The sequence below is a fragment of the Calonectris borealis genome, chromosome 2 (genome assembly GCF_964195595.1).
Source record: "Calonectris borealis chromosome 2, bCalBor7.hap1.2, whole genome shotgun sequence".
Classification (NCBI taxonomy): domain Eukaryota; kingdom Metazoa; phylum Chordata; class Aves; order Procellariiformes; family Procellariidae; genus Calonectris; species Calonectris borealis.
The window spans coordinates 73,146,230-73,434,587 of record NC_134313.1 but is presented as its reverse complement, the minus strand read 5'-3'; the positions used below and the strand labels follow the sequence as shown (position 1 = coordinate 73,434,587).

The 288,358-nt window shown below is 40.2% G+C and overlaps 1 protein-coding gene across 1 annotated transcript; it reads right to left on the bottom strand.

Annotated features, from left to right (window-relative positions):
• Nucleotides 1–50,763: 50,763 nt before the first annotated feature.
• Nucleotides 50,764–278,806, bottom strand: MOCOS (molybdenum cofactor sulfurase). Its single transcript, XM_075142346.1, has 15 exons — nucleotides 278,541–278,806; nucleotides 252,814–252,903; nucleotides 250,080–250,146; nucleotides 189,930–190,571; nucleotides 150,552–150,628; nucleotides 101,467–101,666; nucleotides 86,855–86,971; nucleotides 83,470–83,916; nucleotides 76,081–76,243; nucleotides 69,829–69,910; nucleotides 65,581–65,705; nucleotides 64,871–64,976; nucleotides 60,744–60,870; nucleotides 58,309–58,413; nucleotides 50,764–50,971 (listed from the first exon to the last, which is right to left on the bottom strand). The coding sequence occupies exons 1-15, from the start codon at nucleotides 278,668–278,670 to the stop codon at nucleotides 50,825–50,827; spliced, it is 2,625 nt and encodes an 874-aa protein (XP_074998447.1). The 5' UTR covers nucleotides 278,671–278,806; the 3' UTR covers nucleotides 50,764–50,824.
• Nucleotides 278,807–288,358: the final 9,552 nt, after the last annotated feature.

The window sequence follows — 288,358 nt, the reverse complement described above, 5'->3', positions numbered from 1 at the left end:
CGTATGCTGCAAGTCAGCATTAATAATAGTTCACAAAAATGTGGCTAAACCTGTATAATACACAAGATGTAGTCATAGCAACCTGTAGGACAGCATCCATTATAGTGCAACCTCCAGATGTCTAAGTAATAAACCCTCTACCTCCTCCAAGTCCACCACATTTACACCCTATTTGTTCCTAAAAATCCTCTGTCTCAACCTTGAAAGAATGAACATGTCCGAGAAAGGCAGCAAAAGTCAGAGTGACTGGGCATTTTCCAACAAAATGTTTCTACTGGAAAATTCCATTTCTAAGAACTAAAATGTTTCTCCAAAGTGTAACTGCTAAAAAAAATAAATCACTCAAAGCTGCCAACGAAACAAGATATCCTGAGAAGACACCTGATGGGCTATGGTGCTCCCACAGCTTGTAGCGCTTGTAAAATACTTGCGGGTTTTTCAGTTGGATTCCTGCGTGGCCTTGCCACATGGAATAAAAATTCCTCAGGTTCCTGCCACAGAAGCAAGGGTCTGGTAACCCTGGGGTTTTAGCTTTACAGAAACTTAGCTGTAGACTGTGCAATACGGAGCCTGAAAGCCTCAAATCCCAGTTGACTCAACCAGCGGTTTCCAGACTTTTATCTCACAACTGGTCCCTCCTCTCGCTGGGTCTTAAAAGCCACATGGAAGCAGTGGAAAGTGGACTTTCAAGCTCAATTTCATTCATAAACAAAATATTTTGATTGTTTCCAAAATATTTTTTTTCTGCCACTGTGAAACATTTTGAAACTTTTTTTTCCTCTAGAGTGAAATATTTGTCCTTTTTGAGAATCTTCGGATTCCCAATAAACATGGAAATTCTCATTTTAATCAGCTTCAACTGAAGTCCAAAAGTGGAAAGAAAGAAGACAAAAAACTTCAAACCCCCGTAGCATCCCCTACTTGGGAAAGCTGTGGAGCTTTCCCTTCCTAACAGCAGAACTGCATTGTCGCTTAGAAAGAGCAACACCCAGAAGAGTTTTGCATTGGAAACATGGATGAACAGGAACGGCTTCGGTCTTTGTCATTATAATCAGAAAAAAAAGACGTGATCCCTTTATTTACATGAGCTAAATATTCTGTATTTCCCTGCTTTTCATCTAAGTGCTGTCTTTGAATCTTGGCCAGTGGATAAGAAGTTAGTCAAGAGGTTTGAGATGATGTGAAAAGAAAAAAACATCTGCTAGACCTGCCTTTGTTCAGATGTTTGGAACTTGTAGGAGGAACTAGTGCTTTGTTACAACAATTGAAAATGCTTATCTTCTGAGCTGACAAACTTGATGCATGAATCCGATTCCTTTATGTACTTAGAAGGGATTAGAAGAAGAACAAAGAAAAAAGTAGTAAGGTTTTTTTTTTTCCCATACAGGGCTGCAGGGTTTTGGACAGGTTTATTTTTTAATTTTTATTTTACTTAAGAACAGAAGGCTGCGATGTTCTCAAGTTCTCCAAAAGTCAGTTCTAAATCACTTTTGTTTTGGATTCATTGAAATGTTTCCTTTCAACAAACTCAAATTTTGACATTTTATTCAGATTCACTAAAATGTTATTTTGGAATATTGTGGAGGAGGAGAAAGTTATCTCTGATACACTTTGGTCTGGTGTCCTAAGGAAATAAGGATTACATTACCATGCTCTCAGTGTGCTTCTCTGCTTGCCTGTCCTCCTCCTCTCTTCCCACACCCCCAAAAGGTTTTGAATCAATTTTGATCAAAGCTGTCAGAAAGTTCTCCAATTCTTACAATCTCAGGAAAGCAGGCTGGTGAGTAAAGTTGGAAAAGTAACTATTAATACACCAGTAAGGGTAGAAAAACAAATACACATCTTATTAAATGTGGGAGAATCTGCACCAGAGTTTCTCATTACATTCCCACCACTTACAGAACAGCTTGTTACCAATGTTGGGGAGTTCAGGCCACCTGCGTGATGGTCTCCCGGGTGAATGCATAGGGTTAAACCAAAAGTTTTGAAGAAACAACAAGAAACAGCAAAATGGAGACAAGGATAAGGCTCTGAAGAAACAATAGGGAAGCCAAATATTGAGAAATTGCCTTCAGCTGGGAATGGTCTAAAAGGATGTTGTCTTCCCACAATTCACCACAGTGAAAAAAAAAAAAAAGAAGAAAAAGAAAAAAGGACGATCCCAAACTGTTGCTACATCTTGGATCTAGAAATCTAGGAGACTGAATGATGTGTGAGTATTAGGGAGAAGTTTCAAATAGAGAAAGGCAGGCCCTGGAAGAGAAGAAAAAGGCTCCCCATCACACAGCAGGTTGCTGCCAGCCAGCGATGGAGATCTAGGTCGAAAGGAACATATGTGTATTTTCAAGGAAATATTTGGAGATAGGGAAGTGGACCTGTTTCATCCTTTGCTATAACATATTGGGAATGTGAGTAGAAGAATCAGTAACATTTTGAAAAAACGGTTCACAGGTTATTAGTAAATCACTAATACTGTCGTCCACAGAAGTGGCCTTAAACCTCCAAATGCAGCTGGGCTTTTCTGTGAACTGGATAGAGAGGGTATGGCAATACCGGGATCCCGCTAGGAGTGGTTGCACGAAGGGGTCATACAGCCCAAGGCGGGGGAAGGGTAAAGATCACACTTGAGAAGGGTCGAAAGGAGGGATTAAAAAAAAAGCACAGGTTGCACTGCAAGTCTGAGGGAAACACGGTGTTAAGCCAAAATCCATTTTAGAAGAAAAGAACATTGAAAAACCAGTTCTTAAAATCATTGATAGAGGAAACAAGTTTTTTTGGAGCAGCCTTTTGTCCCACCTCACCATTCTCTCTTCAAAACAAAACTCTCCACCGTAAATGGTTCTTATGCAGGTTTGCTGCCTGGGTTTACTAACCAGTGTGATACATTTCAGGGGCAATAAAGAGCCAGGTGACGGTGTGATTGCCTGTGCAAGGCAACATAAACAACCAGGGTGTACCGAGTGCTCTGTAGCAACTGCCCCGTGACACTATTCCCCCATAGTAAGCCAAAGCAGGATAAACTAGTCTGCAATTACCAAGTGGGTTAATTCACTCCTTTAAACGTAAACATAGATCTAAAATGAGATTATATTACATCAGAAACAAGGCAAAGTTTGAAGATATTTGTTCAAATTTGGCTTAATGACTCTTTTGTCATTGTAATTCACACCTTTCACCTTGCTAATATCTAGCAATTGCAAATTGGCACCCTACCAGAAAATGAAAGTAGTATCTTTCACCTGTCCTTTCTGTTTGCTTTGTCTGTTCTTTCCTATTTCATTCTATGTATTTTGCAGACACAGTGGATTTTCTTTTAAAAGCTGCTAATCCATTTCCAGTTTGTAACCACAAGTTTGTACAGCCAGCTCCCTGTCATTTGTTTTTAAAAATGAGCTTTTTTTTGCTAAGCTTATAACTTTAAAAAACCTATGCAGATCGGTGCATTTTACACGCACTGACTGACAGTGGATTACAACAAAAGACTCGTGATTCCTTATTATGTCATATATCCACCCATGACATATGGCCTACAAGTGTTTTGTTGAAGGTGGCAAAGAAATTCACGGGGACTGTTTCCGGAGGTACCAGACGTTATCAGAGCTTTTCTAAAGCCAGCACGGGGTCAGCACCCCGACCCTGTCTTTGCAGAGACTCAGAAGGGAAGCCCAAGCTGCGAGCTGGTCAGCCTGTGCATGGAGAGCTACGCGAGGGGTCTCCAGCCGTGAGCTCCTCCACGGCGGGATGGGTAGAGCTCCCGGCTGGCAGCAGGTCTGCAGTGGCGTGGGCGTGAAACCCTGGAGATGGGAGGAGGGAAGCCAGCACAGGCTGTTTTGAAGGTGGTGTTGCTGAGCTGGGCTGGGACCCAGCTGCCCGCCTAGCCTGGTCCCCTCCCACGGCGGAGAGCCCACAGCCCTGGAGAAGCTGTTATGATCCGTCACCACCAGTTACTCGCAGAAATTCTCCTCCCTTTGGTTCTCCAGCAGATGTCTTGTGGCTCAGACTCAGGAAAATCACTACACCCCTCTTGGACACGGTAGACATCTTCCAGTGGCACAAAAAGCAAGGAAGGAATTTGCCATGTCCTTATAAAGTCAGATTTTCCATGTACGCACAGTCACGTGTACTGCCGGGCTAGGAATTGCCCTGTTTCACTTAACATGTGCAGGCTGTGCTGCCACTGTGCCCCAGGGGCCATGGTAACATCCACTACACCTATATATCTCTAGAGCCCACAGTATGTTATTTATTAAGTATTCCTTCCCAGCAGAATCGTCAGTGCTAATCAGACCAGAGAAGAGAGGAGTCCCTTTTGCCAGGAAGCTTATCCTCTCAAGATTCCAGTTTCATGAATCAGATTTCTGTTTAACTCATTTTATCTGACACAAAACATAGCAGATACGTTCCGTGCAAAGAAGTAACAGTGGGAAACAATGCAAGCATCTTTCTGGAGGGAAGAAGCTAGTATCCAATTTGATAGCCGTCTTTCCTTCGAGGTCATAGAACTTGCCAAGTAGATGCACTCTGCTGTCAGTTTTTAGCTTTATTTCTCTTCCTTATCACTCTGGTAGGAATCAACACACATGTTTTGTAAACACCTGCACCCCAGTTTAGAAAAGGACTATGGCCTCTGGGGGCAGCGGGAAGAATTTGCAAGAGTTTTGTTACGGTGCTGGCATGTTCTCAGCGGATATAGGGGCATACTTGATTCAAACAGTGCCTTGCAGATCCGTTTTCCTCCCTTGGTTAGCAAGATTTAATCTAGTAAAATGCATGGTGGCCACCTTTAAAAAATATATGGTATGAAAATACCAAATTGTGTATCTGAGATTAAAATACAGCCTGGCCTTTTCACTGACAGCGTGTGGTGCATGCTATTTGCTTACTCGTCACAGGAGCTAGTCTGGTGCATCTTTCCAGGTTTTCAATATTAGATTATCTGAGTTTATAAAATCAAGCTGATGGAATGAGTCACCTGATAGATTATTGCCTAGTGAAAAAAAGCACAGGCTTGTCATTATATTTGCCTACAAAGCACCACGCACTCCTATGGGGCTGTAAAGATAATAAGCATGAACTTGATTACTGCTAATATGCTCTACTTCAAGTCTCAGATACACAGTGTATTTCTTTGATATAATAAGTTTTGTTCATTTCCTAGAATTGACAAAATACTTCAGAGAAATTAATCTGATGAATACAGTTTCATTGGCCTCATTAAAAATTCAAGCAATAATACCAGAATAACAATAAAAGTTATTCTTCAAAAAACCACTGCAGACCTAGGGCATTAAATGTGTCATTGGTTCCAGCTTCATGGAATCAAATACACTTAAGAAAATGGCATGCTCCAGTGTTGATAAGAGTACACTTCAGATTGCTAAAATGCTTTTTTATTTTGGATACTACATCTATTTCTTGCTTTTTGTAGAGCTGAAAAATAAGATTTCACTTTACATGTGTATATTATATATTCCCAACAAGAGCTGGGAGAGAGGATTGCTGTCTGGTAGTTGCTACTGCTGCTAAGCCTCTATACAGCAGAGAAAACCAAACGGCAGCAAATCAAACAGTGACATTCAATTAATAGTCCATCTGGAACCTGGAAACAGTTGTCCACTCTGCCACCAGGAGCCTGCGCTTTCTCCCACTCTTTCTCCTGACATGCCTATGGCATAGCAACTTGACAGCTCTCCACAAGTTTTCACTCAGGTCAGGTCTGGCCAAGGGAACAGTGAGTGGCCTCACTTTGCTCCCAAGGAACGCTTTTCTGTGGGCTGAGCTGTGGGACAGGCAAGCTGAAGCTGCAAAAGGTCGTTCGAGAAGATGCTTAGGGAGAAACCTGCTCACCTTTCTTCTTGCGTTGGCCAGGGCACTTTAGCTACAAATGCCAAAAGCTGACTGAGAAATACCAGCGGGGTTTCTAGCGGAGAATCAGAGCAAATCACACCAACAAGGTGGTCCGAGTAAAGCTGTGAGACTCCAGCCTGTCCCTTTTCCTTCCAAAATGATGTTACCTGAGGTTCAACAGGTAACAAAGACCGTGTTTCCATACAGCTTTGGACCGAGTGCTCGCAGCAGGGCCGGGTGCCTCCAGCTGAGCCTGCAGGCAGCGGGAAGGCCAGGCACACTTCCCCACCGGGACGCCTTTGGAGGCGAAAGGCATCTGTGGTGGGTTGACCCTGGCTGGACTCCAGGTGCCCACCAAAGCCGCTCTATCACTCCCCTCCTCAGCTGGACAGAGGAGAGAAAATGTATCGAAAGGCTCGTGGGTCGAGACAAGGGCAGGGACATCAGTCACCAATCACGGTCATGGGCAAAACAGACTTGACTTGGGGAAATCAGTTTAATTTATTACCAATCAAATCAGAGTAGGGTAATGAGAAATAAAAACTAAATCTTAAAACACCTTCCCCCCACCCCTCCCTTCTTCCCAGGCTCAACTTCACTCCTGAATTCTCTACCTCCTCCCCCGCAGCGGCGCGGGGGGACGGGAATGGGGGCTGCGGTCAGTTCATCACTGCCGTTCCTTCCTCCTCACTCTCTTCCCCCGCTCCAGCGTGGGGTGCCTCCCACGGGAGACAGTCCTCCATGAACTTCAACATGGGTCCTTCCCACGGGCTGCAGCTCTTCATGAACTGCTCCAGCGTGGGTCCCTTCCACGGGGTGCAGTCCTTCAGGCACAGACTGCTCCAGCGTGGGTCCCCCACGGGGTCACAAGTCCTGCCAGCAAGCCTGCTCCAGCGTGGGCTCCTCTCTCCATGGGGTCACAGCTCCTGCCAGGAGCCTGCTCCAGCGCGGGCTCTCCATGGGGTGTCACAGGCTCCTTCGGGCACATCCACCTGCTCCAGCGTGGGGTCCTCCATGGGCTGCAGGTGGATATCTGCTCCACCGTTAACCTCCATGGGCTGCAGGTGGATATCTGCTCCACCGTTAACCTCCATGGGCTGCAGGGGGACAGCCTGCCTCACCATGGTCTTCACCACGGGCTGCAGGGGAATCTCTGCTCTGGTGCCTGAAGCACCCACCTCCTCCCCCTCCTTCTTCACTGCCCTTGGTGTCTGCAGAGTTGTTTCTCTCACGTATTCTCACTCCTCTCTTTGGCTGCTGTTGCGCAGGTTTTTTTCCCCTTCTTAAATATGTTATCCCAGAGGCTGATGGGCTCAGCCTTGGCCAGCAGCGGGTGCATCTTGGAGCTCGCTGGCATTGGCTCTATCAGACATAGGGGAAGCTTCTAGCAGCTTCTCATTGAAGCCACCCCTGTAGCCCCCCTATTGCCAAAACCTTGCCACCAAACCCCGTACAGCATCCCACCCTTCTGGCCTCCCTGGGGGAAGGGGAGATGTCTAGACAGTTGGCCACCAGCCCTCATCCCTCCCATGGCCAAGAGTGGGGCCGTTTCTGATTGACAGTGAGGGGAAGCTGGTATTGCAAAGGAAGAAAAAGCTAACAAGAAAGCGGGGGAAAAAACAGCAAACAAACTATGATACTGAGGTGCGGAAGGAAGGAAGACAACTTGCCTGAGCCCTCCCACAACATATAAACAAATGCCACAGGCAAAATCCGAAATAGCAGAGCAGAACCACAGTTTCCATAAGCTTTTCAGTCATAGAAGCCGTGACTACTAGCTATTAAAACAGGCTTAATGGCCCATAGCTTCCTGTCATCTCAGGTGCTTACAAAACAACAGGGACGCAGGCACTGCCAGCCCGTCCTGTGTCATGACCGTGGCAGATGTCACCCTGCACGCCTGGAGAATGCCGCAGCTCCAGAGCAGTGATGGTCCCTCGTTGCTCCTGAGGGTGATCCCCATGGATAGCATAGCACCTCCTACAGAGACATGCTTTTTTTTTTCCCTGGGTAATTTCTCTTTAATGAAGCATAACAAAATTGCACAGTATTGCTTTCTCTGAGCATGAACTACTGCTTGTAGGAAGGTTGGGTAGCTCCTTGCTGCAGGACTATGACGGGAGGAAAGGACCTGCTCTCATTTATTTAATAAATAAAATCAAGTTGAATGAAAATGAAAAATATTCTTAATGAAAGGTGTTGTTTTTTTTTTTTTAATAACAAAGCAAAATCCAAATAGGAATAGTCTCCCAAATAATTCTAATAAACTTCAAAAGTTCCACTCAATGTTGAAGGAGAAGAGCTAATGGAAAACATTTCTGAAGCCAGAGAGAATTCTGTATTTATTAACAGGAAAAGTCCAAAAGATTAATCACACAGATTCTTTGACATTTCATCTTGCAAAAGCTTAATCCTGATAAGAAAAATGTTTTGGCAAGAGCAACCTCACTGTTGAATACGTGATGGTTACTTCTGAAGAGGGAACAAGAGCTAGCTTGTTGCAATGGCACTGCAAATGCAGAAGAAAAGCAGGTTTTACCGAGCACTGATTCTAGACTCTTCTGTAGATGTTTTTCTTACAGACGTGAATGAAGTGGGAGCTGCAGTCCAAGTTCTTGGACTACCTCTGACACAGCACCAGCAGGAGGAATGAAGGTAGAAAACCCATCTCGTCCTTGCCATTTATTTTTTCTTTCTCTCGTTCCTGCTGGTTTTAATATTGGCAGAGGATTCTCTAGGGGGATTGTAAGGCCATTTGTCTTTGAACCACAGAGATCAACGGGCAGCTCAGCGAAAAGCCATGCTGGGAGAAGAGAAATCCAAACCGCAAGCCAGCAAGGTGAGTTAGTATTTCCACCCATGGTTTTGCAACGGATTAGCTATTAATAAAGATTTAACTAAGCTCTGCTTTGCCTGTACAGCTGCAATATTAATAATAGCCACACATCTTGTAGAGCTGTTGTATTTCCTCCATGACAGGTCTGCAGCAGTGCATATAGCTCTGGGCTGTTTCTATATTACTGAAATTCATTGTGATTTTCTGACCCTTTTCCTCCATTATCATTAAAAAGAAAGACGAAAAAGTGTTTCTTCTAGTCAGACTCTGCTGTCACTCTCCGTGCCCACTGTATATTATCTGCCTCCTCATTATCTGGACCACGACAGTAAAAGCACTGAATGAAGCGCAGACAAAAACCCTGGAGCTAACTTAGAATACTTCATGTCGCATGTTGTCTAACTTCCTTTTGCAGCCAGCTTCCTTTTGCAATCAGATTTTGATTTGATACCATGGCTGGAAATCTTGAAATTGTTTTTGATTCTGACCTTTCTTCTGCCTCTCTCTTGTTTACCTACTTTTGTCACCTCTAGAAGCTTTGAGCTTTATTCCCTTTGTTTTGATTCCACAAACATTCTTATTCATGTTTAAGGTTGCATGAATGTCTGAGGTTTCTAGAAAAGACTAAACCTAGGGTTTCAGGACACCCCATAAACTTTCAGTGCTATATTAAACCCTTTTTAGTAACAACCCATAAAACATGCATCAGTATGGAAATTTTTGGTTGATAACTTTTTTTTTTCCCCTGGATAGGAGGTACCTCAAACTTCAGGACACCTTAATTTCTGGCCTAATAAAGGCTCCTAGTGCTATTAGCTCTACTCCAAACTCCATCCCTGTGTCTTCTCAGCGTGGGAAGGAGGGCAGAGGATATGGGCATCCATTACCTTCCTGGCAACACCAGAAGAGCTGCAGGGACTTTATTCACAGGTGGCTTGGAAACAGGCCAGCTACAGTATGTGGAAGCCAAGCGAAATGCATATGGCAGTCTTGGTCTTTTGAGCTGTTGTGTTCTGATAATATGACACCAAATAAAAAAAAAAAACCGACATCAGATTTGACCTTCTCCGGTTCTGGACAAAACAAGCATATTATCAAGGCATCTCTCTTCCATCTAATATATGCCTCCCTAGTAAACGTTTTACAGATCCCAGTGGTTTCTGTGGAGCAGAAACAAATGTTACAACAAACAAATCCAAAGGAAAAGGTTTGGGTTTTGGTGTGTTGGGTTTTTTCTTTTCTGTGGGTTTTTTTTTAATCCCCTCTTTATTCTTTTGTCCAGAAATGACAAAATCGCTTCCCAACTTGGAACACAATTGTTTATGGCAATAAATCAGTTGACTTCACTGCTGCTGTGCCATCCAAAATGACTTTGTAATCTGGAAAAAAATAATTGTGCTGAGGAGAAAGGGAGCAATAGCCATTTCCCAGGCTTTTTTGACCTTCTGAGCAAGAATTGGAACTTGCCTAGTGGTTTAGATGCTAATCTGTCTACCCAGTGTGTGGGTGTGCTCTGAGTCACAGCCAACGTGCACTCACTTCTAAAACAGGGCTTCCTAAATATTTTTGTAAGGGTAACTTTTGTTTAACTTTTATTTGGCAGAGTCCCACGTAGGGAATGGTCAAAAGCTCAGGAAGGACCATATGTTGTGTATGGAGCTGCTAAGAACAACTTTGAAAGTTTTCAGACCTTTTTCTCTCAAACTGAAGAAGAAAAGCCTCACCCCTCCTCCCAACATGAATTAAGATATTGCTTTTTTCTCACCCACTTGCCAGCAAACCACATCTGTCAGGCTTCAAGTGTGCAACAACTGCCTGTCCACAGTGAAGATAAATGTCTAATTTTTTTTTTGGCGTTTGCTGTATTTATTTTTTTGATCCATGCCTAGTTACTAAAACTCAAGGGGCATTCTGCTGAGGACGTTCCAGGCAACTGGAACTGTGCAAGTACTGAGCAAACAGGATACAGTGGCCATATACAGGCAGCAGGCACCGTAGAGATTTCTGCAGAGAGAAGTCTTTTTTTTTTATTGTTCTGCTTATTACATAACTGGGAACATGGATAATGAACATGTTTCAGTCAAAGCATCACAGGTGTTACAAATTGCTTTCTCTCTCGGAGGCCCTGTTATTAACCCAGTTACTGCTGGTAATAATACCTGCTGCTCTGCAAATAAGCCTGAAAAATGCACTGGGGCCAGATTCAATAAAGGGTTTAGGTGACTCAGCGTAAGTTGGTGTAATACCCGTATTTAAGATCTCAGGCCTTTGAGCAGAGTCTGAATCCTGAGCAATAGATCTATAAAGTGCACAAAGAGTGTTAGGTGTCTGCAATAACAACCCCAAGCAGCTTAGCATACACCTGCATAGACCTAGCCAATAAAACTGGCTGGGTGGGGAGAGGAACCTTAAAACCCACCTGGCAAGGAGATACTTGCATTCGGTCAGGATCTGCAAACCAGATTCCAAAATATAGCTTTGTGGTCTTTTTTTTTTTCTCCTTTTCTTTAATTTATTTTTCTTTTTTTTTCTTCCCTTCAGAGAACTGAGCAGGCCTTACGCTTTTTAATGTTCTGCCTTTGCCACGGCTGCCACGCATTCATATAACACCCTGCTGCTAAAGCTGTAACCTGGGAAATGGATGTCCTAAGTTTGGTTCCCTGCTTTGGCTGCACAGCGTGCGTGGGAGGGGGGCTTTGCCCCCTCCCCCCCCCCTCTCCCCAGAGATTATGCAATTAGCAGCTCTAAAGTAGGTCAGTGTGAGTGGGCTGGAGGGATACGCTCCTCATCCTCCAGCTGCAACTGTGCAGAAAACAATTCAAGATTCATTATACCTAAAGAGAAAGAGCATGTTAAGCAACCGAGTCATGTTCCCTCATGCTCAGGACACTCACCTGGCATGAGGGCAACCGGGTTTCTGGCCCTTGTCTACGCTTGATTTTCTGTGTTTTAACCAGTGGCGGTTGTATGTGAACGACAAGAAAAAGAGGTCCCAGCAGGGGAACTGAAGCTCGGGCCTGTCCAGCTCTGCCTGGAGTGAGGGCTGTAACCACCACCAGCCTGCGACACGGCTGGAGCGGGGCTGCCCGTTACCAGGGGAGCCTCTCTCCTGCTGGCCAGGCTTTCTCTCAAGAGACCGAATAGATTTGAACCCAAATATATTTGGGTCCAAATATATTTGAATATTCCCTATTCAAATAGGGAATGAAAATTTCCAGGTCCTCTAGGCAAATAATCAGGCTACTATGTAGTGCTCGGGCAGAGGAGAGGAATTTTGCATTTCAGCAGCAAACAGCAGCAACCACTGCATGTGATGAGGTGAGAAGTAGGTCCCTGCAAGCAAGCTGAGCATGCTCTGAGGACACTTGTCAGACCGACTGTCTCTACAGTAGGCTTAGTTAGGGATATGTACAAAGCCAGCCTTCAATTGCTCACTCAACTCCACCAAGATTGGGACAACTCAGGACATGCACAGAAGTACAGCTCCAAGCTCCTGGTAAACTTAAGACCAAATAAGTCCTTGAACTTAATCACCACCAGCTTTGTTGGGAATTTAGTCTTAAATGTCTCAGTTGGGTCAAGTCCCAGGTCAGAAAATCTTGTATGGATTTGATACCTAGCTCCTTTTTATATGAGCGGCCAAGGGATAGACCCCCCTGCAGACTGCAGTGCTCCAAGCTAGACCACCCCTCTGAAAGGAAACACCGTGCCAAGTTTTGCTCTCAGTTACCCCATTACAACTTTGACCCGGTGGTGATGCAATTGACAGCATAACTGGGCCAAAAATATGATAGCAGAATTGTTTTTTTTTTTTTTTTTTTTTAGAGCCAAGGCCATGCTATAGGATGATGAGGATAAATGCAAGTAAGCAGACCCCTCGCTACCAACAGCTCCATGTGGCCAGTGCAGTAGAGCCTCTACCCCTTGGAAATCCAGCGCAGCAGAAACCTCACAGATGTGATGAAGAAAAACTCTCCAGAGAGTCAGAAACCCTTCCCAGGGTTTCCCAGGACCCCAATGGACCATAGATGTGTGTGCCTTTGAGATGCAAAGCGTGTGCTGAGCGGTACGGCAAACATATTCCAAGTCCATTTTCAACTTCTTTCTGCTGTTTTCTTCCTCAGCGTCGTTTCCCTTCCTTGCCAAGCTGGCCTAGGCCAGCTGCTGACTGTCCCTCAGAGCCCATCTTCCTGCACGGGGAGCTGAACGCCTCCAGCTGCTGGTAGCATTCCCACCCACGTTACCACAGCAGCAGAAACAGCAAAACATTAAACATGAAGACGCCGTGTGGGCAAAGTCCCTGCGTCCTCCGGGTTTGTGAGCAGCCTTTATGCGGCTGCCAGGCCCCCGGAGGACCCTGCGGAGCTCGGGTGTTCGCTCTGGCTCCTTTTCCAGCTGAGCCTGGCACATTTCTGGGACAGCTACGATCATCTCTGTGCAAAATGAGTAGCCAGCACTGGTTATACCCATTTTATGTGTTTTTCAGAGAAGGATTTTAGTGGCCCATTTATTCAGAGTGAACATAACTTAAACAGTTTCCCCAAATATACTTGTCGGTAACCTTTGACTGGTACAATTGTCCTTCTTATATTTCTACCTGGGCTCCACCCTTGCATTGCACAAGCCCGTCTTCCAGAGATAAGTCAACAGAGAGGAATTCACATGGAAATATCTTCCGATGTGGCATTGAGATGAGGAGCATATGAAGAGCAAGTGTATTACTTTTGGCTTGTTTTCAGTTTATTTGTTCTTCCTTTGGACCTATCTGATCTTCAGAAAATAAGGAGTGATACAGACTCCATTTCCTATTAGCTGACTACAGCTATAGATTGGATTGACATACAATGATGTGTTAATTTGGCAAGTTATCAAAAAACCAGAGCCAAAAAAGCTGACAGTCAGGCAGCACAGTTCCCTGGAAAACAGATTTCCTTAAATAAATCTTTTGTTTTGACAATATGACAGCTCTGTTCAAGAACAGTAACTGTATTGGGACAGTATATTTTGATTTCTCCAAGACACTCAGTTTAACACTGCATGACATTTTGATTTAAAATGTGCATTAACTGGAACTTACAGGGTGTGCTTTAGGTGGATTAAAAATTGATTCCCTTTAAAAGGTAGCTGTCCATGAGGAGATAACTGAGGCTGTTTTTCTTGTGGTCTACCTGGGACCAGTTCTTAGTCTGACATGATTTTAATATGTCAACCCACAATCCAAACAAAATAAAAAATTCTGAAGTCTTTACTGGCAAATTTGGTAGGTGATTCAAAAAAATCAGTGAGGTCATTAATAGGGAATCACTCCTGCTTTGAGGGTGATCATTCCTTTAAATGGTCAAAGTCTAAAAACATGCATTCTGATCAAACAAAAGATTTTAGATTTGAAAATAGAGAAATGAGGCTGAGGATGAGCAAATGTATAGAAAAATTGTTCCAGAGAAGGACTTTTTAAAGACTCCTCCTAGACAATCACCACATATTTGTCACCTCAAGACATAAATAGAGACCTCCCACATTTTCCCATCAGCACACACATAATACCACAGTGCAGTTCTTAAGGAGCAAGAATGAAATACGTTAATTTTAGAATGCTTTTTCAGATCTGAAATCTAAGTAAGCCATCCTGACATTTCATGACTGGGAAAACATATTCATCAAAAACAAGCAACAAACTAACAAACAAAACCCCTTCACCCCAAACACAAATCCTTTTGGGTTGAAATTTCCTTGCTTGGTTTCAACTTAAAGGTGATTGGCTTTTGGAAAGATAGAAAAAAATAATTTCAGTAGTTGTTAATTGTGGGACAGGTAATTAAAGTACAAACACAAAAGTGCTTTGTATTTTTAAAAAAAAGTTGTTCAGACTAATTTTGTTCTGTCCAGTTACTTTCTTTCCCCTCCTTTTTTTTGTAAAGGCTTAAACTAGCATGCTTTTGTCATATGCTTTTCTAGAGTTATGGAAAAAAAAAATGGGCTCTGGGAATATACAAATATTACCAAAAGGAGCAGACTAACAGAAGATATTCAAAATACATGAAATATTATGAAACCATTATTAAAATAAAGAGTAACACATAAGGAGAAGCGCAAAAATATAGCTTCTAGTATTTTCCTTTGAAATTTACATTTGCAAGCAGCTATTTAGGAATATCTAGGACTATGTCACATAGCTGAGAAGTCTGTTTACCACTATTCCAGAAGAAACTGCATTTATTACATACATTTTTTTTCTAAGAGGAGTAAAATCCATTGTAATGGCTAATTTAGTATATTTGCCTTTGAAAACCATCTCTGCCAAGAGGGGCTTTTCGAATGGCTTCAAAAAGGTTGATGAGGAAGGTGGTGAGCATAGCTAGGTAGCTGTGCCTATATGTGATAGGTACACCTCCCACACCATTTTTTTGACAATTAACAGTTTTTGAGACAGGAAAAAAACCCACAACAGTAGCAAGAGATGGTGGGATCTTAACCTCTGTGCTGCTGTTTTGGGACATTTTATCTTCCTGGTCTTGTCATATCTGTCATGAGACAAGCCTCCTGGAGAGCTACCTGACACCAGACATTACTAATCAGTAGTCTGCCCCAACTGCCTGGTGAAACAGAGTGACAGGCCACAGAAAACCCCAGCTGATATTCACAAGGAAAGAGCAGTATTCACCTGTGGAGTGAATACCCTGGCACTACAGCACTGGACCTTCATGGACCTATGAAAAACATGTCCCATGACTAACTATGGGCTAATTTTTCAATGTTATAACAATCCTGGTGTGTCTCCGAGGCCAAAAAAAAACCCATAAATGTCTTTGTTTTTCCCTGAAAGACAGTTAGGGAGACAAATGACATAAAGCAGAAGACACATGGAAATGCGTTGTCATGTACAGCTAGACCATAGGTTCAGGTATGAAGTTTCGAGTTTCTTGTTGACTTCACATAGCAACAGATACAAAGTCAACGGCTCCCAACAAGTAGCTGCAGACTCCCAAAGATGTACCATGCCTGTTTTGCTTAGCAGAAAGGATTTCTTAAAAGACTTTTAGTTTTTTATTTATAAGCTAAAATCTTCAGCAGGTTGAACTTTTGGACCACTCCAAGAAAGCACTTAGTTTTGAGCTGAAATGCATTACCTGCTGAGGCACAATTTGACCCTTTACAGCTAGAATGGGCCCATTCAGTGCTCAATTTGTCTTTTTAACGTCAGATACATGCACTACGTGTTCCTGGCAAGTGCTTGAATGCAATGAGCCTGGTCCTCCACATAGTCCTTTCTTCAGCCCATGGGGTAACTCCATTGGCTTCGGAGGGGTCACTGCTGCTTCATGCCACCAGAAGGTGTAATTAGAGGACCCAGCTTGTCCATCCTGAGGTATTACATGGCTTCCTTCCTCCTATGGATTTATTTCCTTTGAGTTTGATTTCATTTTTCCGTGCAAATTTTTCAGCCTCTACAGTGCAGCATGGCACACTTCTGCAAAATTGAGGGCCAAACTGAGATTGAGAAATCTCCTTTTCTCTCTTACACACATGCAAAAACAATGACATGCAGTATAAAGTTACATTTCATATATAAAACTGAGCAATTTGAGAGCTCCAGTTACCTTTTATGTCTTCCATAAAAGGCAATTGGATGATTTTAACCCAGTATGACTCTTGTTCTTTTTAACATTAAAGTGAACAACAGAAAAGAAAAAAAAAAAAGAAATCAGTCCATGAAGGAGAAAAACGCTCACTTATCTTCCTTAGGTTACAGCAAAGCTAAAAATAAATTATTGTCATCCTGCTTTCTAAAAATCTTTAATAGGACACTAGGCAGCAGAAAGGAAAGCATCACTGTTTTTTTTATAGCACAGATATTATAACTCCAGGTTTCATTTAAACTCTGTTACAGTCAGTTGGTTACGAGCGGGCTGGCTCCTAAGTCAGCTCAGCAGGACACTGTGCGTAAGGAAGACTTTTAACTGTCTGTCGCCTTTTGCATATGGGACTTTGTAGGGAGTAGAAAACAAGACAAAATAGTAAACATCTCTCCACGGGTAAACTGCATCTTTGCTGATATTCCTGTCCTATTCCACTCTTGATAACCAACTTAAAGCCCTGTACAAAGTGACATTTTTACATCCAGAACAAAGACGATCCTTCCATCTGGAGTAAGTTTTAAATAACATCCTCGTGAAGCTGCTAAAACAAGCCAGGCCATTCAAAAGACAAGTTTCTTGAGTTCAAAGAGAGAAGTTTTTTTGCACTGAACTTTGTTCTGGCAGTGTATTGAAGTGGCTTCAGGACATACTAGTTCCGTTTCTACCTTTGCTTAGTATTTTGTTCAGACAAGCCCAGTCCAGACTTAGTTACCTGACTTCATTGTAGTCAGCTACATTTCTACCTTTCACTCATACTCGTCTTTGGCACACTGGAAATCTGACTTGGTGTTTTCCAGAAGTCTTTTAAAACATTCCTAAACATTTTAAAAGCCAACATGTACAGATTTCTTTTTTTTTGTTCTTTCTTGCATGTGTTACATTTTCTAGTAATAAAAATAAAATTTCTGTTAGCAAAGAAATTCTGTGACAGCTTCCTTTGGGGAAGGAGGGATGGATTTGGGAATATTTGCACTGTACCGTAACTCTCAGCTGACATTTGGATAAAGTATTAGAAAGCTTGCTGATGCCTTAGGAAAAAGAGGATTTGCATTGTCAAAAAAAAAAAGACGCTGTTTTTAATCATACTATGTCCTTCTAGAAAATGCTTTCACAGCACTCCAGTCTGCCACTCAAGTTACTAAATCAAAGCCCATTGTTCACATTCTCCGCCACACAAGCAGCCCCACGCCGCGGCACTTTGCAAATACAAGCGGAAAGTCAAAGATTAACGCAAGTTTCCTCAAGATGCTTTTATATCAAAGTTCTTCATACAAGCATCCTTTCTTTTGCTTGTAAGTACACTAATCATATTTCAATTGCATGCCTACAATATAAAGTTAATAGCTTCCTTATTTCCTTATTTTAGCATTTCCCCCTACTCCCTCTGTCTTTTCAATTATACCAGCTAGATCATTTCTTTCATTTCCTTTCTCCAGTGTCCTGTTTTCATTTCTTAAACAAAATCATATTTGGTCACTTACACTTTTCTTGAGGATAAGCACACGACAGCAGCATCTCTTGCTCCACCATGGTGCTGTCTGTTGCAGAGGTCAGTGGTCTTTTGAATAGCGCTTTAAGAAAGTATTTTGGAAAGCTAAACTCAGTCATGCAGGCTTCTGATCTTCTCCAGTACTCTTGGCTTCTGTGTGTTGTCACATGTTATCCTCCCTTCCGAGAAACCTGTGAAACAGGTCTAGCAACACACAACTTGTGTGTCAGAAGAGTTTTAATTGATTCATTGCAACAGGTACCCACCCTCATTAAAAAAAAGTTGTTGAAAGGAGTAGTCTCTTAGCGCCTCATTTGAAATTACAGAACCTACCCAATGTCACAGCTGGTGCACTTTAAAGGGAAACTACTTGCTGGGTTTGTGAATATACAGGAAATAATTTAAAATCAATCTTACATGCCAAATAAACCACAGCTAGCGGGATAATTCGGATGCTCCTGCGCTGTGGGAGAGGAGGAATCCTTCCTCCGTGCACCAAGGTGGCAAGGGCTGCCACTGCGTCTCCCCAAGGCACGATTTCTTGTGGGACAAAACAACTCCACCTCTCTGCTACAGAGGCCTCTCTCTCCGTGAACAGCAACTCTGATTGCTACTGATGGGAACAAACTGTGTGGACCTGATCACTGAGAAGTGCATCCCCAGGAACGCGAGGTTAATAGTGCCTCAGTGCTTGCAGAGAGGATTCCTCCATGCAGCAACCACAGAGGTTGCTCTGCCTTTCAGCAGCCCCCGTCTACCCATCCGGGGCTCAGTGAGGAGCCCCCAGCGCTACCCTGCAACCCCTTGCAGCTCAGTTACCATTCCTCTGTTACCCTCATGACCAAGGGGGATTGCAGGTGGGCCCTCATTAAGACCTGTATCAATTTCACATCAGGGCGCATCTCATAATACCCCCATAGCAGTTTCCTACTGCTGCTGCTCTTGCAACCTGGCGATACCATTGTCAAAGTGCAAGCAAGGCTGTTGTTAGCAAAAAGCAGGAGACGCGGGATTTGTGCCTGACTCTGCCTCTAATTTGCCCTGTCACCTTGGGCGATTTGCTTTACCTCTGAGTGTTTCTGTTTCCCCATCTCTAACACATGCATAATTATAGTTCCCTTTCTTTGGAAAATGCTTTGAAATCTATGTACAAAATGCAACATGAAAGAGGAAGCTATCATTATTGCACACTTGTAAAATATTGGGATGAGGCAGACAATAAGCAGCGAGCATTTGAGATTTCATGCATGTAGAGCGTTGTGTTTTAAGAGGAACATGACCTTATTGTAATGATGATTTAAAAAAAAAAAAGATACTCCCACAGAATTTGGCAAAAGTTCAGTTTCTGTTTTCACAGTGGAATGCTGAGAGAAAAATCTAAATCAATTCTCACTTCTAGGAACATTACGCCCTCCTGGAAACAGCAAGTCCACCAGAGGTTCCTCGGTGGAAAATGACATAATACGGCAATTTCCTGCTTTTCGCTCACCTGGGTAAATAAAATCTCTAATTTTGCAGCCTGTGAGTACTTACATTGTACTCAATAGGTCTAAATACCCATCCTCTTTCTCTTTCTCTCTCTTTGAAAACTAAAACTCAACAAAGATTACGAAGATTGGGTTTTTTTCATGTGCAGGTGAGCTTGAATTGCGAGGTGAGATTGAGGAGAAGTTGTGTTTTCCAGAGGTTGAATTCACTCACATGGGAGCCTTGTACTTGTTTTAGTACTTCAGCCAACCAAATGAAAGATGTGCTTCTATTCACCCCTCTTCTACAGTGTTGCTCATTGAGGGGCCCTGTAAAGGGCATGACAATGAATTAATTTTCCCCTGGAGTTTAGAGCAAATAATTTTTCACTTGCTCTACTGAGGAAGACAGCAGCTGCTGGGTGTGAGAAGTGCAGGATGGAGCTGCCTCGGCTCTCCTGCCTCTGCTTCTGCTGCCATAATCCATGCACTTTCATCTCAGCCTGAAGACATCTCAAGTGATGGCAACACTCTCGAGATGATATATTGAGGACCCATATAAGGTTGAAAACTATGAGAAACTTGCAAAAGCTTTCAGGAATTATATTGTCTTTGTTGTCTGTGAAGAAGCGAAGTATGGCTTTTTTCCCTCTGCATCCTTTTTCTGCAAGACAGTTTTCAATAGAAATTTGTTTATCCACGGTCCTGCTTAGACTAAAATCCTGGGTAGTTCTTAACATGGGTGATAGCCCAGAGATTAAGCTGGGCAATGCTGAATTGAAGATAAGTGGCTGTGGGGAAATAGCTTTTTGTGAAATGCCCCTTGATTGCACGTTAATACTGGCACATTCTGAAAGCTTACCTGAGTCTTGAAACATAATTCTCTACATGACTTAACATGGCCAGCCAGGTTTATTACAGACCGGGAGAATGGTAAATGTATAACCTACTTGCTTCTTACTCCATAATCCATTAACTTCAGAGCCATGTTCTGAGATGTCCTAAGGTTACTGCCCTGACGATTTATAGTGAGAAGTGAATCACTTAGAGCTGCAAGCTCTGAAACCCTTGGAAGTACATTTGCAGAAGGGCGTGCATTTATTTGTATTGTCTGAATACATACAGTTGCAGTAGGTGACTTCTCAATAATCACATCCTTACGACATTAGCAAACTCATACTGGGTATCAGATTAGCATGGTCTGATTTGAATTTCAGTGGAAAGGACTGTTATGAAAAAAGAAAGGCTTCTTGTAGAGAGAGAATATAAAAATTGCACAAGAAATCCTTTAAAAAAAAGTTTCTTTTTCTGTGTTGAGCTGTAATTCTGCCTGTGGATGAAACAGGTCGGGAATTAAAGCTGTTACCCAGCCTTTGGAAACGGAAGGCGCAGTGTGAGTGGAATCTGATTTTTTACAGCAGGGAAGTGAAAAATACCGATTGAAGCTAGGCTTTTTGGTGCTTGAGATAACATTTGGCTGAGTGAATGCATTTGGTTAAACATCAAATCCTAAAAATCTGAAAACCGTCTAATGAGCTAAGTGAACCAGTGCTGTCAACTGTGGCAAAAACACTAGGAAGAGTCAAATTTACATACAAGAGCATTCTGTTGTAATCATGAAATTAAAGTATGAAGTGATAGCAACCATTTATGTCTTTGGACAGACTCCAAGCGTTCAAACTGATGCATACATTTATATGTGAGTTATTGCAAAGAGCGTTCAAATGACAAACATCCCATAATTGTGGTGCTTGATCTTCCAAGAAGCTCATATCTATAATTATAACCATTGTCTGAAAAAACAGTGCAGGTTTACAGTAACTATGCAATTGATGCTTGTCTCCACTTCTGTCACTGAAGTGATAAAATAACCAAGTCATACTCGCATCTGCTTCCTTATAATGCTACATTTGTCCTCACCCCAATATCTGGCCATAACCTGCAATTATGTGTCATTAGCTCTCCGTGGAACTGATCAAAGGTCGTCCAATTCAAGGCTGATTTGGGAATATGCCAAAAGCCTGAGGGTGGACCCTAACTGGCGTAAAATGGAGCAGGTTTAAGCAATTGTTTCTTTAAACAGCACAGGTTTCCCACTTCAGGTAATAACTCTGTTACCCTGCGCAATGTGAAGATGAAATCCTGAATATATTGGTCCACAGAGGCATGTGATGGTGTCATCCAGACCATTTGGGTAATCTTTGCTTTTCTGTTCTAACTGGAGGACCCTAAAATGCTTAATTCAGCAGAACAGTGTTTGCTTGAAAAAGGCTTTCAGGTATTACTGCAAAGCATCTGCTGCTTGCACAGCAAGTGCTACAGGACTGGGGCAAGGGGACGAAAGCGAGCCAACGCTCTCTTTGGAAGCGATGAAGCTCACTTGGGGAGAAACGGTGCTGAAACTGCTGCCTCAACCTGGAAGCAGTGAGCCGTGAGGTTATAAAACACGAAGATGCAAAGTGCGGCGTTAGGGGAGTACACGTCCGCAGCAACCACGTGCAGGCGAGAGGCACAACGCACCCTGGACCCAGAGCTGCTATGTGCAAAAGGCTTTAGGAAGCACTGTCTCGTTGCATCCATGTGTTTAGAGCGAGAGGCTGCTTCCTCGCACTGAGTTTCGGACACCTGCGGTGTAGATCCCTGTATGTGAGGTGGTCCGCCCAGGCTGTCTCCATAATCAGTGGAGACAACTAGGCACGCTGAGGGCATGAGTCATCTGAGCTGTTCCAGACATCTTTTAGGAGGAGATGAACCATGCCCTAGACCCCTTTGTGCACTGACTCGCTCCCTGTTGTCTGTAAAGGGGACCTACTGTGACCAGCTCTGAGGTGAACCTCTACATTTACTAAGATGGATTCTGCTTTTCAGACACTGCACAAGAACAAATAGGTTGCATTTATTCTTCCACCTGCACTTTCCCATTCCTTTTCTCAGACAGGGGAATGAACAGTTTCCACTAAGTTGTGCCCTGCGGACTCTAGGGTGACCCTGGGACATACTTCACCCTCCTGAGACCTACTACTTGGACCCTAAAAAGCAAGAGGAGCCACAAGGCAATACACAGCAATACCACTGCTGAACATGTCACCGCCTAGAAGCAAAAGTAGGGGACCTGTGTGGAACACTTGAAATTTATCCTAGAACAAGATTTCCTGAAGATGACATAAAACTGTTGTAATGTTTGTGGGTTTTTTTTAGTTTAAATTAAACAGCGACTCAACATTTTGATTTCTCAAGATCACAAATCAAAAGCCATCACATATTTTTAAGCAAAATCTGATTCAAACATCCACTGGCAGGGTAATTTCTGTGTGACATGTATCCGCTGTCAGACACCGTGCAGATTTCTGCAGAGCAAACAGCAGTAAGATAACTTGGCACACTGGCTACTTCATCTGGAGTCATTTCAAGGAATGCAACTTTAAATACTTGCCCATTCAGCACTACTATCAAAGTTTTTCCTTCTAAACCACCAGTTCCTTTAGATTAATGAGCAGAAAACCCGTCAGGCTGAAAGGACCATGGGAGTGAAATCAGCCTGCTGAGGTGCTGCAGAAACCTGAAGGGATCCAGGGAGAAAAGGCTGCGAGGAAGTGATGTGCTTTCCCACTCTCTTTGAGGGTGATGCAACGTGCTGTTAATCCAACGCTATTTTTTTTTCTAGCTTCAGCTCAAGGGATCAACAAACACACCTGAAGGCATGAGGGATGTGTTTAAACAAAGAAGTTGTGAACAGATTCAAACCTCAGACTTGAAAACAGGCAAACAAAAAGACTGCATAAGGCAAAAAGGAGGCAGTTGCAGTAATTGCAAGGGCAAAACCGTGCAGAATAATGAATCCAGTAATAAATTGCTGCCACCACACAGAGATTTCCAGTTAACTCTGTGTGTTGTTCCAGTGCCTAATCCTGCCTGTCGAGGGGGGCACAATCTGGAAGATTGTTTTGTAAGCACTAAGTTCTCTTTCCGACTTGTTTTCTCTCTGTGTTTGGTTATGTTGTGGCGTGAGTTTCTGGTTGATGGGGTTGCTGAACCAAGAGGGCTGATGCACTGCAAGACTGCTTCTGCTATACACTCGCCCTTGCAGCAGGTCCCCTCAGAGCCCTACTGACCGGCTTCATTACTTGCGGCTTTGAATCCAGGCTCAGGATTTCCTGGGGTTCACCCGGCCATTACAGATGAAGGTGCACCGAGATGCTTAGTGGGCCAACATCACTCAGGTCTGTAGCTGTTTGCTTTGCCAGTAGTGAATCATACTAGTCCCATATGGATAAAGAAAAGTCAGATGTAAACTGCGAAAGTCCCATGTTAAAGTCAGAAAAATCATACTCTGCAGGTCAAGATTGTTCTTGCTGAAAAAGGTAGGGAGAGGTAAATATCCAAGTGTCAGCCCTGGAACTCCTTACAATGACAAATAAGTTCCCTTTTAATGCTCCTACATTAAACAGAAAAGGAAGGACCGCATTAGTTGCTTCCATTCAAAATGTATTGATAGAGAACAAGGTCTCCACCACTGGTGCTTGGACCATTTTCCACAGTTAACCTCTGTGGATCACCCTAAAACAAAGCAGTCGGGAAGCCCAATTAATTTAATTCAAAAGGGAGGATAGCTGGAGAAAAGAGGGCATGGATAGTTCCCTTGGCTGTGGAAACCCTCAGTTAGACGTCCTCCTCAGAGCCCATTTGCAGCTGCTGCCACCACTTAGAGCATCTAAGTGTACATCTAAGGGCCAGAAGCCTCTTTGAGCAGTGCTGGGTTAGAGGAAAGCGAAGCTGGCTTAAAACTACTGTTGTACATGTCCTCCTCTCACTGCTTGTCATTTTATGTGATTGCCTGGATTTTCATCTATTTTTTGATTTATACAATTTGTATAAACTGGCACTTCCTCACCCTTAGTGCTTAAAATTATTTTTCTCAGGAACAAAAAAAGCAGAAAGGTATAATAACAAGAGGAAGAGGATAGTCTTGCCTATTAGTCAGTGCATGTAGCCAAGCTCTTTTAGAAAACAGTAATTAAGCATAAATAGATTAGATAATTCTAATCTTTGCTGGAAATGATAGGCTAAAACTAGAGGGCACATTGAGGGTATTAAATATACAGGAGATCCCTAGTATGATGGTATATATGCAAAGTGAAAAAAAGGGATTATTCCAAGGGGGAAAAAAAACCAACCACAAACGTTCATTTAAAAAAAATCATAAACCTGATCATTTAGGGTGTAGGAGGTTGCTCAGAGTTAGTTCGAGGGTTTAATTACGCTGCATTTCTGGATGAGTAAGCTTCTTGACTTCTTTTCAATGTGCTGACCAGGGGACATGTGTAAGCTTCACTTAGTGAATACCTTAGGGTAGACGAATGCCAAGTGACAGCCACATGGTTTCATGCAGCAAAATAGTGACTTGTCATCACCATCAAGTTATCATCACACAATATGTCAACAAAGAAATGGCTATGTTACTGGCAAGTGACACCTTAATGACATGGAGTGGCATTTTTCTTCTTTTCCGTGGGTATAAGCCTCAGAAGCGTGACTCCTTCCTAAACTAGTTTTAAATCCCATCATTTCTTTTGTCTTGATACTCATTTTCACAAGCATGACTCTTGCACACCCACTACAAGAAGGCAGCCCCCATTAACTATATCTTCAAATTTTAAGAAGAACTAATGCGGAAGGAGCTGGGCACCAAAGGAGCCTGAACAGGGAAAAGGCGCCGCAGAGGAAACCAAAATTTAGGCAATCTCTGATTAAAGCTTTAACCCTACTAGATTATTTGTGCCGTGTCCAACTGTTGAAGCGAATTTGAAGCTCCAAATGCATTAAGCTTTACACTTAAGGAAGGAGCTAGAAATGCCCCCGTGCAGCTCCATTCTGGACTAGGGGGCCAGATGTGTCCATGCAGACCAGCAAAGAAAACGTCCCCCACTCAGACAGCAAGACGACGGGGTATCCTCTATTTAATCATCTCACTAAGAACTGCACAAACTGTTGGTGCGGCTTCAAAAATCAGGTAAGTGTTCAGTTAGATATTTGTTATACTTGGGTGAAACGAAGTGACATGTTGGGTGCAAATTAGCTTAGAGAAGGATAGCAAGAAACTATTTTTAACACTGCATAGGATCAGTGTTTCAAGAATATGATTTTTGGAAATACGTTTGCTGAATTTAATCAGTCTTCACTTATGTTCATTACATATAGATGCTGCTTCATCTTACGCACAAGACTCCAGCTTTCTCACATCTAAGTGTGATATGCTTAATAACTCAGCACTTTGAAGTACTGTATCTATTGATGCCTTTGCAGCTAGCCATAGACCTGCGATTTTAAGAATTCTTTTATATTTCCAAAAACTCTCTACCAGGGGATGACACCTAGCTTATTATCCACTCTGCTACTGATTTGTTTGGCATCTGTGCTTTGCTTGCTGGGGATCAGGAGATTTGATCAAAGATGTAAATAAAATATACAGTCTAGGCTCAATTTTTTTTTTCTTCATTCAGGTAACTTAGATGTAAAAGTTCAGTATGTTGTTGAAGAGGTTGTTCTAGAAGGTGTCCAACACCATTAAGTAAACATGACTGTTTAAAAGAGAATTTTTTAATGCTTGATCTGATATAAACTTTTGAAAGGCGGAATACTTATTCACATAGTTATTCAATTTAACTTCACTAACAAAATAATTCCAATTCAGTTTCTTACAATTATCATACTGGTAGTGTCTTTTGGCTGAAGAAAATAAGAAAAGCTACAGTTCTATTTTTTACGCTACCTTTTTACGCATATATACAGCTTCAAATTACCAAAAAAATGTCATCCCTTCGGGGCTTATCAAAGGAGGTCTGTGGTATAATGCCAACATATACCCCTCAGTATTTCTGCTGTTAAGTATCCTGATCTTATAAATCTACACTGATGCCACGATTTAAAGTCTTATTGTTCTTGATGAAGTCACACACACCAGCATGGAGAGTGAGGGCATTAGCTAGTGAGTCTTACAACTGTTTTATAAAAATCTGTGTGAACACTAAATTTTAGGAGCTAACAGAATGCCATTACAGCAGAAGATGTTAACAATTCAAACTTGCTTATTATCCACACAAGGATACCCTTCTGCCTTTGAAGAGACTGCCTCAAAAAGAAAGCACAAATATAACACTGAAGAGTTTGAAATACATTGTCTTAAAATGCTTTCTTATAATGTTCTCATCATCTTAAAAGTACTTAGTATTGCAAACTTTCTTCAAAATTTGAAACTTAGGAAAATTTTGCGTTATTTTGGGTAGGTCTACGGTACAGGGCAAGTGATGCCTTTAGTTACTCCTTTGGAACAGTATGATTTTTTTGTGACTTTGTACAACTGCTTTAATCTTCATTAGCAATGCTGCTGCTGACACGCAAATGAAAAGAATAGGCTTTCGCTCAGTTTGTTATACTAGTTTTTGTAAGAGCTATCAAGAATTAAAAAACAGACTTTAGTTTTGAGACAGGCACATAAAACTTGACTACTCGTCACACAGAGTGCATCGGCTGATTTAAGCATTAAACGTAAACGCTCAACCCAAAGACAGTAAGAAGTCCAACGAAAGACGATTGCAGGATGAGGCATTGCCATGACATGATGAAGACAGACGTTTTAGGCTTTTCATAAGTATAACTCAAACAGACTGTTAGGAAACTGAGGAAACTCAGAACAACATTTGCCTACTTGTAAAAGCAGAGGGGGGTTGTTTTCATGTTTTAAGTGTAATCTTACCAGTAGAATTGCTCTAAATAAAATTATTTTATGATATTCAAGCCAGAAAATTGTTAAGTCATGAAATCTAACCAAAATAGCTGATAACACAGGTTAATCTGTGAGCTGGTGGAAGTGTTTCATTACTCTTCCTTTGGTAACTTCCAGCACCTTGTTCTTACGGTAACAATGCTAATGTTCTGTTATTTGGGGGGTTCTGTTATTTGGGGGGTTCTGTTATTTGGGGTTTTATTATTATTTTTTAATTATTTTATTATTTAAATAATTTGTGTTTTGCAGTCTGACCTTTTTTGATATGCCTTTACAGACCAGGTGCAGTTTGTAATTGAGTGAATCTGAAAAACAGAAATGGAATGATGGTCCACTGGTAATTGAGTAGATGAATGAGATAAAGTATTTAACAAGAAATTGATCCTATTCTTATTTAGCATATATTGTATGCCTTGAGAAAAAGAGATCCTTTTCTGTGTTTGCTGCTGGATGTAAATACCAGCAATTACTGCAGCCTAAGCCCAGTATTGTGTAGCAAAGGCTTTAGAAAGAAGTGTGAACTACCACTGTGTTGTGCATTTCTGCTTTTAAGCCCAGATATCCTGTTCAGTGATTTACATCAATATAATATTTGTTGCATTAACGATTTTTACAGTGTGATAGAAAACCAGACATAAAAATAATAGGGAATCCAGCTGATACCTGTCTTTGAGCAAAGACCCACTAACAAAAAAAACCCCACAACCCTTTTATAGATGCTTTGGGTACCTTATTTCATCAGTCAGTGGTACCTCAGCATATAATGTCATTCAACAGCTAATGATGTAAGCAGATGGGACTTTTTGCTAGTGTGAGTCAGCTTCATATTCATGATGCATCTTCATTAGCATTTTAGTCCAGATCAGGAGGGCGTGCTGAAGTGACTCTCCCAGTTCCTGTGCTTTGATTTGGCCTAAGAGAGCGTGAATTGCATCAAACTCAAGCCACAAATAGGCATTCAGTCCATGGAATAAAAAATATCCCTGAGACAGAGATCGTGGGGATGCTCTGCAGAGCCACGCCTATTGCTCTGCACTGACTGCTAACGTAGACATGGCCTCAGAGTGCTCAGCTCTACTCCTTTGGTAAAACGGGGGTTTTTTTGGTGATCAAAACCCATTGCCTCCAAGACAACATATTCCATAAAAATAAAATGCTTTGGGGGAACAGGCCATATTTTTGGAGTGAAGGGATGAAAGAATGATTGAAACAATTCATACTGTGGAACTGGCTGGGGTGTGGAGGTTGGGGGCTTTTCGATTGACTTGGTTCCAATTTCTTGTGGGATTTTAGTTTTTGCTGTATATTATGCTAAGACTCTGAGTATTTTAACATTATCAAAAATATATTTCAAAGTTATTTTTCTGTTTCCAAATGAGAATATTTTGCCTCTAAGCGAAAAAAAAAAAAAAGTTTTCATCTAAATCCGTGCTAAAACTCCCACGCTTTTGAAATATCAGAATTTCTTATGGGACTAAATTTCATTTTCCAAAAAGCTCTCTTAAACTATTGCTGAACTGGCACTAGAATACCAGATATGGCCGAGCACAGGTTTCATAACAAAACTATATACTCCAATTCATTTCGGTAGCTGCTGCTACCTCGAAATCCTTCGGTCTGCTGTGAGCTGTTATTGTCAAGGAAAAGGCAGCAGAAAATTAACCTGTACATCCGAATTTGTGGTAAATGCCTGAGGAGCCTCACCTTTGCTCCCATTAGCTTGCTCTCCTACAACAAATCATACAGTGCTCTGTATTCATGAAGTTTTGTGCATTTGTAAAGAGTCAAAGGAAAGCAAATTTCTTTCTAGTGGTGCCAGGCTCTGCCCCTTCCAAGGAAGCTCATTGCTGAGCATGCAGAAGGGCAAATATTCCCTTCCTTTCCTTGCCTGATGCCCTGCCACCACCCACAGCATTTGGGCTCCTCCCAAGGTCAAAAATGACAATCATTTCTCTTCTCAGCCTGAAAGAGGTGGCATTAAAAACATTAACATGAAGGTGTGTGAATCTTGGAGAGCATGGAGCTCACCTGCTCTGCCAATGCAGTGGAAAGATTTATAGTTTCTAATTTATTTGGGTTGCACCACTTTTAATGTGGTAAAAAAGATATTGGGTGGGTTTTTTTTAATCCTGCTACTGCTGTTCCCATACAGGAATAAGTAGATGCTATAATGCATTTTTTAGGATAGTGGAATAGCAGCGTGCACATTCAAGTTTGTACTTATACAAGCAGTTGAATAGTTGTCTTGGTACAAAATATCTGTGCAAGGTTTTGGGCATTTTTGTGGGGCAGCTTGGGTGAGGAACAGGCTTTGCATTTGACCTCAGTTATGGACGTCGGTCTGCGGGCATTCTAGTTTTATTGGGCATTGTCTTATCGCAGTTTCTGTGCAACTTCTCCCTCTTGCTACTCAGCAGGCAGGTTAACATTTCCAGTGGAACAAAACCCTCCTGTGATTTCAGCTCGGACGCTGAGGAAGAGATGGTGAGAGGGATCCCCCCAAGGAAGCAAGGACCTTGGGGGGAAGCGGGAAAAGATGCTCAGGATTAGGGCAGCGATGCTCAGCTGAACGGTTCAGGCAAAGACAACCTAAGAGAAACTGGAGCATGTTTTTTATCGCCCTACCATGAGCGATGGCAGCTGAAGCTTGATCTCACGAACACATGAGATGCAATGGCATGATCGGAGCTGGAGAGGGCCTGACTCAGCCTCCTGGTCAGCGGGGGTGGAAGTGCTGGGGCTGACCTGCTGCAGCCCTATGGGTAACCCAAAGGCAACAACCTCGCTTGGGTAATGCTGAGGCTTTCAAACAGTTTCCTAATCTGTGGGCAGCCACCCTGCTGTGTCAGGCTATTAAGGAGAGAGAGGCGTCTTCTCCAGGAATGGCCATCTTCCTTTTCTCCTGGTTCAGCGTCAGCAGCTCCTTTTCCTGCCTTTGCTGAGGCATGGAGGGGAAAAAAAAAAGTCTGTATAAAGCTGCTGTTTATACTGGAGGGAAGAGAAGGTTGATATATTAACAACAAATTAAAGAACTTCCTGAAGGTCATGTTAAAACATGCTTCCTGACACCGACTTCAATTAGTGAATGGAGTCTCGGATTGCTTTGGAAATTTGCCCGTGTCTAAGAGCCTTGTCTTAACCCTCGGCTTGACTAGTTCTCAAAAATCAAATTTCAAATGATTAAAACCCTGTTTGCCAACACTGTGCACGAAGCAAATGTTACTTCTAACTCTTGCTGAAAAACAGCCAATCAAAATGCCCTGTGACTCAGTTATTCATGAATTGGTTTAATTTTCCTGTGAAAAAGAAACTTTCAAATTGCTCGTATGCCTCAGCAAATGCATTTTTAACCAGCTCAGCCCTATTTTTGGAATGAGCTCTTATGAGCACATAACCAGTCAGTTCTTCTCATTTTTATAATTTTTCATTTTGTCTGGGTTTGGGGGAAATATGTCATTTATAAATCAGCTTATTATAGCCTTGTGTTGAGCTCATATGGGGAGTATCAGCGATATAAATTAGATTCCTTCATTATTTTAAATTGTAGCCCTAACAGAGGAGCTAGTAGCTAAATACACAATTATATACTCATAATAACATGACTCTGATCAAAGGGCAGTGGGGAGATGTAAGGTGCTGAGTGAGCCAACTGGTCAAGCAACAACAGAAGTCCTTTGTACGGCTAGTCATCTTCTGCAGGGCTTCCCTGAAACCTGAAGAGCACTGTTTACATTAGAAAAGCTTCTTACAAAGGAAGCCCAGGCTGGGTTATGACCACTGGCTAGCCATTAGGTGGGGATTTCTGCCTCCCGTCACAGCTCCAGTGATACCTGGCAGCCTTGGCTTTGCGCTGAATATTGGCCTGGCCTTTAGATGCCAGCTCCTGTCCATGATGACTGCCTATCCCTGTGTACAGGAAAATACATGACTCTGATAGTGCAACGACTGATGGTTTTCCAAGAAAGTATTATACCGGGTCCCTGGGACTTTGCGTTAAAGTTTATGATGCTGTTTTTAAGGAGATCTGGGATGGTTCTGCTCTGGGAAACAGGAAGCTGAACGCAAGCAGGCAAAAGCACTTGGTACTTACTAGGCACCCTGAAGGATAGGTCCTGCTTGGAAAAGTCTCATGAACTGAGAGTTAATCATTCAAAGAAAAGGGGAATGATAGCAACAAGATGTAGGTCGTGCTCTGGAAGAGCAGATTAGGGATGGATCGTTTGCAAATGCCATCCAACTGGCAGCCATGCTCTCCCTCTTCATAATAAAATACACTTAGTATTTGCTATCAGCATGAACACAGTTTAAGATTATGTATAGGCTGGACTTGCGAAGCATAGCTTTTCCAGAGGCACAGAATTTGTTAGCTTGTCTTCATTGCATATTTAGAAGCATGATACACAGCCATCAATATATACTGCAGTGTAGGAAAGGGTAAGACATCCATCACATTTGTTATTGAGGTAGGTAAAGAAATTCTTTAATCCAAAGGTCCATTTCATCAGCATTATGAGACATTTCTGATTTGTGAGAAGTCTCATAATATATCTATACACATGCATTTATATAATGTTCTTAAAATATATCTCATCAAAAAAAGTTGATGATGAATTCACCTCATGAAGAACTGCAAACCTTCACACTACTGCACATTTAATGAAGGAGACAGCAGAACATGAGCTCAGATTTTACTCATGCTGAGCTTAAACTACTCCTCAGTTAGAGCAATGCAAGGGAGATAAAAACAAGAGCCCAAATTGTCACAGACTCATTGCCCACTGTAAGAGGAAGAAGAGGATTGTAACTTGCCCTCCCATTTCATTCTTCCCTCTTCTTCCTATCAGACAGAAAAACTTACCTATGCAAATGCTTATGCACCCCACAAAAGGATAATGTAGCCTCCATACACTGAGCTCCTTGTGAGGTTTCCTGCCCTCTAGGTCTACTCCAGCCCGGAGGAATAGCCCAGAGCAAAGGATGTAGGGGTGTGTTTAGTTTGCATGACCTACTCCTTTGTGACTAGCAAAATAGGCCAAAAATAATTTCCTCAGGGTCTTTCCATTGATTCTTACTTGAAGGTGCTGTAAAAATACAATACAAGAAATATAAATATTCAAGCACCACTCATAGATCCGCTTCCAGATAGAGTGAAGAGAGGAAATACAAGGCAAAAACCCCAGGAGGCCTGCATGGACGAACAAGGAGCTCCTGGACACACTCAAACACAAAAAGGAAGCCTACAGAGGGTGGAAGCAAGGACAGGTAGCCTGGGAGGAATACAGAGAAATTGTCCGAGCAGCCAGGGATCAGGTTAGGCAAGCTAAAGACCTGATAGAATGAAATCTGGCCAGGGATGTCAAGGGCAACAAGAAAAGCTTCTATAGATACATTGGGGATAAAAGGAAGACTTGGGAAAATGTGGGCCCTCTCCAGAATGAAACGGGAGACCCGGTTACCTGGGATATGGAGAAGGCAGAGGTACTCAACAACTTTTTTGCCTCGGTCTTCACCCGCAAGTGCTCAAGCCTCACCACCCAAGCCACAGAAGGCAAAGGCAGGGACTGCGAGAGTGAAGAGCCGCCCACTGTAGGGGAAGATCAGGTGCGAGACCATCTAAGGAACCTGAAGGTGCACAAGTCCATGGGACCTGATGAGATCCATCTGCGGGTCCTGAAGGAACTGGCGGATGAAGTTGCTAAGCCACTATCCATCATATTTGAGAAGTCGTGGCAGTCCGGTGAAGTTCCCACTGACTGGAAAAGGGGAAACATAACCCCCATTTTTAAAGAGGGGAAAAAGGAAGACCCGGGGAACTACAGGCCAGTCAGTCTCACCTCTGTGCCTGGGCAGATCATGGAACAGATCCTCCTGGAAGCTATGCTAAGGCACATGGAGGACAGGGATGTGATTCCAGACAGCCAGCATGGCTTCACAAAGGGCAAGTCCTGCCTGACCAGTCTAGTGGCCTTCTATGATGGAGTGACTACATCAGTGGACATGGGAAGGGCTACAGATGTCATCTATCTGGGTCTCTGTAAGGCCTTTGACACAGTTCCCCACAGCATCCTTCCCTCTAAACTGGGTGGACTGTCCGGCGGATGAGGAATTAGTTGGATGGTCACATCCAGAGGGCAGTGGTCAACAACTCAATGTCCAGATGGAGATCGGTGACAAGTGGTGTCCCGCAGGGTCCGTATTGGGACCGATGCTGTTTAATGTCAATGACATAGACAGTGGGATCGAGTGCACCCTTGGCAAGTTTGCAGATGACACCAAGCTGAGTGGTGCGTTGACATGCCTGAGGGACAGGATGCCATCCAGAGGGACCTGGACAAGCTCGAGAAGTGGGCCCGTGTGAATCTCATGAGGTTCAACAAGGCCAAATGCAAGGTCCTGCACCTGGGTCGGGGCAACCCCCGGTATCAATACAGGCTGGGGGAGGAAGGGATTGAGAGCAGCCCTGCCGAAAAGGACTTGGGGGTACTGGTGGACGAAAAGCTGGACATGAGCCAGCAATATGCGCTCGCAGCCCGGAAGGCCAACTGTATCCAAGCAGCGTGGCCAGTAGGTCAAGGGAGGTGATTCTGCCCCTCTCCTCTGCTCTGGTGAGACCTCACCTGCAGTACTGTGTCCAGCTCTGGAGCCCTCAGCACAAGAAAGACATGGACCTGTTGGAGCGGGTCCAGAGGAGGGCCACAGAAATGATCAGGGGGATGGAACACCTCTCCTATGAAGAAAGGCTGAAAGAGTTGGGGTTGTTAAGCCTGGAGAAGAGAAGGCTTTGGGGAGACCTTATTGCGGCCTTTCAGTATTTAAAGGGGGCTTAGAAGAAAGACGGGGCAAACTGTTTAGCAGGGCCTGTTGTGACAGGACAAGGGGTGATGGTTTTAAACTAAAAGAGGGTAGATTTAAACTAGATATAAGGAAGAAATTTTTTACGGTAAGGGTGGTGAAACACTGGCAGAGGTTGCCCAGAGAGGTGGTAGGTGCCCCATCCCTGGAAATATTCAAAGTCAGGTTGGACGGGGCTCTGAGCAACCTGATCTATTTGAAGATGTCCCTGCTTATGGCAGGGGGTTGGACTAGATGACCTTTAACGGTCCCTTCCAACCCGAACTACTCTGTGATTCTATGATTCTAAAAGTGCCTAAAAAGTGTGGGCATGGATGATTACACATGTATCCAAAGTACCAGTATGGAAAGAAAAGGAGAGCCTAAGCTTGAGTAATGCTCGGCTGCAATACACGGCAACCACAGCACATTTCACATACAAATCTGTGAGGAAATATATTGTCTTCCGAAATTCCCTAGCTGGCACATTGTCAGAGGCCACTGTTTCCTTCACTGCTTATTCAGCCTAAGAGTCAGTAACATCATCATTTTTCTCAGCAGTTACACGCATGTATTTCCAAAAGATTTTCCGGCATTTATCTGGATACCTTGACCTTGAAAGAGAAGGTCTACATGCACCTATCTATCAGTCAGGGGCATCTTTTAATTAGGGTGAATTTCACACCCGCTGTGTGAAAACAGGCAGTTCAGATGTTGATTATTCCTCTCTGCCATGAGGTAAGACCAAGGCCATCTTGCGTAAGGGCAGACTGCAGGGATCAGTGGAAGATTTGGTCCCGTAGCATGTCTCCATCTAACACCTGGGGGAAGGGGTTAGGATGTCATTTGTCAATCATGCTGAGGAGCTGAGAGCTAGAGGGCAGGGATTCCCACCACCCTGTGTCAGTTTAAAGAGATATACTAAATATATGCAAAGGATATGAAATCAGATGCAATAGGGAAAGGGAAGGCTGATTATCTATGGACCTTCTAGAAGGCTGTGCTGTGCCATTGCCTCAGGGAGGGAGGAGAAGGCTCCTCGGGACACCACGTGCACTGGGTCATGCTTGCTGTATCCTTGCTTATAAGCAGAGCCAGTTAGACTTTTTTTTCTCCTTCATCAGTAAATATGGGGGAAAAATCAAGAGAAAAGAAAGTCTGTGGGCTCAGATCAAGCCAGATTAAGTTATTAAAAAAAATATTGTTCTGGACAACACAAGAATTCAGACATGTTTATTGATAGTGATGGCCAAAATTATGTTGTCGTGCATTTTATGTATTGGCTTGTAAGGACATGGCACATTCTCCTGTTCATTATCAGTCAACCCTCTGATTCAGTAAAAGTCAGAGGAATTAGATCAATCCACTTCCCCTGCTATTTTGGGAGGCAGTTGATGTCTGGTCACAAAGTGCTGAGAGGTGCGTGGTGACCCTAAGCAGAGGAAATCAAGAAAACAGGTCTCGTGGTGCCCTGACTGGAATAATTATGCAAGAAGCAGGCACAAACCACTTCATTATCTAGGGCAGGCACAGTCACCAGGGAAGTGAAAGGCAGGGAGCTCAAGGCAAGAAGAGGCACTGTCAGGGACACGAGTGTGCGATGCAACGTGGCAGCAGAAGGAAGCTGACCAAAGAGGCATCTCATCAGAGAGGCGAGATGAGAAACTCTCTCGAGGTGACTCGGCTGAGGCATGATCAGCAAAAGGTGAGGGTGCTCAGAGGTCTGGGCATCCCTCTGCTAGAAAGCAAATCCTGAGTCAGAGGGAGGTCAAGCAGTACCAGCAATGATCTCTGGGCGGGAAAGACCGATTTGAGGAAAATTAAGAGAGCTTATTGTCCAGAGGCGGTTTCTGGGACAAGACTATTTGAAGGGTGAAAAGGTGAAAAAAGGAGACAAATCACTTAAGGCAGAGCAAGCAGTATGACTAGGATCATTATGTGTTTGTACAGCACTTGAAGATTGCTCAGAAATTTTATAGAACAAATAAAAGTCCGTAGTCTTGAGACCCTTACAGCCTAGTCAGAGGCATGACATGGTGCACGACTTAAAGAGTGGAAGGAAAGAAAATAGAGGTTGAGGGATATAATAATAAGTAATGTGTTGAAACTAAGACAAGCTTAAACTGAACATTAAAATTCAAATAGATCATTAGGGCCATAGGAAAATCTCCCGAGAAAATTGATATATTCCATTTATCACACCTAAGCAAAATGCATATATGTTATCACCTGGGAAATGAATGAAGTGATCTCTCCCTGAAGGACTTCACAAACCGTTTCATGCAGGCGAAGGAACACAGACGGGGTCTCAGCAAGGAGCACGCAGAAACAATGCAAACAGCAGAGTGCTGGACACAAGCGTCAGACTTTGCAGACATTGTTTCCTTTGTCCACAGAAAATGCAGAATGACAGCTACTGTCATTTAAAGCCCCATCACACCAGTGATATATTGCTAGAATGGGGTTTTCATAAATACCAAGAGTGTTTTTGGAAGCTTCATTTCTGTTGTATGAAGCATAAGGGCTGGGACTGTATTCTGATTTCGAGAGAGAGATGGGCTTGATTGTTTGCCGTCTTGCTTCCCAGTAAACCATTTAATACCATGAAGTCTGTAATACAATTCTGTGTCACAACACTACCATCACACTTATAGCTGTTCAAAAGACAACCTAGGATGCAAAATAGCTGATCTTTATTATCATTCTTCTCTGAGATTTAAATCTTGGATGCACGCGAGACCAGACATCTTACATCTTATGGCCATTTCATGCCGGGAAGTCCACTGGAGTCATTAGTAATTACACAGGAGTTAGACCAGGATCAGCTCTCAGGGCAATTTTATTGATTTCCTCATTCTATTTCAGATTCCTTTCACTCGTTCCTCACTGGCTTAGCAGCAGTGAAAGTAATGATCAGCGTTAATACCTAGAAAAGTTGGGGCAGAAAGAGAGAGAGACTTCCCTCACATTCAGCACAGCAAAATGCCTCTGGGAGTAAAGTGGACATCTTCATCGTTAGGTGCAGTAAGGAGGTTTGCAAAATATGTCATCTTTCAAACAAATTTCATTATTGTACTCTCCAAATCATATTCCACCAGTAAACACATTTCTCAAGGACATGAAGCATCATCCACAATTTTGTTTCCCTACAGCAACTTGCTTAGGACTCTAGGAACTGATGTTCCAGAACTGACTGAATGGTCCCAGTAGTGTAGGATGTTTTTTCCAGTGTAGTTGAGCCTGAACATACTTGTTTCTGAATAGATAAGATAAATAGAACAGATAAAGTTTGCCATCTAGAGGAACTGTACAGAAATCCACTTTTCTTTCTACTGAATCTGTTCTTGCAGTTACTCATGTGAGCATGAGCAGGCCAACAAAAGCAGGTGACCCATTTTGGTATTGATCCTAACTAGCCAACTACTAAAGAGATTTAAACAAGATGATAGGGAGACCTGCCTTCAATTCGTTCTTTTTGCCATCCAACTTCTCCCTCTTTTTGCATCCTATTGAAGGACCCCTGCTCCATCTTGCCCCCGCAAATACTCAAGTGTGATGTCCCCTTCCTACCCCTTTCTGTGCGATAATGAGAAAGGACATGAGAGGGGTGAGTCTCTGCCCTGACATTTTGGTGAGGTGGAGTCTAGAGGATGGAGAAGATGTCCCCGTGAAGTCCCAGCAAACCTGAGTTATCCCGTGGTCCGACGGAGCCCTGTGGATGTTTCCTAGACAAGAGACACGAGCAGCTCCTCTTTTGCAGAGCTTGCCACTCCCAATACTGACACACAATATGAAAGCTTGGGGCTCGATTCCCTCATCTGCTTCAAGGGACTGAAATATCAACCTCTCCCTTTTCCAGGACATCATCCTCTGCTCTCCACAGAAAGACAGAGCCTTTAGAAGAAGGACAGAGGACAAGGACACCCTGCCTCATTCACCTGTGGATAAATGGAAATAATTAAGTCACACGACCTGTGTGTGTTTTTAATCTCAAACAGCAGAGAAAAAACCCACGTAAGCAGCCCTCAGAGCCAGATCCGTAACAGGATGGGTCCTAGATGACGTGGAGTTTATAAATCTTAGCCAAGATCTTTAACTACTAATACCTCAGCTCTAAGTAACCTACGCTCTGAGACAGGTTACTCAGTGGAGAATAGGGCAGTGAAGGGCCCTACTGCACAGCCCAGCACACTCCCCATGGGGCTTGCTGCCATCTCTCACCAGCCCTAGCACCCTACTCAACGCCAAGAGGAGCTGCAAGCTGACTGAGCTGCAGCTGTCAGCCCTGGAGACTCTGACAAGGCTCCATACCTGGGTGGAAAGGGCAGAGGCTAGCAAACGAGAGCTGCAGATGACACAGGGGGTTATGGGGCAATTGCTTCACCCGGCAGCATAGGAACAGAAAGGGATCCAGGCCACAAGGTATTGGAGCTGCCTGAAAAATGCAGTTGCTAAAGCCAGGGTAAGGTGGTACAGCTGTGGTCTGGTAAAATCTCACAGGCACATTGCAGTCCCCGGGTAGGACACGCCCCTGCGGTGGGAGTCGCAGAGCAGCCGCAGGTGGCTCGCTTGGTAAAGCCGACGAGATTTCCAACCCCGGAGCAGTGCGTGCGGGATGGAGTGGAAGGAAGGTGACCATGGTGGGCAGGCACGAATGCGTCCAGGCAGCAAGGCCAAGGAAAATCAGGTCTCCTTCTCTTCAGGTGAAAGCAAGCTGCTCCGGCCATGTGCAATCCAGCCGAGGCTGCTGCCATCCTCGTCAAACATGCAAAGCGACTCCCAGCTACTTTCTCTTGCATAAGAGTGCGTTAGGAAAGCACCAGCATACAGCACGGTGGTGCAACTATTTGTCTAGGCGCAGCGCTAGGCACAAGGTCATTGACACCGTTTCGTTAAAATGCCTCAATTTCAGATCTTAGCTTCTGCCTCAAGCGCAGATGCTTCAAAGAGATTATGAGAAGAGTGAGTACCACTCTCATTTCACTGGATGGAAAGTAATATCTCCTTCCAGCTTCAGGCACAGCAGGGTAAAACAGTAAACAGGGCTTCACATTCATTTCCATTACATTTGGTAGGGAGGACTTCGTATAATTAAGCAAATAGCTCTGTCCTGCTTCTTTTGAAATCAAAAGCAGCTTTACCATTTACAGAAATTAAAAATAGAAAAACGTTCACTGTGCTTTTGCCTTTTCACGGGCACACTGATCTCAGAAGAGTCACGTCTCGGTGGAAGTCAATGAGATGCTGCTGGCTTACACCAGGAGCAAATGCGACCGATCGTGAGCTGTCATCCCGCAGGCTAATTACGAGCTCATCAGTTCAGGGGTTCTTCTGAGTTCACTTTTAGGGATCAGTGTTGTTAATCCTCTGAACTGTAATTTTTAGCATTGCGATGGTGTACCTCAGGACCTGTGTTTAACTTCTGAATTACCACTCCTTTGGAAGCTGGTGACAATTAGATGAGTCGTCCCCAGTTCAGTGCTGGCCTGATACATTACCCACCCTGCGTACCCTATTGTTTAATCATACCTCACTCCTCTTAGTGAGACTCATTTATCTTTCTTTCAAGTTTCATACTATTTCCTGCTTTACTGAGATTTATGATGAAAGAAAGAGAAACGCTGCTAATTGATCCCCTTCAGGTGACATTATCTCTTGCAAAAGCATCAATCAGTGGTGGTAAACATCTGTTTGACAAGAATTTTCCTTTTTATATTCCACTTTGGAAATTTTAAGAACAGCTAAAGCTCTGCAGATAAAGGATGAGAAATACACAGCCTTCATCTGAGAAAGTACAAGTACAGGGAACATGGTAATAGAAATCTCTCAGATCTCTGGCGGCTTGATGGTGATTATAAGATCTAGTTGACCAGACTGGCAAAACCTTTTCATCAAGAGCTGCCCTTTGCACATTAACCCACATGTGTATAAGCCTCGGAACACGATGTCTGCAATAGCCTGAGTGCACGGCTGTGTCAGCCTCTGTCAGCCCACGGACGAAAAAAGTTTCCAAGTTCAGCTGTTTATTAAAAGAGCGAGAAAGGAGCAATCGCCTTGGTCCTTGGCCTACATCCGTTACTTGGCAGAGGGAAAAACACAGGGAGAAAAGCAGCGGAACTGACTGACCGTGCCATCCAGGCTTGTGCAGAAGCAGACCGACTGCTCCGGTCCTCACTCAAAGTAGATATTGCCGCTGTCTGACCCAGATGGAAAATGATCCTGACTGTCACACAGAGCGAGCTGTGTGTTTTAAAGAGCAGTCCTCCCTAGGTTCAGGCCTTGAGGGCGCTGATATGCCTCAGGGTCCCCCACTCTCCCTGCCCACCACCCCAGGGATCCGGCTCAGCTCCATCTGGGCACCCCGTCCAGCCCCCCGCTACGCTGCAACGGGCTGGGGCTGAAGAATGCTAGAATTAGGGATCCTTTCTGATCCCTTCGTCACCTGTCAGGAGTTGTGCAGATGTATTTGGCACTGGCCTAGGGCTGAGGGACTGATTTGATAATCTCTCAAGGACTCTCCTCCTTCCATTTTGCTATCCTTCTCTAATATACTGGGCTCACGTTCATCCTTGAGATCAATTGCATTTCACCGCAAATATTGAGTTCTTGGGAAACTTCCAAGTCATCTGCTGGAAAAGCCCAGCTTTGTGCAGCTCCTCTGTAGTTCAGCTAGATAATATGCATATGAGGATATCGCATTACAAGGAAGAAGAGCCCATAAAAGCAAGAAATGTTGACTGACTTACTGACAACCTCTGTCTGGTTATAAAAGACTTGGCTGCAAGGATACCCTGCCATATTTTCACATTCACAAACCTCAGCTGCTATGCTAGCAACGTTAGCCTATCCCTTGTAATACTTTACAACAGAAAAAAGAAACAAAAAAGTGGGAAATTATTTTGAGCTTTGCAGTCTCAGCAGACAAAGATTTTTGGCTCTACAATTTCTTCCCAATAAAAACATCCTACTGATTCTGGTTCTTCATCACCCTGGAAATCATGTAGGTTATTCATCACCTGCTCAGGGATTTCAGAACGATACTGAGGGAGGATTCTCTGCTCCCATGTGATTATGATTTTTATACATGGGTTGCACTGGAGCAAATAAGCATGCCAGGTGCCAGGGAGAGAAAAATGAGGCTGCTCAATGGTTCAGCCCTTATTCCTTTCCCATGATTGCCTGAAAATCTCATTGACCTATTCTGCCTGATTCACGCTTTTTGCATTGTATATGCTAAAGAGAGAAACACAAAGATGCAGTTGTCAACAGCTGTCACTTCCCTTTGCCTGCTGGCAGTGAAAAAGCTGATTAACTGCTTTTGGATGCAGTCAATTTAGTAAATTAGGAAGTGGTACATCTTTGTCTAAACTTTCAGAAGTACTTGGGCTGCACGGATATTTGATTGTTGGACTCTTCAATCAACCCAATTTTTGTTGAGTGTTCAGCTCATACTTCTAGAAAATCAAATTTGTTAAGTATCCAAAACTGGGCATACAGAACTGGGCATACCGAAATGGAATGCTTCAGTCACACAGCAGCTTTTCTTTTAGACCATACTGAAGGAAGCAAATACGATTACCTCCAACCTTCTAGAGGAGACAGGAGTTTACCCAGCAGAGAGGAGTTTAGTTCTGCTGCTGACTTCACTTAGACCAAGGCTTCAACCACATTCCAGCTTTGCAAAGAATGTATTAAACACGACCCCCCATCCCTGAAACTAGAAAAACAAACTTTCCTTGATTGAGTCGAAAAGGGAATCAGCCAGCTTTTTTTGCCTATAGAGAATGCTGTAGTACAGCAAAAGTATTCCATTATTTCATTCCAAAAAATTTCCATTATTTTGCTGTGTTCTGGCACTTGCCATCTGATACCTGCCTCTTAATCTCTACCTGTTCCTTGTGGCATAAATCTTATCATCAGAGACTTCAGAAAAATTACAATACATACTTAATAAAATTTCCTAATACGGGCAGTTTCTGAGATATATGTGTGCATAGGTTAAGGGAATTGTTTTCCAGCAAGCATTCCTCTCCACACATAACGTGATGCCTGACTGTATTGCCTCCCCTCTAACTGCTGAATCACTCCGGATTTTCTTCTCTTTGACAAATGTCACGTTCATTTTTCAAATGACCGATCGTGTAATATCACTATACGGCTAACTGGTAGTCTTTCAACTCAGAAAGCTGTGTCTTGTTTAGGCTTTTTCAAAGCTGAATTCCTCTTACAAAATGAGAATTATAATTTTTAAAAATATTTTGCCCATCAATATTTTAGGGCCGATGGACAAAATTAGAAGAAATACAACAGGGGATAGAAAGACCCTCCCAATTCAAATGTTCTTATTCGAAGCAGAATATTTATTGAATATAGGTGCGGATAAATATGCTAATTGCAATACCTGGCAATCTCATTTAGATCATATATAGCTTCTTAAATACATGATTACTTAGCTTCTTAAATACATGATTGCTGGCTTGTATTGTTTTTGCACTTAGAAAAAAGGTCTTGTAGGAATCCACTTGCATTTTTCATAATGTTTCATGCATGCCTCTGATACAAACAGCTCTCAATCTTGCTTGACTAATTTAACCAATTGTTTCAGCTTACCCACTCAATGAAATGTCAGATTCTTTCTTCCTCGACATATTCTTCACTTTGCACGTAAATAGGTCCAAATTACCATGCCGTGCCAGTGGGAGAGGCATGTGAGATTGAATGAATACCAAATGACTCCATGACAGCAGTACAAGACAGCATAAAATAGCATGAGAACTTGACAAAGTACTTTCCTCAGATAAAACCATGCACAACTAGTTAACGAAAAGTCCTCCGAGCTTAGCAAGCTAAATTAGCAATGTCTATTGGCTTTTAATTGTTCTAAGAGTCTGTGGCCACAATACACAACTCGCGTGCTACAGCACAGGCCAGCAGTGGCAGTTTTCAAGCAGTGTCCCTGGGACAAATTTTGAGCGGGGCACCGCAGAGCCAGGTCACACAGCGTCCGGAGAGTGACACGGGCCCCTGGTCACTCAGAGTTCGGCCAGCGTACCTCTTGTAAGCTGCTCCTTAGCGTATGATGAAAAAGAGAGGGTATAAAGCTGCATTAAAAACTTTATCCTGCACTTTTACATGTCTGAGGACTCATTCTGTTTGGAGGAACAGCAGCTGTTTGGTTGTCAGGGGTACCGCTGTGGGTCTGATACAAAAGATGGGGTGCCGCATCCCGTGCTCCCTCAGAAAAAAATGTGCATGCTTTTTTCTGAGTAATTTCCAAGACTAAAAATAAAATAGTTTAGACTATTTAGACTTCTTGTGCTTGAATATATATATATGAGTAGATGCAAACTGTCCTAGACAATGAGTGTTTGCAAGCCCTGCCCAGCTCCTGGAGTTTAGGTCTTCTTTTCTGATTGACTAGACATTACTGAGGAACACTGTCGCTTTTTTCAAGTACTGATTGACAGATAAAGCAACTCAGACAAGAACCTTCTCTTTTCAAGTTACATCGAGCTTTGGGTAGCAAGACAAACACAGAAATCTTGCATTCTTGTTCCTTAAAACAGAGTAAAGACAAACATTTAACATAAGACGAATTCAATTTCATTTCAGTATTGAAGGGTTTGCTGGAAGAAACTTTTTGAATATGACAGTAAATACAAAGGCTCTGAGGATAAGCAACGGTCCAAAGCATTTGGCTAAACCAGATGCACGACTCTCTGGGAGTTACATCCATGAATGATGGATACCTTAGAGGCTCTTAGAATCATAGAATCATAGAATCATTAAGGTTGGAAAAGACCTCTAAGATCATCGTGTCCAACCGTCAACCCAACACACCATGTCCACTAAACCATGTCCCTAAGCGCCTCATCTACACGTCTTTTAAATACTTCCAGGGATGGTGACTCCACCACTTCCCTGGGCAGCCTGTTCCAAGGCCTGACCACTCTTTCAGTAAAGAAATTTCTCCTAATGTCCAATCTAAACCTCCCTTGGCGCAACTTGAGGCCATTTCCTCTTGTCCTATCGCCAGTTGCTTGGCAGAAGAGACCAACACCCACCTCGCTACAGCCTCCTTTCAGGTAGTGGTAGAGCGCGATGAGGTCTCCCCTCAGCCTCCTCTTCTCCAGGCTAAACAACCCCAGTTCCCTCAGCCGCCCCTCATAAGACTTGTGCTCCAGGCCCTTCACCAGCTTCGTTGCCCTCCTCTGGACACGCTCCAGCACCTCCATGTCCTTCTTGTAGTGAGGGGCCCAAAACTGAACACAGTATTCGAGGTGCGGCCTCACCAGTGCCGAGTACAGGGGCACGATCACCTCCCTACTCCTGCTGGCCACACTATTTCTGATACAGGCCAGGATGCTGTTGGCCTTCTTGGCCACCTGGGCACACTGCCGGCTCATGTTCAGCCGGCTGTCAACCAGCACCCCCAGGTCCTTTTCCTCTGGGCAGCTTTCCAGCCACTCTTCCCCAAGCCTGTAGCGTTGCCTGGGGTTGTTGTGGCCGAAGTGCAGGACCCAGCACTTGGCCTTGTTGAACCTCATACAGTTGGCCTCGGCCCATCCATCCAGCCTGAACAGGTCCCTCTGCAGAGCCTTCCTACCCTCCAGCAGATCAGCACTCCCGCCCAACTTGGTGTCGTCTGCAGACTTACTGAGGGAGCACTCAACCCCCTCATCCAGATCATTGATAAAGATACTGAACAGGACTGGCCCCAAAACTGAGCCCTGGGGAACACCGCTCGTGACCGGCCGCCAGCTGGATTTAACTCCGTTCACCACAACTCTCCGGGCTCGGCCGTCCAGCCAGATTTTCACCCAGCAAAGAGTGCACCTGTCTAAGCCGTGAGCCGCCAGCTTCTCTAGGAGAATGCCGTGGGAGACAGTGTCAAAGGCTTTACTGAAGTCCAGGCAGACCACATCCACAGCCTTTCCCTCACCCACGCGGCGGGTCACCCGCTCACAGAAGGAGATCAGGTTGGTCAAGCAGGACCTGCCTTCCGTGAACCCGTGCTGGCTGGGCCTGATCCCCTGGTTGTCCCGGACATGGCTCGTGAGCGCCCTCAAAACGAACCGCTCCATGATCTTCTCCGGCACCGAGGTCAGGCTGACCGGCCTGTAGTTCCCCGGATCCTCCTTCCGGCCCTTCTTATAGATCGGTGTCACATTGGCGAGCCTCCAGTTGTCCGGGACTTCCCCAGTTAACCAGGACTGCTGGTAAATGATGGAGAGCGGCTCGGCAAGCTCCTCCGCCAGCCCCCTCCCTCTTCTCCATTTGTAGAAGTGAATAGGTGGGTTCAGCAGTGCAGGGCCCTCTGTAGTCTTCTAGTTTCGTTTTGCTTCGGGAAACAGTAACTCACAAACTTTTCAGCAGCTTTATCTGATTCATCTGTTGTAAGTACCAGAAGACAACAGACTTGACATTAGATCATGGCTGGCTTTTCAAACACAGCCTCATGGAAAACACAGCCCTTTCAGAAACCAAAAGCTGATTTCAATTCTGGACTGAGGAACCACCTCTGCATTAACAATCCTGGCCAGAGTACTTTAATCCAGATGGGACACTTACCTCTGAAAAACAGCAAAAAGCATGAAATGGGCTCAAAGATGGAATATACTGGTTATCCAGGAGAAGCCGATGTTGACGTCCTGATTTGCAGTGTGTTGACAAGTTTTGGTTGCAAGTCTGGAACAGATTGGCTCACAGAAGAAACTGGGTTTAACACAGAAATGTACCTAATTATAGGCTATGCATGAGCCATGCAAGGCAAGAGGCTTTTCACCCGAGATCAGTGTCATTTCAAATTTGCCATGAAACTGCTGTACGAAATCAGATTCCCTGATTTCTCACATTTTGTCTTACTTGGTGGGTATTTGAGAAACCCCTCAGCAATTTTCAGTGGCAAATGCTACAACACGCATATTTTTGTTTGTCCCCATCCTGCCTTTGCCATGGTCTATTCCCCAACAGCACAATTCTTGAATATCACCCTTCCAGGATGACATCAGCAGATGACAGCACCAGCAGAAAAATGACTAACTTGTTCTGTGACACGTTTCTGGGATTATTACACAGAGGTTTCTGATGTACCTCTGCACATGGCAGTGATGCTCAAGGATGCCCCATGTCAAACCTCCCTAACATTTCTCCCTGTCTGCATCCTAAGTGAGTCACTTTGCTCCTTATGCAGGGCACCTGCCTATTTTCTTTTCTACTGGAAGGGACCCACAGCCGCCATCACACTGAGTGAGCAGCAAAGTAGGCTAGTTGACACGAAAGGGAGGGAAAGAGAGGCCTTTTAAATGGCGCCTTGCTTAAAAGGCACCTCTCTATTGATGACTTCGAGTTCTCTGAATCCAGTTTATGGGCCTGAGGATACCTACGTCCTTTCTTTCCTAAAAAAATTACCAACTGGGTGGCGAAGGCGTATGTATCACTACTTTCTTTTAAACTTTGACTGTAGGAGATGCAACTTTTCTTTCCCTTCCACATTTTTTCTTTTTCACTCTGGCCTTGCGGCTGGTGCACCTAGCAAGAAGTCAGAAACATGGGCTCATTTCCATTTCTGCTTTTGAGGACTCAAACTTGTGTTTCCCCTGATGGCTTATTCCAAAACACGCTTGGGGCGTTCTCCTCTATTCTTGCTGAAGTTCCACCTCGTACTTAAGCACTGGTGGCCGGAGGAACGAGACCAGCCTCTGTAACCCACTCTCTCACATGCCCAGCAGAGAGGAGGAGCGCTCTGCCTTCTCCTCCCTTCTCCTGGGGCTGTGCCTATGTTTTGTCCAAATAGCTGCCTCCGGACAGCTGTATAATCAGAGAGACAGGAACGTACCCACATCTTTCACCTCCATAGGAGTGACCTACCTGCTGGGTTACAGAGTGATGCTCTTCTTCCCCTCCCACCCTCAGTGAATCCAAAAAAGCGTGAATGAGTAGCTCGGAGTCACATGTGGATCCTGCCTCACTGTGCCCATGTCCCTCTCTCTCTGGCCCAGTGAATCACAGATCATTTCTGTGTAAACCTCATGAGAAGGGAGGGACAAGCCTTCCCTACGATTCCCACACACGCCCACTTCTGTTAAGTCCCCAGTCTCGCCTACCGACTGATGGGTAGGCAGCGGAGAAAGACGGTGTTGGATCCCTCCCAGGCAAAGGAGAGGGAAATGAAACTTCTCTTCTCCAGCACCCTTGGTGAGATTTCCAACCTCTGGGTAATAGAGGTGGCTCTAACAGGACTGCCTCTGGACATATTTTAAAGGAAACTGGTGATTATTAGTCCATTTTGTGCAGGGCCTGAGCTGAGTGTGCAACTGATTGGCATGCTGACTAGACAGACGGAGGCCGTCAGCGCAATAGCTGGAGGAACACCTCACCTGTGAATCCCAGCAGTGATGAGACATCCCTTCAGTCCTAAGCCACATACTCGCCCCGTGAGCCCAGCAATGCCTCCAAGCAGAACTTAGCATCTCTTGAGCTCAAAGGTCCAGAATGCAACCACCACCAGGAGACATGTCAAGCACAATATATATTTTATTGGCTTCATTTCCCAGAAAGTTAAAAACCAGACTGAAGAAGAAATGCATAGCATAATCTCTACAATTTATGAACAACAATCACATTTTTTATGCAGTCCTTCCTTTCCATTTCTGTATAATTTTGACAGAAGGATGACCTAAAATTTTAACCATATTTTGAAGGATGCCATTGAAAGTATATAAATCATAAACTATATCTGAAACATCTTAGTCATATCAGAGAACACAGAGTTCAGAGGCTTCTCCTAAAAATGCTGATTTCTGTTCTGTGATTTCAGTTTCCTGGCTGTTATTAGAGCTTGTAATAATCCCCATTTTTGCCTTGAGATTTCAGAAGGAGTTAAGTCCCACAGAAAATGGAATGTGTCTGAATAATTCATTGTAAGGAAATACGGACTTAGTTTTCAAATATATAGAGGACTTTCTACACACAGTGCTCTGGAAATACTGTATTAAGTACATTTCTTATCCATATAAGGTAAACTTATATCTGCAATTAGTTCAAAGATTTAATTTTGCAGCAATGGGAGTACCTAGATGAAAGAGCCTGCATTCATATGAAATGGTCTTTTTTCTATATACTTTGAAGATTGAGAAGTCACCCCTTATAGAACATATAATCTTTCTATGTAATATATACAGTGTTTCGAAGTGTTATGCCCTTTTCGTTCCTGCAGTACTTGAGTTTGTATTATGCTAAGTTTCTTCTTTCTTTGAATTTTTTTCACATTAAGGGAGGGTATTCTTTCTATTCTTTCTACAGCCTTATAGCACATGTCATTTAAAAGTCACTCTTCCTACTTCAAGTTTTTCCACAGAATATTGGCACTGAGAAGAATTTTTCTTCATTGATGGGAAGACATATCAATAGCGGCAGTAACACTCCACTTACTAGAAGGGAAATATTATCCTTTGTTGAGATGAAAGATTCCTTATGTCTCTTCCATCAATCTGAAGCGTTGTGACATTTCCTATCACTGTAGCACAAGGATGTTTCTTCTGGGAAATGCACAGAATATACTAATGAGTGTGTTCATACATCAGAGAAAATCTTTTTTCCCCCCTGTAAAGTGACAAAATTATTCTTGATCTAATATTACTAAGCCACAGCAGAGAGAAAGTGTAATTGCCTGTAAATAATAGGTCAAAATGACCCACGCATGACATTTTTAAAGTTCAAATCCTCTAATCCTTAGTTATCATACATTGCATTAAGGCTATTCACAAACAGTATTTGTCAAGCCACTGTGTACCAAAGTGACTTATTTTGTAGTAAATCCAATAACAAGTGAAACAGAGCTTGCTGAGGTTTGCTTTCAATTTCCTTTTCTAACTTCTGTGCCATTTTAAACAAATGACATACTGGTGAGGTGAAGAGGACAGAGCAAAGCACCAGAGATCACCTGAAGGTCAACATACAGCAGGTCCCTTCACATGAAATTTGCCAGAGCTGCGCTGGCTTTCTATCCAACAAAACCACGTTCTGCATAACAGAAAGGCAAAGAGTGAAACAGTTAAGGGATTTAGATACCAGGAAATTGCTTTTCAAGGTTCCAAAAACCCTGCTCATTACAACATCAGATAATTGACTATTAGACAGATAAACCCCCTGCTTTTCAAAGAAGACATCAAGGAGCAGTGCTTGCTCTGAAGTGGAAGGTGCAACACTGAAAACTGATCCTCAGTTTACATACATATGAAACACCTCTCTCTTTCCACATATTTTATAGCAGGTTGTAAGAAACAGATAACGTCTCTTCTCATTTCCATTACAAAGCTCTGCTGAGAGACTAATAAGAGTCTGTTCCAGCTGAAGTGAGTAAAACCAGTTCTTCAAAAGAACAAAAAAAAAAAAAAGAAAGAAGAAACCAGTTAAAAAAAAAAGAAGAGAAAGAAAAAAGACCATCTTTGGATTCTGATTTGCACGCTGGGTGATGTGCTTCCCTTTTCCCATTGTACGCTGCTCCGCGGTAGTCGCTCCCCTTTCAGAATGACTGTTTGACCAATTCTTTCACAAAGCTGCCTGCTCCCCTCAGGGATATACTCAAACAACTCAAGGATTGCTTCAGCCAGAAGCACTTTCACACAGTTTGAGCCAAAATTGCCCCAAGGAAGACCTAAATCATGCTGGATGAGAGTTCTGACGGTGCTTTTAACAGGTCAAATGGCAATAGAGCAGCCAATCTAGGAGAATTTCCTCTTCCAGAAGGACTTCCTGGAAGCACGAAATCTCCCTGTGGCTGGCTGAACACATGTTGGAGGTCATAAAACACCTGGCCTTAAGTCTTGCATTACATTGACTTTCCACGTGGTTTTTTTCTGTGTGGCTTGCTTTATTTATTTTTTTAATTTTCACAATAATTGGTATTTCAGACTAAGTCCTAGGTTTCAGACATTTGCTCTCAGAAATCAGAAAGCATGAGTCATACTTAGGAGAGTAAAAAACTCAAAAGCCTTCTAAGGAGGACACTACCAAATGCACAAGAAGTAAGAAAAAAGAATACTTTGACCTGTTCGGGATGGAGAAGCAACCAAACTTTCAAGAGTTCCCTTAAGCAGCCATTAGACACCACTGAGGATAAACAAAGTTTGTATAGAAAAAATGACTGTATTTGTTGAAAAATCTCTAATTAGAAAAAATGTGTCAACATGCACAAATACGTAAGGAAACAAGTGTGTGGGAAGTGATCACGTAAAATAAATCAAATCGAAAAGAACGAGAGAAAGAAGTCGAGAACAAATGGATGAAATTGCTTCACAGGGAATGTGTCTGCAAACGGCATACTGAATCTTCATTGATCTTTGTACCTTTTTGGCATCCTCACACACCACTTCCAAAGAGGGAGACACAGATTTCCCAATAACAGTTCCCTCTTCTCTGGTGCTTTCCGAATGTCTACACAGCACCTTCAGTTTCATTTTTGAAAAGCTGAATGGACTGCTACTCTCATGCCACTCTCCCACTGTTCCCTTCCCACCCACGTTGTTTCTAAAATACGTCCTGCATCCTCTCTCCCAGTTGTGGTTTTAACAAAGCAACGTAAGGAAGTAGTGTATTGTTGTATTGTTTACTTTCCTTCATTGAGATGTGGTTTCTGACAGCGATGTTGGGCTTGTTTTGGGAGTCATCCACCAGTAAAACTTGATCAAACCTGTTGCATCCTGAAGCAATTGAGCAAAATAGAGTTATGGCTGCTGTAACCTAATCACAAGCAAAAACATGTAGGTGAGCTGTAATTATCAAGGGTTCTGCCATCTGATAACATCTACAGCAAACAGAAAATTAAAAGACTTAAATCAGAAGCAAATGAGTGGAAACTTTTTCTTTTTTTTGAATAACTGACTACTGACTTTTCCCTGGAGTTGCATATAAATCTCATCTCCACCAGAGAATCTACCCTGAACATTTTTCTTCATTGGATGTCGGGGGCTGAATTTCTGTATTCTCCTCCAGCACTGGAAGTACTTGAGACCCAACTGATAAAATATCTGGAAAGGATGAGCGCAAGGGCTGGTTCATCAGGTATATGCCAAAGTTTGTCTGAAAAAAGCAAAATATTTATTGAGATGCAACTCATGTTAAAGTAATCAGATCTATAGAGGATCTCTCAACCCAGATATGTTTAAAAAAACAATATTGCTTTAAGAATAAGGAGGTATGTACTATCTCCATGTAATTAACATTTTTAACTAATTAACTATAATAGACTGGTAAACAAAAGCTAACCCCATGCTATTCAAGAAGAATACCTTAAGTAAGTGGATAAATAATGTAGTATTTCATCATGAGTTCCGTAGTATCGTATATGTAATTTACACTCCCTCACAGTCTTGTCATTTAATGATGGTTCTGGCTTCTTGACAAACACAGTTAATGCATTATCACAAATAAAGGCTAGGCAGCACGAGAATGCATGTATGTTCAAACAGTGAGGAAAAGTCTTGCATCTTCTACCATGAATTATTTGCTTTGTTAACAGAACTTTGTTCTGTCTAGTCTTTGTGAATTTCCCTTCATTTGTTTTTATGAATATTTTAGTATATTTTACAGAAAATATTCAGAATATTTGTTTTATTAGGACTACCACTTGTTATCTGTCACCACCTGTGAAGCCATCCTACATAAATATTAGAAATACTTAGATATGTGTCCTTGTGATACTGAACAATAAAGAAAAGAGGAACAGAATAACCACTTCACCCACGGACCATACAACCCTCGGAGGCACCAAAAACCTGATCTGAGTGTCTGCGCTGTTATGTGTGGTCTTAATCTTAAGCACGTTGAATGTTACAGTTGTAGCTGTGAACAGCTGGGTGTGATCTGGAAATGTCACAGTAAGAGACTGGTGTGTTTTTGTGGTTTTGTTTTCCAACAGTGGAGAATTTTAGAAATGCGCAAGAAACAGACTTGCAATCTCATGATAATATTTTCCAGGCGATTAGATAATAGTTAATTAAAGAAATATGTAAAGTAAGAAATAAAGGAATGCTGAAGTTAAGTTGATAATTGATTTGTAGACTTCAGAATGTCTTTGTTCTTCAAACTGAGGACCTTGCAAACCCAATAATAATTTTCTTGTCTTTTTTTACATGTTTCAATAAAAAGTATTTTGTTTTGGTAGGCTACAGCCAAAATGTACCAGTCACTCTAAAGCGTAAAGTAAATAAATGTGCAAACGAAATTCATTTGGCATTTCTGAAAAAGTAAAATTTAAAACCAAAACTCTATTCTCTTTCTCCCTTGCCTGATTACATTTACTGCCATTGTTCAGATTGATGATCCTGAAATTGAGGGAGTTACATTTACAGCAGGTTTAGAAAAATATACTAGGTAAAAGGAATTGCAATAAATTTAAAAATAGTGTTAGCTGAATTTAAGGGAGCATGTTGACAGACTCAGTATGAAGGCAGTACGTTTTCTCCTGTTCTTGCACTGTATAATTAAATAAAGATACAGCAATGAGGTAACACAAAACAGCTTTTAGTCTTCGAAGAATTAGCGAGAGGTAAGGCTGAGACCTACTCCCAAGTAAGAGAGATGCTGTAAAGCAGAGATCTATCCAAACATGGCCTCAGACTCTGAATTTGGGCCTTTCCGTTTCATTTGTAATCCTAAACATTAAAAAGAAAAACAGCTCCCAAGCAGAGGTTTTTTGGCTACTTCTGCTATTCCTTCATCTCACTGGCATTTCACATACATGGGGTATGAGTTGGACCTGATCAGGCCTACCCTGTTAATGACACTTCTTGGATACCTGTGACCATAATGGCATCAACACTGGTGGACACAGGGTAGATCCTTATGGTCAGCGTTCTAGTATTTAGAAAGCTGAGGAACGACTGCAGCACAGTAAGATCCTAATCCCCTAGCACAGTGACTGTGTTGGATCAACCATGATGCTAAACTGGTAAGTTACTAACTGTTTCATTTAAAATATTAAAGTACATAGTATTATTTTTGCATTCTTGCTTTTCTCTTACTTGTTGACAAGCTGTGGTTTCTCTATTGGCATAAATGATGTGTTTTTCAGCCTTGTGGTTAATAACCTGGATTTACTTCCTATACCCTAGTGCAAAAATGACAGTTGCTACAATTTTGTTGTTTTAAAAAATCATGCAATCATAAAAGAAATATTGTAAAATGAATATTAGTCCATGCTATGCCACATTTCACACAGGAAGGAATTTTATAACTCATCCATGTAAGCGAAATTATTCAATACATAAGAAGCTTTTATTTATATTTACTGTATTGACATCTTGATTTATCTTAAAACGAGACTAAAATAAATCTAGGCAGATTGTTCACTGTGGAGAATTTAATTTACCAATTTTTCTATTGTTGTGAATCATTTAGCAAGATTTTTTTCTTAAAGCACTTTAAACCATTCAGAATTATTTAAGAAAAGGCATGTGTGCATACGTCTTATTTTCAGGAGTTCTCAAATGCTATTTTAATACTGGTCCTTAGCATTTCCCTACTCTGATTGGGCATCTAAAGTCTCATAGTATTTTTTTCAGTGCTGAGACTGGGTGATGCCTAAGGAGTTTTCAAGGTGATGGTATACTGATGGTATACATATTTTAGTTCTAATACCTGCTTGGAATTGCTGACCTCTTTCTTTTGTGAATGTTCTTAAGATCAAAATTTAGCTTGCGATTACCAGAAGTGGATTTAATCTCTTTTAAATAAATTTCCTTGTTTTTTCAATAATTACAAATATTGACCCAGTACATACTGATAATAGCAACCCCCCCCCAAGCAACCACAAAAGCCGTGCGTCCTGCCATTTCAGCTCTGTTTCAAGAGAAAGATAAAATGTAGAAATTGGCTCTTCTCACATTTCACTGTTGAAAAATGAGGCTTTCAAACGCAGAGATTACAGCCTGCAGAGTTATTACAACGAACCACATAATCTCTCTCTGCTGTTGCTACCTTTTCCTGACTTCAAGGGCATTTTATTCTGCATATAACCTCCCCAGAACACACCAAGAGCTGGGCAGGGAGTGCTGGACTGTGAGTTCTGTGGCTTTATCCGCCTGGTCTTCTGATGGCAGCAGGGGCTCTTCCCATCACTCTTAAACTTCACAGGGACTAAAAATGTAAAGCTTCTTGATTAGTCAAAAGCACAACACTTCACTGCTGGGAGAAATAGATAAAACGTACTTATTCTTGCCAACAGTGAATCATATGATAGTCATCACACTCACTTAAAGGAGGAGCTATAAAATGCTGTCATTCTTGCATGTTGTTTCAAGTACATTTACTGGATCAACAGTAATATGCACTGCTTAGATACTCACTGACAGAGAAATATCCTGGGTGCAGTATCTGCTTTTGTAAGATAGAAACCTGAGGTGCTACATCTGACAAAGATGAGATGCCTTCAAGCTACAGCTCCTAAACAATCAGTTAATTCAGACTAGCACTTGGTAGGGAAAATGCCCTGCTAGAATGTGTTACAAGCGCATAAATGATACTGCATGCTAAGACTCAGCGTTGGATGGATGAGTTCTGGGTTTTGCCCCTGGGTATACCTCTCGGCTGCCTTCTCCCAATAGATAAATTTACCTGTTCACATCTGCTCATTTTATTCATACAATAACATAACCTCCCTCCCATGCAAAGGTTTGGGAGATGCAATTATTAAAGCCGAATATTTTTTTTTTAACGTAAGGGTGTTTTATTAGCTCTGGATTCACCAAAACTTATTAGTAAGGCCTTACAAAATAGGAGAGTGGAAGTACTCACTTTCAACATGCTGATTTTTCATATTGGAAAAAAGGGAAGCTTTTAACTTGGTGTCAAAAACCCCCATCTTGTTCTGTTGAAAATATCTGGACAACAGAATGTTTTCCTAAGAACTGATTTTCCTTGCTCTACCTTAAATAAACACATTTTCCAGCTCAGCCACCAATGAGAAAAGAGAACCATATTATTTCAGAGGTCTATTAATTACATCAATCATTGTTTGCAATTGTTCCAGATCTTTGTATGAAAAGCATTGCATAGTGTAAAGCCCTGCATTACTATGAAAATGATGATAATGATGCATCAGATAAGAGAATTCATTTGCTATCCTTGCTAACGTTTCAGTAAGCAATCCAAAGGCACGGTGTCTAATTCTGCAGGGAAAGAAGCTCTCCCAAGGCACGATGAGATACATAAAGGAGGATCAACAGCCCGCAGGAAAAAAACACAAGCCTTTTAGTGTATGAGGGCATGTGCAAACATAATGGATTTCCCTTGATGTACTGCCATCCATACATTTATGCTGGGGCGGACTGCTAATGCAATTCCCTTTGCTACCTTGTCAGCAAGTCCCAGCTTATAGCACTGCTGCAAATCTACCCATAGGGCTTCCGCTATTGTTAGCGTTAAACTGCATCTGCAAAACACAGAAGACGGGCAAGAATTCAATGTTCTCTCCTTTCTGTCTATGTGTGTTTTGCATCAGGTGGTGATGCATGCGAAACAGCGTGTGGCTATTTTTATGCTATTTGCTTAATGTAGTTATCTAGTCTTTCGTAGCCTCCTGCAGCAACAGAGCGAGCTCTGTCACAGGAGAGCTCATTTTTCCCTTTCAGTCAAAGGAATCCTTAAGGAGTGTTTCTTCAGAACTGATGGCAGCAGAGCTCAAGTTCGCTTTGTAGAGGTGTTTGCATTTTATTTCAAACAATGTGATAAAAGCTTTCATAAAAAGTAGCTGGCTAGGCTTCAGCACCCTGCTTTACATTTATCAGGAAACATGCAAATTGCTTGTATGGCTTATTACAGTAGCTGGTTCTGACTTTCAGCTGCAATCCATCTATGCAAAGCCTCAATCTTTCAACCTGGAGCACCAGGTTCTCAGAGTCTCAGAGGGATGGAGAAAAATATGATTTCAGAAATAAATATCGAACCACATCTTACAAGCCTTACTTTTTTTAGCTTATTATTGAAGTTCATTGGCAGTGCTGTCATTTGGGCTACCAGTTTGATAAAATTCGATATATTTTTCCAGGTTGGTGTTCTTGGAAAAACAAAACAAAATGGTAAATATTGACATCTGGCTCTCTTGTTAAGCATTCAGGATTTGCTATCCATTCGTATGTGCAGTATCTTTAATGTTTTGGAAATTGAGCAGCTACAATAGCCTTTCAAAAATATCAGTTCCCCTTCTACTGGGAAATTAGCTTAAATCTTATTTTGCTGCATTTGTTTTTTGTCGTTTGAATCGCATTATTGACAGCTGGGAACAAACACTGCTAAATTCCTTCACTGAATCTGTATCTGATAAAAAAAGAAAATGAAGCCTATTAGATGACTCCTTAACAGAAAAGCGCATGCTAGAGCCATGAGTCACCAAAGGATTAGCTCTGCAATTTAACACAGTCACATGAACTCGATGTTCTTTCCCTCTCCCCACTGTGAACTGTGAAAGGTTTGGATCAACGTCCTCTGCTAGGTCTGCTTAGCACACTGAAGATGCCATAGTCTTCGGGTGCTACTCACTGATAACCAGCTGGTGACCATCACCCCACAGATGACTTGCAGGAGGGATGGGCTCTGAGGTCTTCTCAGACCAGTTCAGGCAAAACTACCAGTTCAAACTATCTCTTTCAGCTGTCAAGCTAACCCAGAGGACTTGGCCTTATGCAGAGCAGGGCATGCTCACAAGATCCCATCTGCCAGCAGTGCTGAAAGCTGCGAAAAATAAAGAAAGCTGAAGGTCTGGTCTCTGCAGCATGACTATCCTTGTGCAGCTGAGGGAAGCAGAGCACTCCCCTGCTGTGAATAGCAGCACTGTGCTCTGCAGCGCCTCGCCTCGCCATGCGTCTTTCATCTGGCGCCAGGTTGTTCTCCAGAAGCTGGATTGCTCTCTTTGCCTTTGTTCTGTTTGAATGAGTTACTTGGTTCTAGGGGTGCCTTGTATCAAGAAAATCTTTGTGCAATACAATGAGTTAATCAGAATGAAAGAGAAGCTCATCTTTGCTGCGGGAAACATGCAGAAGATGCTTTGCCTCTCCTGAGAATCTGTGTCCCGAGTAAGGTTTTGTTGCCATTTGAGAAGGTCCCTAAATACAGAGTGCTTTCCCTCTACAAAAGATTCAAGTCATAATCCAGTAAAACCCATGTGGGTAGAGAAAGTCCTCCGCATACTGCACCTCATGTGGCAGCTGGGCAGCATCCCTGCCCGGAGTGCCAGGATGTGCTCTAAAGTGTCCCAGATGTTCCAGCTGTGGCTCACCATTACTGGGAGAGGGCTCTTGTCCTCAGGCTGCCCACCATGGCCAGGAGCTCCTCTCACAAAGGCACATGTGCTGTGGCGATCTGGATGCCAGAGCCTGCTGTGCAACCCTAAGTCATCTCAGGTCAGCGGGAAGCTGTGCCTAGGCAGCCAGCCCCTGCCTGCTCGTCTCTCCCCGTCTCGCTCTGCACCAGGCGGCTGGCTCCGAGACGGAGCCAGGGGAGCTATTCACCAAGGATAACATTCACTGAAAATGTGACCCTTTGTTTGCTTAATGAGTCACTGAGACGAATCAATTTATTATTTTTTTTTCCAAACAGACAATGCCTTATTTGTAACTTGTTTGTGCATTGTTTGGGAGAATAATTTTCAACCTATTTGTTATTGCTCTGCCTCTGTGCTGTGTGCAGTCTCTGGTGTTTGGCTGGTATTGGCGAGGCTTCTGAGCCCTGACTGGCTAACCAACTTTTACAACAGAAGTTTAACGAACAGGAAGCAATGAATTTAGAGTAAGGATATTCGGCTAAATACTTATGAGGAGATTTGTGAAGGTTTTGGGATGCCAAACTGTCTAGCCATCGTCTGAGCACTCTCAATTCCAAGAAGCAACGCAAGCTTAGGAAGCAGAAGGACTCCAAATGAATGCCCGTATTTCACACTTATTCTCCAGTCATCTTCTTAATCAATTATTCTCCACTTTGACTATATTCACATCTGTTTTTCCTGCTAAGTAGTTTCTCACAGTAAGAATAAAGTTTAGTCTTACAAGCTAACTGCATCATTTCAAACACTTTCTGATTTTTTCTGCAGATTTGTCTTCTTGAATGACATCAGCGCATCAGCTCGTGTTTTTCGAGACCAAAATAAACACATTGTAAAGGAGTACATACTGAATAAAAGCAAGCACAGTAAAAAATAATGCATATTAATAGTCAATTTCTGAATAAAAAATGTGTTGAGCATTTTATGGAAATAAACCATGTCATATCTGGGTTGTAAGTGCATCCTCTTTTTACTGAAAAAACAAATGGTAACAATTAGCATAACAACTTAATTGTGAATATTCTCTCAGCAGATATTTCACTATACATGCAATGAAGTCACTACATCTTTCTATACAAATACATTGGAGTACTGTACTGACCTTTCGACCTCTGGCAGCAGACAGAGACTGCAGAAATTCTTTGTTTCGTTCCCCAGACTGTTGATCAATGCAGATTATTTGACATCTGCTGCACGGACCCACAACCTGAAATTTCAGTTAAAGAAGGTTCACAGCTGTATATCAAAGCAGTACAACACAGAACAGTACAAGCTTCTCAGCATCATAATATCTTGAAAACAATCTTTCGCATACTTTTCCTGTGTTCTTTTATGCTTTAATTATGTAAGAGGTCAGACCTGTTCATCTAATGTAGGTACATTTTCAAAGGGTCTACTTGCAAAGGTCTCGCTGATTTTTTAATTCACTTTTTCTTTTCTTTTTTTCAGGAAAACTTTCCCAGAGACAGAATCTGAGAAATCAAAAACATTTACATATCTGTATTTCCTGATGGCTTCACTTCATCTATGGGCTGGCAGGGCTACTTGCCCCAAGGGGAACTGAATGTAAAATTAAGCTAGCACCTCAGGATTTAACCCAAGGAGGGTTTTCTTGGAGTTAAACTAACAGGGTTTGGTTTACGTTGTTTCATTGCCGCTGAAATACACAATATCCCCCGTTCTTTCTTATAGGCATAGCACTTGCAGATAATCAGAATGCAAGATGCGAATTTTCAAAAGTTTATGTCATCAGAAGGAATAATGAGAACCTCTACTGTAACAGACAGAGCACAGTTCTTAAAGCTAATTCTTGTTTGAACTAGGGTGTGTTTTTAGGGAAAAAAACTGCAACGAATTTCTTCTTAACTTTTAAAGCATTAAAATTTAGAAGGAAGACATATCCCAGTTTCCCCTAATATTGCAACCCTAACTTTAGCAAAGCTGTACGTTATAGAAACTGTCTTAACAGCATCTCAATATACACATTCTACTTTTGAAAATGTGTCACAAATTTCAAATAGGGCAAATAATTAAACCTGACACTGCGAACATTTTTATATGCTGATCTGAAGTGCTATTTCAGTTCTTTAAGGTACATCTAGAACTGCTTGTACAACTCTTCAGTGTAATCATCAAAACCACACATTTGGCCCAGCTTTTTCAGATGATTTTCCACAGCTTTAATATTTTATTAAAAGAACAAGAAAACAAGACAGAGAAGGAAATATTTTTCCCTGCTTTGCTTTGTTCAACAGTTTCTTCTACCATTTTCCTGGCATCAAGTACCATTAACATAATTTCTACGGTTACTACATCAGTATCTGAATAAGGACCTAGCAGAGACTGCAAAAGACAATGCAAGTTGCATAAGCCTTTCTATTTTCAGCTTGCATTCTTAAAGTATTTCAATGCCAGAAACAGGAATGCCTTTTTATTCTGTATATTCCACAAAAGGATCCTGAGCTGAGATCCCTACTGCAAATCCAGCCTCCAGCAAGCTATACACCAAGGATTTTGTCCTCATCTCCTACCTAAAGAAATTTTTCCTCAATTTTCTGTAACTCATATTACAGCTTACTGATCGAAGTACACATAAGAAGAGAGCAGACAAGTCATAATTTTCACCCTTACTGAAAAAATGGCCTTTCCATTTCTTACAGTATGCTGACCAGAAAGAAATAGGAGTAATGTCTATCACAGCTTCTAGATCTGACCTTAGCACTTCTGTTATTCACGGCTTCATTATCATCCCTAAGCAAACAATGAATAAGCCACTTCCACATCCTAGGCATTGCATTTTCAAATACGTATTTCATATCTAAGGACCAGACAAATCCAACAGAACATGTAATACATGTGTGCATCATTCCCTTAGGTTTCATGTGTAGCTTCTTCATGGATCCTTTGTTGAAGTTTTTCTCAAAAGAATGTATTTGCCAACAAAGTCTAACTCTTCAGCATTTTCCTTACAGTACAAAGCATGTTATTTTGTAAGATATGATACGAAGCATAACATACGAAAAAACCCTATCAGGCTAGACTTAGAAACACATCTTGAATGGACATTAAGACAACATGTATACAAGAGGGAGCAACAGACAGTGATCGTTCACTTGTATTCATGTCCAGTCTTTTGGCAGTCAGTTGCTTGATGTGCAGCAATCCGAGGCTGCATTTGGACTATTACACTTAACAGCAACCAGTATTCTCCCGTGACATGCTGGTTAAATATTTGCTGCAAACTGCCTCAAAACAGTGATTATTTTTCTGCTCAGTTGGATAGAGGTGGGAAATTTTATGAATTATGAAATTAAAAAAAAACGGTGTGGAGAAATATGTCAAAACCTCTCAGTTATATTGAAGCATGTTTGCCACAGGTCACAGCATGTTTGGTTTTTTTTACACACTTCATAAATTTCATCTGCACAAACTGTGCCGCCCACATTCCAGTCAAAGCCTTGCAAAAATTGCTCTGGCTCCAGGGGTCAAAATACTTTGTGACAGACTGGGACTAGGACAAGGGAGATGAGTTCGCACCTGGAATCGCAGAGCACCTATTGAAATCTCAGCCCACTCTTCTTCTTCAAAGGACTCTGGTGCACTGATGACAATGTTGGCACGGAAACGTCGGATTAATTCCTCTATTTCCAATGGCTCTTCCAATCTGTCTCACAGAGTTGACAGAGAAAAAGAAAAAATAGGGTTTATTAACTAGTACTGCACTAGATATTTGTGCTGTAAGAATCTAGTGGCTAATATGATTCAGCAAATGTTTCTCCAGAATAACCTGGACCAAGTTTTATTACAAAGGCTATGAAAATGGCACAAAGTATTTAACTATAATTTGTAAGCCTTCAATTATAATTTGTAATCCTTCGACTACAATTTGTAATCCTCTAGGTGGCTTCTTCAGAGGTGTAACCTGGAACTGTGAAGTACGTATGAAAGCATGTAGTCAGGAGATTGTGAACAATGCATATGAGAAAATTCCTTATTAGTTATCATATGTAAGGCTAATGGCAGCAAATGAAAAGATGTTTTGAGTTAGCAATCATTTGACTTGTTAAATGCTTCTAAAAAGAAGGCAAACAGAAACTTACTCTGCACATGCTGCAGTGGCAACAGGGACAAAAGCAGCAGACGCTGAAGGTGAAAAAGGCCAGTAAAGGCATTTTATGAGAGAATATATACATCATATTATTACTATTTGCCTTTGGGATGCAGCAGATATTGCACCAAATGATAGGTGTTTTGAAAAAAATTAATCTCTGTGTGGTGGTATCTGCACCTTTTTACAAGCATTTGAACTGCCAGAGTGTAGATTTGTGTCAGTGCGGAGAACATATATGAGGCAGACAGAGCAACCGACTGCATACAAATATTAGAAATCTGGCTGTACCTTTGAATTGTCACTCTTTACTCTCCTTCTAAAGGAGAACCCGACCAGTACCAGAAAAAAAGACAGCCCTAAAATTTGCGAGGGAGTTCTCTCAGCACCATTGTTAGCGAGAAGAGCATTTGTTTTTGCATTAGCTATCATGGACATGAAGAACTTTCGATACTCCCATCAGCTGTGGTCTGACAACTTTCGGATATGACACCCTACAGCACAGGCAGAAACCTGGGTAAGTAGTGAAAAGAGAAGCTTCTGTCCTGGAAAAAAAAAATTTACAAAAAGTGAGGACATGCAGTTTAAAATGTGTTTTAATTAAAATGAGGGAAAACATGCAAAATCAAAGCACAGGGAAAACTGTTCACATCAAGCAGTCTTGGCAGAAGAGGCCTGTTAGGTGAAAAAAAGAGCTTGATTTTATTTAAAATAGTCTGGATGATCCTCTTTAGCAGACAAACGTGCCAAAGGATAAACTGCCTGTGCAGACTTTCAGTCAAACCACCCAAGCCCTGCTCCACCGAGCCTTCACTGTTCACAAGGGCTCCAGCAGCCTGGGGGCAGAGAGTGGGATGGGAAGCTGAAGGGCTACAGGTCTTCCCTCGAGATCCCACAAGCAATCCCATGGCTGAGACACAATTCGTAATGATTGCAGGAGATAGGAGCCAACAGAAAGTGTAAACTATGCCGGCGCTCAGACAGACGGGGAGAAAAACAGCAGTTAGTCATGAACAAGTTCAGTTACGCTGTTGTGCTTCCTCGCTTTGCTGTGGGCTCTTGGAGCTCGGATGCTGTGTAGCCTCTAGTTTTGAATGCATTTTGTGACATATCAGTGCTTGCCACCCCAGCTGGTACCGGTGGGGGCATCAAAAGCCCCAGTAACCTCAGAGCTGGGCCTGCAGCGTCCTGAGCCAGCTGCTGAAAACTATTTCTAGTTTCTACTGTTTTATCCCTTGCTGCTGATCCTCCAAGACTGCAATGCCCTTACTCCTCGTCTCTCTGCCTTCAACCTGCTCAGGCTTACCTCCAAAATACCTTACCTCTCCTGTGCCTATCCCCAGCCCTCAGAACTGCTTCTAATTACTTGGCAGCATGTATCTGAGTAAATGCCCATCATTTGCCCCCCGCTCAAAACACGCATCAGCTGGATGGAGTGACAGGCACCTTCATCCTGCAATTCTCAATCAGGATCTGTTGTGAAAATCAGTGTACTTTGCCAAAGCCAGCCTGGGTACTTTGGACTTTTCCCAGTAGTGGGCCCTGCAGTCCGGAACACATTACATATATTTAACAAGGCAAACTTGAAAATGACTATTTGCATCTTCAGGGGCATATTTCTAGCAAGAACATTTGAGCATAAGGCGAGGGATTATCGTGGAGGTGACCTGTAAAGGCAACACCAGAGAGGTGGATTTCTCCATATACATATAGCTCTCCAACAGTACGTTACATTCTAATTTTTAATCAAATTGCTGTTTCTGTTTTAGATCATCTCTCAAGAGCCAAGTGCAAACTGGAGGATTAATTTTTACTTACAGAAGATACAAACAAGGAGAAATTATTACAACTCAATTGAAGATTAAAATTGTTTTATAAATCTTAGCAGGTTTCCATTAAACAAAAACAAATTCACATGCCAAGAAGCTAAATAATACTTTCTATAAAAGAAAAACATTTAATAAAGACCCATATGTGCAGATTCTAGAAAGTACATTATACAGTTCACTATTTGGAAAGTTTGTACACCACAATTTAGTAACAGTGCAAAATGATGATGCTGTATATCTGTGCTGAATTCATTTCCCCAGCACCCCGAGAAAGCACTGCATCGCAAAATAGGGAAGAGTTGGGAAGTGCTGCAGAGTGGGAAGCAAGATGCATCTCAGGCATCATGGCAGCTCCAGTCACATCTGGAGTTTCCTTTGAAGAAAAGGAGATTACAAGCTTAGTCATATTGGAAGATACTAGGCGCAAAATCAGTGGATCATCTGACATTGCACGTTTTACCAAAGTTCCCTGTCCTTCATCCTCACTTGCTGCTCCCTCTGGTGCCTTACTCTTCCTTCTTTGCACTCAGATCCCATGTCTGGAAGGTGCCTCACTGGGTCTCACCATGGAAAAAGCCCAGTCTGAGTGAGGGATGCCTGCAAGTGTTGTTCTCTCAAGGAGGTGTAACCGAGCCAGTCAAGCCTCAAAAGAAGGCATTAACTATCACTAGCAAGGGTAGTCAAAACAGCTGAAAGATGGACTGATTCAAACCTTTTCCAGGCATTCTTCCCAGAGGAGCACTGCCATGATATGCTAAAATTGCCCAACTGTCTTCTCCTAAAGAAAGAAAACCCTCAGGCAATGCAAGCTCCAGTGGCCTGTAGTGATGCTTCATTCAGTCACTGGTTTTAAATCCTGAAGCTATATATGTATCCTCCTACAGCTATACATATATATATTCCTCCTCTACTCAAAACAGGAATTTCAATGCAGGGGGCATGTTTGGTGGGTGACTAAGAGGAGAGAAGATGACTCCAGGCAGAGGCAGGGAAGTTTGGTGAGACAGGAGAAAGGGGCTCAGAGACAAATGCTGGAGCTGTGGGATGCACAGCCCTGATGGAGGCCTTGAGGGCAGATTTTCGGTAGAATTTGAGCCTGTCCTACTTATATTCAAGAAACAGCAACTTTCTTTTGTCAGCATATGAAAATTTAGTTAGTAGTGGGTTCCTTGTCTTAGAACTGTGGGCTGGCTCAATGTTTCATTTGCTCCTTGTATCTCCCACTTTTGTACAAGTAAAGCCAAATTCAATTAAGAAATGAAATTAATCCAGTCCTGCAAGTAGTTTTAAAATATTTCTGTTGTGAATGTTTGCTATAAATCTTAATCCTTCCCACAGGAAAGAAATAGTTCAGCAAGTAGCATGATTTGGTATTTTCACCTGCCAGATTATTTATGTTGAGAAAACCTAATTAAACTTGTTCTTCCCACAAATAGAAGTTGGCTGGTTCCCAATAGTCTCCTGCCTCCAAATCATTTGACAAGAATTGTGCTTAAGTTTTCCTAAAGATGACTGGCAGAAAGATTATGTTCAAGCATTTAATCCAAATTTTCAGAAGTCATACAGGAATGAGTAATTATACCAGTTTAGTATTTATATATTTGTTGAACATTGAAAAGTGACTATCTCTAAATTTCCAGATAAAACAGTCACATTGGCATCTTATGGCAGGATTCTGGAATTCAAGACCGCTGAGAGACTTTTGGAGACAGAAGGAAGGATCTTACCTTGCAGAAATATGTTCTTTCAGGTGCAGAATGCTTGCTACATTTATCAGGAGGTATTGTGCTTCATTCACAAGAGAGAGTGAGATGTTTGTAGCAGATGCCAGACCTGAAAAAATGAATCCAATATTCTAAAATTATCGTTAAAAATATGGAAGATTATATTAGTAATTTCACCTCACCTTTCCTTTGACCTCTTATTCATTCTCATTAAAAAATTATTCATTCGGCTCCAGACACTAAGGAAAGATTCCAAGAATCCCCTCATAATGACGCAATGCATTTAGAAACTGAGATAGAGCTGAGATTTTACCAAATTTGTAAAACAATTTACAAGAGCAATATCTATGGATTTTTGATGCTCTTTCCATTTGATCCTTTTTTATAATGAAATTTAGTCTAAGAATAAATTCTTTGGTTATAGATTTTTCATGATCATTTTTCAAAATGATCATCGAGTTTCCAGACAAAATCATGGTCATGATGATTAAAAAAACCCAGACTGGTGTAGCTGTACATTTTCACCAAATGTAACAAGTAAAGGGGCAGCATAAATACAGTTTGGGTATAAATGCACCCTTTGAAACCTACTAGACCAATATTGTATGACTCTTTCACCCTTTATCAGGGTAATTATATAGTCAGTATGAAGTCCACGAGCCTGATGTTTACTAAGTGAGGAATCACAAATATTTTTAAGAATGACAACATACCTTTTGTATTTTTCTGATGCGACCTGTTTTTCATGTCTGAACTTTGTCTTATCAAGCGACATGGACGACCAAGAAGCAAAGAGAACCAGTCAGCAATTCTTTCTCCACAGTCATATGTTTTTACCCTATTATGAGAAAAGAGGGACTTAGCAAAATTTGATTGCCCAAACATAAATTTGCAAAACTGAAGACAAATTACAAAGATGTTTATTCTGCTTCTTCCACTACAAGATACAGAATCTGTATTCTCTGATGAGTGATAAAACAGAGATGTAAAGTTCTGCATAATTTTATCTCCCAATTTCCTCAAATTTACTCTGTTAGTCTTGAAGTTAATATTCACGAGTTCTAATTTAGTTTTATACAGAAAATTACTGTGGAATAAAGGATTAAATAATTGTGACACTCAAGACACTGACTCTGAAGTACAGTACTGGTAGCCCATATTACAATATTACAATACAGTATTATGAAAAAGTTATTCTCTGGTCTGTGCTTTTTACTAAAACAAAGAGGATTAATCTGAGTTGAATTTAAGATTGCCCCACTGTGCCACACTGCATGTAATTTTTAATGATCCCATCAGGTACAACAATGTTAATTCCCTTATTTAATTCATATTAGTACAGACACTCCACATTAAACCATGGTTCCACTAGCAGAGCCCAAGTATCTCTCTATCTAAAGATGGTTTCCATTACTAGTAAAGGAATTTTGAGACCACCTCTCTCGGTTCAGGAAGGGCACAGATCAGACCACTGGGAAGTGATCCTATTGGCCATTAGATTCCTTAGCCCTGAGTAATCTTAACTTCAATCTTAAATTAGTTATCTGGGTTCCCCTCACATTCAATGGAAAGAGGTAAGTAGTTCTCATCTATATTAGATCTCACTCTGGGAGTGTTTAATTCTCTTTATTGATTACAAAAGGAGATTTGACTGACATCTAACTTTTAAATGGCATAAACAGATAAGAGGAATGCCAATTCTCATGCTGATCTAGGCAGGATTCTTGTAGTAAGGAAAGTGAGGTAGCAATGGTCCTATGCTCGCCTTTTTGTCCTGTCCAGCCAAAGCAGCTGATCTGCAAGGATACCATCTGCTCCGTGAAACAAGAAAACAGCTCCTCACAGCAAAAGATGCTAAATCCCAGGACTGAGAGAAGAAGTGGTTTGGCTTTATGAAATGCTTTAGGTTCAGCTGAGTTACACAGGTAGGAGGCCAGGACAAGTGGAATCAAAGACATTTTATAATTCTGCAGGGATCAGGTATCTCTTCAGCAGTTGTTCTGAATTTTGATTGTGGTGCAGCTCTGCATCCCTCTCCCCATTCTGAGACTGGACTGATGCCAATCACAGCTGCATCTAGCCAGCGAGTCCTAGAGCTGAAAGGAAACTCTGGTATTATGAGATGCAGGCACTGTGGCAAGAAATAAGGGCCAAAAGATGAAACTCCACATGAGATTCTATAGTCTGAGCTGAGCAGTCCTTGTATCCTTGCTGGTCGCTGTGTTAGGGAGAAGGCTCCTAGTGAGAAGGCATGAATCTTCTATGGTAATAGTACAGGTGAAACAAATTCCCCAAATATTTTCTCCCACCCAAACAGACGTGCGAGGGGTATTTAAATTCTCTCCTGAGCCGATTACCTCTAGCAGCCTGCTAGGGCTTAATACTGTATAAATCAGGATCAAAGTTTTGCCCTCTTTTTTATTTGCCTACCATTTTGAGTCACAGTGGCTGAGTTAGACACACAGCATTCTTAGTATTTCATCAAATGTCACTGTGTAGTTTTTTTATTCCAAGACTCCTATGTTTTCAAATTGCTTTCCCTTATTGTCAGACGATTTTCTGAGCAAGTACCATCATCTCTTCAAGGTCTTATTCAAAGTCCTTCTGTTGTAGCTCAATTCTACTCATTTTCTGCTTATGTTTATTTTTGTTGAGTATTACTTTACATCTGTCAGCATTACGTTTCATTTGGCACATGTCAGGCAATTTATAAAGGAGGGCCTAGTTCTCTCAGATTTTACTTGCTGTTTGCCTTGAGTTCCCCACTCATCTTCTTATGTCATTTACCTTCAGTGCATTACAGCTGGTCCCTCTAGCTAGGTAATTTATCGAACAAGAACAAGGACAGCTGAAGTCTGAATATTGATCCCAAGGGGTATAATACATACATTTACGTACAATAGGCTCAGTTCACCTTGTTTTTAACGATGCCTTTGTCTTCTTCTACCACTGATCTCTTTGATATTGTGGCCTGTCAAAGAGGAGGCTGGGTCCCTGCCTATTTCAGTAGAGCACTAACCTTGAGCATTTAGGGTCTTCTACAACATAAATAACCTTAACATCACTAGCTTCTACTTGCATCTGTCCACTGTTAGATATTATACTAGAAAGCCATGTCCCTCCAATGTGAGCAGCACGTGCTGATGGACAACCCCTGCTGAGATGAAGGCTAACACTGATGAATTGCTTCACAAGAGAAACTTGGACTCATTAAACTTTTGTGGCTGCTGTGAAATTAAACTTCCCCACGTGACTGCTTGCAGATTCTACATCATGTGCTTTTCTTAGCTATCTCAGCGTAAATTCAGAGTAACCACTGAAGCCAACAGAACTGGATGAAATCACAGTGTCGGAAAGCAGAATTAGTAAGTAGGGGTTTCTTTCGAATAAAAGCCTTTTAACAAAGACTTTTGGTCCCACTGCTCACTTCAGACACTTTGCAGAAAAGACCCAGACCACAAATCACCTCCTGCCTACTGCAAAGCACTGTTTTGCTCCTATTTCCATTTTTTGGCCCTGGAGGCTCCCCTGCTGAAACACGGGAACCCGGCATCAGCACTGTTGGATCTCTGAGCAGTTTGGGAGCCTCATCAATGTTGTCCACTCATTCTGCCTTAGCTCCTGCCTTGTTTATTTGCTAATCACAGTCCTAATCAGATGCAATTTACCTTGCATCTCTCTTTTCTTTGTCATTCCATCCTTTTCTTCCTCCTCAGAACTCTAAGCAGTTTCCCATGAAAACTTCCTATTTCATACATTAAAAATGACATAGTCAGTGACATGAAAGACAAGCTACGATAAATAGTATGGCATCCAATTATATGCACACAGAGAGAAAGATAACCAAGGCTATTTTACAGCCTGTAATAGATGGGCTAACCATGGGGAGGCTAAGGATGAATCAACACTAAGGGAAGTGGGACAGATGGTTAAAACAAATGACTCTTGGGTGAATTCCACTACCTGAGGAAAATACACTTCTGAGAAAAAGGTCCTCTTTATCACCTGAATAGCTAGTAGAAAAGAAGGAGAAGATCATTTCCTGCATGGCTCCATAGGGAAAATGGCCAGGTCTTCTGCTGGCTTGTTTATGTGTTACCAGCAAATGTAGAGGGTTACAAAGAATTAGTATACCTTGGTTAAAAGAAGATGTAAATCTGTAAGTGGCTCTTTTAGTTGGACTTACCAAGAGACTCGGTGAAAAGAAACGTAGTAGATAATGCAAATGTGCTTTAGGAAGGCACTTGATACACTGCCACTCAGAAAACTTAATGAGACTGGGAAGTACTTAGAAAATACGATGGATAAACACTTAAGTTCACTGATAGGAAATTAATTTATGCATAATGTTACATTTCACTGAAGTGGTATGTCTCTTGATTAGAGTTAATGTTATTTCACATACTCACCTGCAATCTTTGCAAGATTGTTAAGGGGACACTGATCAACATTGGTGGTCAAAACAAAATTAAAAAGGGTTGTAAATATGGAAAGCTGTTTATAACCTCAGCGGGCTCTAGCAATTTTGAATGCGCACAGCATGAAATGGGCAAAGTTGCCAGCATCATTACTGTCAAATGAAGGAACTGAATTCTAGAGTCCTGCTGAGGCCCCCAGTTGGCATTTGGAAGTAACTGGGGAAACCTTTCCCTTTTCTCATCCTTGCAGCAAGCAAAACAAAGATCTCCCTTATTCAAGTGAGTGCCAGTTCATCACAGTCTCTTGTACTGTTCCTTCCCCGCCTTTTTAATTTTTATTATTTATAAGTGTTTTCTATCAGACATGCTGGGCATGACAAGTTACCTATCTAAATCTGTCTTCTCATGGTCCGCCAAGTCATTCATTGCTTTCCACCCTCCCCCTCTTTTTTTAATGACTTCTGACCCTGTGTGTCCATCCAATCATGTCCTGAGTGTCACTGCAGTGATTTTCAGCTTCGATTTCTCTCTGCTCTCACTCACCTGTGTGAACAGACTTTACTCTCACAGATCACAGCGTCTTTTCCAGTATTTTCCTCTAGTGATACAGATATTGGGTCCATGCCTAGATGGGCAGAGAGCAAACCATATTTAAAAAAAAAAATTTATGCAGAAACATAGGGTCATGAAAAAAGTTCTTATTTTTGCACCTGTTCACAATCACAGCAGCCTCCCAAATAGCATGTGAGAAAAATCCTTTTTCTTTTTGCTAGAATTATATTCTCTGCCTGCAGGTGGCTCCAAATGATAATGCAAAGAGCAAAGGCTGCAGATGACCTTGGTACCCAAACCACATTAAGGAATATACAGTTTCAGCTTTGAGTAATTATACAGTAACAGCTTTGAGTATCTTGGGCAACGAAACTGGCACAGAATTACTGCCTCTTTCTGTTGAAAGGATGAGTTTATCACTGTTGTGCCCCCTCTAGCAAATCAGGAAATAAGGTTAATCACTGTTGGGTTGGTTTTTTTTGGAGTGGCGGGATGGAGTGATCAGAAAGATGAAAGATGAAATATGGAGGGGGGGTGGAGAGAAAAAAAAAGCACAGGCTGTTCAAGGGAAGAACTATAATGTGTCATAAAACTACAATAATTTAAAGATAAAATGTATGGAAACCACTAATGAGAGAATGATTCCCATCTATCCATTTCTAAGTTTAAACCAGATGAGGAATGCCTGGTAATGATCTATGTTAACAGTTTCTTCCATAGTTTTCTTATCTTGAAAAGAATGAGCCAAAGAGATGGAAAGGCTACTGTGGCTTACTAGAACTAAAAGAAAAACTGTACTATTTTCCTTTCCGTTAATTGAAAGCAATAATCTGAAATGATGAAGAAAGGGTTTTACTGTGTGGCTGCAATGAATCCAACTCTTTTCCATTATACTGCAACATAAACCAGCAAAGACTGATCTCCTGTACCCCAGCTTTATATCAGCATGTTTCAATTTCACTCATTACTTCCTGTTTATATTATTGTAGTACAATAAGAATCAAGCTCTACCAGCTCTGTGATATGGTGAAATCAAATTGTTTTATTCTCTTCTGAAGAATAATGAAATGTAGTTCAAATTCACTATATCCCAACTATCAGCTCTGTTCCATGGAAGTTTTCAATACAGAAAGACGTCTACTCCTTTTTTAGTTAATGATGTTAGTATACTTCAGAAGACAGAGGAGGAAAAGCTAGGTTCACTTAGGAAAATAAAACACGTAAGTAATAAATGCATTGAACTTGTTTGCAACAACCTGAAAAAGAAGCCAATGTTATTATCTTATAAACTAGAAGTAATGCTCTTGTAATTTGAAAAAAAATAAACATTAGCATCATTCCTTCTGTAAAAGAAGAGTTTGAAAAGTTTTGTCCTGTATGCATCCTTAGCTGTTATATCTTTTAAAAATACTTTCTAAGCAAGGCATACTCACGAAAATTCTTAAAATAGAGTCTCAGGGCTTTAAAAAGCCCTGCTTTTATATACCAGCAAGTGTATCACATTTTTATTGAACAGTACACATTTTACAGTGATGTTTAGGTCAGTTAAACATTGTTAATTACAATTTTATTCTATCTTAAGGCAAAAAAATAAAGCAGAATATTGCCAGTTACTAAAATGTAAAAGCTGACATTCTCCATGGTCATTTGCTTGATAATAAAATTCACAGATGTGCTCACAGTATTAATATAAAAAAAAAAATTCTTGTCTTTATAGCTCCTATTTTCAGTCAATGAGAAAAATTAGAGGTCTGTTATTTCAATAGACTGAAATATAAACTATTCATGTATATTCTTTCATCAGTGTATGCACTTAATTCCCATTATTTTTATTGGCAGTAACACATGACTATTTGAAGGCACAATAAACTCCATAAAGTGTAATTAGTTGCTCAGTTTTGCTAGCATCTTTCTACTCCAATATTTTAAAGGGCCTTCAAACACTCAAAATTTCTCCCTCTGTGTGGTGGCAAACTAATGCCCAACTTGCCAGAGTAATGTTGATTGTTAGCTAAAATGGAAAGAGAGAAATTAGTTCTTCTACAGAAATGTATTCTCAGCTAAATTCTGTTTGGCTTACTTTTACGTCGGTCAGGAACACGCTCAGTGTAATCTGTGCCCCCATGTATTTGATGGAGCGGGACAAGATGATTTCTCTTGATTCCCGCTCAAGTAACATGGCTTCCAGAAATAAAGGCACTTGCTCCTGCCCACCTTTAAATTGGGAGCTGGAAGCCTAACCATTAACTTCTTCAGTCGGGATACAAGTCGTTGTCTCTCTCCACAGGGGCTTATTTAAAGTTACACCAATTTTCTAAAAGTGGGTCCTGTGATAGCAAGGGTTACTTAACGCTCTTCACATCAAAAAGAATAGGAAATACCTGTTAACAACCACATAACCTAAGAAAATAATTCTGACAAAATTCAGAAATGCAGTTTCTCAAAATTAAAATCTCAGTCCCTCTACCAAAGTAAAGTACAGCCAATGAGAGACCAAGCACAAGCCCTTCCTCTCCCTCTGCTCTCACTTACCCCCTTCCTCAGGGATCAGGGGAATACCTGGAGCTCCCCAGCTGCCATGCAAGCCAACTAATTTTGCAGGCATGCCAGGGAAGGATCCTAAGCCTTTGAGCAGTTTTGGCCCTGTCTAGAACCCCAATCTGATGTCCTTGCTACCAACAGGGACGGCAGGATCGCACAGCCGGGTCAGTCAGACAGCGAGTCTGCCCATCCAAGGCTGGTTGTTAGATGGGCTGCGGAGACACGCTACACACAGGGCTTAAAGAAAGAACATGAAGCGGTGTCTCAGCACACGGAGGATTCAGCAAAAGGTATTAAAGTAGTTACTGTCACATTAAATCATGCTGACAGTTTTATTTTGTTGGACAGAGAAGACAGAGAATATTAAACCGTATTGAAATAAAATAGCCATAAACAAATTTTCCACTGATGAAAAGTTCTAGAGGGAGAGGAAAGCACGTGCCTGGAGGGGGAGAGAGAACAGACTCATGTTTTAAAAGTGGCACAGATAAAGTCTTCACCATAATCTAATAGTGTAACAGCAAAACGTTCTTTAAGAATACGGCATAATTTAGCTATGTAGGATTCACCCCACTGGGCTTTAGGCACTTACCAGAGGCACGGTTGCCTTAGGCTCTCTCTATTGGAGAGAGACACCTCCAGACAGCAAAGCGTGCTCTAGATGGAGATCATTGCCACAGCCTGCTCTCACAATAAGAAAAGCACAGATGACAGCAGAGAAACTGGTAGAGAAAGCAGAGTCGTTACAGCCTCCTTGCAGAGGAGCAGGAGGAAGGCAGCTAGCTTCACTGCAGTTGTCACCCGGTCAGCTGGGAGCTGCTGGGTTTTCACATTCAGCAGAGCAGGAGGTGCAGAAGGTGCAGCTCAAAGGTTTTGCCTCTTTTTTTTCACCAGTGTCGCCTCCCTCACCCACTTCTCACCACCAGAAATGTCCCCATCACACGGAGAAGAACAGAGGAACTGCATGGGGAGTGTGAGGGCAGGGGGAGGAGAGGGGGAGTTGGAGGAAACAAAATCCTCTTGGAAAGATGCATGCTACTGTAGCTGAGGAAAGGCAGTTCGGGTGGGAGGCATCCAGTGGGAGAAAGAAACTCGCAAAGCAACAAAGCCGGAAGAGACCTGGAGGTGGCTGTGGTCAGCAGGGTAGCTGCTACAAATCTGAAATACCATTAGCCACAGCTGTAGGCCAGTGAAGGCTCTGAGCTGCACAACAGCCAGCCCGGCTCATCAGAGGGCTACTGCTCCTCACCCCACTGATTGCTGCTCCAGCTACACACGTGGCGTTCAGCTTCAGGTCCTACATTAGCAACAAACTACTGACAGGCTGGAGAGAGTGGTAACAAAAGCAACAGTGATTAACTTGGGATTTTCAAGGGAAGAGTCAACTTATTAAATTAAATTTGCTGCCATGAAATGATTTAAGTGGGAGATATAACAACGACCCATGTATGTGAAGGGATAAAAGAAAAAATTAAAAATTTAACACCAACAAACAAATCATGCATTTAGACTGCAGGTAAGAGGAAAGAAAAACAGAATAAATATCAGAACAACTTCCTACAGATTTATCTGTTCAGTCTTACCCTGTCAGTTTGTATGTGTTCCCACCACCGTGCTATGTTATGAGCAGTAACCTCTGGAATAGTCTCCCCAAGCAAACAAGAGCCATTATCTCACTGTCAAGCATTAAAAAAATACCACAGGTTGCAAGTACACTATGAGAGTGAAAAATAGCAGGACTATTATAAAGAGAGGGCCCAGACCACCTTATGGGCTAAGATTATTGGTATCTAGAGTCATTATACAAAGAATAAAATGACTCCACTCTTACATACTGGCCGTACCAAAGCAGGCTATAAATAAATGCCAACCATGTTTCTGGTAAGGCAACTGGAGATCTGATCAATCACTTTGGGGCAGAATAGTGATCCATAGACTTGGTCAATCACTTCTGGACGGAAATTGTTCTCACTTTCATAGGAAGGAAGGTGAATGACAGTGAAAACTCCAAAAATGACACAAAGTAAAATGCGGGATTTAAAGGTGAATTTCACCCTGGCACTAACTATGGCAAGAGATTGTAAATCTCAGTGAGAAATGCGTTCCTTGACTGTCATTTTTGTCTGAGAAAAATTCTTCCTGACTCTCTGAAGTACGTCAGTGCAGATATTATTGACAGGCAAACACACTAATGGATATGCACTTCTCTGAACAATGTGGTACTAGCAAGAAAAAAAATTAAGAATGTACTTAGAAGAGCAGAGTGAAGCAATCAAAAGGCCCAACCGAGCTGAATCTCTGAAAATGTGAAGGATAAATGGAGAAGGTTTGGACAAGACTTCACATTGTGTTTGCAAGCAAGAGGTACCGGCAGAAAGGAAGAGAGATGGAAAGAAACTGAATTTCTAGAAATAATTAGTTCTGAAGCACTTGGTAATTTAAAAGTTGTGAGAGAAGGCTGTTTATGCAAATGTACTACAAAATTTGAGGTGCAAGGTGCTCCACATAGAATTGACATGAATTAACAATACCTTTTCAAAGAAAGATTACAAAGGGAAGAGTGGAAAATAACAGCGTTTGTGCCAATCAGCCAGTCTGGAATCCCTAAGAAGAGATTAGATTGTGTTTGGGATCTGAAACACGCACACAAAATCACACAAGGCTAGTGGAAGTACCCAAATGTACATTTGACAAACCTATTCCAGACAAAAGAAATCAACTGGTCAGACTTAATTTTATGGAGAGTGCTCAGACAACTGGAGAGGACGACAACTGTAATGTAGAAACAGAAAGGAGACTGCAGTTACAGATCCACTCATATGGATTTCTAATAAAGGGTGAAAAATCTGAATATAGGTTCCCTTGTTTTGCTCTAGCTGCTGAAAATGTGGGCACATATATTATTAATGGTTAAGACATACAGGCTGAGTAAATGTTAGACCCCAGGGAAATGATGAACACCATTCAGACACATGCAAACTTGGCATTAATAATGACTTTTGTGGAATACAAACCTGTTCCAGTGTTCAGTGCTAACAGCACTGTTAGCAAAATAAATAATCTGCACCCCCGAGTAGCAAAGGGCTTTCCGTAATACTTTCCGTAAGCTTTTCTCTTTTTTTTCCACTCAGCAGAGAATGAAAAGAGTTTTGATGAATCCAGAGAAGCCCAAACATAATTAAATATTTGCCTGCTAGTGCAAGTATTTAACTGAACTAAATAATGTCTGGTCCTTATTTTAATTCATACTAATTTCCACTGAAGACTCCACCCCTCTAGTCCCACAGCTGAAAGGAGGAGGAGAGCTATAAAATGGGAAGGTCTTTGGCCAAGGTGTTTTATGTTAGACCTTTGCAGCAATAACAGTCCCTTCAGGCTGATGGACTTCATGATGTGGAGAGATAGACTAGTCAGTAAATTTCCGCATCTGTCAATTCATTACTCCTTCCTGGAGCATCCACTTTATGATTGCACGTAGGGAGTCACTGTCTACTCTCTGCTCATCCCAACAACAAGCTAGGAAACTACCCAGGGCTGTATATTACAGCCTAGGCTTTCTTTGTCCACAGCGGGTAGCAGAATTTGTCCCTGAAGCCAGTAAGCATGCACAGCATTCAGTAGTTTCGTGGGTGCACGCATGTGTGTCTGTCTAGAAGTTTGACACAAATAACGAAGGGGAGAAAAAGATATTGGTTAACCAACCATCTGCCTGGATGACCATAACCTTTTTCTTCAGATCAATGGAGGGATTTACAAGACACAACCTTGGCTCCTGCTTCTGAGTCATACAGACTCCATTCTGGTTTACAACCATCCAGTTACGGTCATACAGCAAACCCTGGTTTCCCACTGGCCATTCCGTAACCTGGAAAAGCACCAGGAGGGGATACAAAGGTTTAGAAAATGTTAGCTGCATTAATAGATTCACGCTGAAAAGAACAGAGAGGGAAAAGAAACCGTTAATGAAATACTTTGAAATCAGGAAAACTTGTGCAAGCCAATGTCAGCCTTTAATAAGAGAAACCTTAATTGCAAATCAAAAATAAAGATATCACTGCATAAAGCTGACAAAACAAAATGGAATTACTATAATTTGTTACATATTATCATACACTTTGATTTAACAGAGCTATGAGAATAGAGTAAACAACCTCTGAAACACTCTGAAAACTGCTTTCAGTTTTATACTCATCCATTTTCAGGACCTTTCCCCCCAACAATTTTCTTTTAATTTACAAAACATGGATATTTCATGGGACTTGTATGATTTAAGGCAAAACCAAACAAACAAAAAGCAAGAAAAATGTGAAATTCAAAATTCTGAAAAAACGTCCGTATTTTTCATAAAACTGGAAACTCTTTATCAATGAATCCATTTGAGAAAACCTCCACCACTGAGGTTTCTGGTTTAGCTAGGAGCATAATAGTTTCTCCAGATCCCCTTACAACAAAACACATTGTCTTCTATCTGTTCTTCCATCACTTCTATAACACTCTTTACATTCAATAGCCTATACAAGCATATTGTCCTTGCTTTCATGTACATTTTTCTGGTGAAAAGAACATCTGTTACTGATGCTACACAGATGGTAATCTTGAAATCCAAAAAGAGAGCAGTTTTAGTAATGCCTTTGGGTGATATTAATAACTGCTTTCTCCTTCAGAATGTTAAAATATTAATACCATTCTTTTAACATAAAGCTGGCATTTAAACATATTGCTTCAACTCATGTATGCTTTCTAGTCACGGTTGAGTATGGAGAAAAGTTAACCACAGCTGAACTTTGTTGAATTCTTGTAGAGAAGCTTAGCGCATGAATTAACTGGCAAAAGACTTTAGCAAAAAGTATGAGAAAAAGATATGTCAGGCACAGCCTGATGCTCTGAAGAAAAGCATGGCTGGAAGCACTGGTTAGATTAATTAAAAATCACATTTTTGTTCAGCATGTGCTCTATCCAAACCCCCACAGAACCATGATATCCCATTCTTACAAACTTTTCCAGGTTTTATAGGAGCCTGCAGCAGTAGCTTGACACTGATGGCCTGACTAGAGAAAGCTGAGGGCAGGCACTCTACAACTGAAAACTTAAAGCATTAAAGCTGAACTCTAAATAATTTGGCCACAGTGCTATCAATTGTATTGAATACAGAAAATACATGGAAAAATTTTAAAGATAAGAAATGTATTTTATCAATCTACTTGATTTATAATATTCTGTGGCAGTTTTTTAAGCGAGCATGGAAGAAAAATTCAGTCAAAAATGGAAACTTTAGGTCTGACAGTGTCATCTGAAACCACGTTGTCCAAGCGCCTCAAGCTGTCAGCACCTCAATGATGTAAACCTTTGCTCTGTCTTTTTAGGAGAGGAATCATAGCCCAAAGACTGCAATATCAGCTGAAGAACAGACTTTTGTCCTTGCTGGAAATTATTCTTTGGAGAGGCCAGTATTTTTTTGTTATCCTGTATAATTAAATTACAAAATGCATTTGAACAGCTGGTGATCATCTGAGAGCTGCAAGAATTTCCTGCTAACAAATCTCCTTTCCAAAACAGAAGATCACTGATCGGTAATACATCCTCCCATGGATCCAACAGATCTTTACATGATTTGCCAGACATAATGAGCGGAATAAACTAAAAGAGCAGAAAAATAGAAAAAGAGCATGAAGACAATGATTCCTAGCTCCCTATTGTAACATTCAGTTGTTTTGGTCCCACTTCAGGACAGCAATCTTATTCAGGAAATAGCTGAAGTGTTTGCTTACCCTTCACTGAAGGTAAGAGGTTTTACGAGCAAAACAAAACATCTTCTCTTTAATCAGAGCTTCAGCTAATTCTTCCATGCTGATAGGCATTGTGGGGAAAGCTCAGCTGACTAGGTAGCAGATACTTGGAAATAATCAACACCTTCCATTCAAAATACCCCTGGTAGGTCCAAAATAACGGCAAGTAACTCCATGCTCCGCTTTGAGATGCAGCACATGGCTACAGGTCCTCAGCCCATTTTTCCCCTTCCTCTGGGTATTTGCCATTGTAAAAAGAATCATATATACACGTGCCCAGCAGTAAGTCCCTCCCTTCTCATGGATGTCCCCCATACGCTGTCAAGTGCCCTACTTCCTCTCCACTTTTCAACTTACTGTATTGCATATGTTGCTAGCACCCCAATAAATAAAGTTGCAACAACAAAATAACTGTGTACCCTGCCTTGGACGGAGAGTCACAGATGATCAAGAAACAGTCACAGCTGGTTTGTTGCTAATACTGATACTGGAGACGAGCATGGAAGAACATGCACATTTCTATTCTCAGTACTTAGGCACGCGACCTAAGTATTTCAAAGAGGCTGAAGGGATTGTTAAATGATTGCAAGCAACTGAATTAGAGCAGTTCAAGCACATTCTGCCTGCTCTGCTTTCATTTAAGACATGAGAAGAGTCGTTCAGTTTGGCTCCCTTGGATTGCATCTGAGATGTCTGCCCAAATGAAGACATCTGAGATGTCTGCCCAAAAGAAATGACACAGGCTGCAAAGGTGATCCACATCCCGGTGGACCAGCAGCAGGAGGTCAGTCAGGGCACTCAAATGTCACTAAATACCTATACTTAGGCAACCAATAAAGCGAAGCAAAGCAACCAATGAAGCTTACTGCAAAGTAAAATAAAACAGGTTAGTGTACATTGCAGTAAGCAATACTGTATTACACAGCTTCCAACTTGATTCCCTAAAGTTGTCTGGCCGTCTCTGACTACTGAGACAAATTAGAAGGGAGAGGACAGAAAGAAATCAGGGACACCATGATTTTACTGACAGATGCTTGCATACACCTTCATTCCCAGCATGGCAGGTGGGCTAATCATCCAACATAAGGTCTTCTCTACCTGTCATAAGCAAGGATCATTGCATAGTACAGCCATTACATGGTATTATCCTACCTGCTTTAGTCCATTTTTCTTCTTGTAATGTAAAAATATTCATTGCAAAAACATGTTTTTGTTTTTTTCAGAATTTTCTTTAAAACAGTTTGGGCTGCATTTTTCCACAGTTCACAGTAATGTCATCATGAAGGCTAATGCAATTTTCGAACACATTAAAGGAATCGCTGAATAGGTTTTAAATTATGCAAGTTTAAAAATGTTAGTGGTCTTACATATAATTTATCCACTGATCACTAGGAATTTGCATTGTATTTTAAATTAAAAGCTAATTTGTCTTCTGTGTTGAGATGCAATTTTTATACTCTGAAATCTACAGCACGAATAATAAAGTTATTAATGTTTAAAGTCCTAACCTTTTTCACTGGGCACACTGCATTATGTAATTATGGAAAATTCATTGACATGAGAGATGTTCATGTTCAAAAATGCATGTTTAAACACATTTTTATGCTGGAAATGAAGGAAAAAAGTGATCTGGGATAGAGGTTACTCCTCTTTTCTGCCTCTCTCCATTTAAAAAAATAATTGTAGGGAAAAGAAAGCGCATTTAAGAAGTTGAGTTAGAATATTCTGCCCTCTGCTTCCTGCGCCGTGTGCACAAACCCCACGGAACAACACTGAACACAAACGGTCCCGTGGCCAGGAACACTTTATAAAACACACATGCTGTCGGAACTAACTGACTTGCAGTGCGCTGATGACCTTCATGCCAAGCTTCATCCTCCCAGCTGCCAAAGCACTCTGCACTGTCATTTTCTCTGGAGGTCAAGCACCTCCCATACTAAAACACTTAGAATAAAGCAGAGAAATCAGACTTTAGGAGAGGAGGAGATTATGTGACTCATGAGGGGATCAAACAGCTGTGAGTTTGTACTCATATCCCCATCGAGTTTGTCCTCCCTCCACTAATCAAGTCATCTATCCTGCAACCAGTAAGTCAGCAGGCAGACTTCACTGGCAGACGGGCTGGGTCCTGCACACACAGTTAGCTGGAATTTATTTTAGGCAAACGCAAATGATCACGTACTTAACAATAAAGTCCATTTACTACACATCCTAAAGCTCTGACCTACCATACCAGCTGGAGGCCTGCACTTGAACTTACATATCTATGAGATTCTGATCTCAAGTATCCAAGTACAGTATGAGTGAATTTATTGCCACCCAATATCTAAACCATTTTCACCTTTCCACATCAACTAGCTTAGAGCTACCTTATAACTGATAAAAAAGGAGATCAAATTTTTAATTAGGAAAATATTTTTCTAACTTTCCAACAACTACAAAGCATCTAAAGGTATTTTAGATGTAAAACATGAAACTGAATTTCAGTTCTTGGCTTCTAACTGAAGACCAAGGAAACTATAAGCGACATGATTATTACGTCAGAGTAACTTTATGAGTTTACTAAAGTAAGGAGACAATATAATGTTAAGTGTGAGATCTGCATGACAAAGACCACTAAGAGACTTGCAAAGGAATAGTTTTCGAAGGGATTCAATCTTTTCATGATAAAGCCTAGAAATGCTGGTATGATCAATATTTTAAAAGGCAAAATGATTTTCAGGATTTGATTCCATTTAATTGTGGTAAGGTTTCTCTGGCATGTTTTGCTTCAAACTCCAGTGCCGTGTGGCATGGGTCATTTTCCCCTTTCAAGGTGATATAGGCTGAAGTTGCAGTAATGACATACATAGAATTGTGGAGGGTGATGCACTCTGCAGTTAGTGATGATGTGGGTTCTGGCAGCACTGGCTTTCTAATCTACTTTTAGCCATTGGGAAGAGACCAAGCCACTACTTGATTTAGAATGGAATTAACTCATTTTTAAAGCTCATTACAAATGGTGGGCTGTAAGTTGCCATTTGCATCTCTTCTGTAGGCAGACAATGAGAACGACAGATCTTTCACAGGCTGCTTATAAATGTACCACAGATCTAGAAGTGTCACTCAGACCTTTGGGAACAAAAACCTGAAGAATGCCTGGCAGACAGGAAGAAGATCATGAAAGCAAACACATTTTCTTTGGGGATTTACTTCAATATTGAAAATAATGAAAAACAATCAATCTTCATCTCCTGGCCTGCTCTCATTATGCATTGAAAGCCCTTTTTAATCGTATCTGTTAGGTCAACTTCTACTGTTCTTTCACATGTACTCATGTATCTTATATGAACTAAGTGGAAATGCACAAAAAATGCTCTTTGACAAGAGGAGGAGAAGAATTAAATGCTGTTGATAGTGAACTTCGAGTCTCTTCCAATACCATATACTAAAGCCAGTATATATTTAGTTGTATATTACTCTTTGGCAATACAGGCTCTGACAGTGCTTAGCTTACTGGGTTTTAATGTGGCTGATACTTTGTTATCAAAAAATATCAAACCAGAATACACTAGACTTCAAAAATTATTCTAGGCATGCAAAACTAAACCTCATAATATATTTGCAATTTTAATATTTGTATTTTTGAACTATTCAAATCAGCTAGTGTTAGCTGTGTAATCCAAGTTGCCTTGGATTCCTCCTGTAGTCAATGGAAAGAGATAGAAATACTTAGGAACAATTCATTTTTCCTACTGCAGATGCCTATTTTACGATAAGATGAATTAGCAGGTATCCATCTCTCACTTCTTACAGAATACTGTCCAACTTTGGAGGGGTATGTTGAGGTAAGATGAACCCTGCTTTCACGCTGGGCCCATTAACACATGCCTGGCACAAGAAGTATGCACGAGGAATAGAAATTTTCTACCTCCATATAAAATTGCAGTTCTGTCTGCCAGGGAGTACCTGGTTTGTATGAATTTATCACCTAGAGTTGCTTCCCCTCACAGAGCTTGAAAAGAAGAAACCTGGCTCAGCTTGTGGGGAAACATAAGCTGTGTTTCATGCTGAGGTTCGTCTTACCTGCTCCTGGGCACAATCACTTCAAAGCCTTCCTAGCACTGAATGTTGTGGTACCTATCTCACAACACCAGCCTGCACGTTAAAAATAGAATTTAACCCCAAAGGCACCCGAATACTGCCACAACATATTTCAGCAGCTTCTGTAGTGGGCTTCTGTAATACAGCTATAATAACTGCAACACTTAAACAAAGGTTAAAACATTTTCACATGAAATGTGGGATTACTTCCCTTTTTTAAACAGTTTGATTTAGTGGGAGTTTAATAAGGCACGGAAATTGTTTGTTCAGGTCTCATTTAATGCTCAAAATTGTGCCTCTAAATTAAAGACATCATAAGCCAAACCAAATTTAAAAATACATGTTTTGTTGATCATTTAACAGTCTTTGCTTTAATTTCCCATCCTCTTGTTGCATTAAGAAAAAAAAAAAAAATCATGATCGAATCAGTTGAGAAGCCATATTTTAAATGCAGGTGATTTGTCACTGGATTTGACCCCAATTTTCACTCAGATGTGAGACAGTGACCTACACCAGCAAGTTTTCATAGGGAAAGTTATACCGATATTGACATTCATTAAATTACTTCCCAGTATGGTACTATGCAGAGTCACATTCTAGGTCATGTGTGGGCCATACACCTATTTCATCATGCATTATTTAAAAAAAAAAGTCACAGCTAAGGTGACGATATTATTAACTTGGTAAAAAAGCAATTAAAATCTTCAAAGAGTGAACCTTCAAATAGTGCAGCAACACTTAAATGTCATATTTCTGTTGCAAATGTATTTTTAATGATAACATTTCTTTGTAATGTAAATCAGCCTCCTCTCAATTATAACATGTTAATCAAGTTATTTCTCAATTGCTGCCTACCCATCAACGCCTACAAGTCCATCACATGCCATTCTGTGAAAGCATACTAATTACTTGATTATATTTTAGTCAAGTTTTGCAAATCCAACTATTTTCTTCAAGACTGCATATTACGTGCAGATTTGTCTGTTGGGGGGGAGGGGAGAGCAGAAGACACATTTGCATCCTGCAACTTCAGTCTAATTGAAAATCCTTCAAAGTACCTTAGCATGCAGGACTTGATCCTAGAAACTGGAGAAAAGGAAAGGTACACACATATTGCTTCCTAATATCTCACGTAAATGCTCTTCCTGGTTGACATGTCCGAGAAGGGTACGGAAAAACACAAGGTTGAGATGAATATTTAAGAATGATTCAAAGTGCATACCTCAAATGCAGAGCAGGATTTGATTGGGTAGAGGTAAATGTTGGTGACAGTGATGGGCTTGCCACCTCTTCTACATGTTGGTACTGCAGTCTCAGAAACAGCCGCCCTTACGCTTTCCGCCTCAGCCTCCGGTGGCTGCCAGTTGACAGTCATCTTTGTCGCAGACAAATTATTCCCGAGTTCTCTGTCTGAGATGTGTGGTATTGGAGACAATTCATCTGCATTGTTAAAGGAAGGATGGTCATCTGGGACAGACTCTGTCGTCAGCTTTGTAACAGAGAACTGGAAGGGAATCTCAGTGTCTGACTCAGAGAGTCTGGTGGCTACGATGAATTTCAGAAAAGTCTGTGCATCTTCAAAAGAAGACATGTAGCCAAAGGATATTCTCACAGAACCAGTGGGACGTCCATCAACTAGGTCTATATCATCTCCACAGACATGGCCAGCCTAGTTTCAAATAGGACGAAAGCCAGAGAGCTATTATGACAAACTTTGCTTTATTTCCCTCTAGTTTTACATAGTTATTAATGAGTCTCTCAATTCTAACCTGAAAAACTGTTTTCAAAAATACAAAGTTAACTCATGAACGCAAAGAGAAAATGGAGAAAAAAATCCCAACTATCTTATTACTTACTCAAGCTGAGAAAAAGATCATTTTGAGATGCTTGTCCTATTCTACCCTAAGGTAAAAGAGACTTCTCAAAAACATGTCAACAATCAGAAAAAGTTTGTATGTCTCAGGATGGCCTGTTAGCTAGGGCAGTCTCCAGGTATGTTCCAGTCTCATCTGCATAGTTCACTGGGATTTAAACTGGGATACTACATTCAGATAAGTGAACAAACCACGAGACTGCTGATTTTTCTGGGGCAGTTTTCTTGATATTTGCTGTCAGAACAGTTCCATTTTATACTATCAGTGGCTTTTTCATGGCTTGTGTTAAATAGTCCAATGGATAGCTATACAGCTGAGAACTGGTCTGGGATATTCGCAAAGTAGAGATTTGAATCTAGAGCTTCAACATCCAGAGTGACTTCCCTTGTCATTGGGATATGCAGTAAATCTGTCTCGCTGATCCAATCAACACATTGCTTTCAGGATGGAAGGAACTAGCCTTCCCCCTAACATTTCCTCCTTTGAAGAACACAGGTTGCCACTCATGAAAAATCTTTGTTGAAAAATGCTTCAAACACCCTAATAGTGACCTCCACATAGATACTCCTCCATTTAATATGTCTTTCATACAGCACTCTCTGGAAAACTCTCCCCTAGAGCAGAAGTTTCTCCTTCAATAAGTGGGTCAGTGAATGCTGCCACTCACCTCCACTGAGATAAGCTAGAGACCCCCTTTGTTCGTCCATCTAACATTATCTCACCAATGGACACAAGATTTAGCCCTAAGTCAGCATCCTTATTCCTGTAAGTGCAGCAGCTGTGGTTTTTTTTTCCTCGGAATTTTATTTATTTAGGCATTTCTGTTACATAAAAATGGAAGTGTGAATAGATTATTTACATGAGGGCTTTTTTAAGCAAGAAATGTCACAGTTCAATGAACACAGATGCCATTTATGCAAGGAGAAATAAAAAAAACCACCTTTATGTCAAAGCATGCAATACAGTAGTAAATATTTTAATGCAGTGTGATGTAGTTTTTATCCTTGACAATAGAGCAGAAGCAACATTTGCAAAATTAGGTTGCATCTGTTAATATACATGTAACCCTTCTGCCAAGTATTGATTGATTGACTGAGGAGAAAGGTTCCTGCTGTGCAAATAAATAAATGAGTTCCTACCTAACATCCTAAGAAAACTAACCACAATTCTCCAGGGACCCTTGAGGACAGAAAGTCCTCCCTCAAAGGCATTTTATATGTGGAAATCTTCATCAGGGAAGGAAGAATACAGTCAGCACCATGGGAAAAGGTGAAACTGAAGAATATGTGCAAATAATGTGATAAAAGATGCCTTCCCCTACACAGTAATGTTGTCAATAACTCATCCAGATCCTTCTCAAAGGACTGATGAGAATGTCCCAAAATAATGACCGTTTGACTGCACCACCTCATCATACCACTTTTGGCGGATTACGTGTCTCTTTATAAGTTTGCGTTTGGCCTATCCCCATTTAAATGTTCAGCTTTATTAACATGATACAGACCTATAAGACACCACCCACTCCTTAGCAAAATCCTCCTTATATAAAGAGATCCAAGAGTGTCGCAACTGTTCGTTTGGCATTCAGCAGAAGGGTAGACCTTTTTCCCTTTCTCAGAGTATCTTGGGGAACCTGCTCCCCCTCGAAAATTCAGGCATCACTCACCTGCTCTTAGACAGATTATGCATGAGGAGACTATGGACATGGAGCTTTCCACGGTAAATCAAAGCACCATTTTGCCAAGGAAGGTATTAAAGAGCTCTCCCCCTTTAAGAACTTGTGCTATCAATCTTGCATATAAATGTGTTTGCAAGAGTTATCTAAGCATCTCTGTGAAATTATAAGGGAGCTACAATATCAATACAGCCATTATAATTTTTTCTCTTTTGAAGAATACCTTTAATAAATTTTGGATTGTTCTGTATTAATTTACTGTAATTTCAAACTCTGACAAATATGCAGACATGAAGCCTCCCCCACTTCATTGTAATACATCCTGCTACACATCTTTTAATGACAATTTATGGAAAATATTAGTCATCTAGAAAACAGTCTTTACATTCATGTTCTAACAGCCTAACACAACAGTAATCTAGGTAGATGTCATCTAAATTTACTTCACTCTCTGAGATTCACTGTGTATTCTCATTTATTGTTTCTCGTCCCATTTGTGTATGCCTTTTAAACTGTAACATCCAACAACAATAGGTCTATAATACTTGAACATTATTAAGTACAATTAAGGATACTTAAGGAACAACATGAGATGAATTGTCCAGGAACTTCTGTTCTGCAGGAAGTCTGGATTTCATTTAATTCCAAATCAGAACAAGAAGCCACAATTTCATCTTTTCCAATGAAATAAAAACAAGCAACGCATATTGCTTTGGGTCCATCAAATGATTTTGTTTCAACATCCCATTTCAATGAACTGAATTTCAGTTCATTTAGTTCTTTAACATGGCAATTGAGTTGAAAGGTCAGAGAAAGCAAATCAAATTTACCTTCATTCTTAAAGTCGCACAGACTCAAAACCACAGGACAAGGTACACCTACTTTAGCTTTTAACTAATTAAGGGGTTTTTTTTGATACAGAGCCAGATTTTCTTCTCCCCTTCAAACCTCCCATCCTTAGGAAATTCAGAACTGATAGCAAGAAGATGTCTCCTGGGTCACCGAATCTAGGTATTTTCCATGGGCAATATATCATGTAATCTCATTCAGAAACTAACCTGCAGGTTCCTTTGGATGTCCTCATTGCTTATACCCAAATGCATCTGACAGGCTCCTGTATTACAGAAGCAACCTGTGCGGACATGTATGTTGTAGAGACTGGCCATCTTGTCCACCTTCCCGATTCAGCAGGAGATAAGACACAGGAGAAGAACAAAAAATAGACATTTTAAAGTTGTGGTAAACAACATACAATGTTTTAAAGGTACAATTCAATTGGAGGTAAATTAATTCTCTAAATTATTAACAACTTTCTGTAGCTTTTAGCATTCCTATACACATTTAGGATTTTTCAGCGGAAGCAGAAATGCTTACCTTGGCATTGAGAGACAGTGCACACAACACACACACACACACACACACATGCACACACAGAGCATATCAGTTCAGGTCCTGATCCTGTTAGGGATGGTACATGTGCTTAATTTTGAACCTGTGAACAGGTTAATTCACATCAATAGTGCTAATTACAGGCCTGCAGTCAAGTGTCATTCAGTGTCTCAACAGAACCCTCACCTACAACTGCATCTGCAGAGATTGAAGAGAGGCCTGGGGCACCTCTTCAGTTAGCTAAAGAAAACTTTGTTCTCCAAAGATCTGAAACTGCAAACCCTCATTACAGAACCTGACTGTATCTGGGGGATTTTGGCACACAAGTGCTTGAAGAATCAGTCCCTCCGTAAGCAACAACATCTGACAGGGCAGGGACTAAACTGGAATACCTCCTTGAGTCTTCTACATACGACCACTCAGTCCACCAACTCCCTGGTGTACTTTTTCCTCGTGCTGTGCTGTTCTGTGTTATACCATTTCTTTATTGTCCGCTAAATAATGAATGGGCAGAAATACAATACTTGATGACAAACTTGCATGAATAAATTATGTGGAAGGAATGGAAAAAAATATGCAAAGAGAACAGAAGCACGTGTCTATACGTGCCTCGGAAGGAGACACATATATGCTTGCACTGGCAGGACAGCACTGCAGAGAAGAGGTATGGATTGTCAGATTCTCATAGCACAGCTAAGAAACAACAGAAGCACACTGCAAGGATCTGAAAACGCAGCTGGTAAGGTTAGCTGAGCAGGCATAGCTACTGCCAGTTATTTCTTTGACAATAAATGATGAACATTCCTGGTCAGGACTGGGAGAAAGGACAGTCAGATGGTCAGAAAGGTAGCATGAAACCTGGCACATCTTGTCTCTACCACAGACTTCCAGAACAACCTCGCACAAGCTGCACTAATCTCTCTGTGCTTTCGCTCCTCTTCTGCAAAATGGAGAGCTGAGAGCTCTGAGAATAACCATGCTGCAGACTGAGAGGACCCCACCATGCCAGTGACACAATCCTCCTCGCAGGGAGCTCCGGCTCAGCTATGTGCAGAGCGACAGCTCAGCCTAAAGCTGCAGGAATGGAAGTGTCAACCATCTCAAACTAACCACTTTCCTAACTGGGAGCTCAAGCTTTATCTGCCTCAGGTATCAATGTAAACAATGTAAACATTCAACCTAGCTGTTCTAGCTGGCTTAATCGCTATTAGCTTTTATTTTTTTTTAACATAAATTCTCTTTGTATAGGATAACAGCCCAATACATGTAGTAAATACTTTCTGGTATAATTCAGCCTATCTTCTGTCTCCTATCTTCTGACATCATCAATCTTCTGATGTCAGCCTATCTTCTGACATCTCTGAGTTTAACTGTGTGAGATACCAAGCACCTTTAACTTTACTATCTCAGCAGCTTGAGAAACTAAGCCCTCTGTAAGAACTTACTCCAGGCTGAAATAATTCAACCTAAGTAGTGTTTAGCTCTGCTAAAAGCAGTTCAAACAGCATTAATTTCTTTTTTTTTTCCAAGGTACTCCACACAAAAATGTGCTGTATACACAGAAGAAATCCTACATCATTATAGTGCACAAGTTCTCAAGTTCACACTTAAATATGTTCTGCCCCACTAGTTCAGTTCAAAATGGTTCAGTTCTCAAATGGAGATACAATCAAAATAACTCCATAAATCCAGACTTGGAAAGCAGAGAATAGAATCAGTCCTGGGCTTCCTATTCACGATTAATGCCTTGGAGAATATCCTGTGTTCAAAGCATGTTTCTCAAATCAAAGTTATAGTAAAAGGCATCTGTTGAGAAAGACTGTTGTGGTGTCATTAGCTTTGTTTTGTCAGAAGACTTCAATGTGGGAACAGTGACATTTTCTTGACTTCTTTTTTCATTTAGATGAGATAAGTTGTCATCCTGGCATAACATGGTTTGTCATGGTGCTAGTGACTCGTGGGTGGATCTATCGTTCTGTTAATGATGACAAGCAAGGCAAAAATCATGACAGATACTTCACTACTGAATTTGTACAGTGTTTGGGCTTATTTGCTCAGCATACAATAAGCTTTAACATATATAATCTTTTTTTTTTTTTTTTTGAAGAAACATTGCTGGGGCAGCCTTGCTTATCAAAGTGTATGTAGTGTACTGAAGTTTCCATGATCCAACTTTAAGGAATTGTTACAAGAATTTTTAAAAAATCTTTGTAATTTTGTCAAATACATTATTACTGTTCTTTAATGAACAGTAATTTCATTCTAGCCATGCGACCCAATACCCTTCTCCAATAACGCTTTTAATTTTGATATATGTTAATCTGTACAGTAGAAAAAGATTATTGATACATAAAAACGTATGAACATTAGAGGAATATAGGGAATTGTGGTTCAGGAGAACGAAGATAAGTTATCCATAGCTTTAGTATTAATCGAACTCCGTTATCACCAATGTGATAATGCACACAGGTCTTGGGAACGTGATGCACACTTTTCATTGCAAACAATGACACCATGTAAAGAATCAGCAAGGGCAGCACTGCAAATCTATTTGTCCCTTGAATGCATGCTTGACTTTCCCTTGGACATATGCTTTGATTTCTTCTTGTTTAGTTTCACCCTAGAAATATGCTACTTGGGGAGTTAATTTCATGTCTCTCTGCAGTGCTACCACATAGCAAAACAAATAGAACATAAAGCATCTGTTACAGCTATTTTGATGAAGAAAAGCTTGTTTAAATAAAGCACATCTTTAAAATTGCCATAAGGAGCAATAACGGGTATGGAGCTCAGAGTTATGAAATACAGAATGCCGCTTGCAGCTCTGTCTGTAACAGTGGTAGCTGATTTTTGGGAGCCAGGAATATGTTCATCAATGAAGGCACAGAAGCATGAATGGTACTAATGGTAAGTACACAGCTTAATGGGCTCAGATTGTCAGTTTTGGTGATTCCCTGGGTCTGATATTTGGAACTATTGTGCCTTGGTCTTTCAGAGCTTAAACACTACAATTAAACTGCAAAACACATGCAGAAATCTTGCAGCATTTTTACTGATTTCAGTCAGTGAGGGTATGGTAATTAAGCCATCACAACATCCTGGAGTCCCGTCTGCTCCTCAGAGCCCCTTTGCATTCATTACTTTTTCTGAAGCTCTTTAGTGTGGGCCAAGCCCTGTAGGTTGCTTCACACCTCAACCCTTCTGATGTCAGCTTGTCTTGATTTTTGACAAGCAAAAGGTGCTTTTCACACTGCCAGGCTGTGGTCTTCGAGTTTAATAAACACACATGACTGAAGTTCATCTAAATCCATTTTTAAAATAGTTCTTTTTTTTCCGAGATAATTTCTATTTTAAGCACAGTTGCCGTCCCCAGTGAGCCTTCCTTTAGCGTTGCCAGATTGATGAAGTGCTCACAGATAGGGTTTTTTTCATAGTGCTCTATCTGATAAATACTATTACAATTTTTTTTTTTAAAATATAAAAATATTGAGGTGGAGAGGGCTTTTTTCCCTGATTTTAATGCATTACCCTACAATAGTTCCCCTTGGATATTTGGTATTTTAGTTCACACTCAGCAGCTGGACAGCTCCAAAAATAAATTTGATTCTGGTGTGTTCTGATTTCCCATTCTCTGTCACACAGCTGCACCAGTGACTGCCTTTGCTAAGTGACTGACTTCTGCTACCCATTCACTTCAGGTTCTCTGTGGCGGTCAGCTGAAAGGTGTAAGCTTTTCTCTGACTTCAGGCTCCATTGAAATAAGTCTGAGAATGATGCTTACTGTAGGTAGATACATACTAAGTGACAGTAAATATTTACAAATAGCACATAGTTTTGCATTATTTCTAATCAACTAAGTCTAAGATTTTCACTAAGAATGATGGATTCTTTAGGAACCCCTGCTGAAGTCATTCCCATAGGATCCAATTCTGTAGCTCTTATTCAAGCAAGTACTTCTTATTTGTGCAAATTATTTTACTGAGTATCACAAGAATTCACATGAATAAAGGAACTTTTTATAATAGATCATGAAGTGCCCCAAAAAACCCAAAATCATATAAATCAATACTGGCAGGTACTGTCCTTCAGGAATTGGCATCGGGACTTCTCATTCTGTTTTCTACAATGCTCAAATTTCAGAGCAGTTTGTTTGTCTGATGGATTTGCTCATTACAAGAATTTCACTGCACACCACTGATGGCTGGTTATAAAACAGGCTTCATGACACTGTTCTCCACATCCACTGGTAAATTAATTCACTGATTCATGGCATGGAATTGGAAAGAAAGTAAGCTAGCTCTTTCTGTCATCCAGCATCTGACTGTGGAATGTTGCTGATGCAAATGCATACTTAATCTTGTTTAATACAATTTAATAAGAAGTAGGTCAGAAGAAAAAAAATATATCAGCACTTGTTTCCAAATCATTTAGTAGGAGGAAAAAAGCATTTTAGCTGAGTTACAGTATACTTAAACTGGTTTAACTGCATGGTTTCTTGCAAGAGAGGCACTTTTTCCCATCCCAGGGAAAGAATTTCTACGTGGGCAGGTTCCCACAGTATTGATGAATCTGATCCTCTCCTTATTGCGTCTCTGGTTGTTGACAATGGTTTAAACTAATTGGAGAGTCGATGTAAATCTCTCTTCAGTCTACATCCATTCATCACTCACTCTGACCAAAACCGCTTTGGTAGAAGGCAGTGAAGTATTAATTCAGAGACACTGAAACTTACTGGAATTGCCAAACTCAGTGTCCTGATAGTGGAAATGCTAGCTTATCAGGAACTTTGCAGTAGATGTGATAATTTTCTCTGCTGGTTTCAAAGACAGTCAAACACCAGGTAAGATTGGACAGGAGAGAAGCAGGCTGGAAACATCAGCATAATTCAGAATATGTGGGTTGCCATTCTGCAGGAATTCTCATTTAGAAGATGCCATATACATAGCAAACTGCAGGTCCTCCATGCATAAAGAAGTAACAATAATTTTACATTTCTGCGATCCAGAAGCTAGAAGATACTTTGGGGATGGGGTGGCTGTAAGGAAGAAATGAAACACAGTCTTGATTGTTAATGGATGACCTCACATTTTTTCAACTGCTTTTTTCTTCTCTGTAGCACATGTGGTGTATTAGGGCATGGACTTACTTGGATCATATATAAACTTCATGAGTCCAAGATCCAGCTATTTGAAACTGAACAGGCTGATAAGTAGGCTAAACACCTTGGTCTTCTTTGAATTGGCATCTCAATGGCCACAGATCTCTCCAACCAACGGCATTTTCTCTTGGCTTTTTCTTCTTTTTTTTTTTTAAACTGGATTCAGTGACAATGAAAATCTGGTTTGATAAAATAACATCAGGGAAAGGATGGATTCCAGGAAGAAAAGCCAAGCAAAGGAACCAAAGCCCTCTGTGGCTTCTTAACTCTATTTCAACAGAGCATTCCCTTCTGAGTCATAGGAAAAGGTCTGTATCTCTGCATTCCATTGTGCATCCATAGCTATTCCGTAGGCTAAAAGCTTTGGGTCAGGCTGCTACTAGTCAGAGAAGTGGAAGCCAGAGGCAAACAACACAGAAGACTAAGCTATAATTGGTATCAAGAAGGGATAAAGGGGAATGTAGCAGACTAATCAAGTGGAAACAATGCTTAGGAATAAAGGGTGCAGTGCATGACACTGAAAGTCTAGTGACATAGATTTAATTCATGTCCCAGTCAAAACCCTTTTCACCTTTTCCTCTTTCTCTTAAATCACTTAAATCCTCCTTTGTCTGTATTTATCCCCTGAAAATGGGATAAAAGATCACAGGGAGTTTGTAGGGTTAAAATCCCATGATGGACCGTGTTGAAATACTATAATTGCATCCATACCGGGTCCTATACAGTATTTGTGTGTGGGACAGGAAGATGCAAGCAAGGTAATAGAGAAGGTGAAGCCAAGCTCTCTTTGTCTTCGAAGGATTCAGATGGCGGAATGAAACTGGACACTGCAGGCGTTCAAAGGCAGCTCATCTGCTTTTACCAAAATCAAGAAAAAAGAAATCCAGCAGAGACTGTCAAAAGTGCAGTCCTTTTGCTGCTACCATGTGGTTTCTTTCACATTTCTCCCCTGTGTAACTTGGTCTCTAGTTTAGAGCCACAGTTTGGCCCTGTTACTAAATAGAAAATATTTAGCCTCCCTGATTCATCTGAGATTATTTCATCTGATCAACTACAAGTATCTTCCTTCTATATCCTTTCCAGTTTCCTTAGCAACGTACAAGGACACTCCAGAGAAGCAGTGTCAGGCAACACCTTCAGTCTAGGCTTTCATGAAGCTTTCTAACCTTGACCAGCTCTGATGAGCAGTTTAATAGTAGGCAATTTCAAGCATACTATCTCACATGCGTCTTTGTCTCCCCACAATGAGATATTACAGAAAACAGCTCAGCCTGTACTTTGCCACTACTTCCTTGGCAACAAGAAAGCTTCATTACCTACTAACTAGGTTTGCAGTTATCACACTGAGTCTCTCAAGTACAGCATCTCCTTACGCTCAGTCAGTAGCCCCTACCTAGAGAGCCCCTTGTTGTAAGGGCTGTCTTTGAGTGCCCAGTGTCATGTAACCAAATGTAAACAAAGATCCAGATTGCAATGGCATTTCTTGCCAGTTTGAAGCAACAAGGTGCCATTTATTCGCAAGCCAGTGTGGTTTGCTGCTGTATTGCTGCTATCTCCCTACTTACCAGACATGCACAGTGCAATGGGAAACTAATCGGAACCAAGGAAATTAGTGGATGTTCAACAGGAATCTTCACAATAATCTTTTTCTCCTTGTAATCCTGTTTGCATTCTATTGTGCGGGTCCATCTGCCATCCCTGGCTTCCTGAAATCGATGGCTAAATCTATAGCTAAAATCAATAGTGAGCAATCACCCCAGCAATTCTTAGGTAGCTATTGGGAAGATGGCCAAAAATCCCATTAGGCATGTTAAGAACACTTTTCTTTCCCTGAGTCATCAAAATTAATATAATGAGTGGATATGCTTCTAAAAGCATTAGTGTAACTAACTCAAAGTTGTTTGACCATCTCTGCACAGATGTTCTTAGCTGGAATTAACAAATGCTGGATTTCCATTTTCTCCGGCCCAGATGAAACAATTCTGTACTTCTCCACCTGCAAAACTGAATGATTGTTTTACACAGAAGTAAAAAGTAACAGATGGAAAAAACATAAAAGGATTATGGTTTGAAGAACAACAAAAATCTCCTGCTTAATAACTTTCTATGAAGACTTATTTCACATAGATTAAACAAAGTAGAAATTATCCCTCATCGTTGCTTAACAGCAACCCACTTTCTCCTGTAGGGATATGGTACGAATTTCAAGTCCTGATAGCTACTACCAGGCTCTGGTCAGCAGTCTGATCAAATTGACCTGGTAACAGCTTCCTGTGCATGTGAAATGCCGTAGCTCCTTTTTTTTCCACTCTTCTAATTCACATGTTGTCATTGCTCTAATTCTGTACCTATATACCAGATGTATAGTGCACTGGAGCTAATATACCAGTGAAACTGAGGGTACCGTGTAAGACACAAACAGCAATTATTTCAAGAAATCTACCCACTACGGGTATTGCATGGTCCCTTTTATCATGTAACGATAAGTAGTGACATGAATATGTATTCAACCAGCTGTGTGTATATACAAATTTATCCGCTACTTGATATCTGAAGATTTGCCAGTATTTAACGTATTTCCTCTCAACTCCTATGAGGTTAGAATAAGTGGGGAAGACAGACATTGAATCCCTCAAGGTGACACTGAAAGACTACAGCAGAAGGAGGAGATTTCACCTGGCCATTGCCAGGTCCTGCCTACAGATCTAGGTCCAGCTAAGCAATTTATTAAAACATCACTGGAAGAAAAGGAAGCTCTTAAAAGAGAACATTGTGAAACTAAAGCAAAGAAAGTGTACTTGCAATATGAAGGTGCTTCCAGAACTGGCTATCGCCATTTTATGTAAGCAACTACTTTTATGTATATTTCCCATTCTGCCTCACACCACTTTGTCCCATGTTACTTCTGTTTGCAGACCTGTCCACATGCAAACAAACCGAATAACTTCTACCTGCGTATATTGCTCTGTCTCCTCCCTGGTCACACCTCTCCCATACGACACCGTTTCAGACTGCTTGCCCAACTCTCCTCTGACTCTCATGGCTGGAATCTCCTTTTTTTCTGCCTTCCTGCCCAACTGGTGTCTCTTTCTTTGCCCAATCCATGTAATAATGGACTTTGGCTGCACTGTGGGAAATTTAGGTTAATCATTAGGAAATATTTTGTAATAGTGAATATAGCTAAGTTCCAGAATGAACTGCCTCCAGAAGTTGCAGAAAGGTTCAGGTAAAGATGATCCTATCTTGGCACACAACGATGATGGGTAACCTCTCATAGTCCCTGCAGTCCTAAGATCTTTTTTTCCCCCTCCATGTCTTCTCAAACCACAGGGATTAATTTGGCTTGGCTGCTAAGCTGCTTACAAGACAATTCAGTGCTGTAGGATGCTTTGGATGCAGAAGGATAAACGGGGTTAAAAAGAAAAGAAAATTTCTTTTGTTTCTTGGGGGGAGTCTCATTCTGGTTTTGTCCTCTTTATATACTGCTAGCATGTGAACATTGGCAGAAAGAGGTTACCGGGGTAGAGAAGGTGCCACGGTGAGATCCTGTGTGGCTGTTCTTACATCTAAGTGATTTGGGGCCACACATTCCAATTTAAGACCCTGGTCTTCACTTCAGAATGATAGAAAATAAAGGCAGGAAAGGAAAAAACGAACAGTGGGTCATTGAGTCTACCCTTACATTAACTCAAGGGATGTTGAGATAGAAGAAGAGTCGGTGAGACAGTGGGCAGATGCCATAAAAGCAGTCATCAAATTGCATTATAGATTTGTGCTGAAAGGACACACACTGGAAGTTATCTGCTGAGAAGTGTTGATAGTTTTTTTCCTTGAGAAATGGATGAAGAAAGATAAGTTCAAAGTCTAGACCCCCCTTCACTCTATCTGGGTTGATGAGAGTGAGCCAGGACATGCTAATGCAGGCTCCTAGACAAAACTGATCATAATCTATCTGAGCAGGGTTCTCAGTCTTGAGAGGCAAAACTCATCCATATGCAACACTACAGAAGAGCCTTCCTTAGGCAAACCAAAATGTTTACATTCTTTATGTTTGGCAGCTGATTCCTGTTATAGCAGTTTGTCTGTCACACACAAGTGTGAAGTGGCAGGCAAGAAGGCTGAGACTGTTAATGGACTGATGCTTGTTCCCTTCCTGACAGGATTTTAAGAAGGCATGGCAAGCATATATGGATACCAAGGGAACTTTTGCAGGTGAGGCAATCACAGCAAGCTACTTCTGTTTAGCTTCAGGCTCCAGGCAAAAGAGGCAGTGTGAAAAAGCAGAGTGGGAAAGAGAGCTGGTAATCCATAACAGAAATCATGGTCATTTTTCAAAAGATAGCTATGATGGCTTGCTCACTTTTTTATGCGCGTGACACACAGGAGAAAAAAATATTATCTCCAAAGACCAGCGTAAAAAAGAAAAAGTTTGATAAGGGAAGCGGTATTTTTCACTGGGGGCACAAAACGCTGAACTGGAAGGTGTGACTGGGCTCTCTAGGGCATACAGTTCAAGAAATGTTTCAGATGAAATTCCATCTGCTTATCTCTGCCTCTTACCCCTTTCCCCTCCTCCAGCTCCCAAACTGACTTTACAGAATGAAATGTGGAAAAATTATAAAATTACTCTGCAATTATCTACTGAATGTACTAAGAACATTTCACAGGTCTCTTCTCCCTATCAGAACAAAGAGGAAAACGTAAAATAATATTAGCACAAAAGGTCCCTCATAGCAAAGACGGTGATGTTTTTCAAATCTGCAAATGGAAGGGAACACACAATTTTGCACTTTGACATGATTTCTAAGATTGTGTGGATGATAGTTGTTTCAAATCAGCGTTGTTCCCTTACAGCTGCTCCATCTCCTCTTTGGCATTCAAAACAGGCTGGAACCTCATAGAGTCATATGCAAGCTTTTGATAGAAAAGATGGCAAGGATGCAAACTGAAGCTGAGTTGTTGCTGTCAAACAGTGCTTCAGAGACTGGAAGTACTCGGGGATGTATAAACACTGAAGACTACAGATATTCACTATTAATAAATGAGTCAACGGTGATTCTCTGTGTGAAAAGTCTGCAGTATTAGCTCAGCATCGAACATATACATAATGTCACTTTTGTGACATCACAAACCCCCTTTAATATCTAGGGCTAATTGCTTCTTTTCCTGGTAGCCTCACAAGGAAGCAGAAGATTGACAGCTTGCTGCATTAATGTCAACTCTGCTGCTTCCATCCTGCACCACTGACTTAGCAGAGGTCCTTCGTCTCTACCCCTGCACTTTCTCACCTTTCAAAATCACCAGCCTGTCATCTGTCCACACTTCATTAATAGCAAAAACTATAAAGCTGCAGAATTATCCATTCTAACTAGACAAGTATATATGAAGAAGCTGTTTGGCATAAGGGCCATCTTTATGTCCTGGACCTGTCAAGTATTCATCATAGTTTAACCCCTATTCATAACCGGGGCTTTTTGGTGCTGCAGTGCAAATAAACACATAACATAAAATGACAGACGTGCAGAGGACAGGCAGCTTGCGTGGAAAGAATGCAGGTATCCTCCCAAGTAATTTCAAGAACAAATTACTACCAATAGTAGTCTACAAGACAGCTTTACTGAAGGAAATAGTTTTCATGGGAAGTATTTGGTGCACCTGAAAGGAGGAAATTTAGTGTAGTTTTAGTGCCCAAAGATAAGAGGTTTATGGAGATTTCAAAACTGTAGTAGTTTTATCCCTAGACAAAGCAGTGTTTCATGAAAAATCTGAAGAAAAACCAAAGCTTTTGAGTGACTATTGTTGTTTGGAGCCTGCAAGTCCCTCCTCTTTAATTGTTTTAATTACCATTTAGAGCAAAATAAAACAGTAATTAAACTGTCAATTAAACCAATGATACATATCGTATACAAAGCAAGTTTATTCCAAATATAATAACTCTAAAATAGTGATACCCTTCAACAATCACGAAGAACCATTTAAATGAAAAAGCAATAGCAATTCAACTTCCATAATTATTTCACTCCCATCTTATCACTTCTTAACATCCGAGTGTTCTATATCATATATACCGGGACAGGAGGCTGTCAAAAACGCTGCCATCCCTGAGAGTGCAATCATGGTATGATTTCATTTGTGTGTCTCACTTTAATGAAATGCCTTTATCTGATCTTAAGTGCTGCAATGAAGGTTTTACTCAAGGATGAACCTCAGACTGTGGCTATTTCCTATTAGTGCAATTGACCCCATGTATGTAATTCAAGCATGTTTGTGTTTAGTGGCACAATCTTGTTAGCTCTGGCAATTAAACTCTGATAACAGTGAGAAATGGATTTCAATAATAGACACAGGTAAGAACAGCTTTCCTCCCAAATGCTACGCATATGAAAGACATCATTATTTCCCTGCTTTCATTTTTCAGTGGCAGTGTTAAATGTCATGTATTTCACTACACGCCTTTCACATCCTAAATATCTTGGACTTAGTTCAGAGTTTTGAATATCATGTAAATTATGTAAATCTTGAGGCTTAAATGTAAGCTTGGTATCCTCTGAAGACACTGTCTACTTATGAAGTCTTTCCTGGCAATCTCAAATGTTCCGAATAAACTGCGCTAAACCTCATCATAATATTTTCTCTGGAATCAGTTAGTCAGATTGTCCTTTTCAGGCTACCAAATGCTAATGTCCAGCCACACTGTGCCCTCTAGTAGGCAATGGGCACATAACAATTGCCTGTCAGAAAGACAAATAGAACTGGTTGGATGCCTGGTTATAAGTAATTAATCATAGATGGGATATCATCCATAAAGGAATAGTACATTCTGTCATTTCTCTTTTAATATGCTAGCTGAAATACAATCTGAGTCATTAATTGGTGTCCACTAGTAGTAGGTATGTCAGATAGAAATGTCATCCAATTTTCCCTTCATTAAAAATTCCCCAAAATGTTTTCTGGGAGCCTTCTGAAACTGTGTTCTCCTAACTCCACTACATTGCATGGAGACTGACCAATCCGTATGAATGTCCAGATCACAGACATGACCAAACTAGAGGACACTATTTCATTTCTAAACCATTAACGGAAGTATTGGATTTAACTTTGATTTGAAAAAACCTACCTAATTTTAGACATGCATACAGGTACGAAGATGAAATTATATTGTCAGTTTGATGAAGCTTAATCTTTGCTGTATGTATTTTCTTTGTAATCATAAAGAAGCAGCAAACATTTTTCTCCCCCATAACTGCTATAAGATGCCTATGAAAGAATTTCATTCCATAAAGCAGCCAATTATATATATATATCACATGTATTATAGCTTTGGAAAGAATAGTGCTGTTGCTTGTTAATTTCTAAAAGTCATTAAATTGCACATTATTTTAATTAAACAAAGTAATCTAACAGGCACTGCAGATGTGACTGGTATGCATTTGAAAACTTTATAGTTCTTCATTTTACATACTCATGCCAGAAATGACAAGAATCTGGTGAATAGCACAATCCAGATGATACAGATCAATAAAGAAGTTTTTTATGAGCAGCCACTGCAGCAAACAGGCACAATGGAGGCATAAGACTATAAAATAATTTTTTTTTGAGGATACAGTTGAGTTTAAGAAAGTGAAACAGGCAAGAGCCATTTTTACTAAAAAACTGAAAATCGGAAGTGCAAATAAAGGTTTTGGTTTTAACCAAAGGACAGAAGCAACATCAGAGTGTTTGCGGAGTGTTTTACCAACCCACCTGTGTTAATATCTCCAGTCTTTTCTGCACATATTGCCACACATATTCAAGACTGTATAAATGGCTAATTCACTCCTAAAATGTGGAATTTTTTGAAACAAAATGTGGCAAATATTTGAGAGTATTTGGTAGCATAGTCCAAAAAAAGACGTATGGGAAGAAGAGCTTCTCCAGTACTACACATTTGCCCATCCCATGTTCATCCGTGTGGTAAGTGCCTTAAAAAAAATTGTAAAACTCCATATTGACAGGCTACAAAGTAACTGCTTCACTTCAGTTCTCCCTTGTGTATATATGGATCTCCTCTTGTATTCTCGTAGACATGTCTCTGCGTTCCCCCCGTTATCCGGATCTTCTCCTCTCCAGAAGAGGAGTGTTGAGGAACGCCTTTTGCAGCACTCCACTCTCTCCCTAATGGTCTGGAATTATCAGCTTCCAAGAGCGATGCAGCTCTTCCACTACTGCTGTAAGAGGGAGGTAGTCACTGAGACAGATGGTGCCAGTTATTGACAGCTTTTAAAAAAATTAAGGTCATACACTTGAACTTGACTTGTGGGCTTCTTCAATCGTCAGCCAATGAAAAACAGAAGAATTAAGCAAAACTAGAGCGCTGTGTTTTTTCTGACTTCTGCTGATGAGCAAGTGAGCTACGTTACCCTATGTTACCCGCTGCTTACACAGTGCACAGTCATACACAATTATGGTCACACTATGACCTCTCTACTGAAGGTAGAAAAGTTTCACAAAGTTTCATCTTACAGATACTCAGTATACCTGATGGATAACGGCTAGAAAAAGCTGTTGAGAAAGACAGCATTTAAGGACTTTTGGAGCTTGAATCTCACTCCTTACACTGATCATTCAACTTTATTCACTGCTTCCTGAGGAATATTGCAAGAATGTAATTATTAGAACTGAAGGGAAAAGAGAACTCCTCTTTCAAGGGTGACTGCAATATTTTGAGATCTGATTTCACTTGCATGTCAAAGCTCCAAGGCAGTCTCTTATATCAGCTTTTCTAGACTTGCTCTTCAATTCCCAGTTTTGAGTACTCCAGAGAAGGAAGTCAATAAAAAAACAAACCGCCTAGTCAATGCAACCTGTTAAAACAGCCCACTTTCAAACTTCCTACGTGTAGAGTATTAAATCCATAAGATATTGGCTTTGGCTATTATGTACTTTGTGGTGTGCTAGCACTATTTATTGGATTCTCTTTCTACTACTTTAAAAATGGTGTGTATATATTGTGCAGAGGTATGAAGAAACAAAATCTCAGAAGGGACCACTATGGACAAAATATTTCCTTTAGGATAAAGAACTCATTGTGAATATGCTTAAAATATAAATGTAACACTCAGATAATGTAAGAGAAAAATATACCTGTGAAAAGCCGATTACCTCTCCATTTTCATCGAGCACGTTAAAATTAATGATAGGACCCTGGACATCAGGATTGCTGAAATCTGTATCGCTGTAAATACGTACTACAGGAGCCCCGTTGGCATATTTTAAGGTAGACAGCACAGTATAGGTGTAGTGAGTTAATGCAAAGGTATGCTGTTTTATTTTCTCCATTCCACCTACAAAAGAAAAGTGCACATACATGTCAGATGCCTTATTTTTATGGAAATGTAAAAAAAGGATGATTTTTCAGAATGGTGTAGCACGGAGGTAACTAGCACAAAATTGGTAGTTTTGGGTTCTTTTAAATGAATATACAATTTGCAAAAGATTCTTTCCTCATACAAAAGCTTCAGAATTACTGTTGCACCAAGGATTTATCTACAATTAATCTACTGTAGAAATCTAAAGTTACACTGAAATGGATTCACGTGCATTACAATATTGATAGTTCCAGCCTATACATATCACTAAGACGTTCTGGCACAATTAATTTGAAAAGCAAGTTTTTCTCCAAATCTGGCTCTGGAGATCATGGGAATGAGGCATCAATTCTAGCATAGTACAGAAAGCAAATTGCTATGTCTAAGATAAAATAAAAATAGTAAAATTCTAAATGAAATTACAAAACACAAGTGTTAGTCTACAAGGAATTTACTTGAATACTGAAGAAATATTCTTCCAAGCCTGCTCTTCTTTTTGCAGAAGAAAAATAAAGAGGATATTGTGAAGACCTCTTTGACTACAACCATGCAATCTATTTGCTCCTGAGAAGCTTTGCAGAGAAGTTTTCACAAAACTTGGCCTGGAAAAAGCATAAAGAGGAAATATGTTGTCTTTCTTTGTTGGCTTTTTTTTTTTTGCTACACTGAAGAGTCTGGAAAAGAGGACTGCAGATTTCCTGAGATGAAGACCTCTTCCACATCTCCGCTTTCTGAGAGGAGGTTGTGTCTCTGTTAGATGTCCCTATCGAAATGGCTTCTCATTCTTGTGCTCAGAGGATATGCCATAGGATGATATACCATGGTCACCTATGGCTTTGGGGATATTTTGATTCTCTGCAGGAAGCTAAAACATAAGCGCCAGATACAAAACCAGCCATTTCAGTCAAAGGAGAACATATGTAATCTGAGACAAAGAAGTACGTTGTGATATTCACAGAGATAAACCGCTGACAGGACACAAGTAACTGGCTATGACAATAAATACAGTACAGGAAAAGGAATAACCCTAACCCTAACCCTAATCAAACAGTAATTTATGACATGGAACAAGAAAAGTACAAGTAATCTTCAAAGTAAGATTCAAAGTGAATTTGCATCTTTATGGAAGACAATTAGACGATAACAATATGATCTCGAAGTATTGTAAGAAACACAGGGAGATACCTGAAGGCTAACAACATGTTTAAACCCAATCAAATCTTCACTGGGGACAGCTGGAATTTTGGCTGAAAATCCAAAGTGGTTTCTATTATGCATACTATGCATTGCACTATGGTGGGCCTACATCATGTGGAAAAAAAAAAAGGAAAGAATAATTTCCTCAAAAGCCTCTGGAAGTAGAACAGTGTTTTTCTGCCTGGGTTTTAGATCCAGAGTGTTTTATGTAATGTTGAGTATCTTATTTGAGGTACATCAGCATTTCTGTAACTAAAAAGATGCTTGACATTTTCTTTTGCTTTCTTTTTTTAAACTGCGTAACTGAATCTCACACTTCTGCGCATACCATTTTTATATCTAAGTATCTGGAAACTTCCACAGTCTGATATAACTGCCCTTGGACAGAAATCTTGTAATCTGCTTGTTGACTTTTGTGCCTTTACTCGTAAAAAGACGGTGTCATTCATGAATGTATATAAAGGAAAAAAATAAGATATCTTTCTCCTGACATACAGAAGAATTACTGCAACTTCTGTTATTTCACTTTTCTTCACGTTTCTATATTATGTGCCATGTCCTTTAGATAAGCTAGGAGAGCAGACAGTAAAAGCATAGAAACAGATTAGATATAAGGTGGAAGTACATTTTTTTGGTGCTAAAGAATAATAAAGAGGAATAAGGTATTTAATGAGATACTAACACACAAAGCACTTTCAAGGAACATTGCCAGAAGCTAATCAGTACAATTTCTAGATGTTAGCCACAGTAAACTTGGCAAGCATCTCTAGAACATTTTGGTCTGAAAGATGATTTGTATTTTCAGAGTCTTTGAGAATAAAAGATTGCCTAGTCAGAGATATCCTAGTCATTGTTTGGTAGAAGTTAAGAGTCTTGAAATAGTAAAAAAAAAAAAAAAAGTTATTTCTCAGCATTTGCCAGAAAGTAACTGTCTTAAGAGAAGTGACTGCCTTGTCAGCTTCTGAGATGTCTGTAATCTCCTGATTCAGAACTTTTCCAAATTGGCAGGAATCTTTTAATGGAAGATTAAACTACTGCCCTTGTGTCTTGTTGAAGAAATCTCTTATTCAGAAATTTCAGTCTCTCATTCACAGCAATCATCCTGCTATCATTTCTATATTGTCTTCAGCCATTCTCTTTTAAAGTTGCTTAATCACATTTCCTTGTTCATTAGTGAGAAGCTGATGAGCCTCTTAATTATTTATTCTGACAAATCCAAATGCAATAGCCCGCAGTTGCTTTGCTGCCCCGTGACTGGAGAGCAGAAGCAGTGTTGCCAGAGTCCCATATTTTTAAGTAGCAGAATAGGTTGTGATTAGGTCTGATGTCACAGAAAACCCTGTGAAACAAATGCCAGCAATCTGAAGTTTTTTCTGACAGAAAAAGGGGTATATTCAGAAAATAGTTGTGATTTATTTTTATTTTGCTAAATAAAATGATCTGTCCTGTATCCTGCATAAATCCAGTGCTTATCTCATCTCCCTCTCCCTACTAGGGAAAAGAATATGAGGAAGAGAAAATAAAACCCAGAACAAATCTTTGGTCTCTAACATGATCTAAAGACTTGCATTATTGCATCTAGTCTCATATTGGGGGTGACAGAAATGAAACTCATTGCTTGACTGAGCCTGTCTAAGGTAAATAAGAAGGTAATCGTCTATATTATGGTTGAATTGGTATTTATTACCTTATTGCATTCCTGCATTTTATCTCCTCTCTACACAGAACTCTGGTTTTATGCCCAGTTCCTTAACTCTGAACACTTGGAGACTCTTCCCTAGCTGCCTATCTGGGGATAAAAGAAGTAGCACATCTTAAGCCTTTTGGAAGACTTACAGTTTGGAAAAATCATCAGTACTTCATCTTGAGAAGATGCTGGGAAGGACTCAAGTGCCCTGACTCCCTCTCACTTTATGGATTTTATTCCTTATCACTGCATTTTTTCATTAAGGTAAATTGCATCTAGTTGCTCCTAAAGATGATTTTAAAATGAAGAACAATTTATGCACTCGGTAATTTGGATCAGAATGAATCTGATGTAGTCTAAATTACACCAGTTGAAGTCTATCTAATACCATTCACTGTATTTATGTGTGTAGGAACACATTCAGCACAAAAGATGCTCTCATTAATAACTGACTTCTTCCTATGGTAGAAATGTAAGGACTCCCCTGTCAAAAGGGAAACTCCTGCATTTCTGTGGATTAATATACCCGTTATTACTTTGTCCCCATGCACGTGTTTTGACTTTACATTAAGCCAGACACGATCATTTAATTAATTCTTCTTCCCAATAGCACCTCATTTTTCACACTATTTGTTGCCACAATGAATGCCATATATTTTTGCAGTGGCAAAGTTATTGAGCAGGAGAGATTGACAAAGAAAGCTTGTACTTTTGTGTACAAAGCCCCTTGGCAAAGTACTCTAGTAAACCTGTGGAGATGCTGTTAAACCTCATATTGCTGATGTATGTTTGTGCACTACAGATTAGCACAATCTCAGGCCTCCCATCCCATCTTATACCTCCATTTGTGTACTGTTATGGAAACTGATACTGTTCCAGTATGGAAAATTCAGAGTGCCAGTGCACTGGATAACCCACGGATAAATTTACAACGTCAGCTTTTCCATAGGAATTGCATGTGTGCATATGCCTATCCATAGAGACAGTTCGGTCATCTGGAAGAGAAAGGTAAGTTATCTCACATTTACAAGAGGGTTCAAACTATGTGCATTCAAACTATGCACAATTGTCCCCACGGTACTGTAAATCACTGCTTGGCTTGCCTGGTGATAACTTCTTGTATTTACATTACCTCTGTCTTATTATCTCCTTGTTATATGCAAAATACAGTAAGATTTTATTTTTTCAGTGGAATTTTATCTAATCAGAGAAATATGAGATACACAGATGTCCAATAAGCAGTCAGCATAGAATGCTTTTGAGTCAGTATAGACCTGGTTTTGCATTACGTAAATGGCAAACATGTAATGGCATACAATCTCCTCTCTGAAACAACCAGGATTTCAGTAGCTCAAATGTTCAAATGTTAGTTCTTCCTGAAAGAATTGTAGAGAGATAGGCATATGTCAACATCTATAAAAGATTTTGAATAAAAAGATTAAGATAAAGCAGAGACTGAAATTGAGCCTCTAGAATGAAAGCTCTGGTGCTTAAGGTTTTCAGGCTGTACTCAGAAACCTCTGTGATCTGCATTCAAATACAGTTCTTATCTCTCTTATTATGAGAAATTAAATACTGGAGATAAGGGAGAGCCATAAATCAAATATACAGTTATTTTTCTAACCTGCTGTGAAAAAACACGAAATTGAGGTTTACGAGAACAAATTCTCTGTTACTCCAGTAAATCCAAACTCATATATATTTTTGGATAAGAAAAAGATCAATGTGATTCATTATTCTTCAGCATTACCTAACAGATAGCAACGAGGCAGAGAAATGATGAGCTGAAATCTCAGCAAACCAATCAGCAGGGAGGGAAACCAACATGTAGCCACCTTCTAATAAATCCCAAACAAGACAGATGACCATGTGGGACCTGTGAGTCAATGTGCTAATGAAGCCATGGAACCTGTAAATCCTGTAAAACATTTGGAGTCTTTCCTTCACTTCCTCCAAGAAGCGTACATTAAGATTCATTTCTGGGCTTTTTTTGGTGTTCTTTTATGCTTCAGTTCAGTAGAACTGAACGTCTCTGACTGAAGTCTGTCACCTACTTAGTGTTATTCTCTCAAAGAACATCTCTTGAGGATGAACTTGGTAATGATAGCTTCATATATCTCCTTTGCAAATTTGAGTGCCCTGGCTTAAAACCACATTAAACAACATGTATTCTAACCACTGCTATTTTTTAGCAATCCTGCTTCAAACAAAACATTGCAAACACGAAAATGAAATATTCATATGATGATCCAACCCCCTGCCTCCAAAGTGCAACCCTGAAATGTTATAAATACAATATTAGAAGAGCAAATAATGAGAAGAAAATATAATCAACTTAGTAAGAAACCTTGGTCACTCATCCTCTGGTAGGGCTCCTACATTCATCAATGAAAATATTCAATATACACATTCCTGGTGGGTTTTTTCCCCTCAATTATGAGAACAGCTGTCCTAAGTCAGACCAAATCTAGCTACTGCCTGTCTCCCAGAGTGAGGAGTAGCAGATGCCTAGAGGAAAAAATATATGAAAAAAAAAAAGTAACTTCTAAGCAGCTACAACTGGTAGCTTAAAGATTAAATAAACAGAATATAAATCAAAAATACATGAAAATGAGCTTACAGGATGGCTAACAGCAACTAAACATTACTTTTAAAAACAGAACTAAGGGCACAAGAGCCCCTTATGGAACCTAAGCATTAAAATTAATACACTAACACTTCCTTGGAGTCAACAGAAAGGAGCTCTTCTAATGTAATACCATTCCAATATTGGTCATAACCGTTAGCAAATCTAGTTCATTAAAACTCAACATAAAACACTGTAACTGGCTTAACAGGAAATTCATAAAACTATCTGTCATCCACACTCAGAGAAAACGCATAGGGTGTGGACAGACTGCAAACCTCTTTTTCACACTGACTCATATAAACAGTCCAATCGACTTGATCTGTAAAACACATGTAATAAAAATCGATTTGGGGAACACAGAGTGGGGTGGACCATGACACTTTCTGCAACTGAGGTAACTGCATTCATGAGCAAGAAGGGAAAAATCTATGCCTCCAGATGTCATTTGTACTTCCAAAAAAATAATACCTTGCCATGCATAGATTACAGCAGGCTTCTTTCTGAAGTTAAGATGTAACAAAAAGAATCACATAAAAAGGAAATTTCAGTTATGAAACTATGGAATTGAAAAGTACATAGTTTTCTTTGAAAGTACATAATTAAGTTGCAAGCCTCCATCTCACGAGATCAATGTCCAGGTTAAAACTTTAGATGGGCTTTTGCAACTTATTTGTGTACTTTCTGTGTGTCTACCTGGACTTCAGTAAAGCCTTTGACAGTGTCTCCCCCAGCATTCTCCTAGAGAAGCTGGTGGCTCACTCTTAGACAGGTATGCTCTTTGCTGGGTAAAAATCTGGCTGGACGGTCGAGCCCAGAGAGTTGTGGTCAACGGAGTTAAATCCAGTTGGCGGCCGGTCACGAGCGGTGTTCCCCAGGGCTCAGTTTTGGGGCCAGTCTTGTTCAATATCTTTATCAACGATCTGGACGAGGGGATTGAGTGCTCCCTCAGTAAGTTGGCAGACGACACCAAGTTGGGCGGGAGTGTTGATCTGCTGGAGGGTAGGAAGGCTCTGCAGAGGGACCTGGACAGGCTGGATCGATGGGCTGAGGCCAGTTGTATGAGGTTCAACAAGGCCAAGTGCCGGGTCCTGCACTTGGGTCACAACAACCCCAGGCAACGCTACAGGCTTGGGGAAGAGTGGCTGGAAAGCTGCCCAGAGGAAAAGGACCTGGGGGTGCTGGTTGACAGCCGGCTGAACATGAGCCGGCAGTGTGCCCAGGTGGCCAAGAAGGCCAACGGCATCCTGGTCTGTATCAGAAATAGTGTGGCCAGCAGGAGTAGGGAGGTGATCGTGCCCCTGTACTCGGCACTGGTGAGGCCGCACCTCGAATCCTGTGTTCACTTTTGGGCCCCTCACTACAAGAAGGACATTGAGGTGCTGGAGCGTGTCCAGAGGAGGGCAACGAAGCTGGTGAAGGGCACAAGTCTTATGAGGAGCGGCTGAGGGAACTGGGGTTGTTTAGCCTGGAGAAGAGGAGGCTGAGGGGAGACCTCATCGCGCTCTACCACTACCTGAAAGGAGGTTGTAGTGAGGTGGGTGTTGGTCTCTTCTGCCAAGTAACTGGCGATAGGACGAGAGGAAATGGCCTCAAGCTGCGCCAAGGGAGGTTTAGATTGGACATTAGGAGAAATTTCGTTACTGAAAGAGTGATTAGGCCTTGGAACAGGCTGCCCAGGGAAGTTCTTGAGTCTCCATCCCTGGAAGTATTTAAAAGACGTGTAGATGAGGCGCTTAGGGACATGGTGTAGTGGGCATGGTGGTGTTGGGTTGACGTTTGAACTTGATGATCTTAGAGGTCTTTTCCAACCTTAATGATTCTATGATTCTATGAAAATGGAGATCCATGTTACACTCTCAACTAAATCCATGCAGAATTCAATGGGTAATAGGGGGACCTTTTACTCGCTCAACACTAATTCTTTGCATAATAGCTTAAATCCTTTTATTCTCCTCCTTCTCCCACACCATCTCAATAGTTTAAGACTGTGGGAAGCAATTGCTTAATCCTCTATTCAGAATGTTATACCAAAACCAAACATGAAACACATATTCGGTGTTTATCTTAATGAACAGAAGGCTCTTTGATGCCCTATCTCCCACTTCTTTAGAGCAGCTAATTCAAGCTCTGTCTTCACACAGTGAGGGAAGTTAGAAGTCTTTGTTCTGAATAAAACGAGCAGCACATTCTGAAAGAAGCACTCCCAGCTTTCAAACATCATAATGAGGAATACTTTGCCTTTTTTTTTTATTTTCTTGGGAGTAGTGTAAGAGAGGGGAAGTTGTACACGCCAGCTGGCTGACTCACTTTTAGTATAACTATTTTAATTACAGGTACAATTCAATTTCAGTTAACTGCTTGTTAGACTGAAAACTATCTAATAAGTCAAATAAGCTCCAGGTAAGATACATTTAATTTACTGTTTGCTATTGTTACGAGATTTCTTTTTTGAGCCGGGGGAGGGTGTGTGTGTGTCTGCCCGTTCTTTTTTGTCTTCCATTAGCCCAAGCCATATTCTCAGCAGGGGAAATAATTTCAGGATGACTTTTCAAACCATAAAACCAGCAACATAAAAGATGAATAGGGAGGCTTTCTTAAAAAGGCAGAGTGTTTTGCACACCTCATGGAAGCAGCATTCAAACCGCATCTCCAGAGTGCTGGATGACATGAGCCCATAGAGGTTTCTGCGAGAACAACAGAATCATCCCTGAAAGAATGTATTTATGAGATACTCGCATTGTACCTCTAAAGGCTTTATCTCCCAAGGTTTTTCTCAGTCCAGCAGAACAACTCCTGCTTATGATTCTGTCATCTTAAGGACTAAATGCAAGAGAAGCTTGTTCTATAAAAGCACATGAATTCTCCTGGTAGCTGTTAGAAACCTGAATGTAACATACAGGCCTGTTTTCTGCTTTATTATAAAAGTGGCTCTGTCCTTTGTTTAATGGAGCCTGCTATGCACAATTCCTTGAAGCCAGCATGTGAAAGCTTTACTACTGCTTGTTTCCTGGTATTTTCAACTCTCAACAGCTAGACTGCTAATATGAGGCAGAGCATAAAACTCTTTCTTCATCTCAAATACAGTCATGGGGATTTAGAAAATGTAAGATGGGGCAGTAAGTCGTATGTTTTCAAGTCAATAAGACTAATTCAGCACTGACTTTGCATGAACACTTGTTTATTTATTTATTTATTTACTTATTTGAGTCAGCAACAACTTTCCAATCACTTTAACACAGTAGGAGGAAAACCTTTCTCATCTTCTGCTCAGCCAGAGACTATGATACTTCCGTCAGGTCTGCAGTTAAGTACAATTCTTCCCTCAAATAACTTTTCTATAAGACACAGTCACCAGTACTACTTGCCGATCTCATGACTTTCTAATGGCTCTGAAGTTTTGTGGGTTGTTTGTTTTTGTTTTCCCCTGAAGACGGCTGCAGACCAATGGAGACAAACAACTTGCACCAAAAATAAGCTGAATATAAAGATAAATCCAAATGTGTTTTTTATAGGAGGCAATCTCTCTTTCAGCATCAAGAGAACCCTTTAAAATATTCTGAAAACTCGGACAGCTTCTTTCTTTTTCTTCCTAAGATGACAGATCCCAATCTAAAGCCTTGCTAGGATATAAATCAGTTCTCTTTCAGAGCTCACCATGCCTGCATTAGGTGAAGAAGAATGGGTAATCATGCGCTTAAATCTCACACTTCAGTACCCACTCGTTTGATTCTACCTTCCTACAGGTTTTACATCAGCAATCCTTTTAACATAACATGTTTGGAATCTCTTTGTTGGTGAAAACACTTTGGTGCCCAAGGCAGCGTATCGATTTGCATTCCAGGTTTTGCCTGCCTGGTAATACTGGTTGCACACCTTCCCTCTTTTTCTCTGAAAATCTCTGAACCATGGCTGTGGCTGCCAGCATGTGAAGTAGCAGGGATGCTCTATATCTGCTCTTGTGCAGCCTTTGTAACCCACTCTTTCTAAGGTTCCACAGAACTTGCCCATCACAGCAATACAGGAAATACCACAAGTTCATTTAATTAAACCAAGGAATATGATACAGAAAAAGAAAAGCTTCCAGACAACAAATTCTAAGGCATGATGTTGACTACTGATGGAACAAGATAAAAATACACTCAATTTTCCCAATCCTTATCTGTAACATTCAGGAATATTGAAAGTTGGTAAAATAAGCTCTAGCCATTATTATTAACAGAACAATATTTTCATTAGTGAATTTTTGGATTTATTGATATTCATAATTTTCTGGTAGCCTGAAAGGATGCTTTGCTGTTTGTTTTGCATTCTCAGACTAGGTCTCTGCTGGGTAATATTATTACAATAATAGCTACCATGGAGGGACAAACAATGACATTCATGAAAGAGAGGTAAAAAAGCAGCTACAATGAATTCTAAAAACTGCTTTGAAATTTCCTTGATTTGATGCCTTAATCATAAGGAAGCATGCAGTCAATATCGAAAAGCGTTCAGGATCCTTGGACCTCATCCTAAACTGAATTATACCAGGACTTGTCCCAAGCTTTTTAAACAGGCAAATGTTGTTTTAATAAATATCTACATTAACACTACAAGAGAGACCTTTAGCTAAACATTTTGGGAACCCCTGAATTCTTTAATTTTTTACTGCCATTGTTATTGACCTCCCCCAAGGTCACAGCATTAACTCTGCTTTACATCACTCACTGTTCTTGTGAGGACCGCAGGGTGACCTGCTGACACACTTTCCTTCATGTGGTCATCTTTTCAGCCTGGATGTGGCAGGCTCAGATCTCTTGAAGTTCATTGGTGAGGTTTGTGAGACAGTGAGATGAGTGAACACACATAACATTTCACAGATAGTAAAAGGAAAAACTGAGAGCAAATATGGCTACTTTGCCACAATGCTGCACATTCTCAACATGCAGGTTTGAGCAATGATGTTACAGTCCCAGTCTCACTTCTCAAGAGTTCGTTCAATAAAAGTGAGATGCCAGTGCTTCTTACAGTACAGCCATTGCTGTGGCATACTCAGCAATAACCTTTGTAAGACAGTACCAGTGTTTTTATAAGCAGAATGTCCTGCAGTGTTGGCTGGCAAAAATTAACTTTTGGCAGGTTGTGATTACATTGCTCATTCCTATGATCTTCTGAAATCCACTGCACCTAAAATATTGTGTGCTCTCCAAGTCATGGGGGTGATGAGTAATAAGAGCGTGGTGGATAAAGACTGAACATCTGTAATTTTGTAAGCACAGGATAGGTATTTTAATCAATTGCAAATTCAGTGTGCAGATCTACTGAAAAGAAGACTGGAAGAGAAACATAAGGTAGAAAATATGAATATTATAAAGTAATTTATTCCAGTTTTTGCTTCCTTCTAAAGATTGTAGGTAGTGTGCTTCAGAAAGAATTAACCACTCTTGGTATTACACCAGCTTCAATAAGCTATAACACCATGCTGTCTCATGCTGTAAATCAAGATCTACACTAAACTAGAGAACTTTCTCTGAAGACAGACTTAGACAAGGTTAAAAGAAAACACTGATCCGAGCAAGGCACTGGTGAAGGACGAATGCTACCAACTCAGAGGGGGCCACCATCAGGGAAGAGAAGCGAGGCAGCAGGCACTTAGGAAGCCCTGGCCTTTTCCCACGGCAGCCCCTTACACCTGAGCTCTGCAGAAGTGAGGAAAAAAGAGTAAGGGCTGCTGCTGTTGTGTCAAGTAAGGGACTTTGCAGTTAAGGTGTAAACGTAAACACAAAGATTTAAAATGGCTTAAAAAACTCCATTTTCCCCATCATTACCATTTCAGATATTTTTAACAATAGCAAGGCTTTATAGAAAGGAAAGTCCAGCTTAAGGCACCGTTCACAAACTTCCCTTTTCAGGTGAGGAAGAGAAGGCAAGATGGCAGAGGTTCTCTTCCCACCAAGTAGGGATGAAGCTACAACACTCACGAGGGGTGTGGGGGGCCAGATTCACTTATCTCTTCCCTTGAGGGGCTTCAGACTCTAGTTTGTTACCAGACATAACAATAAAACATTACATTTTACTTCCCTGGTTTCTTTGGAGCTCTCAATTTTTGGAATGCTTTTTCTTACACAGATCCTGACACAGAATCACAGATTCAGAACCACAGAATCATTAAGGTTGGAAAAGACCTTTAAGATCATCGAGTCCAACTGTCAACCCAACACCACCATGCCCACTAAACCATGTCCCTAAGCGCCTCATCTACACGTCTTTTAAATACTTCCAGGGATGGTGATTCAAGAACTTCGCTGGGCAGCCTGTTCCAAGGCTTGACCACTCTTTCAGGAAAGAAATTTCTCCTAATGTCCAATCTCAACCTCCCTTGGTGCAATTGAGGCCATTTCCTCTCGTCCTAAATTACACAATATTACTAAAGTGGTAATATTGGCTACTGCTATTCAGACTGTTCTATGAGATCTGTATTTTACAATGCTAAAGAATGCTATCAGGGCTAATGAAGGGAAAAATCAGAAATTTGTGTTTCCTGGTTATACACTTCTTGCTTTCTTTGATGCAGCATATTTGCCAAAGACATCTAGAATGCAGAAACAGGCCCCTTTTATTATTTGATAAATGGAAATATTCAGAATATATTGGGGGCTTTACCAAGGAACAAAGAAATTTAAGGAAATACATACACAGATAATCCTCGTTACTTTCTTTTTCATTCTTGCCCCACCAATGGAAAGTGCAGTCTTGTTATTATAAATGAGAAGTATGACCATGAAAAGAGCTTCATGTTTAAAGCATCATGAAATAAAAACCTTTAGAAATGAATCACAGTATATATCTGACTAACAGACACTGAGTGTTATTACTGTCGGCAAAGAAAGTTGACATAAGCTTATCTGCATGATCTTTGGCTACACAGAGATGCTGCACAACATGAGATATGCAAACTCCATAGTATGAAGCAAAGAATCTGTTTTATTACCTTAGCCTTGAATTACAAAAACTTGCTGTTGAAATATATTAATCTAATACTCTTTTTTTCCACCTTGAAAGATGCTTAACTCCATATATGAGACAATTTGAATGGCTTCAATCACACACAACGAGACCCCTTCTTAGATAACCTTGCCTTGGCTTAGTCTCTCTAGCCGAGCAGTTGGGAGCTCTGTCTTGCAGTTGAAATGACTCAATCCTTTTAAAGATTATTATTTAGTCTATTTTGTTTATAAGGTGACTTATGCAACAGAGATCCTCTTCTGAATTGAACTAACCAGAATGGCTATTTCAGGCTGCCCAAGCTTCTAATATTTCTAGAATCAGCCCTTCTGGGCTGACCAGGCCTCTGGTGGTCCTACCTCTCTAGAAGATGATCCTACAGGAACTACATCACCCTACTGTGGTACTTCGTGAGGGATACAAGACACCTAATTCAAAACAGCAACTAACTTCAGACCGATTAGGACTGCAGTGATTAATCAAACTGTTCAAACATTTGACTGCAAATCCAAGAGGAAAACTTTGATAATTAAGAAGTGTGAATTTAAATGCATGGCAACGTATTTAAATGCTGCATGTATCAAACATTCATGTGGGTGCATTTCATGCAGAACTGGTACACTCATTTACTTCGTTGAAACTCTTCTGCCGTCTTGCATGTGGCAGGATATGGGGGAAAGCAATATGTAAAGGATCAGTCCTGTTTCATTTTATGAGAACAATAACAGTCCCACAATATTTTGTCGGTTCCCACCCACAAAATCTTCTACTGGTACTCAGTGGCATTTTTCCAAGGACCTCCTCAATAATTTTTAAGAGTTCAAGAACATCTTCAGTGTTTATTATAACAGTTTGAACTTACTGAGCAGTTTTCAACAGGGAAATTTTACTAAATCAGTGAGACCAAAAGGCAACTGCTAGCCCATCAGCCTTGGTGTGTCATTCTATTTTAGGGTGTCCTAAAGCGATCAGATGAAGCGTTTATCAGATAAGTAAGCCTGGATGGTGACATGGCATCTCTACCCTTTTCCCTTTCATTATAATTCCCATTATGACTCTCACGAAAGAGCTTTCTCAAATGAGAAGTCATCTTCATACAACTATGAAGAAAGATCAGAAAGACGCAGTATAAGCTGGCATTTCGCGGCCATGGCAGGCAGTCAGCTTGAACTCCCCAGGAGAGACAGAGCGCTACTGACAGCTACACAGCAAGTGCTTTTTCAGCAAGCTGCTGAAACTTCAGTGGTCTGGAACTGGTCTGGGAGTTTTTTTACAATGGTCAGCAATTTTGCTTTTTCTTGTCTTCTTATCTAAAGACCATGGTCTCCAGAGTATGAGGAGGCTTAGCATGTGACATACCTGTTGCTCTCTATTCTTTCTAACAGTATTGTTCTATCCTTTTTTTTTTTTTTAATACTTCCTAGCTATTCTAATATCACAACCTCCACATAGTGTGAGAAGTGGTAGAAAACCTACACTTTGCTTTCAAGAGAGACTCTCTAGTGTCCCAGTGAGTTCTACTCTCTCACATGCCAACTTGAGACAGATGTTTCACAGGAATAAGACACCCCTCATAAAGCTGGAGAACAAATAGATAAATAAATAGATAAGTAAATAAATGTTGGCTCAAGCAATTCTTTCCTTCTATGTCTCTGAACATTCAAGAAATAAATTGATTAATATCCTCAAGTTATGATGAATCACACGATTTTTCTAGGATCGGTAGAAGTGTCGAGGTTGGAACACTTCACCTGTCTTGAACACAGAACAGTAAAGGAAAAAGGAAGGTATTATAAATTGAAGGTCAGAAACATTATAATTTTATGGTCCTGCCCAGTCTTGGCTCACCCATAAAGTCAAACCAAACAATTGATCAAAAAAAAAGTTATTTTCTTTTTGAGGTCTTGACAATGCAAGTCCTGCCAAATATACTCATTACAGCTCTTCCCTCCTTTCTTTATCAGAACGATGCTGTCAAGTTCAGTATGCGATCTACTATAAAAGCCTAGATCATTCTGTATCAGAGCAGAGAACAAGATGTGTTGGTAACAAGACAGTATATTGATTATTTCTGACTAAAAGTTGAACCTTGAAGGCTCACTTTGTTCAACAGCTGGAGACAGCAACTGCAGCCTTCGTTTTCTGCTGCAGCCTACCAAACTTTGACTCAACTCGTACCATACTTTCTTGGAACATATTATGAGCTCTGTTATGAAGGATTAATTTGTTTCCCACATCTTATCCAGCTCTTTTTCTTACATCTTTTCCACATCTCTTTATGGATCATATTCACCAAACTTGGGTATGTGTGATATGTTTATAATTTTATCTGAAGATATTCTGTAAGGCAGAAGTTAAACACATCACTATACTGATCTTCTATTTTTGCTTTTTGACTACGCTGGCATTAGTTTCCTCCACAGATTTTGTCCCTTTATCTATATGCAGGGAAAAGACAAAGGTGTGTGTCAGGGGCATCAGGGGCATCAGGCAGTTTAACGTTAGTTGCTTGTAAGCCAGGTTGGTCAGTAATGTATTCAGAGTCTATGAAAGACAGCAGGATCCTCCACAGCTGCAAACCTCTCTGGCAGCAATCGGCAAGAACATCTTTCCATACCCTCCACGCTGCTGAGAAGCAGACCCACCTTTTCAAGGCGTTCTGAAATTCTGCCACGCTAACCGAATGTGCCCCATTGGGTTTTAGTTCTTTATTTTTTGTATTTTGTTTTGCAGCAGAGACAGTAACTATTTGACCCAAAGACAGAGGCCAGATCAGCCTGTTTCACACAGCTGCTTGTTGAGCGGACATTTATTTAAAACTCTTCCTGTCAGAACAGAATGATCTATTAGTACCACAAAATGGCACGATGCCCAGAGACAGATTTTGAGAATTTCTGCTTTCATGAACAGGAAGACATTTTCACGACTAATTTATGAAACAGAGAGCAAAATATATCTTTAAAACCTCTTAACACAGCCATAAAAATATATTGCTTTTAAACACCTATGATGTTACTCAATTAATGGATTGGTATTGCTACTCTCAATTTATAAATTCCAATTTATAAAACTCTCAGCCTCTTTTTTCTACCTGTATCTTACCCCCTTCTTGTTCTCATGCTCCTCATTTTATTAACCTCCAGCTTTTATGGATTATTAAAGAAAATCAGGAATGTTCTCTGGCAGTTACACTGAATTGTATTTTAAATAATGTACTCACTTTTCCCCTTAGAGCTGAGTTTCAGCTATTCAGAACTTAGAACAATCTAAGGGCATGTCCATTTTTGTAAAAGCAATGAAATCAAATATGCTAAAATTATAAAATATGTCATTAATTAGTTTCAGACAGAAATTTATCCATTATTGTTAAACAGAATTCTCACTTTTAGTTAATGGTAGTTGGAAAGCAGCATTCTGCTTACGAAGAAACTATGATAGTGATATTTTCTAAATATCGTATCAGGAAGAAAGGCAAAGTATTCACATCTCCCAGCTAATAAAACCTCAAAGAAATGTTTGTTTTAAAGACATTCAATATTTCATTTCCATGCAGTCAAACGTTTTGTGAATACTGAAATGCAGGATGTATTAAGTAATACATTTAAAATACAATGAAATAAATCCTAAGTACTCTATCTAGATGGCCTGATTGATAGAATAATTTTAGAGTTTTTCCTGTAAAATGTTATATCAAAATAAACAGATTTCAATAAGACAGATGTCCCTTCAGACAACTCTCCAGTGAAAATTATAACCAGTTCTAGTCTCTTCCTCCCTCCTAGTCCATTTGCTTATTCAAAAGATTGAGCAAATCAAAGGGGGGAAGTTGATTTATTATTATTGTTAATATTACTATATATTCAGAAACCATTACTTTTAGGAAAAAGAGGATTAGAATGTGAGACTCAATTAGTCCTTAGAGATCTGCAATAGCATTTCCACACTTTTTGCTTAATTTTCTATTTCAAGAAGATGTCCAGGTCATATAAAATTACTTCTTTTCCAGAAATAGCTCAAGTTTGGCCTGGTTTTTATAATATTTGTCTTTTTTTGCCTTTTTTTTTTTTTTAAATAACTCTTGTGTTTATTAAGGGATCTACTCTCGTTTTTATGTCTAAGATAAATTCAACCAATTCTTGGAAAGAAAAGTAGCAGCCTCAAAAGAAAACTGGAGACAAAAAGCAATCTGATGGCTGGTCCGTATACACGCACTCCCATGCAGAAACACACTAATCATGATCAATAAAATACCATCTGTCAAAAACATGTAATGTAACTCCTAAAGAAGGCCTAATGAGTAAAAATCGGAAAAAAGTGTTCTTAGTGGGCTTTAGTGAAGAAAGACTCATTCATAAATCACTTTCTGGTTTGTGGATTAAGAGGGGAGCTACCACAGTCCAGAGATGTTTTATATTTTATCCTTAGCTTTTCAGCAGTACAACTTTTTGTGGTGAGTTTCTGCCAGGCCTCCCTCCCTTCCTACCTCCCTGTCAAGCATTTTCATGTTTTTCTCTATTGGTTCTGTTCTCTTGCTGTTGATCTTCTCCAGACCTTTCATGTACCAGCAGGGGTGAGACTACTCACTTCTGTTGCTAACTCACACTATATGAACAATATCCACAGAATCATCTTTTCTCTGAACCTCACAAGCAGACATTTTTTGCACAAATACAATCAAAACCAGAGTTGGAGATCTCATAAATCAAGTTCAAATTCACTCGTATCTTCCAATATATTTCTTCTTGTAGTGGGGTCAGAAACTCTGAAAAGGTCCCTCCTAAGTCCCTTGGTCAACACCTGAAACATAGGTGTGTCAGCAAAATGTATGTATGTTCACTTTTTTCCCCTGTTAAACGTTTAAAAACCTGTTTGAAGGATGGACCATGCAGTATTATTTACCTTATGTATTCCAAATACAATTCTATCCTATAAAATAAATAAATCAAGACTGGCTTTCAAGCAGACCGATGATACAAATAATGAACACTGGGGTTAAAAACAATCACATTTTCAAGTTCTTTTCTATAAGCACGAGGATAAGAAATGTATTCTTGTTAACATAATAAAATAAAGTATCTTTTATACTCACAAGACTGTAGGCATTTGCTATTTAGGAACGATACCACACAGCATAAGACAGTGGAAGAGTTAGGGATGCTAGGTATCAGTCTGTAGCTTACCTTAACTGGCTTGCCCCATACTTTTTAATATGGCAGTTCCTCTAAATAAAGATCACAGTCTTTTTAAAAGCAAAGCAAGGCCATATTCAGATCTTATTTAAAGTGGTATCGATCTAGGAGAAATCCATCAATCAAATTTAACCTTATCCCTATTTTCTGCTGCATTTATAAAAATTTCTTAACATACATACAACTACTCTAAATCTACTCAAAATGCAGGCTATTAATTTTCTAAATTGTTTATACAGATTTGATTATATTCCTTCACTAGTTTTCCCTTAGCTGTATTTCCTATTTATGCATGGGCTTTATTCTTTCTACATTGCTAAAGCTATGCATTTTCATAATGCAGAAACTTTCAAGTGGCAAGGTGATACATAGATTACTTGGAATGTTACTTTTTAGATACTTATCTTGGGGAGGAATAAACAGGAATGAGAAAAAATATTCCAATGTGGAATAATTTCAGAATCTTCCAGTTGATCTTTTTGTTTACCAATATGTGATCACAATGGTGCTGGGAGTGGATGGAAAGTAACAGGGAACAATTCTTCCAAAAAAAAAAAAAAGAAAGAAAAGGGTTTATCAGAAAATATAAGTTCCAGTGTAGTGTGCGAGAGATGAAATAAATACCAATGCATTGCAGAACTCATAAATTTTAGTCCTCAGGGCTTGCTGTTACTTCTTGCCTTCTGCTTTCTGAGTATCGATAGCTTATGTTTTCCAGATTTTCTCTGAAACAATGAGCTAGAAAACTAAACTTTTTTTTAAAAAAAGGATGTTCTTAGTCGCATGACTATAAAATGAAGCTTTAAGGAAATTGTTAATTATCTCAGACTTGTGAAAAAAATCTGAACTGCTAAGATCATTGAACCTGCACTCATTTTGAAAGCATTCTTAAACTGTAGGTCTATTACTTCAAATGTATAAATATATTCACTATAATTTCCTATCTTTTGCTCTATCAATCCCATAAACTAAGCTGAAACAGACTACCACAAAAGTACTCCCAAAAAGCATACAAACACAAACAGTGTTTCATAATAGCCTCTTTTGCACCAGCTGAGGAATCAAATGTGCCTTCTCAAACACCTGGGGACTCAACGGTTCAAAACTTTGAGCCAGGGAAGGAAAGAGTGAAGGGAGAGCTCATAAGATGTGCCACTTACCCACGCTTACCTGGGTGCTCTACACACACACTGTGAAACAGGCACTGCCCACAAACACGCACCATTCAGACAGGCTGTGCATCAGATACAAGGGGTTTTTTTAGCTGCAAAATAGTTGTTCTTAGGTTCCTAACAACACAACTGCGAATCTGTATATTTATGACTATTCTGTAATATTAAAATAACAACCAAAAAACCCAACCCAAGAATAAACCACACACACACATGGTGGCTTCCAGCCTGCAACTGGCCATGCCCTCACTGGCTATAAGCTCTTCACACACACGAAGCCCCAAATGCCAGCGAGAGCCATGCATAGCCTCCTGGCATGGGGTGGGTCAGCAGCTCTGACCCAGCACAGCTCACCCAGCTACCTTGGCACCATCGTCCCACTCACCGGCAAGGAGGTTCGTAGCAGAGCGGTCAATCTGACCTGCTGCTTGTGTTGCCCTTGCTTCATTCTCCCTGTCCCTGCCAGGACAGTTCAGGTTGAAGGTCACAACTCTGTTTTGGTCCCTACATAATATCATAAGGTCTCTCAAACCAGAATACTTACATGTTGCAAGCGGCTTTCAATATAAACATAAAAACAGGACTGGAGGGAAGAGGGGGATTTTTAGCTCTCTTCTGTTTTAAAGTAAGAGGGAAGATGTGTGACAATGAACAAATGCCCAGATAAATGTATTAAACCTCTATAAATTTTTCCATGAATATTACACAATACATAACACCAACAACATTTTTAAAACATGGCACTGAAGTAATAAAAAGTCATAGGTCCCTTAACATATAAAGCATTATGCTTTACAAGACAGTTTCCAATTTCCACCTCCAAACAATACAGCTTTCAGGTTGAGAATATTCGAGCCGAATCTCCTCTTAACCTCACTAAAACAACTGCAGTGAATCAAATCACAGGGAAACTTTATGTCTTCCTACCCAGGCACGTAGCTCCCACTGAATGCTGTAGGAGTTGGACATGCTCAGAGACAGGCCATACTCAGCTTCTTCAGCTTGACTATGACCACAGCTGCACTATGTATCTTGGACAAGCATGAAAATCTCAAAGAGAGAAAGGTTTCTTTTGCATGGGCTGTAATTTCCATGACTCATAGGTAAATCAGCTTCCCTATGCTTCTTCAAAGAGTGCAAGCTCTGTAGCTTCCCATTTCTTGTCTGCTTATTTGTGTGGCTACACATCTGTTAAACTGTTCCTGAAATCAAAGGCATTTAATGCCTAAAACTAATATTCTTGACCATGAATAAATATAAGAATGCAGGTTTTCACTACAAAAAAACCCCTTTTTATAAGGTGCTCAAAATAAGGGCGATAAAAGTCCATAAAGTAAGTTAGACAGCAGCAGCTGAGTTTCTCTGCAGCCAAGTCGCACAGCTGCTGTACTCCACTGCAAAAGTTCATCTTGCTCGGCTTCAGTCATCAGAAATATCTGACCAGAAAAATGTGTTGATGAATAGAAAAAAGGTCCAGTTCTTTTTGAAAGCCACTAGATCTGTAACAGGTGATATGCTACTTTGCACTCTAAAAGTAGTTGGTAGCATGATTTCCTGTTCAAAATGGCATTATCTCTCATACTGTGACAGTGACAAATACTGAACTTTGATGCTTCTGCTGGATCATGGGCTGGAAACAACCATTTTTTTCTAGTTTAAGAAAAAAGGTTTTCAAAAGAAATAATGTTATAAAAAGAGAGAGAAAGGCTGAAGATGTACCCAGTGTCCCACAGACTGTATCTGAAGGGATGCTTTTCTTGTGTTGACTAGCAAACAGAGAAGCAATGCTGAAAAGAGAAATTAAACATTTATGAGGAAAAGATGAATGAGCTTTTAAAAAATTATTCTAAAGCTGTGCCGTTTCTCAGGTTTTGAAGGAATCCTGAGAATGAGAACTTAGGGGCTTTGAGTAGCTCGTTATATAGGTTTCCCCCCTCTGATTCATGGGGTAGCTTATATTTTGCAGCTAACTTTCTTCAGACAGTTTTGTCAATCCTGGACTTTGTTCTTCTGCTTAGAAAGGTTTTATTCAAACACTGTTGCAGGTGGTCCACACTTACTTTTTGGGAGTAAAAGAAACCTCCCAAAACTATGCAAAAAAGATTAGCTCTGGTTCATATTTTTACCACAAATATTTTGCCAATATTTTAAATTTTTTATTTCATAAAACAGGCAGTTTAGCCCAACTAACTGAGTGGTCCCAATACAAAAAATGGATTCAAATAAAAAAAAGTTTGCAGGTATCTAAGCTGAGATAAAATACAGTTTTAAATTTCAGAGGATATTTTTATTATCTCTAAGCAGGTGACAGCTACTGCCAGATATAAGGACTATCTTTCTTCCTCCACTCCAGCCTTCAGTCTTTTTTAACTTTTCTAAGCTTTGAAATGAAGATGTTCTTAATACCAGAGAAAGAGGTTTTGCAAATGAAATGGATGATTAAACTCGCATGAGATGCATCCATTTTGGAGATGAGGGATTGCATGAAAGAAAGATACACTGTGATCTTTTCCTTCTTGTCACTTTCATATTAAAACAAACGCTGTATCGTTATTGGGAAGGCTTTGTCCAAGGTCACTCAATTGTTCAGCACTTACAAGCTGGCAGCCCATCACAGGCAGAAGCGGCACATATAATCATTATTGATGCTGGCAGTCTCCACCCTCGCTAATGCTGCTTGTTCTGTCAGCCAGTCCCTGGCTTGTCGCAGGCGAACGTAATTATTCTTTGAGCCGTGCCTCAGATCTTCAGTTGAAGGGAGCTGTTTGATGCTAGACAACTAGGTACCAAGTGGTGTCATGCCTATTACAGAACATGCAAGTCAACAACTACTGTTTAATTGGGCTTAAATCCTCCCGTCCAAGGCACAACATGAACGCCAAGCCATGTGCTGGGGATGTCTGAAGGAAAGCACCTCGCCTCCTCCCACGTATGAAGGGCTGCCTTCTCGATACTCTTGTAGCCCCCGAAGAGGGCTCCCTCTTGGATTACGTTGATCCCATCTTCAGGATATGAGTGAATGACAGCATTAACTCAGCTTCTGCTGTAACTGTGAGGCAGAGCTACACAGGCTACAGGATGTCCTGGCTCTAGAGCCTCACAGAAATTGCCTCTGCTCTGGAAACGTTTAAAACATTTTTTGCCATTTTCTTTATTATTCCTCTTTGAAATTTGTAGTTGTAACTGAAACTGCTGAAACTTGACACTTTAAATGACAACTGGATTTATTAACATGAAACTAAGTAATTGAGTTTTCAGCCAAAAACTTGAAATAACTTTAAAACATGAACATTTTGAAGATGAAAAAGAATTCTGGTTAAAAGCCTCATAACATTATATTGACTATCATTTTAACCTCATTGGTCAAAATACATATCGATTAATATGTTAAAAAATAGGAGAAGAGAACAAGTGTTTCACAAGCTGCAAAGCCCTGAAAAAGTTTTGCCCAGATTTTCAGCAACAAATATAACATTCCCTACTTTCAAGGGATTTTATCCCTTTATGAAAAACTTCTTCTTGAGGTGGAGACACCTTCATTAGTTCATTTGAAAATATTTAGATTTTACTACTTGAAAATTCCAGAGACGTATGATTTAATATTATTTTTAAAATTACTGAATGCTCTTTTAGTTAATGTGTAGCTGACCGAATACGCCAAATTGATGCCAAATACACCTGGAATGCCTCATACATTATGTATAGAAAGAACAAAGTATGCACTGCTAAAGTTGTTTGTCTGCTAGGAACTGCTGTTCCGTCAAAAAATCCCATAAAGAAAAGCCCACTCTGTGACGTTAGTAGAACATACAAAAGCCATTGACTACTAACATCTTATAGTTATGCTTCTTTTCAGTAGCTTGACAATTCAAAATTAGCATTGATTTAAAACTCTCCTTCTGGTAAGGATCAATACATAAAACATATCTCTGTAAGTATTGTTTGCTGAGGAAAATAAAAAACATTAACAAAGATGAAAGCTCTTGTTTTGTGAAGATATGTCAGGCTGCTTTTAGCAAGATACTTTTTAAAAAAGAATTTGTAAAGGGGGCGTATGCATATTTATGTAGATACTTTCATACTTTGTAATTATGTGCATTTTACCATATATATGAGTTTTACTTAGTCTGAGCAAAGCTTACTATCCACAGACTGCTCCTTTTCCCCCTTTATTATGACACACACTAAATAAATTTTTAGTTTGATGTATAAACAAACAGGTGCATTTTCCAGAAAAAGGTTTAACAATTGTGCTCTATAATGAAGATATTCTGCTTACAAAATTACTGCATCAACACCACCCCCTTAAATTGCTTCAAAGTAAAAACTTCATTAAGACCTCAATCTTGGAAATAATTTATTAAATGTCATTAATAGTTATATTGTTGTAAAAGACTCTATAGAAAAGCCCAATAAAATCAAATCCATTGGGCTGCCTAGCAATTACTGTGAAAGTCCAGATAGTAACAGAGAACTTTCCTTTTTAGAGGTTGGGGGCTTTTCTTGCTTTCATATGGGGTTCTATATCCAGCTCAAGTCTCTTATAATTGCTAGCACATGGTTAAAAATGTAATAGAAAAGCTTTTATTTTCTATTAAATCCTTGATAGCTTTTTCAGGAAGGGCTAAACCCTACATATTTAAGATTAGTTTCAATAACCATTTTTTTACTATGCCCATAAAAAGCTTACAGGCTCTATTTTCTTCCCTTGCTACCATTCCCATATGTGTAGCACAGACTGATTCTCCCCCAGATGGTATACTGACTTCATGAACTATGGGAATAACCAACTTCCTGGTTCTGTGCTCATGGAAATTGGAGAATTTTTGCAGTGATTTAAATTAATCCTGAATTAAATATGTAGTCTACACGCCTGAATGCCCATTTTTACCCAGGTGCTGATGGCCTTGTCTAGCTTTTCAGAAATGCTCCAAATCACAGTTAGGATTAGTCACTGCAAAAATTTGGTTTTAACCTGACAAGAAAAATTCAATTTCAGGTCAAACAAAATGTTTCAAGGATCACCTTCTTCAAGCTCAAGAATGGTCCATCCCAGCAAGCAGGAAACCAAGCAAAGGCAGCAGGAGACTTGCATGGATGAACAAGGAGCTCCTCACTAAACTAAAACATAAAAAGTAGAGAGGTGGAAACAGGGCCAGGTGACCCAGGAGGAATACAGACCCATGGTCTGAGCATGCAGAGATGCGATTAGGAATTTGGTGAGGGACATAATGGGTAACAAGAAGGACTTCTACAAGCAGAAGCCCTGATGAGGAAGGACACAGAAAAGGTTAAAGTTCTCAACACCTTCTTTGCCTCAGTCTTTACTGGTGAGCCTTGCTTTCAGGAATCCCAGGCCCTAAGACTAGAGGGAAAGCCTAGTCCAAGGAAGACTTAACACCAGTGGAGCAGGATCAAGTTAGGGAACCCTTAAAATAGACTGGGCATAAACAAGTCCACGGACCCTGATGGGATGCACCCATGAGTGTGGAAACCATTTCCACATACATGAAGGACAAGAAGGTGATCAGGAGTAGTCAGCATGGATTTACAAAGAGGAAGTTGTGCTGAACCAACCTCACAGCCTTCTTCAATGAGATGACTGGTTTGGTGAATGGGAGGAGAGCAGTGGATGTTGTTTATCTGGCCTTTAGTAAGATTTTTGACACTGTCTTCCATAACATCTTCATAGACAAGCTGATGAAGTATGGGCTAGATAAGTGGACAATGAGGTGGACTGAAAACTGGCTTAACTGCCAGGCGTAGAGGGTTGTGATCTATGGCACAAAGTCCAGTTGGAAGCTAGTCACTAGTGGCGTACCCCAGGTGTTGATACTGAGTCCTTTGCTGTCTAACAACTTCATTAATGACCTGGACAATGGGACAGCATGCATACTTGACAAATTTGCAGATGATACAACATATGATTGTGCTGCCATCCAGGGGGACCTCAACAGGCTGGAGAACTGGAAAGGGGAACCTCCTGAAGATCAACAAAGAGAAATGCAAAGTGCTGCATTTGGGTAGGTGTAACCCTGGGCACCAGTACAGGTCAGGGTCTGACTGGCTGGAAAACAGCTTTGTAGAAAAGGATCTGGGGGTCCTAGCGGACAACAAGCTAACCACAAGCCAGCAATGTGCCCTTGTGGCAAAGAAGGTAAATGGTACCCTGGGCTGTATTACACTGATAGAGAGGATTCTTACCCTCTATTTAGCACTGGTGAGGCCACATCTGGAGTGCTGCGTCCAGTTCTGAGCTCCTCAGTACAAGAGATATGGACATACTGGAGTGAGTCTAGCGAAGGGCTACAAAGATGAATAAGGGCCTGGAGCATCTCTAATACGAAGAAAGGCTGAGAGAGCTGGAACTGTTTAGCCTGGAGAAGAGATGGCTCAGGGATCTTCTCAATGTGTATAAATACCCGAAGGGAGGGTGTAAAGAAGATGAAGCCAGGCTCTTCTCAGTGGTGCCCAGTGACAGGACAAGACGCAATGGGCACAAACTGAAACATAGGAAATTCCACCTAAAGATCAGAAAAAACTTGCCAGAAAGCCCTCAGCCTTGAACTGGGAGGGCTCTTTGTCTTCATTTCATTGAGCAATGCATTTAGTCCCTACATGGGTCTAGAAAAGACATTACAGACTCATTCATTGATAAAAGCAAAAGGCAAAAAGGCCTACCTATTTATGCTGCTAGTTCAGTTTTCTAATGGTATATCCACTGTTCTTTCATACAGACACAGTGACTAACAGCTTTAATAACCTGTGAGCAGCCAAACTTGATTACAACTCTCTTCATTGTATTATAAAATTCAGCCTTTTTAAAGAGAAAGCAGGGTTTCTACACAGCTGATCAGGAACCAGAATTCCTGTTATATATGAAATTCCAACATATTAAAAAATAATTCTGATTTGAATTGCAAATATGAAGTGATGAAATTCCTGTGAAGTGAAAATTAAAAAAAAAAACACCACACAATTCATGCCCATGAACAAGCATCTTCTCAATAATTTATAAACAGGCTTTAAGGAAGTAGTTACCGGGGTTGCTGAAGAGATTGCTGGCCTAATAAAATGTCTTTCCATCACCAACTACATTCTGAGTGACATAACTCAAAAATTCACCATGTTGGTTTGTTCTGATTCCTGTAAACTTCTAAAGTTAGTAAAAAACCACATTTTGCTAATTACATTTTGACAGCATTTAACAAGATGTATGAAAACTAGTATCTTGTAACCTACAAGAAAACCAGATAAATCAAAATATTTCCACATTTTGTAGATACAAGACACAATGACATTTCTTACAAAAAAAAAAAAAACCCCTCAGAAATTGCACATTTCCACAAAATGTTTAAATTTCATGAAAACGAAATATCAGAGAGTAATTTGTTTAGTAAATACATTTCTGACCAATAACATCTGCAAGTGAAGGCTATGTCAATATCATCAAGAAGCTTTGGAGAAGTCTTAGCTCTTTCTAGAGTTACCTTTCTGAGATTTGGTAGACTCTCAGTTGGCCCCAACACACAAAGAGAAGGAAAATCGGTTTCTGGATTTAAGAACAGCTGAGCGAAGGTCTTCACAATTCCTTGGGAATGTGCCTTATCACAAACCACCATGGGCACCGCTTGAGGAACAAGGAAGACAGTTGCCAACTTTCCCTTCTAGCTGTTTTCTACCAGGATCATCAAACAGGAAAGAGACTCCTACGCGGGCACATAAGTACTTCTTACACACTTACTGGAAGAAGGAAATAATCTGTGTGAGATACGACCCCATAACAAATCATATGGTCCTTATGGATTTTCCACATTTCCTGGAAGAATAGCTTCAGTACACAGAGGTTGCTTGGACACCTTGAATCATTATTGCTGAGTTAAAGGGGAAAAATGCTTTTCTGGAGGAAAACACTTGCAGCTCAGTTAAAGCCAAGAAGACAAAAATCTGAGATTAATAAAGTTTCCTCCTTTATAGAGGAATCCTCCCCTGTGGTAGACAGAGTAACATATCTATTTCCTAGTAAAACCCTTGTCATAAAGATCTGTAGGCCATGGATACCTGGACATAAACTATGCTAGCTCCAAGGCTATATAAGTTGTAATAAATCCTGTACAGCTTCAAAATTATCATACAGATGCCCTAATACCATTTTTACCTTTCTTCTTTTACTTTCATATGCCCTAAGCTCAGTAGTAAGCACAGGTCATCCAGACCTCGGTTTCACCTGCACCAGCTCACCAAAACCAACCTGAAGTTTGTTATTTATACATTCACTTACTGAAGTAAGTAATAGCATATTTAAAGTATTGTGATACCTTGACATTAAGCAGGCTCAATTAAGATGTAAATACTGGATTAAATTGCCACATTTATTTGGAACGGGGTGTTATAATTTACCTGCAACATAATAGTACAGTATGGTAAATCCGAAGATTTCTGCTACTGCTAGTCAAGCCACACTGAGCTACTAAAAATTAAAATGACCGAAAAAAAGGAAGCAGTAAGTACACCCACAACAAATTCTCCATAAAGGTAGTCTCTGGGGTCCTGGCAAGGGGGAGCTGAATCTCAGCACTTCTCACTGCTTAAAAGCAATGTCAGCTGCTGCCATCAGACAATGCTAACTGAGTCTGGTGTTGCACTCAGCATCCTCTGTTTGGGAATGCCCTTCAAGGTTCTTACAAAATTGAAATGTTTTACTCCATCACCACTAGCTGATGGACACTGAAAACTGACAAAATCCACTGAACAATCCACTGATGAAAGACTGCTAACACACATCTCCATAAAATCTTCCCAGTAAAGAATCACGTGCACACGCAAACCAGTACAGAGGGCTCATATATCTCATAGTCGATGCTTACTCCCATTCTTTTTCCCAAACATGCATCCCTCAGCCCCAGAAATACACAGGATCCACACAATTAGTAAAACCTGTCAGTTCATATGCTTTATGCCACTCCTATCTCACCTCTCACAAACATCTATAGATCCAACCCAGGTATCTCAGATTATATCCATTCCCTTTTAAGGATACAGAGACAGCAAGTGAGAAGAGGAGACAGAAGCTACCACTGCTCCACCAGCTGCTCTGGGGGCAAGTAAGACCTGCAGCAACTTAGAGAACACTTCTGACTGGTCAGTAGAGTTGGGAAAGTTGGGATAAGGAGTTCACAGCAGCACTTCTATCAGACATAGGCACATACCATCCTTCCTTACTCCTCGGGGTTTTTTTTGCAGAAGTACGTAGTGTTACACTGCCTTCAAGGTAGAAGGAAAGTATCGACGATGCTGCCCATCTTTTAATTTTCTTCCCCTTGGCCTCCCAGATCTCAGTTCCCTTTTAAATATGAGCACAGAAGTTTGTAAAATTTCTCCTAATTCTCTTCTGACACAAATATAAGTCACAAAGAACAACAAGGTAGTCAAAGATTGTTAACAGGGGAGAATGGGAAGCGGTCTCTAAGTGTCTCCTCCACCCCATGTTGTAAAGCAGATATGGATGCTTTCTTTCAATCTCAAGGCATTAACACTGCTTCATAGCCATTCTGCCAGTTTCATTAATTGCACTTCTATTCCAATCATTTCATAAGCAGACTGTACTTATAATCTGGCTATTTATCCTAATGTTTGATGTTTCTGACTCACATAAATACATTATGTTTGAATGCAGAGAAGTACTTTGCATGACAAATTTGAGATTTCTGCCGGAAACATTTGACTGAAATTTATTTTTGTTATCCATAGGGAATAAGCCTCTACATTATTTGATTGTTATTCACATTTTGGTAATCGCATTATGAACCTCTACTAAGAAATGAAATGGCAATGTGCCTTTTTTTCCTCTAAGAGCAAACGTCTCCCTCCCCCTCCCAAAAGCACAGACCTTGAAAAAGCATTAGAAAATTAAAAAGCCAACAGAAATAAAATGATGTACCTATGTTTGAATATTCATTAAAACACGACACTGCTTAGTCACTGCTCACCATTTGGATGATGCATGGTGCTTAGGCAAGCTTAAAGCAACAATGGGAATTCAGTCTTGTTTTTACAGGATGGGTGTAGACTTTAGTGGACAGATTCCTAATGGTGCTCAGCTGTCTTAATTGCATTAATATTGTTAGGCCATAAACCACTTTACATCAGTTGATGATCTGACTTTATGTTGTAAATAAGACCACAGAGAAATAGCAACAGATTTCATTTCTGGGCTTTATTCAGATCCGTCTTGATATTCCGCGTTCTATCCAGCAGCTGCTCTACCTACAATGCTTTATACTAAACACCACATGCCTGAGTTGTCTACTGGAGTGATTTGCCCTTGGCATTGTTTGCCCTTTGTTTCTGTGTTGTATACTCTTCTCTCCCAGCGACTTCCTCCAGCAGTTCCCGCACTGGCAGAAAATTTACCGCATTTCATCTCGTTCTGTATAGCTATTATCAAACATTACAAGCACAAGAAAGAATGACATAAAAATATCTTTGGGTTACTAAAACCCATAAGTCAAATTCATGTCTTGTTTCACCTCACAAATCGCAGCGATCTGTTAATTGTGTCCCCCACTGCTTTTAGATTTTATGAGCATCAAATCACAGCAAGTTTTTTCTCTGGAATTTGCTGAAAAAAACAACAAAAACTACAACTAAACAAAAAATGCTGCCTCTACTCTTACCCTTTTTAACATCAGTGTTCTAATCTGAATATCTGATGTATTTCCTGCCCCCTCACCATTTGGCAGCACTTGAGAATCTCCTTTGCTTTGTTACACCGTCCTGAAATTCTCATTGATCGCGTTTCCACCAACTAACTAGCAGGAAACCTTCATTTTCTGTACTTGGAAAAAATATGAACACAAAGTCATGGTGGAAATGGAAATCCAGGAGAACACACAGCCTCGCACCCCAAGCACAGCTGCTCCGCTGAACCAGTGGTGCCTGTGCTCAGCGTGTGAAGAGGAGGCTGTTGAACTGCACAACGCCATGGGCACCTTTGCCAGCTGTGACCCAATACCTCAGGCTCAGCCCCATCATAGGACAGCATGTGGCAAACATAGTCCCCCACAAGACATGACTTCCCAGTAGTGTCTCACATACTGGAACAGAAATAAGTGGGAAGATTTGGTATTTTTTTATTTACACAAATAAATTAGTGGGGGGGAACATAATGCAAATAATCTTTTTGTCCATAAGCTCAGCACAGACCTGGCAAATCCAACTCACTAAATAGCAAATCTCATCATGAGATCTAGACAAATAAATCGCATGTAATGCTGCCCTGCAACTGGGCTTGCATTGTAAGTATTTTAGCGTTTCCCTTCCTTTTTCCCGTTCTATAACTTCCTGTGCTGGATGCAGCCATTGGCCTGATCCTTCATCCTCTGATTAGCTGGCGACAGAGGCTGCTCCCCAGCTCTTTCCAACCACAACTCAGGAAGCCAGCCATATACCCTTCTCACAACCCTTTATGCTATACATACGCTTACAGCATGACTTGAGATCTTTCATGTTGGAGAGTGAAATAATTTGGAGGCCTGTCAAAACCAGGACTTTGAAAATCATCTATGAGCTTGTTGCTGTGTAAAAGATAAAGCACAGTTGCAAATCTCACATAATACTGTTATCTATATAGCCATGTTATTTTATAGGAGCAAAAATCTCAGAACGTAATGAAAAAGTTATGGTTTGTTCCAGAAAACTCACGAAGTTGGGTCAAATCCTGCACACCTTAATGAAAATAGTTGCTCAAGTGACAGCGAGGCTGGTTCAACCTTTTGTATTATCAGTGTATGATGGATGCGCAGAGCTATCTAGTTTGCTTAGCTGATACTTCCTGAAAAGGGTAAAAATTCCTTCCAGATTTGTTATCAATGTCATGTCCACTAGTCATGTAGTGCGTATTAGCGCTAAAGATAGATAAGTGGCTTAACAATTTAATGAGAGTGATTAATAGAAACATGTCAACCCATTTAACTGAGTAATTATTACCTTTGCATTTCGTTTCTCACAATTTAACTAGCACAATCCAAACATCCACATGAATTACACACATCAAGAAAAAGATATTCTGGAGTTTGAACTTCATTGTTTTCCTTAATAATTGGATGTACCCAGCAGTTTGACTGCCCAGATCAACAGTGCATGTTGGCTAGCTCAAGGACCCCTCATTGATCTTTTGAGCACATGGTAAATTAGTCAGTACAACAGCAGCTTGCAGCCCCCAAATCCTTTTAATGTTTTTGTTCCTATTGAATCAAGTGGCATAGGAACAATTGGATTGTCCTCACAGTTTCTTTTCTTGTTTTTTTCCCCCTTTCTTGACACTGGTTTAATTCCCCTGGTGACTTGCCTCTAAAAATAGCAATGCCCCTGTGGAACAGCAGTAACAGAAGGCACCACGGGAATCCTTTAAACATGGCAAACACTGCAAAACCAAACACATGTGGGAAAACACACATTTTGTGTTCTGCTAAGCAGGGTTTTAAAACCACATCCGATTTTTCTGATAAGCAGAGGCACGTCCCTAAAGGATGCCATTGATTATTTTAGTCTCTGTTCATGTGAGGTCTCTTTTGTGCTGCTGCTTATTGCTGAGCACCCTCCAATTCTGTGGACGTACCTGTGTAATGAGGTAATCAGGACTGCATTACATATTTTGGATTATAAGAAACAACTGATCTATAGGGTGGCACTTGAGTATTTTCCACATTTCCCAATGCCTTTGGGCCTGATTCATGTTTTTTAGACTCTATTGATATGAAATGCAAGCCTCGGCTTAGCAGCTTCTGTCAGACTACACAACACACTGGCTACAGAAGAGGCTATAAGCCAGAAGTGGCAAACTCTGTAACTGTCACCCATAGCCCTGACAAGGATTGTGAATTCGAGCATTCAGGCACAGCATTTCATGATTTTTATTTATGGAGGCAGAGGCAGATGAAACTTAGGTTAGTAGGTTGGGCTGCCAACTGCCAGAGCTCAGAAGCAGGTACACCCACTACTCAGCCTCTAGGCATCAACTCTGGCCAAGATTTGTGGGGGGTGTCTGGAAAAAGAAATCTTTTAATCACTTAATCAGCAGTGATGATGATGAATTAGCAGATCTTGTGAACCAAAGCCTAAGTGAAATTTGAGTTTCATGTCCCTCTAGAAGATCATCTTATTTATCTCAAAATAAAAACGAAAAGTAGATATTCTCATACCGAATCAATAAAGACAGTGGTGAAGAAAGAAATTACAACAAAAAATCTAATGATACTTGTTCTAAATGAAATCAGGTTGAAAAAATAGTTGAAAACACCTCCATGAACAGAGATAATCCTAGTTTCCAAAAAAACAACAACAACAAAAAACCTGCCACTAATGTGAAGAGGAAAAAGGGAAAAATAAATGTAAGAAATTAAAAACAGGTGCCTGGAAGCACTCTGGAAAGGCACTGGCCTGTTGCTTTCAGTTACCCACATAATATAATTTTTGGTATACTTTAAGAAAACAATTTACTCACACTTGGGCCCAGGCTTTCTACTAGTTAAAAGCTGAGTTTCACTGCTTAACATATAGTCACAAGAAGGAAAATAAACTATTGTTGTGATTATGGGATCTATATTGAAAAAGAAACCTTTCAAAACAGACATCCTCTTCTGTTCCAAACCAGGCTCAAACACAACATAACGGTGAGCATCCAACCTACCCTGTCATCTGCTAACTCATCTAGAATCAATTTGCTCCAATTTTATTTCTTACAGTATGGAAAGAAAATCATACCACTCTAGAGTGTTGCCAAAATTTATGAAAATTTATTCATATAAATAAAACCAGCTAAATAATTCTGATCCCCAGCCTTGCCTTTTAATTTCTGGGATGAAGTTCTTTTATGGTGTGAACGCTTAGCCATGTCCAAGGAGTGAAACTAGCTGGTGAGGACTCCCCACAGGATCATGAATCTTGGTTGCCTTGTACAGTGCTGTAACTATTTAGGTCATTAGAAAAGGGGTGTAGTATGCTGCCATGTCAGAAGTGTGGCGTTTTCACCTTATTTTACACTGACTTGGAACATCATGCCTGAAGTATAGAATTGTGCTGCTAGACACTCAGGAGCGAATAGTTTTTTATTCCTTAAAGGTTTTGCCAGTGTGGTTAGGGTATCAAAATCCTTCTAACATAAAGAAGGCTTACACCAGCTCTTGTGACGATAGCTCAACCTAGTTTGCTTAGTGAAATAGCTACATACAACTGAGCAGACTTTCTGCCAACATCGCTCTACTGTAAAAAATGAAAGTCTTCTGACTGAGGTAGTTAAGCTGAGAAAATTTGTGTCGGCGATCTTATCTCCCTAAATCCCTGTGATTTGTATTATTAATGATAAAATTCATTGAAATTAGAAATCTGCTCATTCAGTCATTTTTTAAGAGAGTATAAAATATTTTTCATGGACTGGATAACCCCAAAAGTTTTTATTACATCTGTGTACCCTCAATTTATACAACTAAATGTATCTTTTATTCAAATACTATCTTATGGCAGAATTTTTCCTGCTCAGCACCATTTTTTGTTGATACTTGTGAGAATATCGTTGACATTAGCCTAATACTTACAAACTAAATTGATTTTTATGACTGCCTTAAAATCTTATGAAGCATTCAGTAGGAAGATAGCCAAAGTTCAAGCTGATTTGGAAGTTTATACTTTAAAGGAGAAACTAGGCAGAAATTTTAGTGTCCTGGGGTTTCAATTAATAATGTGAATAAAATACCAAAAGTAGCAATTCTTGGTCAAAACAGTAATAAAATGGAAATTTTAGCATCAACTTGAGACAACACACTCATGCTAAAAGACCATAAGCAACAACCAAGTTAAACCAACCAATTTCAAACCTTTATATTAAATTCAGTATAGTAGAGCACAATTTGTAAGATGATTTAACAAAATACTTGCAAGCTCTTTAAAGTAAAAAGATAAAAAGAAAAAAGAAAGGAGAAAGGAGGGGAGGAGAAAGAAGGATTGGAGAAAAAAGTTAGGAAAATATTTTTCCAGCTGTCATAGAACTGCCACATTTGCAATTAAAGCAGCACACAAGTGGAGATCCCTTGCCCATTGAAGTCTTCTTTTAATGAAAATTAGGATGTGGATGAAAATGGGGGAACAGGGGATGTGATATAGGTGAGCAGATATGTGGATCTTAAATCTGGAGTTTGGCTGAGGTGCACACATAGACCTGAAAGCATAACAGACCTGAAATGGCCATTACAAATGCATATAAACCTAGAGTAAACCAGAATGAATACTTCTAAGAATGTAACACACGAACTGATCAAAATACGTTCAGTGAACATTTACTTCAGTGATCAATGACATTTCACTTGAATAAAGCCGGTCTGAAAAATTTCATTGCTATGGCAGGCCTCTGATAAGTAGGACTCATCTCTTTTAAAACGATTCAACCGTCCCCTGAAAAACAAACATTAGAAGACAGGTGCTTTAAAAAATATATTTTACCAGTAGCAATTGCGAGAAAATATGCCCACTCCAACTAGGTGGATGAGATGCTTCTTAGTGTCTTGAATCCACAGGTTACCCGAAAACGCAAAGACTGATTTTTAAATATTGAATGACCTTTTGCTGGGGGGACGTAATCATCTGTGTTCTTTCAGCTCTGCTTTTCCATCTCCACAAGGCTACGCCCACCCCAAGGTATGTGGGTGTCTCCAGGGAGAGCGTCGAGGCCGGATCAGAGAAGAAGAGGCATGGCTGCCGGGTGGGCTCCTGGCGGCTCCTCCAGGGCCTGAGCCCAAACAGGACTTGCTGGTGTCTCCATCTGTGTGAGCACCAGGCAATTGCTCATTCCACCACTGACCACCTCTAAGTGTTTAAACCACAACTAGAGCAGCTAGCGCACAAGCATTGAAACCACATCTAGAATGGCTCTATTGAAAGCCATTAAAAACTCGGCAAAGGTGACAGCTGAGGCAGATGTTTACTGAAAAAATAAACTGTGAGTGCGGAGCAAGCATTAGACATGAAACCAGTCACTGCAGGCAGAACAGCTCTTCTGATTATATCCTGTAATTTCTTTCTTTCCATTCTAGATTGACTAAATTAAAATCAGTGGAGACCAACTACAATTATTACGTGATTTGCAATTAGTCCTGTTCATCTACAATGGATCATAAACTCCTTTATTCTCTTCTCTGATATACATATCTCCACTAAAAGTAGTGTAGTAGTTCAACAGGAAGTAACCTTAGTGAGACAATAGGAAAATTTTATTTTGCCTTTCTTAATTTTGTATCTGTTGATATACTACTTAATGCTTCTTCCCAAATGATAGATTTAATGCTCTAGTACATCTAAAAGCTTCAAAGTACTCATTTCTGTATTAGCAGGTCTCCCTCCAGAGGTGTAAGAAATGGCATTGGAGGACCTGAGGAAGAGAATGCTAGTTAACATTTTGCCAGTAGATGTCTCTGCTAAACATGCTGAAGGGAACATACTAAGTTTGAAACTTCAGAAAAATGCAAGTGGCAGTTTGCATCCTTCAGCTGAAGAGCAGGGGTAAAACCAACTAGGTCACTAGCAACTTCTGAAGACTGTTCTTACCTAGTCACAATAAAAATGGGGTTTACTTAAAACTCAGTGACTCCCAAGTTAATTAAATATTAATTTTGTCTCCTGATATTATCTCACTGAGTAAGAAGAATTCACGAAAGGCTAAGTTTATGTATTAATATTCTTGACAAAAGTTACGAATTTAGAGTCTTGGGGGAAAAATATTTTAATCATTTCAATTCTAGCTTTTGTGAAAACAAGCAGTCCATTCCTATTTCCAACAGAGAACTTTCTTTACTTAATATTTTTCCTCAAACTAAAAAATCAGTATGTGGAAGAATAAATTTTAGTTTTAGGCTGAAATAGCACAGTACATGGTAGAATAATTATGCCCCCGATGGATAACATTCAGAGGTTCTTACATTTTCTTTACATCTACATGTTATTTGGCAATGGTCTTATTTGCAAAAGCACAGCTTCTAAGCAAAGAAACTAATATTAGTTTCTCATAATTGGCACTTGCCATTAACATACAGCATGATTTTCTGATTAATAATGAAGAAAAGATCTCAAAAGGCACAGATCAGCTGGAAAAGCATCTGCTTAAAATACACACACGTAATTAGGAGAGGACGTCAAACAGACTTGATTACATATTTCATGGGTATGTGTCAAAGAGTGTAAAGCATTTGACTTAACCCCAGGGTGACTTCAAGAGGATTTACTCTATCTAGTGTTTGTGATTAGCACCATATAATCTGGATCTGCTGAACAAGTAGAGTTTTACATAATATGCAAATTTCCTTTCACTTTAATTTAGCCCCTTTGGATTTAGCATAAAATCTCTGTGTTGCATGAAGGGCTGAAACCGCTGGATCCAGTTAGGTAGGAAATTAAAAATGTAATAAATGAAATAAGGTAATCCTTGCCATGGTAGCCACCACGCACTAGAATGGGACCCTGAGATCTGCTAAGGGATGGCTGAAGTTCATGCCCCTAACGCCAGCCAGACCTTCTTCCGCAAATGCCCAAATGCTGATCCCTTCTCTAACCACAGTGTGCTCTAGTTTTTCATATAACTAAATTTATTTCACCGCCCTGTCAAGGTTCATTTTCCAGGTGCATGTTGGTAAGAAAACTGTTCACGTATCAGTCAAGGAAATTAGTATCCACAACGTAACATTTTATTTCCTTGTTAGTATATCAAGATGTGGCAAAAATTAATTAGCAATATATTACATTGTTTAAAATGTAATGGAATTAATTTATGTGTAATTTTATTTTCCATTTCCCTTTCGATTCTGGTTTTTAGCTGGAGCTATGCACAGATAATTCTTGAGTATTTCTTATACAGGTTTTAAGACTACAACTGCGCAAGATTTTTATTTTTTCCCCATTTTAAAAGGGTATTCCAAGGATAACAAGAAGCCTAACCTAATCAATCAATTTAGATAGCAAAAAGTCTTTGAAGGTCTGCAGCCAAGTCTAAAAGCCCTCACTTCTGTTCTCCTTTGAAATCTAAGGTCCCACAGGACTTTATAGGTTCTCTATCTCTTAGCAATGACAATGACAACGTTGTAGTGAAGATGACAATTCCTTCAGATCCTAACTATATCTGACACAGAAAATGATCTAGGGAGAAAGGTATTACAGACAGAAAGCACCACTTCTCCAAGATATCCTTTAGCCATGTGTAGGCGATGCTGGATCAGTCTAGGAACCAGAGGATCAGAGCTTCATTACTCTTGACTGCTGTTAATATTCCTACAGACTTTATCGAAGAGTTGGCTCTTACACCCATTCTCTCTTGATGTAGGCTACAAAAATTTCTCCCACTTTATTTATTGAAAGTGACAGATTTCACAACACTACCTCAGGCAGAACGGGGAACAGATTCTGCGTCTACAGTAAAAAAAGGTAGGCCCCATCCATTAATTCAAACTTGCCTCCCAAATACATTGTATGTGCTTGGCTGTACTTTCAGACAGTTGCACAAGAGTGCCTCACCTACTTGCTCATTTTGTATACTGATTCTTTAATTTTTTTTAATTCCATCTACAGCCATTAGCAAATATGTGCTCAGTTGAGCATGTCTTTCCTAATAAATTAACCACATTCCCAACAACAGCTTCTTTTGATGGAAAAGAACCAACTGAGCTTTCTTTCCTCCTAATCCGTTTTAACCAGTCATTTGAAAATGCAAACGACCATGGACTTCTGAAGTCGGCTGTACATACACATTCTTTACATAAGACATTTTTTTGACTGAGACATTCTCATCCTGGAGACAGAAATTTTTTTGCCTTTGCAAGATAGTTTGTCTGCTGTCAGACTGTGAGCCTTTCCCTCTCAGAGAAAGCAACACCTACCTGAATAAGCTTGGATTTGAAGCATGAAATATATGTTGCAAATCAGAAATCACTCATAGAGTAATAGATAGATGAAGGTTTCTCAAATAGAAAACCTCGTGCTGAGCCTTCATGCTCCTCAGGGTTCTTCCAGTGCATTCCCTGTTTTGCTTTACTAGTTTATTTCAACCACGAGAAATGTAGAAGCTGCCCGGCCTAACACAAGCTGCAGATCTAAGGGAAGGTAAAAACCCCAAAACACTATTTTCTTGTCAACTAATATGACAGTTCAAATTTCTAGTCCCAAAGGGATCATTAGCAGGAAAGTTATGTAAAAGTAATGTCCTATACCATTAAGCTAACATGTAAGCTCCCTTAATAGACAATGAGAAGAACTGGTATTGCTGGCTGTAACTCCTCTCATCCTAAATTTCCAAAAAGGTCAGAGGGATCGAGCTGGTGAAGTACTGTCTGTTCCACTGATTGCAATGGGAATCTAAATGGTCACCTCAGATGTAGGTGCTGACAGCAACATAAGATAAATCCTACCCAGAGATTAAATGCAGATCTGGAAACACATTTAGTTACCTAACCCCCTGCTCCCCTGAAGACTAGTATCTACATGATTTAATAAAAGTCAAGTAAATTTCGTGGCCGAGGAAAGGAACTCAAGTCTCCCTAGTCCTCATCTAGCTCCCTGGCCATTACATTAGCCTTTTTTTCATGGCCCCATTGACTTCAGTGGGAGCATTCATAAGAGTGTCCACACAGATGAGGTCCTCACAGTGAAATGCAACCTCTTGTTGCAAACCTGAAAGTGAACAAGTGCAGGTAATTACTCTGTAGAGGTTCTCATTCATCAGTAGGTCAGGGCTTAGTTTCACAGCAACCACCTGATGTAAGGCAGAAACCCCACCTTTCTTGTATTATCCCATGTGCAGTAAGGTACACAGAATTGCAAGAAAATTAGACTGCACCGTTGGTGTTCACATTAGTAAAACCTTGTTCAATGGATGATCTGAATAGGAACGAGGCTCCACAGTTTAAGTCAGGGATAAATAGGATTCACATACTATATAATAAAAAAAACATTCTGATTCCTTAGTCATTTGCTGTACTACTGTAAAAAAAGTCAATCTCTTTGGTTAGGAACACAATTATGAAGTAAATAAATAGAGTAGATATAGAAATAGATTAATCACTGCAGTTTATTAAATGTTGTCCCATCTTGCTTTTCTGGTTAAGTACTTCTGTATAACTCTCCTGATTTTAGTGATTGGGAGAGAGAGGCCCAGGATTTTATCATTCGTGTTAGATCACCACGCACTATCTCAAAGAAATTGAACAACTAACACATGGACAAACTCTACTCTTATCAGCTCATTAACAACTCTGATTTATAGCTACTCCAGCTCAACCAGGACGTCCACATTCTTATGTTACCAATCAGGGTTGGAAAAAAAGGATTAGCAGAGACAGAAAACAGACAAGAATGTGCAACTAATGACCATACTCCTGACTTAAAGCCTGTATTTGGGAATGACAAGTGTAGGAGTGCACTTTGCTGCTTCTTAGGATCCAGAAAAATAGCTCTTTTAAATTTGCTGGCTCCTTGGCCTTTCTGCTGGCTTTAGTAAAGTCAACACTGTGACCTGCAACACAAGACAACTGAGGATACTAACATGTTCAGCAGCTGTCATATTCCCCGTGCAAATGCTGTTCTTCCTATTTCTTCCCCATGTTTGGTTGTTTTTGGTTTGGGTCTTTTTTTCTGTAATGATTTAACCAAGTTAGATGAAGGTGTGTAAATCATACCAAAAAGCAAAGCACATACTGTGAACTTAATTATTGCTGGTTCCAATAACTTCACAAGTAATTACCGATCTACAACATGGATGTGTAACTAGTAGGACACTGAATACTTGTGACTAATCTCTTCTTCATCTACAGACTAAACTAGACACATGAAGGATGGAAGACGAAAGGCAGGCACAGGCCACACTAACTGGCATACAAGAGACTTCTGCTGCCAACAGGGTGGGGTTAATGCTTCCTTGGTGAGAAAAACAAGATCAGTGACTCCAGCACCCTGTCATGTGGAAAGACATAATGCCCCCCAAAACAAAACTGCCACAAATTTCTCCTTGTAGTCTTTAATATTTGACACCTGCAATGTACACAGCCCTGCCAAAGGAGTTCTCAGTAATTGCAGACCTCAAGAGCTCAGTTATCACTGGATGAGTCAGAAGCCTGTCAGTGCTGGACACTGATGCTCCCTGCCATTCCTTGTCTCGGAAAGCCACAGCCAATGCAAAAGCACCTGTGGTGATCCCCCAGTTATCAGCTGCCCCAGCTTCCTCTTCCCAGAAGTCTCCCAAGCATGAAAAGACTCTGCTGCAAATCCCTCCCCTGTAATAACGCTGGGTGCCATCAAATGCCTTCACCGCAGAAGTCTTGCTAACTCTTTTGTCTGAACACAGAACAATTATCTCTTGCCAAAAGTATATTTTCTGTCAGCTGTGCTGCACTTTTTCTTCATCAGCTCAGCTTATAATAAAGACATTTTCCCCTTCTTTTAGTTCCTAAGAAGCCTATTTTTCTCTCTAGCTGTATTATGCAAAAACACCCAAGACATTTACGTGCTGTACTACCTCTTCCTGTGTTATCTCTACAGGTCTGAGGAATGACTCTGACATTTTTGGTCCTTTCCTAGGCCTCTTCACAGATTAGGCAGTTTGTGAATGCAATCCACATCAATATTAGCAAATGCATATTAAAAACCCCCAAAACATAAAAGCAGTTTTTATTTCCAGAAAGAAACCTTATATACACATTAAAGTCTGCAAAGGCAGTTCTGGCATCTCACTTTTTCAAAGCTGCTCAAATCATGCTCTAGGTGTTCTGCTCTGCTTTCAGTGGTACAAATGATGTCTACTTTGCATTAGGCAAGTCACAAAAGAAAGCCAATAAAACCAGCAAGAACTGTCAGCAGTAAATAAATAACTTATTTTCTAGTTTGTTCTCTAAATCAAGTTTATCTTGGGACAGAAATTTAAAAACAGAAACAGTCACCTCACTATCCATGAAAGGAGAGGAGAGATTTTTGTCTTTTGACATATCAGTAGTGTACGGGAATTGGAATACCTTTGGATTTTAAGCTCTTACGCACTCTCTTCACATTTAGAAGTCAAACTTCTTTCTAATGCCAGAATTTAAAATGCCCTCTCTTCAGTGTATCCATAATTTCATATTTAGAATATGGATGGAGCATCTTCTCCCTATTGTCAACTCATCAAACATTTTTTCTCAGAAAAAAACCCCAACAACGCATAACTCTCTCTCAAGTACAGTTAGAGAAGGTGTTAATTATGAGCAATGAGGTGAGGAGATTAGTACAAATTGCCTAGGTTTCTTTTACATTAAAGTTCATCTTGTGGCAAATGGTTGGCACAGAGAAAGAAAAAATTTCATCAATGATTCATTCTCTCTCTTAAACCAAGGGAAGAATTTCCCCCTAAAATGAAGAATTTCATAAATGTTGGCCAAAATGGAGCATCCACTTCCAACACACCTATATATCACAAGCCAGAACACATGTATTAATGTATTATCTTACGATTTAAAACAAAAAACCCAAACAAATCCATTAAAATTATGAACGAAAGCAGCACCAAGGACAAAATCAGTAAAATTCACAAGCATCACACCCATGGTCCAAGTTTAGGTGACATGGCAGGATGCAGTGACAAACTCCACACAGGAGAAGAAATGCCAGTAATCCCTGCCAATTTGACTGAGGAGAAAATCTTTTCTGGCCCTAAACTGGATAACTTGCATAACCCTAAGTGTCTAAACACAACACACATGAGAATCTCTGCAGTACCACTAAACACAGGCTGCCCCACATCCCATCACTGGCTGCAACCAGCCCTTGATGTACCAGAGGATGATAAAAATTATAACATGGCAAAGCACAACTCAAAAGTCCCAAAGACCAAGTTAAAAATCAAAGTTAGCTTCACCATTTAGCATCCTGCACTGTATTTCGCTTTGGCTGTTGTGTGGTATAATTGCCTGTATGAAAGCCGACACGACCTTTACTCTCCAACAACCAATCAAGCATCCAGTGAATTTAAAAAGACTTTCAATTCATCATCCTTAGGAGACTTAGTCTGCATCTTAAAATTTCTTGCAATACATATTATATTTTCTTCTGAAGAGAATTAATGTTTCCTGAACAGATATTATAAGTACTCCTTCTAACGTAATTGCAAATTAAGTACCTTAGTATCATTTGTAAAACTGATAAAAACTTACTAATAAAAATACATACCAGCTAAAGGTTAAGTTTAAAAATCGTAAAGACACAAGACCTCTGAAAATGGCTTACATACACACACATCATGATATAACTCTCGTATGAAATATGCCTTATTGTAAAATGGAAGTTGAGAAAGGTCAAGAATTTAGTCAGATGATATCAGAAACAGATCTCTATTTTTCATGACACTGCCTAACGCCGAAACTCTGATTTACCTTCCATTAGTGGTCTCCCTCCCCATCTTCAATATTTACACCAGTACAATCCAACTACACTACCGTACTGGGTTTGCGTGGCAAGGTTTTGGTAGCGGGAGGGGCTACAGGGGTGGCTTCTGTGAGAAGCTGCTAGAAGCTTCCCCTCTGTCCGACAGAGCCAATGCCAGCGAGCTCCAAGATGCATCCACTGCTGGCCAAGGCCGAGCCCATCAGCAACGGTGGTAGCGCCTCTGGGATAACATATTTAAGAAGGGGAAAAAAACCCTGCGCAACAGCGGCCAAAGAGAGGAGTGAGAATATGTGAGAGAAACAACTTTGCAGACACCAAGGTCAGTGAAGAAGGAGGGGGAGGAGGTGGGTGCTCCAGGCACCAGAGCAGAGATTCCCCTGCAGCCCGTGGTGAAGACCGTGGTGAGGCAGGCTGTCCCCCTGCAGCCCATGGAGGTTAACGGTGGAGCAGATATCCACCTGCAGCCCATGGAGGACCCCACGCTGGAGCAGGTGGATGTGCCCGAAGGAACCTGTGACACCCCATGGAGAGCCCGCGCTGGAGCAGGCTCCTGGCAGGAGCTGTGACCCCATGGAGAGAGGAGCCCACATTGGAGCAGGCTTGCTGGCAGGACTTGTGACCCCGTGGGGGACCCACGCTGGAGCAGTCTGTGCCTGAAGGACTGCACCCCGTGGAAGGGACCCACGCTGGAGCAGTTCATGAAGAGCTGCAGCCCGTGGGAAGGACCCACGTTGAAGTTCATGGAGGACTGTCTCCCGTGGGAGGCACCCCACGCTGGAGCGGGGGAAGAGAGTGAGGAGGAAGGAGTGAGGAGGAAGGAGCGGCAGAAACAACGTGTGATGAACTGACCGCAGCCCCCATTCCCATCCCCCTGCGCCGCTGCGGGGGACGAGGTAGAGAATTCGTGAGTGAAGTTGAGCCCGGGAAGAAGGGAGGGGTAGGAGGAAGGTGTTTTAAGATTTAGTTTTTATTTCTCATTACCCTACTCTGATTTGATTGGTAATAAATTAAACTGATTTCCCCAAGTCGAGTCTGTTTTGCCCATGACCGTGATTGGTGAGTGATGACCCTGCCCTTATCTCGACCCACGAGCCTTTCGATACATTTTCTCTCCCCTGTCCAGCTGAGGAGGGGAGTGATAGAGCGGCTTCGGTGGAGTCCAGCCAGGGTCAACCTACCACAACTACATCCCAAAACAACTTCAGCAGTGCTTTTATTACACAGAAGGACACAATTAATAACAATACTTTGTTTATTTTGCTTGTTTCTACTCCAGGCTATTTCCAACCCAGAATAAGAATCATTGTTTGTGTTGGGGGGGTGCAAAGCAAGTACTCCAGGAGCTAAGCAAAGTGAGATTCAGAAGTGGTTCACATCTGACAGTGCATTTTGCCACTGCAAACTCTGACAGTTGAAGTGGAAGAAATATGCATAAAGTGGCTTAAAACAAATCTGCAGTCCTTCTGGATTACGAAGTGTTTCTACAGCATGCGACGGCTTTGTTGTATACACACAAATGCCAACAATCTCTGTTCAAAAGGAACAGTGGACCTTTGACAGAAATTAAATAACCTACAAAACTCCAATATTTTCAGTGATGTGCAGGGTCAAAAAGGATGGAGAAGGGAAAATGGTAATTGCAAAGCACTGAATCTCTTGTTGCATTGGTCGTGCCAGGAACAGATGTATTCAATGCCTATAGAAACTGAAGAGCTAAACATTTGGAAAGGTAACCACACTGCTCTGGACAGCATGTACCGCTTTGCAGGCTGTGGTGCTACACTGCAGGTCCCTAGGCAGCCCTGCTCTCACAGCCAACACAGAAGGGCCACCAGAAACGCTGATGGGGCTGGGGAAGCTGGAGCACTGCAGTCACCCTTCACATTAGCTTCGATAAGTGGGGACACAAAATGCATTTTACGATGGAAAAACCCAAATGTGACCATAGCCGTATCACGGCTATTATCACCTTTGCATGGTCCTTGTTTGATCTATCTTCTGTATGATTAAATTCTAATTAAAAAACATACCACGTAGAAATTTTTGTACCTACATGAACATACCTACATGTAGCTACACGTAAACATAATCACGTAAGTTTTACCGTGAAGGGAGACATTGAAATTTCCTACTCAACTGGAACACAAGCTTAATTCATCTGGGGTCACAGATAATGGTGTAGGACTAGCCTGACTTTGTGGAAAATTTGTGGATTACGCAGTGATTAAAATCCTTTACAGAATTCAATCTCTTCTTCCACTCTGGTCTCTTGTAGATGTAAAGAGGCAGTACTGGCACTTCTGCTTTTCAGTGTGGCAATCCAGAATTTGACTAGAGACCATCAAAGTACCTAGGCTACACCAGCAGTGCAAAAGTTTTAAAATTCAAGTATTTGTCAAAACCATTTTTTATTTTGTTTTTCAATTTTCTCCTCAGGATAGGTTTCTTCTAATTTACTCTTTCAGCCTATATTTTTTTCTCATCTCTCTTTACCTTTCTATATTTTAGCACTGTGGAAAAAATACACTTTAAAATTGAAAATAGAAATATTCCTAAATTTTTATTTTTCATTTCTTATGAAAGGATTATAAATCTGAAAATTTGAAGCCACATCCACATTTTTTACGCAGCAATTCTCAGCTTCAAAAAAGCTTGCTGTCTAGTGAAATCCAAGCTGTGCAGTAAGGGACATCAGAAAAAAAAAGGTTATTATAGCAGTTAAAATACATCAATGAAAATACTCTGCAAAAATTACCAAAAATATCTCTGTGAAGCTAATTCAATAGAGATGATGTTATACATCCGACAACAGACATTATTGCTTTGGCAAATTTACTAAACTTACAATCATAGAATCACAGAATTATTTAGGTTGGAAAAGACCTCTAAGATCATTGAGTCCAACTGTTAACCCACCACTGCCAAGTCCATCCCTAAACCATGTCCCTAAGTGCCACATCTACACGTCTTTTAAATACCTCCAGGGATGGTGACTTCCCTGGGCGGCCTGTTCAAATGCTTGACAACCCTTTCAGTAAAGAAATTTCTCCTAATGTCCAATCTAAACCTCCCTTGGCGCAACTTGAGGCCATTTCCTCTTGTCCTATCGCCAGTTACTTGGCAGAAGAGACCAACACCCACCTCACTACAGCCTCCTTTCAGGGAGTGGTAGAGCACGATGAGGTCTCCCCTCAGCCTCCTCTTCTCCAGGCTAAACAACCCCAGTTCCCTCAGCCGCTCCTCATAAAGCTTGTGCTCCAGGCCCTTCACCAGCTTCGTTGCCCTTCTCTGGACACGCTCCAGCACCTCCATGTCCTTCTTGTAGTGAGGGGCCCAAAAGTGAACACAGTATTCGAGGTGCGGCCTCACCAGTGCCGAGTACAGGGGCACGATCACCTCCCTGCTCCCGCTGGCCACACTATTTCTGATACAGGCCAGGATGCCATTGGCCTTCCTGGCCACCTGAGCACACTGCCGGCTCATGTTCAGCCGGCTGTCAACCAGCACCCCCAGGTCCTTTTCCTCTGGGCAGCTTTCCAGCCACTCTTCCCCAAGCCTGTAGCGTTGCCTGGGGTTGTTGTGGCCGAAGTGCAGGACCCGGCACTTGGCCTTGTTGAACCTCATACAGTTGGCCCATCGATCCAGCCTGTCCAGTTCTCACCTCATCTACAGAAGTGTTCTACCATCCAGAAGACAGGAGTCCACGGCTCTTCTCAATGTGATAAAGAGTGCCATAAAAAGCCTTTTGATGATTTTATTCAAGCATACCGATAAAAAATATGGTGTTGATATAGTCAAATGCATTTTTTATTAATGAACAAATACAACCATTCACCATATTCCCTTCAAAGCAGTATAAATGTAGTATAAATTTGAACCAGTTAGGCTTGGTATTGATGAGTGTTAAAGAAAAAAAGAGTTCATCAGATACTGGAGACAAAAAGTTATTACTTCAAGCCAGAATTTAAAACATTTTCAAACAAACAAACAAACAAACAAACACCACCCATAAGCAATAAATTAATTAAGTCCAGAATTAAGGCCAACTCACCCACCCTCATAACAGTTTTGTGGAGAACCCTTTTGACAGGTTATTCCAAGCCACTTCAGCTGCCTTAGATTTTCATCACTACTATAGGTCAGAAGGCAAATTAAAAGCAATAATAAAGACTGAAAGGTCTCAACATTTATTCATGCCTCTATTCTACCCTTTCTTCCACTGCTAGCCCCTTTATTCAGGTTCAGGGCTAAGTATTCCCCTCAGTCTATTATTAGGAGATTTTTCAATTGTTTAGCTGAAATAGGTACCAATAGGAGGTTTAGATGGCTGAGAAATACAATGGAGGAGATGCTATCATCAATTCTCCCATTAGGGCAGGCAATGCTTCTATACATTAAACCAAAGCAGTTAGCCCTCTTTACAAGGGAATGTGTTTGTTTAAGATCGCACATTCTTCAGACACATTTTATACTACTACAACATATATACTAAAGGCTGGTTTCTGATCCCTGGTCTCCATGCGGAGCATCATAAAGTAAAACATCCTTACTTGTTGGGGCTCAGTCAGACTCCTATTGAAGTGGATGAAAACTCTGCTATTGATTTCCACATGAGCAAGACCTCAAGCATCTAACAGAATACTCCTCACAGAAGTCTTGCTCTGCGAGGAAGAAGAAACCTTCAGATAAATGCTGACAATAAACCTCCACAGACACTAGCAGAGATTATACCAGCCTGAAAAATACATAGTCAGTGTCTCCCTGGACTCGGCTCTCTTTTACATCATGATGTACTTTAGGCCTTTATACAGGAAATCGAAGAGTGCACTGGAGAAGGGAGGTTCAGACATTACACATTAACTGTGCACATAACTGAGTACGAAACACGTATTTCAGGAACACATTTTGTTAACCTGGCACACTCCACATGTAGAAGCATACTATGGTGCAAGCGTCCTGCACAGCCAGTGGTGCAAGCTTCCCTGGCCAGGTGTCATCTCCTGACCTTTCAGGAGAATCACTGACCCATGGCAGCAATCACAGAGAGGTTGTGCGTTTGGGGTGCTGAGCCAGACAAGCAGCAGGCTATCCTGGAGTCAACAAGGCACATGAGTGTCGCTCTTCACATAGAGCTTCTGACTTGAAGATGAGCTCAAATTTTTATTTGGGACTTTAGCGTTAGCTCCATGTTAAAGGCTCTTATCCCAGGCTACCTGCTCTTTGCTTGGGGAGATGAAGTCATGGTAGTAAATGTGCCATGGAAATGATCTTCCCAGGGAAGTCCACTGCGAAGAGACCTTTGCCAGGTTTGCACTAGCTTCCCAAAGTTAGTGTGACTGGAGAATTTCAATTCCATAAACCACAGGCAAGATCAAGATGGCAAGCTGTGAGCCTGTTTACAAATCTCAAATGTAGTTAGCTCTGCACATAGCCGCAGACTCAGTCGACTGCACGAATATGCCCTAAGCAGTAACTGGAAAGGTCTGTCTTCCACTCTTCACAGCTCAGTATGCCCCAGCTTGTATTACAATATCCTCTGCCTGGAGGGAGGCATTAGCCTTCGGTAGTTGGAGCATCATAGACTAATTTAGGTTTGACCTCCTGAGGTCATCCGGTTCAACCTCCAGCTCAAAGCAGCAGTAACTTCAAAGCTAGATCAGATTGTTCAGGGCTAAGCCCAGTCAAATTCTGAACATCTCCAAGGATGGAGATTTGACAGTCTCTCTGGGCACTTGCTCCAGTGTTTAACTACCCTTATCCTGAAAAATTATTTCTTTATGCCCAGTCAGAATTTCCCTTGTTGCAGCCTGTGACTGTTGTCTCTTCTCCTTTCACTTTGCACCTCGAGAGGCAGGAACTGCACTACAATTTCACAACCATGTGCTTTTCTGGGAATTTCCATAAGACTTAAAGTACTAAGTTACATCAAAGAGAGAACAAAATGAGAAAAAAACCCCTAACAACATAATGCTGCTTTCCACTAAAGTGTGTCAAAATACAGACATAAATAAATTGCTGTGAAAAGTCATAGTCTGGAAAGTTCGCTGTTTGAAGATAGCTACCTGCACAGTGGGACTATATTTCCTATTTAACAAAAAGCTTTGGTGTGTACTTTAAACTCTCTTTTTTGGTTCCTCTCTTAATCTGTATTACCAAATGGCTTTCCTGCACCAGGTAAAGTTGCCTGGTCCTCATGCTCAGCAGGAACTCTTACTGCATCAAGTCTCAATAGGATGTAGCTCAGCTACTTTCTACCATTATTTTCTTGTTGCATTTTGTGAGTGTGAGACAGACTAGGTGTGCTCGATGTACTCAAGCCTTGTGTGTGTACTTGTGGAAAACAGTCTGCATATTTTGTTTTTTCCAAACCAGGCTGGAATAATCCAATATGCAAGACTTGGATAAACGAGCTACACTGAAGTCTGATCTTCACCTTGATGAACATGGATAATAAATCTAGAAAGAAAAATTAGGCTACAGCCATAGGAAATATGATCAGACTTGTGCCCTGAGTATAAATCTGGAACTTCACTCTTCAGTATTAGAGTTATGTTAACTGACCTGTGAGTTTTTCCAGAACATCAAATCCATGTTTCAGAGCAATGATATCAAGAAAAGAGACTGTGCCGTCTTCAAACCTAAAGAATAGAACAAATGAGCACAGTAAACAAATCATGCAGCTAGGGTGCAGACTTTAAATCTATTTTGGGAGTTATTATTTTAAGTGAATCTAACTCGCAGAGTGGGAACTCTTCCCTTAGGGATTCATCTTCCAGTCTTGTAGTGTCCTATGAAGAAAAAATATGTTCAAAGCTATAGATGCTCATATGAACAGTCGCTTGCGCAGAGAAAGTCGTATTTTCCCCTGCGTGGGCTACTTCTGGGTTTTGGATATTTAAAGTAATGGGTAACAGTTATGTCTTATAAGTTAATGTCACAAGGTCCTAAGTTACCTTCTGACAATGTCAGAAAATGTCAGGAATAGGTGAGGAGACAGGTGGAGTCTTTGTGTTTGCCCCTCAACTCCGACGTGATTACATCTAACACAGTTGAGTTAGAAGGCAAGAAGAGACCTTCCTTACCTGGAGCAAAGAGGAAGATCACTAACAAGTGTCCCTCCATATGCTCTTCCTGGAAATTAAAAATAACTGACCTATAACAATAACTTTATAGAAGGGTGGGGGAAAATGTACATCCCCTACAACACCTTTTAATGGGAACACCAAATGGAAACAAAAATGCCGGATTTGATCGACTACTGCAGCCATCCCACAGTTCAGAAGGAGAAGGTGTAGCTCCAAGGTGGGGATGTATTCAGGAAATGGTGCCAAAGAGAATTTCAAGGGGGCAGAAGGGACACCATATCAAGCATCAACATATGTTTTATTTAGGCTTTGTGTGCACTGCAGACCACAAGAAGTTTTAAGGAGTGATCATTCAGCTTGCTTCACTACAAAGGGGAACGCAGAATAATGCTGACAACTGATGAAGTCAAAACTGTACAGAACTCGCTACCATGTAAGGCTGAACCTGGGGTCACAGCAACTGTCTAAGAAGGAGGGAGCTATCTCCAAAACTGTAACAGTTAATGCTGGAAATGAGCCCACCAGTAACAACCCCAAATCTCATGGTTCAAGTTTAAAATCAAACTCTGACCATGAGGATGAGTTACTTCCCGGTAACCTGGTGTTCCTTGAATCTTTCTCAGAAATGGCTGATGATGTCCACATTGAAAAATGACTGGACAACCTGGAGCATAACAGGGGCACTCTTGGGCAAAAATACTTTACATGTACACATAATAGACAAGAAAATAGGGGATTACTTTTTTTTTGCTGGGTGTATCATTTTTCATAATGCATGTAAAAAGCTTTTGATGCCACAATTAAATATGTATTTTGAAAAGGCTCAAAGGTTAAAAATGTCAGGCTTTAAATCCTTTTTTTTTAATAAAATAAATCTCAACAGAATAGTGTAATAGCTTTCACTTCTACAGTGATTTTTCTTACTTATCTTCTATTTCATTTTTCTATAGTTATCAAATAATTTAAACTGCAAGTGACGCTGTCAGGTGAAGGACATATAAAGCTTCCAAAAATATTTGGTAAAGTTCCACACAAAAGAATAATTCAAGAGTATTGTGTATACATGGTAATATGTTCAGCTGGGATGAAAGAAGACAGATAGAGGCAGCAAATAATTACAAACCAAGTGGTAAGAGAAGAGTGGTGGACTGCTACAAGGATGAATGGCCCAAAAGAGACCACTCATGCTTACATATTTCAACACAAGGTAGGCCAAAGAATCCGTCTTAGGAATTTCTGAATCTTGCCTAGTAATAATAGCAAAGCCTACTGCTCCTGAACTTCAGGGAAGAAACCTTGCTGGTTTTCAGTGATGAAATTTAAAATGGCCACTTGTGATTTGAAAGAGACCTAACACCAGGAATATTTTCAGAGACCTGTGGACCAGTATCTGAGGGAAGCAATACTCTATCCAAAAAGCCAGAAAAATTGGGGGAGGAGGAGGAAGAAGAGATAAGGCAGAAGCTAACAGTGCTTTTGGAATTAAACGGAGAAAAACATTAAAAATTTGCACTGGCTGCAGGAAATGTCACAGTGGTCCCACACGGCTGCCAAGGAGAGATTATGGAAAGGATCCGTGAGGGCGAATTGACCTGCCCTGCTCAGTTACTGGCAATGGCTAGCAAAGCAAATAAAACACTGGGAACTAAAGACCAGAGCAGAGACACTGGCACTGAGCCCATCAGGAAGACTGCACTACTCTCAACAATCTTATCATTATCAGAATAGAAAAGCACTTGAAAGGGCAACGAAGGTGCCAGCCTAGATCTTCAAAGGCCTCCGAATCTTACCTATAGTAAAAGGGGAAGCAAAAATTGATTTCTCTTCATTAGATGTGATTATTAACTAAGCAGACAACTGCAGTACATCCATTGCTAAGCAATAGAAGAGATGCGTGAACCATGTTACTGTTCTAAGATCTTAAAGATTTTCATGGAAATAGTCCAGAGCTTAGGAATCTCTTTCCATTCAGATAAAAGAAAGCAAACACAATTGTGGGTTTTTGATCAAACATTATGCTTCAGAACACTACAATCATTGTGGCAGTATATGCATCTTGTATTGTTTTGTCAAACCCATGTTATATATTCTTTCTGAATGACAAAAAATTGCCAGCTCTGAGCCTCCATTGCAGAAGCCATAAAATAATTGAAAATAATGCTAAACATATTTGCTCAAAGATATGGGCAAGTCTCTCTTTTTACAATTTAGATATGGACTATTTTGCAACATTCCTCTCCTGTATTTTGTATGTTCATATGGTCCCCTCTATTTCTACATTACCAGCTTTCCATTTCTGATAAAGAAAGCACTAATATTTCATTATTCCTGTAATATGTATATTTACACTACTTCCAGTGCACTTGACTCTCACGTATATTCTTCAGATTTACTGAACACCTGATGTGCAATTTCGTGTAAAGCTGTAATTTCCCCCATATTTCCAGCTATTGAATCGATCATTTTGCTTTATCCCCAGAAAAAATTTACAGGAATCATCTATAAATTCTGATATTTAGCAAATCTATAAATTCTGATATTTAGTAAATTAAGGCTTAAGTGCTATAGTAATTTTAATTAGTACCATGGCAAAACATGATGCTATGAAGGGTACCTATTCCGCTCTTCTGACACAAGAACTGTCTCCCAGAATATTTAACTGTATTTAGGATTGAGAGTAAACATGCTCCTTGCGTTGCAAAACATTGACTTAAATGGCTACTTTTCCGTTGGATGCAATTGATGCTTCAAATAAATTGTTTCCCTACTCAATGGCAGTTCCAGTGGTAGAATAATCAGTTTAGGATGAAGTTCATTTGAATGCTGGTCTAGAAGGCATTTCCTGTAATAAAGGTTGTGCAGCTGATGATGTATAAAGGATACTTACAAAGCCTAATACTGCAGAATACCAACCCAAGAAACAAGAAGCTTATCTCTCTTATCTAATTCTTATTATAACTGATCCCACTTAATCACGTCTGGGAAGCTCAATTGCTTAGCTGATTGTGTTTGTGAAAAGCTGATAGCATTTCACACCAACCTGCTACCTGGCAAACTGGTTAAACAGCTCGTGGCATAATGAAAAACAGAGCAGCCTGCCTAAATCTATCAAGGAGTTATGAAGCTGATGAGCTGCTCTTTTTTTCCAAGTCACACAAGACCTCTGTTTCTAGAACTAGCAATTTTTTTCTTTGAGTCACAAGAGAAAACTGTTGCTTACAGAGAGAGTTCCCACCTTTAGGATCTTCCTAGGGATGGAGATAGGCTAGTCTTTCTTTGAATCCTTGTTCAATTGGCTGTTGTGACACTTCTCAGGTAGGCTCCTGCATATAAATGTTATTTTCTAAAGCCACTACCCCACACTGCAGGGCAACTGAAACAAGGAAGAAAACTGTCACATCTTAGGCAGTTTGAAGTTGTCCTCTCCTTAGCCAGGTCACCTTTACATGGAAATACAATGACAAGAGTCATGGCCTGGACAGATGTGACTGGAAATAAAGTGCTTAAGGGCTAAACAAACAACTCATATTTAAAAAGAGGACTTAGTAAAAAGAGGACAAGTAAAATTTGGTGGATGAGAAAAATATTACCCTGGAGTTGGACAATATGGACTTAAGTCAGGAGTCCGAAAGGGCCCTCAAGACCAATCAGCCAATGCTGAGGTGGTGAAATATCTTGCATAACGTAAGCTATTCTGCATACGGAAAGTACAAAAGCAAGGCTTTTAGGTGTTTTGGGTGGGAGCATCTGCCTCTGGATTCTGGGAAGGTTGGCTTGCTTAGCAAGCAAATGAGTGATTCAGCTGGTTTTTTTCAATTCATTTGCCCAGACAAAGTAAATCCAGACGCAAGCCACTGCACATGTGCAATTTCTGTCGAGAACACAGCCCAGAGCTTTGAAACTTTGATAAAAATCCCATCACAAGGTCAAAAATAATCCTGCTCATTTGAGAGCATTGCTGAGTCAATGCAAAGTGCAATGAAGGAGTGCGGGGGGGAACATCACTGTCAGCCAGCTTCCACTCTCCTTTACACCGGGGTAATGACTCCATTTAGGTCAAATGAGCAGAAGTTATTCCTGAGTTTCTAAAACAGGTAAAAGTGAAACCAAATCCACAGAGAAAGCATATTTCTTGAATAAGCTGCTTTTCTTTTCTTTTTTTTTTTTTTTTTTCAAACGCTCCTCAAGAGTGGAGCTGCCCTTTGAAGTGAGATGTTACACGAGTTCCTTTCATCTTTTCAATTCATTTTTTTTTCATCTAATTAAAAAGTACAATAATACAGAGAGGTTCTTGGTATGCATTTAAAAGTAGTTCATTCAGATCCTATTTTTCACCGCTTAGAGATATTCTGTATCACCTCCACACGAAACAACTGTCTCGGCAAATTTAATTTTTACATTTTATATATTTACCTGTTTATTCTATGTTGACATTTGCTGGAATTACAATAGCACCAAGGGTATACAGTGTCAAGCTTATGGCTGTAGGAACAGACTGTTTTCAGTCACATTCATGTTCTTAGGTTAGTAATTGCCAACTTTGATATTAGCAGGGGAACGGATTTTAATTGCTCTCACTGCTTTCCAACATCAAAATCCAACATTTGCAAAAGGAGCTATATTTGTTTTGCTTTTCTTTAACTTAAAATACATCATTAACGGTCTATGAAACCTTTAGAGCCCTTCTGCTCCTTCGCACATCTACCAGCTCCTCCTGAGACAACGTTCTCAGGTACCTTTCCAGGGTGTTTCTGGCCCTCCAGCGGACACACTCCTCTCGGTCTGGCTTTGTCTCCCACAGATGATGCTCTTAATTTTTAGCAATTTGCCAGTTGTCTGTATTAGTGACTTTCTTAACTGGGTAAAACCCTGGTCACAGTAACACCAACAACTGAATTTTAAGGCAGCATCATGCAAGATCAAGCATTTATCTGTGGGCTTTTTGATCCTCTACTAGTAAAACCTTTGGAACAGGATCTGATCCCCAGACCACTAACCTCAGGTACGCACTCCCTTTGGACTAAATATCTTTGTCTCACATGGTGCATGCCACTGAAGCACGTAAACAAGATTAGGAGATAGCCTGTTGTAACGGGCATGTATGCTATCATTAAACTACGCTTTCGTAATAATCCAACTTTTGCATAACTGCTTGCAGAGAACCATGCTACAGCAAGCCAAGAATTTAAATGCTAGGAGGGCAGTAATAAATTATAGACTTCTGAATAAGACACCTACTCTCACTACTTCAGCAACTCCTTTTTACCGCTGTTAGTGGCACATTACATGTTCGTGAGCGATGATTGTTTCTCACACAATGAAAGGAGAATGCTTATCCAATGCTCAAACGACTGCCACTTGTGGAGGAGAAAATTGAATGAATAAATCAATCCATTTTTATTTCTCAAATGTCCCTGTGCATCTCTCCCTTATGTGCAATTTGGTGAACTTCTAATAGGTAACTTTGCTCACTACCTGTATCTAGAAAAATATTCCCCTTTTGCACTGAAAGATTAGCAAACCTTGAGTGTGTTGCTCAAATCGGACTGAATGACACTTTCTGATTTTGTGGATTATCAGCTCCTCAGGGCTCTGCCTTTCAGTAAAAATCACACTTCTGACAACTATGCATCACAATTACTTTCAGCTGTATGCAATTTTTTAATAAAACTAGATTTCTCCTACTAATACCATTTTTACAATTAATAGTTTACAATATATTTTAAAAAAATATTTATACTAAAGAGCTTTGCCCATAATCATTTAAATCATGCAACAATGAAGCAGTTATATCTCAGGGATAACATACTCCCCCTACCAGCCCCTACATGGACCCTTCAAAGTCAAAGAATAATAAACCTACTTTTTTTTCCCCACCAGAGCCAAAAAAAAAAAAACCTGTACCGCATTTGTCACTGGCCAAAGGTTCCCTTCCAAATTCACAAAATAGGCCAATGTGGTTTCTTTGCATTGATGGGGTGGAGAGGGAGAAACAAAATAATCTTTCTCTTTAAAATTCCATCATGCAAAGGGATATTTCCTCGAGGCATATTAAATTTAAGTCTTCAGGAACATGAGGCCTGCTGGTTAACTGGCCTCAAAGAATAATATGTTCAACTATCAGCTAGTTAGCTTGCAATTTATACTCATTCATCTTAACTTATAACTTATTAATGACAACAAGAACTCCATTAAGGTGCAATTCAGTGTGAGCAAGTGTATTGCAAATGATTTCTGTATCTGAGTATTTAACATTTGATATGCATTATTCTCCCATGATTAAATATCAATAATCCAAATGTTCACACCTCTGCTTCCCATGGGAAGGTAATATCCAGATATAACCCCAAGTAACAGTTAAAGTGAGCAATTTGCAAGGTGTATTTGCATAAACTGTTCACTGATCAGTTATGAGTAATGAATCATTAATAAAAATTCAAAGCCCTTTCTTTCATTTTTTCCTTAGGAGGAAAGAAAGGATGAAAGACATTCTGGAGATAAATTTTTCATAGACAATAATCTGACCAGCGGTAAACGTTTGTCCATGTTCAGTATAAACAGATTTGTTTATTTCCTCATGAAGACTGAGATGCAATCTTTCATCCTTAAACAGGTGCATTTGGGGATAAAGAATAACTTTGTAATCAACTGCTAAAGACAAATCAATTTAAAATTTGGCAGACATAAAAGGCTCCACTTGAACATGAATTTATTCTTAAAAATCCACATGTAAAAATACCGCTGTCTAATCATGTGTGCCAGTGAGGCAGACCCAGATCAATGACCTTCGATAATGTTAGCAGTAACTTATCCTCAGATAACACAGAAAAATCCCTATGATTGCTTTCCAATGGGTGGGCTCCATTCTACAGAAAGGTCTGTGCCTCAAAGCAGGGGTTACTGCAATGCATAAGCTTTATTTCCACTGCAGATAAAAGTGAATCCAGCAACACTTCTGAGCACTTCATTTCCTCAGCTGGGGGGGTGAAAAGACTTCTCTGATCCCATCCAGAAAGCTTCTTTCTCTAGCAATAAAAATTCTTTTCCGGACCTAATTTTCAGAGGCAGTGTATACCCAAGATTAGCAGAATCCATTGGGAGTTGTGAATGAAAATAGGTTCTTCACTATCAAGCCTGTCATGTTAAACCATTCCGTGCCGAGCCACCATTTGGGGCAGATTTGCTTCTCCTTCATGGCAACCTGAAAACTAACTTAAAGAATTTCAAACGTTGGTACTGTCAGTAAAACAGAGGCTCAAAATGTGCTCATGATAGTGACACAGTGTCCTGGTTTCAGCTGGGATGGAGTTGATTTTCCTCCTATTAAGTGGTATAGTGCTGTGTTTTGGATGTAGTATGAGAATAATGTTGATAACACACCGATGTTTTAGTTGTTGCTTAGCAATGTTTACGCTAGTCAAGGACTTTTCATCTTCCCGTGCCCTGCCAGGTGCATGGGGGGCTGGGAGGGAGCGTGGCCGGGACAGTTGGCCCAGCTGGCCAATGGGCTATTCCATACCATATGATGTCATGCTCAGCACATAAGGCTGGGCAAAGAAGAACAAGGGGGGGACGTTCGGAGTGATGGCGTTTGTCTTCCCAAGTTCAAGTAACTGTTATGTGTGATGGAGCCCTGCTTTACTGGAGATGGCTGAACACCTGCCTGCCGATGGGAAGCAGTGAATGAATTCCTTGTTTTGCTTTGCTTGCGCGCGCAGCTTTTGCTTTCCCTATTAAACTGTCTTTATCTCAGCCCACGAGTTTTCTCACTTTTACCCTTCTGATTCTCTCCCCCATCCCATTGTGGGGGGAGTGAGTGAAGGGCTGTGTGGGGCTTAGTTGCTGGCTGGGGTTAAACCATGACATGCAACAAAAAAGAAAAAGGAGGTGGGGAAGTAAGGGTTCTCAACAGAAATTAATATTTTTGCTGGAAGGCAGGAAGTTAAAAAAATAAAAAGAAATAGAGACTTTTCATCTTCCTCCAGCACTGCCTATTCTATTAGTTTTCCAACTAAAAAGAAATACAGAGAAAGTTCCCATCTATACTTTTCTGATCGAGCTACAAAACAATCTAAGCCAAAACTCATAGGGACAGAAGTGCTTCTTGCAAATTTTGCCTTCAACGTGGCTCAGGACTGCACAGAATCTACCCAGATGCCAGGTCTTCCTAAGTTACAGTGAACCTTCAGGTCCAGATCTTCCCTGGAAACCAGGGAAGTGTTGAAGGCATCACAGGCCAGCTGGACTCTGAACCATGTGTCCACATGGTAGCCGTCTTCATGGGAAACGGCACTTCTTAGCGTCTTTCCACTCATCACTGACTCAGATAACGTACAATCAAGAAATCATTTTCTTTTTTATAAAGTAGAATGAGTACTAAGTGGATGTCAGAAGCCTTTGTGCATGTGCTGAATATTTAATAGCTGTCAGCAAGAATATAATGTTATCAGTGTTTGTTGTCTTTTACTTCTGACGTGATTGTGCACATATGTGGAACTGCCCGTAGTTGGTGGCATATGCCAACTACAAGTAGGAACAAGTAAGTACTAAGCAGCTAAATTCAGTTTAATGTACGATATATGTACCAACAACACCCTGTATATCCAGAAAGGCTGGCAGCTTGATAGGGCTGGCATTATTAAATTAGTGCTATAATACAACTTAGGTTCAAAATAAGGTCTGATTAGCTAGTTTGCATGTTGAGGTCTTCGTGATACCAGTAAAATCGTCAAAGCAGAATGAGAAGAGACAAATACAAGGAAGACTTCAGCTAAAAAGGCATTCCAAGGTATACAGACAACCTTTTCAGGCTTATGGGGTGCAGCCAACTGAGCCTTTCACAAGGAAAAAAACATATTCTTTCTGCCCCACGCTCATGCTTGAAAAAAAAATTACATGGTAAGATATGCTACACCAAACCAAGTGCATCCTGGCAATCAACTATTTTAATGCAAAACCTACCAAGCTATCTTTTCCAATTTGGGACCTCAGAACTACTATAATATGCAGACTTCTTCCAATGTTTTTTTCATTTTTCAGTATTTTTATGAAGCTTGCTAAGACTTCACACTACCCTCTGAGGTCAACTGGTAGCATCTCACTCATAACATGAGGACAGGGAAGTTGAAGAAATAAGTGACTTTTCTTTCCAGGGACCTACTCTGACTGATTTGCCAAGCTTGGTCTGGATATTGGGAGTTACCAAATTTTCAGAAAATTGAACTCACAACAGTAATACTGAATTAGCATGTACTCCTTATTTCTCACTGTTTTAAGTAGTCTGCAGCTTATACTGCAGAAAGCCAAGAACCCTTTCCATGCAATTGCCTCTCCTCTTCAACAGGACGGCAGTGATGGAGACCCCAGGAATATCATGTGCTTATGTTATAAACAAAGGTAGCTGCTTTAGCTTTCACAGGTGTCCTGGACCTGCATTGATAAGGTCAGTAACTGAAGGAAGTTCTGGAGGTCTTCCAGTCATCCGAGTCCAGAAGAAAGGATCACCTCAGCTAACAATTCCTTCAAGGACTCAGGAAAATTCTGGCATGTTACCTGGCGTTGCTGATGCTTGAAGTAGGGAGCGCAGAGAGACGACTCCTGTCTCTTGCTTTGACAGAAAAGAGCACGAGTCAGGTAAATGAGGAGACAGCAAGGTAAAGAAACAGCAGAGGGTTAGGAGTATGTGCATCAAGAGAGAAATAAAAAGTTTAATATTCATAGAAGAATTTGTTATGTAAGTAAGATATCCCAGCTATCATCCAAACAGAAAACAGGGTAACGAGTGGGTGAAAAAAGCAGAGATGTTCATAAGCTAAGACAATGAACGTGGGCTACAAAATGAAGGGATTAGAGGCTCTGTAGGACACTTGACATTAGTATGTGGTAGAAAAATAATCACAAATAGAAAATGTGCTAAAGAAAACACAGAAATATAAGAGAGATGGTGGTGAAGAAAACAGAACTGTTTTGAATTGAAATCTCTTTGGTGAGATATTCAAAACAAGCAGGACTAGTTGCTGAGATTCTGCTATAGGCTATGTAGCTATGCAGGAAAAACGTCTTTGGGTAACAACAGATACTTTTCTATCACTCTCACAGAAACAAATACTATCTTAAATTTCCTACAAGCAAAACCAAGATAACAGAAATGGTTGAGTTCAATTATTCCTTAACATCAGAGCTAAAACCAAACAAAACCTGCTACAAATAAAATAATTATCTGAAAAATGGCTTTTACAAACAGTTATACAATACACAATGGAAGACTTCGACTGATAGAAACCCTGGTCAGAGGGATTACAAGTTTATGTGGCACAGATAGGTAAGCAACCTCAAATGAGGTTTTCAATGTGATCGGGACAAAATGAGATGTTAATGAAATTACTTGGTCAGGAAAACTGAACTGAAGTAATCGGATGCTTAGATATAGAGGAGACCTGAAATTACTTGAAGTTGAGGTTCAAAAATGCATGGAATTTGCATCCCAAAAGAATGAAAAAAGAGATAAAATGAACTTTTAGAATAACCTGCACTAAAAAAAAAAAACTCTGAAGAGAGATTTTAGCACTGCTTATAAAAGCTGACACGAAATCAGAAAAAGTGCTGCTCAGCAAAGGATGCTACTATTGGAAAGACAGAAAGCACAGGGATAAAGTGAGAATTCCCAAGAGCCAAGCCCTGACAAAGCAAATTAAACTGAACAGCAAACTAAAATCAAAGGAAAATATAAATAATATATAATAACACACATAATGTATAATGAAATAAGAAATATAAATAACAAGAAAAGTACAATGATTGTTATTCAATAACCAAAGAGCTGGAAGAGGAAAAAGGGCCTGAAAACTAAATGAATACTTGGCTTCAGATTTTAACAAGGACTCTGATGAAAAACATAGGTCAGGACAGGGTGACTCATGGCTGAAAGTGTGTGGAGAGTGTGAAAATTGAAGTTATTGCAACTGGTGTGGAAACTCACTTGAACACAGGCAGACAGACAAACTACGTCCCAGCATAGTAAGAAATTGGCATGAAAAACTCCCAAGTCCAATTACACAGGCCAGTAAACAAATTTGTCAAATCAGGAATGGAAAAGAGAAAACACAGTATTTCTACTGAAGAAAGGGAAACAGAGTGATCCAAGCAACAACACATCTGTTAGCTTGACCTCAGTGTTATGTACATCCTGAAAACAAGTTCTGAATGAAAGAACAATTAAATGAGTCAATAGAAGCACGTTCAAATGCACCACAGATTGTGCCAATCGAAAATCAAGGCCATAGAGGCTCCCATTTTAAGAGCTCACTATTTTTCTAGGCAAAGGAAATGCAGAACTAATTTGTCTGGATTTCAGTAAAACACTACCTCTAGTGCCATATGAGAAACTATTGCAGAATAAGGATTATTAGAAGAGTGCTACAGCAGGCTAAGAAATTGTGCTGAAAGGGGAACTATTAAGCTAGGAAAAGGTTACCCGTTTAGTTCCTCAAGCACTGGTTTTGGGACAAGTATCTCTCTTAGTAGTCTCAGTAATGATCCCAGCATAAAAGTTAGGAATGTGAAGATAAAACAGGCTGCTGAAGTGAAATCTGGAGATTGTCAATGCAGAAGATGGGGCTGTATATTGTATGCAGTAAGAAATAGGTAATTTTGAAAACCCTAAAAGCAGAAACAAGATGAAATGTATAATATGCTATAATGTATGATAAGTACATCATCATGCATAAACCCTATTATGCAGTTAGGGATTACTGACATTAACTTCTGCCATGAACTGGAGGAGTGTCACCTGAAACATCAGATTTATTAGTTCATCAGATCAGTTGTCAGCCATCAGCATGACAGACAAGAAAACATGCTAGGACTTACAGATAGAAAAATATTAACAGCATTAATAAAGGCCTGATAAGATTCTCTGTGGCATACTGTGTATGATGATCAGAGAAAAGGAAAGCCTACCTTATAAAAGTGTTCAGTTCACTTAGTATGGAAATTCAAAGCTAAGTAGAATTGCTCTTGGTAGTTCTAGAGATGGAAGAGGTGGGTAATAATCAGGGAGGTAAACGAGCTGTTTAAGCTACAGGACAAAATGCAGATAAATGACCAAACTGACCACAAGATAATACAGACTGAAAATTAGAAGTCTTGTGTCCATGCAAGATACGAGATTATCGAACAATTTTCCAACAGGAGTAGCAGGAACAAACCAAAACCAACATGCCCTCCCTCCCCTGTGCCAAAGGTCTCCCCCTCATTCTGCACACAGGCTCAATATAAAGAAGGGATTATATAGTGTTGGTGTCTTTGACAGCAAATCGGTTGATTACATGACCCAGAAGGTTTTTGCCCCTCCTAAGAATCCAATAAATGGAAATGCCAAAATAGCAACTCCTCTCACTTTATGAAACTGCATATAAAAATTACATAAATACAGAAGCTCGTAGTTTTGGAAACTTCTGAAAACCCTGGAGTCATCCCTCTTGATTTTCCTCTGACCAGGTCTGTTCCATTTCACACCCAATTAAGGTGGCACTGTCTTGTGCAACATCAGATGTATAAAGAGACTACTGAGACAAGAGCAAAAGAAATGCACTTACTAACAGCTTTTTTCTTATAAATTTGCATACATGTTCTACCAGCCTGACAGTATGGCGTATTGACTAGTTCCATGTGCTTCCAGCAAGGAGGGTCTCTGGTGATGTTGGTGAGGAACAAGAAGATAATTTTATTTAGATTAATTGTCACGGAAGTAAGAGGTGATCTCAACAGCTGTATGATTTTATAAAATGATGTTAACACAGTGCAAATGAAAATACCCACCTCCATGAATGTTTTTTTTTTATGTAAAAGTACAGAAATTCTCTCTGCCCCAATCATACCAGACACAAAAGAATCAAGAAGGAAAACTGTACAGTGACATAGTAATACAAACTACTCATCTGAAAAACTCAACATGCACCTATACAGTAAGTCATCTTTTCTCTCTTATCAATAAAAGTACTTTCAAAATTCAGCTCTCAATGAATGTATAATCCTCCTGGCTGGATATTGAGTTTTTGTATATGCTATGGAGAGCATAACAGTAAGTATAAGAAAATGGCTGCATGCAAGTTTCACAGAATTGCATCCCCCACCACAGAAAAATAGGTATGTTGTCTATAAAAAGCCCACCAGAGTAGAGTTTCTCATAGCTTACCAACAAGACTAACCAGAGCTGAAATGAAACTACTTGCTTTTCCACTACTTTGATGTTTCAGGTACAGTACATAGATATTTCAGGTTCGTGCAGCCAGGTAACTGAGGTTTGTAAAATAATAGGCAGTGAAGATGTCTGGTATGAGCAGAAATATCCAATAAAAGAACCAGCTGAGGTTGCTCCAAATATAATAGTCTCTTTAGACTTGCTAACCACTGGAGAGAACTAAATACGGCAGAAAGCAGGTAGCTCTGCATGCAGGGAATTCATAATAATATACAGAGGAAAGTGTAATCGCACTTGAAAGTATGTTTAGTACTATACAGGTAACGAAGTACTTTGCAAAAACAGAGTCTTAGGAAGATAGCAAACAAAGCAAAAAGAAAATTCGCATTCATTGAGTTGACATAGGCTCTGATGCAGCCAAAAGGGTGCTGCAGTGTTGTATCACAGCGCGATGGTAAGCAGCACACAGCGTTGCTGCCCACAGCTTGGCTGCCAGACTCTCGAATTTCCCAGTACAAAAGAAAATAGTTTGCTTTAACAGACTGGGAGCTCCCTAACAGCAGAAAGTTCCCCAGTGGAAAACAAATACGTATTTGGAGGGAAGAGGTACATGGAGTTGCCATTCACAAATATCGTATACAGTTTTTAGGGAAATACAGGAAGCATAGTAGCATGAAGCCTAAAATACCACCCATCCAGTATTTTGGTGGTCAGAGAAACACATGATTTTAAATTTAGTTCAATACTAGTCTTCTGTGTCAGAGAGGAGAAATCTGGGATTTCATACAGCAGTCTCACATGTCACCTTAAAATGACACAATCAGTAGGTCACTGCAAAGTTTTGCATTCGAAACCATTATTCACATAATGAATCCCAAATGTGTTTCGGATATTTTAATCTCTTAATATATGTAGAAAACCCCATATAAAACTTAGTAAGACTTGTCAGGCCATTCAGTATTTTGATATATCAGCTATACTTTTGGAAGACTTCTTTCCTCCACCCTCCCTTCCCCATATATGTTAATGTTTGCTTTACTGGGTATAATTACTGAAAAAAACCCAGTTGAGATTAGATTTCAGTTATAATTAATGATGAATGTGTCAAAGTATTATGATGTTGTTTATCACACTGCTTGCAATGTAATTTAGTGCAATAATACTAAGACTTGCTATGTGACAGTTATTTAGCATTTAAGTCGTCTTAAGATGCTCTGTAGAGTATCCTGAATGTTAACTATGGGAAGATTATTTTATACAAAAGCAGCTTCAGGCAAAATGTAGTGACAAGTTGCAAGAGCCCAGCAAAAGCTTTTAAATCTTATGTCATCTACAAGCTGAAATATAATAATTAAATAATCTAGACATGTTGTAAAGCTAATGAGAAATCCAAAGGATAAAATTAAAAATTGACATTAATAGGGCAGCTTAACCATATGAGGAAAAAAACACTCTTTGTTCTTTCTGATACAATTTCTGAAAAGGTATCTTCCTTTTAAATGTGTACATACACACAAAAGATTGAAACCTAAGATCCTGGGGGCGGAGGAGTAATAACTTTGGATGCCATAGACAGACAGCTCAGGGTATTTTACGGTATATCTGAGCTGTGCTTGTTTGGGGTTTTTTTCTCTTTGTAGCCACTAAATTAATTTTTTTTTCACCTCAGACTTAGTTCTAAAGAATTTTCTACTCTCAGGTGGTCCCCACTGAGTATTCACTTCTATGTTTGTGAATCCTGTCGCTGGCCTTAGGCCTTCTTCTGCAATGAATGTGCAAGTTTTCTCTGAGGATCTGTGTCCCAGCACAGCACAGAGCTGCTCTCAGTGACCTCAGATCTGAAAGGAAAACAATAGATTTGCATATGTTGCCTGTGACGACTAAACAAAGATAACTGATTGCTGCATGTCTTTACCAGGAAAATATCAGGCATGGAGGGAAAGAACAAAGACTATGTTCATTATTTTTGTAGTTAGCATGGTTAAAATGGAAAAGTTTTAATGCTCGGTCTAAGTCTAGATCCAAGGTCCGGTTTAAGAGAAATTGTACAAGTGTATAGAAAATCAGTTCATTTTGGGATACTGTTTTCAAGTTGTGACATACTGAAAACTCATATTTAAAGTTCAAACTTCACAATGGAATTTGTTCATTTTGCTGCTATTTCTCACTGTGCCATAGCATTCTGTGTACATATGACACACCATGTACAATTTACTAACGTGTTGTAATTCCATCTTCCTAAACTCAAATATACTTCAGGGACACAATTCTAGCTTCTGATTAAACAGCACAGTTCACCACAAGTTCTTCTGAAAACAAACCAAATACTAAAAGTGCTTACAGCTCAACTGAGACATAAAATACATGTAATCTTTCATCAAGTTCTGCCATTCTTGTAGAAACAATTCTAAAACATCATTACTTTAGTATAAACCTATAAATAAACATTAATAACATCTTGTTGCTATGTCTGAACTGCAAAAAAACCCCTATCTGCGATTCCTTTTCAGTTGTAACCTATTAAAATAACTGATCATCTGTGTTTTCATAACAAGCATAGTCTCTAAGTTTTAGAGTCTCTAGCAAACTAGCTCTTTTTAGGGTATTTTGTGTCTAATATTGTGTATTTTTTGGAGAAAGGATATACCTGATAATACAGTGTCAAGAACATTTTGCCTAATGCAGTTTTGCATTTACTAAAGTTTTTAAAGCTACATTTGTTATTGGAATTCAGTTCTGCAGATACCACATTTAATAGAACTTGACTAATATTTTTGTTCAATTAGCTATCATACCACCTATTAAAATTCTGGTGTTCAAACTCACTGGAGCCATTTCAAAGGCTCTTTTGAGAAAAATAGAATACATTAGTGAGGTAAGTAAGTGGAAGATTTTCGAGAGGTACAGCATCTGATATTGGCACATCCGTCATCACAAAAAGCTTGGAAAATTTTAAGCTATGCAAAAAGAATCAGCATTTTTTACCACCTTTTGTCACCATATTAACAACTGCAAATGATGGAATGGACTGAAGATAATATTGATTATCCATAGAGTTGGATATTGATTAGCTAGAGAGATCTCGGTAAAATTTGACTCTAAAGAAGTACTTGGCCCCAGGCCTGGAGAGTCTGGCTACGAATTCAAAGGTGAGCCCCAGAGTGTTTGAATTGTTCTAATCACACCCCTGCTAGCAGCAGCAACTCTACAGGCAAATTTGTCAAGGAAAGCTGCTGGAAAGCTGCCCGGAGGAAAAGGACCTGGGGGTGCTGGTTGACAGCCGGCTGAACATGAGCCGGCAGTGTGCCCAGGTGGCCAAGAAGGCCAACGGCATCCCGGTCTGTATTAGGAATAGTGTGGCCAGCAGGAGTAGGGAGGTGATTGTGCCCCTGTACTCGGCACTGGTGAGGCCGCACCTCGAATCCTGTGTTCACTTTTGGGCCCCTCACTACAAGAAGGACATGGAGGTGCTGGAGCGTGTCCAGAGGAGGGCAACAAAGCTGGTGAAGGGCCTGGAGCACAAGTCTTATGAGGAGCGGCTGAGGGAACTGGGGTTGTTTAGCCTGGAGAAGAGGAGGCTGAGGGGAGACCTCATCGCGCTCTACAACTACCTGAAAGGAGGTTGTAGTGAGGTGGGTGTTGGTCTCTTCTGCCAAGTAACTGGCGATAGGACAAGAGGAAATGGCCTCAAGTTGCGCCAAGGGAGGTTTAGATTGGACATTAGGAGAAATTTCTTTACTGAAAGAGTGCTCAGGCCTTGGAACAGGCTGCCCAGGGAAGTGGTGGAGTCACCATCCCTGGAAGTATTTATAAGACGTGTAGATGAGGCCCTTAGGGACATGGTTTAGTGGATATGGTGTGTTGGGTTGACGGTTGGACACGATGATCTTAGAGGTCTTTTCCAACCTGTATGATTCTATGATTCTATGATTCTATGACTGTAATTAGTATTTGTGACTCTTTCTCCCCCACCTCCTCCCTACACTAGCAGGTAGATGTCGCCAAGTAGAGTGTTTGTGCAGGTAGGCTGAGAAAGAGCATCGTGCTGCTTGCTTCTGCTTATAGCACCCGTGTCCACAGAGGGAGGTGGTGCCTGACGGGTTTTCTGGAGAGACTGGCAGGGACAGTGCTGACTCCCATCATGGGACGTCCTTACGGAGTACTGGTGCCTATATGCAAGTTCTCTGTCCTTTACATCTTGCACTTTCCCTTGGTCTCAACAGCTGCCAAGCAACCTGCTATGTTGCCTTTGCTTGCACTTTTTCCTGAAAAAGACTGAAGCTACTATTTTCAATTTAAAAAAAAAAAAAATTAGGGTTTTCATTAATATTACGGGAGTCACCTTGACTTCCTTCCCTGCTTTCGGGCAGATACGTGGCACTTGGTTCAGTTTATGACCAAGCTAAATCTCCACATCCATTGTTGTGGAGAAACGTGACTTAAGTAGTTTCAAATTTCTTTCCTATATACCTGTGAGAGATATGTCCTCAATGTTCATCCTGATTAGAGTAAACTGGACGCTTTCCAAACCATTGCTCACAAGCACCTGCTCAGGAACATGTTCAACCATTCAACTCAGCAGCTACCTTGCACCACTCTGCACAGTAGGTCAGGTCAATGCTGCTAACTACAGTTAACAGGTTAGAAATTAATACCTCGTGTCCTACCATGGACATTCCCATAAAGAGATGATAATGAAATACAAGCAATGTTCATTAACCTAAATGTAACTGTAAGTTTATTATCTTCATTTGCATGTTTTCCTAAATAGTGACCTATTTAAAACCAAATCTCAGTGCAGCTCTGACTGACCTTTTTGCAGTGCCCACATACAGAAGATAAAAACTGCTCTCCTGCTTTATGAAGGTGAAACTGGAGCTTAAAAAGAAAAGAGCTGTGGTTCCCATTTTGAGATATTATGGGTTCTGTTTTCAGGTGCCGGGAATAGCTACTGTTCTGCCAACTAAAGTCAATGTTGGATTTCAGACTAAAGTCAATGCTGGATTAACACAGGCTGGGGAAATAAGATCTGCAGCCACTTTCAAAAACTGTGTTAAACAGCAAAGATACTTATTCTAAATTCAAACAAATAAAAATTTTATGGAACTTGAAAAAGAAAGATGATCCAGATCTCTCAAATCCTAAGAATCTCTTTTAATCATAGGCTATTACTCCTTTGTGGAGTAGAAGTACACTAGCAGATTGCATACTGAATAAAGAACTGAAAGTAATAAGTATTACGTACATCCAAGACACAAAGCTGCACGGAGAGACTGTCTAAAATCAGGATTTCATCTGGAATAGGACAAATATTCCCTAAAGCAAGTAGAGAAAGAGAAAATATTTAGTCTCAGAGTCTCTGAAAAGCACAATTAACATGGCTGTTTAACATGCGAGGATTGCTTTAAAGTATCAGGGGACTATTTGAAGGCAACATAAAGAAGATACCAAATAACATCCGTGATAAACAACAACACTGCCATACAGACTATACTGTACATAGCCCCTTCTGGTCAGCAAAACTGTGTACCATTTGAGAGGCATGTGAACAGATAACATGGTCTTGTTGAGTACTTCAGGTCAGAAGGAGCAGCAATGGAGCACCACAGCGCATTTCTTAATTTGTAAGATGCAAAATAAACAGCCCTTTCTTTTCTAGATCACTTGTTCTCCTTTGCATTTTATAAAGGGCTGATGAATCCTTCCAAAACAAGACAGTGTAGGTGCAGTTCTTGAATATAGCAGGTACATAGATACTTGCTCTAAGCAAACAAAGCAAGCTAGCATGTCTTAGCTGGGGTGTTTTGATACAGACTGATTAGCCCATGGCTAACATTTATGCTAAATAAGTGCCAAGAATTTGCAGCGCTCCCTCTCGGAGACACTGGGTCCTGAGACACTCAATGTTCTGGAAGACTTTGTGCTTCTCTGGGAAAGCGTCTGCTGTGTTTAGCCAATTTCTGGATTAGGAAAAAAATCCAGCAGCCATACATCTCTCTTACTGTATAAATACAAATTAACTATGTTTGCCCACGTATAGATAATTTATATTGAAGGAAGTAGCATCGTTAGGAGCAAACAGTCTCTCTAACCTAACCGAAGATAAACTCCATGTTAGAAAAAAAAGTCTTCATCTGGGAGGCTGGTTTTGAAGTTGAACCAGCTAAACTGCATTATTTTCCGGTGAGAAAACATGCTGATAAAACTCTTCATTTAAGCAAAATATGTCGTAAAGGACAGAAAAATCCATGTTTACTTCCAACACAGTCAGCTAAAATCTCATTCTTCAACAATGAACACATTGTGGCAAGAGGAGGTTAGAGATAAACTAAATTGAATATAGTGTAATTATATATAATTGTAATTGTACTGGTAATTATTTTTCTTAATTTGAGTCTTTATCAAATGGCTGAGGAAATATTTATAATGTAATTGTTATACACACTGGCACAATCGTAATTCATACTGCAAACACAGGGCATTCTCTAAAGCTTTTCTTAAGAGTCAAGTATAATCAGGGGATTGCAAAACAAAATCAGAAAAACAATGGAGTGAAAACAGAATAATGAGTCAACATTTCGTTGGGATAATCTTACAAGGAAGATCATAAAAATGTAATTTATGAAAACAGCCTGCAAAACTGTCACTAGTTTTTAGTCTGAATGTCAACATTTTCTACCAATGCGGGATTTCTGCAAACAGGATTATTACTGATGCATCTCATATATGCCAAGAAGGTCTTATTCTCTTAGGATGCTGCTATAAGGCAATGCTAAAAGGGAAAAGACAAACTTTGAACTTTTCAGTCATAAAGAAATCTCATTTTAAATGGTAATCAAATTGCCATGATGAAAAGGATTCAAGGTTTTATCACTTTGTTGACTATATTTTCCCCGCAATCAGGGAAGTAATTGAAATAAAAATATTACGACAGAATGTTGGAAATTGTACAAGGTAACACTGTCTTCTCGGATCTGCCCAGAGACTGCAAGAAAACCCAGCAGGGACCCAGACTTCCAAACCTAATTGGGGCTGTCTAGATATGTGCATTATTAAACAAATAGAGAACACAATAGACACCTTGCCTCACTGAATTTTAGTTGCCTGAGGTTGCAGAATCAAGTTCATCTTTGAGTGTAAGATGCTGTCTAAAAATCAATCATTAACTTAGACAGTGTTCACTTACACTAGGTGTATTGAAATAAAAAAACCCCTATAGTTCTAAAATGATACTGCTAACTGTATTTTTTTCTTCCTTTTAGGATTAGGGTTTATTCAAAGATATATTATAAAGGAGATTATCTTAGTTTTACTGTGCAGTTTAGCTTAATGTCATGCAAAGACTGTCAGAAAAGTCTTTTTTTTCTTCTTTTTTTTCTGCAAGCAGAAACAGATGCCAAACAGATTTTCCCCTATGGAAATCAGACAAATGGAATTGTCATTGCTTTCTTTTTTTTCCTGCAGATCTGTAATGCATATAGTAATTATATCACCATGGGATGTCAAATCACTGTGGTATGTGAAGCCAGAAAGTCTCTTTTGCAATTGATAACTATATGTTCCAGTACAAATGAAGTTATACTGTTCTTTGTTTTTAATTTAAGAACCGAATTTCATCCCTATAATAAGGTTATACCCTAGAAATTAAACTTTGTTAGAATTCTGGTTTTGGCTTAAGGAGAAATGGGCAAGAAGCAGAAGACAGTGTCTGGATGTCTATTTATTTTCAGTGGAGCACCCGCAAACGCTGCCTGATTTAATGGTGCCTAAACCTTGTAAGGCAAGTTTTATAAAGAGAGGTAAAAAGATTTCCCAGCTGTAGCGGTTGGTCCAATAAATTAGGTTACTGCAACTTATAAGCCTTGCCTCACTTGTATTTTAGACTACTGTGACTACAACTCCCATGTCCTCCGAGTCTCAGGGGCAAGAATTTGGCTGAACTCTTATAGGTACAGCACCATGCACAGCCTGGACCGCAGAAGCAGGCTTAAAAGCTGCTACTCCTCTTCTTGCGATATGAAAACAGGTGGGTTTTGGCCTCTTCCCTAAATGAAAACTTTGGATTAGAGAATTTGTCATGTATTTAGGTTTTCAGTGGAAACTGAATGGGCACAAGAACAGCGTAAATAATCTCGTATTAACACTTCAAAAAAGCAGTGTGTGCCTGGAAAGTTATCAGTTTGAAATTAAGTGATTAATCAGCTATTATTACAGAAGGAGTTAGATCCACATTATTTAATCTGAGGACAGCATCACTCAAAGTCTTTTTGAATCACAAGGAGCCCTAAAACAGTCGAGACATTACAAGTTTACTGAGCTGATATGCTGATGTTTTCTGTAATACCAAGTTCTTCCCATGTTTTCTAAACTTTAATCTGTAGCTGTAATCAATACGCACCTCAGCACAGCCCAGAGAAAAGGTTGAGGAGGAGACATGGCTTCTATTTTTACTTTCTGTACAGTTAAGTCTACAGACATGCTGACAGCAAGGCAGGGCAAATAGGCCAGCAAAATTAGAAATAGTTAGGAATACAGTATCGGAGCTATCGCTCACCCTCTGACGGTGCACACTGATCAGTCTGTTTGCCAGGTCACTGCCTGAGATGCTGGTCGGCCAGCCAGAATTCAAAGGCAAAGGATATAAGGTAGGGCTTACACCCAGGACCATGCGGAATCAGAAAATTAACCTGTCACAAGGCATGGGGTCCCACGTCTCTGTTACTCTGGATATTAGCTACAGGCTTCAATCTCCAGTAGGCTTGGAGGAAGAAAGAGTTCTCAGTTTAAGTTTGAGGAAAAAATATTCGTCATGCAACATGCTGCATCCGTCCCTATGGCTTAGATATTGTTTGGTCAGTAATTCCATGAAAAATTCCACTCACTAGTGGCATACTCTCCTTCTTTGTGTGTATACAGTTTTCCTTTTCATACATGTCATTTGCACCTTGAAAATGTGTTGACAGTGCAATTTGTGGACATAAATATAGTGAGCGAATACTACCCTTCCTCCACCCCTTCAGGACACCCCCACAAGAGCAAATTTGACAGACTTGTCAAGAATTTTCACACCTTTTCAATATGCCACTATAGATTAAAAAGTATCTGAATGAACCCCACACGGTATTTAATGACGGTTGGGCTTTCCTTTTTAAATTCTTTGTGTACCCGAGGGAAAAAAGTTTCAGAAATGTTAAATTAATGGATTATTAATCTTTAACTTGGGAAAGCAGCAGAGATAAGAAAAGTTTACTTAAATAAGATGTTCTGCTGAGAATTCTTACGATCATATAAATTTTTAACATTCCTGCGGCCATTTAAATAGCTGAAGGTAGATCTCGTTGGCTGTTGTAACTGCTTCATTAACTACAAAATGATCTCTTCAAGATTCACATTCCCTGCTTTAGCTCATGATTTAAATAAACCAGGCTAGGATAAGAAATCTTCCTTTATCTTTGGCTCACAGTTCTGATTGCCAAGCATTTGTGTTCATCAGACAGGAAGGGAGATTAAATGAGAACTTATTCAGCACTCCCTGCATGGGAGAAGTATGTGTTAATTTACATTTTCTTGCACATGGAGAACCGAAATAAAACCCGTATTTGCTATACTTTAACCGGATTTATACTGTTAAGTTTGATTCGTCAAATAATCTGAATTTCTGAAAATGTCATACAGTTGATCTTAAAAGGTAGCACATCCACTAAAGTATGCATACTATCACATTAAGGATTTGGTGACAATGTTAACAGCATGCAGGTATTAGAGAAATTTTTAGGGAACACAAAATGAATATATCTACATTCCTATACATATTTCATATAAATGAAGACTGCAGGTGTGTTCACACTGTGGACATTAATCTTCACATACTTTATTCCATAATAGAAGGATTTACAGAAAATACTTAGGACATCTACTACAAACTGGCACACTAACAACTTAGGAGACCATTCTCCTTTAACGAGAGAAGCATAGCACAGTTTGATTCACATTTTGTATAGAAGCTGAACACATTCAGATGTCTTCTTGGCTGGAGTTAAAGTTTTACATCAATTCCATTAACAATGTTTACCTGTGCTCTGTTGTGAACTTACATAAGCAACACAGGTTAAAGAATAGAAACAAGAAAATTATGAAGGTGCTCAACCTTCTTGGAAATGCAATCATGTTATTAAGATAAAATTGGCTTCATTATATCCTGTTATTTAAAACATTTTGCATGCCAAGTCCTTTATCAAGTTCTGGTTAGCCACACCACAGCATTTAGTCTGCATTAAAATTTAAAATTGCACTTTGCATCTCTGTGTGTAAAATTCATTGTAAACCCACCACTTGGTAACAGAGAACAGGAAGAGTTACAGCTGCATGAAGTTGTTACTTCTAGAACGTATACTTACACGCAGTCAAAGCTTGCAGGGAGGAATTTTTCCATAGTTATCTGTCAGCTGGTAAATCAGCTACGGTTTCTTGCTTACGTGTGTCCTTATGTATATTCACATATATAAAATCCCAAATTCTTTAGAAAACATCAACTAAAGTGCATGGTCCTGCTTTTTTTCGTTGATCTAATTTAATCATCACATTAATTAAATGCCACGGGTGTAATTCTTAGGAACAATTGGAGAGGTGGTTTTCCTGCTCATCCCCAATTCTGCAGCAATCTAGGAAAATCAACTAGAAATGTCTAGATGATCAATGAGAATTCATGTATTTTTAAAATTGATTTAAATGATTAAAAGGGATTAAATTTGGCATGTAGAACGTAACCAAAGGTCTCCTGTTGAGTCCGATAGGAGATGAATTGGGCCAACAGGCCTCCTCACAGCAGTTCTGATACTCTCCTCCCAAAGAGCTTACGCTATTCTCATTTACTGCGTCACGTTTTTGAAAGCTTGCGAATGCTCTAGCTAGGCTTTTAGCACAACAGAGTACAACGTCTCTGGGGCCACATGTGTTGTGCTAGCAAAGGGTCATCCTAAAGTAAGCACAACAAAAAAATATTTGAAATCTTGAAAGTTATGGTGACAGGAAAATGAAAAAAATACTTTGACCTTGCAAACACTACAGCAGCTTCAGTATGAAATTATTAGTAAATATTGCATATTTTATGCTAACCATGAAAATATGACTAAATATTAAAACTTACACAAAATACAAGTTACATGTAAAATTAAAGGAGAATTATGACGTTTCAACCAAATATTCCATTTTGACTGAAAGACGTCTGCCTTTTACATTACGAAGTCACGTAAAGTGATGCTTTCCCATGAAATATTTGCACTTCAGTGAAACAGCAGTCAAACAAATGACTTTAATAATACTTTTCAGAAAGAGCAAGATGTCAAACTTAATAGAGATTCTGGCAACTTCAGAAAATAATATTTGAAAAGGAAGTGAAAGATGAAGCTATTTGCGGAATATTTAATACCTTCAGAAAGATGTCCATGTGTTTTCAGAAACTAAAAACTGCATCCAAAAAATGTGATGTCTAATTAATTAGATTAATGGTAGGAATCTCTGTCAAGCAACATTCTTATATCATTATTCAATGTGACCCTGCAGAATAAGATTTTCCATATAGGAAGAACGGTTTAAGATGAGTATGTATTAAAATAACTGTGAGTAAATATCTGATCTTGGATAAAAAAGCAAATTTCCAAAAGACAGATTTTGTATATGACATCTACAAACTTCCAGAAACATCCAGGTAATTCAGAGGAGCATTTCTACTTCATGGAAAGCAAGGTGATTTTTAGGATGTCCACCTATTCCGGCTATACCAATGTAAATCCAGAAATAGAATAGAATAGACTAGACTATTTCAGTTGGAAGGGACCTACAATGATCATCTAGTCCAACTGCCTGATCAATTCAGGGCTGACAAAAGTTAAAGCATGTTATCAAGGGCATTGTCCAAATGCCTCTTAAACACTGACAGGCTTGGGGCACCGACCACCTCTCTAGGAAGCCTGTTCCAGTGTTTGACCACCCTCTCGGTAAAGAAATGCTTCCTAATGTCCAGTCTAAACCTCCCCTGGCACAGCTTTGAACCATTCCCACGCGTCCTATCCCTGGGAGAAGAGCTCAGCACCTCCCTTTCCACGTCCCCTCCTCAGGAAGCTGTAGAGAGCAATGAGGTGACCCCTCAGCCTCCTTTTCTCCAAACTAGACAAGCCCAAAGTCCTCAGCCGCTCCTCACAGGACATGCCTTCCAGCCCTTTCGCCAGCTTTGTTGCCCTCCTCTGGACACATTCAAGTCCCTTCACATCCTTCTTAAATTTTGGGGCCCAGAACTGCACACAGCACTCAAGGTGAGGCCGCACCAATGCTGAATACAGCGGGATAACCACCTCTCTTGACCAGCTGGTTATGCTGTGTTTGATGCACCCCAGGATGCGGTTTGCCCTCTGGGCTGCCAGGGCACACTGATGACTCGTATTGAGCCTGCTATTGACCAGCACCCCCAGATCCCTTTCTGCAGGGCTGCTCTCCAGCCACTCCTCTCCCAACTTATACTTGTGCCTGTTGTTACTCCATCCTAGGTGCAGAATCCGGCATTTTGACTTGTTAAATTTCATCCCATTAATCATAGCCCAATGCTCCAATCAATCTAGATCCCTCTGCAAGGCCTCTTGTCCCTCAAGAGAGACAACAGCACCTCCCAGTTTGGTATCATCAGCAAACTTGCTAATGGTGCATTCAACTCCTGCATCCAGATAGATGATAAATACATCGAACAGAACTGGCCCTAGAATTGAGCCCTGAGGAACACCGCTGGTGACCGGTCACTAGCCAGATGTAGCCCCATTCACTACAACCCTTTGAGCCCTGCCCTTCAGCCAGTTCCTCAGCCAGCGCACTGTGAAATCCGCTCATCCCACAGCTGGACAACTGGTTCAGAAGGATACTGTAAGGGACAGTATCAAAAGCCTTACTAAAATCCAGAACTACATCCACCACCTTCCCTTCATCCACTAGGCGGGTGACCCTATCATAGCAGGATATCAAATTAGTTAAACAGGACTTTCCCTTTGTGAACCCATGTTGACTGTGCCTGATGATTGCATTGTTCTTTAAATGCCTTTCAGTAATACCCAGTATAATCTTCTCCATAATTTGTCCAGGAACTGAAGTTAGACTAACAGGTCTGTAGTTTCCAGGGTCTTCCCTCACACCCTTCTTGTAGATTGGAATAACACTGGCTAGATTCCAGTCAGCAGGGACCTCCCCAGACTCCCAAGACCTTTGGTAGATGATCGAGAGGGGTCCTGCCATAACATCTGCTAGCTCCTCAGTACTCTGGGATGAATCCCACCAGGCCCCATGGACTTGTAAACATTCAGCTGATACAGCTGTTCCCTTACAATTTCAGTGTCCCAAGTGTCCACAAACGGAAAGTCACTGTTCCCACACTCGTGGTCCTCCGTCTCGGGGGACCAGGCAGCCCAAGGTCTATCAGTATTAATAAAGACTGAGGCAAAACACGCATTGAATGCCTCCACTTTTTCTTCATTCCTATTAGTCAGATGACCATCTTCAACAAGTATTGGTCCAATGTTTTCTTTAGACATCCTCTTGCTATTAACATACTTAAAAAAGCCCTTGTTATCTGAAACAGCACTAGCCAGTTTCAACTCTAATTGAGCTTTGGCCTGTCGTGTGTTCTCCCTGCATACGAACCACAGCTCTGTAATCTTGCTGCGAAGCCTGACCTCGCTTCCAGAGATCATATAATTTCTTTTTCCTCTTGAGTTCCATGCGGAGTTCGCTGTTCAGCCAAGCTGGTCTTCTGCCCCGCTTGCTTGACTTATGACACAGTGGAATTGCCTGCTCCTGTGCTTCTAAAAGGTGGTTCTTGTAACAGTGAATGCCTAAATATGAGGGGACTGTTTCCTACTCAGATGTGCAATATCCAAAGAAGACAGAGCCACAGCTAAGTTTATGATACTCAACAAAACAACATACAGCACCTTTATCTTATACAAACCAAGCTCTAATATTCAGACCATTGGACCCAAAATGCTCACTGCATTACTGGTGCTTTCTAAATTATGCTGGCAGTCAAATCAGCATGAAATTTATTTCTTTAAAAGAAAGAACAGTCTCATGTGTAAACATCTGATGTGCGAAACCTTATTTTGAAAGATTTCTGTCACACAGAGATGTGATTTGAATTATACTAGAACCGAGTAGTCAAGATGACACTAGAAAAATGTTACAAATGATTATCAGTAAAAGATGATTAGGGATAACTTGGTGTCCACATATTGGTATTCCACAGCGAAGGATTATATTTCTTATATGTATACACATGCTTTGTTTAATTTGATAAAACCTCATGCAAGATTTATTTTATCTTTTATCTTTCTCAAGACAAAGTCAAAAAATCTAAGGCTAACAATGACTCTGGCTCTTTATTTTGAAACAGTCCTTCTAAAATAACCCATCATGATGAAATACAGGAAAAATGTATGTACACAACAAACAAGACCTAAACATAATCTGACATGAACAACATCCTTCTTTAATACTGATGAGGATTTCAAAGCAGCTGCCTTCATTTGTATACTGACAGCAGAAAAACTTAAAAAAAACCCCCAACATTTGCTTTTGTAGGAAGGGTTAACTGGGTTACTGTTACTTAGAATTAATTTATTGTTTTGCCCAAGAGGACAGACTATGCTAAATCTGTCACTGACAAAAGCAGCGTGCTATTTTTCTCACTTAAACTGGTCATATATTAGTGTAGCTAACTTAAGATCAACCAAGACACCTCTAATTTAGGCCAAGCTGAGTGATAAGAAGAGTTAGATTTGTACTAACCACTTTTTAGCAGTGGTTGTTACGGTGTTACGATGAAAATCCATGCAATCTATATTGCTGAACTGACAAACTGTTGGCATCAGCAGCAATCAAAAAAAAAAAAAAAAAAAAGGCGCCCCTTCAGAGAACTACCTGAAAACATAACTGCAAAATGTCTGCCATAAAGTATGAAATAGGAGATCCTTTCAGCATAAGTACTTTCCCTGTTGTAAGTCTAAAACTTTTTATCATTAAATTCACCAAAAATAAAGCTATTACAATCATTTGACGCAGTTATTAAGCCATAGCAGATGTTATTTGATAATATAAATGCCTAGATATGGAAAAAGCAGATTATAATAATGTTACAGAATCCCTCTGAATTTTTTAATTGAACATGAACAGACTGAAATGTGACAGCCAAGTGTTAATCAAATCTGAGTATTTCCTGTTTTGGAAACCATTGCTTATACGTGAAAGTCAAGAAAGACTGTAAAACCTTTTTTTCTCAAGAGCATCAATATTTTCCTTTTTCTTCTGAATTAAATCTGTTTGAGAAGCCTGTAGATGTTTCTTTCACAGGTTCCCAAGAGCACAACTGCCAGATGCACTCTTGCATATATTTGACTAGTAAGAAGATGAAAAAAAAAACAAACCCGTGCTTGTACTCGTAATCTTCAAATACTAGCCTGAATCTAAACATTTAAACTACTCTGTTTCTATGTATCTGTTTTTCCCCACTAGGAAGTCAGTGACCACTAAACTTTTTTAAAAAGTAGCTCTCTATAGCTTAGCTATAAATAAAATGTAAAATAATACGGGTATCACATAAGAAGTCACATAATCTGAGTCATTAAATTTAAGATGGTTTTGTGAGTCTTCTGCTATTAACAGGCAAACCTTTATGGGCATTTCAGCTTGCTCTCTTGTATTCCGACTTTATTTAGACTGCAAACATATATCCTTCTCTTACATGATAAGACTCGTCTCTGATGATACTAACAAGAATAAGTCTGATCAAGAACACCTTTCAAAAAAGATTTTAGAAGCATGATTTTGAGTGGAAGGAAGTCACTGGACTAGAAAAAAATCCAGCGAAGGTGAAGATCTGTTTTGAAGCATCACATATATGGTTGCCACATGACATATGAAGGTGTGTCAGTCTCCTTTGTGGAGCCTTTAGGGTGAGTTCATGGATCTCGAGGGATCCATGCACAACAGGCTGAAAACCACGGATTTTAGTGCCTTCTTCCTGAAAAGGGCAAATAAAAGTAAGCAAGAACGGTTAACATCAACTCATGACACTATAGTACATTAGTGTGTTATAGTAGAGGAGATGCTTCGTCATTTGTGGTCAGGCATTTCCTGACATAAACTTAGTATCAGTTTCTATTAGAGGAGTATACTTTTTCATTGTATAATGATTATTTGCATTAAGGACAAAATTTTACAGGAAATGACCTAGCCCCATCCCATTTTGGAACAACTAAATTTGGATTGCATTCAGCCAGTAATTTTAATTGCCAGGCACTCCACCATGCCTCTCTCTGCCCCCTGCCCACCGAAAAGAATAACCCAAACCCACACAAACAGTAGGGGGACAGGATCTACTATAAAGGGAGAAAATAAGTATTTCCTAAGAGTTTTGCTTCCAAAAGGATCCACACAGAAATACAGCACTGCAATTAGCATAAACCTATTCTACTTAAACTACAGGCTGAAGTCTCCATTAATGTTCAGAGAAGTTTCTGAACCAGAGATTGACTTAAATATATATGCTTCAGTCCTTTTCTGAATTGGAGAATAGACACCAATATTCCCCTCCCCACTGCTTTCATTGCTCTGCATTACTCTGTTTTAAAACGCAACTCAATACTCTTTCCTAAGTCTAAAAGTTGTTCCCCATCACTGTTCCTGCAGAGAGGCCTGGGTGGCTGGTGCCTGCTCTCCTCCCCCCACACCTTCTCCTCTACGCATCCAAAATGATCCTTGATTTACCTCGGTTCTGTGATTTACCTCGGTTCTGTGCGAAACTCAGCCCCGGGCAAGGAGCTGCGCAGCAGAGCTGGATGGGATTTTGCAATGCAACAGGTTTCAACGGGAAAATGACAAAACTGTTGAAACCGACATGGTTCAAAATGCAGGGTTTGTGCAGCCAGACAACCTTGCTCCCTGGGTGTGTGTCTCTGGAGAGGCGCCCACGGCCTGCCATGGAGCTGCGCTTGCAAGGGCACCGGCTCACCATCAGCCTTAGCAAATGGACTGGCGTGGGGTTCACGGCCCCGGTTGCTTTGCTCTACCTGGCGACAGAGAGGGCCATAAGGGATTCAGCTCCCATCCAGACATGGGAAATTAAAATTCATCTTCACAGCCATGAGCAGGCAAGCCTGTGAGCCCCAACTTCACATGGGGACCCGAGTGTCTCAGTCTGTGGTGCGAAGTCCACCCAGCTGCAGAGGGTCTGGGCGGTACAGCAGCTGTGCACAGTAGTATCCTGCAGTTCAGACTCATTTACTCCTGAAAACAGAAAGACCTCTGGAAACCACAGATTGCAATGACTGCTTTGGAGCCCACTGTGGCAGCACCCGTGCAGAAGACATGCCAGAAGCTTTGGTACGTCCTGACGGGAATGGCCCTGACCCAAAACTCGTGACAGCTTCCAACGAGCCGTTGCTACCCATTCGCAGATCGGAGACACGTGGAGAGACAAAGACATTGAGCCGTATTTCTATAATTTCCCTGCCCGTTGCTAACGGTTCATGAAGAAAACCCCTTCCCAAGGCCAGAAAGAGCCCCCCCTTGTGTGGGTGGGTCAGCTCCAGGAGCAGACATGCCTCTCCCCACGCAGAGCTGCCACACTCGCAGCAGCAACCTCGCATCACCACATTCAGGGCTCGGGGCTGCCACCCTTACAGACGTGTTGCTTCAACTTTTCCTCCGCTTTTGTCATCTCCATTCTACTTTTTCTCATTTCTATTAGTTCATGCCTTTCTCCCACTCACATCATCTCATGCTTTAAAACTATCCCAAAATGGAAAAAATAAACCCCTTGTCGTGGTCATTCCCTGCCCTGATGACCTTCTTACCACTCTTCCCCTGCTTGGGTAGTAGAGCTACTATAGCACAAGGAACGAGCAGGGAAGCCCCCCCTCCAAAGATTAGAAAAAACAGTAATTGCTTTCCTGAGGAAGGAGGGAAGATGTGAGAAGGATTCATCCTTTCTTGGGTGGTTCTGGAGAGGCGTAGGGACGTGCCCCACGCAGGGCCAGGCCCGCAGGCAGCACATGCTCCTGCCAGGGCTCGGTGCTTTCTGCACATCTCAGGCTGCACTCCGTAAACCGAGATTAAACTCACTCCAAAGGAGCCAATAAACTTTCAGTAGCCAACTCGGAACAATTTCAGCATCACTGTGGAAGTATTTAAAACACACACACACACATGCCAGAGGATTTGGAGCACATAAAAACTACGTTAAAATAACGTTAAATATCTAAATTGACCCTCTGATACTCCTTACAGCTCTTCCGTATGTCTGCCTTAGCTTATGCTTTTGTCTCTAAGACTTCAGGAGTCAAACAAAGAGCATTATACTAATTATATACTATACCATGGAGTATTTACAGCAATTCCTGTTCCTAAGAACTGCCTGAGGTAAAAAGAGAGCAAAAGCTTTAATTCCTGCACTTTGAAGTAAATCAATCCTTTAACATTATCTGAACAGGACTTGTATGTTGTAAATATCGTCTGGGTCAAAAAGCCAGTCTCACCCTTTTACATGCTAATACCAAGATATTCTTAGTACACAGTACAAATGGTGAAGAAAAAATGTGATTTTTCTGCCAAACAAGTTACTGTTGTTTTTCCTCATATATCAAACAGGTTAATCAATCACAAATGTAAAATCCACAAAGCACAACAAAAAGCGTACAATAAATTTATCACCAGAAAACAAATGCTGTAAAATCCCAATAGTTGGTGCTAGAAATTCACAAAGCCTCTTGAAGAAGACTTAGGGAAAAGGTTTGATTCTAAATTTGAGTATAAGAACATAGGGTAAAACTATGTCATGACAACTTGCTAGCCACAAAGACTGCAAAGATACATCCTGGTTTAGGCAGAATTTTTACTGTATTTGATCAAAGGCAAAATCAAGTTCTGATATATAACAGAATTCCTTTCTCTCTTGCTATCATCTCAAAACACTTTATATTTTAAGAAAAATGCATTTTATCATGAGCTCCAAATTTCTTTCTTTTATTTAAAAATACATGCATTGTAGCTCCCTAACAATTTATAAGGTTTATTTCAGAAGTCAATAATTTGGTGCTAGTCATATACTGGGATGGACGTACTTTACAATACAGATTGATGCTTGATGTGATTTACACGAGCCTTGTGCACTAGGCATGTGACTACATTAGGCACATGATTATTACTGACTTTCAGTGAGACCTTGGCAATGAAAGAAGAAACGTGCTTAGTTTAGTTCAGCCTACTTCCAAGTAAGAGAATCCACAGTACAGTTTAAAATTCTTTTCATTTCTGTTTTTTATTAATTTTATTTTGCTGAACATTGCTAAGAAGCGTGCAAGATCCACTACCTCCCCTGCCTGAAAAAAACACCTCCCCCTGTATTTATTTCCATACTGTAGATTGCAGCCTAGCACAAAGACACTCCAGCGTGCCTAAATGTAGTATCTTCCTCGGAGGCATTGTAAATTGCCTGGCATGGGTGTCTGTGGCACTGTGGCTACATTGCATTGAGGACCTGAACTGGTTTGATTAAAAGTAGTTTGGGAATTTGTACACTGTAACTGCATGCTGCAAGAGACCCAAACATTTAGACATTAACCAATATGATACCTATCTTTTTGGCTCATTCCTAGCTTTTACAGCTTTAAGTCCTATATGTGACCCACTTCAGACTGGGATTTCCCAACTGTGCAATAGGAAACACTGAGGATGAAAACACAGCTCAAATCTTATTTCTCCCTGGGACATAGGAAAGAGCTTACTTAGGAGAGCACCTTCTTCTGTGGCTCTGGACTCTGTAAAATATGGGAGCGGACACTTCAGGGGTAGAGCAGAAGGTGATCGCTTTTTTTTCCAAAATCTCTGCTGGAAGAGCCTGGTAGTTACAGCTGACTGTACTCTGGGAGGTGTCTGTCTGAACCTCTGTGGGAAGCACTGAACCTAAGCTGGAAGACCCTAACCTGGAAGCTCTAACCTGGAAGACCCTAACCACCAATCTTCTCCAGCTGTGTAGCTAAAAAGAAATGCAACACCAGCTGCTCAAACAAAAGTTCAAGAATAAAGGCTGTCTTCAAAACTGAAAGGGGTTTTCAAGGCAAGAGGTTGAGAATATAGACAAGGACATCCAAGGGTTGTACAAATGAATAGAGGTGGGGCTGACTGACTATAGGAAGCCATCACTGCCAATTATTGCCTCTCCAAAGTTTTACCTACATTGTTGCTTCTCTTTGGTTGACTGCCCAGTAATCCAAGTTCACAAACATGTTTTTAAGTTTGGTTGCACTCTACAAGCATTTATCAGAGGCACTGCTTTCTGTTTATCCCAGATTCACTAATTTAAGATGAATCCCATGGTGCATCAAGATCAAAAGTGATCCCCACAGGATTCCGTTTGGCTCACTGATTTACAATTTTCAGTTTACTCTGACTATGTTGAGTTTTCGGGCAATGAAACAACTTCACTATTGAAAAAAATAATCACCTGGAGGATTAGAGTGCAAATGACATATGAATGCCTCCTTAATGGTGGGAGTTAGAAAAAAAATTAAGCAAAACTTTCCTTTGCATCAAATACTGAAGAAGCTGGCTGGCTGCAGTGATGGCTGGCAGAAAAACACAGAAAATGTCAACTGCCACCTTGGATATCCTGCGAAGCAACAAGATAGACTGCGTGAAGCTTTCCAGCAGATACTTTCACTTCAGCAGAGAAAGGAAAGAGTAACAGCTGACCCCAACTGACCAAAGGGATATTCCATACCATATGACGTCATGCTCAGCATACAAAGCTGGGGAAAGAAGAAGGAAGGGGGGAACATTCGGAGTGACGGCGTTTGTCTTCCCAATTTTGTCTAACCATTACATGTGATGGAGCCCTGCTTTCCTGGAGATGGCTGAACCCCTGCCTGCCGATGGGAAGTAGTGAAGGAATTCCTTGTTTTGCTTTGCTTGCGTGCGCGGCTTTTGCTTTCCTTATTAAACTGTCTTTATCTCAACCCACGAGTTTTCTCACTTTTACCCTTCCGATTCTCTCCCCCATCCCACCGGGGGGGAGTGAGCGAGTGCCTGTGTGGGGCTTAGTTGCCGGCCGGGGTTAAACCACGACAGAGTCCTACACAGTTCTGCTCAATGGCCTCTGGCCTTTCATCTGTGCATGACGGGGTGGCACTGGGGGGTGAGGAGAAGGAAGAGGCTTGCTCATCCTCTTGTTGCCTGTTCAGGCTTACGAGTCCCTGTCAGTGGCTTCAATAGTTCTGTCAGGTGCAGAAGGCAGCCTCAGGGTGCAAATGCCCATTAGAGGTTAGATCACTATCCAAGTATCTCATCTGAAAGTCACCACTGCTGTTTGAAAGGATGTTTGTTCAGGAATTTTACGGATTTGGAAATTCATCCATAAGTGGTCCTGTTTGGAGATTTTTAAACATCACAAAAACATGGAAGCAGCATAACAAAATGCTTTGAACAAAAAGTACTGGTCAACAGGGTGATACTTAAGCCCACTTACCACGTTAAAATAATCATGGGCAGACAGACAGAGCCATTGAGTGTGGAGTCAATGGGCACACGCTACATGGGCATACAAGGTGAGCATGTGCATTAAGTATTGTGCTCTTCTACACACAGTCCAGTCCTTAGGTGATTTCTCAGCACTATGAAGAGTTTCTATAGAATAAACCAGCACCTGTCACTATATTCTTTCTTTCCATGCTGACAGAAACATGCAATAATGCTAAAGAGACACCTTCACGAAGACCAGCTTTTTCCCATGAGATTCTTGAGCTGCTCCACACCCACCACCCAGCCTCAGGATTTTGTCTCCAGCTCCAGCTCTTGGGATCCTAGCGATAGCTCTCATTCCTACCTTTCTGCCTCCATTTTCCACTCCTTCCTTCCCTTCCCCTCAGCATGCACAAACTCAGCATGCAATTGAGGATCCAAACCATGTCACTATACACATACTTGCATAGGCATGCGCGGAGTTGTCCTAGTGATCTCTAGCATAGCTCTCCACCGTAGTATGCGGGTGGGCCCTAAGTTAGGAAATTCCCTGCAGAACTTAAGGGTTTTATCTGCAGGTCATATATATCAGCCACTGAATCACCTCACAAATAAAAAGCTACAGCATCAAGAATAAAGAAACCTGCTTTGGTTAAGTACAATGCATCATAGACTACGAAAGTGTGGGTGCTGCTTTGGGGCTGCCAAATCATTCAAGCAGCAGAGGCAAGAGCCACTAAAACTCACCAGGGACAAAGTCATGCCATCTGGATTTCCAAAGCTTTTGAAAATGCATTTGGAAATGAAAAACACACAACAGCTAATGCACTAGATATTTTACACTGGTAGACTAAGATGCAGATATCCAATTTACAGATAACACAACAGCTTCTTTTCCCTTAATCATAAATTCCAGGATGATCAGATTCTGAATAGCACTCCCAGATACAAAAGAAAAATAGGACAGATGATGAATATTTTATCGCTGAATTCTTGCTATACATAATCATATTATTTTATTATCTCATGCTGTGCAGAAAAAAAAAGGGAAATGAGGCTAGATTTGTGAATGATAATAATAATTTGTCAAGCTGTTTGATACAAGGATGAAAATACAATAAACATGATTTTAAAAATTGAGATAGGAAGACTTGCTACTTCCATGAAATGGAAAAACGTGGAAGTGATTTAAGGGTATTAAAGGAATGTAAAAGAGTTGCGATAGAATAATTTATATAGGAAGAGCAACAAAATAAAGTACAAGAAGCACTAGCAAAAGCTGTATCCATTAAGACAAAAGGTAACCATTTTGACAGTCCTGGGAAGGAAAGATGAATCTCCACTCAAGTTTCACCTTGACTTAGAAAAAGCCATTTCCTTAGTACACTGCAGTTTGATTATGCGTGGATGGGGAATACCTTCTGCTAACGGTATTCAGATACATATATTTTAATCCACTTTTCCGATGGTATTTGTTAGAGTTCACGTTTCCTTATGAATTACCACATGAAATGACATGTTTCAGTGTATTCAATACCAATATTAATCCAGCACTGTAAAGAAGCTTTTTTTAAAAAACAATTTTAAGAAATCAGCCTTTTGAAATCACAAAGACATGCCTAAACAGAGAATGCAGATGGAGCTCTGTAGAGGTGTGCAGAATCAATCACAGAAACACACAGGCTGTAAAGGACCCCTAGGGATCTCCAGTCCAACCTCCTGCCCAAAGCATATCCAGCTGGAGCAGGTTGCTCAGGGCCTTCTCCAGTTGGGTTTGGATATCTCCAAGGATGGAGGCTCCTTACTGCAATTTGGCAGGGATAAAACCTGGCTAGAGTTGCTGCTTATATGAGAAATAATGACCCAGGTGTTTCAGTCACTAGCAAAGAAATGGAAACATGGCCCTCAGATAAGGTAATCATATTAGCTTTGGCCACGGTGGCCTGGCATTTCATTTGAAGTGTAGTAGTTCTGTTCCTAACTGCTCTGTCTCTGTATTTTATTATCAGGAAAACACTTTAAAAGCATAACAAAACAAAAACCCGTAACATCTGAAAGAAAAAAAAAATTGGATAAAATAGCTTGGAGGACATTGATTGAGAATTTCAATGCTGCTGTTTTTATTTTTTCAAGAAAGTGGTTATCCTCATTGCTGACCTACCTTTGAAAACTTCAAGCCTCTCCAGGTAGGACTTTAAGTCTCCACAGTTCACTAGGGATTACGGATAGCATCAGTAATGCTCTAAACATGAACTTTTAAATATTAGGTTTTCAAATAATAACCAAAGGATTAGATGAGGACAAATGTAAATATTTACCTATGTACAATGACTCAGACTGTCTGCGTGACACTTTGGTGTATAATGGGAAATAGCATCACATGCCTGGGTATCCAGCTGTCAAATTTGATTATTTGAGTTAGGTTCCCTCATACCAAGATTAGACACTCTGTACCCAGCCTGACTGAGAAATCAAATTGGACAAATTCCTTTGTTTATAAATCTGTAGTAGAAAAAGGTGAAAGCAGGCCCTTCTGATCCATAAAAAAAGCCCCTGAAAGCAATGCGAGCCTTAAATACCTGAAAGGCTTATAATTAGTCAACCTCCAAAAACTCCTGAAAAAGATATCAGAGATAGAGCTCCCCTCAAGGTTCCCACGTACCTTTCCCCTCTTAATTAAAAAAAGTATAAAAGCAGAATTGAGATCTAAAATGCATTTCAGATATTTTTATCCACTGGGCAATCTCAGGAGTTGTGTTTCAATTACCTCTAGAAAAGCCACTCAGAAATTAGAGCCTGCTCCGTTCAAATTAAAGCAGGTTTTCTGCTTGGCTTGCAGGTGACGCAGGAGCACCCTAATCCCATGATTTTTATGCCCTTTCATCCTGACTTTCAGTGAGTGCTACACTTCAAAGCCTTTTTGGTTTGAAAAACCAGAAACAGAGGTCAGAACGCCAATGTTTCCCTGTTGTTTTTATTTCTAAATTAGAAGATTAACTGGACGTTCACCATACCAATTTCCGTTTCAGAAATAATGCATGGCCTCGTACGGCAAGAAAGCCAGGCTAATGCTGCCAGCCTCTGCGTTTACCAGCCCAGAATCAAAACCCCACAGCAGCACTCAGAGCACACACCTAGAAGAGGTGCACACACATGAAGCATCATTATGCATTACTACATGTACAGTGAAAGGTTAGACATTTACATCATGGGAGATGCAGGACATTGTGCTGCTGAATACACATCCATGAACAAATGCAAGGCATGAATGGCTTTTTTTATTATTTCTCCTTTTCACCTCTAGCCTCTCCCAAGAACTATAATTTAATATTAAATGCTGATCTCAAGCATTTCCTTTGTGCAGATGTAATGGATGTGAGACAGGAAGGAAGACTCTTTACTGCATTTATGTAAGCTGTTGCTGGCATGAGGGAGAGAGGCAGGGAGACCAAGCATCCCTAAGAGTGGTATTTCAATGTGTTAAGGGACTGGGGAAGCTTATCCATTGCCTTGAGTTTCCTTATGTGTGTATGTTTGACCTCCTTTAGGTGTCCTCTATTTTCTGTAGGAGAGCTTCACAGCTTCTCCAGAACCTCAGACAGGGAATAAGAGCGCTACAAATATTTGTCCTAGGCAATTTATCTTGCTGCATGTGTTATTCTGATAAAGCTTCTCTTGAGACTAAAGCATGCCACCTCTCCAGTGAAATACACGGATCTTACTTTCCAATTTCACTGAGGGTCATTATACTGTGTGATCAACCTTGGCCTGGCTGCTCCAGGTGCAGAGCTTCTAAAACAAATCAGGGTTCCACTGAAGTACCTTAAATATAAATTTAAAAATGCATGGACTGACCTTTATGTCACTGAATGAAGCCTTACATTTTTACCAGTTGTGACAAACTACATCAGGGAAGGAAGGTAGATATTTCAGGTTATGTTTTTTAGATAGGAAAAAAGAATACTAAGAAGAAAACAGAGTTAGATGTGAAATACCTATCCAACTGCATAAAGAAGCACAGGTGTCGCAGCCCAGTGTATGCACCAACCCTAAGACATTTGTCTGTAACAGCAAAAAACCCTGTTTTATTAAACAAACCCTTACCTTTCTGCTATAGATTTCCTTGGGAAATAAAAATCCTCTCCTGCGAGGTAGGCAGCTGCAGTTCCACCTCCAAAATAGGTTTTCCTCAAGAGGGGGGCAATCCGGTTGTTTACCAATAACGCTCCTAAACCAGTTGGGAATCCAAAGATTTTATAGAATGAGATGGGAATAAAATCAGCTTGGTGAACTCCCAAGTCTAATGGAGAAGTGCTCACATACGAAGCTGCATCTAGTAGAACAAACCACTTTCCTGGTATTTTGACGGGGTGGAGTTTTCCAGATTTTATGTCTTGTATCCATGAAAGGGGATATTTGGTACCAGAAAAATTGCTTTGAGCTGGATAAGAGAAAAGATGAGGTGTTGTGCAGTTTTGTTCTTCAGCTGGTAACCTGTTTTTTTCTGATAACAAGATTTCCTTTTGTTTTATTGGAACAGACAAGACATTCATTGAGGCAGTTATCGCCCTCATACCCACCACAGATGTGTGGCTGTCAGTTAGGTAACAAAATCGACTGCTGGGTTGCTTTGTGCCTTCAGGTATCCAAGGGAATGCTTCTGCTACCAGTTTAAGTGCAGCTGTGCATCCAGATGTGAAAATGATGGTGTAATCTTCAGCAGTAGTGTGAAAGTGTTGCAATATTCTGAAAAATGGAAAAAAAAAGATCCAGTTATTTTCTGATTTTTCTATTTTATTGCTGTGTGATATATTTTGTTTTTCCTCAGCATAAATCCTTCTACTCTGACACCTGATATGAATAGAAGTAGACACGTTTTGCCAAATAGCACAATAAACTTCAACAAGTGTAACCTGAATCATTTTGCCCACAAGAGACTCTTTCCAAATGCTGCAGTGAACGTGGCTGTGATTTTAAGGATTGAAGTCAATTCTGCCTGGCTCTGAATAGAGTGGCCAGTCTGGTCCCCCAGTGGGATCAGAATCAAGCCTGCATATGATTAAAATTACACTGTCCTAGAGAGAGCCCAGTTTTATTTGCAAACTATTAGGGTTTTTAGTTTACAAAGTATTTGGAGCAGACAGAATATTTTTCAGTTAAAAAAAAATCTATTTAAATACTGGGCATCCCAATTAAGGGACACAGGATTCAATAGGGAAACCTTAGCATACAGCTTTGCTCCTTGCTTATATTATTAACAACAGAAACAGAAGACAGCAAGAAGCAATATATACTTCCTACGTGCCTTATGCACATAAGGCTGTAATCTCTGTAGTCTGCAAAGATAGCCTACACTAGAAGCAACCTAATGTCTTCCAATGAGCCAGACTATGAAAACTTAAGCAAGCCAGTCTCTTGAGACACATCTACACTACACTCATTGATGCCTGGACAGCACCTCGTTGTCTCTAAACTACCTTTTGTGAACATCATCTAATGCACCTTTTAGCATTCATGCTAGCTTGTGCATCTATTACAGTTTTGCAGTGTGCAAGATGGGTCTTTTCAGAGGCTGCGGGACAGCTTCAGTGAAGTCATCTTTCTTACCTTTTTCACCTGGCGAACTTTCTCTGAATTAACTTTTTGTCGTGGTTTAACCCCAGCCAGCAACTAAACCCCACGCAGCCACTCGTTCGCTGCCCCCCTCCAGTGGGATGGGGGAGATAATCGGGAGGGCACAAGTAGGAAAACTCACGGGTTGAGATAAAAACAGTTTAATAATTGAAATAAAATGAAGTAGAACAGTAATAATAACAATGATAACAACAATAGCAGAATATACAAAGCAGGCAATGCACAATGCAACTGCTCACCGACCACTGACCGCGTGTCATGAACAAAGGGCGAGCCCCCCCCGTTTTTATACTGAGCATGACGTCACATGGTATAGAATACCCCACTGGCCAGCTGGGTCAACCACCCTGGCTGTGCTCCCCCCTCCCAGAGCTTCCCCTGCACTTGGCAGGGCATGGGAGGCCGAAAGGAGAAACCAAAAGTCCCTGCTGCAAGCACCACCCAGCAACAACCAAAGCATCAATGGGCCATCAGTGCTCCTCTCATACCAAACCCAAAACACAGCACACCCCCCAAGAAGAAAGTTAACTCTGTTCCAGCCGGAACCAGGACACTTTTATAAAACTCCTACTAATATTAACAGGATATGTAACAACCACCTAAGAGACATCAGCTTCAGTGCATGAAGCAGAGCAAACAAAATTGAACCAGAGCATAAATGTTGCTGCTCAGCAATGCTGTCTGGTTGTGAGGGAAAGTAAGATGTAACAGGGTTTCTCAGTGCATCTCTCCTGCTGCACAGCGTTTTTGTGAGCAGCACAACAACGTATCAGTGCTCTCCAAGCAGCTGGCATTCTGATCTGTGTAACTCCAAAGTACAAACCAGCATTTGGAGAGTCTATGAACTCTGGTTCTCAATGTGTATCATTAAAAGTTTGCACGCTTTATATAAGAGGAGATTCCCTTACTAGAACAGGCAGAAACTGAAGACATAGTTGCATTTAAATGTAAGTTGTTCAAAAGATTACGTGACAAATTCAAGCTAAATTTTCCTGAACCATAGGACAGGAGCGAGAAATGCCTTAAAGTTTAACGTGTCCAGGCTGAAACACAAATCCTACAGGCCAAAGGTGGTAGAACTGGGGTATGCGTAGGGTGCAGTAATCAAAGATTAAACACTGGAAAAGAAACAGTTGCAATCACTTGGATGATTAGGACTAAAAAACACCCCGCAAAGGCCCACTGAAATGATACTATTAATACGTTTCTCGATTGAAGGAAAGTCTTATTGTACTGGGAAGTACAGGATGCAGCAAATGGATTCATAGGCCCAAATGAGTCTTGAGTTTCTTCAGAACTTTTGAAATCTGACGCAATTGGTAGGTATTTTATGTCTTCTGGAAACGAAGAAAGAATTTCAGCTTTTATGAAGGACATCAGCAGGTCATGGATTTAAGCTTTAAACGTTCTGAGAAACCGTTTGAAAGAATTCATAAGGATCTTTCTGAAATGGATCTGCCAGGGGATAGTTGCTGCAAGCAGTCACAGCTCAGGACGTAATTTTTAAAGACTGTGTTCAGAGAAACCAAACTTCTCCACTAGACTTTAGAAACCATGTTAGGGATGAAGACAGGGACAATCACCGAAGTTTTTGGATCCAGGTATTGAACTGACAGCCTGCCTCATTCATCACTATGACCTGCTCTTTCTGGTCACTGAATCACATCCACTCCCCCCTCTCCTGCAGTAAGCTGCACAGCCTTTCCCACCACCACCTGCATTACAGCTTGAAGCACGCCTGTGTGGGTGGTATAGGACACCTGACTGAAGGAACCTGAAACCCTCCACCCAGGCAGCAGCCTCTGCTGAAGTTAAGCTAGTTGTAGGGTTGCCACTCAGAGCCATGCCCTGAATTTCAGTCCTGACATCATTCTGCCTTCATTCTCCTTTCCTTGCATTCACCTAGGTATAGAAAAGGTGGGAAGCAAAGCAAGCAAGAATCCTAACTTCTTCTTCAAGGAGAGGGCGGGATAGCATTCGACTCTTGTTTCTAGGGGAAAGGAACTGCAGAAGGTGGGTTAGTAAGGTGGCCATGTCTTTGTGGTTATGGACATAATTTTGTACATGGCTTATTTTTGTATGCACTACAGTCATATTGGATAGATCTTGGAATCATTGCACTGATGTAAACACAAATTATAAAAAGGTTGTACAATTCCAAGAAAAAAATCAACACCACCAAAGTATCAAGCTTTCTATGTTTTTACCTCTGTGAGCACTAGACATATTCACATGTATGTGCACACACAGAATATCTTTTGAGTTAAAAAGCTAGGTGAAGAGGCAAATTCTTAATATGTAACGTCTCTTCATAAGAGCAAGCTGATGAGCAGCAACAAAAAGCATGCTGAAGACTTATCAAGCTGCTCGTCTTCTATTTTCTATGCTTTCTCTGCTCTCTTCCCCAGTCAGCCTCTTTGTGCCACACTGGCTGAATGGGAGGTGAGACACAGCTGGGCAAAATGCCACATTTTGCTCAGGAATAACAACCTGCAGTTCTACACAGGAATTGTACTCACTTACTGCAGCACTTAATTTGACCAAAAGACACTGTAAAATGACAATAGCTGGGATGGAGGAATGGTGGATTGGGATTTAATAATGGGATGCTGTTGTCCAACCATGAATATCAGAGCCAGTGAGTACTTTTATTAAACATTTTCACAACTTTACAAAACAATAAATATTATTGTGGATTGTTTACGCTTACAAATAGTGACAGCTCTATGTTTAATTCATACATGAAAGAGACAAAGCTCATGCACATTGATAGTATTTTAACTATGTTTAGTTTTAAATCATTCCAATTCAGAAAGAGCTGAACAGTTCTGAAATAAAATCCATGATATAACACTGATGCATTTATCTATTCAGTTCAGTACCAGAAATTGACTTTCACATGGGAAAAAAACAAGCTTTAGGCTAAAATTTTCAAAAGTGTCCAAATTAATTAGAACCTTTTTTTTAAAGGTATTTAAGTTCCTAAAGCTAAAGAAACAACCAAGTTACATTTCTAATTGACTTCAATAGGAAATAGGTTCTTTTGTGAATCTCATTAGGTACCTACTTGCCTTTTGGGTCTCTAAATACCTCATAAAATTGCTATGATTCCAGTACTTGCAAAAAAGGTAAAATTTTCAAAGTCAGACTTACATTTTGGCTGAAGTATTTCTAATGTTAAAAAGGAAAAGAAATAAATAAAGCAGATCAACTGAGTTAAGGGAATTTCCTTCTCCAGAATGTCTTCTGATGCACAGAGCAGAAGAGCTGCAAGCAGCTCAGAATAAGGTTTATAAAATGAATACCACAAACTCCTGAACTAGAGCAGCACTGCTATGATAAAATTGGGAGTACTTAGGGATAGAAAACTGCAATACGTCTGAATGACTTCTGCAGTCCACAGTACTACATCCTCTGTTTTGACATGAATATTGGGAAGCACTGGCTATTACACACAGAATTCCTAATGCTCTCTGTCTTCGTGTAAGACATACCCCATTACAGTGAAATGCAGTGCACCTTTATTACACTCCTGGAAGATTTATAGCCATATATAAGGTGGTTGTTGGCAGCAGGACTAAAGAACTTGCAGTAGAAAACTGATAGCTTGATCTACTATAGCTCACAGCTGCAAACAGCAGTGGTATTTTATAGTATTACAAATTTCCACTTTTCAAAGGATTCTGTGGAAGAAATGACTAAGGCGATAATTGTCTCATTAAACATACTGATACAGCTGTACCATCACAGGGAAGACAGCAGAAAGGCTGAGAAACTTGACCCCGTACCTGGCTTTCAGGCTGGCGAGGTAGGGGAGGAAGTTGCACGCTCCAACTTTGCGGTACATCAAAGACCCACCATGACCCGCCACCCCTTCTCCCCCTCCTCTCACCTCCCCAAGAGCACACAGGTCGAAACACAAGGAGGTCAATAACACATGGCCAAGAAGCCAGTCCAGGGAGAAGCCACTGAAAACGTCTCACTCGACCACACTTCCCTGCATACACTTGTATTCTGAGACCTCAGACACCTTAGCTGGTATTTAACCCTTTTAAAAAGTTGCCATAAGAGTTTTGTATCTTCATGACTGCAGTTGAGCTAAAATGCCTTACTACTCTAAAGTAAACACTGGTAGGGAAAGTCAATTAATTTTCAAGCAAGCTTTCTGTCTCATTTTATTTAATACACACATAAAATTAATAATGAGCTTTATATTTAAAGATATCTATACTCAAGTCATATATTTTGAGGGAGTAGTCATATTATCTAACTTATCTAATCCAACAGCCTGAATTAATAGTTTAATTAGAACTAGACACTCCACATTGCCACTGGCAGCTCTGCAGAAGGTAAAGGCTACTGATTTGTTCAGCTGCCTTAGGTACACAGCGTTACCCAAAGTTAGATGAAAGGGATGTCCTCCAAAGCTGCTGCCTGGCTGCTATTATCTCATGCAAGAAACCCCATGTTCCTCCTCGCCACCAGCTCTTCGTTTGGGGCTCTCAGCAGCAGATCAGTAGCAGTGCTCTCACAAAGGCACAGATGCCCATACTATACCATTTCCATTACAGCCTCCCAAAATTCAGTTGATATACATGGCTTTTCTTCCATGCTTCTAGACTTTAAATACTTCTAAAATATGGTTTATATCAGTTTCTCCACTCTCTTCAAATTTACCATTTTGCAAACACCTGTAAAACACCTGTAAAAAGCTGAACAGCAACTTATATTGCTAGGTTTGGGTCCTTCCACACTTTAATTGAACTGGTGCAAACATTTCAATTTCTAGTTGGCAAAATGGCCAAGGAGTTTGTGATTTTCATGTTTTATATTTGTATTCACATTTTTTATTTAGATTGTATACGAGCTTTCATAAATATTGTCACTACAATGATTTTCTAGCCAGTAGCTGATCTAGCTAAAAAAGACTCCTTTTAAAAGTTTAAGTATTGCCATTGTAACAAGAGATTCAGATTTGAAGACAGAAGCATAATTATCTATTCAACAGTACAAGTTTAGGTAGCACTTTGTAAAGGCTCCTTTTCAGCTGCACATTTACATGTAAAAATTATTGCTTATTATAAAATTTTTCCATTGTCATACTACTCAGGAGCACAAATCCAGTTTAGACTTGTATTGAGAGATGCTTAGCTTGAGCCTCAGAAATTTCATTACACTGTTTTCCGCTCTATAGAAACTCTGAAAAGATGTAACATACTGTTGTTTAAGGAATAGGTTTTGTACGAATGGCAAGTAAAAACAATAAAAAAATGACTTCTGAGTCAAACAAAATATTTCATTTTGATTTAGATTTTGGTTTTTTTAATGTTAGAGGGTAACGCTTTTCATAATTGGCATTTTAGTCCTTTCCGCACAAGTGCAAGTGAGAAGTATAGACAGTGGCTGCATCTACATTTCTGGGTAAGAGCATTTTAACCTTCCTCATTTATTAGTTAAGGGTCAGCTCCAGCTATCAAAGCAGTCATCTGAAAAACTCCCATCAACTTTAGTGAGGGATCCTAAGGTCTTGTAAACTGCTGTTACAGACACCGGGACCTGCACCCTGCTTTTAGGCTTACCTTAATGTGCAGCAGTAGTTCTTCTGTACATGTTTTTCTCTCTATGTACATGAAGAAAAAAGGAACAGAAGATGTGGGTATCCTCATTTAAGCCAACGCAGAAGGATACCGTAAAGATGCACTCACTGCTTAACATACAAACCAAATTTTCCTTAACTTCTCTCACTGACAGAAGTGACAGCTTAGCTTAACTAGTTACAGCTATATCCATAACCAATGCTCTGGTTTAACAAACTAAAAAGACAAGCCTTCTGGATAGGGAATGTCTTAGATCTTATTTTGTAAAGACAAGGTCTATTCAATCCAGTATGTCACAGCACCGAGTTACATTCCTGTTGTCAATTCCCAATCCAATCAAAAGCAAACTGAGATCTATGAATATTTTCAAGAATCAAATAATTTAAGCAGGAAAAAAAATCTACCAAGTCTGTCTTCCTCCAGCAAAACACTAATTTAATGAAAAAAGCCCCTGTAAAGGTTTGGGTTTTTCTCTTAAAGCAATGTTTTCAACAGAAATCTATGCCATATCAACTCTGTGACCTGTGCAGCTAACCCAGCAGAGGTCCATCAAATTGAAGGATTTGCCCATGGATTAACACCTGCATAAGGAAGAGCAGTGGGATAAATAATCCTTTATAGTTCTCTCTCAAAGTTTGCTCAGTCCCCTTTTCTGTTTCAGTTTCCTCTCTCATACTGACAACACACAAATTTAAACCTTTCAGAGCACGTGCTAACTGTGAAATAGGCACACACTGCTCTATTTATCCTCACTGGTTACATCCACACAAACTTGTTTTCTGACCATTTTACTCAAAAGGCACTCATTCTGAACTCAGCTTCTTCCCATTTCTGCTTGCACAAGAGTGATTTGGATCTCACCCATTTACACTACTGCTGCTTACAGCAACACTGAAATTAGCTCCCTGAACGTATGAAATAAATGATTAGCTGGAATGCACCTCATAAGCTCCACTTGGCATACGTAGGTGATGGAAAAATCCCTCCCTTTCTATTTGAAAGCATTACTTTCTTTAGGCATTCACGCTCAGCCATCTGAATTGAAGCATTATAATCCATTATGTTTATTCTCCTAGGCACTGCCGGATTCACTGGAGAAACACAGTGGAAATACCAGTTTGCTTACAAAGGGTCGTAGTTGGTTTTCACCAAATAAATCCCCTCTCCAATTCTGCAAAGCTGTCAGCACAGCAGAACGCCTGGAATTTACCTCGCACAACGTCTTTAGAAGAGAAGGAGCTCTTTAATGGCTACAAAATGTCTTCCTGCAGGAAAAGATGCCTTGATGAACAAAACCTGTGAGAAGCACACACCCTGACCAAAAGGTGTTGACCCTCATTACAAAGTGCACATCCAGAAGGCGTTCAGTGTCACACCAGGCATACTGACAGAGCAAACTAAAATTTAGGGTGGTATTATGGCACTGCATATAACCAGAAGAGCAAAACAGTGGGAAGGAATCATGAAAACCATAAAATCCAACACTGCAGGCTACCTGTTGGTACAGTTTGTTCTAATACACAAATATAACTCACTGACAGAAGCCTATAACTCCTATAATTTTCCAGATGTGGCAGAAACCCCTGGGTAACTGTTTCCTTTGAAATTAAATAGTTATTGTTCTGTGTAGAGAGGGAAGATCAATAGCTATATGATTTTAAAACCACTTTGTGGTTATTTTTTGTGAGTAAGATCAGCCAGATCTGTTTACTATGGTGCTTGAACAACTGCCAAAGATTTGTAAAAACAAATCCCAGTATTTTCATTAATTAGGACACAAATGACTCTGCAAATTTATACCATAGGTTCTTCAAATGAAAATTCACCACCTGCTATTCAAGTCAACCAGGAAAGAAATGGAAAAAATAACCCATATTTTAGGCAAGCATTCAAGAAGGACTAACCATAAACAGCAAACAGCTCATGAACAAACAATTCCAAACTGTATTTGCACAAACTAATTGCAAATAGAAAACTACAAATGAATCTGAATCAGTTTGTAAATCATTCACGTATTAAAATTCAAAGTATTTTTGCAGCAAATCTTAGGAGTTACCACGAGGAAGCAAAATTAATACCGAACACAGGAAGATTTTTTGTATGTGGACTAGCATATCGCCTCTGTTGCTGTCTAGGGCAACTTCAGCATGAGATGTCTTCATCACAGTATTTTTCTCATAAGATACACCAAACAACTAAGGTCACTGTATTTTCCCTTTCCAAACTCCTCTTACCTAGGACAGACCATAAGTTTTTTATTTAGGCATCCTCTGAGCAGAAATGAAGAATGCATCAAGATTGACTTCAATGGTAAACACTCAAGACAGCACAGTACCAGCCAGAGGTACCACTTCCACCAGTAATATGTGTAATATCCTATTCACAGCCTACGCAAACAAATTAAAGGGTGTGCATATGGAAATTCGTATCTCCTTAAGACATCTACACTGTGGACACCAGAGCACATCACCCTTTAAGTCACTCAAAAGCCACAGGCTCTACAGCAGGCAGCTCATCTGACTTAAGCTAGCAGTCTGCTTCAGGCTGAGATGTCTCACCCTGGACATGTCCGACTCCTTCCATTGCCTGCCAAAGGCATCTAAATGCCTTGTACTCTTAACCAGCTTAACCTCAGCTTCAGTATCTTTGGAGCAGAATCATCCCTCTTTCCAATCTTACTCAGTAAGGCCTGATCTGTAACTTTTGCACGTATTCTGAGCTCCTGCCGGAGAGATTAATTCCTCAGTGTTGCCGTGTCTAATTAATTCTGCTAATGCCAGCAAGCATCATTGGCATGAGGCCTGCCTACCTACCCTAGGGATATTTGCTGGTAACTTGTCAGAAGTTACTTCACTTTGTTTTCTTATTCTTGGAAAGTGCAGCATGACAGCTGGCTATTTTCCAGCAGTATAACAAGTATAAACTTATAGAGGCTGTTTAAAAAAAAAGATTAAAAAAAAAAGCACACTTAGGTGTTCTGACGGTTCCACACTCTCAAGTTTTTACAGTGCTTAACCTTTTAAGTAACCTCAGATAAGAAATTAAATATTCTTTAAGGTGTTGAAAAAAACTTCATAAGCTAGACTTTTTTTTTCCTTTTTTTTGTAAAAATAATGTACTATTGCTTCCAATCTTTTTTTAACATTATTCTTGGTTTAACTTTTCTTCAATGGAATTTGTTTCTAGATCAGCTTTGGCCTTTAAACTGTACACTTCTGTAATCTCTCCAGCTATGCACTTGTTTGGTTTTTTTTTTTGTAGTGGTTTTGCAACCTGTTAAAAAACTACAGCAAATTTTTTTCTGAAACAGTATGTCATGTACTCCAGACACTGTGACCCTAGTCAATCTCTTTTCACTGTTGGTGCCAGAGAATGGACATGTGACAACCAGTAACTGCCTACGACCCATTTACAAACTGGATTTGCCATCAAAAGTTTGTGCAAGTAACTAAGCATAGCTTCTAAAGCATAACCTAGCATTTCTCATGCTATCCAGCAACAGGCTTATTCTGTGGTGCGGGAGTCAAGCACAGACATATGCTCATTACTTATTGAGTCTTCCATTACTTATTTGGTCTTCACATTTTTACTTTGGGGTGGTATTGCCTGGGACTAAGGTAGGTTTGAGAGGCAGTAGGAGAGCAGTTGTGTAGATGAGCCTCTCCCTTGTACTGGGGGCTTCTGTACGCCAGCTCTAAGCACGTCCATTCCTGAGCTGTGCTGGGGATCAAAGCACAGTAGTTCTGACAAGGCGTACTGGTCCCAATCTCTCCCATGTGGCTAGCAATCTTCTTCCACTGTCTTCTTTCTGAAATTTAAGGACTCGCACGTCTGACGCATCTCGACTCAATCACTGTTATTTATGGTTATCAGACAATGGATACACCAGAGCCTATAGCCTGTGAAGAGTATAGCTGCCTGCCTCCTCAGTAGGAGGCGCCACTTGGCAGACAGCTTCCCAATGCTGAGATCCATCTGATGGTTCCTACTCCAATTTCTGCTCTGAAATGAAGCCTTGATCCTAATCTTGAAACATATTAACCGCAAATGAAGATAGCTATATCAGGGGTCACATATGTTTTGCTGACTCTTTAATTAACTTGTTCCTCTGGAAAAATTGCAAAATACAAGGTGAAAGGAGACGGACAAAGACAAAATGCTTTAATGTCAAAAGGAATCACCTACATAAAACAGACCCATAGCAGGGATGAAGTACTCTGATCCCACATGTCCAGAAGCTCAGAAACTGACCGCTTCCAGCATAACTTTTTAGATCCACCTCTTCAACGCATTTCCACAGGATAACTGATGGCCTAACTACAAAAAATCATTACATCCATAGCCAGAGCTTTCTTGCTCAAGGGAAAAAAAAAAAGATGAAGAAGGGATAATTTCTTGCAACTCATAAAAGGCCTGTATAGTGAGCTCACATTTACTTGGGAAACACTTAGGCCCAGAACTTCAGAGGTACTCAGGTGCTTAAGCAGGAATTAGATGATTTTGTGAATCTGGGCCTCAGTTACTATGGTGACAGGGACTATGGCAAACACTCATACATAAATAGGCCTTATTTCATCAAGGGTTGCTGTTCAAGTACTATGCTTTTGCCTGGAAATGGCTTTAGATGAAGATGTTAATCTGAAATCACCTCAGTCTGCTTTCAAAATACAGAGGGCTTAGGTAAATCTATTCATGCATTTCAACAGCATTTTACTTCACATGGCATAGGTATCCCAGGCAAATTAGACAAATCCTCAACAGCAGTTTATACTTCCCCTTGCTCTGGTGAAAAGCCACAAGAATGAAGTCTGGAAGACTGCTGGACGCCCTTTATTTGCCATTTGTTTTTCCTGTGATGTGATGGCCCACCTCAGCAGCGTAGCTCTGATTTTGCCTTCTAGGAAGAACATTGAAGCATTTTACACAAAACTGCAAAAACCTCCTATCAGTATGAAGGGCAGCGGCAATAATATGAAGAGCAGAGCCAGTAATCCTTGGCACATGAGTTCTTGAAATCTGCAGGACCCTCATACTTTGGTAAAACAGTGGACTATCCGATGACTTGTGAGTTAGAAATAACACGATACTATGAACGTTAGTGAAACCATCCTGGTGACCACAATTGCAGAAATACTCAAGGGTGAAAAGCTTTTCTGCTTGTTAGTTAGGCTGACCAAAGGATTCTCGGTGCCAGTGCGCACTTGCTGCACGGTGTTCGTACTGAGCCACATTTGTGTTTTGGCTCAAACAGCCCCAAGATTTCCCAGAAATTATGAATGGATGTTTGCTCATATAGGAAACATCACTTCTGCCTGTCAAGTTGCTCTTCATTCACTTTAAATCCTGACAGCTGTGCTTCCAGTGCTCCTGGGAGTTGAGGGAGAAACTGTTCTACACATGATGGATGCAACAAGGCATAAATGACTGTTGAGGGATACTCTTGGATTGCCTTAAAACAGAACCTGGTTGCAATCTATGACAAACACTTTAGGGAACAAGGAACAACAAAAGCATTTTAAGGAGCTCACAAATGGCATTTTTCGAATCATAAAATGAAAGCAGCTTAGAGGGAACCTAAAACAACTTAAAATCCATAGCATGACAAAACCTTCCTATAAATGCCACTGCTTTACTAATTGAACAGAAAACGTTAATCAGACTCAGGAACCAGCCACTGCATATGTGAGAGGGAGCTAAGAGAAATATTTTGTAACTTACTGCAATCCTTCCCATATTTTCTGAGGATCATTCTGTTCAAAACAAAATGGACATGGAAGTTATAAACTGAAAGTAAGTAATGCTGTTTAAAGTGTCCCATTAGTTAATTCTGATATAAATTAAAACTGCTGTTGATTAGAAAGTTCACCCCAGAGGATATATGTTAAGAAAACTTTCCTTTTTGCAGTTTGGCTGCCTGGCAGCAGCAAACCTCATGAAATCAACAGTAACTAAAAAGTATACTAACAACCATAATTTCTTATAATCCTTCTGTACTGCATCCTCATCTTATAGAGCTGCTAAGCAGAAAACCTAAGCCAGAAAATGTAGTAGCTGCCTTGGATTTCTCTTTTTCTCTATCTAGCTCCTAGGAGATAGAAACTTGACCCAGGAGGCCAGGAAATCCAGATGTAAGATGGTCAGTCCATATGTGGAAATAGACACCGATTTCCCATTCTGGGAAACATTCTGAATAGCAAATTCGTCATTGCAGTGAACTACTGCAACCTCACTAAAGCCAATTACAACAGGTAAGGAGCAATACTTACGAACCTGTTTCTGACTTCCCAAGTATGCCACCCTGCATAGCAAAGTCACAAAAAAAATCAGGTCAGGGAAAGATTCTCAAAATGAGCAGAAGACTATTCACACACATAGGATATTGCTATGCACAGGATGACATACCCTGCTCAGCTAAAACAAAACATTCAGCATCTTGTGGGAAGAGACCTACAGATCACACCTTCAAAACAGTGATAAAGTTGACTTTTTAAGTTCAAGATCTTTTACAGAATAAAACCAGAAAAAAAACAGAATGGAAAAACCTCATCATGATTGACTTCTTTGAAGGATTATTTTAAATGGGATGATCAACAGTTAAGAACATTTACAAAATTCCTCTTTCTGATTCCAGGTATCGAGGACCTTAAAAAAACAAAAGAAAATAACATGTTGCAGCTGACAACTGAAATCTGCATTGTAGCCTTTCAGCACGCAAGTTGACACCTACATGTGTTGAGCTAGAAAAGCAGAAAAACTCATTCTTCTTGATTACATGTAGATACCCAGAAATTGCCAAATTCAGACTTGGCTAGCTTCACAACACTATCCATGCTCCATGCACCAACAAAAATTTGGTTCCTCATTACCAGGTTTCTTTAATTTTGTTGTTGTTGAAGGGAGGGGTTAATTATTCTTCTTGTTATTACTGGTAAAATTGCAGTCATTGCAGGAGAACTAATAGTTGGGACAACACTGATGCAATTCCTATCAGTGTGTGCACGTGTAGGGGCACGTGTGTTGTTACATAGAGTTGCATAAAAGGAAGCCCTCTACCCTTGATTAACTTTCAAGGAAAAATATGGTCTAGAATTTATTGCTGCTGGGATCCCAAGGTCCTGAAAGTGTATTCAAGCTAAAACAAAAGAGTGGGTATATTCATGCATTACCTCGTACGGTGATGAAATCCTTTTGGGAAAAACGCAATTGAGTGAATAAATCTTACACTAGACATGGATTTAACCTATAACCCTCTTGCATTAGTGAATCTAAGCATTCTACAAATTCATCAAAATTTGAAAGCTTTATTAATGGCTGAAAAAAATATATTCCACAATATATTGCAACAGCCTCTGTGTTACTCTGCAGCATCACATTACAATAGGCTAGCTGTTGCGAAAGTGATTTCTTCTCAAATACAAACCAGGTGGGATGTGAGCAGTAAGATCTGATCAGAGATTTAGAGATCTACCAAAGCTGTCCTCCACAGCCCTGGGCTCAGATTCCAGCAGGATCAAGTCAGATTTCATACCCACGAAGCAGGAGAACAGAATTCCAAGATGTTTACTTTACAAAGGTTTTTCAGACAAAATCTGAGCCTTTTCTACTCTGTATGCTTTTTAACTCTACCTATCATGATTTCAGCACTATTTCTGAAGAGTTGTCACACCTCCGATGCTTTGATATTAGCTTTGGTAACACCTAATATCACGAGGAGAAATGAAAAGTGCAGAATATATTTGATAAATATTTATTCAGAGTTCTAAAGACATTCATGATATGTATGTCTGTGCCCTTTGTACATTGCTTTCTCCAAACACCCCAGCAAATGTACAGCGAGTATGAATGATTACAGAATGTTCTAGGAAAGTAAATACTGAATTTGAAATTGTACACGAGAAATCTGATTCTAAGGGCTATGCTCTAAAAGCCAAAGGCAGAAGCTTAACATGTACCCTGTGTCTCATCAAAGGGTTCACATTTTGAATTGCAAGATCTCAAAATATATTGCTGGCAAGCGTTCCATCCAACAAAGATGTCAGCAGAAATTATTCGGTGAATAACAAACCACACTGAAGAACAGTCTAATTTTTATGGGCAATTTCCAGAACAAGAGATATGAAATTCCTAACACAGAATAAATAATTATGTTCTTTGCCCAGCTCACTGTCACCAGCTCACCGGGAATTTGTCCAGAAATTGACACCAAAAGGAAACTTTTCTGCAGAAGCCATATTTAAAAGACAATTAAATCCCAGAGGGATGTCTGAAAGTCCATCATACTGCAGTACATATTTTTAGCTATTACAATTTCAGATTAAGTGTTTGTCCAATGTAACAGGGCAGCAGGAGATAAGTGCTCTGGTGTATTATTTCATACTTTTTTATTGTTTGTCTAGACCATCTGCTGCAACTCAACACTGCATACCCCTAAAACAAAGGTAGATGCATGAATTGTGAAGAGACACTATCAAAGTTAGTTACCTATGACTATTAGCAGAAGGAGACAGAAACAGTAAGTGGTCCACTATGAAAAGCAGAAGGGCTCTTTCCAAATGTACTTTGCTTGTGATTCAAAAACAGTTAAATGGGATAGGCACAAGATATTTTATATTGTTGCTGCTTATTCACATTATAGATCTATTGGGCTCTTTTTCATTATGCATGATTTTTAAACAAGTTTTTGAAAAGGGCATACATATTTTCAAACTTACAGTTTAATTCTTATATCGCCCTGCCTTTTGAAACTCTGCCATTCCCTTGCATAACAATATTTCCACAGCAATATAAAAATAAAGGTATTGTGACAACCTGTTGCACAAAACCTTCAAGAAAGCAAATACCTTTACTTAGTCCAAACTACTAGGCAAAACCTTGTCCTGTTGAGATTGGGCGGCCATCAACCAGGCTTTCATTCAAGATGTGTAGACGTTGTCCAATAAACCAGTGCTCATCACAGTTATGTTTGACACTGCATGTATTGCTACAAGGCTATGTGGCTCAGAGTAGCCTTGGCTACTTTACTTCTGGGTGCTCAACTCTTGCTACTCATTAGAGAGCTGCTATCAGGCTGACCAGCAAAGGCTGAGAACTAGGAATCAGCACTCAGTGATTCACTCACCTGTCTTACAATATTGTTTAGAACATTGCCCCTATAGGAAGATTGCTGGGACTTCAGTACATTCTGGTTAGGTCCCTACAACTAGAGGCAGGAACCTAAAAGCCCCTACTTTGTGCACCCAAATTTTTCTGTTCTAAAAGAACCTAGCAGTATTTTTTTTCATCTTTTCATTCCCACTAGCCAAAATCAAAATAGTTATCTTTACAACAAAACAGCTCTCTCCCAGCAGACACCAGAAGCCGTGGGATTCACTTAGTGGACCTCCCCATTCCAGGGTCTTGCACTTCCCAGGGAGCTCCCGAAGTTAAAGGGGTGTTTCTGCACACTACTATGAGTTGGGCAATTTCTGTACGCTACTGAGACCTCCCTCTAAGCCATTTACTCTCGCTGAAACAACCACAACCATTTTTAGTGTACTCACCGTACATTTTGGTTAGAGGACCACTTATATCAAAGTGTCACATTGCTTGCAGTAATCCAGACACAAGAGCTTAACAAAAGAATATGAAAGATATAAAGCTCTGTTTATACTCATTGCTAACGTACTGCTTCAAATTTATGTAGGGATGCACTGCTGCCGATATCCCACCTTTGTATCACGTAAAGTACTTCATATAGCCTTCTGAATACCTCTCTGAAAGCAGAACACTGACAATGCTTGGTTATAAAGCAGATTCTGCTGCAGCGTGCCAGTTTTTCATCTGACAGATGTTGGGCAGGTTCTCCAATTCTCTGCATACAGCTACTGATTTGTTTCTTTTCTTGAAACAGGAAGGTTACTGCTTCCTCTGCTGCTGTCTTCCCCTCCTCCCTCCCATTTGGCAGCTATTACAGAAAACTCCTGCAGCAACAGCTATCACTTCAAATCCTGCCTATTTTTCACTGGAAGCAGCAGATGTACCCATAACACTTCACTAAAGTTAGTGAGGAAGTGTTGACACGACATATCTGTACTACAAGATCACTGCAGATTTATTGGGTGCTTAAGCCTCAGTTCAGGAGAGTATTTAAGCATGTCTTTAACTCTTGATGCTTACCCATTGTTTTCAATTTGTCTACAATTACATCATACCTAAAAAACTTCTTAAACTGAGACATTACACAGTAAGCTCCTCACATTCATCCGCATTCTTCCTTAACCCCCGCAAATTATTCAAATGTCTTAAATGTCATAACAACTTTATAAGCGATTCAATATTTCTTTATTCAATGTTGAGTGATACTGATTATTGTTGTTTAACCTCAGGTCAAGAAGCAAAATCAAAGTAGACTGTCACTCCTCTTATGGCCAGCAGACTGGCAGTAAAGGGGGAGATGCTGAGCAGAATTTGTCATGGGTTTTGGCATAACCTTTTTTGTTTCTTTCTTTCTTTGCATGAACATCCTGTTGTGGAAGTCTCTAAGAAACACTTTCAGGTAGAGACATTCTAGAAAAGAAAAGCTACTTTGCTTATAATATTCCTTCAATTTGCAGTGCAGATGTCTTCTAAGATCTCCGTGCCACTTACCAACTTCTAATAATCATATTTCTATACTTTACATTATATTATTAGTAATATAAAATATTATAAAATAATATATTTTTTATATTATTGCACTTTTTAGTGCAAGTTTTTTGAAAACTGTAACTGTTTCCGTTGCCTTCATGCTTCATCTAACATATGACTGTAAGATTAACAGGTAAGGACTGAGCTTAAAAAAAACCACCCCCAAAACCATCTCCCAAAATCTCATTTCTGCTTATCACAATCTGGTAGTACAGACACACACTTGATCATTGTTGTTGTTTAATTATTTTCATTCTTTTAACACCCAAGAAGCTCTGCTCACCTACAGGATGTCACTGTGAGAGATGCTGTATGGGCACGGTACAAACTACATTCCCCAAAGAACTTTAAGATGGCTCTGATCTCCTGATTCCCAAGAAAGCCTGTGTATGCTGCAGAATCAACAAGGTTTACAGCATGGCCTTGGAAAAAACACTTTACAACTAGGCAGACTGCACAAAGCAAAATCAAACTGAAATCTTGCTTTGCTTAGATACATGTCTGTGTGCATGCATAGAGACAAAAAATGCTTTAAGCTAGGGAGAAACACATGTAAATAAAAAGAAAATTACTCCAGAATATTTGTAAAGCTTTACAAGATCTGAAAAGCTATGCAAAGGAACAGAGCTTCTATGTGCTCCCTAGACAAAGCTAATTGAATGACGATTTAAAAGACAGAAAAAACTTACACTCTTGTGATATCTACTTGATTCAGTGCATAAGACTTCGTACGGACACATGGAGATCATCTGCGGCTTTATTGTCCTTGTTGTTCTCATAAGGATTAAACTTATTGTTATTTTTAGATATTGCTCAGCAACATTACAAAGGAAGGAAAAAATATACGTCTGCCACCAAGTTGCATTCCTTTATGATCAACAGAGGTACTATTATTTCACTCTGAATGAGAAACCAAACAGAGGTTTGCTTTTAAGTCACGATACATGCTAAATGTTTATTTATTTCGTACAATAACTCAATAGGCACTTTTACCCAATATATCTAACGACTGAACAATCAGGGAATTAAACAACTTAGGGGCTTTTTCTCTCCTTGATCTCTCTTTTCCCCTTGTGCTTTGGCAGAATATTTGGTAACTGATGCTCAAAAACCCAGGTTAGAAAAACACAAGCATTACAATGGACTCGCACATATTCTGTTGCTCTTGTACATCCACTGTTACCTACAGCAATCAAGGTACGCTGCACTTTGATTCTTTGCTATTCTTACAAAGCTACAATCTGAAGTCCTTACACAGCTAAACTCTTTGCTTTTTCTCTGCATGAGTGGTAATGTTTAGGCATTTATGCTATTAAGTGCCATATGCCATTAAATCTGTGCCAATAAAGACTGCTAAGATAAAAAAAAGTTGTCAAGTGCAAGCATTTATTTCTCTTAGGTTTTGTCCCAAACAATTTACCAGTATTATTTAATTTCATACATTTCTTTCCACTAAGTTTTTTGAAGAAAAATATATTAATAAATAAATCACTGCTTTGAATCCCTCTGAGCTTGAACTAAAGTACATTTACACAAATTACTATAATGTTCCAAGGCATGCTTGTTTCTATCTGTCCACAAGGGCAAAGTTTCTAATATAACATATATCTTCCTTAGCATGCTGTCCTCTGCCTCTGGCATGACTCCCTTGTCTCACTCCCCACTATTCCAAATTCTACTAAGAAACAGTTTCCTCCTTTGGCACTTTGACCAACTTGTTGCCCCTGAGTAGCTCTCTCCTGACTCGACTGAACCAAAAAGGGTATTTTGTACTCAAGCTCATTGTGGCCTTACTTAACACTTCTCATCTACTGCCAAGGTTTTGACTCCTGACTCTGTGCCACAAACCTCACCACTTTCTCATGCATTTTCAAATGGTCCCATTTCTGCTCTAGAAAAAACTTGTAGCAAACATCCATTAGCGGGACATCCACTTACAGATATTTGATTACAAGTCCCCCTTGTTGTGTTCCACCCCCACCACTCCCCAGAATAAATATTCTTTCAGCAAGTGGGACACTGGCAGTGTTACTTCTCTTGTGATCTCTCTTGTCTACTGGGTCTATTATGCTCCCTTAAACATCTGTGCCCACCTGCGGTCTCTGCTCTTAAACCTAGATAGTAAATTTTTCAGGAAAGAGACTACCTTCCCCAGACACTACCGAACACACCAAGTACCACAGTATGCATCAGGTATTTTATGCACTGTCAGAGCAGAAATAAAAAGAGATGTCTGGTAAACATTTGTACCCTAAATGTTTGAATGCAATCCAAAATGCACATAAAACATGAAGATTTTGTATGCCTGACTTGGTAGCACCTCTGAAATTCAGGTTCAAACTACATACCTCTAGCACCTACTAATGTTGATTACAGCTTAACACATTTAACTGGTTTTTACTCAATAACTATTTATATTTTAAACTGATTTTACTTTAACTTTAAAACTGATTTACTTTAATTTTATTGAAGTGATTCACCCAAGAAATCACAGAGGATATGTGAAAATGTAGATCTTTCTTCAAATTATAGATAAAGCCTGCTTCTGTCAGCAGTAGAATCTGAAATATTTCACGATCAGCATGATGCTAAAGAGGTACTTATTAGTACCCACAAAAGAAAATAAAAGCTTTTTATGTGAAAGCTACCCGAAGACCTATAATATTTTTTAAACCATTCAACTTAGCTACATCATCTACTCTTTGCTCTCAATATCAGAAAGCAAGACAGTATACTAATGGGCACAGCCAGAAACTATTAAGATAAATTATTATAAAAGAATTCAACATTAATAAAACAGGAGTAACTGACCAAAAACCACACATACACACACAAAAGGAAAAGGTTCAATAAAGAAGCTTCATTTTGAGATTACAGCATAGTGGTTTCAAGTGATGTATTATTTTCTTTGTAAGTAACAAATTGTACTGCTAAAGTAAGACATCCACAGGAAAAAAGCAGCTTACTAATGATAAATTATTGTAATATAAAAGCAACCAGATTAAAAGAATACTCCATTAAAAGATACACTTTTTCTTCTGATAAGACAAAAATGCCATCAGAAGAAACATTGTGCAGTACACAAAAACCCAGCCCTTCGAAGAAAACCTCTGAAATGCTAAGCTATTATTTCTAGATACCACATGTAATTGAAGTACAACCACTTTAAGTGCAGTCTAAACTGGATTAATCAATAATGCATCAACCCCATGCTCAGAATAGCAGGTCACTGTCACCAGGGATTAGCAGGTTATCACACCTGGGAAAAAGTGAGCACAGAACATTTACAATTCACCAAATATACGACGGACCAAACTCCACAGCCTTTACACATTCCAGAGTCAGGCAAGTCTTGTAGGAGAATAACCGAGCACTTTGTTGCTGAGTGAGGCCAAGGTAATTCTGCCAAATGTAAGTAGTTAACCGGCTCCTACCACCAGGGGCTTGGTTAGCTCTATAAAGTTTTAGTAACCAAGTAACATTCCCTTTCAGATAAAGATATAAACCTACAAAAGGGAATATGAGCCAGCAGGACATTCTGGCAGCCAAGAAGGCAAGCAGTGTCCTGGCCTGGATTACCAGAAGCACAGCCCATCATCCCCCTTTACTAAGTGATCATTAGGCCACATCAGGAGTACTGTGGTTTTGGGCCGCCAGCACAGGAAGAACAATGACCAAATGCAGCTGGTTCAGTGGAGGGACATCAAGGTGGAGCACGCGCCCCACAGGGAGAGGTTTTAGCCTGGAAAAGTAAAGGCTTTGGGGGCATCTAATAGCAGCCTTGCACTACCTGTGAGGAGGTCATCAAGAAGACCGAGCCAAGCTCTTTACAGTGGTGCAGCAGGAGGATGTGGGGCAAAAGATATCAAATGAAATGAGAGAGGATCCAACTGGATGGAAGAAAAAGCTTTTTCACCATGAGGACAGTAAAGCAATGAAACGGGCTGTTGAGAGGGATTGTGCAGCCTGGAGTTCTTGGAGGTTTTCAAATGGATATGGCTTTCAAGAACAGGATAAAGCCCTGAGCAACCTGGTCTTATAGCTGACCCAGCTTCAAGCAGGAGGTTGGACTAGAGGCCTCCTGAGATCCCTTCCAACCTGAACTAACCTGTGATCTTAGGATTCTAATAAAAAGTCAGCATAAGTTTTCTTCATTTCCTCCTCCTCTCTTCCTCCTCGGTACAGATCCCATTCTTTTCACCATGTACCAAACACCTTCTCCTTCCATTCTTCAGTTAAAGTTCTCTACATTTAAAGCGCAAGGGATGACTGATATCTTTGGCTGTTTTCTTTTGCACTTTACAGAAACAAGAAAGCAAGAAGTAGAGCAAAAATGCCTCCCAAAGCAGACACTGCTTTCCTCTTTGAAAACTGGTTTGATATCTGCCATACAACAAGAAAAATAAAAATGGTTAAGTCTTAAATAATTAAGAACCTAAAGTCTGGCTACTAACTCCAACTGGATGTGCCACTGTTTTTTTTCAAAGCTGTCTGATAGTGCAAGCATGCAAGACAATTTCAATATTCAGAAAAAGACTGGACAAATTTTTGACATCCACTCACCTGTTAGATGATATGAAGAAAGCACAATAATGCAGAGCAGAAGAACAGTAATTTTACTCACAATTCATATTAGCAAAGGGAATAATAAATTGTGTTCATGTAGGGGGGAAAGTACTTGTGGACAAAGAGCTGGAGTGACTTAGAAGAGCTTGAAGTCCCTGGCACCATGGGTATGCCAAACTACTTGTCTAAAATTATTTAGGTTACCAGAACATAAAACAAGTCAGAATTAAAAACAAAAACAAACCCCAAATACCCCCATGCTGTTCTTCTTTGTGTTTGTGTAATTAAAAAATAAAGCCTGCTTAAAAAAAAACCCAAACTATTCTGAACAGCAGTTAAACACGTGCCTAGTTTTAAATGTGGGCTTGCATCCCACTGAAGCAGAAGCTTGAGATTTTAACTGATGCTTATGTGTTATCCCAGACAGCAACAGATAAAAGGAATTATTCTCTGGAGTGGAGGCCTGACACCATATACCAGAAGGGAAGTTTAAACAGGCTAAAAGCAGCTCATTAAAATCTGTCCATATCTCTGTGGGTCTTTCTGGCATCTACCACCAGAGCTACCTGCAATTCCTACAGGAGAAAAGAGAAGGCAGCAAAAAGGCCAGTAGATCTAGTCTTCCACTGGTGCCTTCCAAAACAAAGCATTTAAAATCATAATTCACTTTCTGTCCACCTCCTTCCTTTCTGATGGCTTCAGCTCTGTCTGCCAAGTACAAAATCCAAGGAAAAGGGTTTGGAATGAAGTTTTCTATGGCCTGAGGTTCACGTGTGAGTATATCTTTCTTCGTCAGTCAGTCCTTCACAGGAAATAACTGTTTTGAACTAATAAAACAATGAAGAAAATCTGGTACCAATCCATATTTTGTATAATAGCTTTTTAATTTTTTTTTCAGTTTCCCAGATTTCATTGTATCACCTTTGTGTATGAGTATTAGATTTATGCTTGTAAAAATTTGAATCTAGATATAAAAATCATGGTAATTTTGCATATGCAGGATGAGTGGTTCTGGTAGCAAATGAATTTTTAAATACAGACCATTAGAGATTCGCAGAAGCCAGAAGGGCTTGTCACTTTGTGTAGTTTGTGGACAGATTAAAAGTTTCCAATCAGTCTCTGATATACAATTTTTATGGGTTTTAACCATTTTCCAAGGAAAAAAATTGATGTTTTCGCTGTATTTTGCATAGCTTCTTGTGAAACAGCTTATCAGTAGGCATGAGTGACTGAATTGGCTTGCTGCTGCTCAAACAAACTGAGAATGCACTTTGCTGATTTTAACTCCTAATACTATTGAAAAATTTCCTGGCTAATTATACTTTTGCAAATGTAGTAAACCCACATGCAGAGTTCTAAAGACATTAAGTTGCAGTTTTATTGCACTGATGGCTTATTGATTAGGGAAGTGTTTTACACACACAAAACCAGCAAAAAACCTCTGTATCTGCGTGTAGGAGAGAGACCTACAAAAAATATTGTATATTCTTTTAAGATAACTAAGAGGGAAGCAGCCAAGAAAATAGCAAGCTATAGTAAGGAAAACATTACAAGAGATGGCACATGAAAAGATTTTTTTTGAAAAAATGTCTAGAGCAAACACCACATATTGTCAATCTCCAAGTCACCTCCAGCTTATAGCTCAGACTGTTGTACAATCACTAGGAAAAAAACACTTTGATCAAGGAATCTACATTTTATTTAAGGGATTCAACCAATGAAGCATTTACATGTGTTTAAACACGTCAGTTTTCAGACTGATAAATTTTATCTAAGTGCAGGATCACTATAGATGGAAATCATGTGGGTCCACTCCTCAGATACAGTAAGTCAAGCATAAGTTGTTGGAAATAATCCCCACTGAAAGCAGGCACTGACATCAGTTGAGGATGTGGCTTTGGCTTGCACAGGTAAGCCGAAGGCAAAGGGATTCTGCAAGTATCCTTGTTATGAGGAAGATTTATGAAACGTCCCCATTAGCACAGGGTAAGCTGTGTTTTCTCAGCTTCAAGAAAGTTTGACTCAAGAAGACAGTTTAGCTGTACACATTTTTACATTTTGATTATATTATTTATCTTTTCATTAAGTTAAAGACATTTTCTACACTTACAGAGACATCTTGACATTGCAATAAAGTCCAAAACACTAAAAGACTCCCTCGATTTCACCTTGAGATGGAGTGGGGTAAACAACTAAATATTTCTCCAAGGGCTCTGCGAGCTTAGATAGAGGAATATAGGATCTCACAGAGAAGTTCAGCACAGAGAAGCAACATCTCTTTCTTTAGCAACTTTGGCTGTATAGTGGATATTAAAGATAGGTGCTTATTTAAAAAGGTGGTGTTAACGCAACCAAAAGATTGCGTTAAAACAACATGCTTTGGATAGTAACATATTAAAAGTTTAAATTTATGAAGCCCTGTTCCACTGTCTTGTGTTGTAGCTTACCTATAATCAGCACCTCTACTTACCCACGTTTAACTAAGTGGTAGTCCTATTCAGAAATGTCAGCAGGAAATATGATTACTTGAAAGGAAGCACATTTGTATAACATTAAATCAACAGCTAATTAATGTAGCAAATAACCACCGCATTTTCATTATAATCATGTAATCATTCTAAGAGTATTGGTTATAGCAACAGTCAATTTTATTACACAGATATATCTATGTTTTGATTATGTTGTTAAAACATAACTATACGGCTGGCTGTTTCATGTATTAGAATATTCAACATCCTAATATCATGTTCTTCCACCTGTTCGGGTTATGATATTCATTTGTTTGGGCTTTAAGATGTACCCCTGGAATTATCATGAACATTAGCCGATAAAGGAAGAGAACAAGACATATTAATAGAAGACAGAGTAATGCAGTACCACAGCATGCTCATGCGTAATACAGACAGCCTCAAGTACTAATAAAAAGGTTCATAAAGATGCTAAGCTTTGCTATTGTGCCTGTAGAGCCCATTTTAGCACATGTATATGTAGCCAAAAGGGTCCTGCAAAAATTCCAAAGCAATCAAACAGGCCAAACCATCAAGAGTCCTAAAGATGACTACTTGATCATGTATAGACAATCTACTCCAAAAGAACAAGCTATGGACTTGCCTCCCTATGGTACTGACCAGAACTGAGACCCAATGTACTGCCTGGTAAACCTCTTTTACTTGTCCAGAACATCAAGACTATCTAAATTTATGTCAAAACATCTCCATTCCTCCAGTGGGCATCTATCCATTACCCACTCCCTATCCAGAGGGATATACCATTCCCCTGCTACTCAGCAGTGGTATTACCCACAACACAGAATGGCATCCACACTCCCAAGCAAGAAAGAAAATGCAAATCACATTTTCAGCCTGCCCAGGCTCCCAAAGCAATGCAGCCATGGGAGGAAATGTTCCTACCGACCTCGAACCTTTCACATCACAGCGCTGCTTCCATTTCTTTGGCACTATCTGGAACTCTAGCCCTAGAAGCATCAATAAGGTGATCAGGAGTTAAACAGATTAGAAGAGGCCTTCCTAAGACAAGGTCTTAGAAAACTGGAGTGAAATATAGCTAAATCTGTCATTACAAATCAAGCACTTGACCAGGACACATTTTCTCCTTAAAGTCTCTTTACCAAGTATTTACTCATCGGAAGCTTTTTGCAAGTAATTGCTGCATACTTTATGTGAACAAATTTCTGTCAATGGCAAAAATTTTCTTTACCATTTTATAAACTTTTTGACTGTTCTTTACTCATGGTATTAAGTTCAGTCACCCAAGCCACCACAATGGCTCTAAACTTCTAAAAAAGAAAAGAATCAGCTAGCTAAGCAAAAAACAATCAGGGTCTATGACCTTGTCCGCGGACATATTGCTGTGTTTTCATGGGGTGACCATCATTTGTACAAAGAGAAGAACCCAGAACATTTCCCCTGTTGGCAAATGCCTAGCCGTTAAACACTTGGTGGAAATACAAGTAGGTAGGTTCATTTCTGATGGAGCATTGGCAGGGGCTCTCAAGATTTCTTTGATTCCTATCAGAGAGCCTAAGGGCCTAGAAGGCATGGTGAGGTGAGAGCCTCAGAACCTGGTCTCCTGAGTTGAATTCACTTTCAAGATGCTGAAACAAAAAGCACAAGTTTCCATTTTTTTTTAAGTGCCTAATTAAATTTCCTGCACATACAATTCCAAAACATTCTGCTTTTGGAGAACTCACCTAGTCATTCAGTATCAGATTCATGACAGGCAGCATTTTGACTGCCTGTGAAGAAAGAACCAAGGGCAAGAAAAAAGAGGCAAAATAAAGGTAGAAACAGTATAGAATGGTCAGCAACACCCTTTCTGTGGTGCTGCCTTTCTTTCTGGCCAACATGAATTTCCAGGCTATTAGGAAGTAATTCTCCCTAATATTGCCCTGTGATTTTCATGTTTCTGCCGGAAGGAAATTTTCTTCTGGGCAAACAGAAACAGTCAATTCCACTCACAACAACCACTAAAAAGACAGCAAAAAGAATGAGACTGTATGGGAAAAAGAGAAACAACAACAAAAAAATGCTCATTGCTTGCTGTGATTGTGATTAAATGACACATCACCACACACTGGATTGAGTAGACCCAGGATATTCAGCACAGAGAGAGAGGTCAGTATCTGTCCAAACTCATTTTCATTTGACATGAGACACAGTAGTTCAGTGGGATTGAATTGTCAGGTACCTAACATTATTATGGAGACCTTGTAGTCATACCTACCAGGTAAGCTGTTCCAATGAAAGAAGCTAACTTCAAAATTCACTGCCAGGTACCTTGCCATTTACCAAGGACTTTGGAGATGCAAGTGCCAAGACTCTTTGAAACCAACTCATTTATTTAGCTATGAATGATATCACTAAACACAAAAAATTATTATTAAAATTCTAAAATACCCTATCTGGCCCAAGAGTTCCTGAGCCAGAGGTCACTGGATGCTGGAAAACTATAGAAGGAAAGCATCATAAAATGATTCCCTTATTCTTCCCTAGGTGTCAGTTATTGATACTGAGCTAATGCCTTATGCTGAAGTTAAAGTGTTGGTTGGGACTCAGATGATCAAATTTTGGTCAAATGGTGCAACTTTCATTTCCTATGCACCTTTGAACAAACCACATGCTCTCTCTGCTTTCCCCCAAACATACCTAGAAACCACTCAATTATCAGCATCATACTTTCTACCTGATGAGTAGAGAGTAGAACATATCTCATTAATGTTTACAGTAGCAAATCTCCCACCTCCAAATTGTTACAGATCTGTGGCTTCAATATGAATCATTGCCACCTTCTCTATTTTTAAGCAGCCACATATTAAGCCACAAGTAAATACAAAATTCTAATGCAAAGTGGGCCCACTCTGAAAAGTTTGGTCTCAGTTGCATGTCCCTAAGATGGGAATATTCAGACAAACCTTCTTTTTTATCTATTCTACCTATATTATTTACCGAAGTGTAGGTCTTACCTCCTTAATGCTCAGTTTTGGTGGAGACATTTACAACACATCTTAACATGATATCTCAACATTTGTAAGACTTACTATATTTTATACTGCTACAAGATTATCATTACTATAAATAAACGATTTTTCTCCTACCAAGGTGCTCCCAGCTCTAAGGAACCACTTTGAAACCTGAAAAAAAAATATATTGGGACTGATACTATTTAACATCAACAATCTGGAGAATGGGATGGAACGCACCCTCAGCAAACCTCATGAATGATATCATAGTAGGGAGGCTGGCTGATATGTCAGAGGGCAGAGCTGCCATTCAAAGGGACCTTGACAGGCTGAGGAAACAGGCTGACAAACCTCACAAAGTTCAGAGATAAATAAGTTCTGCTCCTGAGATGGAACAACATGGTGCATCAGCACAGACTGAGGACCAACTGACTAGGCAGTAGCTTTGCAGAAAAGGACCTTGTCCTGGTAGAAAAGTTGAATATGAGCAGCCAGTGCACTCATGTGGCAATGAATGCCAAGCACATACTGGGCAGTACTAATAATTGCATGGATAGCAGGTCCAGTGATTATTCCTATTGCCCAGCACTCAAAAGGTGTCTGGAAGACTATGCCCAGTTTTGTGTCTTCAGTATAAGAGAGATCTGCAAACTGGAGCAACTTCAGCAGTGGCCCACTAAAATGACCAGAAGGTTGAAGCACATGCCCTATGAAGAGAGACTGATGTTTGCTCAGCCTGGAGAAGAGGAGGCTTCAGGGGACCTCATTACTGTCTTCAGTTGTCAAAGAGAGAGGAGTTATCGATAAGACAGAGCCAGACTCTTCTCAGACATACACAGTCGATGGATAAGAGGCAACAATCACAGCTGCAGCAAGGAAAATTCTGATCAAACATAAAGAAGAAAGTCTTCCCCATGAGCACCGCCAATCACTGGCACAGGTTTCCCAGAGAGGCTGTGTGATCTTCGTCCTTGGAGATACTCAAAACTCAAGTGGACGCAGCCTTGAGCAACCTGACCTGGCTTTGAAGCTAGCCCTGTTTTGAGATCCAATGGACTCCAGAGGTCCCTTCCAGCCTGAATTATTGTATGACTGTATTTTACAAGTGAAACTAAGCAAAATCATTATGAAATGCTGTAAAGAGACGGGACATTTCTGCTGCTTTGTAGAAGAGCAATTGAAACTCAACACACTTCTGGGAGATAGGGGAGAGGGAGCAGAAGGGTATATCAGAAATTGGGATTCCCACGACATTTTAAAAAAGATGGAAGGAGAAAAAAAACCAAAGAGGTGTTTGAGAGGAAACAAGTTACAAAACCATCGTGGCTACAACAACAGAATTTCTGCCAACCAACAACCTCTGATTGGAACACAACTAAGAGGACTCGAGCCAAATGAATGGGGGAGGCTTACAGAAAACCACTTCCTTCCACACTAGGGCTTTAAAAATTAACAGGGTCAGTTTAAAATTGATCCATTGTCATTTTATAGGCAGTGAGTGAAAAGACCGCTGGGTGGATGTAATGTGATCACAGCTGTTCAGTCCCATGAGCGGCATAAGGCTGCATTCTGCAATAGCTGGAAGCAGCAGGCAGCCTCTTGCTGGAAGCCCTACTAAGAGAAAATCAACTATTGTTGATCCTCATGCTGCTGTTGAATTTGATGGGAATTTTTACTGCATAAATGACTACAGGATCATAGGCTACATTAAAACAGCATAAACATAAAGAAACGCGTTTTAACTTCAGTAGCATATGGCTCCCAGTAGTTTCTAACCAACAGGAGCTCTGTGTCAAAGGGCAAATTTGGCTCCCACCTCACTGCTGCATTACCTAGTTGCTGTAACAAAAAGGAGGGAAAAAAAAAAGAAAGGAAAAAGACATATGCACTCATGGATATATGTCTGACTTAGTGATGACCTTTTATTCTGATAAATTGCTGATTTTTCAAACATTAAAAAACATTTTCAAACATAAAAAACCTCTGTGCCAGCCAAATGTCAAAGTCTGTTATTTCATGTTAAATGGATTTATCCAATTCTCTTGCAAGTCAGTGCACAGCCTGACCTTAAGTAGGAACTGCAATAAGGAAGCCTGTGCAAGGGAGCCTGAGAACAAGCACATAACTAGTCAAGTACCAAAGGTACATTAAATTCATAACTATCCTGCACAACACAAACATGTAGATAAATCTCTAACAAATAATCTACTAATATCCTACTTTAGTGAGCATTCTAGGGAGTAAAGAACTTTGCTGCTGCTTTTCTTGTTCGCAGCAATGGAAAGGAAAAAACTATCAATGTTGGCTCATGCAACACTCCCTTTGAAGGAGGTTCAACTACATGCATAGTACTAGGATGTGCTGGAGCTTCCCTTGATGTATCTAGACATCTGATTAACGGGAGCATTTTCTCTCTTCCTACATGGAAATTTGAAATTAACTATCTGTTTTCTTAGGTCCTGTTTCAATATCAGAGAAGGTGACAGTTCTTGTCACATTTCTTTAAACATACTGTTCTAACATTGGGAGGAAGGAAAGAAGGAAAAAGAAAAGAAATTAGAAGTTTTCTGTTTATTAGGGTTTTTTGCCCCTCTGGTGTCTGTTCTATCACTGTGCTTGAGGGAAAACATCTGTCACCTGACCAAAAGTTCTCCTTCCTTCCTTAGATCCTGTTTCCCTCTGGAATATCCTTCATTTTGCTGCACTGGCAGTTTAGATGATCTTTATTCTCTCTCTCCTTTCGATACGTTTAGGTTTTACCCTACACAGGCTTCTTTTTCACTTTCATTTTAAAGAAATATGAAATAAAGAGCAGTGAAATGTGTTCTTAGGGAGAAGATGTACAATTTTTTTCTAGTCAGCTGAAGGATTTCTATCGGCATCAAGAGATTTCATGCAGGGTATACATGTAGACACACAGTATGGAAGTTGTACATTTCTTGTTTGCAAGAAGAACTCATTCAACCCTTTACCTAGGCACATATTTACAGACACTTTGCTCTATTTTTGACCCAAGATAAAAACCTCCTCCACCAATAATCACAAAAGTTGAAATAAGGGACCAAAGTGTAAGACTGTTTTCTTTGAATCCAAAATATAAGGAAGATACATATGTGAATAAGCACCTTTGATAACCAAGAACTTGGGACAGAAGATCTAAAAAAAAAAACCCCTAACAATGATTTTCAGTCTTATGATGGATTTTAATTCTAAGCTACAGCTGCATAAAGTCCTTCAAAATTATTAAAAGTTGTTCTTCCCAATCAAAAATATTAATAAATTGTATTAATTATATTTTGCCACCAGCATTAATAGCTATCCTAGCCAAATCTAAAGGCTCAGTCATTTTGCTTCAAAGCTGTAAGATTCTAATATTATGTAATCAATTTGACTTGCTTGTAGATAATTAAATACTAGCGAGTGATGAAAACTAGACAAGATGTATTAATTTCAATTGGATAAAAACTCAGACGCTTTCTCTGATTTTTCAATATGTAAAAACCTCTCAGAACACCACCAACGTCTTGCAGCTTGAAAATTATGGTAAATGGTTAAGATGAGGTCAAGAAGGATAGGTGTATAAACCCTTCCCTCTTTGGAAAAAGACTGTACTCCTATAAACAGTTGCAAGGCAACATCTAACTCTTAAATCAGTACGAATGGTGGCACTGACTTCTGTCCAAGTGCCAGATCCAAAAATCACTGAAGTTCATGGCACTGACAAAAGGCGGCTTTTATTAACCCCCAAATGAAAATCTAAATCTCTATTTGGATCATCGTGAAAAGTGAGCAGTGTCTTGACATTCACTGCAGATATGAAAAAACAATTGCTTCTAACTGAAAATACCACCTGTAACTCTGAACTCTTATTTCCAGCTCTGTAAAAAAAATCAAGAACTTTTCAACATCTAATACTCCTATCACCAGCAATTAGACTTCAGTGTTGCACAAAGACGGAGATGTATCTGTTCCTCACACTAACAGATCCCTGCATTGCTGTAAATAAATAAAGAACTGTACATACAAACAAAATGTAATCTCATGACACAGGCAAGTCATAAAGTTAGCTCTTCAAATTTCAAAGATATTTTATCTTCTTTTCATTACTTAGGCAATGAATTACATGTATACTGGTTGTGACTGAACATGAATTTCAGAATCACTATTCCCAAATACAGCAAAACTAAAAATTCTTTTGAGGAAATGGAAGTCCTGCATGATTCTGAATGGACATGTCCACATGCTGTTTAAAGATGTCTTTAATTCCAGTTAAAATAACGGCAATCCTTCTCAGGTGTCAGAAGACACTGACAACTTACAGCTCCTGATGCAACAGGAAAAAATGTATTTTCGCAACATGTAATTTGGACACCACATAAGGTGCAAACTATAAAACCTCCCTCATGTAAATAGACCTGATTAGAACACAGAAAGATTTTAATGAATATGGATTGTCTTCATTTGCAAAGATGACAACTTTTCTGTACCTTTCTGCCCAAAGCCATTGAAATTCAAATTGGACTGAAATTCAAATATGACTTATTCCCCTGTCCTAGCCAATGTCTTCCTTCTATCTTGACTGATTCCATTACGTTACCCAGAGAAAGACGTCCAGCAGTTTGTTAGAAATAAATCAAGAGAAAATCTTACTGCTTATAGCTGGTTAAGAGGGAAAATATTTCCTAAGAATAATTGTGATCTGTCATCTTCGAGGCGAAGGAAAGAGCTATGGTGTTTTTGGGATCTTAAATAATGGTTTCAGGGTGTCATTTGAAGATGGTATTTTTCTACTTATTTATTTCTTCTCTATTGAAAGCAAGTCAGGTCAAGCCTCAAGTCTCACAGAGGTACACTGTGTCATAGAAGAGAAAGTTGCCATGATCTCCATGGCATTAAGAAAAACAACTCGTCAGTTGCCACAGAATGCCATGGGGCTTTCAATGGTCACCAATTTTTACTTTTCCTCTTGTCAACAGCCATTTGCAGATAGCCTTACTAAATCCAGAAGCTTTCCCCAACTTTCAGAATACATTAATCCTTCAGCAACAGATACAGAGTATCTTTCCTGGTGAAAAAGATTCTTTGTTGACAGCCACATGAAAACAACATTAATTCCTTTCAGACGATTGACTTTCAGCTTTGTGGTATATTTCTATATACACTTCTTATTGTAATTCAAAGAAAAAACTTAGAAAAAAGAATGATTATAAAATATGGCTTCTTTTGCCAAGGGGGAAAAAACATACATGGCTTGAGTAGGTGATCTGAGACTTTGAGCTTTTCAGTAAATTACAAATAAGGTTTGCACATTCCACTGTTTCATCTGGCACATATTTGTACTGTGTTGGGTTAAGGCACCCTCGCTTAAACTGAGTATTGTCTTTCTCCATATGTATTTTTATTGATTCCAGTGGGAACTATCAGTGGAAGCAAACAGTACAAAACATGTGTCAGGGTCTCTAAGGTGCCTCCCCATCTTAGAAAATGTCTTTTTATAAATTCGTGTGTTCCGTGGGAGTGTCTTCACTATGTTTATAAAAGTTTTAGTATATTCAAGTCCACGCCACAATTACTTTGCAACTCAGATACTGTCTCATATCCTGTAAACTCAACTTTCTTTGCCACTATTTAAATGCCTACACTGAAAACAAACAAACAAAAATGTAGACTATACTTTTTCACACGCATCCTTTCTTTCTGGCTTATGCACATGCCAGTTTTCCTCAACTGGCTGAACAATCTCTTTTGATTAAAATCCCCCGTTTATATATGCTAGCAGCAGAAGTGCAGCATATGTCAGTTATTTTCATGCATCTCAAACCTTTTTGTGTCACTTATTCCAAATTACAGATTTTTATTCTGTAGAGGGAAAATCTGCTCTTCACCTCTGGGTGCAGAGCCTTTAAAACATAAATAAAGACATGAAAAGGCTTTGCAGTGCTAAGTCAAATGCCTATCAGAAGTCTACTATATCAAGAGCTATTTCTACCAATTAAACTCAGAAAATGGTCTCAAGCAAACAAGATCTGTTTTTCGTGAAATCATGTTGATTTGCGTTAATAAGTTGTTATCCTTTAATACTTTACTGATTGAATCTTTCATATGTATCTCAGTACAGATGTCAAGCTAACTGGTATAAAGTTACTTGAGCTTCACAGGAGAATGAATACTTTTGAACTGTACAAAGCCTGGGCATTGTAAATGACACATTTGGAGTCCCCCAACAAGCTACATAAATGTCAGAATGGTATTGTACATATTTTCCTCTTCAATAAGTTCTTAGGTTCACTTTTTCTTTTGTCTATCTATATCCAAGCCATCTGTGTATTGGAGAAATTAATTCCAAATGTGTGTAATTTAAAATCCATCATTTTTCACAATGTGTGCAATTGGACTTGAATTATTTAGAAATTATTAATGCAAGCTCCCTCACTTAACCCTTTGAAGGGAAAGAACATGGAAGGAGAAAGAAGTATATCCAGGCAGTGGACTAAATAACTGAAATCAAGGTACAAGAGGTCACGATGACAAAAACCTGACCTCACCTCACTGCCAAGACCAAAATGCCCAGGTCACAGAGACAATGCAAATTAGCTCACAAAGAAGCCATTGTTACTTGCAGCGTGGCTGTCAATTATTAACTTGTATTGCTAGTCATAACCCTAGGTTTTCATAGATAGTTCCCAACTAACTGTGTACCCTTCCCTCCTGCACAAGGGGAAAAAAAGAACAAAAAGTACAAAAAAAGGGCTGTTCTAGACTGTTTTTTTCTCTCTATTAGCAGCTGTAAAAAGAGATGTAATGCATTTCAGCGGCCCAAGACTGATCATCCCAGTCAGCATCACTGTAAACTAGCAAACTGCTTAAAGCAAATAAACTTATACATATAGAGGAGAGTGGGCACAAGTCCCCATCCTTTTTCCATCCTTTTTTTTTTTTTTTTTTAGGCATGGAAAGGGCACAAAATTTCACAGATGGGGAAAAGAAAAACCAACGCCAATCTACTTTGCATATCTTGTCCATACTCAAAGGCACACAGCTTTAAATACAGTTAATTAAAAATTGAATTAAAATAAAGTAAAAGCTGTACACACTTTGCTAGTGTTTGCTAGCTTAGAGGACAAAGCAAGGTCCAAGAGTTAGACCACTGATTGGGAACTCAGAAAATGGTGGTTTGTTTCCGTGAGCCTCCTGGATGCCTCATTCATCAACACTCTATTTTACTTGCTTCAAGCAAATATTTCAGAAGGGCTATCATGAAGGCAAAAGCATTACTGGTTGTGAAGACCCCTTTCTCCCAGATTTCAGAAGAACAAACAATAGAAACATAAACACAAACAGAGCTTAAACCTCAACTGTATGCGTGATGCATTGCAATGATGTAGTACACTTTCAAATGACAGTGCAATTCTGAGTACTGACAAGGCCCTAGGTCTTGTTCGCTGCACTTGTGTATTGACCTCATAGAATTTTAGCAGTGTTTATTTCACAGCAAACCGTCAAAAGGAGTATGTGCTGCTTGTATAAGCATGAGATACTTATTCTAAGAAAATGTCAGTCTGTAGCCTTGGTCTCAAACTGTCCAAAGACAAAACACACACTCCTTCTATAACGTTGATCATTATAAAGTTTGGCTGCACATATTTCCAAAATTAGATCTTCGAGTTTTTTTCTTAAGTAATTTGTTCCAATATTATTTTCCAGTCAGATATCTTAAAATGATAAAAAGTATCCTCTTATTAAGCCTCAGAACACCTCTGTAACTCAGTGAGATATTATCTTCACATTTTACATGGAGAGAAACAGGTTCCAAGAACTTAAAACAGTCACCTAGCATCACATAATTTGGTGTATTAGAAATTCTAATTTCTAATTCTTGAAAATTCCAAATCTATGATTAGCTCTCTAATTTCTACTAATGTTTTAACCTTGCTAATCAACATCTCACCGAAGATCTGTAATACCTGGAATATTACAAGGTTACATACGGAGAGATCTACAAACTGCAAACTTTTAAGATACATTATCAATAACAATAATAATCAGCCGAGTATCTTGTTTAATGGACAACGGAACATAAAAGTCTCAAAAAGGTCTGAAGAAACAGAGTACTCAAAAGTTTGACCTAGCAAGCTATAAAAAGCGAGGCTGCTTCAATATGGAAACCTCTCTTAAAAATATAACAAGAGAGTATTTTAATCATACAGCACAAGAGTTATTCAGATTTTGAGAATTTAACCCAACATAATTAAATTTCAGCAACTCAGTGAAGTGTACACTTGCTGAATTAAAATATGTTGAATTTCATTTGCACTGCTGTGTTGAGTAGGTTACCTACAGTATCACATTTCTGGTTTGTGTCTTAACTTCAGACATAGCCTAGACCTGTATTTTGAATAGTCTAGCTTGTGGATCACCACAATGCTGCTGGACTACACTCTGCTACTACCACATTTTACCATCAGGAGAACACCTCAGGCAGGAGTGTGCTAATAAGACCACAACCAACATATTCCCCTACCTCTCCAGCACTTATTATTCACTGAAGTACGTTCCTGCTTTAAAATGTTTTAAGATGTATTAAATGTACTAATGAGGCAGCTGGCACACTAGTAGCTGTCCCATGGTTGAGTTTAACTCCGAGTGTGAACAGCAAAGTATACACGAGGGAAGCTTGTACTTACATGCACAAACGTGCCTAATGCTAATTAGGCAGAATATTGGAGGAGGGTGTAATTCCTTGCAACGTTTCCTATTCTACATTTCACCACTGCAGCTGGGGCTCCTTCACACTCACTTGCCTAAATATTTCCCTTTAATAAGTTTTCTTAGGTGAGAAATATATTCCCTCTATAAGTTTCCTTCCCAGACCTCTCAGAAAATAAAATTCACTCTCTCCTTTTTAAATAGACCCAAGCACAGGGAGAAAAATTATTCATTACATATATCAATTTCTTTGCTTCTGATAAGACAACTGTCCTGTGCAAATGAAAGATTCAGCTGAAGCTTTCCCTGTTTTATTAACACTGGCTGAGCTGTAGCCTTAAGAACCACGTTGGGAGCGCCAGTAGAGGCGAGGTTATCTTTCCTCTTTCTCATACCTTCTTGCTCGAGCTGCAGTGAAGAAGGCATTTGTGAAAATAGGAAGTGAACAGGCAGACCTCTTGGTTTAATTTTTAACACTAAAGTCCAACTTACACTGTTGAGAGCTGGGGCAAAAGTTTTACCATTTCATGGCTTGTACAGCTATGAGTAACTGCAGAACAACAGCCCTTAGCCTCATCTTACACTACCATTAAAAAACTGCATATTCTCTCAAGGGAAGAATGTTTTAGAATCATAGAATCATAGAATCATACAGGTTGGAAAAGACCTCTAAGATCATCGTGTCCAACCGTCAACCCAACACACCATGTCCACTAAACCATGTCCCTAAGCGCCTCATCTACACGTCTTATAAATACCTTCAGGGATGGTGACTCCACCACTTCCCTGGGCAGCCTGTTCCAAGGCCTGAGCACTCTTTCAGTAAAGAAATTTCTCCTAATGTCCAATCTAAACCTCCCTTGGCGCAACTTGAGGCCATTTCCTCTTGTCCTATCGCTAGTTACTTGGGAGAAGAGACCAACACTCACCTCGCTACAACCTCCTTTCAGGTAGTTGTAGAGCGCGATGAGGTCTCCCCTCAGCCTCCTCTTCTCCAGGCTAAACAACCTCAGTTCCCTCAGCCGCTCCTCATAAGACTTGTGCTCCAGGCCCTTCACCAGCTTCGTTGCCCTCCTCTGGACACGCTCCAGCACCTCCATGTCCTTCTTGTAGTGAGGGGCCCAAAACTGAACACAGTATTCAAGGTGCGGCCTCACCAGTGCCGAGTACAGGGGCACGATCACCTCCCTGCTCCTGCTGGCCACACTATTTCTGATACAGACCAGGATGCCGTTGGCCTTCTTGGCCACCTGAGCACACTGCCGGCTCATGTTCAGCCGGCTGTCAACCAGCACCCCCAGGTCCTTTTCCTCCGGGCAGCTTTCCAGCCACTCTTCCCCAAGCCTGTAGCGTTGCATGGGGTTGTTGTGGCCAAAGTGCAGGACCCGGCACTTGGCCTTGTTGAACCTCATACAACTGGCCTCGGCCCATCGATCCAGCCTGTCCAGGTCCCTCTGCAGGGCCTTCCTACCCTCGAGCAGATCAACACTCCCGCCCAACTTGGTGTCATCTGCAAACTTACTGAGGGAGCACTCGATCCCCTCGTCCAGATCGTTGATAAAGATATTGAACAAGACCGGCCCCAGTACTGAGCCCTGGGGAACACCGCTCGTGACCGGCCGCCAACTGGATTTAACTCCCTTCACCACAACTCTCTGGGCTCGGCCGTCCAGCCAGTTTTTTACCCAGCGAAGAGTGCACCTGTCTAGGCCGTGAGCCACCAGCTTCTCTAGGAGAATGCTGTGGGAGACAGTGTCAAAGGCTTTACTGAAGTCCAGGCAGACCACATCCACAGCCTTTCCCTCATCCACGAGGCGGGTCACCTGCTCATAGAAGGAGATCAGGTTGGTCAAGCAGGACCTGCCTTCCATGAACCCGTGCTGGCTGGGCCTGATCCCCTGGTTGTCCTGGACATGGCTCGTGAGCACCCTCAAAACGAACCGCTCCATGATCTTCCCCGGCACCGAGATCAGGCTGACCGGCCTGTAGTTCCCCGGATCCTCCTTCCGGCCCTTCTTGTAGATGGGCGTCACACTGGCGAGCCTCCAGTCGTCCGGGACCTCCCCTGTTAACCAGGACTGCTGGTAAATGATGGAGAGTGGCTTGGCAAGCTCCTCCACCAGCTCCCTCAGTACCCTTGGGTGGATCCCATCCGGCCCCATAGACTTGTGAGCATCACATGTAACACATCCTAAAGTCTCTCCACAACTCTAACATGTGGGAGAGGTTCACAGCTATACTGCACTGTGTATAAAAATAACTATGTATCTGATTGTCTTATAAGTTTTTAATAATAGGCACTCAATAAATAGTTTTATTTCTCCGATGATTTTGAGTTGTTCCGAAAATTTGTAAATTCAAAAGAAGCTAAAGAACAGGCTGTGAAACACACAGATATGATGCTATCACCACTTGTTCTCCTCTAAAGGGGCTACAGCAGAGACCAAAAGAATGCACAGGCTTCTGCAAGTAAGAGCTCTTCTCATTTTCACTTATTCAGAAGAGAGATGGATGGTAACACCATATATTCCTACCTAGCTACTTAAAACATCAGGTCTGCACTGAGAATTATATTGTCTCTTACTAATCTGTTATTTCACAGCCTCTGCAAAAGTAAGCTTTAAGTAGGTTTTGTGAAGTGGAACAAAATTCTGGTTTTACACCTTCCTTGTCATGCCTGCTTTTTTGTGAGCAAATTCTATTCCTTTTTTAAGGTTGGACTCCAAATTAAATCATGTGCCAATCTTGTAATTCATGAAGGACAGAGTATTCGCTACATATTGTCTCCAGTCACACATACTATAGTTGTTGATATTGACCATACCATAGTTGTTTATATCGATCTTAACTGCCCCACAGCTGGAAGAGAAATAAATACAGTGACAAAGAACATCACTGCTTTATATCTCTCCTTCCCCATGAAAAAAGACTGATCCCAAACCTACCAACTTCTTGCAGTTTTCACTGACGGAAATGCAGTGGCTATCTTTGATGCCCACCCAGCGGGAAAGGAGCTGAGCTGACTGCTTCCCACAAACACAGGTGGGATTCGCACCAAAGACTCTGTGACATTTTCCTGCTTTTCTCAGATGTAGACTGTTTTACATAAGTCACTACTCCGCTCGGGTTTCTGCAGTATGGTAATATGACTATTTCTGCCACTTTTAGAATTACAGCAGTAATAACAACTGCCAATTTCAATCTTAGATCAATCATTTCTCTCTGTCATTGAAAAAAAAATAATTTCCTTTCTTATCATCATCTCTCTCCCCACCATCCTGCTTTTGCACTGAAGCTCTGTGTAATTAAAAAGTTACCACATTCTGGACCAGGCATTTAATAAAATGTGTATTTTCTTCAATAAATGCAATTACACCATCAGAAATACATACAGTAAATTATCTTTTTTAGATTCTGGGACTGGATTCACTTCACCTAACTTTAACATCTAAATCTACACTAGTCACCCCTAAAAAGTGATTTATTCTACCTACCTTAGATACCAATCTCAATTTGAGATAGTTAAAAGGCCAAGTGCAAGGTCCTGCACCTGGGTTGGGGCAACCCCCAGTATCAATACAGGCTGGGGGATGAAGGGATTGAGAGCAGCCCTGCCGAGAAGGACTTGGGGGTACTGGTGGAGGAAAAGCTGGACAGGAGCCGGCAATGTGCGCTCGCAGCCCAGAAGGCCAACCGTATCCTGGGCTGCATCAAAAGCAGCGTGGCCAGCAGGTCGAGGGAGGTGATTCTGCCCCTCTACTCTGCTCTGGTGAGACCCCACCTGGAGTGCTGCGTCCAGCTCTGGAGCCCTCAGCACAGGAAAGATGTGGACCTGTTGGAGCGGGTCCAGAGGAGGGCCACAAAAATGATCAGGGGTATGGAACGCCTCTCCTATGAAGAAAGACTGAGAGATTTGGGATTGTTCAGCCTGGAGAAGAGAAGGTTCTGGGGAGACCTTATTGCAGCCTTTCAGTACTTAAAGGGGGCTTATAAGAAAGATGGGACAGACATTTTAGCAGGCTCTGTAGTGACAGGACAAGGGGGAATGGTTTTAAACTAAAAGAGGGTAGATTTAGACTAGCTATAAGGAAGAAATTTTTTACACTGAGGGTGGTGAAACACTGGAACAGGTTGCCCAGAGAGGTGGTAGATGCTCCATCCCTGGAAACATTCAAGGGCAGGTTGGCTGGAGCTCTGAGCAACCTGATCTGTTTGAAGATGTCCCTACCCACGGCAGGGGGCTTGGACTAGATGACTTTTAAAGGTCCCTTCCAACCCAAACTATTCTATGATTCTATGAAAATCAGCTAACTAAACTGACCGGCTTGTACACGAATAGTGCCAAAATGATGCGACCAGTTTAATTAACAGTTTTTTTAGCAGTTTATGTCCAATTATATCAGATTGTCACACAAAAAAATTCCCCAACATCAGCATTTAATTGGATCAAATGAATTTGATTTTTTAATGTTCTGATGGGAAAAAAACCAAAAGCTTTTATATTCATTTCTTTCACGTTTCAGGTAGGTGATGGCAGATAAGCACATACCTGTGCACTCAGAACTCACAAAGGCACACACAAAAATCAACAAATAAGGGCAGGTTTGCTGTGCATAACAGAAATAGGGAAATAAACAGAAGGTTTATTTCCATCTAGCCACAGCACTCTGCAAGGACAAGTTCTGTCTGGAGAGACAGTAGGGAATGCTTTGACTTTCATGAATGAAAAATTCTGATCTTCTGGTTCACTTTTAAGATGACAAAAAATAGTCAAAGTCAAATAATTTCAAATGATCCAAACACTGTTTCCTTTCAGTTTTTAAATCTTTCAAGATTTAGGGGGAGAAGTGAAATCTGGGCCAGGATGTTTGCTTACCCCAAGCCCCAGAAGAACGGGAAGCCTATGCTTTACTTGCCTAGCAATTCTTTCTCCCACAGGAGGACATGGTCTGAAGATACGAGTCTTCATTGTAGCATTTTATATTTTTAAGTGATATGAATACAGTGTGATTTAAGCATTTCAGTTACTTAGCAAAACTATTTGGTAATAAAATCACCTGAAATTATTATTGATTAGAAGCATTAAATATGTAAGGACACTGCATGAACTCCCGGGCAATTTCTATGCATATCTACATATCTATATACAGACACATACCCACACACAGACACATATACATATAAAGCAGGGGTATCTAAACAGCAGAGAAAGATACAACCCAGACATCTTTAGGGAGGCAGTGCGAAATCCACCAGATTTCCACTGCCTGCTGCCGCCCAGGTGATGGTGTGAAACAGCTATAATCAGCGACTCTGAGGACATACTGATAGACTACAGGACTGGGATGGGAAGGATGGTACATGCCCAGGAAGTACAAGGAGGAGGGGATGCAGAAGACGCCGTCTCTCCCTTGTTCTCCAGTGATAACAACTGGATACCAAAAATTCAACAAAGGTGGGGAGAGGGAAGCAATGCAGGCATTATTGCATATGGACAGTGTTTTTGATTAAAGAGAATTACTTTTGTGCATATACACATTCTGTACAACACAAAACACTGTCTGGAGATTCAGCTACTGAGTGAGACTCGTAGATCTGCGGATCTACTTCATATATTAATTTCTTGAGTGATCTTGAGCAAGTCATTCTACTTTCCTGAACACAGTTGCCTGTCTGCAAACTAAGGGAAAAAACAGGATCTCCCCTCTTCTGTCACTGTCTACCTTAAAATATTGAGTGTTAAGGGAATGCTAAGCTATTTGAATCAAGGACTCTCCATCCTCTACCATATGTGAATTTAAGCAAGGCAGGGATTTCAGCAATACTAATTTTAAAATAGTTTCTGTCACTGAAACACAAACCCTAACAATGCCAAAACTGCATGAGATTCAGTAATGAATTAGGAACAGCTTTTGGAAAATCTACAGGATTCCTCCAATCCCCTATCTTTGAATTCTGTAAGCAGAAGAAAGAAGCATATCCTTGCTTTTGATGGAATTATCTTCCTGTTACTCTGTAAAATCCTCTTCGAAAACTGGGGATTCTCCAACTCCTATCTCCACAACTCTCTGTGGCTCCCAGAAAACCTTCTAAAAAGAACTGACTTCGGCATGCTTCAGAAGGCAGCAAGTTTCCAGGTACTCCAGTACTGTTCCACAAGGCTAAATGTTTCCTGTCTTCTTCCTTGCTCAAATCAACTCAAATATTGTGCAGGAACGAGGAAGTAAAAGTATTTTCAGATAATGCATACAGTTGCATATTCATTTGTCATGTGGTGTTGCTTTCTTTCTTGGTTATGGTAATAACAAGTTATTTTCATTTAAATAGGATTATTAATTATTATAATTTATAATATCTCTTATGCTTCAGCTCTCCTGCAAAAAGAAACCCCTTCTTGGTTCATAGAGCTTATGAAAGATAAGGAGACCAGAGGAAAAGGATATTAGTATATATTTGGTACTGGCAACACATCCCCATGCAGTTTGGGAGACAATCCATTGCACAACATCTGCACAGATTTCAGTGCAGAAGTTAAATAAAATAGCCCACCCGGCCTCTTACAGCATGCCCAAACTACAATGGGTACATAAACAAAGAAATACTGTCTGACAACTGAACACATGAGTTATCAAAAGAAATTAGAGGCCACTTACAGCAGTACAGTCTCTCTAGTTTTGTGCATATAGAACAGACTATAAAAACTGAAGTGAACTTTTCTCATCAAGAATGTGGATCCTTCACAATTTACATCACAGACTTGCAGCTATAATCAAATAATGTAAGCAGTCCAATTGCTACCATCCAGTCATTTGTGCTCAAAGCTGCATGGCATTTATATTGTGCAATCAATCTGAGATGCTTACATAAGGATAATTAAATTCAAAATCAGTGACAAAAGGAAGACAAGTTTGGATTGATTCTCACTGGATAAAAACCCAGACACCATATCAATTTATGTATCCACTATTAAAAACACCTTTATATATTAGGTACATTTGGGGGCTTTAATATTTTACCAGAATAACAGTGCACATCTTCCTGTGCTTGGCAGCAAACCAACTCCAGAGATGTAGGCAGAAACAGACTAACTCTGATACTACAACATCTGCAAAGGGGTATGTCTTCCAGCTAATATGATGATTCTTTGCAGTTACCAAAGTAAGAAAACTTCACAGGTAATTGTTCCAGGTTTTCCACAAACCAAATGCTCAACAGGAAAGGGTTTGGGGAGAACAGGGTTTCTTGAACCCACAGGTGGTGTGATTTTGTTTTCCATGTTTCACACAGGATAAACCCAAACACGCTAGGAGAGGCAGAAGGAAATCCCAGAATAGCTAAAACCCCATTACAAAACGAACCACAGTGTTTATTATGCAAGAGACCGAGCTTTAGCTCCCTAGTCTGCAAGATTGAGACCAGGAAATTCCAGTATCACACAATCTAGGTGAGAAAGAGATAGATAAAATGTACGTCTATCTTCTTCCTCCGCTTTGCACTTGTTTCCCATAAAACTACTATTAATTGAATAAAAGTAGTATTTTAGGGACCAAGTCTCTTGACCAATGGTGAGTGGCATCCTCAGGGAAAAAATGAAGTTTCAAACCTTTGGCCCAAATCAGCAGAAAAGACTGCTTAGGAAAATATTTTTTGTGACCTCCACTAGACATGCACACATAGGATCTACTTTACATTCTTCTACTTCATGCATTCTCTTCCCTCTGATTATCCAACCTCAACTCTCTGTTGTTGGTGCAACTTCTCTGTCCTGTTGGTACAAGCAAATTGTCACTGTAAAAACTCACAGAGGATCTGAAAGCCAAATCCCACTGATAATTTTAGCCTCTTAGGGGGGATGGGAAGTGCCATGACACAACCTCTGGTAGCATCCCTACCTCAAGCTCCTCCTGAGGATGCTGTCAAATTTCAGATCAGTGTGACTGATGGGAACAAGACTCAGAGACCTCTGGTACAGGGAAAAACAGATGCTGGTTTTATCAGTCACAGTTAAATAGACCCAAATAAGTACCTCTGGTGGGGAAAAAAGTGAGCAGGCTGCTGCTATGAAGCATGCTATCTGTCAGGAGCCAAGCCACACACGGGCACCAGGCAGTCAAGCAAAATGCCTATTCGAGCCTACTAAGAAGCCTACTGTACTCTTCACTAGTACTGTCAACCCAGAAGCTTTCAAAAATGAAAAGGGAGATACTGCAAATCTCCCAATATTTACAGCTACCATGCCAGGTTTCCTCCTGGGAGCAGAAGTCCCAGCTGTGGGCTTTAACACCCACAATCTCACAGTCGGTGCAAGGAGTCTTCCTCTTGTTGACAAGAGAGCGCCAAGTCTTTGCAGACCCAGCCGCAAGACCAGAGCCCCACAAAGGCAGAGATGCAGGGATCTTAAATACTGTTCTGGGGTTTGGGTTTGTTTTGTTATTATTTGGTTAGCAGTTTATTCAGTGCAGCGTATTTTTTAAAAGTCTGCTGCGATTATACAATCCTGATGTCCACAGCATCCCTTTTGAATCTTTTCAAGGGAGACACCTGGCTAGAAGCTAAGGGCTGTTGCTTTTCTAGCAGCTTTTCAGAAGCAGTGGGGCTGGTTTGAAGATCTATATTACATAGGCAATATCAGGACATAAACGAGCTCATATAGTTGTTTTTAAATGGGAAATATGTCTCAAAGTGATGCAGCTGACAGTGAAATCACTGAAGAAGGGCGAGGAGTTAGAACATTCAGGTAAAACCAGTGCAGCCTATGAAGTGAGAAAATAACACTTTAGATTGAAAACAAGCAGGGAAAAAATTAAGATCACAGAAAATGGTGATGAATGTCAGTATGTCTTTTCTTCTTAAAGTATAACTCTTCCCTGGACAATAATAATATGAGAGCAGTCTTATTCCATGTAATGAAGCTAGAGGAGAGAAAAGAATGTCAAAAAGTCCTAAAATCTGGAGCTCAGCAGCAAAAAGCTGTGAAAATGGCTGAGAAACTTCTCAACCAGAATTTCTTCTAAAACTTGGGTTTAAAGAGTGGGCTAGGAGAGTGGGGAAAAATGTAAGCAATAAAAATAAAATCATGGCAGCTGCATAACAGTGTAAGAGGCCTCTGGGGTTTCAAGATTATTTTAGGGCCTCTCATCTCAGTCCGCTCCACAGAAGTAGACAAATTGCGTATGTAAAGACCAAAGAGTTTTCTCCCTAAGTAGCCTACCACTCACAGATTTGAATTTGGTTTTTTTTTCCTCTTCACACTCCCAGCCTTCTAGCCACATCACAGGGATTACAGAGGTATAACAGAGCACAAAAATAGGGTTCTGCCTTCAATGCTGCTCTGCCTTGCAAAGCTCGTTCCTCTAGCCATATCTCCTGCTCACAGTAGCAGAAGGAAAACGTAACAATCCCTTTGCATTGTTATTAGATCAGCAGATAAACCTGTGAGCAAGTATCTAGAGCAGCGTGGCTAAAGGAAAGGGAAGAAACATTTATTCAAGAAATGTAAAAAATACATGATTAAATTTACTAGAACAGTATTTCCAGTTCATTAATCATTTTGTCCTGATACAAACTGCTGCTGGGACCTAGAACAGAGCACACAGACCCACTATTTAATTTTGCATCTGACTAGTAGTTCTTCTCTCCTGACGTGCATCCCTTTCTCTGTCTTTAATTTCAAATAACTTGGCTATGTGCTTTGCTGGTCATTTTTATCAGCAGCCCTAGTTTACTGTACCCACTGCAGGTAGCTTATGTAATTTATGTTTTTAATTTTTCTGCAAAGCACCTAGTACAATTGGTGAGAGGCTCCATTTAAAATTACCTACATAAATAAGTAAATATAATACCATTAGCATATAACAGATTGTGCTTATCAAACTATAAATACTGTAGATTCAGAAACTTCAGTGGCAGTGTGACTACTAATGCACTGGAGGAACATGTATTCATTTTCTAATGGGTCTAACAGACCCTAAAATGTTGCATAACACAGTAATAATCTTCTCACAATTTGCTAGGAAGAATTTAAGATTCTCATTTTCTTCTTCGCATTGTATCAGTAGCTTTTCCTGGGCACTTGCTTGTGCTAGACCCAAAAGCATAAAAGTTACATACAGCCAAAAACCATCTACCACAACTCCCCCGACACATGAACAGTGGGAATAATGTACAAGACATTGTTCTCTACCAGGTGATACCCAGGATCCTGTACTTCCCAGCCCCAGATCCACAAGTCAGTGCAAGTCTCAAACAATTTGAGCATCCACTCACAGCACCGACAGAAGGGCACGTTCCAGGGGAGTACTTGTCATCTTACATACCCACTTTCAGAGACAGGACACCAGCCTAGCAGGGACCTTAGGCATGCTGCACGCTACAGCCATTATTATGAGCTGCTGTGAGTCTGGCAGCAGTGGTTTTGATCATCTCCATTTGCCTGCCCTTCTGCCTGCCAAAAACTACCCATCTTTGCCACAGCTGGCACTGAGCATATGTGCGTGTCTCCACTGCTTCAGCACCACATCAGCATCTGGACTTACAATGACTGTCGTCAGCAGCTCCAGTCTGCTGGCTCTGGTACCAAGGGTGAATCTCTGGAAGAGGCATGGAAAGAGGCCATGGGAGAGAGTAACAGCACATGACCAGAGCTGGTAGAGCATGATTTATGTCACAGCTCATCTCGCAGCATCCTTAAAAGCTGTTTTCAAACGCTTTGCCACATCAAAATGAATGGAAGATAAGTCTGATGGCCTGTGTTCACCAAATAGTATTTTGCTGTTTTTTCTTTCCCTTCTAGAAAGTGGTACTCATCGGTATGCTACGCAGGGCGATTTCTTTCACTGTGGTTGTAAAAACAAATTTAGCAACATTTATATTTTGCTGTGATTGAACCTTCCCACAGAGCTGCCATTCACAAATTTTAAATGACTTACAATATGCTTCGCACCTCAGTAATTATATTCTAAGTTATCAAGTTCACACACGCTCTCTTCTTCTAGCGACCCACGTGTGCTTGAGAGAAATTACTTCTGAATATGCTTAATTTTAAAGTCTTCATTTTACACACTGTATGTAATCAAACTTTTTATTAAACGTTGCCAAGCAATCTGTCTCATTTAAAATGAGCTGCTAGAAGAGGTAAAGGTCCATTAAGCTGTTAATTGCACACTATAACTCTGATTTCTTGAAAAGTTATGTTGAATATAGTTTCCCCAAATGCTTAATTCTGTATTTACCTAATTTTACTGCCATAGCTACTACATTGGTCAGGTATATGATAACAAATCAATACAGCCATGCCAGCAAAATTCTCCCATGTAGAAAGAGGGAGCAAAAAAGAGGATTTCATTTCTGTTTCTCTTGTTTGAGTTTGATATGGGGAATTTCACCATACAGGTACAAAACAAAACACAATTCTGCTAATGTAGAAATACAAGTACACCCTAAAGGCAGAGTGCTTCTGCTACAGTAATGGCTTAAGTGATTTGAGAGCTCAAATTCATTGCAAATAAACCTCAATCAGACTTGAAAACGAAAGTCAAGCAAGTGACACAGAAAATGTTATATGCCACTGTTTATAAATTATTTATAATGGAGGTCAAAAAATACTTTAGGCTGTGAAAATAAAACTGAGATGACTCCAAAACATATAAGCCACATAGAAACATTTTCAAAAAGATTGCCATCTCTTATATATGGTTCTGAAATGGTTTGAGTGCAGGTCTTTGTATGCAAAAACCACCATCAAAATATTTAAATTTGACTATACCAAGAAACATCAACGATTTTTACATACTAGCTAGTTAACCAGACCTTACTTCTTATCATGTACTCTTGTCAAATAAAATCGTATTTCTCATTCTTAAATGACTTTATATCCATCTTTGTTTTAGTTTGTAGTAACTTGAATCATATGATAATGAAATTAGAGAGAGTGAAAAAGGATGAAGCATATATTCATTTCTCTCAAAAGGCACGTAACTCAAAGTACAGTATCACATGAATGTTGACAGTTATTTTTCCTTTTTTTCCCCTATTCAATCAGCTCTGCAGATCTCCTCACAACACTGAGAATGAAGTAATTAGCACTGGTATGTGTAAATTTACTACGTCTAGTAGGAGACTCTGTCAGGGGAATATCTTTTCTCCAAGCCTTATGACCTGTCCGTAGGAACATCTTCAGCCACCTGGCTTTCCAGACTCTTATCCAAGGCCATGCTGTTTAAAAACAGCAGGGCACCTTCCCAGCAAGAATTTGTGGTCAACCCCTTCCCACTTTGGAAGGTCTGTGACGGCTCTGAATCGCCAGGCGTGCCTTCCTCACAACAGCAATTTCACTGCATTGTCCACAGGGGACAACCACAACGAACAACCCCTCAGCAGAAACACTAGAATCCAGGTGCTTTAGCCCTTTCGTTGATACTTGTGCTTACCGCTCTGACTTTCATGGGCCACAACCAGGAAGAATGTTATCTTAGCTCTTTTTCACACAATAGAAAAAACACCTGAAGAAATCAAAAGGGCCCCAAATTTAAAAAACGAAAACAGCGTGAGTATTTTGTTAAGTACAAACAGCCTTGAAACATATCAGCACTATCTTTCAAATTACAATAGCTGTTCAGGGCCTGAGACTTCAGATTAAGAGAATTAAATTTCCAAAACTCAGTGGAGTGTGGAGCTTATTTAATTAAAAGCAGGCAGAATTTCATTTGCACTTCATTGTTAAGAATACCACCTATAATATCACATTTTGGCAGTGCAGCTTAACTCCAATTTATACTAAAAGCATGCTTCTTCAAACTCATTCTGAAGTTCATTACAAACGCTAAATGCCAGTACTATTTGCTATACGATCCCATCCCATTTGGATGTTTAAATAGACAAACGTGGCCAGATAAACTTGGAGCGGCTTGTGAATGTTCTACGCTTTTTCAGATGAAGTCTTTTGTATTTGACCTGCTACTGTGAGCCACATTATGTATCCTTGATTTTAAATTTTCACATGTATGGCTCAAGGTGTTGAAAAACTACAGAACTTTCTTGCTTGTACCTGTGCCTATGAAGTACATCAGGTTATTTTATTTTCCTCTCACAAATGAAGCAGCACATTACACTCATTACTGGACTATATCCCACGCAGCAAGGATTTCTCACTGATTGACAGAAATTTAGCCTTCTGCACTGCCTTCAGACAATGCATATGGCCCAGACAGTGCCCTGTAAGGCTGGCACATGGTTAAACTTTCTCCTACCCAAAGGAGAAAGAGGGAGACTTGAAGAGAAGCAACAGCATCCCATTTAGTGAGATAGCCACTCAAGACAGCTGGAAAGTGCTATTGGAAAGTCGGAGGCCTCCTCCTTCTTTCTTCTGAGCAGCTATGTCAGCCAAGTAGAAGGGAGGAGAGGCACTGCTCCTACCCATTTTGCCTCAGGCAAGTTTGGTTACCTGACCTATATCATGGTTGTTTAGGCTTCTTCCTTGGCTAAGGTAACCTGTTGCTGACAGATTTACAAACTGTAAAGATTCAATCTACTACCACAACACATTTAACTCCTCACAAATAAACACAGGCAAAGTTTATGCTGCAGTCATGGACAATAATACAAAAATTATCTCCTTGTAGCACACTCTTTACGTAGGAGGAACACAACCAAGTAAAGTTAGGAGGTCTGTTTTAATCCAGGCTCTGTCACTGCCTTCATACGCTGTCTCAGCCACAACACTTCAGAGGTCTGTACAGTTTCTTACTCCAGTTTGAAAGCAGGGTAATACACAAAGAGCTAAAAAGGCAGGCTGTAATAACAGTTATTGTAAATATGTCATTACATGATTGTAGATAAAAATCAAGTTACCAAATCCATCCATAAATACTTTTTGCAGGGGACGAAACATTTCCCAAGTACGTTTCTAAAAAACACACATTATACTGTGTATACGATATAAATGGACTTCACATTAAGCATTTTGGCATAATTAAAAATCCTATCTACGTGGCTCACTGTTCAGTCCTTGGAAGGCCAGATAGGTACTTTCCAGTAAGCTTGTCCAAATTGACTTCAGGGTTTGGAACATATCAGTGTGGTACTAAAGGGTTTCCAGCCCTGCAGGGCTAGCAGAGCAGCTCTTGTCTAACAGAAGGTTTTGGATTCTAGTTTTCACTTTCCACAGGAAGACAGATCTGTGTGAAATAAAACAATCTTCAGCTTTTATGAAGTTACAGCAAGTTTGTAAGCATCTTTAGACAAGCTCTTACTGCCAGGCAGATCTCATTCTCATGTTGCAAGGAACCTGGCATGGACAGCGAGTGAACTGGAGGTTTCACGGCAGGCTCACCAGAGAGACAGCCTCCTAAAAAATGGCTGAGTGGGACACCACGCAAGATTTTGGCACCAGGATTTTTGGAACCAACGGGTCAGTGAAATTTTTCTTAGCAGGGCAAAAGTAACTAGGATTCTGCCTCGCAACTCTGCAGCAGAGTGCTTCCCTTGTTAGCACAAAAGCTTCAGCATTATATTCCAGAGGTCAGTTTTAGTACTGTTCATCATCATTGGTCTTTTGGCAGTTCTTTTTTTTGCTTCCTGCAAGACAACTTTGTTTTCATACATAGTTTATTCACAAGTCAGAAAAATCTGGTCTGTGAACAGATTTTTTGAATAAATGATTCATATCTCTAAAACCTCCTTTATCGCATGACAGGTATTGTGCAAAAAATGTAGTGAAATACTAAACACCTTTAAAAAGGCAAAGAAAGACAAACGAAAAGAAGTGGTAAGAGGATGGCTGAGAAAAGCCTGAGTGCTGAAAAGCTCTTCTGAACACTATTGACTGTGAACACTGGATTCATTACAAGCCTAGGGAGTCTTCATAAAATCCAAAGCATACACATCTTACTCCTCTAAACAGTCTCACCATCCAAAAGCTTGCAATAAATTCTAAAGTATTAGCAACATGTTATTGAGTATCAATAATACTAATGATGCAATTTTCTTCTGCCTTGACACATACCAAATATACTAATAAAATCTAGCAAATTAAACCTGGATTCATGAGACGTTATTAACCTTAATATAAAGGAGACAGGTCTGTTCAAAATCTTGCTTCATTTATCTTTCATGTTGCTGTATCTTATCACGGCTCATGCTGCTTCTTAAAGGCACCCTTTAATTTGAAGGGCATGATCTTTGCTTACAACCTTTGTATTAGAAGTAGAAAGTTTAAACCAGGTGAGAAACTTGAATCAATCAGATAAGCAGACAAACAAAAGAAAGAATAAAGAAATTTAGAAGGAACTCATTAATATTGCCAGCATATACTACAAAGGTCTATCTTCTTCTTTGCTGTGTATTTTCAAACTACCAATGAAAGCTAGTGCATTTAGCTTCAGAGAACTAGGTGCTCAAAGTGATCAAGTTAATTAAATAATTTCCTCTCCTTCAAGTCAATGTGGTTTCCTACACAATACCTATCTGTACAAAATCTCACAGTCGTCTTTCATTTTTGCTCCATTCATATCAGTATCGACCAGTTTACGGTCCACATTATCACTTTCAGCCTAGCATGAAATTTTAGAACAAAAACAAACAGGAAAAATCGTCTGTCAACAAATTTATTACATTATAGAAGAATCCCCACAAAGAGTGCTTCCTTTCATCCTGGAAATCCATTGTGCCTAAAGGTCTCCTCTATTCGTTTGAAATGCCCATGCCATTTTCTTATCTTTACAATACTTTTTGTCTTCTCCTAGCACCCGGAACACTTGATCAGGTCACATCACCATTTAAAGAATCTTTTATTCTGTCTTAATTACCACATCCTTGATTGCCATACTGCAGGACTTATTCCAATGACCCCATTCTATTTTGGCTACATGTTTCAGAAAGATGAAGGCAATCCAGAACAAGCTCAGAGACAGGGTCAATGGGATTGGAGTGGGGGATGAAGGATACAACTCAAAAGTAGAATCTAGAGGAGCTTATATTGTTGAACCTACGAAAACAAGAGAACGGGACAGGTCTCCTCTACATAAATGCATCAGAAGATGTTAATGGTAGAAAAGACCACAAAAGCCTGTAAGTAACAGAAAATTTTGGCGCAGAAACAAAAGGACGCTGGCTTCTCATGAGGCAGTGGAAGAGTGAGTTTTCTAGCCTTCCCAGTGGGAAAAAATCATCAATAGCAGACGAAAAGTACCCTGTAATAGCAGAAATGAGACACAAAAACCCTGAAGGTCATGTGCATTCCCATACTCTTGAACCATACCAGCTGGGATGTGTTTATGACCTGGCTTTCCTGAAACCTGGCACCCTAAAACCCTTACTGGGCCTTCACACTCTCATTTCATCCCTGCTCGGACTAAGGCGGCCGCTTTGCACCATGTCATTAGCCCATGCGAGTTATCGCCCATCCTCCCGTACTCCCTGTTCTGCTTACTCAGTTTCTTCTGCTCAACACTGCTGCTCCAATGCTCCTACTGGCGTTTAACACATCACCCCGGCAGCCTGGAAGCTATGCAGCTGCCCTGCTTTTTGCCACAGAAAGGCTCAAATTTTCAGCAGGGCAGCAATGTCCTTTGTAACAAGCCGTTATATATATTTAATGAATGCAGCTAGCTGGCATCTGCCTGTTGTGAAGTGGGTTCTCAGTGCTGAGGGGAGAAAAAAAGGCAACAACCACTAACAGACGTGAGATATTAACTGAGAATTTCAGCTAGACAGCAGGTTGCAGAGGGCAGCAAAATAGAAAAAAAAAAAAACAAAAACAGCATTAGGACTACAGGATCTAGCAGGGGTGCTGTAAGTAACGTGCTCATCAGAGAAAGAGAGAGCTAAAGGCATGTGCCATTGTTTGGCAAAGCAAATGTGTTTGCTCTGTCTGTAAGAAGACTAGATGAGCTACAGATAGTCTGGAACAACACATAAAAGCCAATGGCATTATTAGAGATGAGAAGGCAGATGCAGTTACAGTTGATGTAACAAGGACAGAAGATAATTCTCAGGCTACATCACAACTGAGAGGAAAAAAAAATGTAATGAAATCACTCAAACACTGCAGTCACCTGCTCCAAAAGTTACCACTACTTGGAGGTTAGAAGTTTACCAGTAGTTTAGAAATATATATACATATATATATTCAAAATGTAAATAATATGCCATGAACTAGCTAGCCCTGTTCATAATTATAAAAAAATACAAGCAACACTAATAGCTATTCACATAGGTGGACTTTATAATAAAACCATTTCAGTGGATACCAGTGTTTAAAGTGCTAAAAATCAAGACAGGATCCTGAAGTGTGTGCAACAAAAACAGTACCAAAGAGCTGAGGAAACAGAACAGTAAGTAGAGTCAGAATTGACATGCCTTTGGATGGGGAAAAAAGACTTATAATGCAAATGATGATTGTTTAAGCACTCAAATCCGCTGGTTAAAACCGCAGCAAGGTGGGGCTCAGGTAGCAAATACAAGGATGAGTGCAAAAAGTTCTGCCTTTCAGCAGAAGAGACACCAGGAATTTCAGATTCATTGAGACACAGATGCCACCAGGGAAGCCCTTGGGAATGCTGTAGTGTCTCTTCAACAGCTTAATTATAACAACAGATGAAGTATTCAGATTGCTTTACAAGTGAAATGAATAAATTCAAAACTGGGTTTGCTAACTTCACAGAAAGATTATTAGAGACTACTTAAAAAGGTGCAGTAATAAATTATCTCTGTGCCTCTACAAACATAGATGAATTAGTCTTTCCCAGGGTTATGATGTTAAATATAACATAAGATACAAACAGCATAGGTTAAACTTTCATCAGTCATGCACATCTCGGTGGAGGATCATTGAGTAAGTTTCAGATGGTGGAGCAAAACAGAAAGTGTCTGCAGTCTTCAAAAAAATTAGAGATGAGGAAAAAATATCAGCTGCATTTTGGACAACATACATAAATCAAGATGGCATTCAAAATTTCTTAACTTGACTTGAAGCAAATGGAGCACCTCTTCAGTGCTACATAACTTAGGCTGAGAAACAGAAGTGCACTGAAGTCAAAACAAAGTTGTCAAGCACAACAGGTGCACACAGGGAATGGCAGAAGTTACTTTTGTGCTAAATATCCAGTCTTCCAAAAGCCTTATTTAAAATACAAATAATCATCTAGGCCAGTAAGGAAGTTGACAGGTTACCCTGGAGCTAGCAAAGGGACTGCTAGGGTTCCCAACAGCTATAGGGGACTATGTTACTACTCACTAAACAGCCAGGGCAATAAGTATCATCAGAAGAGTCACAGACCGGTGTCTCACTACACTGCTACTAGGTAGCAACTGCAAATCCAGAAGAGGGGTGAACACTGCATTTCTTCTATAAGTGTTGTACAGCCTAGGGAGGGAAAAAAGCTTCCATATAAACCCTGAAAGAGGCAGAGATGAAGAGAAGGAAAAAAGGAATTTGCATTGGGGGAATTTCACTATTTTTATTAATGTATTTTGTTCCAATTGGAATATCTCATTCATCAGCTCAGGTGCTCTCTCGCAGGCTTCCCCGCAGACACAGAGGCCATCAGGTCCCTACCAAAAGAGCAGCTGAGGAGGCAGGGAGGCTGCGTGCATTTAAAAAACGTGAACTAACATGGTGGCCTGAATCCGAGTAAGCCTGTACCACTCTCCCTACTCTGAATGTTATTTAGAGAGCAATGGCAAGATTGCTTTTAAACTTATTCTCCATTGCTTCTTTGTCACAGCCACATTATAAAAGCAGATTCCTGAGGTTTTTTTCTGAATTGGGAAAGAAAAAAATTAAAGGTCATATCCACCCTTTTTCAGACCTCTTTGCAAAACACCCTCTAACTACCCATACAAATTAAACTCAGAATTGCCCAGAAGCATTTCATCTTTTGTGTTCATAAATCAGTAATTTTGACCTGCAGATTTTCATTTATTTTACTGAAATATTTATCTCTTTCAATAAATGACGCATTCCAGATTTGGCTCTCTTTGCAACAAAGATTACTCAAAGAGCATGACCATGAATTTACAAATTTTATTTACTGCAATCTCTTCATACAAACCATGGAGGTATAAAGCTGACTACCGGAAGAGTAACAGACAGTATTAGCAAATTCCTTTCTAAAGCTTCAGCTTATCAAGTTAATGGTTAATGAATTTATCAAAACAGAGATGAAAGTGCAGGAGCAAAGTTCCAAAGTAAACCAGACCGATTTCATTGGTTCTTAAACCAGTCTCCTAACTCATTAAAAAATATCATACCTGCTACCCTGTCCAGAAGCTTTTTACTACCTTGCATAGGATTGCAAAGAGTAAACCCACCAGAACTAATGGATTGACTCCTAGAAACAACTGTTTATATAAACGGAGTCCTTTGTCTTCATTTTACGATTACTATCGATCCCACTAGCTTTTTTCTTTTAGTACTAAGAAGAAAAAAAAGGTTCCCACAGTTGCATAAAAGGCTAGGTGTGGACAGGAGAAAACAAGAAGAATCTGCACCAAAGCCATTGCTCTGTTGTTGCTCAGTGCATACCAGAGCACAGAGTCAGGATATCAGCCAGCTCACTGTAGGCACACTGGGATTGTTTCATTGCACGTCTACGTAAAATCATTTCATGAACCACGAGGAAAAAGATCACCCCTCTTGCCTATTACCAAGCTCTTCCATAAAAACTATCCATTATTCATAATTATCTTCTAATGCTTCACCCATTTGCCATGTACAGAATCACTCCAGTGTGCACTGTCTCCTTTTGCTAGACTTCACCAACTGTGGTATTTCAGAGTTGCCCTGGCAGCTGAGCAGCGGCATCAGGAAAAGCAGCATTTGCAAATAGCATTATAAAACAAACATGCAAAAGGGCTGAACCATTCTAGTTTTGAAACAAGGTTTTCAAGTTGATAGGTACCATTAAGGAGGACAGGATGCAGCGCTCAGATGTCACTCATCCGTACGGTCTCCCGTCGATGACCTTTGCAAAGGACAAATCAATACTAAGCAGATACTGTATCTACCATTTCTCACTGTGTAGGAAAGGTCAACCAATTTTCATGTATGTATCAGTTCTAACATTACTGTTTTCAGACACAGAACTGCTTAAACCTGGGAATAAAGAAAAAATTCTCATCTTGTGCACAGCACCATTTCAGAACATGTGATAATTTAAAAAAAAGACTTGGAATGGAAACTTATTTCATAAGCAAGGTACGATGCTTATGGAAGGAATGTAAAACTTTACCTTGCTATCATGAAATGACCTCTACAAATACAATGTAAATGAAATTATAAACAGCATTTATAAACAGTCTTGTAAATCCAGTACCACCTGTGCGTTTTACCACAGAAGCAAGTATTTTTTTAAAATACTAAGCTGTTTACATTCATTTTGTGCATGCCTGCTGCACCTTTTTTCGTTCATATGCGCAGGCCACAGAGATTATTCTCCTTTTATAGTTCACTTAGATGGCATATTTTGCGAGAGGCCTTTATAGAAATACAAGTTTTGGTTCTATATTTAAACTTGATCCCATTTAGCTCAATGCCAAATCCTTTTAGCTCCAGTGAAAAAATTCTATAATACACATATTGCCACAGTCTAGGAGATGCCTGGTGCTGAAATCTTAGCTGAAACGTCTTGCCTTTTTTAATATATATTTGAATTCCCAAAGTATGCTTAAGTTTAACATTTCATAGTACCTGAAAGTTCAAAGGATGAACATCAAAACTGTATTAAATTCAACAACTCTGTGTTTAAATGAAAAAGGCATCCTGTTGCATATCTTCAACACACCACAAACATAAAACAACACTAAAACTTCAGTCTGGCTCTGGTTAGAAGACACTGCTGCACTATTTGATATTGCAAGTATAAGATCTACAAGGACAATGTTTTAAAATATTCAGAAAGCTAGTATTTTAAAACGCCTGCATATGGAAAAAGGGTTATTTAATACTCAATGTAATGAATTTCTGAGTTGCATTATCTCCGCAGCATCGTAAGGAGATATTGCACTCATGTTCTTTAGCTGTATGGAAATGGAGCAATGGCATTTCCATACATCCATAAGCAAAGTCATAAAAAGGATCTATAATCTTTTCATGCATACATTTAATACATTTAGGTAAGGTTTATTACAGTTCTTGCTTCCTCTTCTCGACGTCGCTCATGGTTAATGTAGGGATACACACAATGTTAAAAATCTCTCAGCAGTTCATTTCAAGGAAAGAGAAGCAATGTTTTTAAGAATAAAATAGTTATTTTTACTCTTATTGTACTTGAGTTGGTCAAGAGGTAAGCTGTTTTGATTATTGTAATTTTGTAAATCATAGAAAACATCCATTGACTCAAATATTTAATTATTTATGTTATTTTCTTGCAAATCCATGTTCTGGGAGTGGTTTCTGTCTGTCAAGCAAATATGAAGGCAAAACCAAATCATGCAGCTCTGTACTGTGGAACAGTGTACACTGCCAGATTAGGAAAGTCTATTCTGATGCTGCTATCACCAATATCGACAAATATAAATCAGAAATTAAGCTTTGTGTTTATTTTTAATTAGTTGCTTGTGTCATCTCATCAGAAAATCAAATTAAAAAATTAAAAAAAAAAATCATTTTGTCTTAGAGTCAAACACTGAAAAAAAGGCATACTTCTGGCTGCAGCCATGTGCCAAAAGCGGAATCATAAGCAAGCAATTCATTTTAAGATTTCTGAAACTACCCGCTGAATTATTCTTTCACTGAGGAAATCCAGTCTATGTGCTGTGATGCAGGACAGAGCTGCCTGTCTCCCTATCTTGTCATATTGCTTATTTTGATTAGCTGCAATGGCATGGAAGTATAGATTTTTAATATACTTTTATTGCCTTTTAGATAGATGACTTACTGACAGTGGTTTTGGGGCATTTTCTTCCTGAGTTTTTATGACTACGCCTTTTTGATGACTATGCTTTTTAAATTTTTATTGGGGAATAATGGCTGAATTTCTATAGGGATAGATGACAAATTCTATTAGATGAAATACTGAAAATGTTCATTTGGATGCAGAGGGCTTTTTTTTTTAAAAAAAAAAGGAAAAAAAAACCAAAGCAATTTAAAAAAACAATACAAACACTACTATGATTCTTGTCATCTGCCATCTTACTCTTATAAAAGTTTCACGCTTTTTTAAAGCAGGATCTAAAATAAAACAAGCTGAAGATGTCAGCTCTTTTGAAGTAATCTATGTAAGTTACACAGTGGAAGTCTATTTCCTTACTCCCTAACAATGAAGAACACAGAGTACAATAGTAATTATTCTAGAAACAGCTACACTTTCTACTGTGCCTTCGTAAGAGGAATGATTAAATGGCAACATTGAAATATCACTAAGAGTAAATGGAAACCAGAATGCTAACGCTGCATGTGAGCACACAGGTATGCTCAGGATACTCTGCAGGGCTATAGGTATTGCTGTACCTGGCTATAAGTGTCTGCTTTTGAAAACGGCTATTCCTCACAGATAGTCGCTTTTATTTCATTTGGCCCTACATTAATAGTTTGTCATCCTGCACAGTGTAAGAGGGTAGCGGAAGAAGCAAAATAAATACTTTCTCCAGAAAGTTGGTGGCAGGGCAGGGGAGCATATAGCCAGCTAGAAAATTTGTTGGTTTACACCCTTATAAAAGTGCAGTCAGAGAAAAAGCAGCAGAAAGGCGTAAGGCAGATTTTCTTCATTACAACTATAAACATTACAATGCTATAGTTGCATTGCTATTGATCTGAATTCTGTGATGTGTTTTGGAGAAATCTTTGCTCTTAAGGAAGACGATAAAACAAAGAGGAATCCACGACACTTCTTTCTTTGCACAAAGAGTGCCATTAAAAACAGGCAAATAAACTCAAAGCATACATATTCTTCAATGAAGACATACTTTATAAAATAGTAAGAGTTACCTAAAACAAACCCCTAAAACCAATAACCAAGTACCTAAGTTGTATATTTCATCATAGTGTAAACTAATGGCAAGAAGTGTACTTTCAGCACACGCTATCCTGAACTTTCAGGGGGATACCTTATTTAGAGATTCAGTTCACTTTCTGGCCCATACTCAGAAGCCCTGACACTCAATTTTACCTTTTCTTTTTGCTCTTAAAAATTACACTAAAACTACTTTAAAAGGTATTTTATTACTCCAACAGAAGTAAGTACCTGCTGTAAAACAATGTACACATTCCCATAAGGTTTTTATAAATTCTCACAAGCGATTATGCCCTATTTAAATTTTAACTATGTCCTTGCACTTAGTTCCACCTTACTATATTGCCATACCATCTTACTAATAATCGCTTTTGAGATTCGAACTTCTATATCTTAATTAAAACTGTGGACTTATATTAAAGCACTAATTTAATCACAGGACTTTGAGACTTGGGGCATCTAGGAGAAAAAGAACTGACTTCGTCCAACACTTGACTGTCCAAGTACCTTGTGTTTTCAAAGTGAGGTATTTTCTTTAGATGTGACAAATGACCCTCAGAAAATGACATCACATCAAAGTCATCAAAACAGCACAGGCCTAGTCAAAATGAAAACTATGAAATGCATCATTCAACATCTGAAAGAAAGATTACTCTACCTGTATCGGACATGCTCGATTGTGTCATATGTCAGCTTGCTGCTGATATTTTGACTATGAGGGTTGCCTAGGAGACAACAGAGATATAGAAGTTAATCATTAATCACAATTTTGCTATTAATTTTTTCTTTTATCAAAGTATCACACCAAGCCAGACTGAAAAGATGACAAAGAAAGATTTAATGTATACTTCAGAGCAATGCCCTGAAGCTCCTTAGAACAGTTAGTCAAGACAAGGGGCATATAACAGAAGAAAGCAATTATGACAGACCTTGAAACTTCAGCTGGATCTCTTACTAATACTTAGGCAGTTCCCTTAAGAAGAAAATGCAACTGCATATGCACAAATGTACCAGGAAAAACTACAGGTAGAATGCACATTCATAAACATATTTGCACACTAGCTAAGAAGCAATTTAGAAGAGACAGCATCTGGAGGTAATAGACATTCATGATTGGACACCAGGACTAACCCTGTTTTTTTCACTTCTGAAATTCAAGTAGCTCATGAAAATATAAATTTTAGTGCAAAATTAGTAGCCACCTTAGCACAGATCAGCACAGGCATGTATTAACAATTAAGACAGCACGTAAGAAGGGCATGAATTTATCTTCTTGAGCAAAAAAGATTACAGCAATATCCACACAGGCACAGCATGCTTTCCTATTAGTAAATGCTTAAAGAACACACCTAAACAGTTTGGAAAGAGAACAAGAAAAAAATTGCTATATTAATACAGTTTTTGCAGTAGGCTGCAATATTAGCTACTCTCTTTTTAAAATTTCAAAATCGCCCTGCTGAAAGTTATTGAGTGAAGGTGTTAAAAAGAATAATAAATTTAGAGCTCAAACCCAAAATATAATACCTAGACTTTTTATGTCTGATGTTGCATTTCTGTAATTTCCAATTCAAATATTTTCAATTTAGAAGTGAGAATCTCTCTTACTTACATTCCTTTCCCTCATTTACACATCCAACAGCTAAACTGCAGTTCTTCAGGCCTGTGGATTATCACCAAGAAAATAAAAAAGCTGCAAGTCAAACTCCCCCTTCACTCACATCTGTGTCTGTTAAATGAACTCTTTCTATACAACAGTTTGCCCTCAGAGTATCAGAGATGTAACTGAAAAAAAAGAGATTTGACCACACTAGAGCTCTCGTTATCATTTTAGATGAAAGCAGTATTAAAAAAGATACAGTTCGTTCTCCCATAGCATTATAGGTACTATGCAAATCTGCTCCAAACTGGCAGCACTACTATTTCTATACACAAGCACTCAATTGCTTCACAAATTTAATTTTTTTCTGCCACAGATGGCACTTATTGTAAGGGTTGAGCCCAACGTTGTTTGAAATAACTAAGATCAGAGTGCATACATTTCACTTTACAATGGCTGTAGTGACAGAACATTAATTTTAATATCACTGACATGCACTTGAATAGGAGATTTTGAATGTAATCAAATCAACGTATCTTGTTAAAACAGCAAAAAACCCTATCCCTATGAAGAACAACATCTATTTCGTAGTGGAACTTAAATCCATGCTCTGGATCCTGGCCTCGCCAGCATTCAGGAAACAAAAGAGGGGGAAATGACACATATAATAGAACACTGAAAATTAAAACTACGCAGAACTCTCAAGAGGCTCGCCCAGGTGATAAGCACAAGTGTGCCGGTGCTTGAGTGAACACAGTTTTCTTTTAAAGCAGTGGTACCTAGTTCCCAAGTGAGGAATCACTTTGCTCTATGTATTAGGGAGCACAAGAAAGACACAAAGGCAAAAAGGACACAGCCCACAGATAGTAACACACAACAACAAATTTTGATTACTTCAGTGCGACTACTCACAGCATAAATAGATAATACTGTACAGCATATTTTTTTTCCGGTTGAGCATGAATCACTCTGATGTAAATTGTCTCACACAATAACAATATTTCCTAAACAATGGATGCTGCTGCCTTTGTCTAAAAGCACATTCAGTGTGTGGTTCTTGGCTAGATAATAACGTTCGAAAGAGATGAAAGATTTAAGTAGAGGATCTGGGGACGAAGTGCTTGTAGGTTGTGCTGAAGTGCCCACGGCCACAGCTGCAATAGCTAAATCTCCACCCAGATACTGCAAAATTCTGTAGATATTTTTACTCACATTCTTATGTGCAAGATTGCTTTGGCAATACACATCCTTTTTTCTGAGTACGCACCTAAATCTAATAGTCTGGGAGAGGTATAGGACCTATTCCCTGCCTAAATTCACTTGGGATCTTTGAGCTGAGCTTTCTTCTAAATAAAATGCTTATACTAAGCCGCAGTACAAGCTCCCTGCGATGACTCTCACTGAGAAGGGGGGTGGTTCTGGATTCTGGTGCTTGCATAAGAAATTGGTTTTGCATTTTGTGTGGAAAAAAAAAAAAAGACTGAATAAACAGTGCTTAGAGCTACATTGTACTTGCTTATCCCCAGCATGGTGCCCTAATCCCTGGGCAACAATGTCATGCTCCCTTTGATTTTTCTTCTTCACCAACACAGACACGTCCTTGGCCGCCAAAGAACAAAGCTAGGGCTGACACAAAGGGACTATGACTCCTTTGTAAAATCACTGGTCTTCCAACTACTTTATAGCAGCATTAAAAAACCTGCAGAAGTACCCTTCCAACAACTCAAGAGGCACAGTTTTGATCTACTTAGATGGAAACTTGAGAAGGCTAATGGGAACCCTGTTTTGCACTTACCATAAACGTTGTTTCTGAGGTCATCAGTAAAAGCTTTAAGTAGACTCTCTGGGAAAAGTGCTGAACCGGCATGGTCAAGGTAAGTAATCCCTAAAATAAAAATAAAATTACTAGAGTCAATTTTTTACATATTTAATTCCATTTTCTCCCACAGACTACATTGTGAAGTGCACCATTCAAACACCCCTAGTGCAGTACCCCACACAAAAAGTCGATTTCCCTAAACTTCCCGGGGTATGATATTTCCCTGCCTGATTTAGAGGTCTCTACAGCTCTCGAAAAACGCTTCTCAAATATGTTCCAATAATCAGAAAATATTCACAGCAAGGCATCTTTCATTAACTAGCAGGAAAAAAAAGGAGGATTTAGAAGCCCAACATTTTGATTGCATCTTTATAATTTTTCATTAAAACCAAAATATTTTAAGAGGTCCTTCCTTTCATGTTTAGATTACGCATTCTTTGGAAGAGAAAAATCTTTTTGTTCTGCCTGTACAAGACTGAGCAAGCTGGTGTCTTCAGCCACAGTACCTTGTTACTCCTAAGCACTACTTATTATGAAAACTACTATTACCACAATGATAATAATTATTATTAATAGCAACAGCAATAGTAGTGTTGCCTCCTTGCTGACAGATGAAGCAACTCTCTCAAGAACTGACAAGGCCTAAATCATGCCTGAAACCCAAAGACAGGACTAGTTTAAGTTTTAATGTATTTAAATATTTCTTGCCACTCTGCTGCACTTAACATTCAATTTATTTTTCAAATCTCCTTTTACGTTATTAAGCTATTGCAAAACTTTTAAATAAAAGCTTATTGGAAATGAAGGCTTCTTCATGTTTGGCCATTTTAGATTTCTTAATCTTCAGCAATTATTCTTCCATTTCTCCAGTGTTTCATGCCCTTTATTAGTTTTTTCGTTTCATTTACCTTAAGTATTTCAACCTATTTCAAATTTTAATAATGATGAATATGATTAAGATTAGAATTTATTAAGTATTTTAAAGGCCTTCCCTTTACACAGGGATTTAAAACTGAGTTAAGCTTTAAACAAGAAACCTTGACACTTGGAAATATATATAATTATATATTATGTTCCTGTAGCAGTGATTTGGTAGGTAAAGATGTGAGGCAGTGCTAATGATAAAAGCAATCTGGACACCCATCCCTTCTCTTATTTTTGAAAGAGAAAAGCCCTCCCCTGCCTTAAGATTTCCCCACTTACAGTACCTAGCAAAAGCGGAATTTTTAATGATGGCTGGAAGTTAGTCAAGGAAAAGTGTTTTGGGGTGATTTGAGGGGAGGAGGGTGGAAAAAAATGGATTGATTTATTAGATGTATAGACTTTTTAGGTTTTTACTTTTTTGGTTTTGATCCTAGAAAGTTTCTGACAAGTAATGTGAAACATACAAGCATACGGGGCTCAAAATGCATACGGGGGTCCGTCCGGCCCAGTTTCTGACAGGAGAGGTTACAGCCGCTTGGCTCACCCCCAAAACGCAGGGGGTTTGGAGGGCGAGAGGCACACTGCATCATGGAGAGAGACAGCCAGGCCCCTGCCCGGCAGAGCGGCATGGCCTCAGCCGGCAAAGGGACACCGGCAAGGGGATGGCAGCAAGGGGACGCCAGCTTTCCCTCCAGCAGGTCGTACACTCACCGTGGCCGCCCTGTGGCGCATTGCCCGCCTGAGACCAGGGCCTGCCGCCCGGCCCGCAGCTCGGCACCGAGGTGGAGTTGAAGCGGGGAGTAACAGCCACAACCACCGACATCGGGGTGGCAGTGGTCAGGGCGATAAACAACCCGCGGCCGCTGGCTACGGCTGGGAGAGCTGGGAAAGGCAGCCCTAAAGTAGAGAAAGGGAAGAGGCAGCCCTGAGCCAGAAACAGGGGGAAGGACTGCCGTCCTGGAGGTGACCATCCCGGCCAACACTCTCCCGCGACAAAGCCCACGCAGAGATGCCATTTGGCTCATTAGCTCTTATGGGCACCACAAGCTCCTCTGGAGGCGGCCAACTGTCTTTTTTTGGATTCTTCCAGCCGTAAGGAGGTTGACAGCACCGAAGTCATAACGCAACCGTACGGCACGAGCAAAAATCAGGCAAGCAGCTGAGGCTCCTCAAACACAAACCATCCACCGACCAGGGGACGGGCGCTTTCCGTCCCAACCGACGCTCCTGTGAAGCAATGTGGACTAAAACGTCTCTAGGTAACAGCTCCATAAGTGGTTTTTCGAATTTGATTCGTTATGTAGCTAATTACAAAGTACAATGCTGCAGTTTTGTGAAATGGAGGTAAAAAAAACAGCTGGTCATTTTTTAAATTCCTCCTCTGGGCATATTACTTTGAAAATGTGGGAGGACATTTGGTTGAGGAAGGAAAAATTATTAATTCTTAAACTTTTATTTTATCTTTAATGCTACTGTTTAACTGAAAAGAGAGAACATTTAATGCTCTCTCAGCTGCCTGAAAAAAGAAATAGGCTCTCTCATCATTTGAGACTGCACTGAAACAAATATTGTTACTGCTATTGCATTTTTCTGCTGTAGATTTTTTCTTCCTGCCTTATTTCAATAAAACTGTATTTTTAGAGGAAAGAAAAAAAATGTGGCACATGAGTAACACCAGCAAAGAAGAGAACAAAAGAACATTAATAACTTTCATTGTGCTTTTCCTCTGGTTTAATAACATTTGCTATTTTAACTTTATTGAACGCACATTAACCAAAGAGATTTGTCAGTACATACAGAATAATATAGTTCCCCCTGTTTCACTGTTGTATTTAGTATATAGGCTGTCAGCACTATGAAATTATACTGTTTATGGAAAGTAACAGGAGAAAGAAAATATAATATGATCAACCAAAAGAAAATTAAAATGCAGTATTTATCAGGATGTGGTTTCATTGCTTGGGGAAAATGTAAAATTAACTTTTAGTTTAATTTACATACTATTACGTTTGGAATGTGTAACTAACTTCATTGATCTAATAATATACCAACTATTTGATAAAATCACATTTCAAAAGTAGGTTTTTTTATAGGAGTATCGAAAACCATTCAATATCCTGGCATTAGTTATGGAAAGTTATTCAGCAAGAGTATCAGTTCATAGGCTGTAATATTCACATGCTAATATTCTTCCAGATTAATTTTACACGGGGAACTCTTTGGGAACCAACGTGGGCCAGTCTGTCCTGCTGAAGAAAGCCTCAGCCCAGGTCTCTGTGCCCCTTCTATGCTACAATTCACCTCTTGATAAAGCATCCGCCATCTCTGCGTGCCTGCCTTGGCTCTTTGTAAAACTTCATGAGCGCACATGCACGTACAGCCTCAGAAATGCCAGGGGACCATTCAGTTTAACAGAACATTCCTACCTTTTAAATGAAAAAAGATAATGATAATTTAGTTCGGAGCATTTTAAAATTAGAGTTTAAGAGCAGGGGAGAAACTGGACTATACATAGTCTGACCGCCTGCAAAATACACAGGACAAAAGGAAACTACCCGGATTAACCTTTTGGAACCAAAATATCTTCTTCTGACAATAGCACGCTTTCCTAAAAGGTGATTCCGCCTAACTTTGAAGAAAGTTAAAGACATCATGTGATGAACTGAGAGTAGAATAAGGAGGTTATGTCTTTATTACATCTTTTAGTAATTATTAGGCTATGCATATGCCTACTACCCAGAGGACGGTCTAGAGGGAGAGGAGCACAGAGGGACCATGCATGTACTCCCTACAACGGCCTGCTGGCACATGGAGAGTAAGCTTTCTAATCTTTCACACCCCACCCACAAATTCGTGCCTGGTCACCCAGCTCTTATCTGGCTAAATTATTACTACTTTGGTATTATGTAATCTGCTCTTTTAATCCCTGAAATTGTTCTTGGTGCTATACATTTCTGAGCTTTGACTGAGTATCACTTCCAAAAATAACCAATTTACCTACATTGCATGTGGCTGCCCCACGTCCACCTCCTTAACCTTTTGCCATCCTGCAATTCTACCATGGTCACCAAAACAAGCTGACCTGCGCTGTGGCTTCACAGATTATTTCTCACAGCCCTGACACTTCACAATTCCTACACTCCAGCTGATTACACGCTGCCAGTTACATTGCCAAAAGTTTCATAACAAAGAATGAAATGTGTAGTTACAAGGCAGCAACTGTACAGAACCATGAATTTTGATTGGCGGATATAATTGCAATTCAGTGGGATTATATACACAATATTACTTGGAAAGTAGATACAGCCAATGCCCCGGGGAGACAGTATATATCTTAAGTACAGCAATATTAACAAAACCAGTATGAAACAGATTATATAAAAACAAGCTGAAGGCAAAATAAAGCATTATCTGTCAAAAGATAAATATGAGAGATTTTCATACACCAAAACAAAAGCAAGAGAAAACTGGAACAAACAAGTGACAAAATAGGGAGGAGAGGGCTCTAGAGAGGTTGTAGACAAGTGTGATATCATTTGGACACAGTGAGGTTTTAACAGGTAGTATCACATCAGGTACCTCAGGTTATTTTAGTCATTTAAGTCAGGTGCCTTTAGAGGCAGCTCCCTCTTTCCATTGACTGTATAAGAATTTAGCTCCCCCCAGGGATGCTCCTAAATTAAATGTCAAATGTAGCTTTAACTATGTAATACATATAACCTTTATAGAAGTGCCTGAAATCTCACAATGATACAGGGCAGGATATGCCCACACACTGTATAGACAAAGATCCTGGTTCTGCAAAACCATTAATGAAATACATTAAAAGCAAAAAAAAAGAAAAAAAATCCTACTAATATGGCTTGAGATTTGCTTTTGCTGGATATTTTCTGGTTTAAACATTTAGTGAATATTGTTATCTGTACCTTCAGTTCCTGTTTGGCATCAATTTAGACAAAAGCTATCAAAACCAGAGTATGTTTTCTGAATAACAACATGCCTCTCACCTAAACACTCCTGCTCTGCTAGACAAGGAAATGTTTTGTTTCCCTTGCTTAGGGCCAAGGACCTCTTCAAAAGACCACAAAAGCATAGTGCTTGATGGACAAGGCCATAGAGGCCCAAAGCCTGTTCCTCAGCATGATTTGACTTAATTGCTACAGGCCCGGTGAAGTAACACAGCAGTCAGCCCACAGCCATGGGGCACATTCTGCTTCCCACTGCCAGTCCACCAAGTTCATCAATTCAAGTAATCACAGCTTGACCCGACTGCCAAATGCTGATCCGCACTGGATTGTGAGCAACCTGGATAATGGTATCAATATTTTAAGGGCCGCTAACAAGTTACTGAGTTCTGTGAGAAACTGGTGTTTAATTAATGTATTTTAGTGTTTAACTTGACGGACTGATCACAAAAAGCAAAGCATGAAATGTGCAATTACATTTATCCGTAATAAGTTCCCGTTATTCTTCTCCACGTACTATTGGCTTGCATTATTTGCTCTCATTGCATTATTACCTACAGCAAAGCAGACAGACCATTAGAACAGTTTACAGTCAATACCATACACACTCTTTGCTTGCTATACTCCTTGCAGGGGCCATACTGACTCTCCACAAAAGCTATTTAGGTGCCTAGAGTTATTCCAGTAAGCACTGGCACTGTTCTACGTATGTAAGCCCCTACTTGCAGCTTACAGTTTACAGCTTGCTGTTATTGAGGTCTATGTGAGCGCTAGGAAAGCAAGGATTTCACATTTATTAAGAAGTCACATCCAACCCTATGAAATGTATCTTTCACAGCTGCAGAAAAAAAATTACATGCCATCAAATTTCATCATTTGCCAGCTCCTGTGCTAAATGAGACCACAGTAAAGGGATCAATCAGCACCCACCTTTGTCCATGTGGCCTACCTGTAAGAGACAGCTTTATTCAGTGCTCACTTTTTGCTCACTACGGTGTGATTAAATATTGACTGCAGTCAGTGATTTTACTTCCACAGACACTTTTAATGGGTTGTGTTCCACAACAGCTGAAGCTTTACTTGTGGGCATGAATCAGAGGTACCCTCAGCCACATGCGAATAACATGCTGCAGCCGACCGTCTTGTCATCTTTGGATGAAATATAAATCACAAGTGATTCATATTTATGCAAGTCTTCAAACAACTGTAGCTCACCCAAACTGAAACTAGCTTTCACACCTCCCTAGCGAATATAGTATCATCTTTCAGTCTCTTTTTTTTTTTTCTTTCTCTCTGATACAGTTCATCAAATGAAAGAAGAGTTGAAAGAGAACATATTCCCTGTTCTTCTATTACTGGAAAATGCTTTTGTTGATTTTGTTGAAATTTTCACAAAAACATTCACTTTTGTGTAGGCAAGAGGCATTCAGAATTTCCACTGGAGATGAAAACACAATGGTAAAGAGCAATGTTTAAGGAATCCTAACAATCATTTATAATAGCGGTCATTTGCTAAACACTCTAGTAGCATTCTCCTGCTCTACTTTTCTTCCCATTCTTCCCGTAGAACAGCCACAGGTTTACAACAACATGTCAAGATAATGTTTGAAACTGACTTTTCTAGTCAGTTCTATTTAGAATCATAGAATCATAGAATCATGAAGGTTGGAAAAGACCTCTAAGATCATCCAGTCCAACCGTCAATCCAACACCACCATGCCGACTACACCATGTCCCTAAGCGCCTCATCTACACGTCTTATAAATACCTCCAGGGATGGTGACTCAACCCCTTCCCTGGGCAGCCTGTTCCAAGGTCTGACCACTCTTTCAGTAAAGAAAGTTTTCCTAATGTCCAATCTAAACCTCCCTTGGCGCAGTTTGAGGCCGTTTCCTCTTGTCCTATCTCCAGTTACTTGGGAGAAGAGACCAACACCCACCTCACTACAGCCTCCTTTCAGGTAGTGGTAGAGCGCGATGAGGTCTCCCCTCAGCCTCCTCTTCTCCAGGCTAAACAACCTCAGTTCCCTCAGCCACTCCTCATAAGACTTGTGCTCCAGGCCCTTCACCAGCTTCGTTGCCCTCCTCTGGACACGCTCCAGCACCTCAATGTCCTTCTTGTAGTGAGGGGCCCAAAACTGAACACAGCATTTAAGGTGCGGCCTCACCAGTGCTGAGTACAGGGGCACGATCACCTCCCTACTCCCGCTGGCCACACTATTTCTGATACAGGCCGGGATGCCGTTGGCCTTCTTGGCCACCTGGGCACACTGACGGCTCATGTTCAGCCGGCTGTCAACCAGCACCCCCAGGTCCTTTTCCTCCGGGCAGCTTTCCAGCCACTCTTCCCCAAGCCTGTAGCGTTGCCTGGGGTTGTTGTGGCCGAAGTGCAGGACCCGGCACTTGGCCTTGTTGAACCTCATACAGTTGGCCTCGGCCCATCGATCCAGCCTGTCCAGGTCCCTCTGCAGAGCCTTCCTACCCTCCAGCAGATCAACACTCCTGCCCAACTTGGTGTCGTCTGCAAACTTACTGAGGGAGCACTCAACCCCCTCATCCAGATCATTGATAAAGATACTGAACAGGACTGGCCCCAAAACTGAGCCCCAGGGAACACTGCTCGTGACCGGCCGCCAACTGGATTTAACTCTGTTCACTACAACTCTCCGGGCTCGGCCGTCCAGCCAGATTTTCACCCAGCGAAGAGTGCACCTGTCTAAGCCGTGAGCCACCAGCTTCTCTAGGAGAATGCTGTGGGAGACAGTGTCAAAGGCTTTACTGAAGTCCAGGCAGACCACATCCACAGGCTTTCCCTCATCCACTAGGCGGGTCACCTGCTCATAGAAGGAGATCAGGTTGGTCAAGCAGGACCTGCCTTTCATGAACCCATGCTGGCTGGGCCTGATCCCCTGGTTGTCCCACACATGGCTTGTGAGCGCCCTCAGCTCTGTGACCTGAATTAATGGGATTCATATAAAATCTAGGACAAATTAGTGACTCTAAATATTCCCTGCAAAATGTATCAAATGAAATGTGCAGTGACGTATGAAGAAGGCCTTTTTAAGTTATTTAATGGGTTTCCAAAAACACTAGAAGACAAACTACATTCAAAATAACAGGAAAACAAAAAGTAACCCTTTTCTTCTCCCTTTTCTCTTAAAACTCATTTTGTTACACAGAAATACCCAAATCACTATTCGCTTCTGGAGCTAAAGTCTTGCGTTGAACACGCAACCATAGCAATAATTAAACACCCGCATGAACTGGTACATACAATGAACAGTGAATGACAGACAGCAAAATTTGGTTATCCTGACTGTTGAGGCCCTGCAGAAGTACTTCCCAGCTGGCATTTCTTCTCCATGACAAGACGACATGTAATGCCTCGTTTGGCAAATGCAACGGTACCTCCCTCTGCTGGCTTTTTCCAGCAAAGAGAAGAGGCTGCTACTGCAAGCCAGCAATAAAGTTATGCTACAGTGGAACTTCTTCACACGAGGTTCCCTACCCGCAGTTACAGACCTCCATTTATTTATACCGTCCAGCAAACAGTCAGGAACAGATAGTGAGGATCAACTTCAGGAACACAACATAAGAGAAACATAAATTTCCCTTCAGCATAAATTAGGAATATCTTTCAGAGACAAACACATAAAACCAAATAATCGTGTTATCAAGAGGAACTGTATGTAAATTCAAAGACTGTGAAATGAAAAAAATGAGGACCATAGGCCAGAACCCCACTCTTGTAAGATGAGAGGTCTTGAGAAGATTCTCCTGGCCTAGAGTGAGTAGTCCTTTCTACAAGAGGTGACTACACTTATCAACCAAGCTACTTCCATCTGAAAAATTGGTAGGTTATTAGTCTACCTTGCTCAAACCAGAACAGTGCTTCAGAACCACATCCTCCTAGCAAGAAACTACATCTTAACCTCTAGACTATGTTTTTTCACGGTCACTGTATTCTCATATTTCCCATCTCAGCATCTTTTTGCTTTAATACCTATTTTCACCCACTCGGCTTCAGCAGGTATTTCTCCCTTGACAAATCAGTAGCATATCTCCACCTGATGTGGCTAAAAATGCCATCTTCTTTTATTTCTAATGCATGATAAACCTGACAACCCATTCTAGTCCCAGTGGCACCTCTTCCAGCTGGAAGTGCTTTCTTTGGGGAGGTATAGAGAGTTGGAGAGTATGGGGTGGGGGAGCAGAATGCACATTCCAGAAAAAGATCTCAGAATTTTGGAAAGCAACAGTAATTTCCTCTAACTTTACTAGAAAAATACCTTCTCAGACCAATACATCCATATCTCTTGGCTTACACTCCTAACTGTTACTCCTTACCTGGTTTACATTCCTAATTGTTCTAGTAGCCAGACAAAACAGCATTATTAAACCAGGGAGAGGTTTAATGCTTGAAAAGTCCATATATAATGCTTGACCAAGATCTCCTGTACCACCTTTTCACCAGTAACCAGTCACCAACATAAACTGAAATCACAAAAAGAAGAGAGCAACAATTTTTGAGTGTGCTTTCTATAGTGGGAAAAAATGTTAAGTATAGGAGTTTCAGTAACACTTCTCAGTGACTGCTTAAGATTTAATATAATGTATGGTAGGAACTTCATTTTAATAAGACATAGAAATACTGAGATTTTATTAGGGAGATAGGAAGTATGCATGAAAAACTATGTATAAGCTTTTCTAGTGCATACGTATTGGGTTAATCTAAACATCTTTCCATAATAAAATCTTTTGGCACGAATTCCCCACAGAGCAAGCCAGTTTAACTTTTACATTATAGTAATTTGGTCCAAGCTGCTACCTCAAGTGAAACTTATTCAACTATAAACAGACCAATCTAAATGATAAGATTATGCTCAATTGCTTTACCTTTACTGAAGTTCACAGACTGCATTAGATATACAGACGTCAATAATACAACTCATTAAATAAATTTATTTCTTAGTTTTGGATTTTTTTGAAATGAGAATCATTTTATAAATTTTTTCAGGACTGACTGTGATTTCCTAATACCTCCACAAACAGTGTAATACTTCAGTACAAAAAGCATCACCTAATTGGAAAACAAGATTTTTCCCACTCAAAAAAATAAATATCTAACAAACAGGTTTCTGTCAATAATTTAATAGGAATGTAATTATACATTGGCATAAATGTTCTGTTAATACCTTATTATGTTTGGCCTAACTTAGTTTCTACAGCTTATTTTCCATTTATTAGGGATCTTCCCTAGCACAGATTCTAAGTCTTCAACAATCATTTCCAGGAATACGCTAGGAATGAAAAAGTACATTTAACAAAAAATAATGTTATAGTAAAACACAGTTTTTAATTCTGAAACAGTATGACAACTGCAGAGTATTGTTAACTAGTTCTGCCAAAAGTAACAAAATACCAGCTTCCTAGTGACTACGCCTAAACGCAGGAGTATGTGAGAGAAATCCTACCTAACACAGGCCTGCTTTTAATAGGAGTAACAGCATGCAGCTTCCAGATACTCTACTTTTTTAACTTCACTGACGTCCAGCATGTTACAGCTTAGAAAGAAAACTAAAAATCACTTGAGCTCTTGACACTCTTTCTAAGGGACTGTTACCATGTGACACAGCTTTTAGAGGTTTGGTCATCACTTTGACTCTAACTTTGGACAGCAAAAATCCACTGCTGGTTACTGCCATACAGCTGTTTAGAAGGAGGAGTTTGTGGCTCTTCCAGAGACATTACTTTGCATTGGGTACAGACATTATCATTTCAGAGGTCAGAGAACCTGAGAAGAGCTGCAATGGGACAAAAAATAGTCTTTTCCAAAGTCCAGTGAGTAAAAAGGAACCCCAGTGAAGCCTGATTGAGTTTCCACAATGAATCACCAGAGCAGAACTTTGCCTTCAGGTCACAGAGACTTCACCTTTGTGGAAGAAAACAAGCTCCATTCAAACATAAGAACGTGCATCAAGGTCTGATTCAGAACCTCTGAAGCAATTATAAGGCTCTGCTAAACTCTGTATGAGTTAAACCATTAACAAATACACTATAATCAGCACTTCCTAAACATACTGCACTGATTACCTTTTTGGTTCCAGGCCAAGCTGAAGAGCTGGGTTCTGATCTGCACAGAAGCTTAAATGATCTTTGAAACAAGTGACATTTTCCTTTCTTGAATAAGATATGCTGGGCTGCTCATATTGCTGTCTCCTCATATGGCTTCTACAGGACATCTTCAGTCTCTGGGGTATGCACGCTCTCTCTGGAAGTCCAGGTATCAATTAAAAAAGTGCAACATTTTTAATAAATTATCAACAAAAAGAGTAGGAGGGCTACAATAACAGAGGCAACAGCAACAGAATCTCAACATGACATAAATCAGCTCATTAAAGTCAGTTACATCAAACGAAGAACTGCTCCAAAAGTGTATTCAAGACTCCAGGTGATTGAGTGTTTCCCCTAAGCACATATTATACACCTTTATTCACAAATATGCACAAATATGCCTGTGTATGCAGTACTGAGATGGGTATATGAATATATGTACATAAGTATCCCCTTAAGAGGATAATTAGTGTTTTCATGTTGCTTTTTGTAGCAGAACATAAGGAAAAGCAGATGTGAATCTGGAGACTTTTGTCCCTTACAGCTCTTTTCCACTTTCTCTTCTCTACCGCTTCTCTAAGTGTACATTTTGATATTTTTGGCAAACAGATAACCTAGAAGTCATCACACCTGCTTTCAGTCTCACGTAATCAAAATTAAGGTCTACAGAACAGCATCAACACTCAACAAAAACAGTAACTACTTTTGGTAACATACCAAAGTTGGGTTTTTTTGTCAGGGCTTCTTTTGTTAAAGAAAGAAAAGATACTTCACCTTAAGTGTCCCCTCCCTCCTCCCAAATAAGACAGACCAAAACAAAGGTATCTAAAATATCTACGTTAACCATAGTTACTGGTGGATATCTTTGAAGAGAGTTAGGCACACTTCTAACTTGAATAAATTTGCATTCAGTACAGAATTTCAGTACAGGGGACTGACTTCTAATGCTGTTCAGCTCAATGCAAGTCCGTTCAGTCAACTACTCTTCTCCTTTGCAACTTTATTTATTGGGGTGTTCTATGTTTAAATAAAAGTAGGATTTGGGGCACCTGTGAAGTTAATGCAATTTATGCTAGTAGTCACTAAGAGAGTACAAATATCTGAGCACCTTGAACCCAATAATAGACTGACACTACTGAGACAAATATACAGAATTTTATGTTTGGTAACAATCTTCCAGTGGATACTTTTGCCTACAAAAATGAGTTTCGCAGTTGCTCCTCTTTTTTTACAGACCCAGCAATAAAGCAATTACAACTTTATCCCAATTTATCCCAATTTTATAACCATACACCTAAAGAATATTTTGCTGCACTTCACTAAATCATGGTACAATTCCTCTCAATTAAAGGGCTTCTTTCAATACTAACGACATTAGAAATGAAAGAGAATTGTAATTTCACCATAAATTATTCAAAGTACTAAATACAAATGGCCTCATTAACACTAGACTAGCATTGAGAATGAATAAAAGATTATGCCTGGAAAAACAAATATTCTACAGTGTCCCTAATCTCTGAACTCTGAGCTTAAAATCACAACTCTGCCACGACACCAGCTATTGCATTTCGCCTCAAGGCAGCTGATAAAACATTATTCACTTAAAAATCAAGATCTTCCCCCAGAAAATGTATAGTCTTGCCATATTTAAATAAATGACAAGATCAGACACAACATTCATACAACATATTTTACTCAGTTTATGACACAAGATACTTGAAAATGCTATCTAGATAAAAACACACATGGCATACTCTGCCTCCAGTACTGACTACAGGATTGGATTCTGAATATGGGTAGCAATTTCATACCTGGAGTCTCCATAACTACCAGAAACACACTGAAGTACTGGATTTGCTGGAGTTCCCTACCCATACTAAAGCCTGGTCCTTCTTTATAGACCACTTCTACCGATGCTGTACAAACCAGAGATTGCTGAACACACCTATTCCTTATGTGGGTAAAGGATGTCAGGTGGCATGTTCAGAGTTTGCAAGCTAAGAAATTCAGGAATTGATTCTGTAACATGAAGCGAGGATGGAGAGGAATTTTAAGTGAGGTGAACATTATTTATGACAATGAATGATCAAGTTAATAACAAACAGGATTATCATAAATTGAAAAGTAATAGTAATTTGCTAATATTTCAGAGCTAATTTCTGTGCTGTTAATTTTCAAATACTTCCTAGACTTGCTAGTCTAAAACTATAACTAGAAGCAACATGACAGAATACTATTGAGTTTCCGTAATGAGCTCTTATTATATCCTGAAAATTTCTACTTTTTGTTTAATTTCTGCTTGCGGGCATAACATTATCATATTCCCCCAAAGCAAGTATGTTGAAGGCAACAATAGTACATTTGGTTCTTATCACTTGCATTTTAAAGCTACTTATTTGTCATTAAGATGAAATTCATTTGTAATTCCTGTTTATTTTTAGCAAAACTGCAAGAACATTTTTCACTAAAAGGATCACCCAGGAGATGTAAAAATGAAACACTTAACATATCAAAACCACCTTCTAAAATAGTTAGTAAAGGTTCCCAGTGGAGCACAGAAAGGCCAAGATATGGGTCAGGCGTTTGGAAAATGTAAGGGAAAAGATTCTAACTCTAAGCAAAGGAAGCACAAAATCAAATGTTTAAATAAAAACTTAAATTTTAAAATTAGTATGTTAGGCTGCCTTCATTTGTGTCCTTAGTTACAGTTACATCAAGAAGGACCTGATTTTCAAAGAACTGTAAGATCACATCCATTGTAAATCTGTTTCAGTCAGATGTCTAATCTGCCCCACCACCTTTCAAGTTAGAGTGTCCAAAATTCAAACAATTAAGGGGGAAAAAAATCTTGGTCAAAATATTCTGACATAATGATAACTCAAAGAATGCATCTAACCCAGTGCATACAACAATTGTTTCTACGTGTTTCATACCAGATCCGTTTAGTTCTAAAAACTACTCTCCAAATTTGTGCCATAAATACCAGAATGATCTAGTCACCACCGTAACACAATTAATGGCTCCCCAACAGTCAACCTAGAAAGAACCCAGGCAATTAGCTGCACAGAATATGCAGGTTTCATGTGAGATAGCTGCTTTGACGAAGTTTGTTTCCAGACGGACAGCAATCCTTCCTCAATGTTCTGTATAAATACCAGATATCTGGTACTTTATGTGCACAGAAAGTCAGGATAAAGTGATAAAGTGAACCTCATGAGATCAGTTATTGCGCAGTGTACACAGATCTTTTTTTTTTTCCTACAGGAGCAAAGTACAGGCTTCCCTCCTCCAATTTGTGCTGAGAGAAGGATATAAGAAGGGCATTAAGTATAAACTTTTCCCCATGCCCACCCCATTCTGTTTTTCCCCCTTCCCCCCTCCCAACTTGAAACACTTTTATTTCTTTCTGCTAAGGGAGATGACTGTTAGGCACTTAGTGTTCTGACCACAATGAGACTAAAATTCCTGGATTTATATATATAAGCTCATTTATGTATATTTATTTATGTTTATATTTTTTTATATATCCATTGTAATATCTGTTCAGTGGAGAGACAATAAAAAATAATCAGTTTTGATAGGAATATGTTCTTGCTTATATGACTTTTTCTCTAGTGTTTCATTTTTTCTCATATCATATTCCTGTTTACAAGCTGGGAACCCCAAACAACCTATAACCAGAGGACTACATTAGACTAGACTGCTGTTTTCTCTTGTGTCATTCTGCAAGGAATGCAGTGAAGCAGATTTAATGCACACAACATTGTCCATAGCTCAGTTACATTAAGAGCCTAAACAGTAAGGTTTCTCCTCTAGATTCAGCTATTTCTGTTCTCAAACTACGGGGAAATTCAATCTACAGCCCAAAAACATGGAGATGCAGAGTGACTAGAAAGACCACAAGTCAGGTAGATAGATTATTAAAAAAAAGTATAAAAATTAATCTGTTGTCTAAAGGAAGAAACAAGAGAGCTCCCTTCCACTCCCCCCTCTCATGTCCAGAAGCTCTTTATAACTATATTATAAATATACATTTTACTCATTTGGAAAATTCTCATGTTCTTTCAGCACAATCCATGTAAGAACTTAATAATTTTTAAAGCCACAGTAAGTTCTATAAACATGTAACTTAGGAGGCATTTGAAGAGGTTAGAACAAGCCAAAGGCTAACTTCCTAATACCCACTTCTTATAAATAGTTTTACATGTAGCATTGCAATACAAAACCTGAAGGAGATCATTGTAAATTAACTGCTATTTGATCAGTTCAGTATGTAATCACATTTCTACTACGAGCACGGAAGGAAGCAGAAGTGACTGATATTAGATGTTGGATGTACCCACAAGGTATCTAGCATTCAGATTTGAAGATTTGATCAGGCACTTTCGGAAACACGACAGCTGTCATTAGATTATGTGGTACTGTTTCCCCCCACTTCAGAGGCACTGAAGTTTAGCCAGGAAGCGTTGCAGTGTAATCCTCATGACACTTTACAAGTACACCTATCCTTCTCCATACTCGCAGAAATGGAAGAAAAACTGATTAAAGTTCTGATTATAACAGCTATTTAATCTCTTGGGAGCTGTCATGCTCACTGATGCAAAGCTCGGAGAATCAACCTAGTGCCTCCAAACAAGCATTACACGCTGCAAACTCTGCAACAGTCCACACATTTAAAGGTATGGAGGTTTTCATAATTTTTTTTTTAATGGATAGCTTCAGCTCCCATAAGCTAAAAAGCTGGCTTTGCCTTTCATTAGAGCTAATCAGAATATAAATATTCCAATGAGAGCAGGTGTTCTTAAATTTGACATTTGGGAAGTAGGGAGGGGAAGATTTCTCCCAACCCTTGAAAAACACCATATGGAAGGGAAACTCAGTAAAAAAAAATTTGATGTAACTCACTAGGATTTATACTTTTTCATCGTTCACAAAGTACTATTACAGGCTTCTAAGGATGACCACAAAGGTGAGTTATAAAAGGGAGAAATAGATGGCTTCACCCCCCGAGAGCATTTCACTGGACTAGACCCACCCTTTGGGCAAGCTCATATTAAAACAGGGGGTGGAGGGAAGGTTTGTTTTTATACCGCCTGCATCTCAGGGAGGGTTCCCACAGAGCCACAGGAAGGCTTCGTCTTCTGTGCCCAAATCTCTCCTAGCGGGTCGGATGAAGCCAGGGCCATGGCGGTGCACACTAAGACAGTCCTGGTTCCACAGGGCTGCAGCGCAGTGACGCTTTCTGTGCTCTGCAGACGAGCTTCACCGCGCCTGAACATAAGGCAGCTCCTAACAAAATCATCATGACTTCCTTCCTCATTCCCAGAAGTCTGATTTCTATCCAAGCAGTAGTTTATCACCCAAAGATGACTTTAAATTCTATATTCCAACCAAAAAACCCTAGGCTTCTAAAGAAATAGAAGACGGAAAGTTTAAAACTAAACTTGATAATGAGCTATGAAAGTTACTATTGAAATGGCTTTTTGTGGTATGAAAAGGAATATTAAAGCAGCTTACTTTTTGTCCACAGACATCTGTCTCCTTTCCCCCTTACTCAAACCCTTTCTCATCCTTCAGCTCAGTGTCTTACAGACACTGAGAGGCTTTAAAGAATGCAACTGAAGTGGGAATCACTGCTCATGATCAACCCTTCTCAAGGAAAATATTTCACGGTATCAAATCCTAAATTGTTGTGAATGAACTGAAAAAAAAAAACCCTCTGTCATAGTTTTTCTCCCTTCCGTCTATATTTCTGCTCTTGGTGAGCTTGGAGAAATACTAAGTTCACTGATTGAACATTAACTGGACAGTTAACAATCCTTAAAACAGAGGGCTTAATTTCATTAATGGAAAAAACCTGGCATGAACATATGCCTTAGTCAAATCAGAAATAGTTGTAAACAACAGAATGGAAAGGAGTTTGTGAGTCCCACTCACAGGGGCTGTTCTGTCCCAGGACACAAGGAAAGTCAGCTGCGATGCAGTTCAGATGTGTTGTTCTCTTTATTTCTTTATATTCAAAATACACCTTTGCGGCCATCCCTTAAAGGTTATTTTTGCGTTTTTAATGTCTCTTGCATATAACATCATGTTACACAAAACGTATCTTACATGGTTTTTAGTTTATTTCTTACGTACTGTAAGTCTTCCAATTCACTTCTAATGAATTTACATGGCATATGTTTTTCTTCACTTGTAGTACTATTAAATTATCCTCCTTTTAGAAGGGCAACCAGTCACCCTGCATTTGTATTATTAGGCTGTCTCGGCAGCATGGTACCTGTTGCTAAACATCTATGCTAAGGTGGTAAGAAGATGATTATTACCATATCGCTACACTTCATGACCACCTTCCAAGATACCTTACTTCTCAGACATTTGCATTCTTAAGGGAATGCATTTAAAAGCTCTTATTCATTAATCAAATGTATCATTTGTTTGTGAAGACTAACTCCATGATCAAGTAACAACGGAGTGCAATAATCTACGTCCAGTTTTGTCTGAACATCAATTCGGTCAGCTTCCCAGCTATGTAATACTAGCAAGTTTATGTGCAGGGGGGAAAGTATCATGTCTGCATCTGGCAAAGGCTCCTTTTTCATGCAGTCTTTAATTTTACTCCATTCAGTCCACCAGGTAGGGAGTTCTTGCTAGTTAACCTCTTTCATTTGTCTGCTTTTATCCAGTCTCATGAGAAGGCAACATGCATTACCAAAGCAACTTGTCCATCACAACTGAGATAAGACAGGGTATTAAAAAGAGTCTCCCATTCTGCTCACTGGACTTACGCACTCCTAAACTGATTAAATCTGTAATGAATATTTTCCTAGTGTGGGATGAATCAAAGATTATGACAGATTTTTAAAAAGTTGCGTACTGACAGAGCAGCTGAGTAACATTTTGTTTTGTGACAATTCTAACTGCCTACATTGAAAGAAATTATAGGCAGATATACAAATAATAAAAATGTGACTCCCAGTCACATGTTTCATAAGTTACTTAATAAGTTACACTCCTTAATGAATTACTTGGGAAATGAATGGCACAGGAGATGAACAGTGTATTTTACTCAAAAACAATACAAAGTCCTTTTTTTTAAAGAAAGGCAACATACATTTGTACCCATTACTGATACCATCAGTTCCAAATTACTGAATTATGACAACTTTAATGGACTGTGTGGCATGAACATAAAAATGTAGAAAATCCTGGGCTTCAATTTCTTCCTCAGGAAGAAATTACACGACAAACTTTCTGATGACTGTGTAACTTTACCTGACCTGTTCATAAGTTTGCAAAGGGGTACGAACAGTGGTATTTCGTGTTTAATTGTGCATTACTGAAATTAATTCACAGAACATTAATTTAATTAATGAATATTTGTTCAAATGAGCTTCCTGTCATCTTTCCAAATTTTAATTTAGGACATTATTCTGCACATTGCCAGAAGAAGTAAGCTTAGTGGTGTAATCGTCCTTCCCCAGCTAACCACGTCACCAAAAGATCACACCCTTGGATAGCTCTCTCTTTTAAAAAGACCGTAAAGGACAAAAATCTTGTCCAGTCATGTTCTTAGCTTTCTTTTAAAAGCATTTTAGATCCTGTTGCTCCAGGGACTAATCTGAATGAGCACAGAAACCACATCTTTTTTACTTCTCTTGCAAAAGCCATATCCCCCTGGCTGCTACAAGAAAGGAGTGAGTCAGTATAATCCTGAAAGCAAGAAGGGGGGAAATAAAATAGCAGGGAGAGAAATATTTCTCTCCCAAAGACCTGCCTTCCAGTTTTATATGTATATTTCACATACCAGAAAAAAAGCAACTTAACACTTTCCTGCATGACACTGTCACAACAGCTGCCTGCCGGGGGTTGCATCCCCATCACAGGCACCTCGCAGACCATTGCTTCTCTACAGCAGGACAGAAGGTGAAGGAGCCAAGAGCATCACTGCACAGGATCTGTCTGGGCTGCCAAAAATACTGCCAGGAGCGTAACAACTTGCCTCATTAGCAATGAAACTAATGAAGTCTGACTTTTTACTGCTTTGTGGCCTGTCTTTATGCCTCCCTGCCCTACTATACTCCTGTTTCTCCACAACTCTGACATCTATTTCCCACACCTTCACTTCTTGACATCACCTTTTCCATAATACCTCCAGAAACCGCAACTCTGTCTCCTAACAAATGTGATAGGAACCAGCCTGTGATCCAAATTGTTTGTGTGCCGATCAGTATGCAGACATGGTAACACTATCACCGTTATTAACTTAGAAAGATTTAAAAATTATACCAACCCCAAGTTGACATACTCATAAAAAGATTTTTTTTTTAGTTCTGTTTTTAAGTTTCTAAGATCAGTGAGGTATAAAAATAAAAAAACCACACCTTACAAGTATCTTAGTGTCACATAAAGGAAAACATCTGCATTGAATATTCCTGTAGCTTGGGCCAAGACAACCTATTATAAAAAGCCTGAGATATTTGAGAGCTCAGCATCCTAATTCCTAAATACCACCTCCGAGTTAAGCATCCCACTAGCCTCCTGCTCTGCAAATATATTGTGCTGTCTACCCATTTATCAGCCTCTCATATCAGTGCTTTTTACTATGCAGCACTCTGCAGTATGGTCTTCCCAAATTCAGTGACAGTCTTTTCACCCCCAAGCGACGTCTCTGCAGCATCCCTCTGATACCAAGTATGCAATGAATCAAGCTGATCAACAAAAACTGACCTCTCACCTCTCCGTTTGGCTTTTTGTCCTTAAACTGGGAGTGCCCTTGAATTTTGGTGAGCAGCTCAGATATGGGAATTGCTATCATAACATATAATCGAAATTTCAAGAGCTTCACATGCCAGGTTCTGATTTTGCAGGGTAAATTCCAGTATAAGTGCAGGGACACCAGCAGCAGATCATAGCTGTCTGAAAGCTTACACGCGTTCTTTAATTAATCATCTTACCTTTCATATTTAGAAAGAACAAAACAAATCACATAAACATCATACAGAACTATACAGAAATATGCTGGGAAGAAATCAATACACATCTCAAATATAGCAACCTCATAACGATGGACGAGGACAAGCAGGAGAATCTAAGAGGAAGCAAAGGCAACGGAAGGAAGGATGCAACGCTGATGTGGGATTCTGTAGGAAGAAGATTTTGGTGCAATTCCAATTTTTGAGTAAGAGATAAGAAAGCATCCAGTGCTTTTCTAAATAAAACATCTGCCTGTTGTAATACTTTCATACACTAATATACATCTTGTACAGACATTAATTTTAGAGATAACATATCTTTTAATTAAAAGTGCAATTTTTTTTAAATGGGTGGCTGATACCCTGAAGCATCTATGGAGTTCCATAAAGTATCTTTCCAAATCTAGTATTTTTTTTAATCTCTACATGTTGATTTAAAAAATCTAATGTCTATATATGATTATTACCTGTTCTAAAGAATCTAGTCCCAAATGAGCAATATTTATTTCTAAAATACACCTGAAAATTCCTGTCAACAGTATAGGTTTATAGGGTTTGGTACTTGCTTTTATGCTCAATATTTCTGTATTCCAGAGTTTTAAATGTCTTGTACTATGTGGCATAATGGTGCAGTGAACATCTTTATATGGGTATTACAACACCAAATCTGAAGTTAAAACTGAATTGTATGTATTACTCTGAGTAATACAATTCAGAAAGAGAAGACATTACCTGTTTCTTTGAGGGAATTTTTTTCCTCTAATTAAACTTTAAAACTTTAAAACTTTATTCAGTGCTGAAATATTACAATGACAGTATCATTGACTACTCTTCACTAAGACCTATGTGAATCACAAAGAGCAAAAGACCATCCACCTCTGAGTGCTCAATTGAAAGATCAGTTCTACACAGAGCAGACCACCAATAGCCTTTTGAACCCTGAAATGCAAGGTAAGAAATTCCTTAACAGTACCTGTTACTTCTATGTAGGCAAAGGAAAACATCTGAAACTAACACACAGTTGCTGTTACTGCATTTGGTACTAAATCCACTCTATGTTCCACACACGCTTCCTCTTTGATATCAATTCTTTTGATAACAGCTTATTTAGATAACTACTGCTGACTTGAAATCTACAGGAAGCATTAAGGCTTTACATGAGCATATATATTGGTTTGTACAAAACAATTGTCATGTAGTAGTGCAGTCACACTTCCCATACCACAGCTTCTTTTTATGATACCTTCTCCAGCCACTAAATGCATCTTCCCAGATGTCTTCCAGCATTTCAAACTGTCCACCAGCAGCCTCCTTCAATAAATATAATTTCTGTTGCTTTCTTCCCACCCCCAAATAAAAAAAACCAATGTGTTTCACAAAATCAAATCACGGTGTGACAGAGGGGCTACAGAGGACAGGAGCAGGTTACCAGCCAGATATCTCACAGCCGCTGAGGAGAGAGTGAACAAGCCCTGCACAGTGGTCGGAAGAGGAGCTCTCAGCTTTAGACACCAAAACGAGAGGTTTAGAAGATTTCTTCTCGCTCAGGATGAGCTAGAGATGAGGTAACTCAGTGATACTTACTCACCAGAACAACTAGCAGCTCTTCTAGCTACCCAGAATCTCCCAATGAGACAACAAAAGCAGCCTCATCCTTCCCCTACACATTGCTTTTGCTGCCTTTGGGCAGGAGAGGTAAGCGCTGGATTAACATTAATGTATGCCAATCTCAGCACATGGGTGAAATCATTTTACCTTTCCAGGAGATGCTGTCTCTCCCAGGATTGTAGCTGCCTAGCTTAATTCTGGCTAGCGATGGGTGGGTGGGCTTCAGGGAACTCACAATTAAGAATTGCATCTGACCATAAAATGGCACATTCCTTGCTTCTGGTTCAGCATAGATCTTAGACAACAATGAATCAAAATAAACTTATCCTTCATCATCAAACTGTTTTTTAAATGGCATGATGAGACTTGCATATTGCTAACTTGCTCAAAGAACAATATTGCTCTAAGAAGCTAACTATAAAAGGTTTTGCTGAACACACACAATCACTTAGTCTTCTCCAAGAAAAAGAAAAAAGAAATTTAAAAGAACAGAAATTATTAATTATTTAATTAATAATATTAATTATTATTATTAAAATTATTAATAATTAGGAAATCAGCAGAAAGTATTATAAACAGAAGCAGAAGTAGAAGACAGCTACCAGATCAAACAGGATGGTCTTAAAAAAAACCAACCAACCAAACAAACAAACAAACCTCTGGAGATGTAAAAAAAAAATCCTTTTTTTTTTGCCTACATTTGCGACCAAGAGGTGAGTGCAACTCTTCAGGCTCACTCCACTCATCTTCGCAAGTTTCATTAAATGTGAGCATCAGCTACCTATCAACAAAATCACTCTGAGCTGACACACCAGAATGCATTTCCTACTTCTGAAATTCAGCCAAAACATGAGATTACCCCAAACATGACAAAACAGACAGGCTTTTCTGTTCTCGGGGGCCAGAGCTGACCTTTGCTAACCAAGCCACTAAGGACTAACTGAAATGCAGGAAGACCTGCTTCTCCCATTCTCCTACTTACAGGAAAAGTCTCGGTGCAAATAATTACTGGCAATATGAGTAAAAAGTCTTATCTTTGTGTAAGGTCAGATCCAGTACTCATCTATTCCTTAACTGAACAATAGAATAAGCTCTATTGTGAGCTTATTGTGACCAGTTCATGAGACAGCATTAGAGTTTCAAGAAACAAAAGGCCAATTCTGTTACTCAAAGCTTAGTCTGCCTTTCCTTTTTGTTTAACAGGCAAGCTGCATTATTATTGTTAATTGTATGTAATCACACATATCACAAACGTTCATACTACTGAGGTAACATATGATTTGTCACATGACTGTTGTTGAAGTACAGGGCAGTGACCGATTTGACATTAAATGGGACAGTGCATCTTACCTCACTTAAAGACTTCCTCAGTTAGTCAGCAGCCCTTAAAGAATACATGATTGCTAATACATGCTGGTTTGTATTTGAGGGATGGGTATCCACTGCTTATCGCTCTTGGAAAGCTCCCACCAAAACGGACACAACTACCTTAGAGGAGAATACTGGCACACAACTGAAACTGGAAAGGTATCTTGGGATTAAATGCTGCATCGGAAATCACATGTCAGCTTTTTCTTTTTTAAAACCACGACACGAACTGAAGCTGGTATTTTCTTTGCTATGATAAACATCACAGAAGCATATTCATCCCCATTACTTAACAACAGAACCTATAAACTCCCGCCGATTTCTTTATCCATTTCTGAAGCACAGTTTACAATCCTACACTGCAGATAAGGGTACGCTGCTCACAAGATTAAAGTCAAGGTCACATATTGCGCATACGCTGCTGCCTGTGAAACAGGGATCTGTTTCACAGACTCCACGTATATTTTTAGAAGGGGCTGCTGTAGCCATCAGCTAACAGCCCCTGAATTACAAAAGTGGAGATAAACCTTGGCTTAAAAGGTAAAATTTAAGGCTTCTGTGACAAAACAGACCAACCCCTGCTGATTCAAGGGAGTAGAGTAGTTCCTTTTATCCCTTCATAAAACCTGAAGGGGAAATCCCCAACACACTCAGTACGAGCCTAACTTTCCTTCTGATGGACCCAAGAGTGAAACTCCCACAGACTTTGATAGGACCACAGGTAGACCACCTTTGAAAAATCCTGGTTTTATAGTATGTCCAGCAGCCAGTGTTCCCTACACACATCTGTTGTACCACCTTCTCAACAGGCACTTGCAACTATTCATACTACAGCTACAACAGAAGCACTAGCACCATACAGGCAAAGGTTTATAACACAGAGAAGGCTTCTGCCTTCCCTTATTGGATGCCACCAAGTATCAGCAATCAGGAAGAAATTAATACATTGATATGCAATAGTTACTATTATCACATGCTGCTCATAGGAAGACGACACTTCCAAAATTGAGCATTAGGCTTAATTCATGGATATCTAGACAGGGACTCCGGAAATTAGGTTCACATAAAAAGTGAGCAGCAAAATCTGGATTTTTATCCAAATTTAATGACGGAAAGATCTTTGAGGCATGTCCCAAATAAACAGGCAGAGTAAGACATTACTGTTAACTACCTAAAAATAGAGATCGTTCTCTTTTGCCTAGTGGAACTAGTTAAGATGGCTCTTTACTAGAAGGGATTAAATTGCAGCACCTTTGTGCAGTTGGGAGACACCCAGCAGAGATCAACCACATGAACAGCTACAGGTTCCTTAGTGAATCGGTGTTTGTACAATCAGACTTACCCATAAAGCTGACCCAAGGCCAGCAGAGATGCAAAACTTCAACCCCACCTTATCCCCCAACCTGCATGTTTTGGCAGGTCACTGAAAATGCTTAAGTAGCTAAATGCCTGAAAGCCCCACTATTTTTTTGTAAGTTACTTGGAGAAGGCCCCTTTACTTACTATTGCTGCTGCTAACCTGTACATCAGCCATCTGTCCTTCACCTTATTTCAGCAAGGTAACGAAGACCTAGAGCTTTAAAAGTCATTTTATAACATCAACACTAGTGCGTCAAGACCTTTAGCAAGCGGGGATACAGCTACATGGCTAAATAAAAGGAGGCCAAGGAATAAACACAAGCAACGTGCTTATCATCCTCACTGCTTTGCTGTCAGCCAGTTCCTGGACTCCGTCCTGGACTAGTCCAACTTTATTTCAAAACTGGGGTGCCTCATGAGAAAGCAGCCTGATTCTCAGGAGTTTTGAAAAGCCATCTGCTTAAATGTCTAAACAATGTTTCAGTTACAAAACACCCACTTTTCAGAATCTTGGCCTGAATTTAGGACAAGCAGTTTCTTGGTATCAAACTTTCACTGATGCAACCAAGACCAGACTGTGAAATTAACTTCCTGAATCTTAGTTAAAGAAAAGTTCCTCAAGCTCCTGCTTGAAATTAAGTTTTTTCCACATCCCTCTAGAGGTAAAGCGTAACTCCATTCTTTAGTAAACATCCGTGTGTGAGAAAGCCCGCTCTTGCATTAGATTACCAAAATTCAAAGAAATGACAAAAAGGAGCATAACATGAAACTTTTAACAGAAAGAGTGGCCTAAATAACAGGTTCAGGACATCCAAACTGATGTTACTTATTCTGCTCTCTCCTCTGTTTTTTCCCTAAGTATTTTGAAGCACTAGTATCATGGGCATTGATACCTCTTTAAGTAAAATAAATTATTGTAGTATATACCCATCACGATTAGATTTGAAATAGTATGTTAAGCAACGTTTAATGTTGGGGGGAGGGGAAATCTATATAACCTGCAAAAGTAGGTTGCAAAGACCACAAACCTTTACTAGACAGGGGCTGTTGTACCATTTTAATATGCTTCCCCCCCCCTTCTTAATATCTCGCTTCGCACCCTGTTGCTGTACCTAAATCCTGTTACTGAACTCGTGGCACCTCCGGGGCACTTGTGCCGGAGGCGAGGGGGCGGGAGCGGGCTCCTCGGGGGCTCCTGCAGGCTCTCCGCCATGCCGCTGACGGGGCGGCGAGGCCGGGGCTTTCTGCCAGCGCCCCCTCCCTTCCCCCGCCGCTCCCTCGCACCAGAAGCTTCCCGCCCGGGGACGAGGCGAGCCGGCACCGGCTCGGGCCTCCCCCGCCCCCGGCCCGCCCCCCGCCCGCCCCTCTGGGCTGCGCCCGGCCCGCGGTACCTCGCAGCCGGGGGAACTCGCGCTCTCGGAGGTGGCGCAGGCCGCCGCCGTACCCGTACCCGTACCCGGCGGGGCAGGCGGCCTGGAAGGCGCGGAAGGAGGGCCGCTCCCCCCGCGGCGCCCCGGCCATGCCGCGGCCTGCAGGCGGGAGAGAAAGTCTGACAACACCAGCGCGGCTCCCCCCGGGCAGCGGAGCCTCCCCGCCGGCAGCGCTGCAGGCAGGCACTGCGGGCAGGCACTGCGACCGGCCCAGCACGGCCCGGCCCGGCCGCGCCTCGCTCCTCCCGCCTCCCGCCCCCGGCCGCCGCCGGGGGTGCCCGCGCCCCGCCTGCCCGCCCTGCCCGGGGAGCGGCGGCGGGGCCCGGGGCCGGGCAGAGCCCGCAGCCATCCGGCTGCAGCTGGGCCAGCGATTGGGGCCAGAACAGGGAGGCGGCGGGCGCGGTGTGCGCTGCCGGGGTGGGCGGCGGCGGGCCGGGCCTGGCCCGGGCGCCAGCAGCAGCCGGCGTTGGCGGGTGTGCAGTTCCACCGGGGTGGTCGCCCGGGAGGGGCCCCGTGCAGCGGCCCCGGCACCGCTCCAGCCGGAGCCCACTCGGCAGCGGAGTCATTTCTGACCCACGCTCGACATCCGGGCTTGGACACCACGCAGCGGATCCCCGAGCCCGCCGACCCGAGTAGAGCCCGTCCAGCGTGAAGTTTCCTGAAGCACAAGGACATCGGGTTTGGGTTCACAGCAACAAGTGTGCCTCTGCTCACATCCCCTCCTATTGAGGCACGCTATTTAAAATAGGGATAGCTCATGGAAATCTTTTCCCTAAAATTTTCAAATTCAGTGCTCAAATTTTCCTCATTTCCTCTAGATGATGCGTCTTCCACTGCTGCTAATAGGTAGTGGAAGTCGTTTTCTCACACCTTGCATTTGGTGTATGATATTCCTGCATCACGCTTAACCGGCTCTGCTGGCCATAGATGCCATGTGGTCAATGTATGGGATCATGGCTGGCCAAAAGCCTAAGGAGTGGCACGAGCTGATCGTCAGGTGTAGAGAGAACGACAGCCATTCATGTAGAAGCCTTTGCATTGTAAGATAAACTATAACTATACATATCCACAAAAAATCGTAGCCAAAGAATGTTTTTTGGGGGGGTTGGGTTTTGTTTTGTTTTCTCAAATCGATTTTTTTTTTCCTGACATACTGTTAGCAATGAATTTTTCTACTCACAGCTCTGCAATCTGCAAAGCATTAAATGACCCCTCAGTCCAGTACTAAAGTAAAACTGCGCATGTTAGGAAGGATCTGCATCCAAATTCTGGTAAGACAGACTCTTTAGTTAGATTGTTTGAATTGGTCATCAATGAAATGGGAAACTACTGGTAAAGAACAAACTTCAGCCCAAACTGAACTGTAGATTTTCACACATGAAGAGATGCTGAATAAAAGCCATGTAGAAAATTCAAAAATGAGCCTGATACGAAATAACATGCTAGTATGCTCTCCGCTTTATATATTTGGAGATTTTGCCCAGTTTAAGAACACAGCCCTGGCTCCGAGGCACTGAGAAGTATATCTATAACGCTATAAGAATATGTTTGTCTCTGACTCTGTGATGATTGTGGCAGGTATATAGTACTGTGTCTCATTCCTGGACATAGTGCCCTTCTGCAGGACTGGTCTTAATATTCTGATGTTTACATCGTCACCAATACTGTATTTCTCTACATTTTGCTTGCACTGTGTTTTTTTTCCCCAGACGCCAAAACCAGAAGAAATACAAGGACATTGTCATATTATCTACAAAATCCACTGTTTCACTTTGGTGTGATACAGCAATGTAATACAAACATGTTTCCATTTAAAATAGTATCCCCCCCCCAACAACCAGTATGTATTATATACATTTTATATGATTTTAAATGTCCCAGGTTACACACATACTTTTGCTCTGAGGCCCACATGTAAAGCAGCCTAAAATTTCAGAGTCACTAGATTTTAACGTCGACAAAACCCGTACCTCACTGCCTCATCTCAGGCCTTCGGTATACTTGCATTTTTAGCCTCAGTTTTAAGGAAATGAGGGCTTTGCAGAGAAGAAAGGGTTTCTTCCTTCCATCAGTAATTACTTTTTGAACTAGCTTGCCAGTTTAATCATGTGTGGAAGATGGCTAGAAAGCTTCTGAGTTTCATGAACATCAGGGGCTGGATAGAGGAGAGGAGCCTCAATTAGTTCCCCCACTGAAGGAAAAGTGGGGGAACAAATGGAGGTGGGGGAACTAAAAGTGGCACATTTTGGTTATCAAATCACCGTACGCTTCGTTTGACAGCCGCCAGGCAATCCACGCACTGCAGGTTTGGGAATAGCCACTGGGAATGCCGCTCCCTGCTGAGTGGGGCTGTGCTAGCCTATGTGAGAGAGGGAGGGCTGGAATAAAAGGGCACAAATCCATACAAACCCAGGTTTTACTTGTCTTGCTGTTCACAGAACACAGGATTTTAAAATACATTCAGAACAATAATCAAGAGCTTTTGTCATTTCTTTTGATGGGGCCAAAAGCAAGGGGGAAAGAAAAAGAGGAGGAAGGAAATGCAAAAATCCAAAGGTGATGTCTTCACAATTTAGTTTAAAAAATTGAGTGCATTCAGGAAATAGTAGGAGTTGCACACAAACCTGAAAATGCTTTTTGGGAAAAGGGGTTTGTTTTGTCTTTTTCACATGGAAAATGAAGTTTCACTGCTATTAAAAAATTGCAAACTAGTTTCTGATGCTACCTCAGGAACAGCTTCACATTGTCTGCACATCCAGAGAAATTCTGCCAGCACGTTCATCTAAAAGTTTGCATCACACCCCATAGATACCAGCTGGGTCGTAGTCTGCACCTCTCAAAGAAGTAAGTGGATATACCATAACTTCATCATAAACTTTACCTAACAGGAGCTTTTTGTATTATGCAAATTTCCCAGGAAGGCAGCTTCAGTGGAATTCTCACTAAGCACAATGGTCTTGTGTGTAAATGTAGCACTCTCAGGACTATCAGGGGACCACAGCTGGAAACTTGAATCCCAAACTAGTTTCGATTTGCACAGGAGAAGGAGACCTGGGTGTTCCTTCTCTAACAGTTCTGAGAGATACGCTTAGCAGATACAGCACATGCCCAAAATACATGCCTAGCTGATGATCTCACCAAAACTAATTACCAAATGAACTATACCTTATGCATTTCCTTCCAGGTGAACAAAACACCTCTGTCAAAAAAGAACAGTTGCCATCAAGTGGAGGAATGTTTTTAGCTGATTTCCTGAAGTCACTTTTTTAAAAAACGGAACCCTGCACCAAATACCTTTTTTCACTTTAATAAATTATGCATAGCAATGCAGAAGGGCCTATGCCATCACTATGACTTTTTTTTTTTTACTGCAAGTATATGTAGAAAATACCTGCCATGGGTTTTCCCTCATATTTCTAGTTTCCTGTTACCAATTTCCAGAGCAATTTATTTATATTGATCGCTATGCATAGTTCCCACACCATTTTCATATATTGTGTATGTCAAATAGTTGTTTTCGCTTTCTTATTGAACCAAGAATAGTTTTCCCCACCAAAACAATCCTTTTTCTTGACAGAATGCAGCTTTCTGATCTTACAGTAAATTCATTCTAAAGATCTAATTTCCATTCACATTTTTATATAAAAACGTTTCCTCACAATCAATTTCCATCTTTTTTATTTTTCTTTTTTCTCCTGGTTTTAGAAGAGTAGCCTTTTGGAAGCAACATCCGCATGGAGATACTACTAACTGGGAATGTGCTCTGTTTGCACATTGCATGTAATCTGGCGATGATCACTGATTCCTGGGGAGCTACCGGTTTCCAGTATAGAGCTTAGTTCATCTCCATCCATCAAAAAGGCTGACCACAATCTAAATAACAAGAGGCATTAAGGTCACTCTGTGTCAGTATAGAAATTTTTGCGTTTGAAAATTAGCATAACTTGTAAAAGCTAACTAGGTTTTACTGCTGGCTCTATTTCTGAGTTAAAAGCTGGAGATTTCATGGAATTTCCGTATGAAACCATAGTTTTTGCATCTGCACATTGCAGATTCGTAGTTACAGAGTAACTTTTCCTCTTCTCTAATTATCAAGTGAAGCCAGGGGATCAGTCCCTGTAAGCACATTAATTAAATTGTATACGTTGGTGGGCAGGTATCGCCTGGAGAGTCACATTCACAAAACTGTAAAGTCACAAAATGCTGTTAACGGAAGGATCACTGTGCACACGCACTGGGCACACAAATTGCATGCATTAACCCCCCACCCATGCACACACACACACACAGTTTTGCAGGTTCTTTCCTCAATGAAGGCTCAGTAGCAGAAACAGAGCAATTCAACCTGCTCTTTCCAAGTTTTAGCAGAGTAAAATAATGCCTCCAGGTAATCTAGTTAGTGGGTTTCTTGATTCATAAATGTTAATTTGTAACACTGCCATTCCTTGTACGATGTTACAAAATTTAAAAAGCGGTTTTTTAATCCCTTCACTGCACTGTGACAATGCTTCTTTTTTTCTCTCTAGCAACTATTTAAAAGCACTATAAGAAACAAGAAGAAATAACATCTGCAGAAATATTTTGCAAACTCAAAACCTGATTTGCTTCTCTATAAAGGGGTTGCACTGTCCTCTTGCAGCTCAGTAGAAGAGGAATGGGACTGTACTATTGGTTCTTTAGGGTCTATTCAGTGCAAATAATAAACTGTCACCATAATACAATGACATGATGATAGGGTATAGAGAAGATGGTGCTTGGTGGAAGGACAAAAGACAGTGGACAGAAGCTGGAACAAGGGAAATTCTGACTAGATGTAAGTTTAAAAAAAAAATTTCCCATGAGAGTGGTCAAATGCTGGAGCACATTGCTCAGAGAGGCTGTGGAGTCTCCATCCTTAGAGAGATTCAGAACCCACCAGGACACAGCCCTGAGCAACCTGATCCAGCTGAATGCGCTTTGAGGAGGAGGTTGGATAGGGGACCTCCAGGGGTCCCTTCCAACTTCTGTGGTTCTATAATAATTAATTCCAATGATCAGCAAAATATTTCTAAGTAATTAATGTTTGACTGTTAGCACCACTCTCAGATAGCTTAGCAAACAAGAAAAGGTTGTCCTGGGGCAGGAGCATGGATTCCATAACCTTTCTCTGTCCCCTCTGGGACGTTTTGTGACTGTATTTCTAATACATCCTACCTGTATACAAACCAACTGAACGCGGGCAGGATCTCTACCAGTTGCAAATATGCAGTAAAGGTGATTCTGCTCAAAAAGAAAAAATAATACCCTGCCTGTTCAGCCTATTAGACCAAGCAATGGCTTATTCATATTGCCCAAATTATATAAGAAACAGAGTTATAGAATAGTTGAAGTTGAAAGGGACCTCTGGAGGTCACCTATTCCAATCCCCCCCACCCCAGTCCACTTATTTGTGGTTACTCGCCGTTATGCCACTGGTCTCCAGTAACAATCATGTCTTTTCTAAAGATGACAGCAATCGACAGCTACTATACAATAACACTGCACATCACTTTAAGTCCAGTCATCATCAACTTCCAGTTCTGAACCCTGTCACACCCAGCTTGCTTTACCATTGTGTGACTATCCCAAGACACATCTTACAGTCTCCCCCTTTGACAAAGCTTCACTGACAAGGCTGGTATAAAATACATAGACGAATGCTGTAGAAAGCCGTGAGCTCGGGCTTTGTCTCTGCTACTGGTCTACTGTATGAGCAGGAGAGGTTATACCTTCCTTGTAGTAGCCTTAGGTATAAATTAATGAAAACTATGAATCAGAGCTTATGGACATGATTGGGTATTGTATTAAAGGGTTAAGCAATTTGGAATTATGGAGCACAAAGCATGCAGAATATTAAGAACCAACATAATGCAGTTTATGTGAACACTGCAAGAAAGGTCTTGGAATGGAGAGGTTTTGCTCTCAGGCAGAATTTTTGCCAGCAGAAAGCCAGATTCTGCTCTCATCCTCCACTGACACTGAAAGCATTAGTGGAAATGAACGCTACAGCCATTAAATGATCGCACAGAGGTCAGCACAGGCACAGCCTCGCCTTTGTGGTTGTATGTTAGGAAAAGCATTACTAGCTCATTGCAGCCCAGATTGCACTTGCCACACATTTAGGTGTGTCATAACCCTCTCATTTGTTCATTATACACAAAATGAGCTTTCACCCTGTTGTGTCATGGAACAATAAAATAAAGACTATTTTGCTCATTGCAGAGACATGCCAATGTGTGCACACAGTGCTCCAGTCTCTGATTAGTTAACTGGTTGATCTGAAAAGATGTGCAGTATCAGAAACTCTAGTGCAGTTGCTTACTGGCTGTAAACAATTATTTATTGACTATAAGAAAAACTTTATCTAATTCACCACATTTACAATTAGATACAAGAAATCCTCTTCTTATATGGCCCTTTGAGCCTACCAGTTATGCTAGGGCATGCATGGCAAAAGTCAAGATTATAGCTTCTAGTTTATCCCTGTGCACATTTAAAAAAAAAAATTATGCACAAGAAAAAAACCCTGGTTATTTTTTCACTGACATCTGATACTCTGTTTTGCACATGGCTCATTGTGTTTAGTGATAAAAATGACCATATGTCTTCTCAGAATTACGGCTGATCATTGTGAACTGTTTAGACTGTTGGTCAGTGGTGATCTTCTGCTTGGAATGAAAAAGAAAAAAAAAAAAGAGTCCTTTACATCCACAAACCCTCAGCAATTATACTCAAGTTGTAGCAGAAGCAAGCATGAAAATACAGTTTTGATGGCTTAGGTGGAAGGCGGCTATCCATTCAAATCACAGAAGATGCTTCGGCACTCAGAGGACTAACTCCAGCTCTGAAGTAGGTTGGCAAGAGCATTGCCATGGGTTTCGGTGCGACTTGGGTTTTGCTCCTAAATAACTTATTAGCAGAAGAATGACTGAGAGAGACAGCTGTCCCGCTTGCTGGCTCGCTGCGTGTCCCCCGACGCTGTCAGGGCTGTGACTAATGACACCCATTAGGTGTTTAGTGCCACCTCGATAGCTCAGGAGAAGCATTTTAGGAAGGGAACATGAGAGCAGACAGGGAAGCAACCCCTCACACCACTGAAGGGTGCTGTGGGAAAGACACAGCCCTGGCAGAGTCATAACCCTATAAACCTCTGCATTCTCCAGCTGCTTGTGGTCAACCACTTCCAAGACAGTACAGGCATGTGGCGTACAGCCATACTGCTTAATCCTTCCCCCACAAGGGCCACGGTTTCTAAACAAACCCAGATCAGCAGGTTGAGAAGACTCCTGAGCCGGCAGAGCAAGAAGCTTGAGCAGAAACACAGGTACTGTGGTGATGTGGTGGGACTAGCCCTGCAGCCAGCAGGACGGGTCGCCTCTCAGTTCCCTGCCCTTTTTGCCCTCCCGTTCCACTACTGCTCACCATTTCTTTGCAGCTTCGGTCTGTGTGTGCTACCCACTTCCTCATTCAGTCTATTTGCAGCACATCTTCTCTTCTAGTTGTCTTTAAATTTGGCTAATCCTTGCCTGCCCATGGTGAATCCTGAGACAGAGTCCCATCCCTTAAAAAAATTGCAACTATCATGAGTCGGGAGAGGAATCTCTCGATGGCATGGCTGGTGCTTTCTGCCCCATTTCCACGCTCCTGTGTTTTTAACTGTAAACTCTAGGATAGAAACCCCGCCTTTTCTACTATTATTGAACGCATATGTTCAATGTTCGACGCAATCAGCCCCTGTTCCAAGGCAAACGCCAGTCCCCACCTTAACTGGGATAGGTGGCAGGTGGTGAGCATCTAACAGGTTTAGGCCATAAGCACCAACGCTCAATGAAAGTATTTAATTCCTCCAAGTGTTGCTATTAAACTTTATGTTCAAAGGGTTTAACAGTTATTAAAACATGATTTATTGCAACAGGATGGCAAGGCTTTGTGTTGCTAACGAGAATCCAGAAGTTCAAAGGAAGACTTGATTGCATAAGCCTCTGCTTTCAAGAGGCTGATTGTGTTGCAAATATGACATGCACGAGTTTGACAAACAGTAGCTAGGCCTCCTCTCATTAAGTCATTCTGGCTAAAGAAGATTTCAGTGGAAAAACATTTGCATGCACCCCTTGTCACCCTAAAAGTCAGGCAGGGCTCACTGGATGGAGATGTGAGGTAAACTGAAGGACCGACAGAAAACACAAAACCAAAGTTACTTTAAAAAGAGGGACCAAACCCAACAGGTTTGAAGAACCTCACACCCCATATGGAGACCAGAAGTGACTATGGTTTGGGATTCAGGTTTTACCGCTTGTCCTTACCCATGCCACCTGCCCAGACAGGGCAGTTTTATCATGAGACACCTGTTACAAATCAGTACTGCGCACAGAAATCAACATGAGTGATAATGCAGGGCTGGGTTTAAAATTATAGGTTTCATATCATAGCACATCCACCATGACTAGAATTTGTAAATGCATGCAGCATACTAATGCTATTTGCTTTTAATATAATATATCCAGAAAATATAAACACTTTCAATCTCTGACAGGGCTACAAGTGTCACGAAGATATTTCACACTGAATTATTAATGTGGATTGGAGAGTCATAATCTTGCTGGTTGAGGCTTAGCGACACAAACTTTAAATGGCAAACAGCTTTTTACAGTTACAAAATCCAAAATGTTTCATATATCCACATGCAGAAGTGCAGAGAATATTTCTGTACTGCATAATAGATGCGACACATCCATGTATGTGTTGTTTATAACCACGGAGCTTACAATTTATACCTGTTATTACAAGCTACCAAAAAACATTCCCAGCAGTTCAGCTTTAACACGTGAGCCACTTTGTCAAAAAATTAACTCTCTATTTCTTTGAAACAGCTTTGCAGACTTAAATATGTACCTAAATATGCAATAATGTTTCTCATCCCACTTCCCATTCTTAAAGGCTTTCCATCTTACCATTTGATTGTTCAGCTTGAAAAATTCAGAATCTTTTGTGCAGACTAAAAAACAATATGAAAAAAAAAATGATGAGCTACTGTTACCAGTTGAGCTTCATTATTTTAAATATATTGCTCTGAATTATTTTTCAAGCTACTCACTCTGTCTGTTATATTTGACATCCCTCTTCAAACACAAAGTTAATGTATATTTGATGCTGATGACCAATTTTGCCACTTCTGGTAGCGCACTGAGGTATTGTGAAATTTTTGTTATACGCAATCTTCCACATAGAAGATTTCCAAACACAAGAGCTTTCACTTTGAAGACACCTTTACCCTTAGTTTCTGAAGCGTAAATGCGTGGTGGGGAAAGATCACCTTTGTTAACTTAAACTAATCCTGTATTAGTAAGTTTTGACATTCTTTTCTGTGCTTGCAGATGAGTTCCAAGCTATAGCAGACAGTTCACTACAGTAAAAATACTTACTCTGACTACACAGAGAATTTGAGATAAGATCTAGGTCTTAATTTTTTTTTTTCTAGAAATTGTTGGAAACTCATTGTAAGAAGAGAGTACCTCCAGCTTGGGAATAGAAGCTTTAATGAAGTGATTATTGTTGCCCTTTTTAATTTGGGCCTTTTCCAAAGTGATTTCAAGTAGGCTGCAATTAAAAAATAAAAAATGAATATTTTAAGTCTTTTCTTCAATGGACTCTCAACTAACTGAAATTCTTTTATACTAAATTCTGAAGGCACTGCAGCCATCATTCATGGCTTTAGAAATATTGCTCAGGAGTCTTACTTCATGTATGAAGTAAGATCAGCA

Bases quoted from the DNA above. Each gene is read 5' to 3' on its own strand.
- MOCOS (XM_075142346.1), bottom strand. From the start codon at position 278,670: ATGGCCGGGGCGCCGCGGGGGGAGCGGCCCTCCTTCCGCGCCTTCCAG. The intron at 150,629-189,929 runs GTAAGGGTTTGT...TCTATTCTTTAG, and splicing joins AGGAAATCTATAGCAGAAAG to GTTTGAAGACGGCACAGTCT. The intron at 69,911-76,080 runs GTTGGTTAACCA...CTGCCCATCTAG, and splicing joins TATGGTCATCCAGGCAGATG to GCATGGACCCAATATCTGTA.